At 42.0% G+C, this 288,358-nt stretch overlaps 1 protein-coding gene across 1 annotated transcript; it reads left to right on the top strand.

Annotated features, from left to right (window-relative positions):
- The first annotated feature begins 115,792 nt into the window (after positions 1-115,792).
- Positions 115,793-275,408, top strand: VSNL1 (visinin like 1). The gene is made up of 4 exons (XM_063442138.1): positions 115,793-116,092; positions 167,517-167,685; positions 244,353-244,568; positions 275,092-275,408. The coding sequence occupies exons 2-4, from the start codon at positions 167,524-167,526 to the stop codon at positions 275,287-275,289; spliced, it is 576 nt and encodes a 191-aa protein (XP_063298208.1). The 5' UTR covers positions 115,793-116,092; positions 167,517-167,523; the 3' UTR covers positions 275,290-275,408.
- The last annotated feature ends 12,950 nt before the right edge of the window (positions 275,409-288,358 follow it).

Raw genomic sequence — 288,358 nt, 5'->3', positions numbered from 1 at the left:
GTCCCCAAGCTTGACAAAACTTGACAAAAGGCAGAGCTTCTACCATTAACTTTTGTAAATCACTCCCCAGCTTTCATTAGTGAGGGCCGTGGAAAGAAGACATTGTCTCGCTGATCAAAAGATAATATCTATGGAGGTTCCTGCGGTCTCACAGGATTCTCCATAGACACCAGTGGTCTCCTGGCAGATGAAGCACCAGGGGCTAAAGAGGGTCACCCAGATGCAGATAACAGCACCTGCATGGGACAGCTTCAGATAAGTAACAACCCACCCCACACCATGTAGTGGTGTCAACATTGGGAGCCTTGAAAAATATGCAAAGAACCCAGAAGGTGAAAGAGTGCCTTTAAAAGGGAAAAACAAGTGACTGATGATGGTCTGAACAATTATTATTATTGCCATTTATATAGCACCAACAGATTCCATAGCGCTTTACAATATTATGAGAGGGGGGATTTAACTATAAATAGGACAATTACAAGAAAACTTACAGGAACGATAGGTTGAAGAGGACCCTGCTCAAACGAGCTTACAGTCTATAGGAGGTTGGGTATAAAACACCATAAGACAGGAATTAGCAGCCAAATCATGATAGTCAAAATGGCTTTATTGAAGGCTTATGTCAGCATATTTTCATAGCATACGTAAGACGGGGCTGGATATTAGAAAATAACGATATGGCCGCGCAGGGCCCATCAGCTCAACATGCAGCCAAATAATTCCCCTCCTCTTAACCAAACAAATACAATTCATTCTGCTAATCCAAGAGCCCCATCACTGGTCCCTTAATTTATTTGTCCTGCATTTTTTTTTTTTTTAAGGGACCAGAAAGAGTGACTGACCCGTGAAAAGTATTCTGTAGGGTCCCAGACCCCCTCTTTCTTGTTAGCCCTTTTCTCGCTGCACCGTGGAATAGAGGAAAGGGTCAAAATCACTGTTGCTTCGAACTGGGGCACTAGGACACTGCTAAGAGAGGGGGATGGCGGCCTTGCGGCAGTACTCTGATGCCATAATAGAGGGCACTACAATCACCAGGCTTGCCTGGCTCACACTGCACAACTTGGCTTACCAGATGGTGTCCTAAAGTTTTATTATCTTTTATTTTACTTTTATTATTTTTATCACTAAATTAAATTAGGCAGCCTCATAGCCACAGGTAGAAGATCCATTGCAAGGGGGGTTTCGCATTAATAATTTCACATTTTCTAGGAATGTTTATATACCTAATTAATACTCACACAATGTATCTTGATAATGTCATGGGCAACCCATGCTTGATGTGAAACTGAGCTTTGTGCCAAAGTGGTAGACACCTACTGTATATTGTATGATACTACCAGTGGTTCATGCTCAAGGTGTAGCTATACTTCTGTCTGTGTACATAAAATGCATTGTGCATGTTGTACTATTCTTCGGGCTGTCAAAAAATAAAATAAAAATTATAAAGACTGTTGTTTGCCATATTAATAACAGCAGAGCTTGTTTAAAAGTAGATATGTTCTGCATTATTCCCATTGTTGGCCTATCATGAGAGACTACTGATTATATTTCAAAAGTTGTATCTAAGGAAAGCTCCACTTACACAAGTAAAAGATAATTTAACAAATCTGCCTCTTGCCTCATTACCCTTCTTTCCGTTGTTACCTTAAACACTAGTGTGCACGTGCCCCTGTTCTGCCATTTCCAACGCTCCTATATTCCCACACAGATCACATCCATACATTAAATTATTTATTTGCAACTGCACATATGTTAAAGTATAGGAGTGGTGTTCACAAGAATGTGTGCAAATCATGTAAATTCACAATTTGGGGGCAAATTTTGACATAATCTATACAAATATATGCATACCTTGACATAGTTTATACATGTTGGAATGCCAGGAATTGTTGGAGGGGTTGCTGGCGTATCTATTCCCTCTTCCTAGCTTCCTCCTAACGTTCTGCTACGTAGGTGCAGTTGCATTAACAATGATTATATGATCATACATTGCATAAGCCTGCCACAACGTCAATGTACCCCACCTTTGGCAGGTCCTACTCTAATGGCCTAATGTCTCACTTACTTCCATCTGGGGCTCTCTGCAGTACAAGGCTAAATAGGGCCCTGGGATGAGGCACCTGAGACAGGGAGGGGTGCAAAACCAAGGAGTTGGCTAGACTCCCAAATATATATATATATATATATATTCATGTCTATCTATCCATGTGTGCGTATGTGTCAGGATCGGGACAGGGATCCAACACGCAGAGTACAAACAGTAGAAAGGCTTAGAATGGCCGAACTAACGTACAGAGAATAACAGAGAATAGTCAGAGACAAGCCGAGGTCGAGGGAACGAGAAGACAGGTAAGCGAGAGACAAGCCGGGTCAGAGGGATAACAGAGATAAGCAGAATAGTACAACAAGCCGGGTCAGAACCAAAGAGAATACTAGAATACAAGAGCACTGAGTGACTAGACAAGCTAGAACCACGACAGGGCAATGAGCTGACGAGAGAAGCAAGCTTAAATACCCTGAGTCCGGAGAGTAGACACGCCTCAGCTGGGTGCTGATAGGATAAAGCCAATAGAGTGGCAGGTCGCTCGGGATAGCGTCAAGACGTCACGTATCGAGCGTCATGTTAGAAAAGGAAGCGGATCCCTTGCGGCCAGCGTTAGAATGACTGGATGAACCGCGAGGAACGGGAGATATGGCGTGTCTAGACGGATAAACAACTGAATCTCTACCCTTCTCAAAGGTAGAGACCTCAGGTACCCTGACAGTACCCCCCCTCTCAGATACGCCCACCGGGCGGAAGGAACCGGGACGAGATGGGAAGCGGGAGTGAAACGCCCTGCGGAGACGAGGAGCATGAACGTCCTCCTGAGGTACCCCACTCCTCTCCTCGGGACCATATCCCTTCCAGTTGACCAGATACTGTAATCTTCCCCGGGAAAATCGGGAATTGATAATGGAGTTGACCTCGTACTCCTCCTGACCGTCCACCTGAACCGAACGAGGTGAGGAAACCGTAGAGGAGAATCTGTTGCAAATCAGTGGTTTCAGCAAAGACACATGAAAGGAGTTGGGAATGCGTAAGGCCGACGGCAGAGCTAGGCGATACGCAACCGGGTTGATACGAGACAAAACCCTGTAAGGACCTATTTACCGAGGTGCAAATTTCATAGAGGGAACTTTTAAACGAATGTTCTTAGTACTCAGCCATACTCTATCCCCAGGGACAAAAACTGGAGCCGCCCTTCTGTGTTTATCAGCGTGTTTTTTGAACAACATAGAATTATGCAGGAGAATTTGACGAGTCTGATCCCACAACTTCTTCAGATTGGCGACATGATCATCAACCGACGGTACTCCTTGGGAAGAAGAGACCGAAGGAAAAATGGAGGGATGAAAGCCATAGTTCATGAAGAAGGGGCTGGAACGAGTAGAATCACAAACGAGATTATTGTGTGCGAACTCTGCCCAAGGAATCAAACCGACCCAATCATCCTGGTGTTCGGAAACAAAGCAGCGCAGATATTGTTCAATCTTTTGATTAGTACGCTCAGCGGCTCCGTTAGACTGAGGGTGATATGCAGAGGAAAAGTTCAATTTGATACCTAATTGAGAACAGAAGGATCTCCAGAATCGTGAGACAAATTGAGAGCCTCTATCAGAAACTATTTCAGAAGGTATCCCATGTAAGCGAAAAACTTCTCTCGCAAAAATCTCCGCCAATTCAGGAGACGTGGGGAGTTTAGGCAACGGCACAAAATGAGCCATCTTAGTGAATCTATCCACCACCGTGAGAATAACAGTCTGTCTCTTGGAAGCAGGTAAATCCACAATAAAGTCCATGGCCAAACAGGACCATGGTTTCTCAGGAATGTCCAAGGGGAGCAACAAACCACAAGGAGATGCGTGAGGCTGTTTAGTCCTGGTACAAGTCTCGCAAGCTCCGACGAACTCCTTAATATCCTTTCGTAAGGAAGGCCACCAGAAATCCTTGGAGATCAGGGAATACGTCTTGCGAATGCCAGGATGACCAGCCACCTTGCTTTCGTGGAAACACTGTAAGAGCTCCAGTTGGAGTTCAGGAGGAACAAATTTTCTTCCCTCAGGAGTCTGTCCAGGTGCCAGATGCTGTAAGTTCAAGATTTGGGCAAGCAACGGAGAATGGATTTTGAGACTTGTGTTAGCAATAATATTGCATTGGGGTACTATAGAGGACAGAACCGGTTCAGAAGAAGCCAAAGGTTCATATTGGCGAGATAGAGCATCGGCTTTAGAATTCTTCGAACCAGGCCTATAAGTAAGAACGTAATTGAAATGGGTGAGGAATAACGACCAACGAGCTTGCCTGGAAGACAATCGCTTGGCCTCTCCAATATAGGACAAGTTCTTGTGATCCGTTAAAATAGTAACAGGATGTAATGTCCCTTCCAATAAATGTCTCCATTCTTTTAAAGCCTTGATAACAGCTAGTAGTTCTCTGTCACCAATGTCATATCTGCTCTCAGCACCAGACAATTTTTTAGAAAAAAATCCACATGGATGTAATGGTTTATCCACACCTAGCCTTTGGGATAGGATAGCACCTACGCCAGTCTCCGAGGCGTCTACCTCAAGTAGGAAAGGAAGAGTGGTATTAGGGTGAACTAAAATTGGGGCGGAAGCAAACAGCTCCTTGAGAGTTTTGAAAGCAAGGAGAGCTTCCGTAGACCAATTCTTAGTATCAACCCCCTGTTTGGTCATATTGGTGATGGGCGCAATAATAGAAGAATAACCCTTAATAAAGCGCCTATAGTAATTGGAGAACCCAATAAATCTCTGAACGGCCTTGAGACCCTTGGGTAGAGGCCAATCCAGAATGGACTGGAGTTTATCCGGGTCCATCTTAAATCCCTCCCCAGAGATCACATAACCGAGGAAATTTACTTGGGATTGATCGAAACTACATTTCTCCAATTTGCAGTACAGACCATGTTGAAGAAGTTTGTGCAAAACCCTTCTGACCTGTTCGTGGTGAGTCTCAATCTCTCTAGAATGTATGAGTATATCGTCCAGGTATACAATAACACACTCCTGCTGAAATTCCCTAAGAACCTCATTTATCAGATCCTGGAATACAGCTGGTGCATTACATAACCCAAAAGGCATAACTGTATATTCATAGTGACCGTATCGAGTATTGAACGCCGTCATCCACTCGTGTCCCTGCTGGACTCTCACCAAGTTATATGCCCCTCTGAGATCTAACTTGGTGAAAATGGTAGAACCCTTTAAACGATCAAAGAGTTCGGTAATCAAAGGAATGGGATAAGCATTCCTAATGGTTATCTTGTTCAAACCTCGATAATCAATACAAGGCCTAAGTGAACCATCCTTCTTTTTAACAAAAAAAAATCCAGCCCCGGCAGGGGAGGAGGATCTCCTAATGAATCCCTTGTCTAAATTCTCGTGAATATACTCCTCTAGAACTGAATTCTCTTTAGTAGATAACGGGTATACATGACCCCTGGGAGGCATGGTACCAGGGAGTAGGTTAATCTTGCAATCAAAGGATCTGTGTGGAGGTAAGGTATCGGCTCTCCTTTTATCAAATACTGCCTTTAAATCCAGGTACTGAGGCGGTATTTGAGTCTCTGTAGGATTAGAGGAGTTAGCTGACGTGTTCGCCAGGCAAAGGGGCGAGACCTTCCGCAAACATTTCTCTTGACAATTCTGACCCCATGAAATTATCTCCCCTAACTCCCAATTAATGATAGGGTTATGTCTCTTTAACCAGGAGTACCCCAGGACTATGGGAATAGAAGGAGAGGAAATGATCAACAGGGATAGGTCTTCCTCATGCAAGATACCAACAGTTAAATTAATAGGTATGGTCTCACGGAAAATAACAGGCTCAAGTAAAGGTCTACCATCTATGGCCTCAACGGCCAGAGGTGTCTCCCTTAACTGGGATGGGATAGTATGCTTGTTAACAAAAACTTGATCGATAAAGCTCTCAGCAGCTCCAGAATCAATCAACGCCATGGTTTTTACTACTCCCTTCTCCCAAGTCAAAGAAACGGGTAGCAGAAGCCTGTGATCTTTATAATTGTGAACAGAGGACAAAATAGATACACCCAAGGCCTGTCCTCTAGAGAAACTTAGGTGCGAGCGTTTCCCGAACGATTGGGACAATTTAGGCGTAGATGACCTCTGTCTCCACAGTACATACATAAGCCCTCCCTTCTCCTGTACTGTCTCTCCTCCTCTGTGAGGTGAGTATTACCTATCTGCATAGGCTCAGGAAAACGTGAGGTTTCGATCTCAGAATTTCGAAATGCAGGAGCTAGTTTAAAGGAGGGTCTACGAGTCCTAGTAGATAATCTACTAGTTGAAGAAATAGCTAAAATGACAATGAAGGGGGAAGTTATCATCATGGGTGACTTTAATCTTCCTGATATAAATTGGAAAACAAAAATAGCTACTTGTGCCAGGAGCACACATATTCTAAACTCCCTACTGGGATTGTCTCTAAAACAAGTCGTTGAGGAGCCAACTCGTAAAGAGGCCATACTAGATTTAGTGTTAACAAATGGAGATTTGGTATCAGATATTACTGTAGGTGAAAGTTTAGGATCCAGTGATCATCAGTCAGTGTGGTTTAATATAAGAACAGTGACTGAGTCACACCACACAAAAACAAAAGTTTTAGACTTTAGAAAAACAGACTTTTCCAAAATTAGAATATGTGTAAAGGAGTCATTATCAGACTGGAGCAATTTAAATGGAGTCCAAAAGAAATGGGATTATTTAAAAGTTGCACTACTGAAGGCAACAGAAAATTGCATTAGGCTTGTCAGTAAAAGCAAAAAATTCAAGAAACCACTGTGGTACTCCACAGATGTAGCCAAAATAGTAAAAAACAAAAAGTTAGCATTTAGTAATTATAAAAAAACCCAGAGTGAGGAAGACAGAATGACCTATAAGATTAGGCAGAAAGAGGCTAAGCAAGTTATAAGAGCTTCCAAATCACACACAGAAGAGAAAATAGCACAGTCAGTAAAAAAGGGGGACAAAACCTTTTTTAGATACATAAATGAGAAAAGAAAAGTAAAACAAGGATTAGTTAGATTAAAAACAAAAGAAGGAAGGTATGTAGATGAGGATAAAGGTCTAGCTGACTGCCTCAATGAATATTTTGTTCGGTATTTACAGATGAAAATGAAGGAAAGGGACCTCAGTTAAGAAAAAGGATAAATGAGTCATTTATTACACGTGAGTTTACAGAGGAAGAGGTTCTATTTCAACTGTCAAAAGTAAAGACAAATAAGTCAATGGGACCTGATGGAATACACCCAAAGCTATTAAAAGAGCTTAGTGGTGTACTAGCAAAACCATTAACAGATTTATTTAACCAATCATTGATAACAGGAGTAGTCCCAGAAGATTGGAAGTTAGCGAATGTTGTGCCCATTCACAAGAAAGGTAATAGGGAGGAGTCGGGCAACTATAGGCCAGTAAGCCTAACTTCAGTAGTGGGGAAAGTGATGGAAACCATGTTAAAGGATAGGATTGTTGAACATCTAAAAACAGATGGATTTCAAGACCAGAGACAACATGGGTTTACTTCAGGGAGATCATGCCAAACTAATCTTATTGATTTTTTTGATTGGGTAACTAAAATTATAGATCAGGGTGGTGCAGTAGACATTGCTTACCTCGATTTCAGTAAGGCTTTTGACACTGTTGCACATAGAAGGCTTATCAACAAACTACAATCTTTGAGTTTGGATTCCAATATTGTTGAATGGGTAAGGCAGTGGCTGAGTGACAGGCAACAGAGGGTTGTAGTCAATGGAGTATATTCGAAGCTTGGGCTTGTCACCAGTGGGGTACCTCAGGGATCTGTACTTGGACCCATTCTCTTTAATATTTTTATTAGTGATATTGCAGAAGGTCTTGATGGTAAGGTGTGTCTTTTTGCGGATGATACTAAGATATGTAACAGGGTTGATGTTCCAGGAGGGATAAGCCAAATGGAAAATGATTTAGGTAGACTAGAAAAATGGTCAGAGTTGTGGCAACTGACATTTAATGTGGATAAGTGCAAGATAATGCATCTTGGACGTAAAAACCCAAGGGCAGAGTACAGAATATTTGATAGAGTCCTAACCTCAACATCTGAGGAAAGGGATTTAGGGGTGATTATTTCTGATGACTTAAAGGTATGCAGACAATGTAATAGAGCAGCAGGAAATGCTAGCAGAATGCTTGGTTGTATAGGGAGAGGTATTAGCAGTAGAAAGAGGGAAGTGCTCATGCCATTGTACAGAACACTGGTGAGACCTCACTTGGAGTACTGTACACAGTACTGGAGACCCTATCTTCAGAAGGATATTGATACCTTAGAGAGAGTTCAAAGAAGGGCTACTAAACTGGTTCATGGATTGCAGGATAAAACTTACCAGGAAAGGTTAAAGGATCTTAACATGTATAGCATGGAGGAAAGACGAGACAGGGGGGATATGATAGAAACATTTAAATACATAAAGGGAATCAACACAGTAAAGGAGGAGACTATATTTAAAAGAAGAAAAACTACCACAACAAGAGGACATAGTCTTAAATTAGAGGGACAAAGGTTTAAAAATAATATCAGGAAGTATTACTTTACTGAGAGGGTAGTGGATGCATGGAATAGCCTTCCAGCTGAAGTGGTAGAGGTTAACACAGTAAAGGAGTTTAAGCATGCGTGGGATAGGCATAAGGCTATCCTAACTATAAGATAAGGCCAGGGACTAATGAAAGTATTTAGAAAACTGGGCAGACTAGATGGGCCGAATGGTTCTTATCTGCCGTCACATTCTATGTTTCTATGTTTCTATGTGTTCTGCCTTTCTCTTAAGCGTTCATCAATGCGAGAGATAAAAGAAATGAAATTCTCCAAATTCTCAGGGAGCTCTCTAGTAGCGACCTCGTCAAGGATTACATCTGATAACCCATTTAAAAATACATCTATATAAGCCTGTTCGTTCCACTTAACCTCTGCCGCCAAGGATCTGAACTCTAGTGCATAATCCACAAGTGTTCGATTTTCCTGTCTAAGGCGCAACAGTAATCTAGCTGCATTGACCTTCCTACCAGGGGGGTCAAAAGTTCTTTTAAAAGCAGCTACAAAGGCATTATAGTTATAGACTAACGGGTTATCATTCTCCCATAAAGGATTAGCCCATCGCAGAGCCTTCTCAATGAGTAACGTAACAATAAATCCAACCTTCACTCTATCTGTAGGATAGGAGCGGGGTTGTAATTCGAAATGGATGCTGATCTGGTTCAAAAAGCCACGACACTTCTCAGGAGAACCGCCATAACGTACTGGTGGAGTAATACGGGAAGAAGCACCAACAGTAGCTACTTCTAGACCTGAACTTACAGGAGAGATCGAAGGAGTACGTGTCTCCTCTGGTGGGTTACTAGCACGAGACAATAGCGCCTGTAGTGCTAGGGCCATCTGATCCATCCTGTGTTCCATGGCATCAAACCTGGGGTCGGAAGAACCAAGCTGACTGTTTGTACCTGCAGGATCCATTGGCCCTGTCGTAATGTCAGGATCGGGACAGGGATCCAACACGCAGAGTACAAACAGTAGAAAGGTACGTATACCGGGCCTTAGAATGGCCGGACTAACGTACAGAGAATAACAGAGAATAGTCAGAGACAAGCCGAGGTCGAGGGAACGAGAAGACAGGTAAGCGAGAGACAAGCCGGGTCAGAGGGATAACAGAGATAAGCAGAATAGTACAACAAGCCGGGTCAGAACCAAAGAGAATACTAGAATACAAGAGCACTGAGTGACTAGACAAGCTAGAACCACGACAGGGCAATGAGCTGACGAGAGAAGCAAGCTTAAATACCCTGAGTCCGGAGAGTAGACACGCCTCAGCTGGGTGCTGATAGGATAAAGCCAATAGAGTGGCAGGTCGCTCGGGATAGCGTCAAGACGTCACGTATCGAGCGTCATGTTAGAAAAGGAAGCGGATCCCTTGCGGCCAGCGTTAGAATGACTGGATGAACCGCGAGGAACGGGAGATATGGCGTGTCTAGACGGATAAACAACTGAATCTCTACCCTTCTCAAAGGTAGAGACCTCAGGTACCCTGACAGTATGGTGATAGAATGGATCTATTTGTATGTTTGTATGGAAATTATTTAGCCAGTAACCACTTGATCTAAACTATCACATTCACTAATAGGTTGTCTTCTGCAGTTTTTGCCTTTCTTTTAAAAGGATATAGTTCAGCTAGGCTATCTACAAAACTTGTAAATGCCAAGCACAAATAACTAAACTTTCATTTTATGTAATGAGACAGCTTGAAGGTTAATTTCTACAAAGTATTAAAATAGCACGTTATATCTCAGAATTGTATCATTTAAATCTGAAATTATTAACAAGGGCCTCACCATGTGATTATTCTAATGTTATTACATAAGGTCTACTAAACCACTCTGCACAAATATTCATAGGTTTTTAACTAAAAATAAAAATGTTTTGCAGATTGCTGCACTATAAGGCTGCCTCTTTAGACATGCCCCTCACTCCAAAAAAAGACATCAAAAGTGTTTACCGATTTCAGCCACTGAAAGTACAGAGTGATGTTAACTACAAAGCAACCTTCAGTAGAATAAAATTACACCCAGGAAGACATATAGTAAGGATATCATTACCTGTTCATAGATTCTCTGACACCTGCAAGGCGCAAAGCCACGCTGAACTCGAAGCACACCTGCATAGCCAGATACTGATGGAGCCACTGAGAGCGGCAGGTACAGGCCTAACCGGCTTAAACCCCTCCACGGTCTTGGAGTTCATACCCCGCACCACCCGGTGTCTGAATGGTCACAGTTTGACAGCAGCCACATTCCCCTGTTACGGGACCTACCACCCAAGGATACCAACCTGCTACCACACGGTCCTCAGAAAATTGTTTATGTTTAGTTTCCTGTTTCGCTGCCTTATTTTTCTTTGGACATAATGGACTTAGATCATTGGAGTGTGGCATCATTAACTTTCTGCCGATAAGCATCCAGGCTGTGCCACAGCTCCAGCATTGTGTATGGCACCCTTCATACCCCCTCCCCCCTCTCCTGCCAGATCCTTTTGAAAATATACTATGCCCACCACTAAAGTACCAGGAGGCGGACAACTCACAGGGGCACAATGCTTTTCAGTAACATCCCTGGCCGACACTGCCCCCCCCTTCTTCCCCCTCCCGTGAGGGCAATGTCTGTTTACCAATAATTTGTTTATGTTACACTTTTGTTTAAAAAAATAATAATAATAAAGCATTCCACAGGTCTCCCAAACCTACTGTACTCCTGATGTATGTAATAGGCACTGCTTTACATGTCATTAATTAAACAAACTGTATAAAATGAACAAAATAAATGGACATTATGAAAAGGGTTACAAAGTAAATAGCATAAAAAAATTAAAAAAAATAAAGAACAGTTAAGGAGCAAAACTAGGATGAAAGATGTTTTTTAATTCTTTATTTTTGATGTGCATGCAAAGAATAGGCAGGCTCACTATGCCCCAACAGCATATGTAAGGTAAGTAATATCCTAAAGCATATTAGTATAAGGCATACAAAAATAACTGCACATTTTTTATAGAAAATAATCGTGGCAATAAGAATGACACTTGTTGGATGCTAGATGGACATTGTGTGGTCACAAAGATTAGTCATGCCTTTACCTAAAATTAAATAAAGAGCATAAACATGGACAGTAGTCTATAGAAGGTCATATACCATATATACATGTACTTAGCATCTGATAACTAGCTTAAATCATTTCGAAACCAATCTACGGACTAGGCTGGGCTTCAACACTGTCGCAGATTAATTAAAACAAAACGATAAGACATATAAAGCTAAAAATATAGCCACTGGAGCATTTAAAAGAGCCACATAGGGTATAAACATCATATGTCGGGTGTGTATATAAATAGACTTGAAAAGATTCCTCTACTCTGACTCTTAATGCATATGTGTCCACTTGTCAGCCAACTCTTCGTGCCGGAAAGACATCCTCAGGCCTGCCAATGACTCCTGTATTCCAGCTGTGCTGAGAGGTAATCAGAGGGGCCACTCCCTTGGGATCCAGTGAGATTAAAAGCATCAATAGGTAGCTGCCATCGCTGAGTAGAAGGAGGCCTTGTATTGCGCTGTCTCCTTATGAGAGACGTCTCCTTATGAGATAATGGCACCGACCTCTATGTGCCATACAAAGCCTTTGGTCCTGAGGGTCGGAAGCGCTTCAGGCACTGGAATCCAAGTCAGACTGTGGCTACCACTTCCCCTCTGGGCTCTCTGCTCCAGTTTCGCCCAGAACTTGTCGCAAATGACCTCATAGGCCCGACTGAAGGCTGTCTCCCAAGCACACTCTGCTTCTCCCGACTGTGGAGGCTGCAACTGGGAGTCAGCAGCCATCTTGGCAGCTTGGCATTGTGCTGGCTCACTGAACCAAGATAGTAGCAGGAGGATGGTGAGTATAGTGATGCCCCAGGGTGGACCGGAATAACCCCTACAGTCCAAAAAGGGGAGGGGAACGGGGCTGCGTTGCAGGAACTAGGGCAGACTGCATTGCTGTAGTACAAGGGATCGGCCGCATCCCTGCACACATTGGCACTCCAGACTAGGTCGCACTGTCAAGAACTGTCCCAAAATAGTCAATATCTGACGAGACTGCTCCAATTTAGCTCCTGCTCAGTCTGCTTTATAATAGCCCAGCTTAGAAATCAAGTTTTAGCAGTTTAGCAACTTAGCAACTGGAACAAGCCTAAAGGCCTAGAGATTTGCAGGAGCTAGCATGCTAAGCATCCGGTCAGCATGGCGGTCAGGTCCCGCTCCCCAAAGGATGTTTTTATAACAATGTTTGAGAGACAGAGAACCAAGATGGAGGTACTCAGTTCCAGGAGAGTTGTTAATACAGCAGTGTGAACTTCTACATTTTATTTTAGAGATTTCTCGAAAACATCTTTGTTAAATATAAAGGTAAGAAAACATACTATTATAAATCCTAGGAAGTGACTGTTCCCTTTCATTATGTGAAGAAAAAAAAACAGGTCGATAATAGTACTTTTTTCCTCTCCATGATTATAGATATAACATGTTTGTGTTTAGTATTTCATAGGTAGTTAATTAAAAGCACAGATACTTAATCTCTAACAGATAATCCAGAAAGTTTAGTGAGCCATTTAAAATCACTCAGACGAACTTAATATCAAGGACAATGATCAACTAACTACATCCTCCGCTTTCAAGCAAAGCATTCTACCAATTTTATGTTTGTTTTTTTATTTAAACCATAGCCGCATATAAAGCTAACTATTCCCATACTTATTCCAATGCCTTCTGTTACCACTTTCGCCTGTAGATGTGAAGGGACATTTCAGCACCATTTCAAAGGTGAACTAAATTGATTAGGGGAGCAATAAAAATGCAAATAAGCTAATATAAAAAAAAAAAAATGTTGCTCAATCTCACACACCTGTGATTACACATCACACTCCATCCATAGTTTTAATTGATAAATGAGTGGCATCTGTTCATATATAAGTTCTAGAAGAAGGCAAACATATTCCAATCAAACAAATGTGTTTTGCGTTTTTAATTTTTACTGAATTTAAATAGCAGAGTACAGGTAAACAATTGTAAATAGTGCAGGCGGTAAATATGTCATGTAATATAATACACACATAAGGTCCACTCAATTTTTTTATTAAAGTAGCAGATACAACAGTGAACATGCCATAAATTGGCTTAAGTAAAATATCAGGTACATCAATAAATGTCATCATAAGGCCTATAAACTTATACCAAGATAAACGCCAATAACCGTTAATAGCAGGGAACACAATGGCAGGGAACACACCTAATAGGTTAAGAAGCCAGGCAGATATGACCACTACTATAAGGCTGAGTCAGCTAATGCCCAGTCTATCCGTGATGGACTGGGTCTCAAATAACACCTTCAATATGAGGAGTCAGCAAGATCATAGCCAGAGTGCTGCAATGTAGTAGAGGGCCAGTGGGCCTGTTTCAGGCTCCATATCCTTCAAGAGCCTCTAGTCCACAGGCCTGGTGACACACGACACCTAAGCCAGCAATTCCAGGTTGATTTTAAGAATTTCCAATAAGAAGAGGACATCATGGCTATAAGTGAACACTCTTGACCAGTGTGTAGAGTGACATGAGTACTTCACGGCATGCTCGAGATCCTGGTGCTCATAAAAACATAGAATGTAATGCCAGATAAGAACCATTCGAACCATCTAGTCCAGGGATAGGCAACCTTTGGCACTCCAGATGTTCTGGACTACATCCCCCATAATGCTCTTACACCCATAATGCTGGCAAAGCATCATGGGAGGTGTAGTCCAAAACATCTGGAGTGCCAAAGGTTGCCTATGCCTGATCTAGTCTGTCGAATTTTCTAAATACTTTCCTCTTATATCTAGGATAGCATTATGCCTATCCCTAGCATGCTTAAACTCCATTACTGTGTTAACCTCTACCACTTCAGCTGGAAGCCTATTCCATGCATCCACTACCCTCTCAGTAAAGTAATAATTACTGATATTATTTTTAAACCTTTGCCCCTCTTGTTGTGGTAGTTTTCCTTCTTTTAAATATAGTCTCCTCCTTTACTATGTTGATTCCCTTTATGTATTTAAATGTTTCTATCATATCTCTCCGTCTCGTCTTACCTCCAAGCTATACTAAGGTTTATGGGCCTGTACAAATGGAGGTTGCTGCCCCCCGTGGCTTTTTGTTCAGCCTCTCAAGGCCCTCAGAGCTTGTATGGTGATGGGCACTGCCCTTGGCAATGGTTTTCCAGAATTGGGCGCACAGTGGTCAAAGCTGGCCGGCCCTCTGTCCACTCTGTGAAGTAGGGTCCTCATTTTGTAACAGTGAAGAGGCATCTTCACAATGCAGGCCCAATATCCCAAACGTGCTGCTAACAAGTCGGTGGGGACCAGGCTAACCCCCACTAGTCCAAAGCATAAACCCCCCCAGGTCCCTTTTGAACTGGGGATCAGGCTGCTTTCCCACTGGAATGGGCACCAGGGCCACAGACACCGAGACCTAGACAATAAATGTAAAGCAGATGAAGTGTCTCAGGAATTAAGGAGAAGCTTCAAAGAAACGTGTCTGCTTAGCATGGCAGTTATGTTCCACCCCTAAAACAAATGGATTTTTAATTCCATATTATAGCTCATTGAAAATCCTATATTAAAAAAATGTAAATTCCTCTTAGACCAAAAATCTCACAAATTACCATGAGTCTTGTATAGATACTGGCATAAATATAGTCCTCTTTCATAAAGTTTTTCATATGGAAACATTTATTCATAGGTTATGCAGGTACAACAGGCATATAATACCAAGGGGCATGGAGCCAGGAAGGCTAATCCTAACTAAGCAGAAAGTCATTTAAAATACTCTTAAAGTAAGAGTCTGGGGACCACAGCAACTTCATTGCGAATATGTTGTTATGGTGACAGTTGGCAATGGTCCAGGGCTTTAATCAGCTACGCACCTTTTTTTTTTCATTATTTCAAAGTGAATGTTTATTAGCAACACATTGTCAAGGACAACAAGCATGAGATTTGAAGATATGACAGCATTTATGGAAGTTATACACCTTTTTAACACAGTTATATGAATGGGGAACTAGTGATAGCCTGAGAGTTTTAAAGCTGACACCCAGATTGAAGCTTCAAACCATTGCCACAGGGACCTGGGCAGGGCAGATAGGTGACGTGTTTGAGACTTTTGGATTACACCATTCCTAAACATTTTAACCACCACTTAAAGCAAGACAGCACCCTGGACCCCCTAGCAGCATAACAACCTCACTGAGATTGTGTCAGTGTTCCTTCTTAAAGAAATAACAGCATCAAACACATATACCAAAAACTATTGTTATTAAGAGCACACCTATTAATGGTATAATTGAACATAAGAAAATCTAGTGTATATTCGAAAAGCTTCATTCTTTCCCTTTTTTTTTTTTTTTTTTTTTGCGGTTTATCACCAGGAAGCTTTATTAGACAACTCAGAAAGTACTCAAATGGCCTATTAACAGCACATATATCTATAAGGTGCACATACTGCACTTACTGCAGGGCGCCTTCTGTTGTGGTACATGACTGCTCTGGGACCATGTCCTGCTCCATAGTTTAGCAAGGGGTGGAAAGGGGTCTGGAGATACAGAGCTGGATATAAGTGTCATGGAGATATTCGCCCACAGGGAGTCTGATTGCACCCAGGTGCCCTTACAATTAAAAAGTACTAAGTGGTCATGTACTTAATGGCAAGATTGTTCTTTTACCATTTAATGTGGCCAGTCTGTAGGAGACCTTGTGGGTTCAATCAAAATGCCTATTAATGTACTGTTAGGCACAGCTGTATAGCTGTATAGAGTGGACATGAGGCAAGAACCAATATTATCATATTTTAAAAAAAAAAAAATGGAAACTAGTTTAAACCATTAAAAGGCAACAAGATTTTAGCTACCTTAGGGAAAAGTTTCACACAGTTATCCCACTGGTGGTGATGTTTGCTAGTCAGAAGACCGTCTCAATGGAAAACTCATTCTTTCCCTTTAAATATTATGTTTACGCATAATTACTTTTATTTTGTAAAATTTTGTAAGAAGAAAATGTAACCCTAAAAGCTGAATTGAAAGCAAAGCTTTATCTGTGTTAATCATAATTATGGGTTTTTCTTCAGTTTAAAGGGAAACTATAGGCTAGGAATACAAACAATAGCTCCCTATAGTGCCCCCCTCACACGCGCAACCTCCCCCTCAGCACAGAACCCTTATCTAGTGTGTGGGGGAGGTCACGCGAGCCAGGGGGGCACTATAGGGAGATATTGTGCTAGGAATACAAGTTTGTATTTCTAGCCTATAGTTTATCTTTAAACTGAAGAAAAAAATATCATTATGACTAACATAGAAGGTTAGAGTTAATCAGATTGTACTGTGGGTTCACATACTTTGCCCCAATAGTCTATAAAAGCCATACTTTGCTGCAGGGCCGGTGCTTGGATTTTTAGGTACATAGGCGAAGATGCATTTTTCCGCCCCCCCATCCCCCCAAAAAAACATCTTCACCTATGTGCCTCTTAACCAGCCCCTCTCCCCTCCCCGACCATTAAGGGTCCCTTCCCTGTCCCTTAGTGTTCTTCTCCCCTCCCCCCTCTTTTCCCTGTCTCTTGGTGTTTCTCTCCCATTCCCTCCCTGTCCCTTGGTGCACCCCACACCCCTTTAGTGGTCACACTCCCCTTCCTGGTGTGTCAGTGTGTACAGAGTGGAGCGGAGCGGAGCGCGGTACAGGAGCTTCAGTTTTCTGTACCCGGCCGAACTGACAGGGAGTGCTCTCTCTGTGAGCACCTCCTGTCAGTCTGGCCAGGTACAGGAAACAGAAGCTCCTGTACCGCGCTCCGCTCCGCTACACTCTGTACACACTGAAAGTCACACACTCAATGACAAACACACAGACTCATTGACAGACACACTGATAGTCACACACAGACTCAATGACAAACATACTCTCACTGATTTGACAGACACACACTCATACACTGACAAACACACTCATCATACACTGACAGACACACTCATACACTCACATGCACACACACAGACGCACTCACTCACACACACACGCTGTCACTCACAGACACATACTGTCACTCACAGACACACACTGTCACTCACAGACGCACACACTGTCACTCACAGACGCACACTCTGTCACTCACAGACGCACACTCTGTCACTCACAGACGCACACGCTGTCACTCACAGACGCACACGCTCTGTCACTCACAGACGCACACGCTGTCACTCACAGACGCACACGCTCTGTCACTCACAGACGCACACGCTGTCACTCACAGACGCACACGCTGTCACTCACAGACGCACACTGTCACTCACAGACGCACACTCTGTCACTCACAGACACACACTGTCACTCACAGACACACACTGTCACTCACAGACACACACACTGTCACTCACAGACGCACACTCTGTCACTCACAGACACACACTGTCACTCACAGACACACACTGTCACTCACAGAGACACACACTGTCACTCACAGACACACACTCTGTCACTCACAGACACATACACTCAGACACACACACAGACACATACACTCACACACACACAGACACATACACTCACACACACAGACACATACACTCACACACACACACAGACACATACACTCACACACACACACACACACACACAGACACTCACACACAGACACATACACTCACACATACACTCACACACACACACACACACAGACACATACACTCACACACAGACACATACACTCACACACACACACACACAGACACTCACACATACACATACACTCACACACACAGACACATACACTCACACACACACACACAGACACAGACACATACACTCACACACATACACTCACTAATTATTTTATAAATAAATATTTTCCACCCAGCCTCCCTACCTGGAGAGCTGGTGTGGATGATGAATCCTTCCCTGGGGTCCAGTGGGGCTGCTGGGCGGCGTGCGGCTGTGCTGAGATCAGATGCGGCGAGGGAACTCTAACCTCACTGCTCTGCTCCCTCGCGCGCTGTCTGCTGATACCGCGGGAGCCGGAATATGACGTCATATTCCGGCTCCCGCAGCATCAGCAGACAGCGCGCGAGGGAGCAGAGCAGAGAGGTTAGAGTTCCCTCGCCGCGTCTGATTACAGCACAGCCACACGCTGCACCGGGGGCCGAGATTGTGGCCCGGCAGGAGGGAGAGCTACCCTCCTGCCGGTCACTGAAATCTTGCGCCCCCAGAGCCCGTGCGGCCTAAGGCGGCCGCCTGTGCCGCCTTATGGACGCGCCGGCCCTGCTTTGCTGCACAGTGAGAATCAGGTAGATAGCCTTTAGAGGTGGAGTTAACCCTTGATAGTAATTATTGCAGTTTCCCAATAACTGCAATAATTACTGTTGCAGGGTTAAGGGGACTGGGACAGTGCACCCAGACCACTTCAATGAGCTGAAGTGGCCTGGGTGCCCATGGTGTCCCTTTAAATATAGTACCCATCATTGTGATATGTTAGAACAATAAAACTGACTAAAACCTTAAATTCAGGTATACTTACCTTCATATGTCCGAAAGGCACACTCTACTATCTAGTTAGATATATTATTTAACCTATTTATAACACTGGTTCCTTGGTTGTTGTTTTTTTGTTTTGTTTTTTTATTGAGTAAAAATTTAATTAAACTTTCCTTTATTCCAGCTCTAGGAGAAACTCGTCATTGCAGCCCAATCCTCCCTCAATTAAGTCATCAATAATTCTAACTCTAAACCTCATAGAAAAGCATTGAGGACACATGGTGCATTTTCAGCACTTGCCATGATCCAACAGTGGATATCAAATAGATTTAGTCATTAAATCTAGCTGTGTCAGAATGGATCACTGAGACTGCCACGAGCAAGTGTGCCCATTGCAGAATGTAAACAGTGCCATTTCTGAGAAAAGGCATTGTTTACAACAGCAAGGCTGCAGGCACAACATATATGCCCTTTTCATTGCTTATCCTGTACCTTTAACAAAACCGACCAAGTCATCTGTCTCCAACATCCATAATTTCCAGTCCATCACAACCACCTTACTTTACATCCAACTAAAATGTAAGTATGTTAAGAAGTATTCTCTATATAACTTCACAAATGTTAACTAATCTATAATAAAATACTAAAATCAGCTACTTGTCTGAAAAATATTTTCCCCTTCATATGTTTTATCTGACAACTAGCTACCTTTATTTGCTAATGCATGATTGTATTGCTTATGTTCCCATTTAAATTCATAACATTGTTTTTTACATGCTCTCGAGAACATATTGTACTTGGAAATGGAAGAATTATTACTGGCAAATATATTATTTCTGGTAAAACATTTTATAGATAAAAAATATTAACTGACCGAATTGCTTTCAAGTTCGCCTTCAAACTGTTTATGAATATTATTATTATTCTGTGTTCAGAAAACGATTTCATTGTAAGTGCTGCTAGCTCCCCGTCAGGATATTATGGCACCACTTATGCATACTTGCAAAACTCAATTTTAGCCACAGACAATCAAGGTATTCATTAAACTTCTGAACTGCAAAAAATTCTAAAGGGATTATTCACTTCAAGAAACACTTTAGTGTTAGGAATACAAAGTTGAGATAAGGTTGTCTGGGTGCCTATAGTGTCCCTTAAAGAATGAATTTTAAGTGAATCCAAAGTAAGTTTCAAATTTAAGGCCAATTTAGCTGAATTAGAAGAATTCAAGTAAACTATGCTTACTGTTTGTCAACTTTGGCCTTAAATTTTACTTCCTGATAATTTTTACTTTATTGAATAATCCTGATAGTTGTCTTAAAACGACACTATTGGGAGGGGGGGGCACAATAGGGAGCTATAGTGCTAGGAAAATGGCTTTGATTTCCTAGCACTATAGTTTCCCTTTAAGGAATTTTGTTATTTTGCCCTAAAACTTGAAATTGACTCTGAATTCCTATCAATCTGGGTTTTTCACTTAAAAGAGAATTGCCTGGAATTTAGACTGAATTCACAGAAAGTGATTTTCATATTTAAGGCCAAAGTAGCCAAACTTGAAGCAGAGCTGATTTTTTTTTTCCAGTGTGGCTATTTTGACCTTAAATCTGAAATTCACTGTAAATTCCAATAACTCTGCACGAAAGACGCCTACATTGCTAAAAGAGGTTCTATCAGACGACAAAAATAACATTGTTCAATGATCTAACAAGTATTCCATATCTATAGCTAATGCAGGAGCAATATATAATGAATAAATGACACATACCATATCTAACATATCTAAACTCAATGTAACATGTCGCAGGATATGCTTACCATTTGTACATGTCAAATCAGCTACTTATCATAGATGATGGCTTCTATAATGATAACATCAGAGCATTATAATTATCCTAGATGTATATCTGACAGCATTTAAAAACCTCTAAATGCCTGTAATTACAGCCAGATGTTATACCCTAACTGGGTTCATTTAAGATTCAGTTTGCACCAGTTACTTTTTAACGCTTTAGTTGTCAGAGGTGATCACACATTGCTCCATCCTTTTTAAGTTGACTGAAATCATTAAATACAGTCACAGCAGAAGATATCACATCCCTGATGTGCTCCGTACCCTGTGCCAACACTGCATTCTCACTAACAAAAATCATTGGCTTTATTCTTATTACCAAAACATGTCATGCTTTCTGACTTCAGACCCCACATTATCACAAAAAAATATTAAATGGGTACCAAAACATGTCATGCTTTCTGACTTCAGACCCCACATTATCACAAAAAAATATTAAATGGGTACCAAAACATGTCATGCTTTCTGACTTTTGACCCCACATTGTCACAAAAAATATTAAATGGGGCAATGATTTATCCTAGTACATGCTGCTCATTCTTACAGGGAAATCAAGCAAGAGATGTTTTGTTTTCTCTTAATGTCAGTTTCTCCTCAGTCATTTCTTGACTCTGCCCCCTCAAACCTACTGCTTCCTATCTTCTCCTCTATGTAAAGCCTTTCTTCAATCTACTCTATCTTAACTTGTCTAGCCCACTCAATACCCTGCACATTGTGACCTCCCTCCCTTTAGTTAGTTTGCTTCACCCCCTGCATTGAAAGGAGTGTATTCCTAACAGTATAGGAGTGTATTCCTATAGTGTTAGGAATACAAAGCTGACATATGTGCAATTTTGTTTTACGTTCCCTTCCCCCATGCCAGCTGCTCCGCCTCCTGCGATGTCATCTTGCTTTCTTACCAGTGTCCAATCTAAAGCTCCTCATAGAGGAAGATTGGAAAATGATGCGCATGGGCACAGCGCCCCCATCCAATTGCTCTCACAGAAAAGACTTCTTTATATTCTACTACCTCAATACCAGCTATTTATCAATATCTTCACATAATTTTCTTAATGAACAAATATAATTCTCTTAATGAAACTCTGTATATGAGTCACCTTTTCCACACCACTATTTCAAGTTCCTTTCTCTAATGCGGCACACATGCCCACCACATTAGCTACTCTTTCTTTCTCCCGGTCCTCTATTGTTCTTTATGGACATTTTCCATGCCAGGTTTAATTTTGATTTACTGCATTAAACCTACAGTATATTGTATTTGTTTCTACTTTTTATTTTGAGTTGTAGCTAATTAGCCCTCTCTCTCTAACACTGAACAAGATTTGGATTTGTATTCTTTTTTGTACAGAGCTGGGAATTGGCCTACATGCAAAGACCTTGAATGGTGGTATTCATTGTTTGAAGGGATTAATTATCACAGTACTTAAACTAATTTTGTGTTAAACATTATATTTTATATTTTAATCATAGTTCTTAAAGTGGCACTGCTATCAATAAAATCTATTCTAAAGCATTTTAAAAAAACATATTTTTTCTGTCTTTATAAATTTGTACAGCAAAAAAAAAAATTACTGGTGCAAGATTTCCAATTAAACGTTTTGGGCACAGAGCAGCAGCAAGGATTTTTAAAAACCTTTTGCACAGGCCGAAAATCACTAAGCCGTTTTCTTCCCTGTAGTTTAATAGATGCTGCCCACTTGATTAGGCGCGCCTTTTATGAATTCAAATTATGTGACATGATACCCACGCTTAAAATGACCATCTAGGTGACCCCATACTCAAATTGTTGCAGATTTGCAGAGATTACGTTGACCTATCAAAAAGTGTGTTACCCTATATTAAGTTAATTTGGGCACTTGTTCATTGCCCTATTGTGATTTCTGCCTTGATACACGTTAGTGCTCATAGTAAGTCTGTCTTGTTATATTTTGATATTGACCTAGGCTTGTATTTGACTTCCTGTATTTCTGGTATCCTGACCCTTCTTGTTTCTGAGTTTGAGTATTTTCCCGACATGGCTTGTTATTCCGTTTATCTGTATTTCTATGTCCCTGACCTTGGCTATTCCTGACACTGTCTTTATGTTTATTAGCATTCTATGACCCGGTAATATATCTATCTAGAACCTCTGTATGTGGGATTCCTGTAAGTGCGCCATTCCTGTAAGTTGGGTACGCCCCGGTGAAAACATGCCATTTTATCCTGAGCCCAGAGTGGCCATTTTGGAAAAGAAGAATGCAGGGTGCCAGCTCTCTAACAATCACTCACAATACTCTGTACTTATATGTGAATAATTTCTTCGATTATAAGGTTCAAGAGATAGTGGCCAAGGTAAACTAGTCAGGATTAAGGGCAAGAAGTAGGATGGAATCAATATAATGACAGGTCATATGCACCAGGGTAACCAAGAACTGGTTTGCGGGTAATCACATTAGTTATAGATCTGTCAAGTATGGTGAAGTGGAATGCAGATTAAATAGCCCTACCCCCCATAATCCCTGTTACTGTATGGTGCTTGTAGAAGCCATGGTGTGTAGGCCTTTGCGATGTGGGTCCCTGATTGCATAAGCCACTGAGAGGAAATGAGAGGTGACACCATTGACGTATGGACTGCCAAGACCTTCAGCTAACAATGCCCTGCTCTTTAAAGAGCTAGAAAGTTTGGTTAGATCGACATGCTATGTATTTTGCATTTGTTTCTCTCCATCTATAAATATTCCTGCTTCAGAGGTAAGCGAAGTGATTTAGCAATGCCATAGATAATGTGGTATGCGTTTGCTAAAGTAGAGAATAAATTACACATAATAAAGCACTTCAGTGTATTCCATAGCCTCGATTATATGTTGATCACGTTTCATTAAGAGACGAGTTCTTGTAAAGTTACAGAACAAGGACATTATAAACGTTTTTTTGGTGTGTGACTCGCTTTAATTGCAGGTTATTGCAGGAAATAGTTTTATTTGGCAGGGAATGAGCCCCAGTGAAATACATAGTAGTATTTCCACGTCGTATTGAATGTCGCTTGAAAAGGGACTGAAAAAAGAAATCAAAATGTTCTATAGTTTTAAAAGTCATTGTTCTGACCTGTGAAAGGACTAATGGCGGTAATTAAATCTATTGCCAGGTTTATGTATGTTGTTTTAGAGGGCATCTTGCTTTCCTCTTATCATACTTTAAAATCTCATAAATTGATGCGAACGTACAGGAGCAGAATTTTAACTTTCTATCAGATCCTATCTATGCCACACTATCCATTCCTTTTAATTTTGCACCTAACCTCATTTTAGTTTAATGCACTCAAAGGAACATAATATTCTAGGTTGAAAAAAAACTGTGACTATGGACCCTGTGATAAAACTTGGTTTAAATCACTGTTTGTGCCTTTTTGGACTTATGAAGCAGCACTTCGAATTCCCGAAGCAATTCGAAGTGGCACTTCGAATTACCGAACAACTGCATGAAACAGAGACCACCCTGGAGCTTGTTAACGCCTATTAACAACTTGGAACGTTTCTCACCGCAGTGTTCTAATTGTTCGTCTGGTTGGCCGCAATTCCGAAAGAAAACCTGAGGTGGCAGCCATCATGTTCGCATGAACGCAGGCAGTGGTGTTTGGGCATGAATCTCCTGGAACTAAAATTGGATACAGAAACTCCCAAACACAGCTGGACTTCCATCATCGCCTGCGTTCGTTTCTATTCAGCTTAGAAGGGCACTGTTCGGTGGGATCATTCGTCTGGATGAAGGAACAAGCTTCAGGGTAAGACTATTCACTCTGTTCGGTAGTTTGTTCGTTTGCAAACTACCGAACTAGACCGACCGGTCGGTCAAATACATGACTTCCATAAAATGTCTGAACCCCTGAACTGATCTGGGTAATTTTTGGATATGTTGGTCACCAAATCAGGGCTATCAGGGGATGTAACATTTGTGGGGATTTTATGTGTTTTAAGGTGTTTTGGGGGTTTTGCAAAAAAATGTGTGTTTTTTTGTTTTTGGGTGATAATTGAGTTTAGTATAGTACTTGACTCAATTATCTCCTAAGTAAAGGGAAAGGCTTATTGTATTATGTGTGGGAGTTCCTTAGATTGTGATTGCTGTATACATTGGTGTCCCTGTCCCCAACAAGGTCCATGTGGGGGTAACCCTTGCTTGGTGACTTGCATAAAAGGCCAGTGTGGCTACCAATAAACCATTCCTGCTTAACCATCAACACGTAGCCTCGTCTCGTGCTTGTTGGGAACCTGCTTCACAGCTATATCACTAGCTCTTGTAAGAGCTTTACAGCTATCTTTACAACTGTCTAGAGGAGAGGCCTTCCCACTGAGTCTCCGAATCCGGGAGTTTGGTCCAGGACGGGAAGGGATGGCGAGACCCCAACCAAGCTGTGGTGGTTCGTGGGGTCTACGGTACTTATGGTGTCCGGTGCGGTGCTTATGGTCCTCTGCGTCAGCTAGGAAGCATCGATTGGCAGAGATACCCAGTCAAGGTGCCAGGTGGTCCGTCACACACATCTTTATTGTTCTTACAGAAAAGGACACTTTCCTCTGCTGTAAGTGATTCGTCTGTCTTCCAGTATCAAAGGATGGTCTCTTGTTTGTTGTATTTTCTTGCTCACATATTGCTTTCTGCAATATCTTTCTTTAAGACTGGTGCCCAAAAATGCATTTTCCTTATACCAAAACGCATGAGTTTGCATTTATCTGAATTGAATCTTATCTTCCACTTACCTGCCCAGTAGCCCAATGTATTCAAATCCACCTGGAGATAAGTTATATCCAGTTCAGACTGTATTTTGTTACCTAATTTTGTGGCATCTGCAAACACTAACGCATACATTTTAATGCCCACTTCAAGATCATTTCTAATCAGATTAAAGATAAGTGGATGCAGAACAGAGGCCTAAGGCACTCTAGTTAGTCCACGTTAGCCCAGTCTGAACATTGTCCATTTACAACTACTCTCTACATTCTATTTTCAAACCAGTGTTTTGTCCAAGTACAAGATTAATCATTTAAACCAACTGACTTCAGTTTTAATAATTTAACATTTTGTGTGAAACTGTATCAAATGCCTTGGTAAAATGTAAGTAGATCACGTCCAATGGAATAACCCAATTTCTAACTTAAAACGCAATTACATTAGTTTAGCATTACCTGTCTTTCATAAAACCATGTTGATTTCTACTAATCCTGTTGTTGACCAAAATTAATTCTTGAATATTATCCTTTTACAGCACCTTCAAATAATTTCCCTATCACAGATGGTAAACTCACTGGTCTGTAGTTTCCACATTGAGCTTTTGAAATCTATTCTGGTATGATTTTTGGAAGAAAAACAATCCTGAAATATTTTCTGCCACTCCAAACCCACAATATCTGAAATACATTAACAGAGTGCTCTGACAGGTAAACCTTGAGCCTTAAGGCTCAAGATTTACCTGTCAGAGCACTCTGATTGGTTGGCCTAACCAACCAATCAGATCGCTTTGAGTTAAACTGCACGGCAAGGCTTTATCTGTCTTTCTCTGCCTCGCAGAGCTTAGTCTACGTGGAGCCCTCGCCAAGTGAAGATGGATTATTTATTATCATCAGGATTTTTTTTCCGATGGGCTTTATGGATTTTTATTTGCCCTTTTTTGGGGCTGAAAAAATTAAGATTTTAAAGAAAAGACCTCTTTTGAAGACATTGATTTCTCCCCCTCACTATTACTAGGGTAATAGGGGTATCTAGGTTTTTTTTTTTTATTGGGGTGGGGTGACTCTGGGCTTGGGGATCCCTAGTCACTTTGGGGGTCTTTATTTTTACAATAAGCCCCCACTCATCATCAATGGGGGGCAAGTTTTTATCACCTAGGGCCTCATGTGCTGATAAAGCCCCTACTTGCGGATTGCGAGTAGGGGCAGAATGGAGATTTTAATCTTCCTCATGCTACCATGGGGGTCATATTGACCCCCATAGAGTGTGGGGTAGCATGGGGGGGTTAGGAAATGGTGGGCAGCACAGCTACCTATCGCTACCTTTTTCAATATTACAAGGAGGAAGCCGCAAACTGGTTGCTCTGACAAATGAACAAATAGCCAAAATTCCCTTCCGAATATCAGACAAAAGTGAATGCCCAAGTGTTAAACTGGGCATGCTCTGGAATTTCACAGTGCTATCTAGTGTGGGCAGATCGTGTGTCCCACAGGGGCCTTTATCTGCCCACACTAAGATGGCGGTGCATTGGACCAGAATCTGGGCAAAAAAAATCTAGATATAAAAAAAGGGTGAAAAGAAAGACCTATAAGCAGATGTGGCCATGACAGTACCGCTTTAAGAAATGCCCCAAATGAATACATACATGAAAAACGCATGCATGTATTCGTTGTGGGTATATCTATCTACTAAACAGTGATTTCTAAATTTTTGCACATTTTGGCAGTGGAGTGTTTCTTTAATTATAATTTGGTTTTCGTTTGTATGATATATAAAGCAATAATGATATTATAATAATTTGATATATATACATATAAATATATGATATGAGTACATTTTATAATATTCTGTGTTTCATTATTGTTTTTTTTTTTGTTTTTTTTTATTCTTTCTTTTTCGGTGCAGCTTCAGAGCTACAAACATAGTATAGTGTGCCACAACAGCACATACATATAACTTTACTTTTTCCATATGTTCTATTATTGGAGTGAGTCATCTGATGCACCTTTTTCAGAAATAATCGGCTGTGTGGTTATATTGAGTTAACCGTCTCTACCAGTGGTGGTATTTATTTTGTGGCGGGTCGCGCCTTGGTTTGGCGCCTGAGTGGCAGTTGTTCTCTGGTACAGGGTGTGCGCTGTTAAGCCACCCGACTCTGTGGATGGTGTAATGCGTGCTTACATTCGTTTGCTTGATAGTGGTGGGTGGTGTGGAGCATGAGTGTCTGTGTCTTGCCAGGGTTTAGTCAGTATTGACTGCTTAATGTCGTTGGTTTACCCCTGTGCTTTGAGCTAGTGGTGTTAGGTATGATGCTCTTTTGTGTATCTTGCCCTCTATCCCCAGGGCAGTGGAGGGAGGGGGGGGGGAGGGGGGGTTGTGGTCGTGGTGTTGGCTGTCCGTCATATTACCTTCTAGATGTCTATTCTGTCTATGTGAGGTATCAGCTAGGTTAGTTCTGCTACGCGTTTGTCGGCACTGTAACGGACCGTTTCACTTACAAGAGGATAAAACCCAGTTTAGGCGATATCCCCTTTTTCCATAGACCAGCAGCTACAGCAATCACCAATCTCCCGAACTGCAAACTGTACGAATTCTGGAAACTCCCGAACTGGAAACACACGAACCCTGGAATCAGCTGAACAGGAAAACTCCTTCGGCTCCCTGGGTTACACACTGCCGCTGGGGAGGAAGGATTGCACCTTCAGCTCCCTGGGACACACACTGCTGCTGGGGAGGAAGGACGGCACCTTCAGCTCCCTGTGATACAATCTGCCGCTGGGGAGGAAGGACGGAACCTTTAGCTTCCTGTGATACAATCTGTCGCTGGGGAGGAAGGACGGCACCTTTAGCTCCCTGGGACTTACTCTGCCGCTGGGGAGGAAGGACGGCACCTTTAGCTCCCTGGGTTACACACTGCCGCCTCAGGGGAAGACGGCTAACCTCCTCGGATGCAGCCTCTACTCTGCTGCTGTAACACTCTTTCCTCTGAGCGTACTCTCCGTCCATCCTTGATTTTCGCTTAGCCATGACCTGGTTCCAGATCCCCTGGAATATCTCCATAGATACATAACCCCCATACTGGGCCACTCGCTGCCTCACCTCGGCCAGCCCATAATCTTCAGCGTCAGAGCCTTCCATACTTGTCTGCTCCAAGTCGCTGGATACCTCTGCTGCCAGGGGCGCTGCACGAGTGCTAACTTTGCCCTCAATTTGTAACTCCAAGGAATTTGTGTTGTCTGTAGCTGTCCTTCTGGCTGTAGGAACGATCCCGCGGCTTGCCACCAATTGTAACGGACCGTTTCACTTACAAGAGGATAAAACCCAGTTTAGGCAATATCCCCTTTTTCCATAGACCAGCAGCTACAGCAATCACCAATCTCCCGAACTGCAAACTGTACGAATTCTGGAAACTCCCGAACTGGAAACACACGAACCCTGGAATCAGCTGAACAGGAAAAGCATACAATGCGCTTACACTCCTGGCAGTCAGCATACAATCCAATTCCCCCAAAAACAAGACGACACATCGGTTTGAGGGTCAAGCAGAATCTGAGGTCCTGGCACACCCAGCCTGGTTTTTATTACGGTTGTGCACATACAGGACACACCCAGGGGGAGGCATAAAATAACCAATCAAGTAACAGTACAACCCACACATCCCCTCCCCTCAGATAAGCAGTTAACATAATTTATTACATACAGTAAAAATACAGTTTCCACACATACTCTGTAACTTTAAAACCATACATCACATTCACATAAAAATACATATCCACAATCAATCCATTCAGGGGAACAACATATTAAAAAATGGCATGAATCAAACCAGGGGTTCAAAAGTTAGTAAAAGTATATTTTGTTCCCCCTGGCTGGCAGTATTTTAATCTGGCTCAAACAGTAAAAGTAAAACATCCCCACAATGCATCCTGGCTTCCTCCCTTCTGCCTTGGAGATAATTGGAGAAGTAATCCAATTATCTCCCAGGTCAAAGACAAAACTCCATTACACATGTGGGGACCTAAATACAGGATTATGTTTTAAAATATATAAAGTTACTTTTTATACATTAAACACAGACATGTAACATATCCCCAGATAGCTCAGGTCTGCGTGCACATTATTAAGTGAATGGCACGCAGACCACACAAATACAGTTTAATTGCCATGGAGCCAAAGTCTTTCCCATAGTCTTTCATTATATGAATAGGCTCCATGGCATAGCTATCTGGGGGTATCACTGCTCACACAGGGCAAGTACCGAATGGCCCCACTGTGTTTAAAGGGCCAGAATGAGTGACATGCACTCTGTTAGGGCCGAATACGTTTTGTAAAAGGGCCCAATCTCCCAGGGCCATAGTCCAAAGGCAAGAGGCGGGCAAGCAGCCCCCTCCAAGGACACGTGGCGAGGTCGGTTTCGCCACAGGCACGTTTGACAAGAAAAAGCATAGGTGTTAACGAGAGTGAGAAAAATAAATAAATAAATAAATAAAAAATTAAGGTTAACAATTGAAAATTAAGTAAATTTAATTGTCCAAGTATGTCGACAGGGAGACAAGAGCACAACATTTATGCAAAGCAATGCATCAAGGTAAAAAAACTGCATGGCTTGGAGTGTCCCGGTTCAAGTATCTAGTCCGGTCTTTGATCTCTTGGTTCTTCCGGGCTCAGGTGCAAGGTTGGAGGCCGCTGTGTCCGAGGATGCGTTGTGTGTCCCTTGGTTGGCTGCGCTTTGTGGCTGGGTCTGTGGCTTTGTATGAGTTCTCCTCCTTGGTAATCCACAGGATCCTCAGTGTAGCCCATCTGTAGGTAAGGCCTGCTGTCTGTAGGATTTTCGTCAGGGGTTGCATGGATTTTCTCCACAGCAGTGTGGCTCTGCATAGGTCTTGGAAGATGATATGTGGCCGCTTTTAAATTTGTAGGGGGATTGTCCCTTCAGTGCTGCTAGCAGGTTTATCTTGTCAGTTATTGTTTGACATCAGAGTATTATGTCGCGTGGTGCAGCAGCTGGTGCTTGTGATGGCTTTGATATTCTGTATACCCCATCAAAGGTGAAGCGTTTGGCTTGTGTTGCAGTCAGGAGGGAGGCTACCAGTCGCCGTATGTAGTGAGGTAATTCTTCTAGGGTGATAGATTCTGGTACGCCCCGTATTTTAATGTTCTTCCTTCTCCCCCTGTCGTCCAGTATGTTCATCTGTTTGCATGTTTCTGTTTGGGTCGCTTGTATGTGTTGGACCTGGTCTCTCAGTGCCTTTAGGTCTTTCTGTAGCGGTACTTACCTTATCCGGGGGCCGGACGCGGTCCTCTCTTCAAGCCGCGCGCGGTCCTGCGGCTGCACGAGCCGCGCGCGGCTCGTCCGACTGTTCAGACAGGAAGGCGGGCAGTGACCGCGAGAAGCGGTCACGTGTCCCGCCTGCAGCTAAGAGCGCGCCGCGAATCTCGGGCGCGCTCTTAAAGAGACAGTGGGAGCCTAAATTGCAAAAAGGCTCCCATTGGCTCCTGTCATGCCAATCACCCCATACACTTACCTGTTGGGGGAGTGGAAGTGACAGGAGCCAATCACATTAGTTTGAAGGCTACTTATACTTACCCTTTTCCCTTAGTTCCTTGCCCTATCGTGGTTTCTGCTACAGTTCCCTTTAGTGCTTGTTGTGTTCAGTTGTGTTTCTCCGTATTTGACCTTGGCTTTGTATTCTGACTTCGTTTTCGCTTTATCCTATTCTGTACTGTTTGCCGGCTTGCTGATTCCTGTGTACCAGTCCCCGGCTAGTTTTCGTTTACGCTGTCTCTTTGTGCCCTTGACCTCGGATCGTTCCTGACTCTGTCTTATCCTATTACGTCGAGTCCGGCCACTCTAAGGTCCGGTAGACGCATCTCTCCTCTGTACTGTCTTCTGTTAGGCTGGATCCTGCGTGTAGGGGTATATACTCGTTACATTACGATAGGGCCATGGACCCCGCAGATTTAGCTCAACAGATGGCGACCCATGAGGCTAGATTTGTAGAGCAGGATCACCGTATGGATCAAATAGCTCAGGCTCTCCAGACGCTCTTAACTAGAACCATTCCAGCAACCGCACCTAACCCTCCTGCACCCCTGCTTCCTGAAGTATCGACTATGCCTAACGCTACAGCACATTTAACGCCTCCTCCTAGGTACGGAGGGGATTCTAAGACATGCAGAGGGTTCATTAACCAAATAGAGTTTCATTTTGAAATGTATCCACGTTCATTTCCCACAGAGAGGTCTAAAGTTGGATTCTTTATGCACCAACTTACCGACAAAGCACTTGAATGGGCAAACCCTATTTGGGAGGCTAATGGACCTATGGTGCATAACTTTCACAGTTTTCTAACAGCTTTTCGCAGAACTTTTGATACTATGAAAAGGTCTAAGAATGCCGCTAGAGCATTAATGAGGGTTAAACAGGGTTCTAGGTCTGTGGCTGATTACGCTATACAGTTTCGTACCCTTGCCTCACAGGTCGATTGGACCAATAATGGGTTAACTACGGCCTTCATGGAAGGTTTATCAGACTCTATATTGGATGAGGTAGCAGCTAAGGAGCTTCCTATTGCCTTAGAGGACCTTATTGACTACCTCATCGATATAGATAATAGGATTCGTGACAGGCTCTATACTAAGAACAGGAATAGACGTTTTGTTACACCTATTCAACCCAGAGTTAATATACCGGAGAGTGTTAAAGTATCTGAAGAGGAACCTATGCAATTAGGGGTTGCAAAACTCTCAGATACTGAGAAATTACATAGGAGAAGGGAGGGACTCTGCCTATATTGTGGTAAGAGAGACCATATGGTAAAGGAGTGTCCTCTGCTCCCGGAAAACTCTCGCACCTAAGACCTTATAGGGGACTGGCCTTGGGTGTGATTTCTAAGTCTCCTACATTGCCTCCTAACCGATTGCTTCTCCCTGTTTCTTTACATATGGGAGAGAGTTGTATAGTTGAAAACATAGACGCCCTGGTTGATTCTGGGGCAGCTGAGAACTTTATAGACTCTGGTTTTGTAAAGAGAAACAATATTCCCATCAGAGAGAAGGAGATACCCTTGGCCGTTGAGGCCATAGATGGTAGACCATTGATATCTCCTGTTGTTACTCACGAGACTGCACCGCTACACATGTACACAGGGGTTCTACACTATGAAACCATTCGGTTCCAGGTCATCACCTCTCCCTCTTCACAGTTGGTGTTAGGGTATCCATGGTTACGTGCCCACAATCCCATTTTTGACTGGGAGACAGGGCAGATAAAATCATGGAGTGAAGCCTGCCATGAGTCATGTACTATTGAAGTCACGCCTGTGAATTCTATTAACGTTCCTACTGTTCCTCCTTTATCTACGACAATACCCTCTCAGTATTTAACTTTAAAGACTGTCTTTGATAAAAGAGAAGCTGACAAATTACCGCCTCACAGACCCTACGATTGTGCTATTGATTTGTTGCCTGGTACTATACCTCCTAAGGGCAGGGTGTACCCCCTATCGGTTCAAGAAAACCGTGTCATGGAGGAATACATTAAAGAGTCATTAGACAAGGGATTTATTAGAAGATCCTCTTCTCCGGCTGGAGCGGGGTTCTTCTTTGTATCAAAGAAAGAAGGTGATTTAAGACCTTGCATTGATTATAGAGGTCTTAACAAGATCACCATCAAAAATGCTTACCCTATACCTCTAATAACAGAATTGTTTGACAGGCTCAAACATGCTACGGTATTCACCAAATTAGATCTTAGGGGAGCATACAATTTGATACGTATTAAAAAGGACCACGAATGGAAGACAGCCTTTAACACTCGGTCAGGTCATTATGAGTATACCGTCATGCCATTTGGGCTTTGCAATGCCCCAGCAGTGTTCCAAGAATTTATTAATGATGTCTTAAGGGACTTTATTCATTCATTTGTTATTGTGTACTTGGATGACATTTTAATATATTCTACAGACATTCACACTCATCACAGACATGTTACGACAGTTCTGAAGACCCTTCTTGCTAATGGTCTTTATTGCAAATTAGAAAAATGTCTATTCGACCAGTCCGAGGTCCAGTTTCTAGGGTATTTGATTTCCGCCGAGGGTTTTCGGATGGATCCCCAGAAGCTCGCTGCAGTCATAGAATGGCCTCTGCCGCAAGGTCTGAAAGCCATCCAGCGTTTTCTGGGTTTCTCTAATTACTATAGACGTTTTATCAAAGGTTTTTCGTCTATAGTAGCGCCTATTACTCGTATGACTAAAAAGGATGGCAATACACGTGTCTGGTCTACTGAGGCACTTCAGGCTTTTGACTTTCTTAAAACTACGTTCGCCTCTGCCCCTATTTTACAGCATCCTGTCCCCTCATTGCCATATATACTTGAGGTTGATGCTTCCGATATAGGGGTAGGTGCTGTCTTATCCCAAAGAGAGTCTCCTGACAAGCCATTGCATCCTTGTGGCTTCTTTTCTAAACAAATGTCCAAGGCAGAGAGGAATTATGATGTGGGTAATCGCGAACTCCTTGCTATCATTTTAGCACTCAAAGAATGGAGACATTTGCTAGAAGGAACTAAGGATCCTATTCTCATATTTACAGATCATAAGAACCTATCCTACCTTAGCGAAGCTAAAAGATTGTCTTCAAGGCAGGCTAGGTGGTCACTGTTCTTGTCTCATTTTAATTATATAATCACCTATAGGCCAGGTGACCGGAACACCAAAGCGGACGCTCTGTCCAGACAATTCGAGACTATTGACAAACAGGAGATTGATGTCACTCCTGTCATTCCCCCAGACAGGATAATAGCAACTACTATATTGTCTATTTCCTCGTCCCTCTTGCAGGCCATACAAGCGAAACAAGGCATGGCACCCAGCGAGAGGCCTAATGATAAATTGTTCGTTGACATTCCCGAGAGACGGGATATTCTGTCACTTTATCACGATACTAAGACTGCTGGACATCCTGGTATTTCCAAAACAGTGTCAGCCGTTTCTCGGTATTTCTGGTGGGATACCTTACGTAAGGATGTTACTGACTATATAAGTGCTTGTACTACTTGTGCATGTATGAAAACTTCTCGTAGAGTTCCTTGTGGGCTGTTGCATCCGTTGCCCGTTCCCGAGAGACCTTGGTCTAATCTATCAATGGATTTTATTGTTGAATTACCCCCTTCGAATGGTAACACAGTCATCCTAATGATAGTAGATCGGTTTTCCAAAATGGCTCACTTTGTGTCTCTTCGCAAGTTGCCCACTTCCAAGGAATTGGCTCTTATCTTCGCTAGAGAAGTGTTTCGATTACATGGTATTCCCTTATCTATTGTATCCGATAGGGGTAGCCAATTTGTTTCCAGGTTCTGGAAAGCCTTTTGTTCGGAGATGGGTATTTCCCTCTCATTTTCTTCCGCTTACCATCCCCAGTCTAATGGAGCTGCTGAACGTGCCAACCAGTCTCTTGAGCAGTACCTCCGTTGTTTTGTGTCTCACCATCAGGACAATTGGTCTGACCTGCTTCCTTGGGCTGAATTTGCTCGGAATAATGCCACTCATGATTCTTCCGGCAAAAGCCCTTTTTACGTTGTCTATGGCCAGCATCCCGTTGTTCTTCCGGCTGCATTCTCCTCACAGGGCATGCCAGTTCTGGATGAGCATTTGGCTGGTTTGCGTAATACTTGGGAGCAGGTTCAGCGTTCTTTGGTGGACTCTGCTGCCCGCCAGAAGGCTCAGGCTGACAAGCATTGCAGAGCGGCTCCTTCCTATGTTGTGGGGGACAGGGTTTTGCTTTCCACACGGAATATTCGCCTCCGGGTGCCTTCTATGAAATTGGCTCCCCGCTTCATTGGTCCTTATCGCATTATACATAAGGTTAATCCCGTTTCTTATGCCTTGGGTCTGCCTAAGAATCTGCGTATACCCAATGTATTTCACACCTCTTTGTTGAAGCCTTACGTACACAACCGCTATACCCGGCATACTCCCCCTCCCCCTCCTGTCTCTGTGGAGGGTCATGAGGAGTTCGAAGTATCTGCTGTTATTGACTCTCGTTTTCTCAGGGGTCGGCTTCAGTACTTGGTACATTGGAAGGGTTATGGGCCTGAGGAGCGCAGTTGGATTTCTGCGGATGCTGTTCATGCTCCCCGCCTTGTACGTTCTTTCCATTCGCGTTTTCCTGCCAGGCCTGGTCCTGCCCGCCCGGAGGGCGTGTCCTCAGGGGGGGGTACTGTAGCGGTACTTACCTTATCCGGGGGCCGGACGCGGTCCTCTCTTCAAGCCGCGCGCGGTCCTGCGGCTGCACGAGCCGCGCGCGGCTCGTCCGACTGTTCAGACAGGAAGGCGGGCAGTGACCACGAGAAGCGGTCACGTGTCCCGCCTGCAGCTAAGAGCGCGCCGCGAATCTCGGGCGCGCTCTTAAAGAGACAGTGGGAGCCTAAATTGCAAAAAGGCTCCCATTGGCTCCTGTCATGCCAATCACCCCATACACTTACCTGTTGGGGGAGTGGAAGTGACAGGAGCCAATCACATTAGTTTGAAGGCTACTTATACTTACCCTTTTCCCTTAGTTCCTTGCCCTATCGTGGTTTCTGCTACAGTTCCCTTTAGTGCTTGTTGTGTTCAGTTGTGTTTCTCCGTATTTGACCTTGGCTTTGTATTCTGACTTCGTTTTCGCTTTATCCTATTCTGTACTGTTTGCCGGCTTGCTGATTCCTGTGTACCAGTCCCCGGCTAGTTTTCGTTTACGCTGTCTCTTTGTGCCCTTGACCTCGGATCGTTCCTGACTCTGTCTTATCCTATTACGTCGAGTCCGGCCACTCTAAGGTCCGGTAGACGCATCTCTCCTCTGTACTGTCTTCTGTTAGGCTGGATCCTGCGTGTAGGGGTATATACTCGTTACACTTTCTTGAGGTCAGACACCTCTTTTTCATTGGCTTGGGTGCGCGCCTTAACGGCCTTTACCTCAGTGGTGAGTACCCCTAAATCCGCCTCCCACATGCTCCTGAGGTTACGCTGCAGGCTGGCAAGCATATCCTGGATGTCTTGCTTTGATGCAGGAGCTATTACCTCCTGTGTGCATTGATGCCCTCCTTCAGATCGTGCTGGACTCTGTAGTGGGACCCGCCCGTCTGATCGTGTGGGTGGTGGGTCTTGTGGGGGTGAGTGCTCCCGGGAACTCGTTGCCGTGACAGTTACCGGGGATTCATTATTGTTTTTAACTTTATGTTGTTAATGTTGATATAATATACTTCAAAATCCTAGTGAGGCAGGTGCCCCTATACTACAAACAAGTAATTCACGGAGTACATTTTATTAGGTCCGTTTTCGACAGTGATATTTACTAAAGTTAGAAATCAAAGTGAATTTCAATGAGGCCAAAGTAGCCAAACAGGTACCATAGCTGACTTAGAGAATGTTTCCATTTTTGCTTTTTTTACCTTTAGTGAATAATCCTGCCAATATCCCAAACGGGTAGATCTAGTTTCTCTCTCCCACTGATAAAAGTGATGTTTCACTACACCTTACTTCTGCCTTGAAGGTACAAAAGGAGTTTCATATCATTCTGACTATAAACGTTTATAAATGCAGAATGCACATTTATAACTATATCACATAGTACAGTCAATGACCTAACATTCTAACATGTGTACCAATGACCTAACATTCTAATGAAAGAAAACAAAATTCAATTAAACATAAAAGCTTGTTAAGCAGTGTTATTACCCATGGAAAAAAAAATCCTTCCCATAATTTGACACAATTGCTTTAAATGAGGTTAATAGGGTTCATCGATCAAATGATATGCCTCATATATGTTCAGTATAATAATCATTATAAATATAGACGGTTTTATGATACACACATGTATTTCGTCAGCACACTAGTGGATAATTGCAGAGATGAAGAGCTCATAGTTATTTATAGCGTTATTATAAAACAGGCAGGGTATGGGATCTGGACAGTTCTCCTATATTAAATTATATGGTATATATGCTGGCAAGATAACAATATTCTTTTATTGCAAGATTTTATAATTTCTTATGCAAAATCCTATTTATACATGACTGCAGACCACTTACATTCCCGTTGCCCCCCAATAACGACAAGGCACCTGAGTATTGGATAAGGGCAACGGCCACAGCTTTATTATTCCAACATATCAACTCAGCCAGCTTTATCACCACCTGTCGGCTGTTGGGGTGACTACCCAACAGACAGATATACCGGATAATTCCAAGAGTCCGTACAGTCTGCCTTCTGCCATCAGCCCTGGCAGCTGCGACTCCCCAAAGCCTTGTCTTGCATTACTTGCGCTGCCCAGGACCTCCGCCATAGCTGTGACAAAAAGAAAAGAGAAACAACAAACACCGCAAAACACAGAACCACATACATAATCATCCTAAAGGGAGGGAGGGAGGGAAGGGAAAAACCTGTTCCAGCCTTCTTTCTAGGAATGGTGAGTACCCTCCCCTTGCACACATACTTATACGGTCCCCCATATTGCCACAATTGTATCCCATAAGTCCACACCCCTTACTGTGTGGCAGCAGTCATGCCTCCCCTTCCTTACAGTCCAGAGGATCCCTTGACTGCAGACCACTTACATTCCCGTTGCCCCCCAATAACGACAAGACACCTGAGTATTGGATAAGGGCAACGGCCACAGCTTTATTATTCCAACATATCAACTCAGCCAGCTTTATCACCACCTGTCGGCTGTTGGGGTGACTACCCAACAGATAGATATACCAGATAATTCCAAGAGTCCGTACAGTCTGCCTTCTGCCATCAGCCCTGGCAGCTGCGACTCCCCAAAGCTTTGTCTTGCATTACTTGCGCTGGCCAGGACCTCCGCCACCGCGGTGCCGACCCTGATCTCCATTTGTCGGCATCGCGCCCCCCGCAGACAGCGCCGTTTCAATCCCACCTTGGATACCCACGTTCAGTATATCCAGCCCAATCGGATTCAGATGAACCCCATCAGCCCTCATTAAACTCCGATTGTCCCCTTCCAACTCCGTGTGTCGAACCGACACACCGCCAAGGCAGCGAACAAACCTTGAAATTGCAACATAAAATTTTCACCTAGCCCTCTCCAACCCTTTAGCATGCGGCAAGGCTTGCCAGCATGGATGGGGGACAATCTCTGACCACACCAAACAACATTCTGCAAATAATGTCATGCACCGAGCCAAGTCCCGCCGTACATCGTGTATTAAATCCACCGTCCTTACCCTCCCTAGGTCACGCACTCTGGGTAGATTTGGCACCATGACAGACCCCGGATACCCCTCCAACGAACCCTTGCTAACTCGGCTGGGATCCCCAAATTTCGACCATATGAACCTGACTCTGCCCGGCGAGCAGCCCAATAGATGAAAGAGTGTCCTACAATCCAAACATACCGGGAAGAACACCCTAAAACAAAGGACAAGTTACAGTAAATGAGGCCGCACGTACAGCTGATACCTACGAGATAACCATCTTCCCAATCGCTGCAACTGCGACCCTGAATATCCTAACACACTAGCCTGAGTGGCTGCTCCAATCCTAAATAAATGAGGAGAGAAACCGGTTGGATCTCGACCACAATACTGCAACGCCTTAACCAGCATTGATGCAAACTGAAAACGCGTCAATAGAGACCCATCCGCATGAACTAGCAAGGCCACAGATGACGGCCAAATGGCCAGATACTGCCCAAACAGCCGCACCGGGCACAACATCCCACCAGTACGCCCCACACGCAACCACATGCCTCTTGCCGACTGATCCGTCTTAGACCTACGGATATGCAAGTCCACAAACATATCAGACCAGTGGACATCCGACAGCAGTAAAGGGGGGGTCGCCCGCCGGGAAGGGGCCACCAGCTCCCCCACTCTAAGCGCGCCAAAGAAGCAAAAGGAGAATGCCACCTGAAACAGCAGACACTCACCTGGTGATACACAGACGGCCTGAAGAGCCGCCAACAATTGGCCCAGCAAATCGAAGGAGATCGGCCGACGTCGGTCCGGACCTCTCCGACTCCTCCAACCTCGCATAACCCTCTGTAAGCAAAACTCTCTGGTGATGTCCCTCCACCCAAGAAACCGGAACCAGAAAGACAGGGCAGACAACGCCTTGTCTGCTGCCGAACAAGACCTACCAGCAGCGAGTAACGCATCCAGATACCTTAAAGTGATCTCCACCTGGACAGCCTCACTGACCCATCCACCAAAGCCAACCAACCCACCCATACCGACCTGTATGCCTTCCAAGTAGGGGCTGACAAGGAGTCCGAAACCAAGGACATCAAGCCTCCGAAATTAGGTCCCATAAGTAGAAAGGGCAGCGAAGACCCTCGCGATCCGCCTCTGGAGCCGACTCCCGAAACCGGTCCCACTGAAACCGAGAAAGAGAGTCAGCTACCACGTTCAGCTCCCCCGGTACATGCCGGGCCTGCATCCACACATTAAATTGCAAACTAAGCAACACCAGATGCCGCAAGAGAGCCAGAACAGGAGGAGACGCAGAAGACGATCGGTTAATCACATGGACAACACTTATATTGTCCGTGTGAAAAACCACCACCCGATCCCGCAGGTTCTCACCCCACAATGTAGTGCAAATATTGCTTTAAAATTAAAATGAAGCTTCCAATGATTAGAATGCACTCACATATTCCAGGACAAATAAAGCGTGTTATAGGTGCCTCCCCTTGGTGGAAGAAAAAGGGGGGTATGTTCCTTTAAAAGCTCCCTCCTCGAGTGATAGCCAATGGGGTATCCGGGTCAGCTAGGAGATTCACAAACAGCAGACCAAACGGAGTACTTAAATGGCAATTTATTCACTTGTAGAAAGGTATATGATAAAAATCATAAAAGCAAATTAAGATAACGATGCTGGTCCTACGCGTTTCGTCCTTGTGCAAAAGGACTTCCTCAGGGACCTCTTTCAATGATCAGTAATCAGACAGGTACATAAAATCACAGCAGCATCCTAAACATACTAACAATGAAACATCTTATATAGGGCTAGTCCCTTAGAGCCATTGGTGGAATAGTGGGTGTCTTCAAATCCTGCAGTTCTAATTCGTCAAGGTATTCTCCTTCAGGTGTATTCACTTTGCCGAGATGAAGAAAGCCGGGTCCGTTTCCCTTGTCGGCTACTTCCGCATGCGTCATCTGTGACGCGTGCGTCACGTGTGTCATCACGTGATCCTCATGCGTTCCATGCTCGGACCAAAAAAATGGCTGTGCGTTCCACAGCATAGAAAGCAGCCTAAGGGAGAGTTTTTCTTATACCAGATATTTATATATACGTAGCTGCAAGATAGAAGACTGTTAGAAACCATCTTTTCATCTAAAATATAGATGGAACGCATGAGGATCACGTGATGCATGGAACGCATGAGGATCACGTGATGACACACGTGACGCACGCGTCACAGATGACGAATGCGGAAGTAGCCGACAAGGGAAACGGACCCGGCTTTCTTCATCTCGGCAAAGTGAATACACCTGAAGGAGAATACCTTGACGAATTAGAACTGCAGGATTTGAAGACACCCACTATTCCACCAATGGCTCTAAGGGACTAGCCCTATATAAGATGTTTCATTGTTAGTATGTTTAGGATGCTGCTGTGATTTTATGTACCTGTCTGATTACTGATCATTGAAAGAGGTCCCTGAGGAAGTCCTTTTGCACAAGGACGAAACGCGTAGGACCAGCATCGTTATCTTAATTTGCTTTTATGATTTTTATCATATACCTTTCTACAAGTGAATAAATTGCCATTTAAGTACTCCGTTTGGTCTGCTGTTTGTGAATCTCCTAGCTGACCCGGATACCCCATTGGCTATCACTCGAGGAGGGAGCTTTTAAAGGAACATACCCCCCTTTTTCTTCCACCAAGGGGAGGCACCTATAACACGCTTTATTTGTCCTGGAATATGTGAGTGCATTCTAATCATTGGAAGCTTCATTTTAATTTTAAAGCAATATTTGCACTATGTTTTGTCCTCTATTATAGGTACACTTACAGAATCCCAAAATATCCTATCTATCATACATACCTTGTTATATGGTTATCAGCTGGGAGATAACCTTGGGAAGTCGTGTGCCTATAAGTTAAGTTTTCTGTGTTTTTACATATTTTACATATTTTCACATTTGTTCACGGGTGTCCGTGTGTTTGTTATTCTCACCCCACAATGCCAGGGCCACTACTATGGGGAAAAGCTCCAGGAAGGTAAGGTTCCGCATAACAGGTAGCTCACGCCATTCTGGAGGCCACGCCGCAGCACACCACTTGCATCAGTGAAGAGATTCAACTCTGAATTCGACACCGCTTCATGCAACCAGCACGACCTCCCATTATATTTGCTTAGGAAGGAACTCCATACCTGTAAGTCAGCCCGCAGCTTGGCCGTGACTCTGATGTAATGATGTGGCTCCCTGATACCAACCGTCGCCAACGACAGGCGTCGACAGAAAGCACAACCCATAGGTAGAACGCGACAAGCGAACGCTAGATGACCAAGCAACACCTGTAACGTTCTGAGCTGCACCTTCCTAGCCCCTTTTACCAGATCTACCATCCTCAACAGAACCACTAATTTTTCGTCGGGAAGGCGAAAAATCATACGAATCGAATCGATTTCTATACCCAGAAACGACAATCTGGTAAGCGGCCCTTCTGTCTTCTGCTCCGCCACCGGCACACCAAACCTGTGCGCCACTGCACGGAACGCCGACAATAACTGGGCACACTCCACCCCCTCCCGAGGACCCACAAACAAAAAATCATCGAGATAATGCGTAACTGACGCAATACCTGAGAACTGAACAACTACCCATTCTCCTCCCCCCCCCCACCGTACAGGCTTTCTTTTCTTTTAATGGAACTGGAGAACATTTTACCTTCTCCCATGCCCATGTGTCAGGGTACCTGTAGTCTCTACCTCAGAGGAGGTGAGAGACTTAGACGTTTATCCTCCCAGAGGGGTTGTTTCTTCTGTTCCTCGCGGTTCTCTCGGCCATTTACAAGCCGACCGCGAGGGATCCACTTCCTTATATGACGCGACGCTCAGTAGTCGACGTCATGACGCCAACCCGGGTCGACCTGTCAGTCAAGTCCCGAGCACTAATCAGGACTCGTCGGGGGCGTGATTACCCTCTAGAATCAAGGTATAAAGTAAGGCTTTCGGCATCTGCTCATTGCCCTGTCGTGATTCTAGCCTGTCTAGTCACTCAGTGCTCTTGTATTCTAGTTGTCTCTTTGGTTCTGACCCGGCTTGTTTGTACTACCCTGTTTATCTCTGTTACCCTTTGACTCGGCTTGTCTCTCGCTTACCTGTCCTCTCTTTCCCTCGACCTCGGCTTGTTCCTAGACCATTCTCTACTTACTCCTTACGTTAAGTCCGGCCATTCTAAGGTCCGGTATACGTACCTACCACCTGTTTGTACTCTGCGTGTTGGATCCCTGTCCCGATCCTGACATTACGACAGGGCCAATGGATCCTGCAGGTACAAACACTCAGGTTGGTCCTTCTGACTCTAGGTTCGACGCCATGGATCACAGAATGGACCAGATGGCTCTAGCACTACAGGCGTTACTATCTCGTTCTAGTAATCAACCAGAGGAGATGCGTAATACTTCTATCTCTCCTGTGAGTTCAGGTCTAGAGGTAGCCACTGTAGGTGCTTCTTCCCGTATCACTCCACCTGTACGTTATGGTGGTTCTCCAGAGAAGTGTCGTGGTTTCTTAAACCAAATAGGTATCCATTTCGAATTACAACCCCGCTCCTATCCTACAGATAGGGCGAAGGTTGGATTTATTATCACATTACTTGTTGAGAAAGCTTTGAGATGGGCCAATCCATTGTGGGAAAATGATAATCCGTTAGTATATAATTATAATGCCTTTGTAGCTGCTTTCAGAAGAACTTTTGACCCTCCAGGTAGAAAGGTCAATGCAGCTAGATTACTGTTGCGCCTTAGACAAGAAAACCGAACACTTGTGGATTATGCACTAGAGTTCAGGTCCTTGGCGGCAGAGGTTAAGTGGAATGAACAGGCTTATATAGATGTATTTTTAAACGGGTTATCAGACATAATCCTTGACGAGGTTGCTACTAGAGAGCTTTCTGAAAATTTGGAGGATTTAATTTCTTTTATTTCTCGCATTGACGAACGTTTAAGAGAGAGGCAGAACACTCGAGAGAGAAACCGTAGACCTTCCTTTAAACTAGCTCCTTCATTTCAAAGTTCTGAATCCACAACCTCACTTTTTACAGAACCTATGCAGATAGGCAATACTCGCCTCTCAGAAGAGGAGAGACAGTACAGGAGAAGGGAGGGGTTGTGTATGTACTGTGGAGTCAGAGGTCATTTACGCCTAAATTGTCCTAATCGCTCGGGAAACGCTCGCACCTAAGTTTCTCTAGAGGACAGGCCTTGGGTGTTTCTATTTTGTCCTCTAATCTTAATTATAAAGATCACAGGCTTCTGCTACCCGTTTCTTTAACTTGGGAGAAGGGAGTACTAGAAACTATGGCATTGATAGATTCCGGAGCTGCTGAGAGCTTTATCGACCAAGTTTTTGTTACCAAACACGCTATCCCATCCCAGTTAAGGGAGACACCCTTGGCCGTTGAGGCCATAGATGGTAGACCTTTAGTTGAGCCTGTTATTTTCCGTGAAACCATACCCGTTAAATTAACTGTTGGTATCTTACACGAGGAAGACATATCTTTATTGCTTATTTCTTCTCCTTCTGTTCCCATAGTCCTGGGGTACCCTTGGTTAAAAAAACATAACCCTATTATTGATTGGGAATTAGGGGAGATAATCTCATGGGGTCAGGGTTGTCAGGACAGGTGCTTACGGACAGTGTCACCGCTTAATTCTACCTACTCTACAGAGGTACAAATACCGCCCCTGTACCTGGATTTAAAGGCAGTATTTGACAAAAAGAATGCTGATACTTTACCTCCACACAGGTCTTTTGATTGTAAGATTAATCTACTACCTGGTACTATGCCCCCCAGGGGTAATGTATATCCTTTGTCCACTAAAGAGAACTTAGTCTTAGAGGAGTATATTCGTGAGAACCTTGAAAAAGGATTCATTAGGAGATCCTCCTCTCCTGCCGGGGCTGGGTTTTTTTTTGTTAAAAAGAAGGATGGTACACTAAGACCTTGCATTGATTATCGAGGTTTGAACAAAATAACCATTAGAAATGCCTACCCAATTCCTTTGATTACCGAGCTCTTTGATCGTCTAAAAGGCTCCAAGATTTTCACCAAGTTAGATCTCAGAGGGGCGTATAACTTGGTGAGAATTCAGCAGGGACACGAGTGGATGACGGCGTTCAATACCCGTTATGGGCACTATGAATACACAGTAATGCCTTTTGGCCTATGTAATGCACCGGCAGTATTTCAGGACCTGATCAATGAAGTTCTTAGGGAATTTCAACATGACTGCGTTATTGTATATCTGGATGATATACTTATACACTCTAGAGAGATTGAGACTCACTACAGACAAGTCAGAAGGGTATTGCGCAAGCTTCTTCAACATGGCCTGTACTGCAAATTGGAGAAATGCAGCTTTGACCAATCCCAGATAAACTTTCTTGGTTATGTGATTTCTGGGGAAGGGTTTAAGATGGACCCGGATAAGCTCCAGTCCATTTTGGATTGGCCTTTACCCAGGGGCCTCAAGGCCATTCAGAGGTTTATTGGATTCTCCAACTATTATAGGCGCTTCATTAAGGGTTACTCTTCAATTATAGCTCCTATTACCAATATGACCAGACAGGGGGCTGACACTAAGAACTGGTCTACTGAAGCCCTTCTTGCCTTCAAAACACTCAAGGAACTGTTTGCTTCTGCACCAATTTTAGTTCACCCTGATACGACTCTGCCTTTCCTACTCGAGGTCGACGCCTCAGAGACAGGTATAGGTGCTATCCTGTCCCAAAGGTTAGGTGTGGATAAGCCCTTACATCCATGTGTTTTTTTTTCCAAGAAACTATCAGGCCCTGAGAGCAGATATGACATTGGTGACAGGGAACTACTAGCAGTTATCATGGCTTTAAAGGAGTGGAGACATTTATTGGAGGGCACCTTACATCCTGTTACTATTTTGACAGACCACAAGAACCTGTCCTATATTGGGGAGGCCAAGCGCTTGTCCTCCAGGCAAGCTTGTTGGTCTTTATTCCTCACGCATTTCAATTACATGCTCACTTATAGACCTGGTTCTAAGAATTCTAAAGCCGATGCTTTGTCTCGACAATATGAACCTTCTGCGATATCTGAGCCGGTTTTGTCTTCTATAGTACCCAGGTGCAATATTATCGCCAACACGAGTCTTAAGATTCACTCTCCGTTGCTTGGTCAGATCATGAAGTTGCAGCATCTGGCGCCTAGACAGACTCCTGGGGCAAGGCATTTCGTTCCTCCTGAACTCCAACTGGAACTCTTACAGTGTTTTCACAACAGTAAGGCGGCTGGGCATCCGGGTATTCGCAAGACATGTTCCTTGATCTCTAAAGATTTCTGGTGGCCTTCTTTACGGAAGGAAATTAGGGATTTCATCGGAGCATGTGAGGTCTGTATGAAGACTAAGCAACCTCATACGCTTCCATGTGGGTTGTTACATCCCTTGAACATTCCAGAGAGACCATGGTCCTGTTTGGCTATGGACTTCATTGTAGATTTGCCTGTTTCTAAAAAACAGACTGTGATCCTCACGGTGGTTGATAGGTTTACTAAGATGGCTCATTTCGTGCCCTTAACTAAACTCCCGACTTCTCCTGAATTGGCGGAGATATTCGCGAGAGAGATTTTTCGCTTACATGGGATACCTTCCGAAATTGTCTCCCAGAGGTTCCCAATTTGTTTCACGTTTTTGGAGATCCTTCTGTTCTCAACTAGGCATCAAATTGAATTTTTCTTCTGCCTATCACCCTCAGTCTAACGGAGCTGCTGAACGTACCAATCAAAAGATTGAACAATATTTGCGTTGTTTTGTTTCTGAACACCAGGACGATTGGGTCGGTTTGATTCCTTGGGCGGAGTTTGCACACAATAATCTCGTTTGTGATTCTACTCGTTCCAGTCCCTTCTTCATGAATTATGGCTTTCATCCTTCCATTCTTCCCTCGGTTTCTCCTTCCCAAGGGGTACCGTCGGTTGATGTTCATGTTGCCAATTTGAGGAAGTTGTGGGATCAGACTCGACAAATTCTCCTACATAATTCCATGTTGTTCAAGAAACACGCTGATAAGCACAGAAGGGCGGCTCCAGTTTTTGTTCCAGGTGATAGGGTATGGTTGAGTACTAGAAACATTCGTTTGAAGGTTCCTTCTATGAAATTCGCTCCTCGTTACATTGGCCCTTACAGGGTTCTGACTCGAATTAACCCAGTTGCGTATCGCCTAGCTCTCCCAGCTGCCTTACGCATTCCTAACTCCTTTCATGTTTCTTTACTGAAACCGCTAGTCTGTAACAGATTTTCCTCCACTATATCCTCTCCTCGCTCTGTTCAGGTTGAGGGTCAGGAGGAGTATGAAATCAACTCCATCATCGATTCTCGAATCTCCCGGGGGAAGTTACAATATCTTATTGACTGGAAGGGATATGGTCCTGAGGAGAGGACTTGGGTACCTCAGGAGGATGTACATGCTCCTCGCCTCCGCAGGGCTTTTCACTCCCGTTTTCCATCTCGTCCCGGTTCCTTCCGCCCGGTGGGCGTTTCTGAGAGGGGGGGTACTGTCAGGGTACCTGTAGTCTCTACCTCAGAGGAGGTGAGAGACTTAGACGTTTATCCTCCCAGAGGGGTTGTTTCTTCCGTTCCTCGCGGTTCTCTCGGCCATTTACAAGCCGACCGCGAGGGATCCACTTCCTTATATGACGCGACGCTCAGTAGTCGACATCATGACGCCAACCCGGGTCGACCTGTCAGTCAAGTCCCGAGCACTAATCAGGACTCGTCGGGGGCGTGATTACCCTCTAGAATCAAGGTATAAAGTAAGGCTTTCGGCATCTGCTCATTGCCCTGTCGTGGTTCTAGCCTGTCTAGTCACTCAGTGCTCTTGTATTCTAGTTGTCTCTTTGGTTCTGATCCGGCTTGTTTGTACTACCCTGTTTATCTCTGTTACCCTTTGACTCGGCTTGTCTCTCGCTTACCTGTCCTCTCTTTCCCTCGACCTCGGCTTGTTCCTAGACCATTCTCTACTTACTCCTTACGTTAAGTCCGGCCATTCTAAGGTCCGGTATACGTACCTACCACCTGTTTGTACTCTGCGTGTTGGATCCCTGTCCCGATCCTGACACCATGGTGGCCTATACTTTTTTTGTATATATATATATATATTGTTTTTGTATTGGCTTTATTTAAAAGCCAAATTCCAATTTTCCCTGGGCATCCATCCTAACTAACAAATTGTATAATACATATTTCGAAGATGTTCTTGGTTTAAGACACATTAGGCAAATTATGTTCAGAATTTTATGGTGCAAATACTTATGTTATTGGGTCTCTGGTATATAACTTTAATCAGTAGCGGAACTAATGCAGCGATGTAGCAATGTAGGCATGTTTATTTATGGAGTATGTGTGTTCACTATTTGTGTATAGTGTTGGTATGTAAATGCAGTTGTGTGTTAATATGTACTGTTGCTACGTGTGTAGTGTGTTTGAATGCAAGGTGTGTTTGTATGTAGTTTTGATGTTTGAATTCAGGGGTGTATTTGTGTGTAGTTTTGGTGTTTGTATGTAATGCTGCTGTTTTAACACAGGAGTGTGTTTGTATGTAGTTTTGATGTTTGAATGCTGGGATGTATGCATATATACACATGTGGTCACATACAGTGACACAGAACCACACACGTACCCACACTGATACACACAGATACAAACATATACCTTCACAGACACATACACTGGCACATACACAGATTCACACCTACACACAGAGATACATGCATAGAAACATAGAAAAAGAAAGAATGTGACGGCAGATAAGAACCATTCAGCCCATCTAGTCTGGCCAATTTTCTAAATGCACATAAACACAGACACACATACCTACATACACACACTGGCACACAGATAAACAAACACAGACCTACACATTGACGCACAAAGATACACATACACACACTGACACACACATTGATACACACTGACACTCACAGATAAACAAACACACATATACACATATATACACTCTGACACACACATTGGCACACAGACACACATGCGTACACATACACACTGGCACACACACAGATACACAATGGCATACACACACTGACACTCACAAAGATACACACTGGCACACACACATATATACACAAACAGACACACATACCTACACACTGGCACACACATAGGCATACACATACACACAGAGACACACACTGCGATACACACTGATACTCACAGATACACAATGACACACCTAGATACACATATCTACACATACATACTGGCACACAGGCACACATACCTATACACTGGCACACACAGATTCACACGTATGCTTCACTTACACACTGGTGCACACAAAGATACACACTTGCATACACACAGATACACACAAACAGACACACATGCTTACACCTACACACTGGCACACACACATACCTACACACATACTGGCACGCACACAGATACACACACTGGCATACACATACATACACACAGAGATACACACTGACACTCACAGATACAAATTAACACACACACACAGATAAACATACCTACACATACATACTGGCACACAGACACACGTACCTACACATACACACTGGCACACACACACAGATACACACACAAATACACACTGATATTGACAAATACACATTGACACACACAGATACACACTGGCATGCACACACACATAATTACACATAAACACACTGGCACACGCACAGATATACACACATACACATAATGGAGTGCACACACTGGCATACACACAGAGGCGCACACAGATACACATACTTATACATACTGGCACACAGACACACATACCTACACATACACACTGGCACACACATGCCTACACATACACACAGATACACACTGGCAAACACACATATACATACTGGCATACATACACACAGGCACACACAGATACACATACACACACTGGAACACCAGAGGTACACACAGAGGCACACACAGAGATACAAACTGACACTTAGAGATGCACAATGACACACAGATATAGATACCTACTCATACACACTGGCATACATACAGATATACACACTAGCACACAGATACACACACATACTAACACATACTGGCACACACAGATACACAAACATACACATACTCTCTGGCACACACACAAATCACAATTTACATATTATTAACCAACACCCAGCTTCCATACCTTTTGGTTGCAGGGAGGTGACTTCCTGAGGCTGGCTTCCACTGATGGGTGTTTGAGGCTTTTGATCCACCTAACCAACAACCTGATCCGGATAAAATGAAATCATTTTTAGAAAAAATAATCTACCCCAAATTACTCATGATTAATTAGATTTTCAAAATTCAGCCATATTCCAACAGGGAAAATAAGAGGCTATAAAGAAGGATGTAAAGCCTTATTAGAAGGATGTAAAAATTATGTTAATAAATAATGACATTAAAATATATGTGAATATTTTGCGTGATAGATTTGCACAAATGATCCATATGGTAATTGATAAGGTCAAGCAAGTTTTAATATGGGTAGGCAAGCTCGGAATATAATACAACAATTTAAGTCAGCACCACGCCTTCTTTGCTTCTTTTGCTAGACGTAGAGAAGGCGTTCGATAAACTCCACTTGGGCTACTTAATAAAAAAACTTACAAAATGTAATATACCTAACTCATTATTGCCTTTGCATTATAACGGCAATTTTTGCATTATATTAAAACCCAACGCCAAAGGTCTTTGCTACGTTTTATACCTCTAACAGGTATAAAACGTAAAACAAATGGGACCAGGCTGGGGTGCCCACTGTCACCATTACTCCTTGCCCTGGCAGTAGAACATTTAGCAACATTGATCAGAAATACTCCAGAAATTAAAGGTATTTCAGTGGGACCTACAGAGCACAAAATCGGCCTCTTTGCAGACGATATTATTAAATCCTTATCGGAACCTAAAAAATCTATAGACTCACTGAATGCCATACTGAAAGAATTTGGAGATGTTTCGTTCTACAAGATCAACCCAAGTAAAATACAACCCCCACCAATCCACATGCCATGGTATAATCTGGAGGACTTAAAGTCTGAATTTAGTTTTGGAGAGACTCGCAAATTAATTATCTTGGTATTAAATTATGTAAGAACTTATTTAATCTTAAATAAGCATGGCCTGACTTGCACAAAAAATAATAATATTGGAGCTCTTTAGAATTAGCTTGGTTAGGTAGAATAACCACTATTAAAATGAATATCTTACCAAAGCTATTATCTAAGGACCATCCACTTGACTCTTCCAAAGTCTTTTTCAGGAAGATACCTTCAGCTCTTATTAAAGTTATATGGGGGAATAAGATGAACAGGATTGCATTTTTAGTTTTGCAAAATCCTTAAAAACATGGAGGTACGGGAATACCTGATTTTCTTAAATATTACCAACCAATGAATGCAGCAGCTGCTCTTAGGTTTAATTTACAGCATGGTTTAAAATGGTTAGAAATGGAAAGGGGTAAGATTAAATCACATTCTATTAGGGAGGTGTTATGGCTTCTGGTGTCTGGGCAACCTAAATTGGCATGTTCCCCACTACGGAAATCAGTATTAAAGCTTTGGACATTTTGTTCAAAGTTGTTGGCCCTTCCTGTGGGTTGTTGCGAGCAATGCCATTATCTATCTTGAAATTGGATTTTCCAAACTTAAATTTTTAACATTGGCACTTAAAATTATTAATGATTTTTTACTGAACAATTCTTTAATGTCATTTGGAAAATTAAAAAATACATTCATGAAAATATGATTTGGAATATACTTTAATTGTTGATAAATTAAGAGATAAACTCTTAATTCTAAATTTAGATCATAATTATAGTGAAATTGTATTAACTGATTTGGAAAAACATGATCCCAATAGACGCGGCACTATATCACAATGTTATTCTTCCCTGATGCCTATAACTAGTTAAATAGGGCTATATGCTTACCTGGAAAAAAGATATAGGTGCTTGTTGCATTCCTGATGAATTGCTCAGATTTGGGCCTGTTCTAAAAGGGATAAGTTCCAATCATTGGAACAAAACATCTTAAAACAATCTATAGATGGTATTTAGCACCATACAATATGAATAAAATGAATCCCACATTTTCTGACAAATGTTGGAAAAACAGCGGATTTATAGGTTCTTTGTCACATGTTTTATGGTATTGTCCAAACTTCACCAACATTGGAAAGCCTTAAGTACTATTGGGATACGTATCAAAAAGATATTAAGTAAGAATATAGGTTATAATTGTTTATTACCGTATATACTCGAGTATAAGCCGACCCGAATATAAGCCGAGGCCCCTAATTTTACCCCAAAAAACTGGGAAAACTTATTGACTCGAGTATAAGACTAGGGTGGGAAATGCAGCAGCTACTGGTAAATTTCTAAATAAAATTAGATCCTAAAAAAATTATATTAATTGAATATTTATTTACAGTGTGTGTATATAATGAATGCAGTGTGTGTGTATGAATGCAGTGTGTGTATGAGTGCAGCGTGTGTGTATGAGTGCAGCGTGTGTGTATGAGTGCAGTGTATGTATGAGTGCAGTGTGTGTATGAATGCACTGTGTGTATGAATGCAGTGTGTGTATGAGTGCAGTGTGTGTATGGATGCAGTGGGTGTGTACGAGTGCAGTGTGTGTATGAGTGCAGTGTGTGTGTATGAGTGCAGTGTGTGTATGAGTGCAGTGTGTGTGTATGAGTGCAGTCTGTGTATGAGTGCAGTGTGTGTGTATGAGTGCAGTCTGTGTATGAATGCAGTGTGTGTATGAGTGCAGTGCGTGTATGAGTGCAGTGTGTGTATGAGTGCAGTGTGTGTATGAGTGCAGTGTGTGTGTATGAATGCAGTGTGTGTGTATGAATGCAGTGTGTGTATGAGTGCAGTGTGTATGAGTGCAGTGTGTGTGTGTATGAGTGCAGTGTGTGTATGAGTGCAGTGTGTGTATATGAGTGCAGTGTGTATATATGAGTGCAGTGTGTGTATATGAGTGCAGTGTATGAGTGCAGTGTGTGTGTGTATGAGTGCAGTGTGTGTGTGTGTGTGTTGCAGAGTCTTGGTGGGGGTGGGCAATTTTATTATTATTTTTTAATTATTTTAATTTTTTTTATTATTTTTTATTTTATTTAATTATTATTTTTTATTTTATTATTATTACATGGCAGGGAGGGGGTCTCTCACTCCCTGGTGGTCCAGTGGATGGGCTGTGTAGGAGGGGGGCTGGCAGAGCTATTACTTACCTCTCCTGCAGCTCCTGTCAGCTCCCTCCTCCTCCGCGCCGGTCCGTGCAGCTCCCAGTGTAAGTCCCAGTGTAAGTCTCGCAGCCGCACTATGACCCCGCGGCTCTCGCGAGACTTACACTGGGAGCTGACAGAGGTGCTGAACGGACCGGCGCGGAGGCGGAGGGAGCTGACAGGAGCTGCAGGAGAAGTAAGTAAGAGCTCCCTGCCAGCCCCCCTCCTACACAGCCCCATAGTCTGTATTATGGCAATGTAAATTGCCATAATACAGACAATTGACTCGAGTATAAGCCGAGTTGGGGTTTTTCAGCACAAAAAATGTGCTGAAAAACTCGGCTTATACTCGAGTATATACGGTATAACATGAGGAAATTAAAATAATCATAATCGCATTGATCCTGTTATATGATATAGTGTACTAACAAAAGAATGCGTCAAAATAATTCCATATTTGTTTAAATATTTATATGTTAGGGACTTAGGATATAGTTGCTCATTACAGATGGATGCCCTTTCCCATTCCCCTCCCCAGTTCTATTGTTTTCTTTTTTTATTCTGATTTCTCATTTGCAGTTTTATATTGCAGTGTTATGTAACTTATGTATTGAATAATTGAAGCAGGCAGTCATTCATTATAAGAAGTTTATTTTTCATTTACTATGGATAAAATAAATTAATATATCTTTGTTCACTCATACATGGCTTTTAAAATTACCATTAATATTGTGTGTATTGACATATAGTGTGTTACTCTTTATTGTTTAAAAAGGTTTTATTCAATAAAAAATATTTGGAAAAAAGTTGCTTCTCCCATTACATATATGTATGTGTGTGTGTAGAAAGGCCATTAGGCCTGAATTTGTAGGAGGAGTAAGTCCCCTACTTAAACTCCCAGCCCCTACTCACCTCTGCCGATCAAGTTGATTGTCTCCTTAGCCACCAGCACTTCCGGTCCGAGCTTCCCGCCAAACAGCTCCTGTCTCCAGCAGAGGAGGTGTCCAGCTCTTCTCCACGTCCGTTCTTCAGGCCTTCCACCTGGCTTCTCTCTGGTTCCTGCTTCCGGTCACGAGACCTTCACGTTCATGTAAGCTTGTGAGGGAAATAGCTTTCGGCTATTTCCCTCCGTTCGGGCCTAAAAACGCTGGGGTAGGCTCCCTTTACCTCATACATTACCTGTTCGTGCAATATCCTGTTCGTGCACGCCAGCGGTTCGTACATTTTAATTTAACCGAAATACAGCCAAGTATCCGAACGCAGACATTAGTTGATTAGTTGAAGTTCTACAGATATTTCAGGCCCGGGTATCTTTAGCTAAAATTTTAGTTAATTTCTGTATTTTTTAGTAATGTTTAAATAGTGTTAAGTACTTTACTCATTTCTTCTGTTTTATCTTCTATGGCGGAGGGCCAACTCCACGCCAACCCCGTACGTCATTTTTGCCTATGTATGCGCCTCATACCCTACTTCCTATATAGTTTTATTTTTTTCCCATTTAACTTACACAGTTATTATATCTTAGCTCTGTTACTTTCTAGGTCTCCACAGATTGTCCGTTGCTCTTATTCTGCTTAAATTGTCAAATCAAGTTCTTGTCTTCCACTCCAGGTATAGTATTTATTCTTTTTAGTTTCAATCACGTCAAGGCCTCAGACAGCCTTTGCACACAAACTGTCTCAAACCCAAGTTTTTCATAAATTATGTATTATTATTACTTCTATCGTTATAACCTATTGACGGTTTTACTTCCTAGCTCCAACATCATTTCTAGGCCGCCACCGGTTTCTCTGTATAAACCTCTTACTCTCATCCAAGTACTTGTACAGCAAAACAAGGTATTATACTCTACCCATTACGGGCCTCTCACACCAGACCTACACGGTCTCTATTCACAATTTCACACGGTTCTACGTCCTTTTTCATATTTAAAATTTTGTACTTTTTTACTTAGACTCACGCTTATACAGCCATCAGACGGAAATCCACTCAACCAACCTAAATCTGGTATTGTGCTCCCCTACCAGGTATTTACATCCTTACTCATTACAATACTCGTTACCCCTAAGGCCTCAGGCAGCCTCTCTCCATAAATTGAACTCGGCACAATCTTTAACTAAGCTCAAAGATCCCTCAACACTCAGGATCTCACGTTTACGCCCCTATAGGCACCCCGTACGGCCTTCAATTTTTACGTTCAAATATATGCCCCTACGTTACGATCAGACACATCAACATCTGTTTTAACCCTTAGATTTCCTCTACGATACTTGTAGCTGCAAAGCCTCTCCATTTGAACACTCGAAGTTTCAAGTAACTTATTATAATCACCAACAAGGTCAGTATCCTCTCATTACACCAGATTTACCCCATAACCCACAGCTGATGCGTGAACTGGCTACAGCCTGCTTAAAATACATCCCGGTCCCACGAGGCCATCTCCCACCTCAACACGGAGGTACGGCCCCACGCCCAAATCATAGTTAGACGCCTCGTTCGTCCTTCTACAGGGCCGCAGTCAGGGCCTCACTTGTCACGGCCACACATTTTTGATTCTCTTAACAGTCACCGAGAGGCCAACGTATTTCCCTCAGCCAAATTATAGATAGAGTCTCTCACGGCCACTCGGCATTAGAAGGGCCTCACCTATCACCAATTCACAGTTACGTTTTTCGCTTCGGCACTAGCCTTACAGTCCAGTTCATCTAAAGGACCCCCCCTCATATCCCTCCCGGTTCTCCTACTCCCCTTCTAATATCTCATTCACTAATTCATTTCTAGAATGTCTCAGGAACCAGCTCCCATCGATGAGTTGCCCGAAGAGATCCAGTTTTCGCCCATCAGACCAGAGTCTCCATGCGAATCTCTCACACCCTCTACTCCCACGTCCTTGAGAGCATGGACTATTCCTAAAATTACAGCTGAACTTAGGCTCAGGGGCATCCCCTTTCCAGCTACGGCTAGAAAAGCCGAACTCTACAGACTGCTGACCAACCAAGCCTCCGAGTCTAGGCCAGGCACTAGCTCTCAAGGACAGCCACCAAGCGCAGGCACGGCCACTTGCAGCAATCTTGGCCAACCTGCAGACTTTGAATAGCAGGCTATCTAAGGTGGAGAAGGCCATCGCCTCCCCAGGTAACACCCCGGGCCTCCCAGTCTCCACCCCGGCAGTCCCCGCTGTACAACCATGCCCCCCATACTCCCCTGTCCAGCACCAGCCACAGCTACATCTCCTTTTGAGTCACCAGCTCACTCCGTCCCAGACTCCATCAGGAAAGAAATCCTAGACGGGAAGGATATGTGTCTTTCGTCTCTGCTTATAGCCTCCCAAGACGTGCTTGAGAACAGGGCATACAATTACGGGGATATCTCAGTGGTGCTTAAGACTAGAGACCCTAGGCTAAACAAGAAACTATCCATCCCTCAGTTTATGATAGCCTTCAGGATATACCGTGATGTCATCTGCACTGTGTATTCCCACAGAAGAGAGGAGCTAGACCTCTATCTTCACAAGGTGGTAGATTTGGTCATCAAGTACGGGGGCTCTTCGTTTTACGATTATCATAAGTCAGTATCCAGCAAGGGTTTGATACAATTAAGAGTATTGTTATTACAGATATTATTGGATATTATTTGATATATATATATAAAAAATATTTTTATTTTTTTTCTCCTATTTTCAGGTTTATATTGATTTATTTTTCTACTTTATTTCTACTTTATTTCTGCCCTGTTTGCTAAAGTTTTGGGTAAAGCATATTTCAGGTTATGAGCAGGGAATGTATTTAAGTTAGTTTTTTTTATATTTTTATATGTTATAGGTACAGTACGCCATACTAATGACATATACTAATGACTCCACTTAGGGGGGTCTGCCTTGACGTTGGCAGGCGGGCATTCCCTCCAATGGCCATTGGAGCAACTAAATGACCTCCATTTGTCTAATTATACATAGGGATTAAGGAGAGAGCACAGGTAACTTTTTCTTTTCTTTGGTTTTTACTATGGGCTGATGTGTATTGTAGTCCTTGCTGCCGGCCCAGTAGTAATGGGAGTGAGCGCAGGACTTCTCTTTTTGTATTTGTATTTACTTTGTATCACACAGCCTGGTTACAATGCTGCCGCCCATCCCATGTGTTCCCTATTCAGGGTTAATAAGTATATAAGGGTGTATATAAAAAATACCCCTCTCTGTCTCATTAGAGATATCTTTGCCAGAAGCTCAAGAAAGCAGGCTGAAGGGTCAGTGTTAGGACCCGCTTAGGGGGGTCTGCCTTGACGTTGGCAGGCGGGCATTCCCTCCAATGGCCATTGGAGCAACTAAATGACCTCCATTTGTCTAAATATACATAGGGATTAAGGAGAGAGCGCAGGTAATTTTTTCTTTTCTTTGGTTTTTACTATGGGCTGATGTGTATTGTAGTCCTTGCTGCCGGCCCAGTAGTAATGTGAGTGAGCGCAGGACTTCTCTTTTTGTATTTGTATTTACTTTGTATCACACAGCCTGGTTACAATGCTGCCGCCCATCCCATGTGTTCCCTATTAAGGGTTAATAAGTATATAGGGGTGTATATAAAAAATACCCCTCTCTGTCTCATTAGAGATATCTTTGCCAGAAGCTCAAGAAAGCAGGCTGAAGGGTCAGTGTTAGGACCCGCTTAGGGGGGTCTGCCTTGATGTTGGCAGGCGGGCATTCCCTCCAATGGCCATTGGAGCAACTAAATGACCTCCATTTGTCTAATTATACATAGGGATTAAGGAGAGAGCGCAGGTAACTTTTTCTTTTCTTTGGTTTTTACTATGGGCTGATGTGTATTGTAGTCCTTGCTGCCGGCCCAGTAGTAATGGGAGTGAGCGCAGGACTTCTCTTTTTGTATTTGTATTTACTTTGTATCACACAGCCTGGTTACAAGGCTGCCGCCCATCCCATGTGTTCCCTATTAAGGGTTAATAAGTATATAAGGGTGTATATAAAAAATACCCCTCTCTGTCTCATTAGAGATATCTTTGCCAGAAGCTCAAGAAAGCAGGCTGAAGGGTCAGTGTTAGGACCCGCTTAGGGGGGTCTGCCTTGACGTTGGCAGGCGGGCATTCCCTCCAATGGCCATTGGAGCAACTAAATGACCTCCATTTGTCTAAATATACATAGGGATTAAGGAGAGAGCGCAGGTAACTTTTTCTTTTCTTTGGTTTTTACTATGGGCTGATGTGTATTGTAGTCCTTGCTGCCGGCCCAGTAGTAATGGGAGTGAGCGCAGGACTTCTCTTTTTGTATTTGTATTTACTTTGTATCACACAGCCTGGTTACAATGCTGCCGCCCATCCCATGTGTTCCCTATTAAGGGTTAATAAGTATATAGGGGTGTATATAAAAAATACCCCTCTCTGTCTCATTAGAGATATCTTTGCCAGAAGCTCAAGAAAGCAGGCTGAAGGGTCAGTGTTAGGACCCGCTTAGGGGGGTCTGCCTTGACGTTGGCAGGCGGGCATTCCCTCCAATGGCCATTGGAGCAACTAAATGACCTCCATTTGTCTAAATATACATAGGGATTAAGGAGAGAGCGCAGGTAACTTTTTCTTTTCTTTGGTTTTTATTATGGGCTGATGTGTATTGTAGTCCTTGCTACCGGCCCAGTAGTAATGCGAGTGAGCGCAGGACTTCTCTTTTTGCATTTATAATAAAACTATGTTATTGGAATTGATATAAAAGCCGCTAGATAAGTCATAATAAAGATATGTAAAATGGCTAAATAGACGTTTAATTTAGTTAATTGGATAAAGGGTTAAAGGGTTAAAATGCTTGTATCAGAAATACCCACTCAAGCTATGTATGCAATTTAACTAGCGGTGTTGAATATAGGCTTGTATAAGCTTACATAATCTAGGCTATATGTGTTAAGCAATTTGATTGATTATAAGGGGACTTTCTTGTCTTTCTTTCTTATTATATTTATTTTTATCTTTTCCCTCCTTCCCCCTTTTTTTATTTTTTTTATTTTTATTTTCTGCCCCACTTACTAATGTATCTGGTAAAGTATAATTCAGTCTAGGTGCAGAGAATGTATATTAGTCTCGGTTTCTGCTATTTTTATATGTTAAAGGTGCAGTATGATATGCTAATGACATATATAGGCATATAAACTATAGATAGATTATGGGTATTGGTATATAAGCCGCTAGATAAGATGCAACAAAGATATGTTAAAGAGCTAAACCAATAGGTGTTTTATTTAAGTTAATTGGGTAGAAGGTTTAAAATGTATGTAATGGAAATACCCATTTAAGCAATTTAAGCAATGTTAGCAAATTAACCAACGGTCTTGAATAGAGACTGGTATAAGTCTATATAATGCAAGTTATGTATGTAAAGTAATTTGTTTAATTATAAGGGGAATTTTATTTATTTTTATATAATTTTTTTTTTCTTTTCTTCTTCTTCCCGTATAGGGATCCTAAAACTTGCCCAACCAAAGGCCATATATATTCCAATTGATAAGATGTATCTATCGGAAATACTGGAGTAATAGGATAATTTAATTATTAATATTGCTGAAGGAATTCACTATAAATATATATAAAAATATTTGATAATTATTAAGAGTTATTAAATTAGGTTTCTTTTAGTTCTGGAACTGGCGTAGTAAGTTCCTTAAAGGGAAACTCCAGTGCCAGGAAAACGATCCGTTTTCCTGGCACTGGAGGGTCCCTCTCCCTCCCACCCCCATTCCCCGGTTACTGAAGGGGTGAAAACCCCTTCAGTGACTTACCTGAGGCAGCGGCGATGTCCCTCGTCGCTGTCTCTGCCTCCGCGTCGCTCCTCCTCTTCTTTGTGTCTGCCGGTGGGCGAGACTGATCTCGCCCACCGGCCGAGGGGACCTTATGCGAATGCGCGGCAATGCCGCGCAGGCGCATTACGTCTCCCCATAGGAAAGCATTGAAAAATCATTTCAATGCTTTCCTATGGGGTTTTGAGCGACGCTGGAGGTCCTCACACAGCGTGAGGACGTCCAGCGACGCTCTAGCACAGGTTTCCTGTGCTAGAACCCAGGAAGTGACCTCTAGTGGCTGTCTAATAGACAGCCACTAGAGGTGGAGTTAACCCTGCAATGTAATTATTGCAGTTTATAAAAAACTGCAATAATTACACTTGCAGGGTTAAGAGTAGTGGGAGTTGGCACCCAGACCACTCCAATGAGCAGAAGTGGTCTGGGTGCCTAGAGTGTCCCTTTAATATAATATATGTTGGCAACTTTTGCAGTGGCACTTTGCAAGAAGCGGTGCAAATCTGGGGCCTTAGATTGCCACCTTCTGAACCCAATCCGTACACATTTTCCCCCAACCAAGAAGTGCCATAAGAGGCACATATTATTGAACTGTCCATTTTTATTATATAGTCTTTTTTCCTTTTCACTCTCCTTTTTTTTTTTTTTTTTTTTTTTTTTTGCTTATTAGAGGTTAGCTAAAATGAAATTCTATACACATAATGTTAGGGGATTAAATATTCCTCAGAAGCGGTACTCACTATTTAAAGAACTTTATAAGTCACAAGCCGATATTATATGCTTACAAGAGACCCATTTTAAACATGATTCCAATCCTAGAATAGGAGTGAAAAACTATCCTCATCAATTTCATGCCACTTCTCCATCTAAGAACAGAGGAGTCTCAATATTGGTTAACCAGACACTTGCCTTTGATCAGATATCTGTCCAACGAGATCCACAGGGTAGATATATTATTCTTATATGTGTACTAAATAACTCCACCTACACGATAGTTAACTCTTATTTCCCGAATAAGAATCAACTGAGCTACCTGTCCAATTTACTAGAGGAAGTAGAGAAGGTACAAACAGTAACTTTGATTATATGTGGAGATTTTAACCATATATTAGATCCTATTGCAGATTCTACAGCTTCTCATACACATAAAAGGAAAAAAGCTCTACAAAAACAATGTAATGCACTTAATAAAACACTAGCTGCATATGGATTATATGATACATGGAGAATTTTACACCCAGATGGTAGGGAATTTACACATCATTCACAAGTTTATAATACGTATTCCCAAATAGATGGATACTTCATGCTTAGCACACAGTAACCCAGTACTACTTACCTTGACGGATTCATATAAATATGAAAAAAGAAGTCCATGGAAGTTGAATGAACAATTGCTTAATGATACCATATTTGTGGATAAGATTTGAAATGAACTACTGCACTATTTTAGTATAAATGATAATGAAGATACGAACCCTGCTACATTATGGTTGGCTCATAAATCCGTTATACATGGGATATTATTGAGTAGAGCATCTTTTCTCAAGAAAACAAATCATACAGCATTGATCACTCTACTTAAAAAACCACAGGATCTTAATAGAGAAAATCAAGCGAACTCTACCCAAGCTCTTCAACAGCAACTTCTGGAAGTGCGTAAAGAGATTAATGCAGTCCACTCCAGGAAAGCTAATTTAGTAATAAAGAAATTAAAGGCAACATCTTACTCGATGGGAAATAAGGCTACTAAAGTTCTGGCTCAAAGACTGAGGAACAAACAAGCACAAACAAGAATTCCATTTATAAAGACGCAAGGATTCCATAAAATGATGCAACCGCTACAGATATGTAATGAATTTGCACATTACTATACGACTTCATATAATTTGAAAGAGCAACATACTCAATCTCAACCCACATATCCATCTATACGTTCATACCTGGCAAATATTGCCCTTCCCCATATAGCACCAAAACATCTAGAAAAACTATGTGCACCTATCACTACAGATGAAGTGTTGCGCCTAATTGAAAATATGCCGAAAGGGAAATCACCAGGTCCAGATGGTTATACTAGTGTCTACTATGCTACATTTAAACATGAATTAATTTCAGTTCTTACAAATTTTTTTAATAACGCTACTAGATTGGGTTCCTTTCCGACGGAGTTCCTGTCTGCTCATGTAATTACTATTCCTAAACCTGGGAAATCATTAACAATGTGCCAAAATGTTAGACCAATATCTTTATTAAATGTTGATGCTAAACTTTATGCTAAGATCTTTGCAGAAAGACTCAGCAATATTATACCGACATTAATACATACGGACCAAGTAGGATTTGTGATGGGCAGACAGGGACCAGATAATATTTCGAAAGTGCTAGATTTATATGGAATTTTAAAATGTACTAAACAGGAAACTATTATGATATCCCTTGACGCCGAAAAGGCCTTTGATCGTCTGAACTGGTTATTCCTCCATGAAACTTTATCGGCCTTTGGATTCCCATCTTTCTGCAGTTAAAGCTTTATACAGTGTACCTTCAGCAACAGTATTGTACGCAGGTATTCAGTCAATCACTAATGGGACCCGTCAGGGATGCCCACTATCTCCACTTCTTTATGTGCTTGCTTTGGAACCTCTTGCAATATCAATACGGAGAAATGGTAACATCCATGGTGTGTTAGTAGGCAACAAGAAATATAAACGTAGCTTATTTGCAGATGACATATTTCTTACAATAACACAACCATTTATTACACTCCCTTCTTTGCATAAATAACTGCAATTATACAGTCAACAATCATACTACAAACTTAATATCGTAAAAACGCAAGCTATGTGTCTTAATACTACGAAAGCAATGGAATATAGATTAAAAACAAGCTATCAGTATGATTGGAGAGAAGATTACTTAATATTTTTAGGTGTCAGAATAACCAATAAAGAGAAAGAACTCTTCTCAGCTAACTATACGAAGCTTCTGAAAGAAATTGATAAACAACTGGATTCATGGAAGCATTTGTTCTTATCTTGGATGGAAAAGATTGCAGCGCTTAAAATGTCAATCCTACCAAAGATTTTATATCTTTTTAGATTATTGCATATTAAACTTCCGCAAAAGTATATATTGTCTCTCCAAGCATCTATTATACGTTTTAGCTGGGGTGGCAAACACCCCACAGTACCTAAAGCTTTACTTTTGAGAAATGTGACGAATGGAGGTATGGAAATACCAAATATAACTTAATGAATCAGCGCTCATTCAAAGGATTATTCCCCCCAATGGGTAGCAATAGAAAGTAATTACTGTGGAACACAAGCCCCTTCAATAACACTCTGGAAACCTTATCAAATGAGGCAAAGAATGGAGAATGTTACCTCTCACTAAACATTTGCTTAGAATCTGGGACACTTGTAGAGACAAAATATGTTCAGCATACCCATGGGCCCTTGCGACCCCAATTAAAATTGTATTCTACTGTAATAATGGCACGTTTCCCTATCAGAAATGGGAAAGAGCAGGTATCACACATTTATTTCATTTATGCAGTGCAGAGGGCCTTAAATCTTTTCCAGCATTGCAAGAAGAATTGTCATTGCCCTCAAATTTTATATTTGCTTATCTTCAAATTAAAGCGATGGTAATTATAAACAAGATTTCAACAGTAGAATCAACACTACAAGCTTCTATAACGGAATTTGAAAAACAATGCCTATTGCTACGTCCTCCGAAAAAGACATTGTCTATTTGCTATCAAAAACTGGCTAACCCTGCTGAGCAGAGTAATTGGACATTTATGCAAGATTGGCAATGAGATTTACAAGTTAATATTCCTCCGACGGAATGGAAACAAATGTTTACGGCTCATATAGGGCTAACCACCAGTACCGCCCACCTTGAGGCAGCACGGAAAATTCTTTATAGGTGGTACTTAGTACCAACACCTCTAAACTCTATGTTTCCCGTAATGCCAAATCAGTGTTGGAGATGTCATAAATGTAAAGGTACTATGTTACATGTCTGGTGGTCATGCGAAGCTGTTAATTCTTTATGGAATGATGTTATTAAGATGATAAAACAAGTGACAAATATTGAGTTGTCCCATGATCCTAAAATTATATTGCTATGACTACTTCCAAGTAATTTATCAAAATCAATCAAGAAAATGATTTTTCTCTTATTAAGTACAGCATCTATACTAATTGCTAGACAATGGAAAACTAAGGTCTTACCTTCTCGACGAGAAATTGAAGAATTAATGACCTCAACAGTGGAACATGAATTGTTAATGTGGAATCAGATGAAAATAGGGAAAATGAGCCCCTGCAAAGATCAAATGTGGTGGACATACTTACTATCACACACTATTTCGGAATATCTAGATAAATTTAGAGGCCTTTATATGGAATAAATTTTTCTGATTATAATCCAATATATAAAGGATCTCAGTTAATTAGTTAATCAACATAAACAATTTCATAAACTATTCCAGGCTAATATTTTTTATTTTTATTTTTTCTGTTTTTTTTTTCAGATACTATCCATTACGTATTAAATTCCGAGCACAAATATATATATATATAAATATATATATATATATACACACACATATAATTATTGTTCCTATTTGGACAGAATTCTGAAAGGGCAAACATTGACATGGCCAATAAAGCATGAGCTTCTGTTGTAGCTGTATCTGAAGGGGATATTGGGCCCCACGTAAATGTCAAATTGCAATCAGGGGCAACGCCAGCATACTTATTCCACCATGGCCACTACAGAGCGATTTAGTGGTTATAGTGGTTAGAATGACCCTTTAAGGCAGGGGTGCTCAAACTCCGGCCCCCCAGATGTTGCTGAACTACAACTCCCATGATTCTTTGAATTACATAGAAAGCCAGAGAACTATGGGAGTTGTAGTTTACTAACATCTGGGGGGCCAGAGTTTGAGGACACCTGCTTTAAGGCTATGACCATCAGTCACTATTCCTCTTTTCCATTTCCTATTTCATGTTTTATGGGGAACTGTGTATTAGTGCAGCGGTTCCCAAAGTGTGGGTCGCGACCCACTGGTGGGTCGCAGGGCGATCCCCAGTGGGTCGCGCTGACCCACACATCCAGGGCCGCCGCCAGTCAGGCAGACTGACACCAGGAGGGAGCCCGGCGGCTTGCCCTGTATGCCGCCGGGCTCCCTCCAATCAGTCTGCCCAGCAGCTCACACCGGCCTGCAGCTCCGCCGGGTGCAGAGCTGCAGACCGTGTGATAGAAGTCTCGCGAGCTCCCAGAGCGTTACCATGGCAACACTCAGGGAGCTCGCGAGACTTTTATTACACGGCCTGCAGCTCTGCACCCGGCGGAGCTCAGACCGGAGTGTTAACCCACCGGACCACCAGGGAGACACTGGACCACCAGGGATGTCTAATGAAGGTAGGGCACAGAGCCCAAACAATGCCCCCCCCACCCCAATGTAACCCCTTCTAAGCCTACCCCCACCCCCCCCACTGTAACCCCTTCTCTGCCCCCCCCACTCCACTGTAACCCCTTCTCTGTCTGCCCCTCTCCCCCCCTGTAACCCCTTCTCTGCCTGCCCCCCTCCCCCCACTGTAACCCCTTCTCTGCCCCCCCACTCCACTGTAACCCCTTCTCTGCCCCCCCCCACTCCACTGTAACCCCTTCCCTGTCTGCCCCCCACTGTAACCCCTTCTCTGCCTGCCCCCCTCCCCCCACTGTAACCCCTTCTCTGCCTGCCCCCCTCCCCCCACTGTAACCCCTTCTCTGCCTGCCCCCTCCCCCCACTGTAACCCCTTCTCTGCCTGCCCTCCCCCACTGTAACCCCTTCTCTGCCTGCCCTCCCCCAATGTAACCCCTTCTCTGTCTGCCCCCTCCCCCCTGTAACCCCTTCTCTGCCTGCCCCCTCCCCCCAATGTAACCCCTTCTCTGCCTGCCCCCCTCCCCCCAATGTAACCCCTTCTCTGTCTGCCCCCCTCCCCCTGTAACCCCTTCTCTGCCTGCCCTCCTCCCCCACTGTAACCCCTTCTCTGTCTGCCCCCTTCCCCCCAATGTAACCCCTTCTCTGTCTCCCCCCGTAACCCCTTCTCTGCCTGCCCTCCTCCCCCCCCCACTGTAACCCCTTCTCTGCCTGCCCCCTCCCCCCACTGTAACCCCTTCTCTGCCTGCCCCCCTCCCCCACTGTAACCCCTTCTCTGCCTGCCCTCCACCCCCCACTGTAACCCCTTCTCTGCCTGCCCTCCCCCCCTGTAACCCCTTCTCTGCCTGCCCTCCTCCCCTGTAACCCCTTCTCTGCCTGCCCTCCACCCCCACTGTAACTCCTTCTCTGCCTGCCCCTCTCCCCCCTGTAACCCCTTCTCTGCCTACCCTCCCCCCCCACTGCAACCCCTTCTCTGCCTGCCCTCCCCCCCAACTGTAACCCCTTCTCCGTCTGCCCCCTCCCCCTGTAACCCCTTCTCTGTCTGCCCCCCTCCCCCTGTAACCCCTTCTCTGTCTGCCTGCCCTCCTCCCCCCCACTGTAACCCCTTCTCTGCCTGCCCTCCTGCCCCCCACTGTAACCCCTTCTCTGTCTGCCCCCTTCCCCCCAATGTAACCCCTTCTCTGTCTCCCCCCGTAACCCCTTCTCTGCCTGCCCTCCTCCCCCCCCACTGTAACCCCTTCTCTGCCTGCCCCCTCCCCCCACTGTAACCCCTTCTCTGCCTGCCCCCCTCCCCCACTGTAACCCCTTCTCTGCCTGCCCTCCCCCCCGTAACCCCTTCTCTGCCTGCCCTCCACCCCCCACTGTAACCCCTTCTCTGCCTGCCCCCCTCCCCCACTGTAACGCCTTCTCTGCCTGCCCCCCTCCCCCACTGTAACGCCTTCTCTGCCTGCCCTCCCCCCCCTGTAACCCCTTCTCTGCCTGCCCTCCTCCCCTGTAACCCCTTCTCTGCCTGCCCTCCACCCCCCACTGTAACCCCTTCTCTGCCTGCCCCTCTCCCCCCTGTAACCCCTTCTCTGCCTACCCTCCCCCCACTGCAACCCCTTCTCTGCCTGCCCTCCCCCCACTGCAACCCCTTCTCTGCCTGCCCCCCCCCCACTGTAACCCCTTCTCTGCCTGCCCTCCCCCCCCACTGTAACCCCTTCTCTGCCTGCCCTCCCCCCACTGTAACCCCTTCTCTGCCTGCCCTCCCCCCACTGTAACCCCTTCTCTGCCTGCCCTCCCCCCACTGTAACCCCTTCTCTGCCTGCCCTCCCCCCACTAACCCCTTCTCTGCCTGCCCTCCTCCCCCCTGTAACCCCTTCTCTGCCTGCCCTCCTCCCCCCTGTAACCCCTTCTCTGCCTGCCCTCCCCCCCTGTAACCCCTTCTCTGCCTACCCTCCCCACTGTAACCCCTTCTCTGCCTACCCTCCCCACTGTAACCCCTTCTCTGCCTACCCTCCCCACTGTAACCCCTTCTCTGCCTACCCTCCCCACTAACCCTTCTCTCCCTGCCCCTCCCCCACTGTAACCCCTTCTCTGCCTACCCCCACTGTAACCCCTTCTCTGCCTACCCCCCACTGTAACCCCTTCTCTCCCTGCCCCTCTCCCCACACTGTAACCTTTTCTCCCCCTGCCCCCCCCACTGTCGCCTTTTCTCCCCCTGCCCCCCCACACTGTAACCCTTTCTCCCCCTGCCTGCCCACTGTAACCCTTTCTCCCCCTGCCTGCCCACTGTAACCCTTTCTCCCCCTGCCCGCCCACTGTAACCCTTTCTCCCCCTGCCCGCCCACTGTAACCCTTTCTCCCCCTGCCCGCCCACTGTAACCCTTTCTCCCCCTGCCCGCCCCACTGTAACCCTTTCTCACACTGCCCCCCACACTGTTACCAGTACACACTCCCTCCCACACTGTCACCCTCACCTCCTGTCTCTGCGTGTCCTTTTGTGTCGGTGTGTGTGTGTGTATTTGTGTGTCTGTGTGTATCTGTGTACATGAGTGTCTGTGTATCTGTGTGTGGGAAACTAAGTGTCATTGTGTGTATCGCTGTGTCAATGTGTGTATTTGTGTGTCTGTGTGTGTGTATACACTGCACACATACTCCATACAAAAAACATGCTTACATTGAAACACACATTGTGTATATGTATATTTTATAAACACAATATACACACACACTGCATCCACTACACACACACACACTGCAATCAAACGCAAACATTACATACAAACACACCCCTGCATTAAAACACTAAAATGATCTACAAACACCCCTTCATTCAAACACCAACACTACACACAAAAAGCACACCTGCATTTAAAGTCCTACACTACATATACAAACACCCCTGCATTCAGACGCAAGCATTACAAACAAGTACACCACTACATTCCAATAGCAACAGTACATACAAATACACCCATACTTGCACACATATACTTAATACAAAAACATGCTTACATTCAAACACTGCTCACAAATATAACCCTGCAATGATGTGCAAATGGTAGATCTCCATCTGGCATATAATTGTTGAAGTTCTCCGACAGATGGAGATCTACCTTTTGGCCACACTTTCACTAGATGGGGGCCCAGAAAACATACTTGCACCACGGTCCTCTCTACATTAGTTCCACCACTAGGATAATCAACGTGAGGTGCCTGGATGAAAGAGCAGGACAACAACATTTCTGATTCTGAGTCTGTGAGTAAGCAGTTGTATGTCTCTAAAACTGATTGCCATGATGTGTAAAGTTTCTGCCTCTAAAACTGCCATGATATATCAAAATTATGCCTCTAAAACTGCCATGTTATGCCGATGTGCCAATTTTATGCATCTGACTGTTTGCAATGGTGTGCCAATTGACTGCTTCTGAAACTGATTGCCATGATGTGCCACGTTTATGCATCTAAAAGTGATTGCCATGATATGCCAAGTTTATGCATCTAAAGCTGATTGCCATGGTGTGCCAAGTTTATGTATTTAAAGCTGTCATGATGTTCCAATTGTATGCCTCTAAAACTGACTGCAATGATGTACCAATTTTATGCATCTAAAACTGATTGCAATGGTATGCCAATTGTATGCATCTAAAGCGGATTGCCATGGTGTGCCAATTGTATGCATCTAAAGCGGATTTCCACGGTGTGCCAATTGTATGCTTCTGAAGCTGATTGCCATGATGTGCCAAGTTTATGCATCTAAAAGTGATTGCCATGATATGCCAATTTTATGCATCTAAAGCTGATTGCCATGGTGTGCCAATTGAATGCTTCTGAAGCTGATTGCCATGATGTGCCAAGTTTATGCATCTAAAAGTGATTGCCATGATATGCCAAGTTTATGCATCTAAAGCTGATTACCATGGTGTGACAATTTTATGCATCTGTTTGCGATGGTGTGCCAATTGTATGCTTCTGAAGCTGATTGCCATGATGTGCCAAGTTTATGCATCTAAAGCTGATTGCCATGGTGTGCCAAGTTTATGTATTTAAAAAGCTGTCATGATGTTCCAATTGTATGCCTCTAAAACTGATTGCCATGATGTACCAATTGTATGCATCTAAAACTGATTGCAATGGTATGCCAATTGTTTGCATCTTAAGCGAATTGCCATGGTGTGCCAATTGTATGCATCTAAAGCGGATTGCTATAGTTTGCAAATTATATGCTTCTAAAGCGGTTTGCCATGGTGTGCCAATTGTATGCCTCTGAAGCTGATTGCCATGGTGTACCAATTTTATGCATCTAAAGCTGATTGCAATGGTATGCCAATTGTATGCATCTAAAGCGGATTTCCACGGTGTGCCAATTGTATGCATCTAAAGCAGGTTGCTATAATTTGCCAATTGTATGCCTCTAAAGCGGTTTGCCATGGTGTGCCAATCGTATGCCTCTGAAGCGGATTGCCATGGTGTTCACTTTTTAAAATACGCATTAAAAGCAAGTGGGTCTCGAAAAATTACCATTTTGAAAAGTGGGTCTCGGCCCATAAAAGTTTGGGAAGCCCTGTATTAGTGCATCAAATTGAAAAATTAAACAAACAACATGGAACCACCATATATGTATCATGGTACATGTATAGCTTGGAGGAAAGACGAGACAGGGGGGATATGATAGAAACATTTAAATACATAAAGGGAATCAACACAGTAAAGGAGGAGACTATATTTAAAAGAAGAAAAACTACCACAACAAGAGGACATAGTCTTAAATTAGAGGGACAAAAGTTTAAAAATAATATCAGAAAGTATTACTTTACTGAGAGGGTAGTGGATGCATGGAATAGCCTTCCAGCTGAAGTGGTAGAGGTTAACAAAGTAAAGGAGTTTAACCCCTTAAGGACACATGACATGTGTGACATGTCATGATTCAGTTTTATTCCAGAAGTTTGGTCCTTAAGGGGTTAAGCATGCATGGGGTAGGCATAAGGCTATCCTAACTATAAGATAAGGCCAGGGACTAATGAAAGTATTTAGAAAACTGGGCAGACTAGATGGGCCGAATGGTTCTTATCTGCCGTCACATTCTATGTTTCTATGTATCGCACATTCCCTTTTCTTTTTTTTTTTTTTATACCCTTTGCTTTCTTTTTATTTCTTTTTGGAAAATGCAATAAGCAATCAAAATGTACGGTTTCATTTTTGCTCTATCGATTTCTTTAAAATACCACAAAACGAAAAATGTATACTCTTGAGGAATTAATATAAACAAAGGATTTGAAAATCAGAAAAAGTAGAGACAAGTGTAATCCATACACATTACACAGAATTTTTGTTTAACTTTTTGTAATCTGCCCGTATTCAGTACGGCAGTATGTTAGAACGTGCTACTCATTGTCACAAGATGGATTCTCAGAGGCTAAAAATATGTTGTTCCTAAATACTTGCTGACAAAATGTTTGCAGTTGTATTTGTAACAATTTCATACTGACTTAATCTAAGGCTTATATGTTGAAAAATGATCATTCAGACATCCATTTGTATTGCAAGGCAAACGCGGTAAACTGAGCACTTGTCATTGTGAAGTGTTAAAGCACTATACTGACAAACACTTTAATCCAGGAAAACCATTCACCTTTTTTTTTTGTCTGCTTCTTAAATACTTGTCTGGAAATCCCTTAAACTTTTCAATACCTAAGCAAGTCTAGCTGTTTCCATAATTTCTAACCAGCTGTCAACTAGACTTGTGCACAAACCTGTGTCAGCTGTGTCCAGCTAATCAAATTCCTGCTAATCTATACCCGGACTAATCGACTCCACAGGTAAATCCCAGATGGATCGATTCATTTGGATGTAAAGTCACAGGGTGGGCCAAAATTTAGAGTAGGATTTGACAGGTAAATAATGTATTTGATAGTAGTTCAAATCTTTTATCGCAGATACATATTATGACTGAGTCTTGGGAGATTCATCGTGCGTAATTTCACAAATGAACGAGTAAAAATAGTGCTATTTTATTCTAAAAACAACTGCTTGGCGAGAGGATAATTTCAAGAAATTCCCAGATTTATTGGCCGCCACATTCGTCCGAGCTTCCGATTACATCCTGTGGGGATATCAGAAGGAGCGGGTGTACTTAAACAAACCGCATACACTTGAGCAGTTCAAAGAGAATATCTGTACAGACATAGAGCGCTAGAGTCTCGAATATTAAAGGGACACTATAGTCACCAGATCAACTACAGCTTATTGAATTTGTTCTGGTGAGTAGAATCATTGCCTTCAGGCTTTTTCTCTTTTCAGAGAAAATGCAGTGTTTACATTACAGCCTAGTGATAACTTCACTGGCCACTCCTCAGATGGCTGTTAGAGATCCTTCCTGGGTCATGGCTGCCTAAAATGCATCCAAACATTCAATGTCTCCACCTCTGCATGCAGACACTGAACTTTCCTCATAGAGATTCACTGATTCAATTCATCTCTATGAGGAGATGCTGATTGGCCAGGGCTGTGTTTGAATAATGCTGGCTCTGCCGCTGATCTGCCTCTTTGTCAGTCTCAGCCAATCCTATGGGGAAGCATTGTGATTGGATCAGACTACCACTTCTGGTGATGTCAGCAGGTAGTGGGCAGGTCTAAAGGAAACAGGCACAAAGCATGCAGATGCAGACTTGAATACAAGTAAGATTTACTATATTTAGGGAGGCATGAGGGGACCAGGGTGGCTAGATAGTGGTTTTTACCCTATAGCAATGATGGCGAACCTATGGCACGCGTGCCACAGGTGGCACGCCGGGCCCTCTCTGTGGGCATGCGGCCATAGGTTCACCATCAATGCAGAGTAGGCACCTGCCTGCCTGTTTTGGGCAGGCGCCTACTCTGCTTCCGGGTCGGGAGGCAGGGGGAGGGACATGTGAAGCAGCTCCCCTGTCCTCCCGCACGATGCTGTGTGGAGCATTGCCGAGCGTTACCATGGCAATGCTCCACACAGCATCGCGCGGGAGGACAGGGGAGCTGCTTCACAGGCCCGCCCACTGCAGTACTTACCACCACCGGACCACCAGGGATGGCTGTGCCCCCCCCCCTACTTCATTAAAGGTAAGAAGGAGGGAGGGGGGATACTGACACACAGCACCCCTACCCCCCAGAAGTACCCTTACCCCCCCAGAACTACCCCTACCCCCCCAGAAGTACCCCTACCCCCCAGTATTACCCCTACTCCCCCAGCAGTACCCCTACTCCCCCACAGCAGTACCCCTACCCCCCACAACAGTACCCTTACTTCCACAGCAGTACCCCTACTCCCCCAGAGCAGTACCCCTACCCCCACAACAGTACCCCTACCCCCCAGCAGTATCCCTACTCCCCCACAGCAGTACCCCTACCCCCCACAACAGTACCCCTACTCCCCCAGCAGTACCCCTACTCCCCCACAGCAGTACCCCTACCCCCCACAACAGTACCCCTACCCCCAGTACTCCTACCACCCCCAGCAGTACCCATACCCCCCAGCAGTACCCCTACCCCCCAGCAGTACCCCTACCCCCCAGCAGTACCCCTACTCCCCCACAGCAGTACCCCTACCCCCCAGCACCCCTATCTCCTCAGCAGTACCCCTAACCCACCCCAGCAGTAACCCTACCACCTCCAGAAGTACCCCTACCCCCCAGCAGTACCCCTACCCCTCCACAGCACCCCTATCCCCCACAGCACCCCTATCCCCACAGCACCCCTACCCCTTCAGGACCCCTACCCCCAGCAGTACCCCTACCACCCCCAGCAGTACCCCTACCCCCACAGCACCCCTACCCCCCACAGCACCCCTACCTCCCAGCAGTACCCCTACCCCCCACACACAGTACCCCTACCCCCCAGCAGTACCCCTACCCCCCAAAGCACCCATACCACCCACACACAGTACCCCTACCCCCCAGCAGTACCCCTACCCCCCACCCCCAGCAGTACCCCTAACCCCCACAGCACCCCTACCCCCCACAGCACCCCTACCCCCCCAGCAGTACCCCTACCCCCCACACACAGTACCTCTACCCCCCAGCAGTACCCCTACCCCCCACAGCACCCCTACCCCCCACACACAGTACCCCTACTCCCCAGCAGTACCCCTACCCCCCCACAGCACCCTTACCCCCGCCCACCAACCCTTACCCACGCCCAGCAACCCTAACCCCCACACAGCACCCCTCTCACACACACATTTCCCCTCATACAAACACATACAGCACCCCTCACACACACACAGCACCCCCCCCCACACACACAGCACCCCCCCAACACACACACAGCACCCCCCCAACACACACACAGCACCCCCACACACACACAGCACCCCCCACACACACACACAGCACCCCCCCACACACACAGCACCCCCACACACACACAGCACCCCCCACACAGACGCAGCACCCCCCACACACTTACACAGCACCCCCCCACACACACAGAACCCCCACACACTTACACAGCACCCATCATACACTACCACAGCACCCCTCATACACACACACAGCACCCCTCACATACAACACCCACACACACACCCCCCACACACACACCTCCACACACACACACACACCCACACACGCACCCCCCACACACGCACGCCCCACACACACGCACCCCCACACACACACGCACCCCCCACACACACGCAATTGCCGTGTTGGCACTTTAAGGAACAAAACGTTGGCATGTATTGCGGTTTGGGCACTCGGGCTGAAAAAGATTTGCCATCACTGCCCTATAGGGTCTGGAATACATGTTTGTGTTCCTGACCCTATAGCGCTCCTTTATCTAATGTTATGAGCAATGCAATTTAAAGAGCCTGACTTTGCGAGGCGGCAAAAAGAGCCCATTTAAAAGATGTCATCTTCCGTACCTAGTTAAGAATTTGAGTCTGTTGTAACTATTATCAATGACTAACTATGTTCAAATTAAATAAAATTCCTGCTATCTACCCTTGACCAGTCACTTGAAAAGATTTAGTGCTCCATAATGAAAGTTCACAATGCCCAGTGATTTGAATTCATTTCATTGCTTCAAACTTATCCTTTACAGTGTGATATCACAAAGTTTTAAAATACTTTACTGAAACACCAAATTATACTTTTTTTTGTGAGAGATAACAATACCTCGGGATATACATGAATAATAAAGGCTGTAGAAATACACATTTTTTTATTTTATCAGGTTAGAACAAAATAAAGAAGTAAGTATTAGGGGGGCGGAGCCAACTACCGAGCTGATCGGACGCCATTTCTGACAGCTCCGACACTCACCCTAATATTTTTCCTCAATCTTGAGAATCGAGCCTGATCCTACCGCTCCAAACATATACCCCAACCCGGGAACCCAAACTGCACCGATAGATGCCATTCTTTATGAAAAAGACAGCACCAAAAAGGAAAAGCAAGCCCGGGGCCTACTCCACGCTCGCACCACTTACCTTGGAGGCGCTCCTCGGCGGAATCTATCAGGGAACCACGAGCACCCCTGCCACTGAACCCCTCTCCAACCCCAGGGTCCACATGCCAGCCATGGGGCGACGTTCCCAGAAAGCCGGTATACAGACAGAAGGAAGAGACATTAGGGCCATGCTCCAGCGGCCTGCAAGGCCCAAACTGACCCCAGTGGAAACCCAGCCTACCACTAATCAAAACACTCAGCCTGATCAAGCAAAGAGGAATGACCTCTGCACCATGATACCAGCACCCCCGGAGGGATCGCCTCCAGCGACGAAACACGACCTGCAAATACTTTTACAGGACTTCCATAAAATCCTGTCGAAGGAACTAGCAGGACTTAAAGCGGATTTACAAACCACAAAAGACCGGGTACAGGCGACGGAGGCTGAAGTGACCAAAGTCATAACCAACCTAACAACAGTACAAGACTCTGTACAACAGCTCCAAAAATCCCACCATAACATGGCCCTACACCTGAATGCCCTCGAGAATAGCCATAGACGCAACAACATAAAAATACGTGGCATCCCGACAAGTGTCACCACAGAGGAACTGCAGCATTACACAAGATTGCTTTTAGCAACTGTTTTACCTCCGGCGGCAACAAGAAAACTGGTGATAGATGGAATATATCGGATTGCAGGTCCCCATAGAGCCACCACACAAACAGCTTGAGATGTTATATTACGCTGTGTGTCTTCTTCAGATAAGGGCCTAATAATGGCAGCACTACGGGGCAAGACCCCACTGACGTTTGAAGACTCCAGCCTCACCTTTTATCAGGACCTAACGAGGGCCACACTACAGTGGCGCCGTTCACTCCACCCTGTGACCCAACAACTACGAGCAGCTAACATACAGTACAGATGGGGATCGCCGGGCTCACTACTAACGACACGCAATGGGATTACCCACACACTCACATCACTCGAGGAAGCCCCGTCATTCTTTGCAACGCTAGGGCTAAAAAACGCTGATGCATAGGCATGTGCATGGGAAAAAAATACGGTTCGGTTCGGCATTCCGAAATTCGGGATTTTCACAATTCGGGACTTCGGCAATTCGCCACTTCAAGACTTCGGAACTTCGGCACTTCAGCACTTCGACACTTCGTAAATTCGGCAACTTCGGCACTTCAGCACTTCGGAACTTCGGCATTTCGGGTCTTCGGCACCTCGGGACTTCTCTTGCAGCCGCTTGGTAGATAACTCCCTAATTCAGGGGGGATTTCAAACCAACCAATCAGAGTGCTGTGACAGGTAAATGTAGAGACTTACCTGTCAGTCTCTTCATTTACCTGTCAGAGCACTCTGATTGGATGGCTTAAACCCACCAATCAGAGTGCTCTGAGCCTTATTGCAGGGCGGGGCAAGGCTTTATAAGCCTTCCCCTGCCCTGCAGAGCTCAGTCTGCGTGGAGCCCTCCATGGGTGCAGATGGATTTTTTTTTTTTGCGATCGTTTTTTTTTATAATTGCGTCGGTTATTATGGATTTTTATTTGGCCTTTTTTGGGGCTGAAAAAAAGAAGATTTTAGAAGAAAGAAAACATCGAATGATAATTTTTTTTTTTTTTTTACAGGTTCTTAGTTAAAGGTCCCCCCCTTCATTATTTTTAGGGTGAGGGGGGTAGGTAGGGGGATAATTTTTATTGGGGGGGGGGGGTGACTAGGGGTTTGGGGACATTAGGGGTTTTGGGGACATTTTTTAGGGCCCTCACCCGCCGCTCACGGGTGGGGGCCAGAGGGGAGGACCTTAGGTCCCACTCCTTATTAGTATTTAGGTCCCCCCCCCCTTATTTTACTGTAGGGCCCCCACCGACCGCTCAGGGGTGGGGGCCAAGGGGGAGGACATTAGGTCCCCCCCTTATTCCAATTTAGGGCCCCCACCCGCCGTTCAGGGGTAGTGGCCACGGGGGAGGACATTAGGTCCCCCCCTATTCTTGCTTAGGGCCCCCACCCACCGCTCAGGGGTGGGGGCCAGGGGGGAGGACATTAGGTCCCCCCATTCTAGTTTACGGCCCCCACCCCCCGCTCAGGGATGGAGGCCAGGTGGGAGGACATTAGGTCCCCCCTTATTATAATGTAGGGCCCCCACCCACCGCTCAGGGGTGGGGACAGGGGGGAGGACATTAGGTCCCCCCCCTTATTCTGATTTAGGGCCCCCACCCACCGCTCAGGGGTGGGGGCCAGGGGGGAGGACATTAGGTCCCCCCCTTATTCTGATTTAGGGCCCCCACCGCTCAGGGGTGGGGGCCAGGGGGGAGGACATTAGGTCCCCCCCTTATTCTGATTTAGGGCCCCCACCCACTGCTCAGGTGTGGGGGCCGGGGGAGGACAATAGGTCCCACCCCTTATTCTGATTTAGGGCCCCCACCCACCGCTCAGGGGTGGGGGCCCGGGGCGAGGACAATAGGTCCCCCCCATTATTTTACATTAGGGCCCCCACCGCCGCTCAGGGGTGGGGGCTGGAGGGGGCTTATTTTCTTTTTTTGGTTACAGTGAGCGGTCACAGGCTGCTCACTGTTTAATAGACATGCCCCTACTCGCGCTATAGCGAGTAGGGGCATAATTTACTAATACTAAGTAATCTTTACTTAGTATTAGTAAATTTGTCTGAAAGACTAATTTAGGTATTTGTATACAATGTAACATTCTTTTTCTTTCACTGGGTAAGTATATTAGTACTTAGGCAATACTGTGCTTCGGAACTTTGACACTTCGGAACTTCGGCAACCTCGGCACTTCAGCACTTCGGCACTTCGACACTTCGGAAATTCGGTAATTTTGGAACTTCGGGACCTCGGCAATTCGGACATTCGGAAGTACGAAATTCGTCCGAATTCATATTCGGACTGAAACGAATTGCACATGTCTAGAAATTAGCAGACATGAACAGGAAGGGGCAGAAGAAGCACAAAGGTAAAATAGGAGAAGGAACAAAAAGGGCCACTAGGAGCGGGAAAGGGCAGCAAGGAGCAGGAAGGGTCAGTAAAGAGCAGGAAGGGTCAGAAGTTGCACAAAGGTAAAGTAGGAGAAGGAGCAGCAAGTCCCGTTTTGTTATCTACAAAATATGGTCACCCTGGCTTTATGAGATAATGACTATGCCCCTCCCCTTCATGACACTGTCAAAAAAGGGCCAATCATGGATGTCATTACAATTATGCCCCCACCCTGGAAAAATTCCCGTGGATGCCCATGAAAATATAGGCACTATAAATGCAGATTTGGAAACATTCTCACTTTCCGATGATAGTCGCATTTGCTATAATGCAGTGTTTAGTGAATACACACGCCACAGAAAGTTACATTTTCTTAATATGTTCCAGATGGAATGTGACATGTGAAAGGTCAGAGAGGTCACCTTAATAGACCATAGTGAAGAGAAGGCTATCACCTCCATAATATTTCACTCTAACTCCTCTGGACGCTACCAAATGTTTAGCAATGTAATTGGACAGCAGAATCTAATTTCCAGGAATCTGTGAGAACCAATACTTTCTTTTTACGTCTTTAGAGTCATTCTATTTCATCAGTCTGTACACAAATTACAGACAAGCATGTCCCTCCAATTATTGAGCCGACATGACATCTCCCTAGCCAGCAAAGGCAATTACTGAACATTATACTGTCTTCAATATCTGTTGCTCAGAGTGCCATTTCTGACAATTTCAGATAATTCACACTATGTGTCTCGATAACATTGGTCTATTAAACACATTCTGGGTAGCTATACTCCTCTTTCCTGACAGTGTACAGTTGTTGTTTTTTGCTTTTTAATAACTTAAGAAAAATTACAGCTGTGTGTGAAGATATAGCACATATATATCTTCCTAGGGTTAAAAATATAGCAACTTCATCCAATTTCTGAAACCAGCTACATCACTCTACCTTAGAGACATCATTACGTAAAATCAAATGAACAGTCAAATCATTATAACCACTACAGCTCACTGTAGTGGTTATTGTGCCAGGAGTGCCCTGGCGCCCCCCTTTTGTAAAGAATCAAATAATTTTTTAACTGTTTGATTTCTTACCTGGAGTCTGCGGGGCACTCCATCCAGCCTATTGTAGTGGAAGCAGTTGACGCAGCAGACGCAATTCAAACTGTTGTTTGAGCAGTGGGGGAAAACAGTGTCCTCCTGACACCATAACCACTACAGACAGCTGTAGTGGTTATCATGCATGGAGTGTTCCTCTAAGAATTCCTGTGCTTTACTCCGTTAAGATTGAAGGGTTTCAGCAGCAACACCCGTAGAACTTTAATTTGGTGTAACTGTAGAACATTACGTATTCATATCAGCCTTGACATATACATATTTATTACAGGAATATTCACATTACAGAATAATAAACTGTCATTAAAAGGATGCATCAAAGCACTACCATAAGCTTATCTTATTGAAGTGATTTAAAGGCATAGATGCTGCCCCTTTCCTGAGAAATGGCTCTGTTTTCATTTTCCAAATTTTACACCTACTACAGACAGCCACTAGGGGCGTCCCACAGAGATAGATTTAATTATTGAATCTATTTTACTATGGCGAAAGCATGCGCTGCGTGACCTCAATCAAAATTGATGACTTCACAGGAGGATTTGTAATCTTTTTATCTAAAAAATAAACTCAGGAACACATCTGATTAAAAGATGCAATTTAAAAGTAATGATACACTTTAGGTATAATCCTCTTAGCATAATGCTGATCACATTAACAAAGGACCCACCTTATAACAAGATTTCATTTCAATGTTTCATGAAATGTGTCCATAATAGATTGGATTTTGCATTGGATTCCATGTTTGTGTGCCAATATACAAACACACGGTAATGATTGGCCCACAGCACACACGCAAGACTGATGTATGAAACTGAGCATTCAGAGACACGAGGCCATTGAAAATGGCACAGCATGCTACGTTTCATGCAATACCTGAAAACCTTATATTGACTTATACAAAGCATATTTAGTCCTGCACAGGAGAATAGTACACATTTACAGACCAGACACAACACACAGTCTGCCCATGCCCCTGTTTATATTTAGATAGTTAAAGGGAAAACTTCAGCTTATTGAAGTGGTTATGGTGCCAAGGTACAAACTCTGCAGTGTTTTGTTTCAATTACTGAGCCAACAAATAAAACCGGGCTTTAAATCAGAGCTTATAGCTCCACCTACAAACCTTGTCAGTCAGAAATGTTGAAAGTACACTTCTCTTTGATACAAGCTACTAAAATCAATTGCATTACATAATTCCTGAAATATTTGTTTTGAAATAGTGATACATTTAAATTTCATGATATTATCTAGCATTGTTCCACACAGTGTCAAAACACCTCTTTATCAGGGTATTTCACTAATTCCAACTACCACCTCATCGGTCTTCCAAATACCCCATTGATTTCCATTTGTAATGAATGCTGCCACAAGGCACATCTTCCTGACTCTCCAATCCCTTCACATCTCTCACCTTTAACATTCCTTACATTGACTGGCTTCTCATTCAGACTACTGATACTGATAAACAACACCCTCAACAATTCCACATCTCAGTGCATTTCTTATTTAATTCCAGATGCCACAATAATCAGTGTATTGCAGTATGCAATGATACCTTTGTATCTGGGCTAACATAATATTTAAAAGACACGCTTTCGAAAGTTTTCCTTTCTTCCTCAGGTCTGAAGCAATACAATGAGGACGGGAGGATAACTCTTGAACATTTGCCTTTTAAATATTTGTAGTCCAATTAATCTAGGTATCATTGCATAGTGCAATTTTTTTTATTATTTTTGTTATTTTTATATAATTGCATTATTTTGGCATCCTGTCTACTGGACTAATCCAATCTACATCTCTATGTCACAAATACACAACTGTGTTTTCTCCACTCTGCTAGTGGCCTTCTTGTCATTCTCACACTATGAATTCTCATGTACAGACTATCTCAAGTCCTGCATTCTACTAGACTCTCCCTCCTTCACCCACCCCCCCCCCCACCCCCCCCAGCATCCAGTCCTTTAAGATAATCACTTAAAGGGATATTATAGTACTAGGAATACAAATCTGTATTCCTGGCACTATCGCCACCTCTGCCTCCTCCCTCCATCGTGCCCCCCTGCCTGGTAAATAAAGGGTTATAATGCATTTTCCCAGCGCCGATGTCCCTCGGCACTGGGGCAACGCTCCGTTCCTCGACAAGCGGGCTCTAATGCGCATGTGCGGCAAATGCTGCGTGCACATTATACCTCCCCGTAGTAAAAGCATTGAATCTGATGCTGGATGTTCTCATGCAGAAAAATCTGATGCTGGATGTCCTCATGCAGAAAAATCTGATACTAGATGTCTGGAACTGCAATGAGCTAAAGTGGTCTTGGTGCCTACAGTGTCCCTCTAAAATTCACCTCTTTAGGAATGCTTATTATCTTCCTGGGTGACTCTATCCCTCCACACATCACCTGTGTTTCCACAGTACTCTATAATTCCTCACCTTCTATGCTGCAGTTCCTCCCTACACCAGTTCTACAAGCCTAACTAGACACAGACATCATATCTATCAATCTGTTGTCTCCTCAGACACTGCTTTTCTTCATGTGTGCCCTTTTCCCCCACTTCCTGCCTGTCTCAGAAACATCTCCTCCGCAATGGGAGCTGAAGCTGATGAAAAAACTATGCATTAAGAATAGAAAAAGGTGCCAAACAGGGGGTTACAAACAGCAGACTGCCCAGCCATTAAACCCAACGCATTTTTTTTTTCAATTAAAGATTTTTATTGAGTTTTTCTTGAACATTTCAGATGGGGTGGGGTTGGGGTACAGAAGGGAGAAAGGGGGGGGGAGGAATATTTTCCATAGGTGACCAGCGTGTACAGTACATTTTATTGCATCACATTCATTTACATAGGTATATGTTTTTCAGTTACATAGTCGTTAGCTCCATTGTGGTTTACCTATCGGTCTCCTAGGAGACACCTGGTTGGCTTGTGGCTATTTGGTGGTGACAGGTAATCAGCTAGGCCTAACGCTATTTTTTACCAAGTTGTGGCCAAGAGTGCCCGCTTTCCAGGAATTCCAGAGCCCCCATCCCTCTATTGCTGTTTTGGTCAAAGGGAAGACACTACGGTAGCTTGTTTCATATATTTTTTGTGTGTCTATCTCCTCTCACAACTCTGTGATCCGTGGGGGGCTCGTGTTTTTCCATAGGCGCGCTATCGCCTGCTGTGCCGTCAGGAGAATGGGAAAAGTTAATTTTTGTACTACTGCAGGAACTACTACGCATTTTATGTTGTAATACGTGCATATTTATAGGTACACAAACCCACCTAACCCATCAATTTTTATAAAGTAAGAATGTCAGTCAATCTCCGTAATCAGGGGAAGCCAAACACTTACCCCTTACCCCCATAACGGTATTGAGAAACAATGCAAGACTCGACACATGCATTATAAATAACAATATGAGTTTACAGCAATATCCACCAATAATTTTAATAGTAACAAAGTATTTAACCAGGAAAGATTTAAGATTTAATGGGTTAGGTGGGTTTGTGTACCTAAGAATACCAAGTACATCCTAGGGATGTTACTTTTGCCCAACATCCAGGGAATGTTACTATTACCCAATTTAATGGTAATCATTTTACCTACTTTGGAAGGATAAAGGGCCGAGTCAAAACTGCTGGGAACCTGCAAACACCAAGGGTTGAGCAGATTCCACTGATGAAGCATTAGTCCATGGAGCTATCTCACCGGCACCTTTTCTTAGAATACGCGCCTATTACCACATGAAAAATCACATAAAATCCATCGATGAAGGTACAATTTTAACACCAACAGTGCTGGAGATGGCAGGCATACTAAATGGTGCAAATGTAATAAAACAAAATATTAAAACAATAAAATAATATTCTCAAACGGTTAGATACCTATCTGTGCACTGAAGCCTACCTTCTGATCTCATGACTCGTACATCCTTCTACTCTATGCTTCTTTTTTGGAGGCCACGGCACAGAACAATTCTCTATTGTGCAAGAAATTAAGTTTCCCAGAGAAATCTCAGAGAAGCCTCAGAGAAATGACACTACACTAACAGAACCTCTGACACATATTAGCACCATAATGTAATCTGTTTACCAGTACTGCATTTTCATGCCAAGGAATATGACATTTTAACAAGAAAAACTGTCATACATTAGCCTGTCACTAAAACAATGCCAAACCTGAGTCACTAACCTTTAGCTACTTGTCAATGAGAGTCTGTATAATGTAAAGATGATCATTTAGAGGATGCAGCCAGATGGCTAATACGTCTAACCTCATGTTATCACATTTGCCATTAAATACCATATAGGTAAATGCTATGCAAATAAAGGTTGCTACAGGAACAAATTGTTTTTTAAATAAATTAAAACCTTGTTTCTGTTGGCATGCATCATTTTGCAGATCTGAAAAGCAAACAGCATATGAATTGATCAGTCTTTGTAAAACAAAGGCTGCAACCAGCCACAAAGGACTTTTTGCCCAACAGGATGATGAAATGTGTATTTTACTGTTTTAAAAGTAAATGCTGTATTGATTAATGAACTCACTACTACTATTTAAGGAACACTAAAGCTTTGGGAATACGGACTTGTCCCTAGATATACAGGACCACCCCCTCCTCCTTTGATGCGAGAATTATAATTTCAAAAAAGCTTTTTACTTAACTTTTTCAAGCCCCAAGATTCCCTTACCTCTGCTTACCTCTCATCCTCCCACAATGCCATGCACCCACCCAAACGTCCCCATAGGAAAGACTGCACTGTCACATGACTGAGCTGAACTGAGCCCAGTGGCGTACACACAATCCCTGGTGCGAAACTGATCCGTGGGCCCTCCCCTCTCCCCCTTTCTACCCTGATCCTCTCCCCCCTGACCGTGCCCCCCCGACACATACATACAGACACAAACACACAGACACATACATACACACAAGCAGACACATACATAAAGAGACACACACATACATACACATACAGAGACACACACACATACAAAGACACAGACACACACAGAGAAACACACATACAGAGACACACACACATACATACACACATACATACAGACACACACACACATACAGACACACACACACATACAGAGACATACACACATACAGAGACACACACATACATACAGATAGATACACACACATACAGAGACACACACACACACATACACACATACAGAGACACACACATACATACACAACTCTGTGTGATGTAATCACAGGGGGCCCGGTTGCGCTGTTAAAGCACCCAGCGCTGACCCGGCCCCCTTACAATCCATATTCAACGAGTGGCCCTGACAGCATGGGCCACCCGATGGACCCCTTAACATGAGGCCCCGGCGGTTTGTCACGCGGGCCGGGGGAGCAAAACGTGGCAGCTGGTACCTGGTCGCAGGGGTCCGCAGGGCGGCCGGGCCCCCTGTAGTGATAGGCACGGTCGCAGCTGCGACCCCTATATGTACGCCACTGACTGAGCCCCCAATACCTGTCAGTGTAACATTTTATGATATTTTTATATTTTGGAAAAAATCTTTTGACGTTTAGCCAAAAATATAAAGATTTTTCTCAATACCCATGAAGTGAGATTTAGAAAGGTTTCAACATAAAGAAGGCCTTCATTTGCTGCAAAGTAAATTTCAAATTTTAAGGGACACTATAGTCACCAAAACAACATCATGCCTCTGCAGTCTCACCGCTTAATTTTCTGCCATTTAGGAGTTAAATCACTTTGTTTTTGCATCTATAGTCTCACCAAACTACATGTGACCTGTTTATCGCTTGCAGTCTTCTACGGATTCCATTCAACAAAGAATTTTAAAAGTGCAATTCCACCTAGGTAAAATATAAACTCAGTGTCTTACTGTGTTTAGCAAAGTCTATTCCTCAGATTTATCAACAATCTTTTTACTTGACAGATTTAAAGGGACAGAGCCAGGATCTGAGATCACCCATCTGTTTAATGTATTATATAGATAATGACTTAACTGTGTAAAAACGAGATAATCGCCTTGGAAGGTCCTGCATTTCCTACAAATGCATCCTCCCTGGATTGGAAACTTTTGAATGGATAACGTAACCAATCCTTATTAATTTCAGAGTCCAAGCAGAAAAGTGAATATGACAGTGTACGATTTCAATGAAACCAAATTAAACCACTTAAAATAATAAATAAAAGAAAAATAAATAAGACGAGAAGAGAAACAGAGATATGTTACTGGGCACCCAGCAGGGACCCATTTAAAAGTGCAGTAGACAAATGGACAAATGGACTTGGGTCCAATGCAAGAGAACACAGGTCCAATCTCTAATCAGTAAAGTGAGATAGGAGATAAGTAAGGAAAAAGTTCACATTTTGAAATGCTGCTAAATAGTTCAAATTACAAATGTCACCACTTTGAAAAGACACAGAGAAAATGCTGACTGCATTTAAAATCTTGCAAAAATGGATGTTATATAGCGTCAGCCCAGCATGTCATCATGTCTGACATTCCATATAAACCTAATGCTAAACTAAACCAGATTCATAACTTTTACCCTAACTCTGTACTTAAAGGGATACTATAGTGTTAGGAATACAATTTCTAACACTATAGTGCGTTCTTGTCCCCCTCTCCTACAGCAGATAAAGGGGTAAAGAAAAACTTTATTTGCCCACACTATTCCAGCGCGATGTCCCTTGGCTCTGGGTTGGAGCTCCATCTCCTCCAACATCATCCGGCAGGGATTTCACTGATGCTGGATGTCCTCTTGCAGAGCGTGAGGACGTCCAGTGTCGTTAAGGGACTCAAAATTCTGTCCTCAACTTAATCAGAGACATTCTGCATTCTTAATTTTGCCATTTTTTCTAGTGAGATTATAAATTGATACTGCTTAGTGCAGGGTAAGCACATGGGAAATCTGCCCAGTGATTTGCTTAAAGGGATTCTCGAGACCAAAAATCGTCTATGAAGCCGGAAGTCCCTCTTGTGGCTATCTGGTAGACAGCCACTAGAGGAGGACTTTATTGCAATTTATAAAAACTGCAATAATTACGCTTGCAGGGTTAATGGTGATGGGAGTTGCCCCACAGACCACTTCAATGGGCTAAAGTGGTCTGGGTGCCTACAGTGTCCCTTTAATATATAACCATTGGCTATTTACCTCGGGGGTACCAGGGCACTTCTAGTAAAATAACCACTACAGTGTGCTGTAGCAGCTGTGGTGCTTAGAGTGTTCCTTTAATAATAAAGATATATATTTTTTTGAATCGACACAGTACCAATACATATATATTGCACCTAACATGAATGCCTACATTGTACCTTTATGCACATACAATGTAACACAGTACCATTTAAAAACCTTTTACTGCTGCTATGACAACAAAGTCGTTCGCATTATAATTACCCTTACTTTATGTCACATGGCCACAGGATAGGATCAATCAAATCCAACAAAAATATAAATGGCATAAAATTTGACAGGTTTGAAGAATTATTTCAGAACAGAAAATAGACTTTTACAAATCATGAAGATGATCTTGTTAAGGCTATATTTAGATGTGTAAGTGATGTTATTCAGCAGAGAACGTGAAGAGCACCTTTAACTCAACACATGAAGATAAATGTATTTAGAAAATAAAACCGAAAACCCCTCCCTAAAATATAAAGGTTAAATAACTTAATATCGTAGATGAATAAAGACCTTGTCTGTCTGTGATTTGTAAAACATACATATAAAAAAAATGGAGGGGGGGGAGGCATATTGATACAAACACAAAATAATTGACATATTTAGCAAAATTCTAATGACTGAAGATGATGCAAAACTGAATTGCAAGCAGACATATTAACGTGTTATACAATATATGAATTGTAGAAATAAAACGAGAAGAAAAAATAGTATTTATACAGATATTGTAGAAATACCACCATGATTAAAGGAACACTAAAGAGTTAGGAATACAAACCTGAATTCTCAACGCTTACGTGCCCCTGTTCCTATGTATATTCAGGTCCACCATCTCCCTTATGTGCAGTAAAAATTTAAGAAATTTTTGTAAGAAGATTTACTTACCTTTTTCCAGCGCCATGGCTCCATCAGCGCAGCTTACCACTCCTCCTCCCATGATGTCACAGAGGAGTCATGGCCTCCTCTGACATGGTCTAATCCAATGCTCCTCATAGGAGAGCATTTAGGATCTAATGTACATGTGCAACAAGTGCTGTGCACGCATCCAAGCTATTGTGGCTTCCACGTCAGGTGACTGAGTTTTACTCAGTCTGTGCTACAGAAGCACCTCTAGTGACTGTCAGTGTCACAGCCACTAGGGGAGGGTTTAACCCAGCAAAATGCGGACAATGTGGATTGTGTCATTTGGTTACATACATAACCTAGAATGGATCAAACCATAAGCAAACAGTAGATTAAACAGGTTATAGTTAAAATAAAAGCAGTGTCCAAGAATATATTAATATCAAGCACAAAATAAATAGGCCCATCATTTTCCTTCATTTCACCTTTCCTGATTTGAGTAATATAATACATGTCTAGAGTTGTGTGTAGCAATATATTATAGTTTGTTTCAAGAAGAAAAGCCTTTATTTATTTAAAAGGTGGATGACATGGAAGTCCAGAACTTTCCTAAAAAGGTTCACTGGTGATTGGAGATGCAATACTGACATTTTTTAAAATAACTCTCTCAACTTTTGGGGTCTTTACATATTTTGCAAAGATGCCATGTGATTTCATCGCTGCTTGGGGTGCGGTGACTCTGTGGTGCAGCGAAGGTGAGTAATACTTACCTGATGCTGTCCTGCATGATCTTCAATCTTCAGCTCCTGGTGCTTTACCCATCAGCAGCCCATGTCAATGCTGTACAACCCTGATGTCTATGGAGGATCCTGTGAGACCGTGGGAGTCTCTATCGATATTGTCTGAGAATGAGAAACTTGAAGGTGGTAAGTTCCTAAACCAGGCCGCGATGACACTATGACTATGAATTATAAACATATTTGTTTAATTAAATCATTGCAAAAATACTGTCAAACCCTTTACTGGGTTTCCTAATACATCTGGACCGGGTGGGCTTCATCCTTGGGTGACAACTGTACGAAAACGCTTGACGAGGTATCAACATAGAGTCCCTCTTTATGGGGGGCAAATCTTCCACAATTTTCCATAGGACCCAGAGAGCACTCTTGCAAACAACATGCCCAGACATTATTCATTTTGCGGATACCGGATGTTACTGTACAGATGTACAGTATTCTCTGTGGTCCTCGCCCTTTCCAATGACAGAAACCAAGCATTTTTACCTGTATGCTGGCTGAAGGAACAGGGCTGCAGCGCTACCTCCAACTGTATTGAGTCTAAGAGTTAGTTCCCAAAACTACAGTGAATAGCTCATTTGGCACAGGAGACAACCACAGGTACCTCTAAATCACAGATTTTGCAACAGAGGAGGAGGTGAAGCAGACTGCTCACACCCCCCCTAACCTTTTTCGAGATTCTCTGACCCCAGATGAAGCAGACCTCATGGACGCCCCAATCATGGAAGACGAACTAAAGGCTGCGATTAAGACAGCAAAAAGAGGTCGGGCGCCAGGGCCGAATGAGTTCTTGTTGGACTACTACAAGAGGTTCGGGGACATTCACCAAAGCGCGCTGAACACTCTCACGTCGGGGAGCAGACTCCACGACAAAACACTGGCAGCAACAATCTCCATCTTGCCCAAGCCAGGCAAGGACCCAGAGCTTCGCAGCAGCTACAGACCAATATCCCTCTTAAATGTGGATATTGAGCTGTTCACCAAGGTCATAGCAGGCCGACTGAACACGATGCTCTCGAGGTTGATCCACCCGGATCAAACAGGGTTTCTCCCAGGAAGGGAAGCCCGAGATAGCATGCTTAGAGTGCTCTCCACACAACACCTCGTAAGAAAAAGGAGGGAACTCATGCTTCTGCTTTCCACCAACGAGGAGAAAGCCTTTGACAGGGTGGACTGGGCATTCCTAACAGAGACACTTCAGGTATTTGGATTCGGCCCTAAGCTGCAAGCCTGGATTGTTGCTATTTACAGTCGGCCGAATGCAAGAGTTTGGGTAAATGGAGCCCTTTGTGCCCATTATTATTCGCATTATCTTCGGAATCCCTATTTGAAGCAATAAGGCACAATGAGGACATCAGGGGCTTTACCTCGAAAGGCACTTTGCACAAGACAGCGGTCTACGCCGATCACATGCTGTTCTTCGTCACTCAGCTCAGAATCACACTGCCTTGCCTGATGCATGAATTTAAGACTTACGGCCAACTCTCTTGACTCAAGTTGAACATGTCTAAGTGGTCCTTAACCTTAACCTGACGGTCCCGAATAGAGACTGCAAGTCGTTACGCACACAGTTTCAGTGGTGTGACTATCAAATGAAGTATCTCAGAATCTGGCCCACAACAGAACCATGCAATCTCTATCAAGCTCATTTCCTGCCGCTTCTCACTAAGATATTACAAGACTTTCGTAACTGGAACTAACAACATATGTCATGGATGGGGCGCATTGCTGTCATAAAAATGAGCATCTTACCCAGACTCCTCTATCTATTTTAAACGCTACTGATGTCCCTGCCCACAGCGTTCTTCTCTTTTCTGAAAACCGCCATAATGAAATATGTGTGGAACGGTGGAAGACCGTGACTCAGACATGAGATCTTTTTCCTGGCACGTCGATGGGGGGGGGAGGGGGGGGGGAGGGCTGGCGCTCCCAGACATTCGGAAATACCACCATGCAACTGTATTATAGCGCATCTTGGAGTGGCATTCCCTACCAAGACACAATCAATGGATCGCACTGGAGGAGGCACGTACCTGCTTGCAGATGTGTGGTCGGTGCGCATATCCCTGCTGGGCGGTCCTGACCGGCTGTCCCCTGCAGCTCACACTTTAAAAACCTGGACCTGCATGCGTAGAGCCACGCACTTATCCCCACAACTGAGCCCAATGACACCACTCACCAATAACTGCTCAATCGAAGAAGGTCTGACTTCCAAAGCATGATGTTTCCTAGGTGACCGAAAATTTATACCTATACATGATGACCTCGATGACACAGGGCTGAAACCCTTACGAGAGCTGACCAACAACCAAGCTCCGACGCAAATACAATCTTTCAAATACACACAATTACAGTATTTTTACAATTCACTCACTGACAAAGCATCCATTCATAGAGCTCTCACACAATTTGAAACCTTATGCCTGACCAAAACCGATCTCACCAAGGCAATCTCCTTCCCATGAGTTAGTGGGGGGCGAGTCCAAACGACACACCTTCAAGCGGCAGTGGGAACATATCAAGGGAGTTGCGTTCACTCACACCCAATGGGAAAAGATCGTCTTACACCATAAATGATCAATAAGCACACATTACCAAAAAGTAAACTATAAACTTCTGTCACAGTGGTATAAAACTCAGGCTCTTCTGCACAAGATATTCCCGACTGTCCCGGCAAATTGCTGGAGGTGCATCAAGTGAGAAGGGACTACCAGACACATATGGTGGGACTGTCCTGGCATAACGTCATTCTGGGACTCTATACAAGCCAAAATCACAGAAATCTTGGGTCTTACGTCACCCTTGACCATGGAACAAATTTTGCTGCATTCCACGCCGATGCCGATCTCGAAATACAAAAAATCCTAAGACACATGATTGATGCTGCAAAGGCGCTAGTGCCTGCTCTCTTGAAACAATCCCAGACGCCGACGCTTGCACAATGGTACGAAAGGATAGAGGAGATCTACTCGGCTTAGGTCATCAGGGCATCGGTGATAGAACGGAGTGGACACCATGGATAGAATATATTGCTAATAGAGGCACGGGACCCAGCGGGAATTGAGGCAGCTGGATGGGGGGCACCCTTGGCACCATGACAGGTGGTTCCGACCTGCTCTTTCACCGAAAGATTCACTTTCTCACCATTAATACACCGACTTCCACCCCCACACATGCTTTCGACCCTAGGGAGTTTCCCGATCCCAATGTATGGTACAGTAACATACCTCACCATACTGAGATGAAGGGTGTGAGGGACTTACCTACACCGGAACCTACACAACCCAGGAATAACCACTCACTCCTGGACTGACGGATGGACTTGACAATGAAGACACACACTCTTGTCCCACACTGGGTTGGGGATCTACGCAACATGGTCACGGGGCCCTTCCCGGCCCACATGTCACGACTGGATTTAAACTCCAACATGGGGGAGGAAGGGCAGTCGGTAACCACGCTGCCCTATAATACCAGGATGCAAGCGAACTGTCTCCCTCAGTAGCGGGGCAGGGACTGTGAGGGAGGTGAGAGGGAGGGGTGCCCACTGCAAAAAATGCCCAATTCGAGGGAACAACAGTTAAGGGGACGATTCCCCAAGAATAAATACTACGGTGTGGTGGGCCCGGGACTCAACCTACCCAGGTTTTGTCCCCTGACATCCAGTTGGGGATTTAAACAAAATAGACACATGGGTTAAGATTGAGCTATTAATGGAAATGATGTTAGGTTTTAGGAACATGCTTTAATGTTTAAGTGTTAATATTCATTACAGGGAGCATACCACATCCTCAAACCACACATCGCAACCTACTGGCACTACTACTTATGATTAGAAGATAGATGAGGTGGAGGGGAGGCAAACACTTCCACAACCTTGTAAAAGGTTACCCGAATACCTCTCCTAGACACTACAACTTATGCACACACCAGGAATCATAGGTCCTCAGACCTATTACTCACTGATGTCTTAGTGCTACGTTGGTTTCACGCTGACCACACATCAGCTCGGTCTGAGAAAAGACTAACAAAAAGCGAATGTACTTATAACATAAAAAACAAACTAACAACTTCACAATATTAGCATACGCAAATTGTTTGCAATACACCACAACGAAAACAAACAAAACAACAAATTCACACATTTACACTTATAGAGACAGTAAACAGCTAATTTCTGGTTATAAGATGTATGTTGCGGGACCTGCGTTCCTCTTCTCTTCTAATACTCTTCCTCATGCATTTAAAGTTAGTATCTTGCCACTTAGGTTATGTGCGAGACCTGCGAGTCTCAATTTCTTGCCATAATATATGATTACACGATAAACCAATAAAAAAATATATTTACCCCAAAAAAAAAATGACAGCTTTATCCTGTGATATCAGCGCAGTGTAAATAATTAACCGGATATATTGCATGTGCATATTAATTGCATGTTATATCATATATGCTCAGTGAACTTGAATATAAACAATATATGGATTGTATACATATACCCTCTATTCTGTAATAGATGTCACTGTACAAAGAGACAAGGCACTTTCATAGGGCAATAAAGTTACAACAATGTGTATAACAGTCACACTAAAAATGCTATAGTTGTCACACTCACATTTTCCTGAGCCTGTCTGGATAACTGGCTCAGGTAAAATAACCTTTGGTGTGATGCTGGGATTCCATTGGGATATTAGAGATGAGGTGATCCTCAATGAGAAATTGGAAATGTACTACCAGTTAGGGTAAAAATCACAAATATTTATTTCAAATAAATATAAAAGCCTTACATTAAGGTAACTGGTGTATCATGGTCCATGTAATAAGCACAACGCGTTTCAACCTCCAAAAGGTCTTCCTCAGGTGCAATCTGTATGGTAACTATTCTAACCGGTTTATATACCCTGGTGCTTCATAGAAAACAGGTATACACTATAGTCACCTAAATCACTTTAGCTAAATAAAGCAGTTTTAGTGTTTAGATCATTCCCCTGCAATTTCACTGCTCAATTCACTGTCATTTAGGAGTTAAATCACTTTGTTTCTGTTTATGCAGCCCTAGCCACACCTCCCCTGGATATGATTGACAGAGCCTGCATGAAAAAAAAATCTGGTTTCACTTTCAAACAGATGTAATTTGCCTTAAATAATTGTATCTCGATCTCTAAATTGAACTTTAATCACATACAGGAGGCTCTTGCAGGGTCTAGCAAGCTATTAACATAGCAGGGGATAAGAAAATCTTAATTAAACAGAACTTGCAATAAAGAAAGCCTAAATAGGGCTCTCTATACAGGAAGTGTTTATGGAAGGCTGTGCAAGTCACATGCAGGGAGGTGTGACTAGGGTTCATAAACAAAGGGATTTAACTCCTAAATGACAGAGGATTGAGCAGTGAGGCTGCAGGGGCATGTTCTATACACTAAAACTGCTTCATTAAGCTAAAGTTGTTCAGGTGACTATAGTATCCCTTTAATTAAAAACCGTCAGGAACTTCCATATATTGTGGGCAACTCCACTTCCGGTCCGGACCTTATATGGAAGTATATGTATAACATTAGGCTGTTAGAGTAGGACCTGCCAAGAATGGGGTACATTGACGTTGTGGCAGGCTTATGCAATGTATGCTCAGGGCTCGAGTCCTGCAGGAACGCATGGGAACGGCGTTCCTGCACTTTTTCCAAAGCAGGAACGCCGTTCCCGCTAGTGAACCTGCAGGACCTGCCCTGCTACCTGCACACAGGGGCCAGCGGCTGTCAGAGTGTTGCCACGGGTTACCATGGCAACGCTCCGCACAGGCGAGTCTCGCGAGAGTTAGAGCTGGAGAGTGAACACAGCATGTGATGGCCCCTGTGTGCAGCGGCTGGCTCCCTCCACCGGACCACTAGGCGATCTCCCCCCTCCCTGACAAGGTAAGAAGCAGGGAGGGAGGAAGAAAGTAAAAAAATATAAGCACATAAAGTAAAAAAAAAATGCTTCACCCACCCATCATCCAGCACACACACACACATCATCCAGCACACACATACATCATCCAGCACACACACATTATCCAGCATACACACACACATCATCCAGCACACACATACATCATCCAGCACACACACACACACACACACATCATCCAGCGCACACACACACATCAAATATGTATAGTGAATGCAGAGTGTGTATAGTGAATGTAGTGTGTGTAGTCAGTGCAGTGTGTATAGTGAATTTAGTGTGTTTGTAGTGAGTGCAGAGTGTGTATAATGAATGCAGTGTGTGTAGTGAATGTACTGTGTTTGTAGTGAGTGCAAAGTGTGTATAATGAATGCAGAGTGAGCAGGGGAGGACTGAGAGCCTTTGGGGCCCCCGGGCAAAATTGTAGATTATGCTAGCTTTAGTGTACCTATAATCTTAATTTTATTAATGACAGGAGGCGAGTATTTGCTTAAGTCTCTCTTTACTAGAACTCCACAGCAGCACAGAAAAACAACCAATCAGAAAAAAGTTAGGTACTATAAAACTCCCCTTCCCATGCATCATTTCCTCTTTCAAGCTGCGACAAGACAGAAACAAATACAGAAAATACAATGAGGAGAAACGAAGTCTTAGATACAATGAAGTCCCCCTTCTGAGAAGAACTGCCACACCAGATAGTGTTGATGGACTGTAAACTGAAACGAGAGAAAAACAGAATTGATCAGGTTGATTATCCAATGAAATGTACTCTGAACAAACATGTAGGTATCCAATGTAGCAACCAAAATTACACTAATATGCAGAATATCCCAGCCCTACTTATGAAAAAAAACAGATATAAGAAACAATTGACAGGTAGCAGAGACAACAAGCAGAGTTGCATACGTACCTGATGAACTCAAACTATAAAATTAAACAAGGGAGGGATAAGAATGGGTGGGAAATACTCGCCTCCTGTCATTAATAAAATTAAGATTATAGGTACACTAAAGCTAGCATAATCTACAATTTTATAACATGACAGGAGGCTTCGTATTTGCTGTTTCAACGCTCAGTTCACCAATCCAACGCTGTTTGTGTCGCTGGTACCCATTCCAGGAGATATCAGAGCAATCCTCATAGGACTTACCAACTGCGATAAACGACAGAAGACGGATCAATGAAGATGCCAGTCGACGCAGCATCTCAAACACGGAAAAAAACACCATCTGCCGATAGATCCATTGTATGTGGTGTTGCGACCAGTTTCCTAGCAGACGTTCCATGAGCTGGCAAGCTGACCTATCAGCCAGCTTCCTGTAGTTTTAAAATATCGAAGGCCATTTACAGACATAGGGCCGCGAGAAGAAACTGCCACCATGTCTCAACTCTTGATCTGTAAGGAGGCACCTCCGATCGTGCCAGGGTCATCCGGCGATGTGGCCTTGCAGGTAGACCTCCACTCTCAAGGGATGCGCCCAATTCCACCACTAAGTCGCAATAGAACCGAGTAGGATCTTTCGTTCCCTCCTGGCCTACCCGGTGAGATGTCTCATCCGAGAATAAATTTATAATGCAGGCAAGAGTGTGGTCAGACTAGCCGTATCCTAAGTGATTCCAATATTCCAAATAGACTGTGTAATCCTCGGATGTGGTAGAGAAAATACTCCAAAAGGACGTCCATTCAGGGTTCCGAACTGAACTTGTGTAGAGGAACGGTGGTCGACTATTCAGGGAATAGTGAATCCCAGAAATATTCAAAGGGATGGGAAGTGCAAACTGGAGCGCAGATTTCCATGCGGATTTGTCCTCGTCTAAGAGTGAAAGATGTTTGTGTAGGAGTCGGGGCACACCAGGTACCTCCATAAAGTCTCGTAGGTCTCCTCGACGGTAGTTGAAAAGTAGGTTAGCGCGAATCCAACAAAACGGCTCCCGTGAGGGATAAATAGAGTATAGATGGAGGGTCCACCATCTCCGAACCCTGTTCACCAGGTATGCGCTCCGAGGAGACGGGGCAGTCCTGCCATCTTATCCCAAGATCGTAATGACCGGGGAAGTCAAGACAACCGGGGTTTCCGGTCTTACCATGTGATCCATACGTACGGTTTACCTTCAGACCGGGTAATAGGCCTTCCTTAATCTTGTTATCCGAGCAAGGCAGTGCCCGTTTGCTCCATGAAGGTCTCCGTATCTCCTGACATCTTGACATGGGAGAAACTGTCTGCGCAGTTTGTTCGTAATGGTCTGGATATCCAAAACAGAAAGCAATTCTCTGTATTATATGGTGCAGAATATACAAAAACCTGCACTCTCGTAATACCGGAGGTCCATCCGTTAGCCGTACCATCTCCGGGAGTGTGTGTAAATAAGTGGGAGTCTCCCCCTGTTATACCTCTATGAGTATTTCTCGCGTGTGTTACAGCGGTCCGGATCCAGTAGATCCATTACAGGAGATAGAATAGAGGGATCCAGTCTAAATATGTATATCTTGCATGACCAGGCAGACCTCTATAACGAAATCAGTAGAATGGACGTCAGCTCTAATTGAATGCAGGAGGGACGCCCCTCTATGTAGTCATCAATGTCTTGCACAGGTACAAGCCTGTGTGATGAACAAATGGCCGGTACTGTAGAGCGTTGAGTGTATGAGAGAGCCGCGCTCTCTACTAATGTGATCACATACCGTGATAGCGTCCGGCTGCTAGCCTGAGCGGGCCGCACCCGTTAATAACCAACAGCAGAGTCTACATCCGTGACCGGTTCTCTCTATGAGAATGTGTCCTCCAAACCTGTCCTCTGTATCCAGCCCAGTATCTGGTTGAGGTCGAGGGAGGGGCTGCGCCCTCTAATAACAAATCAGTATCCGGTTCTGTATATGAGAGAGGTTCGCCCTCTGTTTCTGAAAATAAATATACTCGGATCGAGGTGATGGAGGGCCGCACCCTCCTGTGATCCAAACTAGAGTCCTTAGAGACTCAGGGTGACAAACTGCAGGGCACACCACTTATTAATGTCAGCATAAGGCTGAGGAAAATCTTCGGAAACAACGATGGAAAACTATCAACCGACTATCCGGATCCCGTGCGCGCGCGCGGGGTCCAGGAAGACCGTTGGTAGTCTGAGGAAAGCTGGAGACGTTCTCCGCAATCCACGAGTGCCCGGGAGGTTGGAGGAGGTCAAGTCAGGCCTCTCGACGATCCGAGCGAAAAGGAAAATGAAGTCATGAAAGAACAAAAAAAGCAACAATTAACGTAGATAAGAGTAAATACACCAATTCTATCTCAGATAGAAGGCAAATAGCAGGCTAGAAGGTAATAAAAGTAAGCCCCACTGGACAGGGCCAGGAGCTAACCTAATGCAGGAAAAAACTACCGACACCTATAAGGATTCCGGGAGGCAGATACGGAGTAGATGTTAAAGACAAGGAAAAACACCGCTTTCTCCTGTAGGTGTCTGAGTACTGGTCCTTGCCTGTGCGAAGTTCTCCTTGGAGATGTGCCGTCGCCGGTTTGGAGTAAACCGTGGATGTGTCCGGGGTCTTCATAAGAAACCTTGCCCTTCAGGCATGAGGTTTAGGGCCTACACCCTTCCCACCATAGTCAGATGGCCATATACTGGTGTCCTCTTGGATAGTATGGCAATGGTGCTTGTCTGGATATCTGCCTATCTCCATGTCACTGGTGGGCACTGGGTTTTCCTCAGTGCTATTTCCCCAGGCCTGCGGCCAAAAAGGGGTTCGGCACCAATAGTGCAGGCCCGTCAGTAGAGTACAGGCCCAGCAGGCCAAACAAATGGACACAGAATAGTTGGCCAAGCAAATAGGCACAGACATAGCAGGCCAATCAATGGGCACAGACATAGCAGGCCGTTTTAATGGGCACAGAAATAGCAGGCCGTTCTAATGGGCACAGACATAGCAGGCCGTTCTAATGGGCACAGACATAGCAGGCCGTTCTAATAGGCACAGACATAGCAGGCCAATCAATGGGGCACAGACACAGCAGGCCAATCAATGGGGCACAGACACAGCAGGCCAATCAATGGGGCACAGACATAGCAGGCCAATCCATGGGGTACCGTGAAATCCCCCACAGTATCCAAATCCCCGTAAACTTTCTAGGCTCGCGGCCGAAGGGGATTTATGTACGTCCAGGAGTCGGCTTTTCAATAGAGCACTGGTAAGGCAGGCCAGACAGAGGGCACAGACCTAGAAGGCTAGGTCATATATAAATGTAGTAAGAGAATAGCCCTAAGGGTCAGCGCTAGGGAAGCTTTCCCTATATGTGAAATATAACTCCTGGTAATATATACAGGGATTGCAGAATTATTAGGCAAGTTGTATTTTTGAGGATTAATTGTATTATTGAACAACAACCATGTTCTCAATGAACCCAAAAAACTAATTAATAAAAAAAGTTGAATATTCTTGGAAGTAGTTTTTAGTTTGTTTTTAGTTATAGCTATTTTAGGGGGATATCTGTGTGTGCAGGTGACTATTACTGTGCATAATTATTAGGCAACTTAACAAAAAACAAATATATACCCATTTCAATTATTTATTTTTACCAGTGAAACCAATATAACATCTCAACATTCACAAATATACATTTCTGACATTCAAAAACATAACAAAAACAAATCAGTGACCAATATAGCCACATTTCTTTGCAAGGACACTCAAAAGCCTGCCATCCATGGATTCTGTCAGTGTTTTGATCTGTTCACCATCAACATTGCGTGCAGCAGCAACCACAGCCTCCCAGACACTGTTCAAAGAGGTGTACTGTTTTCCCTCCTTGTAAATCTCACATTTGATGATGGACCACAGGTTCTCAATGGGGTTCAGATCAGGTGAACAAGGAGGCCATGTCATTAGATTTTCTTCTTTTATACCCTTTCTTGCCAGCCACGCTGTGGAGTACTTGGACGCGTGTGATGGAGCATTGTCCTGCATGAAAATCATGTTTTTCTTGAAGGATGCAGACTTCTTCCTGTACCACTGCTTGAAGAAGGTGTCTTCCAGAAACTGGCAGTAGGACTGGGAGTTGAGCTTGACTCCATCCTCAACCCGAAAAGGCCCCACAAGCTCATCTTTGATGATACCAGCCCACACCAGTACTCCACCTCCACCTTGCTGGCGTCTGAGTCGGACTGGAGCTCTCTGCCCTTTATCAATCCAGCCACGGGCCCATCCATCTGGCCCATCAAGACTCACTCTCATTTCATCAGTCCATAAAACCTTAGAAAAATCAGTCTTGAGATATTTCTTGGCCCAGTCTTGACGTTTCAGCTTGTGTGTCTTGTTCAGTGGTGGTCGTCTTTCAGCCTTTCTTACCTTGGCCATGTCTCTGAGTATTGCACACTTTGTTCTTTTGGGCACTCCAGTGATGTTGCAGCTCTGAAATATGGCCAAACTGGTGGCAAGTGGCATCTTGGCAGCTGCACGCTTGACTTTTCTCAGTTCATGGGCAGTTATTTTGCGCCTTGGTTTCTCCACACGCTTCTTGCGACCCTGTTGACTATTTTGAATGAAACGCTTGATTGTTCGATGATCACGCTTCAGAAGCTTTGCAATTTTAAGAGTGCTGCATCCCTCTGCAAGATATCTCACTATTTTTGACTTTTCTGAGCCTGTCAAGTCCTTCTTTTGACCCATTTTGCCAAAGGAAAGGAAGTTGCCTAATAATTATGCACACCTGATATAGGGTGTTGATGTCATTAGACCACACCCCTTCTCATTACAGAGATGCACATCACCTAATATGCTTAATTGGTAGTAGGCTTTCGAGCCTATACAGCTTGGAGTAAGACAACATGCATAAAGAGGATGATGTGGTCAAAATACTAATTTGCCTAATAATTCTGCACTCCCTGTAATGTCCAATGATCCGAATTCCTGTGAATCAGGTATATCATGTATAGTGCAGCACACTATGTGGGACGGTCCCAATCTGTCCAGTAATGTAGAGATAAAGGGACAGCATCCAGGTAACGATATAATGTAAAGTGCAGCACACTATGTGGGACAGACCCCAAACTGTCACAGCATGTAATACTGATATAATGTATAATGCAGCACACTATATGAGACAGTCTCAAGTTGTTCAGCAATGCCGATCAATGTCACAACATGTGATACTGACATAATGCATAGTGCAGCACACTATATGAGACAGACTCAAACTGTCCAGCAATGCAGAGTTATGGCACAGCATGTAATACTGATATAATGCATAGTGCAGCACACTATATGAGACAGTCTCAAACTGTCCAGCAATGCAGAGCTATGTCACAGCATGTAATACTGACATAATGCATAGTGCAGCACACTATATAAAACAGTCACAAACTGTTCAGCATTGCAGAGTAATGTCACAGCATCTAATACTGACATAACGCATAGTGCAGCACACTATATGAGACAGTCTCAAACTGTCCAGCAATGCAGAGTTATGTCACAGCATGTGATACTGATATAAAGTATAGTGCAGCACACTATATGAGACAGCCTCAAACTGTCCAGCAATGCAGAGTTACGGCACAGCATGTAATACTGATATAAAGTATAGTGCAGCACACTATATGAGACAGTCTCAAACTGTCCAGCAATGCAGAGTTATGTCACAGCATGTAATACTGATATAATGTATAGTGCAGCACACTATATGAGACAGTCTCAAACTGTCCAGCAATGCAGAGTTATGTCACAGCATGTAATACTGATATAATACAGCACACTATATGAGACAGTCTCAAACTGTCCAGCAATGCAGAGTTATGGCACAGCATGTGTGGTGGAATCTCGGTAAAAATAAATTTAGTAGGCCGAGATTACCACGTGGCATGTGTACGTGCATATGCTGACGTATCGATCAGTTGGTTGCACGAGGCAAGATACGATCAGTAGTGTACGGAGCATGTGCAAGAATACAGGATATAGTATTCCCCTCCTCCATTGTGCTGGACAAGCCATGCGGTCAAACAGGAAGTTAATTCTTATTTGTGTTGATTGGTTAAGAGAATGTGCGGGTGGAGCTTAATATGGGAGGAGTTATGTGCCTATATAAGGAGCCTGCACTATTGTCCGGGGCTCAGAACTTGTGGTATTTTGGTGACACTAGTCCCTCTGAGTCCCGATCGGTGATCCAATAAAGAATCTCTTCCTTCCTGAAGAAACCTGTGTCCATCTCTCTGTGCTTGGCTTCCGTCAGTTTCTCCGGTATCATTTGGTGCATTGGCCGGGAAGCTCACGTTCTCTACGGCTGCACCCCTGAACTTCTGCGTGGACCTCCCTTCGTCTCGGTGCCACTGGTCCGTTGTCCAGGAGATCATCGGCCTCTACGTAAGAAGTGCTGGGGTGTCCCCGTCGATGAGTGTGAACTCAGGTTCAGGAACGAGGAGGTAAGACAACTGCTGTTTTAGACGGCAGAACCCACTAGGGGTATACCGATTGTGCGGTAGGCCCAAAGGGGTTTAAATCTGTGTATCTGCCCCCTCTGTCGGAGGGAAGGAGCGAAGGCGCACCGCTCGATCGAACGCTCTTTAGTCAAACCGTTTGATTTTGTTAGTCAGGCGGGGTCCTGGTGTAAATAGCCCTAGCCGGACACCGGTGTCTTGTCTAGACTAGCGTTCTAGGGTGTATATTACGTTCGCTAGGTCGGAGGGACCGGGAGACTAAGCGGCGCCTGTGTAAATTCGGTTCGCTAGCTCTCAACCTATCTGGGCTAAGTGGGAAGGCGTGTAAATTTGGAACCCACTAGACTTTTGATAGTGCGACTAAGAGGCGTCTGTGTAAATTCGGTCCTCTAGCTCGCTATATGTGGTGATTGGGCAGTGTGGCTAACCAAAACGGGTGTATATAGTTTTAGGTAGTCCATTCAAGGTACTGGCCAATAGTTTAGTTGGGAATTGTAAATGTGATAAAGATTGTTTAGTAAAGTGTATATCTTGTTAGCGCGAGCTCAGCCGTCTAGCGAGAGTGTTAATAGTGTGTTGCTGTATTATAGTGCACGGTACCATAACCCTGTATATTTACTGACATTGTATATAAGTACTAATCACTGTCGTCTAATGCATGTTTAACACCATAACCACTAATAATTGTGTTGTGACCTTAACTTGTGCTTTGACCTATGCTAACCGTACTGTAACCGCTATTTGTAAAAGACGATGTTACTGGGGTGTGTTATAGACGGGTAATTCGTATATAGAGAATTATAGCGTGGGTGACTGTATAGTTACGCCAAAGGGCATAATATTGATTATTTAGTGACTGGTGTAACGGCTGTGTGTGTACGGGAATTCCCTGAGTGTTTATTGTTATTGTGTACTTTTCACTTGGTAACCGTACCACGTGGTGCTGTTGCCAGAGGAAACGGGTGTGACTGTTGAATAGTACGCGTGTATAGTATTCGTTGTCGACGACGTTCCATTGTTAAGTATGGGTGCGTCGCAGTCAACGATTCCGGATCCCTTAGGTTGTATGGTGAAGAATTTTAAAAAGGGATTCAAAACTTGTGATTTTGGGGTTAAAATGTCTCCTGTACGTTTGGTCACTTTGTGTACTAGGGAGTGGCCTACTTTGGTTGCGGCATGGCCGCCACGTGGCAGTTTGGATCCAACTCTGGTACAGCGCTTACACGTGGCTGTATCAGGTAGGCCTGAACTTTACGGCCAGTTTCCTTATATTGATTGTTGGAGACAGGCCGTAAATGACTCGCCAAAATGGCTCCAGACATGCCACGAGGAGCAGTGTCGCCTCATGGTAGCTAGGACTTGTTCGTCCACTAGGACTGGTGTTAGGCCCATTTTGGATACGCCCCCTGAGTCCGAGATCCCTTTGCCGCCCCCTTACTTTCCGTTAAGAGGAAGTGACGCAAATGCAGGAAGTCCTGCAACCCTCCCCTCATTACCCCCATCCACTTCTGTTTCCTCCTCCAGTACAGAATCCACCCCCTCTCGTACTAAATCTCCCCTTCCGGAATCAGAATCAACCCCCATTAAATCCGAATATCCTGATTTGGCGCCACTTCAGACTTCCGGTCAAGCTTCATCTAGCTCGACTCGAAGTGTTTTATTTACAACCTTTTCCCAAAACCAAGTTCCCACATCCCCATACCCTATTTCTCCCCGACTGGAACCTATGACTGACGCCCCTCCACGTAGCCCCATACAGACCCGACAACTGACCGGTACCCAACAATTAAGACATTACCAGATGCCTCTTCGCCTGAATCCCGGGTCAGCCTATATCGATGCCGCAGGTCAAATGGCACATGCTGACCCAGTCTTCGTATATGTCCCATTCACTACAACCGATCTCTTAAACTGGAAGACCCACAATTCCTCGTATACTGAGAAACCACAAGCTATGACTGATCTGTTCACCTCAATAGTACAGACACATAACCCGACATGGGCTGATTGCCAGCAGTTATTAATGACTTTATTCAACAATGAGGAAAGGACAAGGATTAACCAAGCGGCCATTAAAGCACTAGAGGATAAAGCCCGTACTTTAAACCAAGCCAATCCATCAGCATGGGCCGCAACACATTATCCCAACACCGATCCCGATTGGAATGTAAATGGTGCTGATATGGTTCAACTCAGAGCCTATAGAGACGCTATAATTGCTGGCATGAAAGCCGGAGGAAAGAAAGCTATTAATATGTCGAAGACAGTTGAGGTGATTCAGAAAAGCGATGAAGCGCCCAGTGTCTTTTATGACCGATTATTGGAGGCATACCGCTTGTATACCCCCTTTAATCCGGAAGACGCAGATAATTCCCGAATGGTGAACTCCGCCTTTGTCAGCCAAGCTTACGGAGATATTAAGCGCAAGCTACAAAAGTTAGAAGGGTTTGCAGGTATGTCAATCACCCAACTAATGGAGGTAGCGAATAAGGTTTATATGAATAGGGAAACAGAAAGTAAGAAAGAGGAAGAGCGCAAGATGCGTAAAAAGGCTGATATGCTAGCGGTAGCGATCGCAGGCGTAGATAGACGGGGCCCAGATAGAGGCGATAGTAGATGGAATAGGGAGCCTTTGAGTAGGAATCAATGCGCGTATTGCAAGGAAGAAGGGCATTGGAGGAACGAATGTCCACAAAGAGAGCAGTACGAGAGAGACCAACCCAGGGCAGGTTACGGAAACTTTAGAGGCAGAGCGAGAGGTAGAGGAGGCCCCGGAGGGAGTAATGGTAATAGAGGGAGTAATGGGAACAGAGGAAGTGTTAGGGAAGACAGGTATATTCCAGCAGCGCAAAGGTCCCGCGATAGAGAAGGTAGGGACTTTGTGGGATTGGCTGACACGGTCATGGAGGACTATTGATACCGACCGGGCTCCATCCCCCTTGGTCGAGCGGAGCCTATGGTCGATGTATCAATAGGGGGAAAAAGGAGTGCGTTCATGATCGACACTGGTGCTGAACATTCAGTGGTGACTAATCTAGTTGCTCCTCCATCTGGAAGGACTATTACCGTGATAGGAGCAACTGGAAGAAGTGCTGAAAAACCGGTTCTTAAAAGTCGACTCTGTACATTGGGAGGCCACGTAGTAAAACATCAATTCCTTTATATGCCTGAATGTCCAGTCCAATTGCTGGGACGTGATATGCTATCTAAATTACAAGCGCAGATTACGTTCCTACCAAATGGAACAACATCTTTAAAGTTTAATGGACCTTCAGGTATTATGACATTATCCGTACCAAAGGAAGAAGAGTGGCGACTTTATACAGCGTTGACTAGCCAAAACCCTAGGAGTGATGAGACATTATTCAACATACCAGGAGTTTGGGCAGAGAACAACCCACCAGGACTGGCCCGCAATATTCCACCTATAAAAATTGAACTAAAACTTGGGGTTTATCCAGTGAGCCTAAGACAATACCACATCCCGCAGAAGGCTAAGAAGAACATCCAATCCTATCTGGATAAGTTCATACGGTATGGTATCCTAAAATTCTGTACTTCCCACTGGAACACCCCATTGCTGCCTGTTCAAAAGCCCGGTACAGATGAGTATCGACCTGTACAGGACTTGAGAGCAGTCAATGATGCGGTTGTTAGTATACATCCAGTCGTGCCCAATCCATATAACCTGCTTGCTTTAATTCCGGGCGGGGCTACTTACTTCACAGTCTTAGATCTCAAAGATGCCTTCTTTTGCCTCCGAATTGCCGCAGAAAGTCAATGTATCTTCGCTTTCCAATGGGAAAACGCTGTAACGGGCTCAAAACGCCAAATGACCTGGACAAGACTGCCCCAAGGGTTTAAAAATTCACCTACCCTATTTGGTTCAGCTCTAAGTCAAGATCTACTGGATTTCGAGTCCATCCCAGGAGAGTGTGTATTGTTACAATATGTAGATGACTTGTTGATAGCAGCAGTTACAAAAGAAATATGTCAGCAAGCGACGCACGATCTACTACACATTCTCTGGAAGGCAGGATACAAGGTGTCTAGAAAGAAGGCTCAGTTGTGTTTGCCAACTGTCAAATATCTGGGATTCCATATCTCTGAAGGTCAAAGAATTATGGGGCCAGAGAGAAAAGAAGCTGTGTGTCAAATACCGATACCCAAGAATAGAAGACAAGTGCGAGAATTCTTGGGGGCAGCAGGCTTCTGTACGATATGGATTCCCAGCTACGCGATACTGGCAAAACCTCTGTACGCAGCTATCAAAGGTACAGAGCACGACCCCTTCTTATGGACCCAAGAACAGCAAACGGCATTTGAAGATGTGAAGAAGGCTTTGATGAGTGCCCCAGCATTAGGTCTACCTGATCACACACGACCATTCTACCTGTATGTACATGAGCAAAGAAGAATGGCTGTGGGAGTATTGACACAGTACTTGGGATCATGGCAAAGACCTGTTGCCTACATGTCTAAGCAATTGGATGCAGTGGCCAGCGGACTTCCACCTTGTCTAAGAGCCGTAGCTGCAGCCGCCCTGCTAGTAGCTGAAGCCGATAAACTCACTCTGGGTCAAGAACTTTATGTACGAGTCCCACATGCAGTACAGACGTTGTTGGATTACAAAGGAAATCATTGGTTTAGTAACAGCCGTATGACCAAGTATCAAGCAAAGTTGTGTGAAAACCCAAGAGTGCATTTAGAGACTGTAAACACCTTAAATCCAGCTACCCTTTGGCCACAACCTACTGAAAGTCAACATGATTGTTTGGAAGTAATGGATGAAGTATTTTCAAGTAGACCAGATCTTCGTGATTTTCCCATCCAGAACCCCGATGTTCAATATTACACCGACGGCAGTAGTTATGTGAAAGAAGGGATCCGCTATGCAGGATATGCAGTAACAACAATAGACAAGGTGATAGAAGCTCGGCCACTGGCGAAAGGAACATCAGCACAAAAGGCAGAATTGATAGCACTGACACGAGCGTTACAATTGGCTGAAGGTTTAAGAGTGAACATCTACACGGACTCCAAATATGCGTTTTTAACCACTCATGCCCACGGAGCTTTGTATAAAGAAAGAGGACTACGGGGGGCGGGGCCTGGCCGCCGGCCGGATCAGACACGCTTTGTCTGAGCTCCTGCCTCGGAGCTGGTAAATCGGAGCAAACTGCAGGCCATGGGCACACACCAGCCTGAAAAAGCAAGCACGACATCACCCAGGCGATGGCGATTCCAGGGGTACCCGATAGGACCCCCAATGGCTCCAAGGTCACCCGATCGAGGCCTGAGGCCTACGGGCTTGAGCTTGGGTGGGACGGCCGCTCACCCAGTTCTCCGGCCGGCGGTCTGCCACCCCCCCCCCCCTCTGGGCCGGGGGGGTCATCCCGGTCCCCACGGGCGACCACCACCGCACACAGCTACATCTCTACTCGGATCGAGCACTGTGAAGCGGAAGGCGCGCACCAAGATGGCCAACCCCCAGCCATGCGGCATAACTACAAGCAGCGCACAAACAAGCCTATTACCTCGTGGCGGAGAACTGCTGCGGCTTCCTCACCAAGCCCACCTAGTGCCATCCGGGCTAATGACCTCCCTGGGCATTCCTCATCAGGCAACGATGCAGACACACAGGAGACTAAATTTCCATCCACACAACCGGAAGCTACGACTCCACGCACCGCCAGTGGCCCCAAGGGGTCTCTAGCTGGACTTTCACTCTGCCCACACAAAGCAGCGGACACAGCACACAGGCAGTATTCTACACCCAAAGCTGATGCTGGAAGACGCACAAACGCAAGTACAACCATGGCTAGCAAGTCCTGAAGCAATCAAGCACCAAGCGGGAAATTATAAGGGACTTGATGATGCCCAGGACGCCAGCCGAACCAGCGCAGCAGCAAGAGTGGCTAAACGGCTGTATATATGTATCAATACATGCATGTAACTAGCATTCTAGCAGAGCACTGTCTATTAATTGAGTCTAGCAGACCCCTCTTATTACTTTCCTTGATTTTAATGCAATATTTAGTACCACTGCTAACCTGCATAGATATTACCTAAAATTGCCTGAACCTTGCATGAAAGCGAAACCTGGCTAGCTCAGTGGCTCACTGCCCCCTGGTGGTCAACCTTAAGCAGTGTGAAGAAACTACACCTGACACAAATTTACACAAGCCTGTAACTTACTACTAGTAGCATACCTACTTAAATAAGCATGTATAGCTCAGCTATAAAGTTTTATCAACGTACGCCAAACCTGTTATATCTAAAAGCTAAATTAGCTGTTTACATTACCATACCTTTGTAAGACGCTATTGTTTAACCTTTTTCACCTAAAAAAAAAAATGTATGCATACCCAACTTGTCACAATAATGATATCATATGTCTACAAAAATCGAGCCTGTCAATGCTGTTGTGGCAACACAGGCACTGTTGTAACTACCTGCATACCAAAAATAAAGATTTAAAAAAAAAAAAAAAAAGAAAGAGGACTACTGAATTCAGAAGCCAAAGAAATCAAATACGCAGCTGAAATCCTACAACTATTGGAAGCAGTGTGGGAGCCGAAAGAAGTCGGTATCATACATTGTCGAGCGCATCTGAGAGGAGATGGTGATGTAACCAAGGGAAATCGGATGGCAGATAGTGCAGCTAAGCGTGCTGCTGAATCAGGAAGACAGGAATATGTGGGGCATATAGCTGCTCTTATACCAACTCCACTGTCCCAATGGACTCCAGCTTATACAGCTCAAGAAGAGGAGTGGTTAAAGACTGAACCAGGAAAGTATTTGGAGAACAAGTGGTATCAGCTAGAAGATGGAAGAATAGTCATACCAGCATCACTAGCGGTAGAAATTGTCCAAAATTATCACAACGGGACACATTCTGGGAGAGACAGTACTGAAGAATCTCTCAGAAAACATTTCTACATACCAAGATTGTCCAACTTGACTCAGGCCATTGTACGAAGATGTGTAACGTGTGCTAAAAATAATGCAAGACAAGGACCAGTAAAGCCACCAGGAGTCCAGTTTATGGGGGGACTCCCCATGTCCGATCTACAAATAGACTTTACAGTGATGCCTAAATCGGGTGGACATCGTTACCTGCTGATAAATGTGTGCACCTATTCAGGCTGGGTAGAAGCATGTCCTACTCGTACAGAGAAAGCAGGAGAAGTTGTGAGATTCCTGCTACGAGAAATAATACCCCGATATGGACTACCCTGTTCTATAGGATCGGACAATGGTCCAGCTTTTGTTCATCAGTGCCTACAACAACTGACTCATATGCTTGGTATAAAGTGGAGGCTTCATACTGCATATAGACCCCAGAGCTCTGGTAAGGTAGAGAGAATGAATAGAACTATTAAGAACCAGTTGGCTAAAATGTGTCAGGAAACCCAACTTAAGTGGAACGTTCTCTTACCCATAGCTCTATTGCGAATCCGCAGTACCCCTACCAGAAGGATGGGCCTCTCTCCTTTTGAAATCATGTATGGACGACCACCTCCCGTACTTGGTAACTTAAGGGGGGACTTGAGTCAGTTGGGAGAAGGAATTACCCGGCAGCAGGTTGTAGAGTTGGGTAAGACTATGGAGGAGGTACAGAAATGGGTACAAGATAGATTACCTGTGAATATTTATCCCCCTGTTCATAGTTATCATCCAGGAGATCAAGTGTGGATTAAAGAGTGGAATAATGTACCGTTAGGGCCCAAGTGGAGAGGTCCTTATGTTGTTCTTTTGTCTACCCCTACAGCGATAAAAGTAGCCGAAGTGACTCCGTGGATACATCACTCCAGGGTTAAACCAGCAGCAGTCGATTCTTGGCAAGTTACAGCAGATCCAGAGAATCCCTGCAAGATCCGGTTAAAACGCACTACTCAGTCGGAGTAACGAGGAACTTTTGTGGATTACAAATTTTATTGTTACAGGGATTTGGTGAAGTGAGTGTTTTTAGACGGCCATAATAAAGCCTGTCCGCCCACCGACGTATAGTTTATAAGCCAGGGAAAGTCTCGAAGGGACTCCTGTGAAGACGAGCAGAACTCCATTCCCTGCAGCCCTTACATCCTGGAAGCTGAGGTGCCTTCGCACGGACGAAGACTGAGGATGACGGCGAAAGATGTGTTTTTGATAGTGTTTATTTATGTGTGTTTTTATATTCAGGAAGGTAGAGGTACCGACACTCCTAGCTGTGAGGTATGCATTAAGACTACGAGAACAGGTAACCATATTTCCCAAACCCTAATTTGGCATTCACAATACGAGTGTAAAGGAGATGTATCGAGATGTAGATACCTAAATATAGACTATAGTGTGTGCCATTTAGGAGTAGGAGAACCTAAGTGCTTCAGTCCAGAGTATCAACCCCGTACAATTTGGTTGACTCTCAGGAATGGAGATCCTCAGGGGACCCTAATTAATAAGACGGTGTTAGAATCCGTACATTCTTCGGGTGTTCTGCTATTTGATGCGTGTAAAGCGATATCGAGTGGTAGAAAGCCGTGGAATGTATGTGGGGATCTTAGATGGGAGAGGACGTATGGGTCTAATGATAAATATATTTGTCCCAGTAGTAAAAATAAATATGTGAGTCCTAGATGCCCAAATAAAGACTATAACTTCTGCCCATATTGGTCTTGTGTGGGGTGGGCGACTTGGGGACAGACAGTAGACAAAGACATGATAGTGACTAAGTTGCCTACCAGCCCATATTGTAAGTCTATGGAATGTAATCCCATCCATATACTTATAAATAACCCCGATAAGTTCTTAGACAAATATGGCAATTTATTTGGGTTTCAGATATACGGGACGGGTTTAGATCCTGGGACAGTATTATTTATAGGGATAGAGACTGATACGGTATCCTCCCAAACTCATCAAGTATATCATTCCTTTTACGAAGAGATGAGTATAGATAATAAGATCCCCCATAATGCTAAAAACCTGTTCATCGATTTAGCTGAAAGTATTGCCGGTAGTCTTAATGTTACCAACTGCTATGTGTGTGGAGGTACTAACATGGGAGACCAATGGCCTTGGGAAGCAAAGGAGGTAATGTCCAGTTCTGAGGCAGTTGAACAATTAATATCTTCACAAGCTGATTATCATATGAGTGTTAGAGGTAAATCTGAGTGGAGATTAAAGACCTCCATCATAGGTTATGTTTGCATAGCAAGGAGAGGAATAATGTATAATACTTCTGTAGGAGAATTAACTTGTCTAGGGCAAAAAGCTTATGATGATGATACAAAGAATACAACTTGGTGGTCGGCTTCAAATGTCTCAGAACCATCTAACCCGTTTGCTAGATACGCCAATTTAAAGGATGTGTGGTTTGATTTATCCATCACATCTACCTGGAGAGCCCCAGCAAATTTGTACTGGATCTGTGGTAAGAAAGCCTATTCGGAGTTGCCACAGGACTGGGAAGGGGCATGTGTGTTGGGTATGCTCAAACCATCCTTCTTCTTGTTACCGATTGAAACAGGTGAGACTTTAGGTGTTAAAGTGTATGATGTGAATCATAGGAAGAAAAGGGGACCCATAGAGATAGGCGCCTGGGAAGATGATGAATGGCCTCCCCAGCGTATTATAGATTATTATGGGCCAGCCACGTGGGCAGAGGATGGTACCTTTGGTTATAGAACCCCTATTTATATGCTCAACCGTATTATAAGATTACAGGCGGTGGTTGAGATTATTACTAACGAAACATCACAAGCGCTCAATCTTCTAGCGAAGCATAATACCAGGATGAGGACAGCAGTCTACCAAAATAGATTAGCCTTGGATTACCTTTTGGCAGTAGAGGGAGGTGTATGTGGGAAGTTTAACCTGAGCAATTGCTGTCTTCAAATAGATGACGAAGGGCAAGCAATAGCTGAGCTTACTAGCCATATGGTTAAACTAGCGCATGTGCCTACTCAGGTATGGAAAGGGTACAATCCAAGTAGTTGGTTTGGTAGCTGGTATGAGTGGTTTGGAGGGCTTAAGGCAGTGGTAGGTGGAGTCCTACTGATTTTAATGTTGTGTCTACTCCTGCCATGTCTTATACCCTTAGTAGTTAGGTCTGTGCAAAGCCTGATAGAAAATATAGCAGAGAGGAAGGCTGCTGCACAGATAATGGCGATTTATAAGTATAAGGCTCTAGATCAGGGAGAACCAATGCAGGAAGATGAGTGTTGAAGATTCACATCATAAGTTAAGTCTGGTCTGGTTCAAGGTAACTTGAGGTGTATGCAAACTAAGGTTAAGTGATGCCTCAAGTAATTGTAAAATATCAAGAGGCATCAAAGGGGGGAATGTGGTGGAATCTCGGTAAAAATAAATTTAGTAGGCCGAGATTACCACGTGGCATGTGTACGTGCATATGCTGACGTATCGATCAGTTGGTTGCACGAGGCAAGATACGATCAGTAGTGTACGGAGCATGTGCAAGAATACAGGATATAGTATTCCCCTCCTCCATTGTGCTGGACAAGCCATGCGGTCAAACAGGAAGTTAATTCTTATTTGTGTTGATTGGTTAAGAGAATGTGCGGGTGGAGCTTAATATGGGAGGAGTTATGTGCCTATATAAGGAGCCTGCACTATTGTCCGGGGCTCAGAACTTGTGGTATTTTGGTGACGCTAGTCCCTCTGAGTCCCGATCGGTGATCCAATAAAGAATCTCTTCCTTCCTGAAGAAACCTGTGTCCATCTCTCTGTGCTTGGCTTCCGTCAGTTTCTCCGGTATCACATGTAATACTGATATAATGCATAGTGCAGCACACTATATGAGACAGTCTCAAACTGTCCAGCAATGCAGAGCTATGTCACAGCATGTAATACTGACATAATGCATAGTGCAGCACACTATATAAAACAGTCACAAACTGTTCAGCATTGCAGAGTAATGTCACAGCATGTAATACTGATATAATGCATAGTGCAGCACACTATATGAGACAGCCTCAAACTGTCCAGCAATGCAGAGTTATGGCACAGCATGTAATACTGATATAATGTATAGTGCAGCACACTATATGAGAGAGTCTCAAACTGTCCAGCATTGCAGAGTAATGTCACAGCATGTAATACTGATATAATGCATAGTGCAGCACACTATATGAGACAGTCTCAAACTGTCCAGCAATGCAGAGCTATGTCACAGCATGTAATACTGATATAATGGAAATATAAATAATAATAAGGGGACAGACACAGAGGAAAGAGCCCCAAAGGGAAAAGGGAGCCAGAAGGAAAACAAAACTCCCCACCAAGCCCAGTGCCACATAAGGCAGTGGGGCAAGCTAGTTATACCAAACATGTCCCCAAATAATAAAACATGTAAAACACAGAAATATAAATAAATCCCAAAGCCACCAACTATAAGCAGGAGGCAGTGGTACTCTGACCCGTACTGTCTGCAGAGCAGCAAAGAAAGAGGAAATGATGCATGGGAAGGGGAGTTTTATAGTACCTAACTTTTTTCTGATTGGTTGTTTTTCTGTGCTGCTGTGGAGTTCTAGTAAAGAGAGACTTAAGCAAATACGAAGCCTCCTGTCATGTTATAAAATTAGATCCCAGGCCCTTTGAATGCACAAATATATGTGCATTAAATAAATGTTAAAGGATCACTATAGTGTCAGGAAAACAAAGCGGTTTTCCTGACACTATAGTGCCCTAAGGGTGCCCCCACCCTCAGGGTCCCCCTCCCGTTGCGCTGAAGGGGTTAAAACTCCTTCAGCAGCTTACCGTTATCCAGCACCGGGCTCCCTCGGCGCTGGTGACTTCTCCTCCCCCGCCGACGTCAACTCAGTGGCAAGCGCGCATTCAAACAGTCCATAGGAAAGCATTTCTCAATGCTTTCCTATAGAAGTCTTGCGAGAGCAGCAACACAGCACAGTGTCCAGACAGTAGCTCTACAGCTCAGGTATGTGAAGGATGGGGAGAAAGGCACACATAGGGACACTGAGACTCTAGGGGACACATGGGGACACAGACACTAGGGGATACAGACACTGGGAGACCTGGGAACATTGAGACACTTGGGGTCACTCGAAAACATGGGAACACTGATACACTAGGGGACATATGGGAACACTGAGACACATGGGGACACAGACACTAGGGGACACTGAGACACTAGGACACAGACACTGGGAGACCTGGGAACACAGACACTTGGGGACACTGGAAAACATGGCGACACTGAGACATTCACTACACACACTGCATTCATTATACACACTCTGCACTCACTACAAACACACTAAGTTCACTATACACACTGCACTCACTACACACACTACATTCACTATACATACTCTGCATTCACTATACACACTCTGCCTTCATTATACACACTCTGCATTCACTACAAACACACTACATACACTGCATTCATTATACACACTGCATTCATTATACACACTCTGCACTCACTACAAACACACTACATTCACTATACACACTCGGCAATGATTATACACACTCTGCATTCATTATACACACTCTGCACTCACTATGCACTACATTCACTATACACACTCTGCTTTCACTACAAACACACTACATACACTGCATTTATTATACACACTGAATTCATTATACACACTCTACACTTACTACAAACACACTGCATTCATTATACACACTTTGCACTCACTAAAACACACTGCATTCATTATACACACACTGCACTCACTACAAACACACTACATTCATTATACACACTGCACTCACTACAAACACACTCTGCACTCACTACAAACACACTGCATTCATTATACACACTCTGCCCTCACTACAAACACACTGCATTCATTATACACACTCTGCACTCACTACAAACACACTGCATTCATTATACACACTCTGCACTCACTACAAACACACTACATTCATTATACACACTCTGCACTCACTACAAACACACTACATTCATTATACATACTCTGCACTCACTACAAACACGCAGTATTCACTATACACACTTTGCACTCACTACACACTACATTCATTATACACACTGCACTCACTACACACACTACATTCATTATACACATTCTGCACTCACTACAAACACACTACATTTATTATACACACTATACTCACTACAAACACTTCCTTATACACACTCTGCACTCACCACAAACACACTACATTTATTATACACAATCTGCACTCACTATAAACACACTGCATTCATTATACACACTCTACACTTACTACAAACACACTACATTCATTATACACACTCTACACTTACTACAAACACACTACATTCATTATACACACACTGCACTCACTACAAACACACTAAATTTATTATACACACTGCATTCACTACAAACACACTACATTCATTATACACACTGCACTCACTACAAACACACTACATTCATTATTCATACTCTGCATTCACTACAAACACACTACATTCATTATACACACCCTACACTGCACTATAAGCATAGTGTATTTTTTTTTTTAAGGGGGGGGACAGGAATCTTGGGTGATTTCCCACACTTTTTTCCCCAGGACTTGACCACTGTGTATGATCATATAATGTAACTAAACCAACATTATTTTTTTGCCCAGGTGAGGTGTTTTTAAATAAAACTATAAAAATTTGTAAGATTTGAAATCATCATTTACTGAATAAGCGAGTGCGCTGGATTATGTATTTTGTATGTTGTATATATTGGCCCCAGCGGTACCCTATAATGTATGCATGTTCAGGTGAGTGCAGCCCTATTGGTCTTATTTATTTATATAAAATGAAAAAAAAAGCCTTGCACTGCTACTTACAGTTATTTGACCCAGTGCTTGATTGCACTAAATGTATGAAAGAAAAAAATCTGCACTCCCAGGTGGCTTTCTTTGAAACTTCTTTAACTAAAAAGTGTAACAGTCCACGTTTCAGTTCCATTCAGGAACTTTCATCAGGACAACCCTGGTTATCCTGATGAAAGTTCCTGAATGGAACTGAAACGTGGACTGTTACACTTTACACTTTTTAGTAAAAGAAGTTCCTAAGAAAGCTACCTGGGAGTGCTGATTTTTTCTTATATATATATATATATAACATAAATAGTGAAAGGCTTGCACTCACGGTCTTTCCTTGTAAAAAATTCCTTTATTTCATATCCAAGTTAAAAGCGATCAACGTTTCAGCCATCGTCCGTGGCTTTCATCAGGATCAATACAGGTGAAAGACCGTGAGTGCAAGCCTTTCACTATTTATGTTATAACTTTTAACATTGGCTACAAATTGCACCGGGCATTTAAAAAACCTATAGTCAGAGTGCAAGGACAAAGAAAGACAAGACATTATATTTATATTATGTGGATCATTCATGTCTAAGTGATTTATGCAAACACACACACCATGCCTGCCTCCCTGCATACACAGAGAATGTGTAGTAAATGACTATAAGGACCACGTAATATATACCAAAGCACAATAACATGTCCCTGGCACAGTGAGTGCATGTATATCTGGGCACTGCACACACATCATGCCTGCATACACAGTAAATGTGGTATTTGGTGACTATAAGGACCACATAACATACGATATGGCACACTGAGTGCATGTATGTTTGGGAAGTGCACACACAGCTGAGGAGAGGTGTGCAGTGGGAGGAGGAGGGATGGATACAGCAAGGTGTGAAGGATGGAGCAGGCAGGGAAGCAGAGAGATGGGCAATGTACACAGAGAGGAGGAGTGAGACAGTGGAGGTTGCGGCTGCATTACGCGCCTGCGCTCTGCGGCCCCAGGGAGCCTTGATTTGCTCCGGGATTCCCAGTTCTGCAGCACAGACCGGAGCTGGGAGCGCGGGCGCCGAGTAGGAGCCGTCCAAGAGGGATTTACAACTAGCGCTGGGACGGAGTCAGACCCCCGATTACCAGGTCAAACCCCCCCAGAGAAACTAGCGCAGACCCTGCCCAGGCCAGCAGAGGGGATTCTACAGGCTTTCCATCTGTGAATTCGGCACCGCGCTCCATGTAAGTGATGGGCTAAGAATCTGCTCAATGTATGTACATAGCCTGATGCACTGTGTATGGGATGTCTGGGGACACACTGCAGAGATAACTGGGAGGGTCTCAGCATCCAGGGCTGGGGTGGCTGGCTGAGGGTGATAGGACACAGGAATGACAATGGACAGCATTTAATACTTTATATAATAGCCAACTGGTTATCTTATAATGTCCACAGGTGATCAGTAGAACAGCTAAATCCCCAGCCTATACATCCAATAATGACTGGTCTATATCATAGCTAAATCCTCATCCTATACATCCAATAATGACTGGGCTATATCATAGCTAAATCCTCAGCCTATACATCCAACAATGACTGGGCTATATCACAGCTACATTCTCAGCCTAAACATCCAATAATGACTGGTCTATATCATAGCTAAATCCTCAGCCTATACATCCAATAATGACTGGTCTATATATCATAGCTACATCCTCATTCTATTCACCCAATAATGACTGGTCTATATCATAGCTACATGCTCATCCTATACATCCAATAATGACTGGGCTATATCATAGCTAAATCCTCAGCCTATACACCCAATAATGACTGGTCTATATCATAGCTACATGCTCATCCTATACATCCAATAATGACTGGGCTATATCATAGCTAAATCCTCAGCCTAAACATCCAATAATGACTGGTCTATATCATAGCTACATGCTCATCCTATACATCCAACAATGACTGGTCTGTATCATAGCTAAATCCTCATCCTATACATCCAATAATGACTGGTCTATATCATAGCTAAATCCCTAGCCTATACATCCAATAATGACTGGTCTATATCATAGCTAAATCCCTAGCCTATACATCCAATAATAACTGGTCTATATCATGACTAAATCCTCATCCTATACATCCAATAATGACTGGCCTATATCATGACTAAATCCTCATCCTATACATCCAATAATGACTGGTCTATATCATAGTTAAATCATTATATAATTAATCAGTGTTATATGCATTAGCTAAATTATTGTCCTGTAATGAAAATAATCACTTCTCTACATATTATACATAACCTTATTTTACAATAGCAATAACGACTGGTCTGTAAAACAGCTAAATCCTCATCCTATAATGCCATTTACCACATGTCCATACAATAGCTAAATCCTCATCATAGCATACAGTTAGTAAGTGGTCCATACAATAAATCCAAATTCTAGGATGTAATTGATCACTAGTCCACACAATAGCTACATCCTCGTTGTATAATATTGATCACTGGTCTAATCTATGCACTAGCCAAATTCTTGTCCTGTAATAAAAATGATCACTTGTTTTTATGTTGCTAAGAAATCATGATTATGATGGTAATGATGCCTGGGCTATACAATAGTTTGGTCCTTTATACTGTAATGCCAGTTATATCAGCAGCATTCCCTATTGCCGAACTCTGTTTCAGACTTCTGCAAAATGTGTAACCCAAGGTGCATCTACAAAACTAAGGTTAAAATAATGAAATTTAAAAACAAAACAAAACTATTCCCAGATTAGATCAATAGGGGAATAAGTATCATTTTTATTTATGCTGCCAAATTTTTAATAAATAAAAAAAACAAGCATATGAATACTGTGAGTACTACAATAACCCAGGGTTCTATTAAATAACGCAATGTTTACATTTGATTGAAAGAACTGTTATGTATTTTCTGTGTGCAATGTGCTGATTACATTGTTGCATTGTAGCAATGTCTATTTTATAATGCCTGGTACTTACATATTTTTTTTCATCCGTTGGGATTTTTTTAAAATTATATCCCTAAATCGAATGTCCGTATGGTATCTGCCTCTTTAAAGCATATGAATAAATACTGCACTATTGATTGGCACATTAAATGCCACGGCCACATGCAAGGGACATGCATTATCATGATATACCCCTCTGCTTTCTGTAATTAGGAATCCTGCAGGCAATAATAAACAGGTTTGTTATACTTTATATATGTTTCTGTTCAACGCTTTTTTTTTTTTTCTATTGGATTAAAACGAAAATAAAACCACATGCTTGCTAGCCAAGGTCATGTCAATGTTAACCCTTCATTGCCAAAGCAATTGTTAATGTAAGTCCTAAGCAATGAAAAAGGTTAGCAAGCATAAAATGTGTATTTGAATCAATATAGTGTGCATATTTATGTGTGTGTGTGTGTGTGTGTGTGTGTGTGTGTATATATATATATATATATACACGTTTATTTTTTGGGGACCTAAATATAATTTATTTTCTGTATTTACATAGTATCAGAGTCTGTTATTATAAAATCGTATTATAGAGTAAAGCTCTAAAAAGTATGTTTTGAAGATAAGATCCACAGCTTTTGCTGTGTGTGTGGGCATTTTAGTCCAGAAAGGTCAGTGGAAAGGATGGATAGCAGAGCTCTGCTTGGATTTTGAGTATAAAATGTAAAATCTAAACAAATAGTAATAGTACTGTGACTGCTTAAGCTTTTCATGTGCAGGGAATATGCCAGTTTCTACTCTGTTTCCCCATAAGGGGATATTCTCTGATTTATCTCGATCACTGCACCTTTGAAGGGATAGAGAGGACATCATGACCAAATCTGTAATGCAGTACAATCAGATTACTCTGTAAATCATGCATGCTTAAATAGTTATACAGCACAGATCACATTACTGCTCCTATTTGCTTATCTAAGTCCGCAGAGACCATCAATGGGTCCTCGTTGGTTTCAAGGAAGTATGGCGAGGAAATGACCTCTGGCGATATTTAAGGTTATTTGTTAGAAAGACCTTGGAGCTTGTCTGTATAGATTGAGCTGGATTGGAGCTCAGCGATGCTCCCTTTTCACTCTCTCTGCAATAATGGCTTTAGCTGCAGTGAATAGCTCTCTCCCCTCTGCAGGTCTTCTTAACAATAATTATTATAGACGAAAAAGGTGAATTGGTGTTTCTTTACTCAACTATCCTATGCCCCTACTCAACGTTGGCTGGTGTGGATTATATTTCGTAATGTCACATGCAGACCATGGCCATACGATACTGGCCCTACAGAAATAACAAAAATAAAAAAATGAAAATGAAGCAAAACATTTAGATAAATCCATTGTACAGATAGAGAGCAGAGGATTGTAAACACAAATTGCTGTTAAAATTCAGACAATGCTTGCTTGATTTCAGCATGAGGATCTTCAAATCCATTTCAGCAGCGGAAGAGTTAATTCAGTTATTATGGTACTTATGCCAGGAAATGTATTGCAGTATTTGCACACATGATTCATGACAAAGGATGTGAACAGCAACAGTTATTGGCTCAGGAGGTAGAATATTTATATATACTCAATGACATACACACACACACACACATATAAATGTGTGTGTCTTCTGAGTGCTAGTCGATTTATATATACAAGCCTCAATGTATGTGTATTTATATGAAATTTTTATAGACATATATGTACGTCTGTGTGTCTGTTATGACATAAATGTAAGAAATGTATTATTTTGTTGAGTTTTAATGTATAATTTGGACGGTATAATAAAGAGCATGTGCTACTGTTAGACGGCACTTTGAATAGTCGGTTATGGAACACGTATAGAACATTTTCGCAATTGAATATTTTTCTGCGTTTATACTGTGCCAATTCGAAGTGTATCAGAGATGAATGTGTTCGTCTCAGCAGACTGTTTGCGATACGTGACATTCCTTTCTTTAACGCCCAAGGAGTGCTGTTAATTCACTCTGCAGACCTGCATTAGGGAAGGGCATCCCTCTCTGCAGCATCATAAACTGTCGCTGTGACAGGAGGATGACAGCCCGCGAATTGCAAGAAATTCCATTCATGTCTTCAATACATTTTTTTTCCGGTTTTGAAGCCGATTTTCGTGGTCTATTCGTCGAACTGTAAGAGTTGGCGAATGACAAGTGACTCGTAAATTTTAGACAAATGTAACAAAGTTACTCCAGCTGTAATGAAAGGGAGAACATATTGAGATTTATTATTTTGGCCAATGCCATGCTAGTCTGTTCTCAAATCACCACTTTCTAAGTAAATGTACCCCTTTGTCTTCTCTTGATTTTGCTTTGGTATATCGGTTTTCTTTTTGTTGCTTACGCAGATAAAGACTTGTAATATAACAGATGTTACGGATTTAAAATAGCATGTTAAAAATTGAAAATAACTAAAATCATTTTAAATATCAGAAATCAGATGCAAAGTGTGCAATCTACAACATTGTTATTTCAGGACTATCTATGGTGAGACACAACTCCAATGATCCAAGTGGTGCCAAATCCTCTGCAAGTAGAGTAAATGAAGTATCCTCACAGCCAATAAAACTTTAATGCATGAGATCTATGGATAAGAAGTGAAAGCTGTTTGTCATGGGATAGCACAAGTCATAACAGATACATGCTCAAGGATATATCTTGGCCAAGGAGGCATTAGGTATTGACATGGGAATTTTGCCAGGGCAACATATACATTTGGGATTGTTTTAAATACATGATACACTTCAGAGTTACTTGTTATGGCCCTGGAGTATGTATACTCCGTACACATACCTTTAAATACAGTCACAACCCTTTGTACAATGTGACACCTAAGCGTTCTTTATAAAATCTGGAAGTTCTCAGGCAAAATGTGAACTTACATAAAGGCAATGAAAAAGACTAACTACAAGTTGAATGTTCTTTATATAATTTTATCTAGAAACTTACAAAATATTACCAATTAAAGTACCACTTTCAGCACAATATTGTCTTTTCAATTTAAGCAAAATAAAGTTATGAACTGCAGATTGTAGCTTCTCAGAAGCTGAGGGAACTTTGAAGTCTCTTTCAATGTAAAACTTACAGAGGCTCTCCGCAGCTCCCTATAGATATTAGATGTCATGTTGTCTAGCATGCCATGGCTCTAACAAACCAGAAGTTTTCCCCTAGGAGACTGCCCCCATCTGAACTGCATTCATAATGTGGAATTTATACATTTGCCATGCCAATTTTGTCCAATGTGGATGGTTTTGGTTGAGTGGACAGAATCGAGATAGATAATGTATTAGTGTTAATTCCGCATTATCCATGTGACGGAGGAAGTCCCTCTCTTTGTCACCCATGGAAGGTCCTGGGGAGACCACAGGATTTCCTCAAAACACTCCATAAAGGGGAATGGTTCTCAGAGACTCATTGGAAAGGGGTTCTCCCAATATAATAAATTGTTTTTAAAGGGCAGAACATTGCCCCGAGAACGATGGGTTTGCAAGTTTCTGATGTGAGTTGCTGTCATGCTTTGAAAAGAGCCCAACGTTTTTTAATTCTTGCTTTGTGATATATATGTTATTATGTTATTGTTCTCTATGTTCAACACAGCTTACTCTCACCTTTCTTTCGATCTTCCTGTTCTCTCCTAGTCAAATTATGCAAAGAAACCACATATTGGTCCTTCAATTCTCCCTATTATGGTCTCACTACTCCCTACTTATCATGTATCTCTCTCGCACCAATAGTGTACGTCCCTCCATCAACACTGCAATCTCCTCCTCCCTTAAAGCACTTGCTGGAACCAAACCAATTCAATCCTGGTTCACCAATGAAGTACAGATGCCTTGCCTCTCATTTTACCCAACAGAATGTATGTGGAGAATGTGTTATTCTTGATCCATTTATCTGCAAACATGCTATTTTATATACAGTATCTGACAATCTCTCTCTGTACTTTATGAACACACAAGATCTTAAAGATTAACACCTTAAAACCGTGAAATTTGACTATATGTCTGTTCAACCGTAATTCACCTCTTTCATATTAAGTGCATATTAAGTATATATAATTTTATTCAGGAGAAATAGGGCTTTCATTTAACATCAAATATTTAGCTATAAAACATAATTTAATATGAATCAAACTTTTGAAAACACCATGAAACGTGTACATGAGGGGTACTGGTATACTCAGGAGACTTCGCTGAACACAAATATTAGTGTTCCAAAACCATAAAACGTATCACAAAAATTATATCGTCAGTGTAAGTGCCGTTTGTGTGTGAAAATGCAAAAAACGTCACTTTCACTGATGATATCATCGTTGTAATACATTTTACGGTTTTGAAACACAAATATATGTGTTCAGCGAAGTCTCCAGAGTAAAACAGTACCCCCCATGTACTGGTTTTATTGTGTCTTGGAAAGTTACAGGGTTAAATATAGTGCTAGAAAATGAAATTCTCTGGACTTTCTGCCTGGGTTATCAGGCAGGTCCCGCAAATTGTAATTAATAAAATGGCTTACTTATTTAAAAATATTACATACATATTTATGTTGAATTAAAATATTTTTATATAAATAAATAAATAAATATATATATATATATATATATATATATATATATATATATACGTATGTATGTATGTCTATATATATATATATATTATATATTATTTTTGTATTATTATTTTTATTTATATATAGGTGTATATATAGTGATATATACATATATATTTATGTATATAGATATACATATTATTTTGTTCTAAGTGTATTTTGATATCAATATATATATATTTAAAATTATTTATTTTCTATTATTATTTTATTTTTCATTTTTAACGTATTTATATATTTTTTATTTTATATTATATTATTATATTATTTTTTATTTTATATTATATATAAAATATATTCTATGTGTATTTTGATATTAATATATATATATATATATATATATATATATATATATATATACAAAAAAATGATGGGAGTTGCACTCCAGCTCTCCTGTGGATATTGCCCGGTGCTCAGCAGCACAACATATACAGTAGTCTACTGGAATAAAAGGCTTTGTTACTTTTTATTTGTATCAAGAGTCCCTGAGTGCTAGCATCTATTGGAACTGTATATATATATATATATATATATATATATATATATATAATCTAAGTATATATTATTTTATTTTACACTGTTTTAAAACTGTATTTAGCTTTTTTCAAGCAGCAGGGGACTACCTGTCATTCCAGGCACTCCCCCTGCTGGCACTGCTATGGACGGCTATTCCGCGCCCACCGTCCTTAAGGGGTTAATTTAGTAGTTTATTAGTAAAAATCTAGGTACTATGTAGGACAGTGCATTCCAGTGCATTCCAGTGTGCACTGGATCATGTTGAGGCAATACTTACTAAAGTGAGAATTCAAAGTGAATTTCAAATTTAAAGGGACACTAGAGTCATCAAAACAACTTTAGCTTAATGAAGCAGTTTTGGTGTACAGATCAGGCTTCTGAAGTCTCACTGCTCAATTCTCTGCAATTTAAGAGTTAAACCACTTTGTTTCTGTTTAGGCAGCCTTAGTCACACCATGGGCTGTGACTGACACACCATGGGCTGTGACTGACACAGCCTGCATAAAAAAGGGCTTAATTTTCAATCCGATGTGAGTTACTTTAAAAGTTTTTATTTCCTGCTCTGTAAATTGAACTTTAATCACACACAGGAAGCTCCTGCAGGGTCCAGCAAGCTATTAACAGAGCAGGATATAAGACATTCTAAATTAAACAGAATTTACAATAAAGGAAGTGTAAACATTAGATGATTCTTTACAGGAAGTGTTTAGAAAGGTTGTGTAAGTCACATGCAGGGAGGTGTGACTAGGGCTGTATAAACAAACTGGTTTAACTCCGAAATGGGAGACAATAGAGCAGTGAGACTGCAGGGGAATGTTCTATACACAAAATCTGCTTAATTCAGCTAAAGTTGTTTTGGTGACTATAGTGTCCCTTTAAGGACAAAATAGCCACACTTGAAAAATGATCTATGTCAGCTATGCTTTTAGTTTAACTACTTTGACTTTAAATTTGAAATTCACTTTGAATTTGCATGCAACATGGCCCTAAGGAAGTGATAGGAAATATATATCACTACATCTGTTTTAGACTGTGTTTGCTATGATAATCAGTAAACATTTTGAAATGTAGTCAACATCCAGAGTGTCAACAGGAAAGTTACCGCTCTTCGAAGTTGACTACATCTTACATTTTGCTGGTGACACATGTGAAAAAAATAAAACTTTAAAATCATGACTCCTCAACAGGATACAACTTGTCAACTTTAATGATATATATCATACATACACAGATAGGCGGAATATAAAATATTCCACAATGTCTTCTTGTTTAATATCTCACTTCAAATCATGGGAATTAATATTGATTTGGCCTCCCTTTGATCATATAACACTCCCTGTTCTGGGAAGGCTTTCTATTAGATGATGGAAAATGACTGCTGGGATTTGTATCCATTCGTCTACATTAGTGAAATTGCATAAGTTGGCCTTAGTTACAGTCTCATATCTGTATGGACCTCGCGTTGTCCACAGGAGCTTTTTATTATGCAGAAATGGGAAAGGGAATACTACATTCTGTTTATGGGAACACAGAATATTTAGAAGTTTATTGTATGTTGTATCATTAAAGGAACATTCCAAGAACTATAACCACTACAGCCTTGGTGTTGTATCATGCTAAGTAGTGAAACCATTTTGACAGCTTACATGCGCCCATGACACATCAGGTCTTCTTCTGCAGGAGATGCTAAATGTCTGTGTAGAGTAAAGCATGACTGATCCAGGACTACGGTCATTGTCTGAGTACACTCAGCTGACGCTCTCAGCCAATGAGCATGGCTTTGCTTTGCTTAGCTCTGTATGGCACACCAATATGTCCTTTAAAGAAGGCAAAAAGTAGGGTTTGCCGCCATGGGCACCTGACAGAATCTAGGTAAGTTGTTAAACCGTACTAAAATGGTTTGGCTAGTCACCATGGGAAAAGCGCCAGGGCCCTTCATCTACTATGGCCACTACAGCGGATTTATAGTGGTTATAGTGCCTTGATTGGCTCCTCCTCTAGAACTAAGAGAGCCATGCTGAAGCCCTCCATTCCATTAAACTTAACCATTGGCACTGTGCAGTTAGGCAAGTATTATTCTCATGGCATCTGCCAAACTCAGTCATATATGGAACGGGTATGAAGATGGATTTTCCAAGCTAAAAAACATGTTTCCACTACTCCAAAATACAGGTTTATATCACTTTGATGTAAAAAAGAGGGATTGGGACTGCCCCTACTCCTCGTTAGACACATGGTAATGCTTAATTTATGTAGTATCTGTCCAAATTCATCCAAATGGACAGCAATAAGAGCCTGCGGGTTGGTAAAGATTACTCTTAATGTATGTTATGTCAATGAATGCATTCAAATATCCTTAAAAGAGGATAGTTACTTCCAAGGACTTTTATTGTTATGTTTCATTTTTCCTCTATACTTAACAAATATGTACTCGTTAGGTGTTAAAAATATAATTAAAGGCACACTATAGAATTGGGAATGCAAGCGTGTATTCTTAACGTTATAGTTTCCTGTTACTCTCCAGTTGTCTCTCCCTCCCTGTGCGAGGTTTTAAAAAGGTGGGATTTACTTACTTTTCAGCCTTTGCTGTGCTGCTCTCCACAACACCATTCTGCGTCATTGGCTGAAATCATCAAGATTGATGATCTTAGCCAATCCAATCCTTCCACTTAGGGAAGCATTGGGAGGTTAGTGTACTTGAACGGCACAACATCAAATTGCCCCAGTGAAATGCTGCTCTAGGAACAACATTTGATCTATAAAGGAGTTTAAAGGGACACTATAGTCACCTGAACAACTACAGCTTAATGAGGTTGTTCAGGTGAGATCTACAGCTCCCTGCAGGCAATCTAATGTAAACACTGTATTTTGAGAGGAAATTGTGTTTACATTGATTGATAGGAATACCTCCAGTGGCCGTCACTCAGACGGCCACCAGAGGGACTTCCTATCATGTATGGCCCTAAAAAGGCCATGTACACGTCAGACGTATTAAAATACGTCTGACGTGTGCAGGAGAGAGAAGGCACTGTGTGTGCGCCTTCTCTCTCCAGCCTGTCAGCTGAGGAGGGGGGCGGGCAAAGACCGCGAGCTGAGCTGTCAGTCAGCTCGCGGTCGCGCACACCTTGCGCATGCGCGTTAGTGTGCTCAGGACTTCAGAGGGCGGCATGAATGCCGCCCTATAAAGTATGTGCGCATGTGCGGCGAAGCCGCGCATGCGCACAAGGGAGCAATGACGCTTCCAAATGGAAGCGTCTGATTGCTCCCTGCTCGCCTATTTCGTAAATTTTGACGAAATAGGGGGCGCGGCTTCACAAGGCTCCCGGCGCTGGAACCAGGTGAGTAAACTACTCTGCCTGGAGAGTCCCTTTAACTCAATTTGGTTATGGCTTCCTGACAACCACTATAGGTGTGTTTACTCAGCGGTTTAAACACTGCACTCAGAAATCTTTATTAAAATACAGTGTTGTGGGTGCATTTAGTGTTCCTTTAAATGTTGAAATCCACATTTATTTTTCCTTCAATGAGCATCTCCATCTTAGCTCGCTGTCAGTCATTGTTGTACGCTCTCTGTCCATTGTACCTGTCATTCATTTAGAGAAAGCACAAAGAAAAGAGGAGAAATTAAACAATGTTTCTATTTGTCATCTTCATTTGCAATGTTTGCCCTGGCTTTGTCTAGTTTGTACTGATTTATTTAAATAAATTAGTAAATCGTTAATATAATTTTAAAAGTAAACAAAACATTGCATGAAAAAAGTTAATACAATTTGTAGATGTTTTGTTCAGTAGCGATACACTCCAGGCTCACTATAACTGGAGGAAGTAGTGACAGTATGCGCTGAGCATCCACTGAAGGAATAGACATTCTACTCGATGCTTAGAATGTCCCTGCAAATACAGAAATGCAAAATAAAACTAAACTAAAGAGTAAAGATAAAAATAATACTCAAATATGAATCTCTGTTGTGTGCTGTGTCTGTAGCTTGTGAAGGAACCACAAATTAGCTTAGCTGTTTAAGCAAATTCTGGACATCACATTTTTTTTATTTATTTTTTTTTGGGGGGGGGGGAGGAGGAGGGGTGCTCAGCATATTGCATGATCACCCGACCAACCAGTTGTTAAGTTAATTTAAAGGATCACTATAGTGTCAGGATAGATAGATAGATAGATAGATAGATAGATAGATAGATAGATAGATAGATAGATAGATAGATAGATAGATAGATAGATAGATTTTCTCCAATCTTCTCCCTCCTTCTCCTGCCCTTCTTAATCCATAATCCAAAATATTATCTTAATGAAGTCGATCATGAATGCCTGTTTTCAATCTGTGACACAGTTAATCTTGAAAAACTTCCTTGAATGCTGTATATTTGTTAGGATATTCCATAAGACATTTTCCTGCTTCAGTAACAAACTGAAAAGAGAACAAAAAGGAATGATTGTGGCTCCCCTTCTTTAACCCCTTAAGGACACATGACATGTGTGACATGTCATGATTCCCTTTTATTCCAGAAGTTTGGTCCTTAAGGGGTTAATACAGCGAGCAGGTCACACATTGGCTTTCCATTGGAGTATATTAGAGTAATATTTTAACCGGGACAGGAGCAATAGCCCATATCTCCCTCGATTGTTTGTGTAGAGTGGTTAAAAGCTTTCTATAGAGGGGGGCATTCGACAACAGAGTATTGTAGATCCTGGTTGATCCCCAAATCACATTCTCATATATCTCCCAGTAGGGTGTTCCTAGGTCCCTTGTGCTGTGTCTGAGTCCCACAGTCCCCTGATCGCATTCAGAATTACCTCGCCTCCACATATAATCATAACACCTGTTATGTATAAATGATTTGTCTCTAGGTCCTTTTATTCTATTAACTATTCTGAAGGAGGGATTTTACAAAAAACTAAAACTTTTCATAATTGAATTTCAGTCTTACAATATCCTGTCCAATGGGACACAGAATATAAGAAAAAAAATATTATATTTTTGTGCATCTAAAAGAATCTAGGGTCCAGAACATAATACATAGAGGTGGATGTTGAGGTGGCTGTAGGTTGAGTGCACTTACCTCTACTTACATTCTCTACTTATCCGAGATGGTTGCTCATGGGAGATATTGGAAGACATGTTCCAGCTATGTTGGAAGGTCATGTCACGTCCTAGTTTGAACCTTTTATAAAAATAAAAAGAAATCTCAGAATAGCCAGAATTACAGCTTCATGAATGGTTCTTAAATTCATCTCTACAGGACAATTACTCTGCTTGTTGCTTGGCAACACAGCCTCTGCTTCAGAAACAAAAGCTTGGATATCCCTTCTCCGTATAGTTTGCTGCGTGGAAAGCCAATAATCTCTTCTGTCTTCAAGGATGGAAAGGACAATTAGCCTGTTGATTTATTGTATTGCATGGACTGTGGGATACAATATATTCTTATTCAAGATATGCCCTCATCTAACTGACTAAAGACAAAAATTTGCAACAACAAAAAAATAGGACTTGTAGCACCATAACCACTATGCTGTCTTGTAGTGACTATGATTCTTATAGTGTCCCTCAAAGATTAGTTGTGTCTTAAAGGGACTCTCTCCTACGCATAGACTGTATTTTAGTGTGCTCGTCAACATATATATACACAGAAATGCATTTATGGGTAGCCACTACAAGAGACACCCGGGGGCCCATTCATTAAGGCCATCAAAACAACGTTAGATTAATGAAGCAGTTTTGGTGTATAGATCATGCACCTGCAGCCTCACTGCTCAATTCACTGCCATTTAGCAGTTATATCACTTTTATTTTTTGGCAATGTGGCCCTTGCCACACTTCCCCTGGATGGATCCTGCATGGAATAAGTTTTCATTTTCAATCAGATCTTAACTTACTTTAGAGGCTTTTATCTCCTACTCTATACATGAAACTTTAATCACACACCGGATGCTCCTGTGGGCTATATGAGGCTATGAGATAAGAAATCATAAAAGCAGTCAGTGCAATAAAGGAAATATAAACATTAGATCTCTCTTTACAGGAAGTGTTTAGGAAGTCTGTGTAAGTCACATGCAGAGAGGCATGACTAGGACTGTATAAACAAAGTGATTTAATTCCTAAATGGTGGAGAATTGTGAGACTGCAGGGGCATGATCTATACACCAAAACGGCCTCATCAAGCTGAAGTTGTTTTAGTGCCTATAGTATCCCTTTAATCCTGAGGAAACTATTTTTGGCAATGATACATTTGCGCTGTATTAATTGACTTGCAGGGTAAAGTCTGCCTTTTCAAATATAAAACAGTGCCTTCATTAGGGAAGCCTAGAGGGGTTAAATCGCTGACTTGAAGTGAAGTAAAAATCAGAGTGCAAAATTTAAACATAAGCAGGTGACTTGGAAAACTCACTGCTCGGTATACTCACTCAAAACATTGCAAATCACCTGTAACGTGTGTTAACCATTTTATTTTTTAACTTCATTTTCTTTTAAAATTTATAGTAAACATTTAGCACATTATGGCCTCAATCTAATATTTTTAGATAGGCTTTTCAAATGATTTAAAAATGTACTATTTTAAAAGCTATTTTAATATTTTATATTTTAATATATTTTAATATATTTTAATATATTTTTTATTCATTATATATTTTTTGACATATTAATATTTTGAAATAAACGTCTTTTAAAAATATTAAATCAAGGCCTACATCACAATTTCAGTTCAGTCCGGGCACAGTCATATTTTTGGACATCATATAATTTTCTCTTCTATGTATGCTTTCTTTATACTGAATGCTAGGTGCCAAGGACAGAGCTTATAACTCTGATTAACAGGGAACTAAGATGGAGGCATCCAGATGCATGATAAAATGGTGTGGATTTAATGTAATTGTATGTAAACACAATATAGTCACCCAAACAACTTTAGCTTAACAAAGTAGTTTTTGTGTGTTGATCATGCCCCTGCAGTCTCACTGCTCAATTCTCTGTCATTTAGGAGTTAAATCACTTTGTTTATACAGCCCTAGTCACAACTCCCTGCATCTGACTTACACAGCCTTCCTAACCACTCCCTGTAAAGAGATTTTTTCAATGTTTAACCCCTTAAGGACCAAACTTCTGGAATAAAAGGGAATCATGACATGTCACACATGTCATGTGTCCTTAAGGGGTTAAACTTCCATTTTTGCACATTTTGTTTATTTTAGAATTTCTCATTCTCAGCTCTGTTAAAAGCCTTCTAGACCCCGCACGAGCTTCCTGTGTGCGATTTAAGTTTAATTTAAAGAGCAAGAGATAAAACCTTTTAGTTAACATCTGATTAAAAGTAAAACCATGTTTTTGTTTTTTTATGAAGGCTGTGGAAGTCATAGCCAGGGGAGGTGTGGCTAGGGCTGTATAAACAGAAACAAAAGTGACTTAACTCCTAAATGGCAGAAAATTGAGCTGTGAGACTACAGAGACACAATCTATACATAAAAACTGCTTCATTAAGCTAAGGTTGTTTTGGTGACTATAGTGTCCCTTTAAATATACAGAAATGTGGCAAACCCCCCAAATTCTTGTGTGGCGCTGCACGCAGTTACACCCCATACAGTGTGGAATGCTGCACTTTTTAGTGTGGAAACATACTTGTGAGTACACATTCACTGCAGTCTAAATCACAAAAGTAAAAATATTTTATCCTTACGTTTGCAAGTAATCTAGTTAGTGCAATGAATAGAGGAATACATTCTAAGCATTCTTGAAAGCATCCTTTCATTCTAATAACATTCTCATACTGGTAAAGAAATCTGTATTCAGACACATTGAAAGCCATTTTTACAGTTAGCTCGGAAAACAATTAATGAATCTGGGAAAAAAAATACCTAAAATGAAAAATTTTCTGCTTGCAGGCTAGGCTTTCTGGGCAATGTACGGGCATCAAAAAGCTCTGAAAAGTACGTTTACAAGGCTTTTATTATTATTTATTATGTTTCTTTTTCACTGGAACAGTTGCTTTAAGGGACAAGAAGGTTAATAGAAAAGTGATCTGGGAAATAAGGAAGGTTGATGACCAAGGGATTCAAATGGGTAAAGGTGCTTAGAGAATTGATTAACAGATGAAGTAAAAGAGGAAAGGGTTGATGAGGTAGTGACCTGGGGCACAATATTGGAAATGTGAAATTAATAGCTTTTCTGGTACAAAAACAGTGACTCAAAAGAAATTGCCATTTTTTTTTTTCTTTTAATTAAAAAACAACATAGAGCCATTTTTTTTCATTGCTTCATTTTTTTCAAGGTGCATTTTTAGGTTGCTAGCTAGTGTAATAACTCACTCTGTCATCGCACGCAGTGTATTGCGTAATTCTGTTTAAGACCTTGATTTAATATTTTTGGAAAATCTTTTTAAATGATTTCATATTCCTGGATAAATTCTTAAAACAATTTATTATTTTGAATAACATTTTAATAAATGAGTATTTCATATTACCGTACATACCCAAAAGTAAGAATACTCTTTCTACGTATCTATAAGTATCTAATTTACTTTATTTTTTCCTATTTTAAAGGAACACTTCAGACACCATAACCACTACTATACACTGTAGTGGTTGTGGTACCTGGAGTGCTCTGGTGGCCTCAATGTAAATAGGCAAACTATTTGTTAATGGTCTGTTCTCTTACCTAGGATCCAGCATGGGCTGCTTACTGCCTCCATTAGCTCTCCTGAGTTAAGCCCTGCAAAGCATCAGTTGATTGCGCTCAGCCAATGAGCTAAGCTCTGCATCGAGACAGGGAGCGATGGCTGGTCCAAGTTTAGACACTCTTGCAATTCTCTTTAATGTCTTAAAAGACTCTTACAGTTTGACATTATTGGGGGTGGCACTTTTTCCCATGAAAAATTTGCCATCTTTTTTTGTTTTGTGTTTAATTTGAGTTAAATTCGATTTTTCAAGTTTGAATTAAAATGCAGAAAGTGATCATAACTCTAATGAATAAATGAATAGATAAATAGATGAAAGCGGGCAGCCTCAACTAATGCCAGCTCTCAAACCATTCCCAAACGCGGACGACACAGAAGGTTTAGTAAAAAGTATGTACTTCTTGATTTAGTCATTCGAACATGATGGTAAGACAGATTCCCGATGTATACGTTATAAACCATTTATTGAGTCTTGGTGTTAGTGGATTAATAGCATGCAAGGTTGAGTAACATTTTGTACATTAGTTCACTGGAAACCCATCAGGTGACGTACCCACGCTCTGGTGACGTATCCATAAGGATAGGTTTAGAGAAAAATTTAATTTCTAGAATGCCCTTTTTTTTTTTAATTTTATATAGCACATTAAACATTTTATAGGAAACTATTGCTTGTATTTGTATTAGTATCACTGTTAAACTTATGTTTCTAAAGCTTCTTAAAGTAGTTCAATTTTTTAAATACTGAATTAAAATATTCAAATCCTTTTTTAAATAATGTGTCACTAAATATTTGTATCTAGTTTTGTGTAAATCAGGATCGGGGAATCCTGGGAGAAGAACCATTAAATGCAGTGCTAAGTATCCATTTTCGAACACCTTGGATGTGTTTGAGCTTGTGGTATATAGACCACCATCACCACTTCAGTGTTTTGTAGTGATGATAGTGCAAGGACCCTGTATGCGCAGTGTTTCAATATTAGATTCAGGAGCTTTCGACTTCTGTTTTAATATAAATTGCTGGGATGGGGCTTCATCTACAAGTAAAAAGGAATACTCTAACGTAAGAAATTAATAAAAAAAAAAAATGAGCATGCGTTCCTTTAATAAAACATTGAACTTGAATGCAGGAAAGCTCTATGTACTTCACTATTCAATGTGATTATCCAGATTGCCACCCGCCTCCGCTCATTTGATAGTGAGTTCCTGGAGAGCACCCAGTGTAAAATAACATAATAAACATAATAACATAAAACAGCTCTAGAACTGAAATCATAGTCAGAAAGCAATTGACAGTCTGAGCGATCTGACAAAAAAATGTTCTGAAAATATCATTTGCAATAAATAGCAGGTTAGAATTCCAACGTTTGTTAGTAGCTCACTGTGTGAATTATTCTAGGACTAAATGCAAAAATGTATTTGGAATTTTTTTGATCATACCTCCCGTAATTCTATGTTGTCAAGAAATTTGCATAATTATGAAATTTACTAAAAACTGTATGTTGGCTACTATATTATTGTTAAGTAAAGAAGTCTGAATTGTTATTTTCTTAATGTACATTTGTTTTCATGTTATAGGACCCTATAATGTTAAAACCACCATCTAGCCCCGCTGGGCCCCTCATGCCTCCATAAATATAGCAAACTCTTACTGTATTCAAGCCTGAAACTGTAAGTCTGCATGCTGTTTGACTCAGAAAAACAAGTAGTCTGCTGACATCATCAGAAGTGGTAGCCTGATCCAATCACAGTGCTTCCCCATAGGATTGGCTGAGACTGACAAAGAGGTAGATCAGGGGCAGAGACAGCATGATTCAAACACAGCCCTGGCCAATCAGCATCTCCTCATAGAGATGAATTGAATCAATGAATCTCTATGAGGAAAGTTCAGTGTCTGCATGCAGAGGGAGGAGACACTGAATGTTTGGGTGCCTTTTAGCTATCTGAGGAGTGGCCAGTGAAGTTATCACTAGGCTGTAATGTAAACACTGCATTTTCTCTGCACAGACAGTGTTTACAGCAAAAAGCCTGAAGGTAATTATTCTACTCACCAGAACAAATTCAATAAGCTGTAGTTGTTATGGTGACTATAGTGTCCCTTTAAATCCAGAGAAGCCAAAACATAGGAATAGCTATTCATTTTGAATTCGCACTTTAGTGAAGCCTCATTGTGTATTCATTAAAAATAGAAGTCATTGTGTTGACTGTATTTTAATATGTATCTATGCTTAGCAACTATACCTAATTCTAGTAAAATGTATGTTTATTTTTAAATATTTGTTCCTGGAACAGCACAGTTTTCAATACTTACTGGTTTGCTTCCAAGTCATCAAATCTTTATGTATTCTAGGTAAATTGTCTTAGAAAACCCATTACTGTAGCTGTTTGTAAACTGCTCTATGCTATATAACTCCTGCTGATACGTTCGGCCTGCCATCTTTGCCACCATCACGTAGCAATACTAGGCAGTGATTGCCCGTGACATGAGGTTCGTGTTTTTCGCATTCAAACTGTGATACATTTTTCCACATCTCAATGTCTATAACGGTTCATTTTGTAAATGATGGATCTGCTGTGCTGTGATGTCAACTCCACACTCTACAGTCGGCGTGAAAGAACAAAATGCAGGTTCTATTTATATCAGAGCAATAATACCCGAAGCAGAGAACCATTATCGATCACATCCGGTAAGTCTATAATTTCTCTTGAAGTGACCAAGTTCTTTGCCCACTTCCCATAATTTTGTAAGTCAATAGAAGTCTAGCACAAAGATTGCTCTTAAGAAATCTAAAGAAAAGAAGTGGTCTGAAAGGCACAGCTTTTAACCTTCTTTTATTCTACAAGATTGTGGGCTGTGAGATGTGTCCTATTGACGTCACTCGAGAAAACTGGGACTATTGTTGTCCTGTTTAATCCTGACCTTAGGAATCAAAACATAATGCATAATCACATCACTGTTTTACAATGTTGTTGTTTTTTTCTGAAGCACATACACAAATATTAATGGGTTCTTATCCTTTGATGTATTCTCGCTGTGTACACTAATTACAGAATATGCATTATAAGTACTCTTATCGGATAGAATTCACCTTGGAACTAGTGTATAGTTGCTCAGCGTTATTTACAAAAAGCTAATTTTGCAGCAGCAAATTAGGCCACTTGGGTCAATTACATTTTTTCCCTTCATCTGGAATTCCCTGTTTTACTGAAATTGAAGACAAACTGGTTTAAAGCGGCACTGTCATGCCGAACTTACCTTTCCTCAATCTCTTCCTCTTCTCCCCCTCTCTCAGGATCTGTTCTTCTTTTCTTCCTGTCTTCTTTAGTTTTCTTTAAAACCATAAGACAAAGTAGGGACTCTTTGTCTTATGGGATTCCTCCGCTTGACCAGCTCTGACCAGCGGAGGAGCAAAGTGTGCTTCATTTCCGCTGGTCAGAGCAATTTTCCCATGATCCCTAGCTTTCCTCCCTGTTCCCACAATGCTTCCTGTCAGTATTGCCAAACGTCCTGTCACTTAGACAGAACGCCGGCAAAACTGCCGAATTGCATCCTAACAGAATTCTCCATTGGTGTTAGGATGCAATTCGGTACTTTGTTTGTATCGGAATTTCATTCTAATGAATGAAACTCCGATCCTATTCATTGCCGCGGCTGCATCTTGCAGCCGCTTAGTAGATATCTCCCTAATTCCCACGGTATCAGGGAGCTATCTACTAAAAGGCTAAAATACCTGAATTGGTCTTTCAGCCAACTTTACTAATACTAAGTAAAGATTACATAGTATTAGTAAATAATATGCCCCTACTCGCTATACCGCGAGTAGGGGCATGTCTAGTAAGCAGTGAGCAGCCTGTGGCTGCTCACTGTAAAAAACAAAAAACAAAAAAAAAACTAATAAACACCCCCCCTCCCCTGCGCGGGGGTTAAAGATTGGGGGGGGGACCTACTGTCTTCCCTCCTGGCCCCCACCCCTGCGCGGTGGGTGGGGGCCCTAATAAAACAATAAGGGGGGGGGACCTACTGTCCTCCCCCCCGGCCCCCACCCCTGCGCGGTGGGTGGGGGCCCTAATAAAACAATAAGGGGGGGGGACCTACTGTCCTCCCCCCCGGCCCCCACCCCTGAGCGGTGGGTGGGGGCCCTAATAAAACAATAAGGGGGGGACCTATTGTCCTCTCCCCTGGCCCCCACCCATGCGCGGTGGGTGGGGGCCCTAATAAAACAATAAGGGGGGGACCTACTGTCCTCCCCCCCGGCCCCCACCCCTGAGCGGTGGGTGGGGGCCCTAATAAAACAATAAGGGGGGGGACCTATTGTCCTTCCCCCCCTGGCCCCCACCCCTGCGCGGTGGGTGGGGGCCCTAATAAAAACAATAAGGGGGGGGGGACCTATTGTCCTTCCCCCCCTGGCCCCCACCCCTGCGCGGTGGGTGGGGGCCCTAATAAAAACAATAAGGGGGGGGACCTACTGTCCTCCCCCCACGGCCCCCACCCCTGAGCGGTGGGTGGGGGCCCTAATAAAACAATAAGGGGGGGACCTATTGTCCTCCCCCCCCTGGCCCCCACCCCTGCGCGGTGGGTGGGGGCCCTAATAAAAACAATAAGGGGGGGGACCTACTGTCCTCCCCCCCGGCCCCCACCCCTGAGCGGTGGGTGGGGGCCCTAATAAAACAATAAGGGGGGGGACCTACTGTCCTCCCCCCCTAGCCCCCACCCCTGCGCGGTGGGTGGGGGCCCTAAATGAACCCCCCCCATCAAGGTGACTAGGGGTCCCAAGCCCCTAGTCACCCCCCACCCAAAACATTCTATCCCCTACCTACCCCCCTCACCCTAAAAATAGTGAGGGGGGAATAAAATAACTAACCTGTAAAAAAAAAAAAAAATTAAACTTACCATTTGACGTCTTCTTTTTTCTAAATTCTTCTTACTTCAGCCCCCCAAAAGGCCAAATAAAAATCCATAAACCCGTCGCACTTTAAAAAAAACAAAAAAAAAAACGAGCGCAAACAAAAATTAATCCATCTTCACCCATGGAGGGCACGCCGCGTACTGAGCTCCGCAGGGCGGGTCACAGCTTATAAAGCCTTGCCCCGCCCTGCAATTAGGCTTAGAACACAATGATTGGTTGGTTTAAGCCAATCAGAGTGCTCTGTGTCATTTTACAAAGCGTGGGAAAATTCAAAAGAACTTTCCCACGCTGTGTAAAATGACAGATCACTGTGATTGAATGGTTTTCAAGCCATCCAATCACAGTGCTCTGTGTCATTTTACAAGTGTGGGAAAATTCCAAAGAACTTTCCCACGCTTGTAAAATGACACAGAGCACTGTGATTGGATGGCTTGAAATCCATCCAATCACACTGCTCTGTGTCATTTTACAAGCGTGTGAAAGTTCTTTGGAATTTTCCCACGCTTGTAAAATGACACAGAGCACTGTGATTGGATGGCTTGAAAACCATCCAATCACAGTGATCTGTCATTTTACACAGCGTGGGAAAGTTCTTTTGAATTTTCCCACGCTGTGTAAAATGACACAGAGCACTCTGATTGGCTTAAACCAACCAATCATTGTGTTCTAAGCCTAATTGCAGGGCGGGGCAAGGCTTTATAAGCCTTGATCCGCCCTGCGGAGCTCAGTACGCGGCGTGCCCTCCATGGGTGAAGATGGATTAATTTTTGTTTGCGCTCGTTTTTTTTTTTTTTTTTTTTTATAGTGCGACGGGTTTATGGATTTTTATTTGGCCTTTTGGGGGGCTGAAGTAAGAAGAATTTAGAAAAAAGAAGACGTCAAATGGTAAGTTTAATTTTTTTTTTTTTTACAGGTTAGTTATTTTATTCCCCCCTCACTATTTTTAGGGTGAGGGGGGTAGGTAGGGGATAGAATGTTTTGGGTGGGGGGTGACGAGGGGCTTGGGACCCCTAGTCACCTTGATGGGGGGGTCATTTAGGGCCCCCACCCACCGCGCAAGGGTGGGGGCCAGGGGGGGAGGACAGTAGGTCCCCCCCCTTATTGTTTTATTAGGGCCCCCACCCACCGCGCAGGGGTGGGGGCCAGGGGGGGAGGACAGTAGGTCCCCCCCCTTATTGTTTTATTAGGGCCCCCACCCACCGCGCAGGGGTGGGGGCCAGGGGGGGGAGGACAGTAGGTCCCCCCCCCTTATTGTTTTATTAGGGCCCCCACCCACCGCGCAGGGGTGGGGGCCGGGGGGGAGGACAATAGGTCCCCCCCCCCTTATTGTTTTATTAGGGCCCCCACCCACCGCGCAGGGGTGGGGGCCGGGGGGAGGACAATAGGTCCCCCCCCCTTATTGTTTTATTAGGGCCCCCACCCACCGCGCAGGGGTGGGGGCCAGGGGGGGAGGACAATAGGTCCCCCCCTTATTGTTTTATTAGGGCCCCCACCCACCGCGCAGGGGTGGGGGCCGGGGGGGGGGACAGTAGGTTCCCCCCTTATTACCATTTTTTTTTTTTTTACAGTGAGCAGCCACAGGCTGCTCACTGTTTAGTGGACATGCCCCTACTCGCGGTATAGCGAGTAGGGGTATTGGGGAGATTTTAATCTCCCTTGTGCTATTATGGGGGTCATATTGACCCCCATAGAGTGAGGGGGGGACATGGGGGGCTTAGGAAGTGGCGAGGAGCACTGCTCCCTGCCGCTTCTATAGTTACATATTACAAGGAGGGAGCTGCACGCCGGTAGCTCCCTCCTTGTAATAAACTGAACGAACAAACTAACACTGATACACAGTGTTAGTTTGTTCATCTGATTTTTTCTATTCATTCATTCGTCTGTCTGATGAATGAATGAATAGATGAAATTCCCGTTCGCATGTCCAGGTGTTTCACTGGGCATGTGCGGGAATCTCACAGTCTGTGTAGTGTGGGTAGATGACGTGTCCCACAGGGACTTCACCTACCCACACAAAGATGGCGGCGCCCTGAATATAGATCGGGGCAGAAGATAAAGAATTAAAAAGAGGTAATGTGGGGGGCTTAGGGGCATTTGGGGGTGACTAGGGGGTCGATTGGATGTAGTGGAGGCGGGAGGGGGGTTAAAAAAAAAACTGGATTCCGCATGACAGTGCCGCTTTAAGTACTAAACAGTGAGTTGTAGTGAATTGAATTCAGATTGTAGAACACAAAAGTGCTACTAGGAAAATTTTCCTATGGAGTTGATTTGTTTTTTTCCCCAAGGTAGCTAGTTTGGCATGGATTTTGCAATTTGGTTTCATCTCACAAATCCTAAAATAAAGCAAACTGCACGGAATTTGAGCAGAACTGAATTAGCCCAAAATTCGAGCTAGATTGCGCACAAATTATTTGCCAAATAATTTACTAATAAGCACTGAAATAAATAAACATACAAAACGGAATGGGTGTTCCCATTGGTGTTTTAATAACAAGGTGGAACCACAATGATATCCTTCCTTGTCACTTACTCCATGCAAAAGAAAAAAACATTGGCTCCCAGAAACCCCCCAAATTAGTCAACAAACCATTAAACAATGATACAACTGACATTGGATGGACACCGAGGCACACATGGCAGCATAACCACTAGAGCGCCCTGTAGTGGTTATGGTTCTTGGAGTGCGTACACAGATTAATTTTTTTTTTTAGCAGGGTTGCAATGTAGATGTTAATGCCAAGATGGAATCACTAATAGTGCAAATCAGACATTGATTGGGGAGGAGAACTTAAATAATTTTTTGAGACTGCAAAGAAATTTTAGCAAGGCTTCCTCTAGATTGTCGAGCAGATACAGGGATGATAGTATTGCGGTCATACAGTAGTAGTTTACTCCTAACAGCACGGTACCATCCTGAAACCTCAAAAGGTCGATACAAGGCCAAGTTAGCTTCTGCCCCTGCCAACCTTAGCTTGTGTCTAAATGGCTATTGGGAGAATGAGCCAGTTGCTATGTACAAGTCAGATAACTGACAGATTTTTTTATATCATGGGTTAATATTAAGTGTAATTAACCACTTTTATCTTTGGAAGTTTGTTAGAGGAAGGGCAAGAAATGGAGCCAACAGGGATCCAACAGAAAAAAAATATATATATATTAGAAATGGAAACGCTTAAAGATTTACTACCAATGTCGTGCATCTTGTACCTTTTTATTTACTATGTGTACCATAAAGAAGTCAGATCTGTGTATGGAAGAAAATCTGGGTTTTTGTGTTCCTACTGCTGATACATATTAATAATATTCAAAGAACAAATTTTACGTGGAACCGCTGATCACTTTGTAATCTTTGCAGTATATATACAGTTACCTATGAGACACACAGCTTTTGTTCACATTGTGTAGACTTTTTTGTGAACGCATTGTTCTGTTTGTACAGAGACTATTACCTAGTGTTGACTTGACATTGTTAGACTATGTTGTTAATTGAGAGGTGCTGATACATGGGTTAAATTAACATTCTCTCTCTCTGCTGTTCTGCCCTTGTACAATCCCAGTGCCCTAAGGGATGCTGCAGTGGAGGTCTGTCACAGCACACGTGTTGTCCCACTATTATTCCACACAGCATGGCAATGTATTCATTTAAATATTGTAATGTAAAAATACTGTATTCAAATCATTGTTACAGCTAGAAAATGTATTCAAAACATGGATTAATGTATAATATATTGCTTCTATCCTAGTATCGGTCGTATTTATCACTGTCTGCCTACCCTCGGGTTTTTTAAAGTACAGCCAAATAGTGGCCCTGTAGGTTTAACCCTGCAATAATGTAAAACTTTGCAGTTTTATAGAAAACAGTCACTAGAAGCTCTTCCTCTACAACAAGAGTGCCCTAAAGCTAGATCGCCAGATGTTGTAGAACTACAACTCCCACGATGCTTTGCATGCTTTTAGAATGAAAGAGCATCATGGAAGCTGTGGTTTTAAAACATCTGGGGATCTAAGTTTTGGGCAATCCCTGCTGTACAATGACCGAGTTAAAATTGGCCACATGTGGTTCCAGTCTATGTTCATGCAGAGCGTGAGTATGTCCAGCGTCAGTTAAGGGACCTAGAGTCCGGTAAACTCCTGGAAACGCTTTTCGTGGCTGTCTTAGTGCTGTAATGTAAACATTGCAGTTTCTCAAAAACTCAAGGTGGACAGGGACACTACACCCAGACCTCTTTAGTGAGCTGAAGTGGCCTGTGTGTCTATAGTGTCTCTTTAACCATCTCTAAACATATATATTCTACTTGTTTTTTGGTCAGTTTTACAGACACAGTTGTTACATTGAAACTTTTAAACAAACGCACACGTGGGAAATTGAATGAGTGATTTTAAACAATATTTTTTGGAATTTATTAATAAAACTCAAATCTCCTGTCGTCTAACTATGTACTGGGTGCTTGCGGTCACATTGAAATCTCTCCAAAAGGTGTTTATTATCAGCAACGTTTTTAACCCCTTAAGGACACATGACATGTGTGACATGTCATGACTCCCTTTTATTCCAGGAGTTTGGTCCTTAAGGGGTTAAACACTATTGTAGTAAAACCATATCTGCATGTACTCAGCTTCCTGCTGAATCCAGAAAGCAAACTTCCTAAAATCTGCTTCAAAGTATGGTGCACGGAATTGCCTAGATTTTCATTGTCTGTATTAATATGTACCAGCTCTGGAACAACGAGTCAAAACATGAACCATACAAAAACACCTCAGTCCACTGTGCCTACAATGTTACCATTGGCATCATGCAGTCAGGCAGATAAAATTTACCTGCAATCTACCAAATACCAAATTTATCACTTACAGTTCGCTGATTGATGAAAGACAGATTTTGTGAAAGGAAGAGACCTTGAAATGTGGAAACAATTATAATAATCAGAGCAGAGTGCGACCCAGAGTACTATTTAACCCCTTAAGGACCAAACTTTTGGAATAAAATGGAATCATGACGTGTCACACACGTCATGTGTCCTTAAGGGGTTAAAATGAAAGCCGTCTTTTTTTAGCCTTCTGTAGTACAGCTACCTATTTATAAATACAGATATTGCTGATTGCGTAATAGCCTTGGTTATAAATAAAATATGGAAAAATAGAGCATATTGACCATTTGATCATATAACACCACTAGCAAGGCTTAGTGTGTTCAGCTAAAACTAGCAAGTATCCAGTAACCTGTAAAATCACATTTTGGCGTGTTAATGCTTCCAGATGCTCAGTAGAAATTGCAGGATGCTCCTGAATATATATTACTCGTTCATCCTATTGCTCCCTTTATAGATCTTGGGTCTCTCCCTTCCCCCCCGATAAAAAATTGCATTAAAAAACTGGAGCAGAGGAGAGCTAATCCATTTGTTGTACGTGCCAATCGATCCAAGATGGCCGTGTTGCAGGGTTTACCATGTCAACAATGTTTTTAGCCCACCCCCAAATTATTAATTCCTTCTTAATTTTAAGTGCCCTGATTTTTGTGCTGCAGAATTTTCCTCTCCCACTCCCCCCCAAAAATTATTATTGTTATTATTATGTTATTATTTATATAGCGCCAACAAATTCCTCAGCGCTTTACAGTGGGTGGACGTACAAACATGTAGGTTTAACCAGACAAGTTGGACGCACGGGAACAGAGGGGTTGAGGGCCCTGCTCAATGAGCTTACATGCTAGAGGGAGTAGGGTAAAGTGACACAAAAAGGTAAGGATAGTATTAGACTAATGACAGTTGCAAGAGAGGAATCAGTCGGGAGCTATTAACAGTTTAATTGATATGCTTTTATGAAGAAGTGGGTTTTTAATGATTTTTTGAAGGAGTAGAGACTGGGTGAGCATCTAACGGAGGAGGGAAGCGAGTTCCACAGGAACGGTGCAGCCCTCGAGAAGTCTTGAAGGCGTGCATCAGAGGTGGGAGTACGGACAGAAGATAGACGTAAGTCTTCAGCAGAGCGTAAGGGCCTAGACGGGACATACTTGTGTATTAGGGAGGATAGATAGGTGGGAGCAGCATTATGTAGAGATTTGAAAGCAAGAACCAGAATTATAAAAATAAGATGAAGGGGAGATTTTTACGCCACAGATTCTCAAATATTTCAATAAATATGCTTTTATTTAATATTGTTGGATGAGCTTCTCAAATGATTTAATATTTTCAGATAAACTTTTTAAATGTTTTTTTTTCTTCAAAATATTACAATATAAATAAATATATCAATATATATGTATATAGGAAAACAATATTTTTTTTCATAATCATTGAATCATTGAAAAGGTTTATTCAAAAATTATAAAACCACTTAAAAAGTGTTTTTTTCTTTTACCAGTAAAGTATATTTGCTTTTTATTCCCATGGTTGAACACATTAAGCAAAAAGAAACATGTAGATGGTGCCCTTTTGAAATTGTATTAGCTTATTGATACAGAGAAAGTCATTGTTGATTTTTTTGACAATGTACACAAGGAAATACTTACATAGTACACATTGCATTATGATCACAAGACCTCTTTCATAACACAGTTACAATGAGGACAGAACCACTCCAGCATGAAATACCAACGCAACAGAGGGAAGACCTGGCAAAATACATTGAACAGAGAATCTGAATGTAAATAAATGGAGATATAAACAGACAGAAGAGGATGGCAAATACATTGAATGCGTAGTAATATATTACTACATGCTTCATAATATCGACCACTCTTTGTCTTTAGATCTACTTCAAAGCAGGAACATGTGCTTCTGCTCAGCGATATCTGAAGAGTCGTTGCGTTGTGGTCCCAGGTAAGTGTCAAACCATTCATACATGGTTTGACTCTTATCCGGCCCATGGAGTATTATAGTGGTTATGGTGCTTCTCTTTATTATTGTGTAATTGTATATTTCACCAATGACTCCTGTTAGGGATAAAGGACTTGGTGGTTCAGATCATGCTTCCGCCATTCTTAGATCAAGTCATTTTGGGGTACATGAACCCATTTCTGTACTTGGTGAGCAACGTGTGTGGAAACATTATCTTCCTGGAACATTACGTCATCTTATTTCTTGGCCATTGGTTGTTTATGAAGAGCAAACATCCTGTATGATGACTCCCATGAGTTGGGTACTGTAAATGTTATGATTTTAATCCCGCTTTTTGTGCTTTCAGTATAAATCTCAGCAGCTAAATTCTTTATTAATGTAGAACGTCCACCTCTTGTGATCACTGTGTCCTTTTTGCTTTCAAAGCCTGATTTACTTTTTCATTGAGAAACACTCACAAGCTTTTTTGGATTTGCCAACTCTCGCTTAGCCGGACCTCGGGACAACGTGGCATGATGACGTTAATTGTTATACAGTTGCTGACATGTCCTGGTCAGGCTTCTTCTGAGTTATCCTTTTTTTTTTTTTTATTGTAGGTTTTTAATTTTTCAATTAAATGCAATCAGTGCAAACTTCATGGTATAAAGGCAAGAACAGTGTTCAACATGGTTTTTGACTCTACAATCATAGGAGAGACGTGTCAACATTACATTACATTACAATGTATAGTAAATAAACTTGCAGTAGACAGTTCCGTAGGTCCCAAATATTGTACACTTTTATTTCTCGAACATACTGTAAATCTCTATTCTAGTATTCTGTAGTTTTATAATTTATCGGTGAGACAGTGCCAGTCAATAGCACAGTAGCACGCTTGTATAACATGCATTGTGTAAAAGGAGTAGTTATATCAGGGCATGGTGGCGGCCCACCTGCCCATCTAGTTGGGTCTGAGATACAGGACTGATAAGCACTATACCTCTAGGTGAGTGTGCATCAGCTGTCTAAGAGGTAAAGTAGTCAGGTCAGTTGGGTAGTTGGTCGTCGTGTCAAGGCGAGGGGACCAGTAGGTGACAGAGTGCCAAGGGGGGGGGAGGGAGGGGGAGGTGGAGGGAAGAGAAGAAATATCATGAATGACAGAGGAAGAGGGGGAAAAAAAGGGTGGGCCGCTGTGAGGGGAAGAGCGGGTATGTTAGTTCTTTGTGCTGTCAGCGGACAGGAAGGTTAACCATGGAGTCCATGTCTGCCTGAATTTGTCTGTGCAACCCTGCAGGGCTGCTGTTAGAGACTCATGTTATCAATCTCACCCACCCTGTCCACCCAAATCTAGCTCTTTTATATCCAGTCTACTTAATTATCAATTAAGTCCTCTTAAAACATATTGCGAGTCCAAATAGTTACAATTGCAATAACTATTGTTACATATTCATTTATAATCACATTGCAAGATAATCTATAACATATATTGTATGTTTGATTGTTTAGTACTTGGGAACTCCTTCCACAAAATCATATTATCCACAGTGATATTTTATTGTTTTTGTTTTTTTTAACCAAACACCCTATTGATAATTTCCGCTCATATTATTTGCACATTAGATAGATCCCGCCTGCAGAGGTGGTCCAAAACTGAAATGCTGGCAGCAACACTCAGCAAAAGACAACCAGCAAACTTGGAACTCTAATGGGATTCATTGAGGTGTGATAGATTTTCCTCCTGGCACAATGAACAATGGATCCAGTTCTGGATTATGCATTAGAGATGCAATTTTGTCTCACCTAGGGCCACACAAATTAAAGGCTGCCCTGAATCTCCCCATTCAAATCTTAATATTTTTCAGATGATGATACATGGTAAAGATTCACTAATTGCATCTCTATAGAATGTAAAATTACCATTACTTCGTATTATCATATTCCGTCTCTACAAAGACTAAAAAATACTCAGTATATAATGTGGCGTTCTGCTGACTGATCCTTTATATGATATTCCGAAGCTTTATTTCGTATTGGTATTAATCAAATGGGAGTGATCAGCCTGCAGTGTGTCTTAATGTGCAGCTGTGTTGAAAGATAACACAGCAAATTCACTGAGCTATTTCCAGTGTACCCACTCTGCCTTACAATATGCTGCAATTATTACACACTTACAAATGGTGTTCTCGTTATCGGCTTCAGCAGATAAATTCAATTGGCAGCAGATGGACAGCTGTTCAAAATTATCTGTGGGACAGAAGTAGGAACAAAACAAAAGCCAATTAATAGTATTCAGAAGCGGTCATCACTCTATATATAAAACACGGCCCTCGATGTATCATCCTAGCTGGGATTTTATTAAACAGACCTGAGTATAAACCGTGCCAATGTCGCATGAACATTTTTTTTTTTTTTTTTTAAAGAGCTAAGTGAAAATTTGTGCTACAGTTGCAATCTACAGTGAATGCATTCATGCTGATATTTCAAACTGAAAATGCAGTGATGGAAACGTGATGTGGGTATATGAAGACGACAAGATCATTTAATTACCGTAAATCAGGGATGCTTAAAGGGAAACTGTTACTTCCCAGAATTTGTAATATTATACTGACCCAGTTTCTGTGTAACAAATATAAGTTTGTGAGTTCTGGAAAATAATAGCTGTGTAGAATTCTACACTGCTGTGTTTAGCGTCCTCCTGAAACATAGAGCCACCACCATCTTGGATCAGTGTCAATCATTATCTTAAGTTCTACCATTTTTCTGCCTTTGAGTGTAGAATGTTGCAGGGGAGAACCAAAACCAGTGTTACTGACTGAAATGACTTGTGATGTCAAATGCTAAATCTTGAGAGTGAACCTGCCATGACATAAGACATCCCCAAATTCATTGAATACATCATGTATCACAGAGAAATATTTACTCACCATACCTCCGATCCAGCACCACCATGTCCTCACAGAGGTGGATGTTTGTCTGCTCTGCCCCCTTAACAATCTTCTTTCATTTGCCCTGTTAGGAAGCCGTCCCCGTGCAGGGCAAACTTCCTGTGTGACACTAACACGCTGGCTTCATTGCCAGTATGATGACATCTGAGTGGAGTGACATTGGTCACACCATTCCTATACCATTTAACCAGTGCTAACAGAACCAGCCAGGGAGTTACTTTAGCAACCAACGCACATGCGCGATGGTTGTATTACAAGGTCTGGCTCTCTCTTGTCAGTTCATTATTCTACATAGAATCTATGCCAATTGCTAGAGAATTGACTGACACATGGGAGAAATACCTATTATTAAATACATTTTCTCCAAATCTATACATTTACTAGCAGATGAAATGTTATGCTCTTTCAAAAAAGCACAAGTTCTAGGTACCATGGTACCGTTAGTAAATGTTTCAAAGAACAACGCACCCCACAAAAACCACTTGACAAGTTTTAAAAAAAAAAAAACTGAAGGCATTGTACATAAAGTCTCCTTGCACCATAACTATTACAGTAAACTTCAATAAACCTTTAAATAAAATAGGATTTTTATTTTCTTGAGCAGTGAAACGTTTGAACATACGGCTTATTATGCTGATATATTACAGTTTTATCTGCGTGACATGATTACATTTTTTTTTAAAATTCTTTATTTTGCATTGTGCTTATAGTTACATACATGTGTGTTCTGCCACAACAGCAGGCATTTAAACATTCCGTCAGTACAAGTAGTATAGCATTGTGACATTTTGATGTTTACGCACTTTTGTTTTTTCTTATCGTGGTTAAACCTTCAACTAAGATGTGTTTATTAACAAGACAGGCATAAGGTTTCATCAGGGTTGTGTGTCCAAGTTGGCAAATTTGGCTGTTCAGGTGTATGCATGTTGAAGTAAGTTATGAGTGATATTAAGCAGGATAGGCAAGTGGGTGTGTTAGTCTGGGGAGCTGTACTCTTTGTGGTGGTTCAAGGAAATATGTGAACTAGGATGTCAACTCAAGATGAAGTGGGGTAGCGCAGACTAACTCATGGGATAGGTCTTGTGGCAAGATATCCCAGTCAAATTCAAGGTGAGTAAATAAGTCGTGGTGGGTTTGGGTGGGGATGCTTTGGGAAACTGGGTACCAAAGTATTCAGTAGCCCAGGTCCCCAAAGGGGGTTAGTTGCCCCTGTCGTTTCTTCGTGAGAGTCAACGTTATCCTAGGCATCACTGTCCTTCTACAAGATCCGCGTGGACTTTTGGTAGGCTCTCTTGCGCCGTGGCCAGTCAGGTGACTCGGTTTACTGGTTCCGTTGTTCGCGGAGTAAATGGTATTATGGCATCTGGGTCCCATGTCTGTGTAGGGGCTCTTGCAGTGTGGCCATTGTCTGGCAGTCCCAACTTGGCGAGCACAGCAGGAGCTTCTTTGTCCGAGGAGATCTTGTGAGTAGTCCCGTTGTGGGTGATCAGGAGGACTCTGGGTGTGCCCCATCTGTAATGCACCCCAGCGGTGCGCAATTGGCTTGTGAGGTGGTTCAATGTACGGCGCCACTGGAGCGTGGCTCTAGTTAGGTCCTGAAAAAATAGTAATTGTGCACTTTCAAAGTCCAGGGGAGTTTTACCCCGTATTGCCGACATGATGTTGATGTTGTCCCGTGAGGTGGCACAGCGCAGGATGACGTCTCTGGAGTTTATGTTGGGCATATTGGGTGAAGGCGGGAGCCTGTACATCCCATCAAGGGTGGTTTTCCTGGCTGTTGCGGGAGGTAGGATGGTGGCCAAAAGCCTCCTCACATAGTGGGGCAAGTCGTCAGGTGTGACGTTGGCGGGTATCCCGCATATTTTTTTTATATGATTGTGACGGGCACGGTCCTCATGGGTCGACATTTGTAGGGAGAGACCCTGTTGGTTGATCTGCATTTGTTGAAGTTCTTTTTTCATGTGCGTCATGTCTGTTAGCAGGTTTGTGATGGTCTCTTCCATCCCCCTTACTCGCTCTGTCACAGTTTGTAAGTCCCCTTTAAGTATGCCCACATCTGTGGCCAGCGTTTGTTTTATGTCTTGTACCCAGTTGTGTAGGTCCTGTTTAGTTGCCAGGGTGTTATCTGGTGGCGCTTGGGTTGGTGTCCAGGTGTGCTCTTCCTCCCCCTCTGCATGTACAGGTGTTTGGGGTTGAGAGCGGGATGGTGTCGGGGCCCGTGAGGCCTCCGCGGCCATTTTGGATTGCGCCTGCCTCTGCAGCAGGGTTCCGATGTCGGCTTGCTCCGCCGGCGGGTCCTGCTGTGGTTTTTGAGTGCGCCTCCCCATGTTCGTTGGGGCAGTGTTAGGGGTCGGCTGAGGGCTGTCTGCTGGGTCTGGCTCACCTCGGGTGAAGATCCCGTCGAGGAAATACTCCAGTCCGGTGATATTGGGCGTGGGATAGGCCTTAAGCCTCCGTTTTCACCTTGCCAGACATGATTACATTTTACACCAAAATAGTGACAATCCAAATTAATACAATCTAAAATGAATGATCCATTAACTGTATCGCAATAGTTAGAGAACATTATTCTGAATAATCATTGGACCTTATTAGAAAAACAAGTCAGTACTGGCTTTGTTATCACTTGTATGAATAGAATAATTAAAATGTGCACATTTTCATCACAACATCAATGGAACTCCGGTTGTTGGACATCAGAACATTTTTCTGCATAATCTTGCACACATGCTTGTGCCTAATTCTCACGTGTACTTAAATACCAAGTTCAATGCATACATAGACACTGGTATTCTCATGAACATCAACTTCTATTGGAAAAAATATAAAATTAAAGCCTTGAACAGAATGCCAAAAAAAATGGTTGTTTTAGATGTCTTAAAAATCTTCAGTTGTAGGAAATTGTATTTACTGCAGTATCATAGTGTCCGTAGATTTTTACAATTGTCCTTCTAAAATAATGACTAGACTGGGACTTGGGTTGGATCTAGTTAGGGTAAATGGTCACCTCCAGATGGTAGGGTACTAGAGCCTCAGAAAGATAGAGTGGATCATAGAAAGCAGCCATACTGCAATGCAACCCAAGTAACAGATGCCATGAATACTAGTGGGCAGTATGCTAGTGTAGTATTGATATGAAGCCAGGACAAGCAAAACTTCCAGAAACAAAACTTTCTAGAAAAAACAACAAAACATTCAACTTGATCCCCTAGCCTAGGGGCTTAATGTATTACTATTGTGGGCCGTCCTAGTTCAACTGTGCTCCTGTGATGGGGGGTGGGAATGAAAAAAGTATGTTTCGTTTTTTTGACATTTCATAATGTCCGTCCATGCGTGTTAGATACAAGAGCACCTTGATGGCACCGGGATACACACCTACTGATGCTCGAGAGGGGGTTCTTCACGTAGGCCCTACTCCCTTTTCTCTATCCCCTCTTTGTTGGGGATTTGACAACGTACTACCAAAATGTTTTATTTTTTTTTTCTTCTTCTCGCACATGCATATACAACCTGGTTCCTACAACGTTTTAGGCATTGTGCTATTTCAAGGCTCACACTTTTTAGTTTTATTTTATGTTCATTGTTTAGTCATCCAGAGATAATCTGTTTTTCAAACAATGAACTGGATATCTGTGGATATTTACACAAATAGATATAGCTGTACAGCAGGAAACAGTTTCCTAAGTAGTTTTAGTATACAATATTGTATTTAATATTTTATTTTACAAGGAGAAACACTGCAATTACATTTTTATACTCTTAGTTCTTGTTAAAAACAAGAAGTCATTAGAAATTTGTTACAATATTGTTGCCTCTGTAAATCTGACTTCATTTAGTTTTGAAAAGGTCTACACCCCATGGCTATATTCTGCTTGACAGCGTTTGGATTAATTGAGAATCATGTAAGCTTACTAATGTGTATTCATTTCAGTCTAGCTCCTTTCCCATCCTTGTTGGGCCTCATACTATTTTGCTAATTATCAACATTTAAAAATGTTTCAGCATTTACCTGAGTGTAGTCTAAACATGCCCAAGTGTTTGTCAAGCAAATCTAACCACACCTGCTCGATCTTAATCCAAAGCATTGGCGGGGGAATTCTAAATGGCAATATTGTAGCAAAGCCTCTGTTGTCAAAATTAGGGTCTCCATTTAATAATTGTAGGTAAGCTTTTATATGTTTTTTTATAGTTTTGATCCTCACGTTGGTGTCTATCAGGGTTAGTCGCTTCCTGAGAATTCTCAGTAAACCAACGTGACTTCAAAGTGATGTTTTAAATTTCATCCCGAATAGCTAAATTGTCAGCCTAGCTGACTTGAAGAATTTATATAGTTAAACTATTGTGGCTTTAAGTTTGAGATTTACTTTGAATTGCTGACAGTTCTGACTTTAGTGATTAACCCTCTAAATTACCTTTGGGAGAGCCTCTCTCAATATAAGCTGTATATCACTGCTTCTTGTATCTGTGTTTTCCCCAAACGCCATCTCGTTGTCGCATTGATGTTGCAACTATCACCTGCCCTTCGATTCTTTGGATACTATTACTACAGTGATAAGAATCCATCACCAGATATTCGTAAGGTCGTATTACCTTGATATGACATGCAAGGGCAAATTTAATACTGGCCAGTTATCTAGAAGTCAATGTAAGCCAAGAATTTGTCAGTAGTCAAAATCGGTAAATCCAAATTTCAGTTATAAATAGGTATTCATATGAAGATTAAAAGTTTCTTGAGGCAGAGCTTCATCATGTCCCCCAAAATATCTGCATATTAGAAACGGTATTAATGCATTTTAACAATTAGAGAGGCCCTAGAGCAGTGATAGGCAACCTTTGACACTCTAGATGTTGTAGACTATATCTCCCATGATGCTTTGCCAGCATTATGGCTGTAAAAGCAATATGGGAGATGTAGCAGACAACATATGGAGAGCTGAAGGTTGCCTACACCTGTTCTAGAGGGATAGAGGGTCTCCCAAATATCCTCCCAGTCTATTGCCTCTAAAGTGCTTCCACTATCTTTCTAGGTTTGGTGGTCATCCCTTAAGGACACATGACGGAAATATTCCGTTATGATTCCCTTTTATTTCTGAAGTTGTGTCTTTAAGGGGTTAAAGACACGTTGGTTAAGGTCAAGCTAAAGATTCTGAAGGTAGCAGAATAAAGCCGTAGGTAAAAAGGTTCTATTTTTGAGGCTATGAAAATAGATATTTGAAGATTTTTCAAAGTGATTCCTATGACATTGAATTCCAGCTTCTTCCAATTATTATAATTAATATGAATATTTCTGCAACAATAATAATATTACAGATAAGGAACAAATAACTACAAAAACTCTCATCGCCAAATAATTATATAATAAATAAATAAATTATTGAAAAATAAGGTAATGTAAATACATACATCATTTTATTTATTTATTCATTTCTGAACAGCAATGTAAACACATAATTTCCGTTTTATCCTACATTTACGTTCTAGTTATTCATGCAATGTCTAAAGTAAATGCAAAAAAAAAAAGTAAACAGACAAAAAAACTAACAAAAACGTGCTTGGTAGAGAAGGGGTTAATGTATTTTGAGCAGTGAGATGTGAAATATAAAAATTCCAGAATTTGCCTTTTATGTATTAACAATTCAGCTATCCATAGTTTAGATGAATAACTGTAGCATAGACATGCGTGCAGTATTTGTAACTTTTATGAATATCTTATTAAGCACGATAGTGGTGTGTTTATGTTACCTTTGTGAATTGATAAATTGCAAACACTGCAATCTACTGATCTACACAATGGAACATCAAAATTAATAACAAGATGTCATATCCAAATTACACTGTAACACTCTGCAAAGGGTGCAATTAAAGTACAGAAAATACAATGCACTCGGGATAGATCCACCTCACACAGGCACTAATTTACCTGTCACGTGCAGTGAATGATACCAGGGGGCTTATTCACTAACCAGCAAATTGTTGAGAACTAAAAACAGAATTGCAAACTTTTATTTTCATTTCCCGGATTCACTTTTTTTTCTACAAAAGTGTGCAATGTTGAGAATTCAAAGTGAATTTAGTATTTTTTAATTTTAGGTCATTATAGCCAAGTTAAAGACGCAGCTGACTTTCCTCTGTGTTGAAATACAATTTGAAGTTCATTTTTAAAGGATTCTCTGACAATTCAGTTTTTCAGGCTTCCCAATAGTCCCGATTGCTGCTGAGCAGTCCTGACTTTCCTCTCCTGCCTGACTGCTTTAGCTCCCTGTTGTCCCACATCTGGGTGGTCTCTGGTGTTCTGCTTTGGTAGTACTCTGTGTACTCTGTGTAAGAATGCCCTGCTTTCTCTCGCCATCATCCTGGCATGCGTGCAATGCAAGGTACATGCATCCTTTAAGGACTGTTATGTTAGCAGTGATGTGAATTGTGACTCTGGAATGCACCACCCATTTTACATATTCCCAAAGTCGGTTTAGAGAGCTTTATGTGTTAATGGTATTAATAAAAATGATAATCCATTTTTAAAAAATCATTTAGGGTTCATATTTAAAGTATTAAAGTGTGAAACTATCTAACAGTATTAAAACCGTTTTTACTACCCCAGTCACTATTTACAGCTCCCTGATTAGACTTTGTAAATGTTTGCCTCTTTAAAATTAAATAAAGGTGACACTGATAAAATATGTTTCAGGTAGGACAACAGCGTAATTTACATTACATTCATTAAAGGGACAATCCAGGTACTAATATTCTAGAAAACATCTTGTATAGTAGAATTTAAAAAATGATGTGTGCATGCAGCCTTATATCATAGTGATAAACCACTTTCACTATAACTGTTTCACACTGTCTCTCATATCTAAGATGAAGCTAAAAGCAAGTTGTGATGCTCACATTTCCCATAATACCCTGCTGCAATACCTACATAGCTCTTCTAGACCTGTGTGCATGGCTGTCCCTGCATAGGTACTTTTAATTCATTTAAAAAAGCATGATTACCACTGCCTTCGGAAAGGTTTTGTAAAAATGCTTCTGCCACTTAACGATGCAGTATGTTGGTGCTACATGCATGTGAAGTAATACAAGTCTCGTGAGAATGTTTTCTAAACCACTAATGATAATTTCATTCTTAAAGTGGTGCACTTGGCCGACAAAATGAAATGGAAGATCCCCCAGGAGACAGAGTGATTAAAGAATAATACTTAAAGGGGGCCTGTCTCTTAATCCAATGAATGACAAGGTCATCTTCGTGTAAATGTGGATTCAGTATACCTTGTGCCGGAAACATTTGCAATATAAGTGCAGATTAAAATGTATACTTACCTGAAGATAAGTTCATTTTCAACCAGCACGGTGTCCTCCAATAGGAAGGGCTGCTCTCTATGTGTCTGCTTCATTTCTTAATGACACGCAAAGATTTCCACAATTCTTGACTTGCGGGTGGACTCTCGTGAATTACAAACAACTCACACTTTAGCTACATGAGTTCTAGAATCCTGCCATGTTACTGGAAGGTGGAGCTCACACGGTTGACTCGCTCCTGGCCTCCATATTTAGACGCATAGAATTAAATTAAGGTACCTTTCGATGTGTGCATTCGTTATAAAGTGCTCTTTGGCGTTTTTACAGGAACTTTAAAATGAATTCTCGAAACCAGCTTATGTGCTTACTGCAGCGTTGTAAACTCCTATATTTTTCTCTGCATTTTCCGCAGAGTGGCCTTGTTACTGTTACAGTGTGAACTTAATTGCCTTTGACATAAGTGTGTCTGTACCGATATGGGATTTACTTGAACAAAATCCAAGACTATCTAAACAAATATGTTCTTAACTACAGAATAAGAATAAGGGAAAATGAACACCTTCTGCTAGTGGCTGACTGCCATACATATATTATACCGATTCGAAGGGCAGTCCAAGCTATTAGACACAAAGTGCGGCAATTATTATGGAGCATTACACGTGTAGAACATCACCATTTATCAGTGTTTAAATTAAGGATGAGTTGATTATTTATATATTGATTCCATGTCTGCTTGTGTAGTGATAAATGGGAAAATAGATATATATTATTTAAAAGACCGTCTGTAATGTGTTCGTTTATAAAGGGCATATTACCTTAATGATTCATCATGGCTGATAATGTCTTCCACTAGACATTTGTAGAGTCATTCACCAATTCAAACAGGGTTATTTACTAACATGAGCATTGTCAGCAATTCAAAGTGAGTTCACCGTGAATTTAATTTAAGTCCAAAACAGACGAAGTGAAAATATTCTTCAAGTCTGCTTCCGGTACGGCTACTTAGACCTTAAATTAGAAATTAACTTTGACTTTACTTTGAAATCCTGACAACACATGCATTCTGGCAGAGTTATTCAGTAATATGAGAATTGTTGGGAACTTAAAGTGAATTCTCGCAGTTTAGGGAATACGATCCATGAACTTGTGGCAATAATGGCAACTGATAGTGTAGAATTAGTCGTTGTTACTGAGACATGGTATAATGAGAAAAATGACTGGGACATAGCAATACCAGGGTACTCTTTATATAGAAAAGACAGGAAAGGCAGGAAAAGGGGAGTGGTGACCCTGTATGTGAAGGATAGCATAAAATCTAGCCTAATAAAGGTTAGTGAGGCGAACATAGAGTCAGTTTGGGTTACGTTAGAATTTGGTAATCACACAGTAACTCGTGTAGGTGGGATTTACAGGCCACCTGGACAAATAGAAGAGTTAGATTATCTACTAGTTGAGGGAATAGCTAAAATGACAATGATGGGGAAAGTTATCATCATGGGTGACTTTAATCTTCCTGATGTTAACTGGAAAACCAAAATAGCTGCCTGTTTTTAGATACGTAAATGAGAAAAGGAAAGTAAAACAAGGATTAGTTAGATTAAAAACAAAAGAAGGAAGGTGAAGTTGCAAGAAAAAGTATGTGAACCCTTTGGAATGATATGGATTTCTGCACAAATTGGTCATAAAATGTGATCTGATCATCATCTAAGTCACAACAATAGACAATCACAGTCTGCTTAAACTAATAACACACAAAGAATGAAATGTTGCCATGTTTTTATTGAACACACCATGTAAACACACACCATGTAAACATAAACACATTATATAAACACACTACACAAACACACACTGAAACACACACTGACGGAGATCACAGTTTCGTCTGGATTACATTCGGGGTTGACTAGGGGTGGCAATACCTCCTGTTCTGCTCTAGTCCCAGTCGGTCATGATTCCCTTTTTGTTCCAGAAGTTTGGTCCTTAAGGGGTTAATATGAAACATATGCAGTTTTTTACAATTAAAAGTGTTCCTTTAACCTCTGAGCTATCTGTCTGATAAAGTGCATCTATTCCTTAAAATGAAATTGAAAATAATTTGGGATAGCTATGCAACGAATACTAAATCATTACTAAAACTATCTGTGACTGCTCAGACAACAAAGCAGATTTGGTTGTGTGCCAGCATCGAAATAATGAAACAACATACATATTTAATAACCAAATAGAAAATTGAAATTCCTCTTAAATGGTTTTTCCAATTAATAGCTCTTGCAGTTTGTAATTTATTGAGAAATCTTCCTTTAAAAAATAAATAAAAACATGTTAGATCATAAATCTGATTCTAAAATATCCTCAGCAATACTAGACAAAAAGGTCCATTAGCTCTTTTACCAGTTTGTATTAGAATTTTACTTAAAGTGATACAGTAGTTATACATCATTAAGATACAAATATAAAGCGTACTGGCACAAGGGAGGGTGGTGCGCCCCGGGTGACACGCGGTAGCGGGTACACAAGCAGCTGCTGGCACTAAAGATTTGGACCTCGGGTAAACATTGCAGGAAACAGTCTTTATTCTCAGTTAACATCACCCTCACAACGCTGTGCTAATTCTGTGAGCTCGGATGTAATATCCCCCTAGCCCTGAGCTGCAGGGAGTTGTGTGTTCATTGCATAATCTGATCCAGCAGCAAATCACTGGACATCAGGCTTAACAAATGAAAATGAAATGCATGTGCAAATGTATGAATTTGAGTATTTGTGTAAATATGCATGTGTAATTGTACAAATGTGAGTGTCATATAATCTAGGTACACCTCTAAAGGACAACGTCAGCATTTTACAATAATAATTATTTTCTAATGCCAGAGTGATGTATTGCCAATTTAGATTTTTTTTCTACCCATTTTGCCTTAGAATAAATAGTTAACTTACCTGCAATTCACTGGTGAGAGGGTCTCCTTTTTTGTACTAGGGCACAAAGCAGCCAGGAAGAGCGTTCTCTCAGATTTTTGATTGACACAAAAGAGGATTCAATCCAGATATTTGATAAAAGTGCAGATGTTTCCTGAGATTGACTATTATAAAGTAGCAAGTAGGGGACACTCAGTTAACCCTGGATCATGCCTTTCCAACCCTTCAGACCTTCTCCCAGACTACAGAACAAGAGGTGGCTGCGCTTATCCTTTCCTCTCGCCCCACCACTTGCCCGCTTGATCCTGTCCCGTCTCACCTTATCAGATCTCTCTCCTCTTGTCTTGTGCCCTCCTTAACACACATCTAAAACTGCTCTTTTTCTTCTGGCACTGTTCCTGCTGTCCTTAAACATGCTACCGTAGTACCCATCTTAAAGAAACCATGTCTCAACCCATCCTCCCCTTCTAACTATCGTCCTATAGCCCTGCTCCCTTTTTCCTCAAAGCTTCTTGAAAGACTAGTCTTCACCCGTCTGGCCTGCTTCCTCAACTCTAACTCTCTCCTTGACCCTCTTCAGTCCGGCTTCCGCCCCCTCCTCTCTACTGAGACTGCCCTTATCAAAGTCACTAACGACATTATCACAGCTAAATCTAAAGGTCACTAGTCCATAGTAATTCTTCTTGACCTCTCCGCTGCTTTTGACACTGTTGATCATGTTCTCCTTCTCCAAACTCTTCAATCACTCGGTCTCTGTGACTCTGTCCTCTCGTGGTTTTCCTCTTATCTCTCCCAACGCTCATTCAGTGTCTCCTTTTCTAATGATACCTCCACCATTCGTCCTGTCTCAGTTCGAGTCCCCCAAGGCTCTGTCCTTGTTCCCCTTCTATTTTCTTTTTACACTGCCTCTCTTGGCAAACTTATTAACTCTTTCGGACTCCAATACCATCTGTACGCTGATGACAGCCAGATATATCTCTCCTCCCCGGACGTCTCTACTGATGTCCTGCAACGTGTCATCTCTTGCCTTTCTTCTATCTCTGATTGTATGTCCTACTGCTTTCTGAAACTGAATCTTTCCAAAACAGAACTTCTTGTCTTTCCTCCTCTTAATATTATTCCTCCTCTCTCGCTCTCCCTTCAGATTGGTGGTACCCATATCAGCCATCCTTACAAGCACGTTGTCTTGGTGTTACTTTTGATTCTGGCCTCACTTTTGAGCCTCACATCCGGTCTGTTATCAAATCATGCAAATTCCACCTCAAAAACATCACCCGCATCTGCCCCTTTCTTACACAAGATGCTCTAGGAATCTCTTGCATGGACTATTGCCCAGCTACAGTCTGTAATGAATGCTGACGCCAGACTGATTTTACTCTCCAGTCGGTCCTTTCACACCTCACTCCTCTGTCAGTCCTTACATTGGCTTCCTGTATACTACAGGAGTCAATTTAAAGTAATAACCCATACCTATAAAGCACTGAATAATCTTAGCCCCTCTTATATTTCCTCACAGATCCATAAGTATGCCCCTTCTTGGTCTCTCCACTCTGCCCGTGACCTTCTTCTGTCCGTTGTTCGCACCTGTACGGCTAACTCACCTTTGCAGGACTTTTCGCAGGTGGCTCCCTTCCTATGGAATAGCCTGCCTACCGCCATCAGACTCTCCCCTAGTCTTCAATCGTCTAAGAAGTGCCTTAAAACCCATTTCTTTAGGAAAGCTTAGTAACCTCTACCTTACATATCTGTCTCTTGCTCTCTCCTGAAGGGCAGCACTCTACTCTCTCCTCCAGCTCTGCTTCACTCCCACCTTATTTGATTGCTATTTCCTGTCCTAATGTGTTTTACACCCCACCTCCTATAGACTGTAAGCTTGTTTGAGCAGGGCCCTCTTCAACCTATTGTTTCTGTAAATTGTCTTGTAATTGTCCTATTTATAGTTAAATCCCCCCTCTCATAATATTGTAAAGCGCTACGGAATCTTTTGGCGCTATATAAATGGCAATAATAATAATAATAACCCCTAAAACACCTCACAACTTGAATGTTCCTTTAACATTATACCTGGTCATTGAGTCCAGCCCACAGACCAAGCCTAATTATTAACATAATGCATATATGTTTACTTCTGGCAGTCATCAAGCTGATAACAATCAAAAACTACACTTGACTTTAATCTTTCTCTTCTGAGGGAAACAAGTCAAAATTGTCACACTAACCTAATGACAGTAAATACAAACAAGAGCTGATGCCAGGAAACCTGTAAAGTAAATCGAACCTTCCCATAAATTTAACCAGGGGCATGCCAGTCTGCAAAACCCCCTTTCAAAACACAGAACCCCAAAATTGTAAAAGCTCTGCAGTCCGGGTGGGCTGTGGAGGGACAATCCAAATGGCCCCCATGTTCCTGCCTCCCCAAGCAGAACCCTCTTCTAGACCAGGGCACATAGTTGATGGGAAGGAGGCTGACCTGCACTCCTCTCCAATCCAAGTGCTTACTTAGTTTCTGTTAACCGGAGTTGAAGATTTGGAGAGGACACTATATATGTATGTATGTATGTGTGGGGTTATTAACCTGAACATTTCCTATAATTCACCAGGGATGTGCAATTTTAGGCCAATATTTTTTCAAGTTTGCTATTTAGAGATAAAATTCCCAGATTTTACTAGTAACATGACGTAAAGTCATGATTTTATTAAAGACACGGAGGCGAGTATTATGCATAACTCTTTCTTTATTTCCTCAGCAGCAAAGATAGAGGAATATAAATATTGTCAAAATGAAAGAAAAAACTGAACAGGCATAACAGTCAGCCAATCACATAACAGAGGAAGTAACTATATAAGTCCTGTGTCTCCCACAATCCCCCTCTTTCTTGCGAAAACCGAAGACCAGGTAAGATAACGATGTCCCACTTGATCCAAACAGGAAACGGGAAACAATACGAAAACTTCAAGCTAAAAAAGATAGAAAAATATGGTAATTTCCAAACTCAAAACTGTAGACTTACCAAACATAACCGTGAGGAGCCATACAAAAAACTGTATTCTGAAATAGAAAATATATAAAATTAGGATCCAGCATAAAATGGTCAAGATCATCCAAAACATGATGCAAATACATGATATAAAAACATGATATAAATACAGACCTAATTGAAAAGCATACCTGAATAGCACCGAAGCATCTCCTTTCCCAGAATCCACACCGGGAGGGTGGGCGGGAATAATACTCGCCTCCGTGTCTTTAATAAAATCATGACTTTACGTCATGTTACTAGTAAAATCTGGGAATTTTATTAAAGACACGGAGGCTCATATTATGCAAGTTCAAAGCTGTGCCACTACTCGAGATGCGATGTGTTCAATTGGTCTGAAATAGAAATCTCGAAAGGTCGATTCCCTGGACCAGTCCGCCGCTCGCATAATGTCTTCTAGACGACATCCGACTGAGGATGCTTTCGAAGCCATCGCGCCCCGCACAGAATGAGGCGTAAAAACAGAGGTGTCTATACCTGCAGAAGATAGTAGCCAACGCACCCAACGTGCCAGAGTAGGTGTCGAAACTGGCCGGTGAGGTGACTTAAAAGATAAGAACAAATCATGTAGATCAGCGGAGCGAAGGGAATGTGTAGCGTCCAGATAAACTTTGACGCAATCCACTGGGCAGAGTGCCGGACAACCAGAAAACCTCGGGTAAGTAGACGACTTGGATGCAGACTTCGTCCTCCTGGATATGTCAAAAGTAACACCTTCTGGGGTGAATGCAACGGCGTCCCAATCCAGGGCCCTGACGTCAGAGACCCTCTTGCAAGAGATCAAACAGAGTAACATCACCAGCTTGGATGACAACCGTTTCAAAGTCAATTCATGGTTAGGGTACCACGATGAGAGGAACTGCAACATCACGTTGACATCCCAAAAGGCAGAGAAACGAGGCCGAGGAGGACGTGCAAGGCGAATACCCTTGAGAAGGCGACATACGAAAGGATGTCTGCCGACAGGGGAACCATCCAAACCCCTGTGTCCGGCCGAAATAGCCGAGCGGGATAGGTTGATCGTGCGGTACGCCTTGCCCGAGTCAAACAGGAACGTGAGGAACTCCAGGATCAGATGTAGAGGGGCAGATACGGGATCCACTGCCCGTTCCATGCACCAACCAGACCACGATCTCCATGAAGCTCGATAAGCCGTTCGTGTGCCTGGGGCCCAGGCATTATCGAGGAGCAGGAGAGTTGTTTGCGGAAAGTCTGAGACAACCCAAGGTCCCCTGAAAGGAACCATGCTATCAGGGGCAACTGGTGTTGAATCACCAGGTCGTGCGAGTTCCCATCCGGATCCAGAAGGAGGTCCTGGAAGACTGGTATCAACCGGGGAAAATCTATTGACAACTCCATCAAGCGAGGGAACCATGGTCGAGATCTCCAGAGAGGGGTGACCAACGCCACACAACAGTCGTGGCGAACCAGTTTCGAGATCGTGCGTGCGATCATGTTGAACGGGGGAAAAGCGTACAGGTGACCCTGCGGCCAGTCTTGGAGGAAGGCATCCGTCGCCACCGCTGCCGGGTCCGGCCTCCAACTGTAGAGCCTCGGCAGCTGAGTGTTCAGCCGTGATGCGAACAGATCCATCTGGAACTTTCCCCATAACATGTCCAGGGCCTGGAACACCGAGGCGTGCAAATGCCAGTCGCCAGAGTCTCGTAAGTGTCTGGAATTCCAATCCGCTCCCGAATTGTCCAGACCCGGAATGTGTTCCGCCGTCACCGAGACGTTGTTGTAGAGGCAGAACTGCCAGAAATCCTTCGCTAGAATCGCCAACATTTTGGACTTCGTGCCGCCCAGGTGATTTATGTAACGGACCGCCGACACGTTGTCCATCTTGAGCAGAACGCAGCAATTCGCCCGCCCTGGGGTAAGGCTGCGGATCGCGAATGCCCCCGCCAGAAGATCCAAGCAGTTGATGTGTAACGACTTCTCCATGTCGGACCATCTGCCTCCTGTGGAAACGTCTCCACAACGAGCACCCCAGCCGTGCAAGCTGGCATCGGACTCTATCACTACGTCTGGGACGGAGCCGAAAATGGCTCTCCCGTTCCATGCCTCCATGTGTGCCAACCACCATTCTAACTCGTCTCTGGACTCCGCGTCCAAGCATATCCGAGATTCGTAGGAGTGGCCCAGTCGAAGGTGCGACCCTTTGAGCCGTCGAAGGGCTCTGTAATGTAGTGGGCCCGGGAAGATCGCCTGAATAGAGGCTGCGAGGAGGCCAATAATTCTCGCCAATTGTCTTACTGACAAGTCTGAGACACGAAGAGCCCTCCGGATTTCCTTCCGAATGGCTTTCATCTTGGAATCCGGTAGAAACAAAAACTGTTGGACGGAATCCACTTAGAAGCCCAGGAATTCTATTGACTGGGCGGGGGTCAGGACCGATTTGTCCCAATTGATCAGAAATCCCAGACCTTGTAAAAGGTCGGTCGTCCAGTCCAAGTGTAGTAGGAGGTTCGCCCTCGACTGGGATAGGATCAGAATGTCGTCCAGGTAAATAATGAGGCGGACCCCTCGGGTTCGGAGGAATGCCACCACCGGCTTCAGGAGCTTGGTGAAGCACCAAGGAGCCGAAGAGAGACCGAAAGGCAGGCAGGTGAAGCGCCATCGTCGGCCATGCCAAGTGAAATGCAGGTAGTCCCTGCAGTCTGCGGCAATGGGAACCGTGAAGTAAGCGTCCTTCAGGTCCAGTTTGGCCAGCCAGTCCGCTTGGCGTAGAAGGTCTCTGAGGCAGTGTATGCCCTCCATCTGGAAATGTTGGTAACGTAGGAAAGCATTGAGAGGGCGAAGATTTATCACGGGGCGAACTCCGCCTCCTTTCTTTGGTACAAGGAACAAGTTGCTCGTAAAGCCTCGTGCGGCGAACGGCAGTTCCTCTATTGCGCCCTTGGACAACATTTCCACGACTTCCGCGGAAATCATCTCGTCCTGATCTGGTGGAAGAGACAGTTCTCTGGGGGGATAAAACTGGACAGGCATAGAAACGAACTCTAGGCGATATCCCCTTACACACTGTAGTACCCAAGCATCTGAGGTCAGTGCCACCCACCTGTGATAAAACAAGGCCAACCTCCCCGCTACCTGAGCGGGAGGGGAAGAAGGGGTACTCACCGTAAGGACGTCTGTTAGGAGCGCCACTGCGGGGGTATCTGGAGCCCCAAGCCCTGCCTCTGGCTGGGAAGAAGGTGGGTGCTCTCGGGTCTTGGAAGCCTCGTGATGGAAAAAAGGAACCTCTGGGTGCTCGGAACGAGCCTCTGTAACCGCGGCCAGGCGGACGGTTCCTGCTACGCCCGGCCCCTCCAAAAACCTTGGGCGCGAACATGCGTTTCATGTTCGCTTGCGCCTTATCAATTGCGGTAAAGGTCTTCACATAGGAGCCCATGTCTTTGACAAAGGAGGAGCCGAACAGCAAGCCCTCCTCAGTCGGGTCAGGTTCTGTCACCGTCATAGCGGCCAGCTTAGGGTCGATCTTTAGGAGGATCGCCTTACGCCTCTCAGAGGACATAGCCGTATTAGCATTGCCCAGCAGGCATATAGCTCGCTGGACCCACCCGATGGCCACATCCATATCCAAAACTGAGTCTCCAGATTTGGCAGCTTCAAGAAGCTCGTATAACTTCGATAGGGGCCCCAGAGTATCCAGGATCTTGTCCTGGCACCCTTTCAGGGAGTGGTCAAGGCCCTTCTTGGGCTTCCAGCCCGACTTATTGAGGAATTGGGCAATTTGGGGGTCAATATCCGGGGTTTTGCCGGCGGCGCCGGGGAGGGAAGGCCTCAGGCATTCGGCGCGCAGTTTATTGCGGCCTTCTTTAGAGAGCGGGGTGCGAATACGCTTAGCCACGTATTGGGCAATATGGTCTGGGGGAACCCACTCAGCGGACCTGGGGTGCCGCAAGTCGTCAGGGTCGAACAGGGGGTTACCCTGCGGGTCAAGAATCGCCTTGGTATCCCCAGAGGCGTCTAATAAGTGGCCACTGGCCTTGGCAGAGGCGCCCGAGGGGGTCACGCCCGTAAGGGGCAAATCCTCGCCAGATTCACCTTCGTCAAAGGAGTCATATCCCATATGGTCGGACTCATCCTCCACACTCCGGTCGGTATCCGACCCATCATCTAGGGCTCTGGCCCTTTTCCATAGTCTAGCCTTTTTAGCCCGGCCAGGGGCTCTTTTGCGCGTGGGGTGCGCGCTATCAGTGACCGCTTCCAGCGTGTCATTCATGGCAGGTAGCACCTGCATCGAGGAGTGGGAGCCGACATTTTTGGATTTGGCCTTAGCCTTACGTGCCCCAGGCACTGTCTGGGCAGGGGAAGGGGACCCCCCACCCTGGGAAGTTGGGGTGGTTACTGCAGGTACAACCATAGAGTGCAGGGAGTGGGTAAATGAGGAGGAGACAGCCCCCATGGCCGAGGCAATAGCCTTCTGCAGGGAGGAAGCCATAGTGGCTTCAAGCAATGCTTGAAATTCCTGAGAGGCCATAGCACTCTCAGTAGTCTCCATGGTAAAGTCCCCAGAGGGATCTGCAGGCCCATCATCCCTATCCTGCATGCTGGCTATAGTTTGTAAGAGCAAACTTTTAAACTAACGAAATGGGGCAGGAGAGAACTAAAAGGGTTGAGTAACCCACAGAGAAAAAGCAATAAGAAATAGTCAGACCGTTAGTGTGCCCGGGAGGGATCGAGGCGACCGACTGCACGGCAACTAGGAGGCAGACCGCATGGAGGTCCGTCCAAAATGGCCGCCGCACGCGAGGGAAGTGCTCGCGGCCGTGCACCCGTCGGGGGAAGGGGCGCGTGCACTCTGCCCGCGCGGTAAGACCGTGGGCGGGCAGGGAAGTGCACGTAGCCGCGGTCGTGAAGCAAGGACCGGCCGCGGCAAAAATCACTGTTTGCACCCGCGAGGGAGCAAGGGAAAGGCAGGGAGAGAAAAAATCTCCCGGTAAAGGGGAAAAACCCCCAGGGATCCCCAAGGCACACTAAGAGCACAACAAATAAAAACGATGCATATACATTTAAACAAGGGATGCATCAATAAACACAACACCAAAGTAAAATCAGTAAATGGCAATAATAACAAGAAATACCACAATCAAAGTACAACAAGTAAGAGAGCTAAACATGGATACTTAGCTGTCTGAGGAAGCAGCAAAGAAAGAGGGGGATTGTGGGAGACACAGGACTTATATAGTTACTTCCTCTGTTATGTGATTGGCTGACTGTTATGCCTGTTCAGTTTTTTCTTTCATTTTGACAATATTTATATTCCTCTATCTTTGCTGCTGAGGAAATAAAGAAAGAGTTATGCATAATATGAGCCTCCGTGTCTTTAATAAAATTTGAAATTTACTTGCCATTTCCATTGTGAATTCATGGTTTATTGGAAAAATGTTAATCTGGGCTACATTTTCCAATTTGGTTTTTGAGTTACCAAAAATTCCCTTTTTGGCAAATAAACCCCCATTGGCATCTTCTGATTTTTGTCTTGAGAGGTTGATGAGATTTATACACTAATGCTGTCTCTCTGTTTTATCCTTATTTAGATTTGACAATAATCTGTACAAGTCACTGGAGGTTTTAAGTCTAATAATTAATTTTACCTGTCTTTAGAGATTAATATCTAATTAAAAATGTATTGACTTGACAGAGCAATATGGGATTATTAGGCTTCAGCCCATAGTAGTAGGCAAATTGGGATGAATTCTACAGATATTTTTAGAAATGCATCTATTCTTTCCACATTTCATGAACAGCTTGTGTGCTGAAATAATCACAGTTTTTCTTTGATAATAAATCTGACATCCCCAACTGGTCTACAGATCGTTCTGCATGTAACCAGCGCTTGTGATATCAGTTAGTAGAATGCTTTTCATTTTGCTGCTAAAACCGTAATACAGGCTTACATGGAGAGCTTAATGTTTTCCTACCTTGTGGTGGACGCGCAGACTTGCCTTACAACAGAGGTGGAAATACACGGTTTAAATTAGAGGCTTCAGGGGGTAAGAATAGCTAATATAATCTTTATATTGGGAACTAAAATATTAATTTGGGAATGAAATAAGATTGTGTTTTATCTCAATAAACCACAAGGCCGAAGACGGGGTCTCCAGAACTCCAAATGTCATTAATTTCCCTTTCACCATTATATGTTTTATATTACGTGATATTTTTAGGTTAGGAATAGTGTTATGCCCTCAAAATAACCTTATCTAAAATAAGTTGTTTTAAGGCTTGGCGTCTCTGGGCAGAGTCACATCTTATGGTTTTTAATCATTTCCCAGCAGTTTATCACCAAATCTTGGTCCCCCGGGCCATTCACAGTGCTTCCTCTCTCCTTTGCTAGGCTATCATACTCAAAATGAATTGCTGCCTTGGGCTCCATGATGTAGGTTCTGTACATCCGGTGAAGTATGTACACTACTTTCAATGGAGAGCAAGAGATAGACTGAGAGTGTCAGCCAATGCTCTCAACCTACCACCGGCACCCAAGTTCCTTATGAATATAGTGGCTGAGCAGAAGAGAGGGGAAGCAGTGCAGACAGGCCCAAAGGACCTCACCTGGACAATGATATAATGGAGATTAAGTTGTTTGGGGGGATAGAGAGTCCTTTTAATGTGAACCTGTGATGATAGGTTCACTTTTACATGTATCCCCACCAAAATGCATTGAATATATCACAAAGATACATGATTAATTCAGTGTAAAGGTTTGAGATATCTAAACTCACCTTACCTCAAATTCATCGCACCAAGTCCTCAACTTTGTGAGTGTTACTCTTCTGTAACACCCACCTATGCTCTGCCCACGCAAGCAAATCTGCTAGCACAATGTATAGCTGAAACTTGATGCGTTGAGCACACAACTTGAGCATAAGTTGTGACAGGTACTCTTTAAGGTAGATTTGGGTTTAATGGTTAGTGTTAGGATAGTGTAGTGGTTAAGTGTTAGTGTTAGGTAAGTGAACGGGGTTAGTGTTAGGATAGTGTGGCACAATGTATAAATGCAATTGTGATAGGTTTTAGGTACTGTGACCTTTAAGGTAGTGTTGAGCATAATGGTTAGTGTTAGGATGATGTAGTGATTAAGGGTTAGTGTTGGGATAATGAAAGGGTTAATGTTTAGGCTTACTGTAGTGTATGCGTTAAGGGCTAGTGTTATTGAAGTGTAGAAGTTAATGATTGTTTTTGTGAAGTGTAGTGTTAGAGGGTTAATTATTATTTTACTTAAGTGCAGTGTAGGGGTTAACAGATAGTGTAATGAAGCGTAGTGTCTCGGACAGACTGGGGCATGTATGTCCTGGTTCAGTTGGAGATTAGAGGCCCATAATTGCATAGTGATGATCCATGTTTAATTCCGTGTCATTTATAAGAAATTGCATATATGACGTTATCATTTGTGCAGTACAGGAATAGAAAATGATCTGCGTGTTGAAATATCGGCCAGATTACATAGTGCGTGTGTGTGTATTTTGCTCTTGTACAGCATGTGCTCACTTGCACTTCAGTTGTCTTTTATGGGATCTATTGTTCTATGACTGGGCGTGTGCAGTAGTCCCCTATATGTACAACCACAGTTAGTTTTTTTTTGTAAAAACATTAAAAAAAATCACCCAGTAGCTTCCGCAATTATAATACGTAGTGCATTATGTATTATTTTTGTTTGTTGTTTTGTAAATCAAATGTACGACCACATCAGCCACAAACTGTACGGCTTTGAATAGAATGCGGGGAACACAGTTACATGTCCTGTAAACCCTTGCTACTCAGAGATTTGAGACCAGCAATACGAATGTTAAAACCTATTAGTTGTCATGTGCTTTGAAATGCCAAAATGTTTGTGATCCATTACGTTAGTCAGAACCGTTTTAATTCCATGTCTAGAAAGCTGTAATTTAGTGTGTTCTATTTATTTTATTCTAGAAACAAGATGGGGAAACAGAACAGCAAACTGGCTCCAGAAGTGATGGAGGATCTGGTGAAGAGCACGGAGTTTAACGAGCATGAGCTGAAACAGTGGTACAAAGGGTTCCTGAAGGACTGCCCCAGCGGCAGGCTGAACCTCGACGAATTCCAGCAGCTCTATGTAAAGGTAGATACCACTACTTATGGACTCACGTTAATTATTACCCACATAAATACAGAACTTATAATGGGACAAAAGCATTTCACATTTGGTTTGTTGTATGACTAGGGACAGGTTTTATTGGGTCACAGTGGTGTTAATATTATTGTATGCTTGTAACGAAAGACAGGATGTGATGGAAGGGAAAACCAGGGGTAAAATGTAGTCATTGAAACAAGGAAAGCAAAAGAAAACGAATCAGTTTCTGGGTTAAGTGTAAAGGGAGATAGAGTATAGGATGTGTAATATGATTGACATTGAGTTTGGGGGACATAGGCAATCTGATCTTTGTGATGGCTGTCTTTAAGCTTAGTGGCAGGGTCAGTGCAAGGATTTATGGCTACACAGGTGAAGAGGCATTTTGCCGCCCCATCACCCCTTCCCCCCAATAAAAAATGCACCTTCATCTCCGTGTCTCGTTACTAACCCCTCTTTTGAAAAGGGCTGCATTGTGTCTGGGGTTATGTCTAATGTGGGCAAACAAGGGCTGTGGTGGGAGGTAGAGGTTGTGATAGGAGGATAGGGGCTGTGATGGGAGGTAGGGGTTGTAATGGGAGGATAAGGGGTGTGATGGGAGGATAGGGGCTGTGATGGGAGGATAAGGGCTGTGATTGGGATACGAGCAGTAGTGGGGGATATGGGCTGTGATGTAGAAATGGTGCAGTAGTGGGGGGAGATAGGTGATGTGGGGGATAAGGGCTGTGATAAGTGAGATATTGGCTGTGATGGGGAAAATAGGGGCTGTGATAGGGGTTATGGGGGAGATATGGGCTAGATGGATGAGGTAGGGGATGATATGGGGGAGATATGGGCTGAGATGGGGAAGGTAGGGGAGATAGGAGCTGTTATGGGGGAGATATGGGCTGTGATGGGGAAGGTAGGGGAGATAGGAGCTGTTATGGGGGAGATAGGGCTTTGCTGGGAGAGAGGGGCTAATATAGGGGAGGTAGAGGCTGTTATAGGGAGGGAGTAGATGCTGAGATGGGGGAGGTTGGGGCTTAGATAGGGAGGTAGGGCTGTGATGGGAGAGATAAGGGCTTAGATGCGGGGTATTGGAGCTGAGATGGATGAAATATGTGGAGGCAACAAAAATAAATAAATTAAAAGTGTATTCCTTCCTCCCTGAGGCTTACCTTTGGCCAGGGATAGAGGTGGTCCGGCAGGAGACTGTAGCAGACTTATTAGCTTTTTTTCAGTTGTCCGTACCCCCTTGTTTGTTTCCCGAATGGATGGTGTGTGGTCCCCCTTTTATACCTCCTCGAACCCGAACCTCCCCTGGCTGTTTACCAAAAATTAATTCAAGTACTTTCCCTGGGTGGCCGTTATTCGTATAACCGGACGCATGTGGTCCAGTGCATGGCTGCCATTTTGTCTCCTAAACACAGGCTGCAGTACATGGTCGTCGGACGCCTGGTACATTTTTCGGAGGCGGAGTTCGTACCGGTGCCCGTTCTACTTCCCGACCAACTAGACAAATGACATTCGGGAGATATGAACTACTGACTGGGGGGAGCATTTGCTCCCTAAAATCCAGGTGGAGCATTCATTGGTGTTCACACAGGAACCCCCAAAAATCGACATCACCCTAATTTCTCTAAAACTGTTTTGGGCTATCGCCTTGTGGCCGGTCGATCAGAACTTTACCTGAATCGCAATGCTGTTCTACCGAACCGATCTGAGCGCCATTTGGATATGTTGGGCGCTCAGATCAGAGCTATTCAGAGATATACAAATTATGGGGTTCCTGTGAATTCTGACTATGATTTTGGGGTGTTTTATATATATGTTATATATTTTCCTGTACCTGAGAGATAATTGAGTTACCCAGTTTTGACTCAATTATCTCCCAGACAATGAGTCACCTGGGAGGGGCTTGTGTATGTTTTGTATGGAGACCCCATGCTGGAGGTTTGTGCATAAAATTCTGTGTTTGAACTGAGTAAACCGGTTGTACTCCCAGAATTGTGTGTCGTCCAGTTACTAGGAGGAATAGATCTATTCACACTTCAGCGCCTTGTTCCAGAGTTCCTGTCTTCACGGATCCAGCAGAGGAAAAGTCCTTGTCAGGACTAGCGCTCCTCTACAGAGACGTACTACTTTGTCTGCACCCCCAGTGGGTAGAAACAGGTCCTTCAGGTGACCGTCCTGCCTCCAGGGAAAGTATCAGAGTGTTGCTGTGGTAATGGCTAGAGAAGCGTTGGCCCCTTTATTTCCTCTGTTGGCCTCGTGCCTGAAGCTCGGCCACGCTACATACAGAGGAGCGCAGTGTGCTTCCCTCCTGATGGTCACCCTGACACCTGTGACTCTGGGCTGGTGCGCCTGCAGGTGCAGCCTCCTGTGCCGCCTTATGGTAGCGCCAGCCCTGGTTCGTGGTAAGGGTAGATAACTGATGTTATGTGAAAGATGACTACCAAGTGGTTATGGGTTAAATGGAGATTAACGATGCCGTGAGGCATTAGGAATAACGTGGTAGTGGCATTGCAGTCAGACAAACAGTATTTAATAATGAGGAGATTCACTTTGTATGGCACATTCTCAAACCTTAAGAAAAAAATACATTGCAATATATTGAAAATTCTATATATCAGTGTTGGAACCTACAGAAGTCCTTTAAACAGGAGGAGCCAACCCTTTTACAATGTTGCAGCACACATCCTTCACATAGTGTCACAGCACTCTCTGCACTTGGTTAAACTCTCGGCCAAAGTCGACCACAATAGGCTGCCTTTCTGACAAGGTACTAGTCTTGGATTCCCCATGAATACAGTGTCTGTGTGATGGCAGGCATTGAAAAAGGAGGTATGGGGCAATAGATGACGTGATATGTCACGTCATTCAACTGGCTGTCGCTAGAATCCCGACGCACTCTTCATCTTTTCAGCCTTGTGCATGAGAGCATTTCTGGGAAGCTCCCACCCTACCTGAGTAGAATTCTCTCCCCAGCTCTTTCCACTTCCTATAACCTCCTATCCAGTAATAGCACGATATTTAGCATACCGCAATACTTGATTGGCACTGGGGTTAGAAGTAAGGGCGCTAAATGATAATATGTGTTTGATAATTCGCTTTGGGGATAAGCTTTAAAATAGATGGAGTGTGGGCGATGTGACATGGATGTCACTAAGGGTAATGTGTGACATGACTGAGGTTAGGAACTAGGGGAGATGGATGATGCAGGTGATTAAATGGCTGGCACTGGGATTAGGAATAAGGAGAGACAATGATTTATGTATGTAAGGAATTAAGGCACACAAAGACAGGGAGTTATGTACATTTCAGCAAAGAGCATGTGCTTTCTTTACTGTGAATAAACGTCTGTGATTTGTTTAACAAAGCTATATTTTTCTTAGCTTAGTATATCCACATATGTTTAATTAGATGCCATCAATTTTGTGTGTCAGTGATTAATGTTCTGTGTCTATTAGCCCATGAGGGGTTTGACTGCACATGATATACCTGCACAGCAGACAGGCCTGCAGCCATTAGAGATACATCGTGTCTGACAGCATCATAGGGTGGATTCTCTGTATAAAGATTAATTTAACTCAGACAGTTGAGCGGAATTTCCCCATTGAAGTTTATATAAATTATTTAAATGTTTATACTCAATTTACTACTGAAACAAACATATCTGGTCACAAGAGCTAACTGATAGCTGCTCTAATTCTGCTTGAAGATCATATTAAGGCATATTAATAGTTAATGAACAAAAAAAAAAAAAAACTCCAACAATAATCATTTTGACACTGGAATATCGGTTGTTTGGAAGCTTTTTCCAATTTTTAAGAAATGACAGTTAAAGAGCTTCATCACCTCAAAGATTAAGCTGATTTCCACCTTCCACCAACCATTTTAGTCAATCTTATATCTTTCCATGTTTTGCGTGCCAATATTTCGGAACTTTAAAACTGGTCCATTTTCAGGGTCAAGTCAATGTTTTGCTGCCTTAACCTCTATAGTCTGGTTCCTAACCAGCCACTACCACACAAGATAAGGCTTTGACGCTGAAGGACGTCTCTTGCTGCAGACTACAATAAATATTATTAATCATTTAAATTAGTGTGGAGTTTAACACCTGACAAAACCATTGTTTTTGTGTTTTCTTTTTCTAGGACATAGTTTTATTTAATTTCGATTTAAATATCCATGTGTCAGTTACTTGTGTTGACATCAGTTATTGTATCACTTGTTTATTTCTCCTTGTTTGTGCTATATAATCAGACTGTTTGTATAGAGATACATAAAAAAAACTGTGTGTGGTCAGTGGTACTGACAGTTAAAGAAACAGGGTTTTTGTTTATGGACCAAGGGACAAATTAGAGAACCTTGCTAAAAGATATCGCATATACCCATTGTACAGCACTACAGAATCTGATGGCGCTATATAAATAATAAAATAATACTAATATTCTAAGAATATAAGAAATCTTCATTGGGGTTATTTTATTTCCATAGTTTCAAAAGAAAACTAGTATTTACTAATTCACATCCTGCAGAGCAGGCCTGTCCAACCTGTGGCCCCCTAGATGTTGCTGAACTACAACTCCCATGATTCTTTCAATGAAACAAATAGCCAGGGAATCATGGGAGTTGTAGTTCAGCAATATCTGGGGTGCCACAGGTTGGACAGCCCTGCTATACAGTGTAGTTGTTGTTTTAGCACCCAAATGGAGTGAAACCACCAGTATATGATGTATGGAATGAACTTTATTGCACTTTATCCCGCTGTTTGCATCTTTAAAATATTCTTATCTGTATATGCCATCCATCCATATATTTATTTGGCATTTCGCCTCCAATACAGCATTCAGGATAGCTGTTCATGAATAGTTGAGTATATTTTAGTAGGGAGTTATCTGTCTGGCCATCTAAAGCAAAACAACGATCCTCATTCATACACATGTATAGTCACACTCTCTTCCTTTATTCACTAAATAACAAAATGGAATAAATCAAACACCATATTGCACAGTTTAGGCAAAAAGAAAGATTTTCAATCTGCTATAATTCAGAGATTAAAAAATAAATCTGTTGGTGCTTGCTCTTATGAAAACACAAATGGAAACATAGATTTTCATTCAAGGATATCCTCCCACTGCTGGCATGTCACCATAATAGCTGTAAATCTACTCCTGCTGGGTATCTATTTTTTGTCTACGTCTTATGTCTTAAACTTCTTCTGAAATGATGGATTGTCTCGCATTACTCCGATGTCTATGGGTAAAGAGTCCCAGAGCCATCCATCCACCGCTTAATATAACCATGCTGAAACATAATTGATAGTATCGTGATTAAAGTGGTTGCAGAAAAAAAGGAATGGACGAGTTAATTAGGACCTTGATGCCTAATTATTTACATTGTGGTGTCCTGAATCAGGAATCTTAACATTGGCACTCAGGGCCCCCAACAACTGAGCAGAGAATTATGGGAGAAAAATGGAAAGCACCCAGTGGGGTAAAAATGAAGTGGCAAATGAAGTGGCAGAATGAGTTTGGTGATGGAAGTGGCAGGAAAGTGTTTTTATTTTGTTATAGATCTGTTACGTCTCACGTAGTAATAAGGGAGGCAGCTGGTAACTTGACAATCGGAAAATCGAAAAGGAGAGGACAATATCCTTAGGAATGTGTGTTGGTGATATAATGTAACAGTATTTAGTTTTCACAGTAGAGTACAGAGGGATTCCTTTTTTTCATGTGGGGTAGCCCAGGAAAAGTTATGATGAAGATGTGGCAAAAAAAGGCAGCAAAGAGACAATGATTGGATGATGTGGGCCAGGTAACTTGCATCCTAGAGACTGCAATTTGATGTGTGCATCCAGCTGGTCTGGTTACAATTACGTGTCCCATTGTACAGCGCTTCGGAATTTGTTGGAGCTTTATACATAATAATAACATTTATCGCAACAGTTTGTACAGACAAACCAGCGGGAACATTACACATTAAAGGGACACTATAGTCACCAGAACAAGTACAGCTTATTGAATTTGTTCTGGTGAGTAGAATCATTACCTTCAGGCTTTTTGCAGTTAACACTGTCTTTTCAGAGAAAATGCAGTGTTTAGATTACAGCCTAGTGATAACTTCACAGGTCACTCTTCAGACGGCTGTTAGAGGTGCTTCCTGGGGCAGTGCTGTACACTGTGCAGTACTGCCATTCCGTGTCTCCACCCTCTGCATGGAAACACAGCATTTTCCTCATAGAGATGCATTGATTCAATGGATCTCTATGAGAAGATGCTAATTGGCCAGGGTAGTCTCAGTTAATCCTATGGGGGAAGCATTGGCTCAGACCACCATTTCTGATGATGTCAGCAGACATCAGGCAGGTCAGGGACAGAGCCAGCAGCTGCAGGCTTGAATGCAAGTAAGATTTCACTCTATTTAGGGAGGCAAGAGGTGACCGGGGGGGCTAGATGGTGGGTTTAACACTATAGGTTCAGGAATACATGTTTATGTTCCTGATCCTATACTGTTCCTTTATAGCATGCAATCTATTAGCACCAAAACATTCAGAATCTAAGCCTCAGTCATTTGTATGTGTGTGATCTACTGCAGAAGAAAATGAGCAAAATTAAATTCTTCTCACACAACATATGTCTACAGAAATAGTAATTATTTCATGTGTTGCATCGCAGAGATTATCCTGAAGAATTTGCAGCTGGGTCTGATATACATACCTGTCAGTTTAGTAACAACAAGAGATCTGTTTTTATCACTAACAGCTGACCCTATTGCCAAGATTAACAGATACTGGGTTTAGATTTGGATATTTCTTTGTCAGCTTGGCAAACTACTACAAATATGCTGCAGAACCAGGAACTTATTTATCATAAACCGTTTTTCACTTTATTGTTATATTTTTTTTTAAAGGGACATTATAGTCACCAGAACAACTACAGCTTATTGTATTTGTTCTGTTGAGTATAATAATTTTCTTCAAGCTTTTTGCAGTAAACACTGTCTTTTTTAAGAGAAAATGCATTGTTTACATTACAAATCTCAAAGAGACAACAAATCCACCTGTGACTTGTTAGTGAATTGTGAAAAAATAATTAATACTTATAAAGAACTTAACTTATAGATACACAGCTTCCCAATGTTATCTCCCAGGTAATAGCCACTCAGCATAGATATATACAATGCAGATGAGGACCATTTTTATACACTTGTTTTTTATTTTTCGTTTGGATTTCCCCTCTGGTTTGAGATTTGTGAGCATCAATACCGGCCAAGGTGTCCGACGGTCGACAAGAAAGGAGGAGTCCTAGCCCCCTAACAACATCGAGGGTGGCACCCATAAAGTGCTTTGATAAGCTAAAATTTGTGAGTGCAATATAATATCTGATTATTGGCAATATAATATCTGATGTACAGACAATATTGCACTATTGTTTTTTTACTTGTTTTATGCACACCAGCAGAACCACAAACAGTGACGAAGATTTATCGAGGTGTTCTCAAAAGTTACGGTTAAATACGGTTAAATACGGTTCATATTTCCTAAAGGGCTGTAATGTTTACTAGAGCGTTCTAAATGTGATCTGAAAAGTGACGGTTTGCTTTAGAGAAGACGAACAAATTTAGAGTGTCAAAAAAAAGTAAAAGTGAAACAGAACACATTTCCATCCGTAAAAGTGGCGTAAAGAATGGTGGATTGATAAATCCATTGCATTGCCGGACAGCTAAGGTGCAAACGAAGTAACAGATGTGGAAAAATATATGCCAGATTTAATCATTTGTGCCAATCATTTGCCGAACGTTAGATGTACGAATGTTGTCAACACATTGGTAAATTTCTCCTGTACTTTCTATTGCTCCATGTACTCTCCATACTCTCCATACCAACTACCAGATGCAAAATACAGAGTTGATAGCAATGATTGACAAGGAGCCAAGATGGGGACAGTTAGTTCCAATATAGAGCTATACATACGCAAAGTGGATTTCTACATTGAATAATAATTTTCAGCTCTAGCAAACATATATATGTTAAACACGGGAGGTAAGTAAACTTCTTGTAAACCCTGGAACATTACAATGCCCCTTTAAGTTCTCCATGTTTAGTTGAATATTTGATGAGCAGCTTGATGACCCATACAGTTCAATATGTAGTGCTTTAATGCACAGCTGAGTAAAATACTCATGTTTATACAGAAGGCTGGTTGGATTTTATACTTGACTCTATCCTGTTTACATTTTCAACTGGCGCATCAGAAACCCAGATCTGTCTCAACCTCTTCCATCAAATGTTAGCTGAACAAGTCTGCATTTTCTCTCTTTCGACAAAGAGTTCAGGCTAAACCAAGGAGCATTTCTTTTCTGATCTGTAAAACACTGATACGTGATTAAAGGGTGACTGCATTCAGGTTGAGTATAGTTTGCGTAATGCAAAATGATTGAGAAATATCAGACAGTTATTTTTAAGAGAAAAATGATGGAGAAATCCTCATTGTCACACTTGCACAATGATACCCTTAGTGGACTTATTCACTAAACAGTTTGTTTTTCTTGGGGATTGACCCAAATTTGGCGAGACCATTCTTGACTTTTTTTTAAAGAAATTATTCCATTAGTTTTGTAATGTTTGTACTTTTAAATGCCCTCATTTTTATTGTATTCTGAAAGCACATCTATCACCTTAATTTCTCTACATGATCACTCCATGACCAACCTAATATGTGCAGTAAAAATGTAAATTATGTTTTTATTTGTCAAAAAAACAACAGTAAATTGTCACCTCCTCCATCACCCTTATTCTGCAAATTATGGCTGCCTTGCTTGCTAGGCTTTGTGTTGTATTGTACTTATTACGCTGAGATGTTTGATGTCATGAAAAATGCCATGCACAAGAAATTTACATGGACAAAAATTGCTAGTTAGTTTTACCATCAGTGATCGATGGCTAATGTAATTGGGAAGGCAATGGTAGGAGGAGAGCGCAACCCCTGCATGTATTCATCTCTACTTTGCAGTTGCATATATTGTTTTGTGAAATTTTAGCTTAAAGGGACACTATAGGCACCCAGGCCACTTCAGCTCATTGAAGTGGTCTGGGAGCATAGTCCCAGGTCCCTTAACCCTGCAATAATTACCTTTGAGGGTTAACTCCATCTCTAATGGCGGTCTACCAGACAGCCACTAGAAGGACTTCTGGGACGTTAGGCTACTTTTGGTCTCCTAACTGACGCTCGATGTCCTCATGCTATGCTGGAGGACATCCAGCGTCATGGTAAACCAAATAGGAAAACATTATACATGCTTTCCAATGTGGTAAATACAAATGGGAGCTTGGCCATTAGGTCTCATGTATGGTCTACCCTTGGTGGGCCTGCCTTCTTGATTGGCCGGCTGCCTGGTGTGCATTCACATCAGACTGACCGTTTAATTCTATGGGTGGACCCACCGATTTTTGGGTAGAACCAGTGACGTGAATCGTGTCACTGGCCCGCTCCCTGAGAACCCTCTCACCAGCGTCTCAGGATGCCTAAGTTGGGAGTAAAGCCTTTTCCATTCTTTCCACAAAAAGTTTGTGCAGTAGCACATTATTGCAGGTGTGTTGGCCAGTATTCATTACTGCTGCAATTTTATAGAGAGTCCAGATAATCTCTCAGATACACAATTTAATCTACTTGATGTGAATCTTCCTTACCAAGATTTTGTAGCACAGAGCGGGGAGGCAGCATGGCATGTAGGTGCAAAAAAATAAAAATCCATCTCTGAACATGGCTGGCTCCTTCTTACACAGTCAAACCTGCGGTGCTGGGCTCAGGTTTGCTCGCCCCAACAAAAAAAATTAAGTCTGGAGAGCAATGCATGATCATGCTGGTCAAAAACATATTAAGCCATCTCAAAGTAAGTGGGTGAGCACAATTTAAAAACAGTTTGACAAAAAGAAAAAATGAGGGTCTGAACTCATAGTAAAAATACCACTACAATACGCTGCAGTGATTACTATGTCTTTCTGGATTTGTGTTGGTTTCTATTATAGACACACAGACTCGGTATTATACACAGACAGACTGTATATATATTAAGTCATTCCTGGTATGTTCTGAGGTGCGTGTTACATTGTGTTCTACACATTTCTGCCTGGAACTGACCGTTGTTAATTCCTAGAATTCTATACAATTTTCTCCCCATCGTCCCTAAGCTCTACTAATCTTATTTAATTTCTACGTGTACACACGGAACCCGTGCAGGGAATCTACTTGCCAAGGAATGTTCTTTACTAGACATGCCAATCGGGAAGAGCAGATTATGGGGTTAATTTGGGGCAGCTGTCCCCCCTGCTCCTCATCAATAAGTGCTTTGTTGCTCAGCTGCATCTGGTTCCTTTCAGTTCCAGGTTTAACTCCCCAGGTTTTTTCCTAACCATTTTATGTGATTTGGCAAGGTGACTGGCGGCGTAGACGTGCTGAAGCCGAGAGATAATCAGATTTAATCATGAAACAATCGAGCTTCAGCTACCTGACTCGAAAAGTTTGTTCAGTTTGAGTTTAACTCAGTGGATGATTTGGTAATAGTTTGACAGCTTGCCTTTTTTAAAAAAAATTCTAATTCAATTAATATTAATTTCTGCTCAGAAACAGGATGTGGGAAATGTTTAAACAAACACTCCACACACATAAAACACGTAAACGTGCTGAAGTGCTTTTTGTGTCTGGAGTCTGTCGTATTTGGGACAGTTTATAAAAGTGCAGATTTCTATTGATCTATTTATACCTAAGGGCAGAAATACCTTCCCGGTTGTCACTGCCTTCCATCCTTTTTAATGAGTTGTATTACAGGTCATTGAGAAGCATAGGAATGCTGTATTCACGTGTGTGCGGCTTCAGGACAGAGGCTTCTGAATTAAAATGGTGTTTTCCCTGGCTGGCAAAAGAGGGCAGGGCTTGCAAAGGCTGCAGAGATAGCAGGTCTGAAGCTTTTGCAAGCAGTTTTTTTTTTACCTTTCCCCAAACGAAAAAATGCAGACTTAAAAACATGTATGTTTTCTTTGAAGGTATGTCTACTAAATTGTTACAAATAAGTAAATACATTTTCAGTGCAGTGTAACTTTAATATCTTAAAAGCCAACTTGATAGCTTGCAAATGCTGGTGATTTAGATCACCCCCACCTTCTGGCGGACACCGCAAGCAATTGTGTGCAAACCCAAACCCTGTGCACGCACACACATTCGAAGGAACAGTAATCCTATCCACTTAATAACGGAATTATTTTATCATGTAAATGGCTCCAAGTATTAAAACTTGATCTTAGAGGGGTTTGCATCCTGGTGAGAATACGTGAGCCGGCACCGTCCCAGCTTAACCCTTAAGGACCAAACTTCGGGAATAAAAGGGAATCATGACATGTCACACATGTCATGTGTCCTTAAGGGGTTAATCTGCTGGGTTTGCCTTTTATCAGGGTTTGCTGGGGGGCACTTTGTATCCAGTCTTCTTTGAGCTGGAGAAGACAGATGTCAAGATATCTCAATGCAGCTACCACTGAACTCATTCATTGGACCAGAGCGCAAAGTCGACATCATGGCCAGCGAATAAATAAAAGCCTATATTCTCATGCTGTAGAAGGGCATGTGCTGCTTAGGAGCCCAAAGGGGGCCAGGTAAGTGTCAAACTGTGCTAAAATGGTTTACAAATTACACTGCGACTATGCACGCAGACTGCAGTGGTTTTTGTGCTTCGAGGGTTTATTTAACTTAGGGAAAGGCATATCAGTCTTAATGTGATAACTGATATGCACTTATTTTACAGAACACAACTGTAAAAAATGGAAATAAGCACTTAGTAGTGATATCTTGGGAATGGCATTTTTTGCAGTTTGGTACTCTGCACTCTAAGTGTTGTTGTACGGCTGTACTTTTTGTTACATGTAAATCTGTTTAATAAACTTGATATTACGCAACTTCCATTAGTCACTGCAATTTGCGACCCAAAGAAAATAAATGTCTACCTGTCTTATTAAATCCAGAACAGTGCAGCACTTCCATCGTTTCACACAAAGCCTAGCACAAACTAATGACAGCTTGGACGGCAATGCAAATTTTCTGCTCTGCCTCTCCAAACAAAGCCCATCTAAAGGATTTAATGACGTTTTTGTTGTATTTCTTCTCCTGCGTACATTAATTTGATGCGTAATGAGTGGCTGAGCCGGGTGCGTGTATAGTTTTTCTCTCTTTGACCACTTACCCTAATATTCTGAACATGTACATCCTGACTTTGTGACTCAACGAACCATGAACACACATAGATGTTTCCCTGGGGAATCTGAGCATCATAAGATGTTGACTCACCTTCTTTTAATAACATTCCAGCTGAAAATATCAAGGTGAGGATATGAAGAAAGAATTGTTTTTCTGTTCCTCTGTATGTTATTTTTGTGCTCGGAAATACATCTTATATTGTTTAAATAGGTGATTCAGAGTATTTACAAATGCCAGACGGGAGCTAAATGAAAGAGCGTGTCTGATAAACTTTAAAGCAAGCGTCTTACAGCGAACTTGGCAACCTTAAATTATGTTGTGCCTCAGGCAGATATAGACTTAATATGTATATTGCACTAGATGACGTCTTCCACCTGCGAAATGTCTTTAGTGAATTGATGTCCACATTTGACCTCAGGGGTAGGCAACCTCTGGCTTTCAAGATGCTGTCGACTACATCTCCCATTATGCTCTTACAGCCATAGTACTGGCAAAGCATCATGGGAGACGTGGTCCATAACATCTGGAGTGTGATGTCCAAAACATCTGGAGTGCCAAAGATTGCCTACTCCTACACAGAGTAGCACATTAGCCCACAACCAGCTGGAGTTCTTTAAATACCACACATGATTGCCGGACATATTGGAAGGCTGGGCCTGAAGTTGTGGGAGGGGCTATGTGCCTTTAAAAGGGCCTCCCCCTCTTACCTACGTTACCTGATTGGTTCCAGACGTACTTCTGGCCCACCCTTCACTCCCTCTATTCAACTCTATCTAAGGTAGGCCCACTTATTTACAGGCCTATCACGCACGTCGGTATCGGCACACCTCAACCGACTTTTGCTTATTATGGTAATTTACTTAATTTCATTCCATTACTGAAATGGCCCTGAACACAAATATAGATTGGTTACATGCATTGATCAATGTGATCTATAATCAATCTCAAATGCAGATAATAGAAATGTCCAGATATAAATTATCGCTAAAAAAAGTAAGTACCATAGATGAGATAGGTCCAAGTACCATAGATGAGATAGGTCCAAGTACCATAGATGAGATAGGTCCATCGGGAAAGATTGTCTACCTTTATGTATGTCTGTTTTTAAAGACGATCTTTGTTGCATTGACCAGGATGATCTACTAAAATTTCTAATTAGGGAGAAAACCAACAAATAAACCTGATCCAATGTCATTCAGTGTCAGCAATAATGGAGTGAATGACTGTGGAAGCATTTCTTTTTCTATATATTTTTAATAAACCTGAGATAAGATCAATTCACCACATCTCAGATAGAAATGTATTGGGTTATTGGAGGATAAGTTAAAAGGTAAACACTGTGATAATTTACATAAATTCCAAAACTTTTTTAAATTCACTGGCAACGTGAGTATAGAAAGACTTTCCAGGACTGAAAGTCAGAATGGTTGAACCCTTTCTTGGTTGCTTGCGCGTTTTTTTACATGCTTGAGTATCTTGTGGGCTGCATGTACTCTTACATTTTTAATGAATTTGTTTTATTATTTGAGGAAGTCATTGAAAGCTGCATTACTTTTCCAGCGGATGTTAAACTTGGCTAATTAATCAGATGGTCCTTATAGAGACCATTTAATGGTGAAGCGAGGCATTTTGCCACTCATTCCCACTAGCCTCCCAATGCTTGAAAGCATTGGGTTAGCTGAGATCATTAAGACTTATGATCTCAGCCAAGCAGGCAGAGTTGAGACCACCATGTTAGGGGATGTAAGGTAAGTAAACTCACCTTAAATCTTCACAGTGAGAACAAGCACCTATAGGTAGAAGAACAATTTAGTCTTAGGAATACAAGTTTGTATTCCTAACGCTTGCCTTGAATGTTCCTCTAAACCAGGGATAGGCAACCTTCGGCTCTCCAGATGTTGTGGACTACATCCCCCATAATGCTCTTACACACATAATGCTGGCAAAGCATCATGGGAGGTGTAGTCCAAAACATCTGCAGAGCCGAAGGTTGCCTATCCTTGCTCTAAACTATACTACGTATATATTAGAGAGAATAACATTACATGATGAAAGCTAAGGCATAATTAGAGCTGATTCAAATGTTAAATCTAATAAAATGCATTGAGTGGTTCTGCATGTAGCTTTAGTTTGCTATATCTCCTAGAACGTGCAGTATTATATTATAAATGTTCAGTAGGGACTGTTCAATAGGAGCAGGTGGGGCAAGACACCCATGCTTTGGGTCTTGTTGCAATAAAAAAAGAAAATGGAACCTATTGGTGTGATAAAGACTAACTGTAAGTGTATTTTAGAAAATTAAGTTGTCTCCGATTAGTTCTGCAGTGCAATAGCCCCTGTCCTTATTGACGACTGGAGTTACTGCTGGGAGGTGAACAACTAATCATGTCAGAATTGTGGGATATTTTTGAAAATATGAATCATTTTATGGGTATAAACTCCTCATACATGCCTAGTCTGTTCTAATGGGATTTCTGAGATCACCACAGACTTGGTATTAGGCTGTCAGATCCTGGACACTCTATTAGACTGACCTGAGCGGTTCCATGTGTTCTTGGACTGTCATTAGGTAAGGAATTAAGGTGAAGACAGATTCTTTAAAGTAGCTGTTTCGCAAATGTGTGTATCTGTAGGTTTATGGCGTTGAACAAGATGTGTCCTCAGATTGGGTCAGGGGTTGCGTACATGGGGCTAAATGGTCAAAATTTAAATCTGGAGGTAGAGTCTTTAAACATTACCAGTCGTTACTGGGTGTGTTGCATGAACAGCATTAGATAGAATTATAAAGGGTGATGAGACAAATTGGGCCCAATTAGTGGGTGTATTTGAGATTGGTCCAAGGACATCCCAGGGTGTTTGAATTTTGGGATGTAGCAATGGTTGATACAGTGTTTATATTATATTAATTTATACTAATTTGGGAGAAGGTAATGCCTGGACACGCACTGCAGTACTCCCAATGAGATTTTCATTTTAACGTGGTATCCCAGTTCCATTTTCGTCGTTGTATGCAATCCATCATACTATGTATCTCTGTAATGTTTTTCCTGTGTAATCAGTATGATGAATGGCCTGGTCTAATACAGTGTCCAGGGAGATGTTCCTTGTTTCATGGTTGTTTGCTTTATTTGTTAACAACCAGCTGAGCCTTTGTTTTGTTGTATGCTCTATGTGGCCATATTTGGAGAGCTATTCATTGTTCTTTCGTCGCCTCTGATAAGAGGCCAATAGGCATGAATCATGAATAGGTTTTTTGTAACTGTAAAATATGGCCTGGCACAAAACCTTATTTACCTACTCATGCTCTGAATTGTGAAAGTTCGATAGGAGAGTATTTTCTTCAAATGCAGGTGATCTAACAGTAAATAATTCTGTGTTCATTTAGAATGTGCTGTTGAAATAAATTTATGACATTAATTGACCTCTAATTAAACATTTAAGCAAAAGAGCAAGGAGCTTTTGGAAAAGTGGCCATAATATGCTGTAAAACAAATTAAAATAAAAAAGTTAATTTGGGTTTAGGATTCCTATGGTTAAGGATTGAAATATCCGAAATGCGTTGGGAGTTTTTGTGGTGTGGCTTCCATAGTGATTTTATCTATTTTTGTTACCTTCTATAAATGCCTATAAAAGTTTCTTTATTCAAATGGATTACACTATCACACCGTACTTTTTTTATAGCCGACTGTTTAGTCAGACTGTACTATTGAAAAAGGGCGTAATACAAACGGATTAATTTTACATTTAAAGTCATGGGGAGGCGTGTTCTCCAACAAATATAGTCTGGATCCAGGGACAGATTTGCTAGTAGGCAAAATAGGCATCTGCATACAGGCCCTTGTATAATCGGGGTCTCCTACATCTTGCTATGTTGTAACTCATTGATTTTTTTTGTGTGTGTGCATCCTACAACTTATCGGACAAACAAGAGAAAAAATGGGAGGGTCTGAGAAATCTGCACCTGCAGGCCTATGTAATTCTGTCCACTGTCTTATGAAACCCTTGCTCTGTTTTAGAGTTATGTATATGGCACATATGAATGTGGAGACAGGATAAAGTGCAATATGCAAGTAACCATTGACAGAATAACCAACATTCAGGTTCATTCTTACTCCTCAAAAATGGGGACAGAACTTAAATTCTTTCAACAGTATATTTTGCCCCCTATAGCTACAGATAACAGGCAGTCTACTGGGGTCCAGGCATCAAAAAACCTCTCTGCCACCCGCTAGGAAGCATCCTCCGGAGCAGACCTGTCATTTATGACACTAGACACTTTCTTTAATGTCTCTCCATAGGGTGTAGTAATCTTGCCGTAACTGTAAAAAACAGAGGTATACCACATTGTAGGATCTAACATTTTAAGATACATTCATAATAAATTGATACGATTGTATTCCCAAAATATTTCTGTGAAAAAATGCTTCATTTTAGTTATGGTGACATAGTTGTTGACGAAGGATTATTCAAAACACACATTTGGTGAAAAATAATAGCAATGTATTGTAATGTATTAATAGATAGTAATAGTAATGTTGAACAGATTAAAAAAAATGTAATTAAATGCAATCAAGAAGAGAAGAGTCGAGTAGGACGCTGGCAGTGGGCAGTGGGCAGTGGGCATGGTCTTTTGACATTATATACAGTAAACAAAGGCACAGATCACCAAATTCATGGCACACATGATAGCAGAGTTAAAAAAACAAGCACCACAATTTCCGTAGCTCTCGGAAGCAATTATTATATAGTCCCTATGGAAAAAATATAGTAGATTAATAACTGAATACCAATTTGTAGTGAATTGAAAACGGAATTACTAAATAACCTACGTGTAGCAGTTCTCTACTTTGTAAATTAGTCTGATTTTACAAATCCGTTTTCAATTTGCAGTTTAGTGAATAAACCACATAGTAACGTTGAATTCACGTAAAGCCGTAGTGGAATTAAATCCAATCATTCTACAGCATGCAGAAATCCTCTAAGCACCATAAGCACTGCAGTCTACTTCGGTGGTTATAGTGCCAGTAGTACACCGGTGCCATCCTAGTGTAATATGTCAAACCGCTTTACAACAATTGAACAGCTTACCTGCACGCCTCCTGAAACTGTCCCGATTTTGGTGGAACAGTCCCGATATTCGGGTTTTGTCCTACCGTCATAAATTTGCTCCCTGGTGTCCTGACACCATGCTATGCATGGTTATTATGCCTGAAGTGTTTCTTTAAATGGCATTTATTTTTTATTCTTTTTTACTGGTTGACTTAAATTAAGTTTAGTGATTAACCCTAAAAGTAGATTTTTATGGATTATAAAATGTGTATGTGGGAGGTGTTTATATTACAGAGGTGGGTTACACAGATACAGGGCGGACAGTCAATATATAAGTGCACAAAACTGAATAAAATGTTCGGTTCCATTTACCGGTAGCTTTTATTGCTGTCAGTTGACTGCCATTTTTAATTATCTATAATATGAATTTGTAGGCACCTTTGAATTGCAAAACAACAAATGTGTTTTTTTAGGTTTTTTTTTGTTTGTTTTAGTAACATTGCAAATCCTTTTAGAGAAGGTGATTCAATTCTCATTAATGGTTCAATTTCCTTTCCAATTCTGAATATACAAAATATATTTAGGAATGCTTTGTTACACTAGAAAAAAACAACAGCGTTATAAATGTTTAAAACAGTGGTGATACTATGCAGTTGATTTTATTCCTTGCTTTTGAGCAGATGAAAATAAAAATAATAAGTAATCGGGGCTCAAGTCACACATATCTGTAAATGTGCAGGACTACAATTTCTGGAGAGGGCTCTTAAATGATCAAAACCTCTGACTTGGCAGTAAGGGCTAGAAGTCCTTTGGAAATCCGCAGAATTCTAAAACACAGCTGAGCGCTTCCTTCTCTGGCAGAGAATGTATATTTTAATTAGCTTGACTTTAGCCTTTCCTTTGCCTTCAACATGTTTAACCCTTTATTTGGTGAGGATTAAATAACGTAATAGTGCTGCTTTTACTTCCTCCAACCTACCTGCTCGCCTGGTATAGTGCTGCTTTTACTTCCTCCAACCTACCTGCTCGCCTGGTATAGTGCTGCTTTTACTTCCTCCAACCTACCTGCTCGCCTGGTATAGTGCTGCTTTTACTTCCTCCAACCTACCTGCTCGCCTGGTATAGTGCTGCTTTTACTTCCTCCAACCTACCTGCTCGCCTGGCACACTGTGACCAGACTTTAGCGTATACAAATATTAAATCACATACTCGTTTTGAAGGAATTATTTTTCATTAAAAAATTATTACATTTTACCTTTTGTGTTTTAGATATAATTTCTTCTTATAAGTTTAATCACTACTTTTTACGTTTTGTGTTTTACATCTAATCTCTTACAAATTATACTAAAAGATAACACAAAAAAGAAAGACAGCCAAGATTTAAAAAAACAAAAAACAAACAAACAAACAAACAAACCGATGTGTGTAAAGTATGGCGTCAGAGTAAAATCTGCTAAAATGCATGAGAAAATCGAGAAATGAAATGGGGAAGCATTGTGATTGGATCAGGCTACCACTTCTGATGATGCCTGCTGACATCATCAGAAGTGGAAGCCTGATCCAATCACAATGCTTCCCCATAGGATTGGCTGAGACTGACAAAGAGGCAGATCAGGGGCAGAGCCAGCATGATTCAAACACAGCCCTGGCCAATCAGCGGCATCGGCCAATCAGAATTGAATCAATGAATCTCTATGAGGAAAGTTCAGTGTCTGCATGCAGAGGGAAGAGATACTGAATTTTTGGATGCATTTTAGGCAGCCATGACCCAGTAAGGATCTCTAAAAGCCATCTGAAGAGTGGCCAGTGAAGTTATCACTAAGCTGTAATATAAACACTGCATTTTCTCTGAAAAGTGTTTACAGCAAAAAGCCTGAAGGTAATGATTCTACTCACCAGAACAAATTCAATAAACTGTAGTTGTTCTGGTGACTATAGTGTCCCTTTAATAAAAATGAGTTTCATTCAGTTGAGTTGTATACTTCTTCCAGTTCATCCATGTGTGTTTTTATCTTAACCAGCTCCATCACTCACCCAAACAGATTAACCAAAAGGAGACCTTATGCAGCCGCCTAGTGCCCAAGAGTTAGAAAGAGGCCCCAGAACCATGTATTATCCCTATCTGAAGAATGAATGTGGGAAACCGGATGGTAGTATGATATGAAACACATACGTTATTCTTCAGTCGCTTAACAGTTTTACAATGACTGCGTTACTAAAGTTATTTATACAAGTGTGCTCTAGATAATTTAAGTACTCTTTTGTTTTGTGTTTTTTGTAAACAGAACAAAATACCTCTTCAGTTCTTTCACAATGGAACTCTGTGAAAGAATACCAATTATGTTCTGAAAAACAAATCAGCTGCCAACCAGTTATATATATACTTTTTCAGAAGATCTAAACACACCAAGCGTTAAAAGCTTTATACCTTGTATGTGCCAACGTGCACAAACAGCTCGGTTGTTTACTGAAGGATGGGTTGTCTGTATGAATGATTGACAGGTTTACAGTATGTCAGTTGTGATTGATTACTAGAATGTATTAAAAGATGTTTTATACTGTGTGTAAAAAAAAAAAATCTGCCTTATGCGTCCTGCCGATGCTTCTCTGTAATATTCTGTTTCGAAGGCTCTAGAAGTGGGTTGAAAATAGGTGATTTTGTACAGCTATTTATAGATGTGTTGTCCTGGAATAACAACAGCATGTGCACTGATAAGGAGTGTGTGTGTGTGTTTGTTTTGTATGCGGTGGTAGTGGACCGTTTATGCATCAGCCGTAGAATTGAAGGATCTTCAAGTGAAGAGGCGGTTGTACCATCTGAACTGCCTAATTTTCTCCAACTATCTAGAACATAAAGAACGACATAATAGCCAATACTATACACAATTCCATTTGAATTGTGAGATGCTGTAAATTCAAATGGAATTTCAAATTGTAGGCCAAAAACAGCAGAAAACATAGCTGACTTGGATAATCTTTAATGATTTAGCAAATTCTGTCACAATCCAGTTCAGACAAGGCAAAGCCATGGCAAACACGCCAAACGAATAGGAGAAATAGAAACATTGTCTTATTTTGTCTCTTCTTTGTACTTTTTCTCTATGCTGACCGCCAGTTGCAAAGAACAGAGTTTGTAGCAGTGATTGATACAGGGCTAAGTTGGTACCCGGTTACAAAATAAATAGGTGTGGTTTTAACATTTTCTTTTTTTTTTTTCATACTTCACAAATACATATTTGATAATTATAGAGAATAAATGAATATACTGTTAAAATCAAGGGAACCTCTGTAAAGAATAATGAACATTCCACTATGATATGTTTTCAGGATTATTACTAGATGTGAGGAGAGGAAGGATTTCTGGCGCTTGTTTTGTATAAATTTGGCAGATGATACCCAAATACTTCTGGCTGTAGAATAGGTAATGCTGGAAATGGGTGTACGGAAACAGTGCCTTCTGGGTGCTCACAGGTCCATATTAGGTGTTATTATTATTATTATTATTTTAATATTTATATAGCGCCAGCAAATTCCGTAGTGCTGTACAATGGGTGGATTCACAGATACGTAATTGTAACCAGACAATTGGACACAGAGGAACAGAAGGGTTGAGTGCCCTGCTCAATGAGCTTACATGATCAGGGGTGTGGGTATAGTGACACAAAGGGTATAAGTAGCGGTAATGAAATAGGTTGCTAAAAAAAGTATTCACTGAGAAATTAGTAGATGAAAACCCGCTAACAGTTTAAATGATATGCTTTCTTGAAGAAGTGTGTTTTCAAGGATCTTTTGAAGGAGTGGAGACTGGGTGAAAGTCTAACGGAGAAAGGGAAGGGGGTTCCACAGTGCTGTCGGGGAAGAGACACGGTCTTAAAATTAACTTCCACTCACTCAAATACTTAGGAATAACGCTAACAGCCGACCCTACCAAATTACACTCAGATAATTTCACAACACTGATAAAAACACTGACACAAGATTTAGAAAAATGGGATGAGAAACCCATATCGTGGATAGGAAGATTACATGCAGTGAAAATGAATCTACTGCTGAGACTACTATTTCTGTTCTACCAATTAAAGTGACTAAAAGAGACCTGAGTCATTTACAGAGTATGATCGACAACTTAATTTGGACAGGGAAACGGCACAGAGTAGCCAGACACGTATTGTACAGATCCAAGATGCACAGAGGGCTCGGCCTTCCAAACCTTTACCTGTACTATCTAACCGCACAACTAGCATAAATAGTAGCATGACACTCCCCAATTGACACACATAGAAGGGTGGATCTGGAAACATCGCCAATGGGGACGGATTTACCCCAATTTCTAATATGGGTACCCAAAACGCACAGACCAGATCTGAGCACGGCTTTCCCGGCTATATTGAATTTCATAAGAATCTGGGACCTCACGGCCCAAACATATTTGCTAAAACATACCCCTTCCCCCCTGACCCAGTACCTACGCAACAGGGCTTTTGGGCCAGGGATGAGCCATAGGGACTTCAGGGGAATAGAGGCCACGGAGATGCAAAGATACTTGTACGATCAGGACACGTTCCGGTAATTCGATGAACTAAAGACACTAGCACCGCTAAAGACTACTTCAGATACATCCAACTTAGAGACTTTGCCAGAGACCGACAAGTAAAGACAGCAGCACAGACCCCCATGACTTTTTACGAAAAACTATGTATAATAGAAGCCACGCATAAAGGCCTGATCACCACAGTCTATACACAACTCAGCGCCCCAGAAAACGATGCAGACGAGCTTCGATACATCGCCCAATGGGAAGCAGACCTATCACAAACACTAGAAGGGGAAGACTGGGTGGATATCTGGGAGGTGGCCAAAGGTAAGGGGAAGATGGGCCTCGGGCAAACGGGGGGTGGGGGGGTTCCCCATGGGTAGGTCTCAACTAAGGAGTCGGATCCTTTGCTGCCTCGCTTTCCCCCCGGCGCTACTCCCCCCGACAATTGTCTCCCCCCTTTCCTACTGCTTACCTCTCTTCTTTCTTTTCATTTTTGCACCCCTAGATAAACCAAAAATGAGACAGGTGCACAGCCATGCTCGTAATTAGTGTTACCAAAAGGAGGGCCTAACAGCAGGCACAAGCCTACTTACACGGGTGGTTAATATGGCCTGCATGTACGAAATGTAAACACCACATGAACTCTCCCACCCTACTGCACTATAAGCCAATTGACACCACTACAAATACTGTACCTGAGGTATACTTCCTGACACGAAGATGTAACATAACCAACTATGTACCCTAAATTGATTGTTCAGTTACATCACTCAAGACCTGTATGCTCTAACCTTTGTGCACTGATACGTGATGTCTACTCTATGTCATACATCTACCTGTGCTCAAAAACAAAGTAACTTAAAAAAATGAGAGCAGAGGTGGGCCGTCATATAAGGTTAGCACAATAGCCACATTGACCCTACTTGGGCGTGGTGGGCGCTTTAGTTTGCCTCCTCTTGCTGAAAATTGGAGGGGTGCCCACCATTCTGTTGCATGGGCTTCCTCAGGGGGATTCTGGCTGGGGTCACGGCTTCGGCCTACAAAGGAGCCCCGGGGGGGGTCTCTCAGGGGCGTCCGTGGTCGGGTAGTAAGGGGATTCACAAGAAAGGAAGAGAGCTGCCTGGCTGCCTGGAAAACATCAGCGGCACAGTTCTGCTACGTCACCTCCATTTAATTGTGTTATCTTTCTGTTTAAATGTTCCTTTTACTTTTTACTTATATAATGTAAAACTCTGATAGAATGTGAACAAGCCACTTAACATTGAATGAAATAATGCATGCCTTAACAATATGATCTTCCTTTCTGAAGGGTAAAATATACATGCATTGTGAACTGGCTTTTGTACAAGCCGTACAATATAGAAATGCTGCATTTTCTATCAGCGCAAAAATAAAGAATAATAACAAAAACACTTCTTCAGGCAGAGAATTCCACATCCTTATAGTTCTTACATTAAAAAAACTTTTCTTTGCCTTAGACGAAATCTTCTTTCTTCCGGTCTAAACGCATGACCTCGTGTCCTGTGTAAAGTCCGGTTTGTGAATAGATTTCCACACAATAGTTTGTATTGGCCCCCAATATATTTGTATAATATTATCATATCCCCTCTCAGGCGACGTTTTTCTAAACTAAATAGGTTTAAATTTGTTAACCTTTCTTCATAGCTGAAGTGTTCCATTCCTTTTATTAATTTTGTAACCCGCCTCTGCACTTTTTCTAGTGCCATAATAACCTTCTTTAGAGAAGGTGCCCCAAATTGCACATCATATTTAAGATGATTTATAAAGAGGCAAAGTGATATTCTCATCCCGAGAATGAATGCCCTTTTTTATGCATGACAATAACTTACTGGCCTTTGCCACTGCGGATTGACATTGCACATTGTTGCATAGTTTGTTGTCTATAACAATTCCCAAGTCCTTTTCGTGTGTCGTTATCCCTAATTCGCTTCCATTAAGGGTATAAGTTGCTTGTGCATTCATTGCGCCAAAGTGCATAACTTTACTTTTTTCAACATTACATTTCATCTGCCATTTGAGTGCCCAGTCACCCAGTCTATCTAAATCCCTCTGCAGCAAATTAAAAGTGTGAAATAGGCACTTGGGTTGGCGGGACAATGTGCTTATGAGGGTGTTGAAGTAATTAACTTTTGCAGAGAAAAGAGCCAGAGTGTAGGAGCATAGTGGAGAAAGTCCGGTGCAGTGTGAGACTTTCTTCAACAGCGTTCAGCAGTTCTGGAACGTTTTTAGAGATATCGGTCAGCTTGGTGTGCCAGGGTTGTAATTGGGAGCGCTTGCTGCATTTAAATGTAGGAGGTGCCATGATGTCAAGTTGAAAGGAGAGAGTGAAGTTGCAGAGTTAGGGCAAGTGAGGTTTGAGATGGGTAAAAGGAGAGTTTGGAATTTGGTGGAGAGATGCTGGAGATCAAGGCAGTGGGGGTTTCTGCGAGAAAGGAGAGTTGAGGTGGTGAAATTTGTTGCGTGGTATATATAAAAAAAGACAAGAGATCGATTATAGTGTAATATTTCGTTAAACTGGTGTATATAAGAATTAAAAAAGACACTCACAAATTCCTGGAGCTTATGATCAAAGCTTATGATTATTCCTAGATGTACCTTATACATGTGGCTGAAATTTGAAATTTACTTTGAATTTCCGACATCTCACACTTCAGTGAATAACCCAGTGTATCTTATTGGCTATTATGCCGTACTTTATGTTATAGATAGATGGAGCAAATTAGGCACTTCAGACAATTCACCTCTTCACTCCAAAAATGTTAAATGCTATGGCTCTCACAAAGGGTCCACTACACCTGTGTACAAAACAAAGAAACACATTCCTTAACAGTGCACATGCTGTTATTCCAGGACAACGCTTCTATAAATAGCATGAAAAATCACCTCTTTTCAACCCACTTCTAGAGCCATTGACACAGAAGATTACAGCGAAGCATAGGCGGGACGTATAACGTAGTTTGACACGCAGAATGAAACATCTTTTAATACGTTCTAATAAAACAATCACAATTTTCTAGTAGACCCAAATTTTGTGGCCATGAGAACCATATTTAGTCTATTCGTGGTGCGTTTATCACCCAACCTCCCTCTTCAATGCAATATCCAGCTCTCCTTCTCACAAGTAACGATTACCTTATTCTAGCATAGATGATTTATTCATATTCTTGTATTTAAAAAAAAGTTATTTTTAAAAAAAATAAAGGAACAAATGAACTGTTTAATGGTGAGTTTCTTGGCAAAATAAAAGGCTGTGAGACAATATCAGTTCTAGATGTATGCTGATGCAGTTGGTAGTTGTAGCAGCCACTACATATTTTTTTGTTACCCGCATCCAATATCAGCAGCTCTCTATCTCCATAAATAACGAATTTGATGGCAGATCATTCTGAAATACTATAAAAATCAAATGGCAATCTTAAACGGTAAATCACAAAAAATACATTTGAGAGCAGGCTAGCAAAGTAACTTACTAACCACGGCCTCCGTTTAGTATCGTTAGATAAGCGTTCGAAAGTATTTAATATTTTTGCATAAACTTTTAAAATGATTTACATTTTTTTAAATTATTTTAATATGTATTGATATATATTTTATATTTTATATATTTTTTGATATATATTTTATATATGATATATTTTATAATATAAAAGCTTATCCAAGAATATAAAACTCAAGGCCTATATGCAGATACCTGAGTATGTTATACAAGTAACAACATTACATACCTAAGTATATTACATTAGTAACAAGCATTATTAAAATGATTTATTTTGTTAAATATTTTTTTATAATATATATATTTATATCCTGTGCTAATTTGGGCATGTAAAACAATACATATTTTTTTCACAGCAAAGGGCAGTTAAATAGTAAACAGATTATCAAATTACGGAGCTGAGTTTATGGTATACATTTTTTTATTTATTCTTTTCACTTTTAAAATTGAATTCCTATTGTGTTTCACAGTTCAGATGTAGAGGTATTATTTTTCAGACCTACGTGCCGCATGTCATTGGAGCAGTAATGCAAATATTTTCCATCGCAAGAAGTGCCCATTTTAATATGGAAAAATAAAACATCCCGAACAATGAAAAATCAAATCTCTAATTACTTGTTTCAAACAAAGGGCAGGAGTTTAAATTAAATACACGGAAAAATGCTTAGCTCCCAGCATGATCGGATTTAGAGATCTTGGCGTCTTTGGTGGGTAGTAAAGTCACATTTTGGTCAAAACATTTTCTATGTGCAGTGTTTATTTATTTCACTTGGCACACAATTTCATACAAACTTGATGAAAAAGGCTGCGTTGAGGTTTCTGTACCACCTCATTGGTTTTAATTTTTATTTACAGTATAAAACTCAAAGGACCCTATTTATCAAGCAAAAACTGGGTCGATATTAGGGGCTCTGTTTATATCTCAAAGAAAATTAATTTATCTTCCTAGAAATCACAGAAGATAATTACATTGCCCCAGAAATGTCTCGGGGATAGATAAGGTTCCTTACACAGACACCAAAAAGAGCTTTAAATAAGAAAAAAAGGTTACTAATGGTTTTTGTTCATCAGATACATTGTTAGAAATGTTTTATTTTGCATAGTGATAGTATATGTTTTGTTTTTTGTTTTTTGCATCCATCATGGAAAGGAAACCCCCTGTTTGACTTAAAATTTCAAAGTTAAGTCCCTCCCCTACTCTTCTCCTCAATCCAGTAACAAAAGGTTCACCCCTTTGTACCTCAGTAATATACAAGGCAATGCTGCAAAATATACCTTTTAATAAATAGGGGGGATTCGTATTGCCAGTAATACTAAATAATACTAATGCTAAAGCTTTATATTAATAAAGCTGTGGACATATTGACCCATATATCAGTGGCAGTGTGTTTTTGGGGTAAGTTTTGGGGGGAATTCCACCTGCCCATATGGCGACTAAGCGCCTGTCATGTAGATGTCTTTGTGAACCAATATTCGAATTTACGCTTATTCTTCTTGACTTTTTGGTGCTCTGGGATTTATAGTCCTTGCAGATTCTTGTGTTTGTTGTCTTTTTTTTTTTTTTCATTTTATTATTTCTTAGATTCAAAATCCTGCCAGACCACATATTGCAAGACTGCTTTTCAAAGTCAAAATGTGTCATTTGCAATGAAACAAATCGTCCAGAATGCTGACGAGGCACTTCACTGAAATTACTTCTGTCCCTCATAGTATTGATCTTCAAGTACTGTTCATCAGAGGCAGAGAGCTTGTTCTGTCTCTAAATTGCCTATTGGTTTTGAAAATAATGTTTTGCTTTTTTTTTTTACAAAGACTTTATCTGGGCGCAAGTTAACATACAACAGATATATGTTATGACAGAAATGTGCAGCACATCAGGTCTCATTTTTATCAAATTAGAGCAATCAAAAGGCAAGAATATAGCATACATTCTATGAGAACATGCAAAGGACAGAGAAAAACATTGGAGATACTCCTCCTTTCTCACATCAGACATAAGAGTATCTCATCAAATGTAGAAATAAAAATGAAAAAATATATATATATATATAATATTATATATTGTAAGTATATATTACAGTTTATACAGCAAACTAGCCAGTGCCAGTGGCTAATGTTATTTTAAATCTGCCTATTTTCATGGGTATAAAATGTGTCCAGGAGTAACAGAAGGAATGTCCATCAAGGTCTTCTTGCATCTAGTGGTATTGCAGCCAACAGGTTCTTCTTTGATCAAAAAGAAAATCACTTGGGGCAACTCTACAACATACGGTAGAAAGAATAGAATAATTTATAACACTGAATGGAACAATACCCATGTGCATTGTTTTTATTAAATGTTTTTATTTATCACCAAATTAAAGAGGCTCATTATTTGTATATAGAGGGTACTGCACGCTGGTGTCTGGAACGATGGGTGCAGGTATGTTTGGTGCCCCCCGAGAGGACCCACCAGTCTCCAGTACGCTGCTGCTTCGCTGTTCTCCATGCGGCTCTATCGGGGAGGCCTCCTAGGCGCCTCTTTGATACCTTTGACTCTCTTCTTCACCCTGCTGTGGCCATCCCCCAAACTAACCTTTTAACTGATAGCTTACCATGCTATTTTACTGACAAGATTACCCAGTTAAGAAAATAATTCTCCCCCCCTTTACTCCTCTCTCTCTCTCTCAACCGCATCAGCCTGTCTTTGTGTTTTCGTTAATTCTGGCCTCATCTTTGCATCTAGTCTTAACCTTAATAACATTGCCCGCATCCACCCCTTTCTTACACATACATACATTCTTATAGAAGACGCTGCTAAAAAGCTTGTTCATGCTCTGGTAATTTCTTATCTCACATTGATTACTGTAATCATCTCCTAATTGGTCTCCCCAGAAATCGTACTGCCTCACTACAGCTTGCAATGAATGCTGCCACGGGCCTGATTTTTCCCTTCCGTCGCTCCTCTCACACCTCACCCCTCTTTCATTCCTTACATTGGCTTCCTTTACCAAGCTCCTATCAACTCTAACCCCCTCTAATTTATACACCCCTTCTTGATCCCTCCACTCTGCCGGTGACCTTCTCCTGGCTGCTGCTCGCACCCTTACTGCAAACTTGCGCTTACAGGGCTTCTCGAGGTTGGCTCCGTTCCTTTGGAAAAGCCTTCCTACCGCCATTAGACTCACCCGTACTCTTTAATCGTTTAAGAAGTCCCTCAAAAACCATCTGTTCAGAAAAGCTTATGGCCTACCAGACAAACCTGTCTCTTGCACTCTCTTAAATGGCTGTATTCCACTCTCATCTTCCAGTTCTGCTACTCTCTTTGATGCCCCTCATATTCTATCTTTATACCGCATTTCCTCTTGATTCTAAGCTTGTTTGAGCAGAGTCCTCATCAACCTATTGTTCCTATAACATCTTGTAATTGTCTCATTTATTGTTAAACTTCTTTTTTTATAAAATTGAAAAGCGCTGTGGAATAAGTTGGCGCTATGTAAATGACATTAATAATAATAAGAGAAAGGGCAGAGCACAGGGAAACTTTACTCATAACTTAGTGACCAATTTTTCAATAGTTGGTTATATGTATGTAAGAAAGCTCTGTGTTGACTACTCAGTAGAACTGGAAGAAATGTTAGACCTGATTTAATGTCTCGTATTATAAAGGAAAGCTTATTGATAGCTGAATCTGATATATAGTGTTAGGAATACAAAGATTTATTATATATGGCTATTTGGATGCCCCTTACCCGTTGCATTAAATATTTAAATTTTACTTACCTTTTAATACCTGATTCACGGCCTATCCATCACCTAGCTCTGAATGATTACATTTTTAATCAAGTTTATTGATAGCTGTTAGCGTTATAGCGTGGTTGAAGCATAAGAAGCAATTCTTTGGCTTTTGGGAGTCTTACAAGAGCAATCAAGATAAAACATGGCGAGTTAACTCGACTAGTGACCATGGCCTGGATGAATATTGCAGGTACCTCAGTACTACCAATAATTAACTTTCAGAAACAGCTTTTACCCCGAAGCCCCCTTGTATGACAGAGTCACTGTGGCACATTGTCAGAAGTAAATCTGCCTGATTTAAAAACAGGTCAAACTGCTCCTCAAGGCAGGATCAATCTGTTGCTATACACACAGACTACTTGTCACAGTCGCTGAAATTGTCGATTTAAGCCATGGAACTGCAGAATTTATGCGACATGCAGCTGATCATTGTTATTGTCAAGCCCCCTACCCTTCCAAGCCCACCCCCACAAATTTTTTTTTTTTTAAATCACGATTATAAATAAATATATTTATATTATTTATTTTATTTATTTTTACCTTGTCTTATGGAAGAAGTGCCTAAAATGAAATAGTTTTTGGAAAAATAGAAAATTGTTCTTTCTCTGTAATTTTAGATTTTCTTTAAATACTTTCTGAATAACCAACTTTTCATAAATACAGTTGCCATTAAAGCATTTTTTTTCTACAACATTTAGTGTTTTCTTTATTTGATTTGTTTAACATTGTATTCACATTCTATTTGGGGGTTGCTTTTTTTCCAAACTGTATATAAAGTTATTTTGCTTATTTTTTTTCTCCTAAATCTCTTTTTTTGTGAACACATTTTAGTTTTAAGGAGCTAACTGTATGATATGATGAAATTTGGAGACCTTACATTTATCTTGTTCCTTTAACCGGGGTTGAAGTTCTTGGGCTGTGACCACACTGTTCGAATATGGAGAGAAAAGAAGAAATAAGGGTGCGCCTAAGCCAAGTGGAATAATAATGTTAAAAATATTAAAAATTACTAGAGAGTACGAGCAGCGATACCTAATAGTCCGAATATAAATAATCCACATATGCAGGTGGTAGTCCTAGTAGTACATAAAATGGTATGTAAACTCCCAGATGTATATTCGCAACTTCGAAGTGGATATGTGGAAAAAACAGAAGACAAAGGAAACTCCAATGGTATAGTATGGCTGGTAAATAATATTGTGTATTTAATAGTAGAACTACTCACAATATTCAGAGCTTAAATCCAGCTCTGGTATGAATGGCACGAAGTGGAATAATCCCCACTCAAGGATATATGGTGCTCCTCTTTTGTTCTTTAGTAGAGTAATTTTATGTAGTACTCTAAGGGGATTCCCCTTTTCCATAGGTGTGCTGCCTTGTTGTCATATTCCCTGTTTTCCTATCAGCGCTGAACCTCCTTCCTGATCTCGATTACACTGTTCAAATATGTATAAACTTAGTGAGTGAAATGCGTGAGATGTCTACAAAGTTTCTTGCAGTATAATATTAATATTATATGGAATAAGTTGTGGTTAAAAAATTAAGTACTCATTATTGTAGCTTTTTTTTGTGCATGATTCCCTGCCTGTGTTGTACATAGCAGATTTACTATAATTTCCCATTTGCAAATACTTTGTTTGTTTTGTGAGTTTTCCAACTGTGTCACTTGTATGGAATTCTTCTGGATTCTGTACACTTTTCTAGTGTCTTACACATATATACATTTGTTCTCAATCGCCATGAAATTATCTAGTGGGCTTCCAATCCCACGGAACACAGTGCAAAAAAACATTTAAACAGCTGAAAGATTCTAGCCCAACCGTTATTAAGAATAGGGGCAGGGTTGTCATTTTAATAGTTTTTGTCGCAGCTGCAAGGTGTCTACATTTTGCGTTAGATTAATAAACTTCACAGTTGTATTCTGATTCATTGTTTCTTCCATTGTCATGAATCATGTTCGCTAGTTGTTGTTTTGAAACAACTTACCAGGAGAGGTTAAAGGATCTTAACATGTATAGCTTGGAGGAAAGACGAGACAGGGGGGATATGATAGAAACATTTAAATACATAAAGGGAATCAACACAGTAAAGGAGGAGACTATATTTAAAAGAAGAAAAACTACCACAACAAGAGGACATAGTCTTAAATTAGAGGGACAAAGGTTTAAAAATAATATCAGGAAGTATTACTTTACTGAGAGGGTAGTGGATGCATGGAATAGCCTTCCAGCTGAAGTGATAGAGGTTAACACAGTAAAGGAGTTTAAGCATGCGTGGGATAGGCATAAGGCTATCCTAACTATAAGATAAGGCCAGGGACTAATGAAAGTATTTAGAAAATTGGGCAGACTAGATGGACCGAATGGTTCTTATCTGCCGTCACATTCTATGTTTCTATGTTTCTGTGTAAGTGTTGTAAATGATTGAAACACGAGTGTGAGCCACAGAACATTTTAATCCAAATAGTTGAATAGGACTTGAGATGACTTGATAAACATATGTATTTGTCTCTTATTTATGAGTAATGAGCTACTGGTTGGCTAAGAGTGTCAGCTGACGCTCTCAGCCAATCAGCGACACCCTTGTCCGCGGCAGTCTGAGACTTCCTGTTTGAAGAATCGGAGAGCCGCGTAAGAACGGGGCAGAGCTAAACCACGCTGGAGAGAAGACTTTGGAGTTGTCACCATAACAACATCATTTCAATGAAGTTGCTATGGTGCCCAGAAAGTTAATTTGATGAGGCGAACCTTGAGCATTGTCAGAGACACTGTTAGCTCTGATAATACCAATTATAAAAAAAATACTCATGTAGACAATAGACAATTTACCATTTTATAACTATGCCTCCGTAATAACTTAATTTGATTTATTTTAAAGTGTGCTGTACCTTTCAGTTTAAGCACTCTTCATGTGGAATATTTGCTTTTGCATGTTATGTTCCAAGATAGCTGTATAAATCATTTGCTAATTTGTGTCTACATGTTGGACGATAACATATTCTTGTTGCTTACCACCAGGCGTAGCAACCTCTGTCACATCTGTAGCAGTATCTGTAACTCTCATCATGCTCAACCACGTACTGACTGACTTAGTTTCACAATTGTTATAATTAACAGCAGCTGTAGTCTAAGAGATTGCATATATTTTTTCTTTTTTATCACAAATACACCACAGTCTGTTTTTAAATCCCCCAGCATTTCAATGTAACCGGAACAGAGTCATTCTTCTGTTGCTATTTAAAGCCCAGTGCTTTTCTGGTGTGACTAAATATATAATTCAATAGAATTGGGATTTGAGTCCCAACTCTGACAAGCAGCGACTGAGCTACTGTTGCTAAGCACCGGTCCCGCATGTAACTGCACGGAGAGAAATTATCACACTGTGTCGAAAAAAAAATGGAAGATTGCAATGCGAGTGAATATTTATAAATTGTTTGGTAACACGGAAAATAACGAATATCTCCAATATTTTCTATCACAAACAACATTTGAATTAATTCATATTGAATAACTAGAGTGGGGGTAAATGTGTTATTAAATAAATATTATAGCATAATAAAAGCTCAATAGTTTTGCCAAAGCCTCTTTAATTTTGCTGGGTACAATGTCATAGTTCTTGTACCTTGAAGAAGGAACCCGTGGCAGACCAAAAAAACACTTTCCCGCCTAATATTACTTTGTCTGTCAGATTTTAGTTCTGTGCGATTATACAAATCTGCTGAATGGAAAGATATCTCTAATTATTATTATTATTATCATACATATCAGTATTATAAGTATTAGCTGCTGGAGGGCATAATCTGTGGTATTGTTTATTAGACTATAATATGAGTAAAATGCGCAGACACTGATAAAATGCAATGGGGCTTTTTTCTTACTCATCATATACCAACAGCTAGGAGTCTGAACGATACAAGGTATCACTGACATTAGGGAACATATTACAAACATAGTTAAATAATGCTGCCATCTGCTGATTGGCTGACTATACACACAACGCTTATACATAACCAGGTAGCGGGATGTAAACTGTAGATACATGCTTGCGGTGTATCTGAAGTACAGAGAAACGGCCACTCATACATGCGGTGTGTCTTATAGATTGTTAGCTCTTCAGAGCAGGGCAAGGCCTTCTTCACGTTTTGTCTCTGTTAATATTTTATATGTAAATTACTTTTTTTTTTTATCAGTTATTCTCATTCTATGATTCTAAAGCGCTGCAGACTATGTTGACGCAATATAAATAATATTAATAATAAAGAATAATGTTAAAGGGACACCCCAAGCACCTATAGCTTTAGTTATATTTATAGCTATAGCTGCTTTCTAAAAGGGTTGATTTTACCTATGTCCCACCTTGTAGAGTATAACAGACAGCCAGGATGGTTTCCTGTAAACACTTGTGTATAAATATTGTTCAAAGTGGAAATGAGGGGCTAAGCTGATATAGGTGCTTGCCATTCATATACTCCTTAACCTGAAATTTTGTGGGGTTTTTTTTTTTTTAAAGGAACAATGTAGGCAGCAAAACAACTTCATTGAAATTAAGTCGTTATGGTGCCAGGACGTCCCTGGTGCTGGCACACTTTAATGGGTTAAACTGTTCTCACACATTTTTAACCCCAAAATCTCCCTGACCCTCTGCACTTCCAACTTCTAAAAAGCTCTACAACAGAAGACTCTATCAGAATCGTGCAGCAGCAGCACTGCTGATTGGCAGAGAGTGGTCAGCTAATGCTGTCAGCCAATCAGGGAATTTACATTCGTAAAACTTGCTTCCGACAAAGTCCTCCCAGCCTCCCTGTTCTTACCTTTACAGGGAGCTGGAGTAGAACCTAAACCCTGGGTTCCAGTGGTTTTCTGCTGGGATATTTCTGTTTTTATGTTGGGGTTTGGGTAATGTTTTGACTCTAGCAACAGTACAGGGCACACGAGGGAGCTGAGAAAGCAGTAAATTGACATTCCAGCGGCCACCTCATGCAGCGCAGGTACTGACGGCATAGTGATGTAGCAGGAACCATCTTAGTATATCACTGTTTGTCCTAAATTAGATAATTTTCCCACAAATTGTCTTCCCTTTCATCATGACCTCATTTCTCCCAGTCATGGGATACTTTGATAATTTCGCATTTATATGAGTAACGTTCGATGTTAAAGGGACACTATAGTCACCAAAACAACTACAGCTTAATATAGTTGTTCTGGTGAGTATAATAGCTCCCTTCAGGCATTTTCATGTAAACAAAAAAATGTGTTTACATTGCCCCTAGGGACACCTCCAAGTGGCCACTCCTCAGATGGCCACTGGAGGGGCTTCGTGGCTCAGGGCTACACAGTAAGCAGCCCTGCCATGGAGACGCTGAATTTTCCTCATAGAGATGCATTGATTCAATGCATCTCCTGATTGGCCAAAACAGCATTTGACCCCGCCCCCTACAGGAAAGCATTGGATTGGCTAAAAATCGACCATTTTGATGATGTCACAAAGGAGGCAGAACCAGCGCCGGAGGACCCACGCGGCGCTGGAAATAAAGTGAGTTTTAAACTTTCATGGGGGGTGGGAGGTTCAGGGGGTCAAGCCACCTAAATGGTGGGTTTCGCACTATAGGGTCAGGAATACATGTTTGTGTCCCTGACCCTATAGTGATCCTTTAAGCCATTTCTCAAAAGACATTAATGGAAATATAAGCTTTGTAAACCAATTTTAAAAGCTGGCAAACATGTCTGTTGGCACGTTGTCAATGAATTATAATGATGGGTTCTTTTAAAAAATATCACAAATGAGCAATCTGTAAAAGCCCTCAGATCTTTTTCAGTATCTTTATTTCTACCTATCTTTCTTTTTTATTTCTCTACATGTCAATCATCTTCCTGCCTTTAAGTCCACAAATAAATAAACCATTAAAACTGAGAAAAGCCTTATAAACCAGTGATGCCCTCTCCAGATTCAACACAGATTTATTTTTTATATACCGGTATTCCTGTGAACGTTCAAGGCTGCAGTAAGCGTGTCAGACTCCGCCATCCCAGACTCCCTCCAATACGTCATTAACACACGCAGTAGACGTGATTCGTGGTTAGAGATGACAACCTTCTCAGATATAGTTTAGTGTGTTTTCTGAACATCCAGAGACTAGTCATGTACACTAAATTCTGATCCCATGTTAAATTTATATGGTGTTAAGTGTAAACGTTGTATCAGTTGATGATATTAGGTGTTTAATTACATGTTTCCATTTCACAACGATATTGAAGAAGAATATGAATGAATAATTAAAATGTGTTTTTCTAAAAGCTGCAATGCAAGGTACTGGTTTTAAATGAATTGAAAATATTGCGAACCTGTCCATCTGATTCACATTCTATTTTTAAACAATATTAACCTGTATGCACATATTATGCACATTAACTGAGCATTGCAAGTAAATGTAATACTTGTATTGTATTGTGTTTGAATATATGAGTTTAGTGTGTATATACAGCAGGGTTCATACGTGCAAGTTGAAAACTATTGTTAGAAGTGGTTATGGTAAAAAAAATCTAGTCTAATCTAATAGTATCTATTTTCCATCTCCATCTCACCTACCTCCAAAAAAGGGGAGTGCTGCATTTTTTGGTTAAAATGTCTCTAAAATAACAGAAAAACTGTCACGGATTACTTGTTTGGTTTTTTAAAAATATGTTATATTTTGAGACTAAGTACGAAGTGATACATAGATAGATAGATAGATAGATACAAATGCTATATTTTTTATGGCCCTTCCTCAGTGAGGAATTCTCAGGTACAACTTGATTTCCCTCAAAGATTTGGTGAACATTTAATTACTGTCCAACGCAGACCTCAGCTTAGATCTACCGCTATATATTCTACCTTAAACTTACCCAAGTTCTTTAAATTTGATTCAGTGTTGCATTCTGTAGGAGGTGACACAAAATGCTAGTTTTGAAATACCATTATTTTTCATTGTATCTCTTTTTCTCTATCTTTATGTCAGTTGTGTTTATTATTATATTAATATGCCTCATTTTTGCCTTGCACGTGGAAGCCATGTTGTAGCTCACAGATGGTTCCTAATATGCTGAAGCCTAATGGATTTTCCTATCCCTGATTTAAATGTCTGTTCCACCACAGTCATTGTTTTACATTGAACCAGGTTCCATTCTGTCATTCCATTGACTGCGAAGAGGAGTCCAGCAAAGTTATTGTACCATAGCCAAGTTTCCAGGCCTGGACCAAATACTGTTACTGCTGCCTACCTTTGTCCCTTGAACAGCTGTAGGGAGCGCAATAGACTCACTACAGTCACATAGTTACCATTATGGAATAACAATTCTCGCATTTGCCAACATTTGCGGAGGTTGACTCAGTTGAGTTAATTACGTTTTTTTCCCTCTCTTTTGGCAATGTCTTACCTCTGGCAATCGTGTTGCAAGATTATGCTGCTTCATTCTAACTGTGATATTTATGGGTCCAAGAAACGTGTTTATCATTCATGCATATAAGGAAAGATTGACTCAGTGTTTGAGTGCCATTAATGTGCCAGAGTTTCAGGATGTAATTGACTAATTAACTTTTGTGTATTACCGAGCAATATGTTGAGTATTCTACTGAGTCTAGTTGTCTTTGGCTTTCAATGACTGACTCTGGATGACTTTGGATAAGTGTAAGGCCAGGAATGTCAATCAGAGCCTCATTAATTGCAAAATCATATCTGAAAACTGACATTCTGAACCTAAACCCCCTCTGATATTTGGGAAGTTTACTTTGAAATTGTGTAAACATTCACAGTGTTCTAATAGAATTACATCCCAGCTGGGTTTTATAGTTTTTCTAACCATATAACGTAAATGTAACTACTCACATTTAGACTAGATATCCAAACGCCAGTAGCTTTTTAATTTCTGCTTCAAACTACATTTTAGATAAATTACATTGATGGTTTTACGTAAAGGTTTTTCCCCCGTAATATTTACCAATAAAGATAATCGTACAATTTTAAGCACAGCCTTTTTTGTCAGTCCATCAACCTGATGGCATATGAAGTATGGGAACAATGTTACAATATATAATTTGCGTAAAATGCCTTTGGTAATTAAACCATAAGGTGAAATGGTGCCCAGGACTGTAGCGCACCATAACAATTCCAATGATATTAAGTTGTTTTGGTGCCCAAAGTGACTTAATAAATTAGTCTAATTTTAGAGATGTGGTTTTAATTGAGCATAATTTGTTTGTTTGTTTGTTGCTGTGAGCTAGGCAATATGAAACCTTCCTTTTATATGAATGATTGAACATTGAATCTCTGTACTTTTTTAAGTTTTGATTGTTTTGTGACACACAATATTGTACAAGAATATTTATCTAGATTTAGGAGATCTTTTATATGTGTATACCTCTTCCATATTTATCAGAGGATCCGGTCTATAGATCTATGAATGATCTTGTGTGTAAACATTGGAAATGTACCCATGCGCAGCTTAATGTGGTATGGGGGCGATGCTAAAAGGGCCGGGGGCAGGGCTAAACGCACCCGCAACCCTACAACCTCTGCACAAAAGTGGGAAGCAGGAAATAACCCCTGCTTCCCCAACTACCAGGAACTGCAGTGCCTTCCTCCTCACTCCAGTCCATGATGGCAAGAGGTAAGTGTGTGTGTGTGTGTGTGTGACTGTATGTAACTGTGTGTGTGACTTCCTTTAATTGTGTGTGTGTGTGTGTGACTGCCTGTAACTGTGTGTATGTGTCTGTAAGTGTGTGTCTGTAAGTGTGTGTGACAGTCTCTAACTGTGTGTGTGTGTGTGTGCCTGTTACTGTGTGTAACTGCCTTTAAATGTGTGTGGCTGGATGTAACATTGTGCGTGACTGCCTGGAACTGTGTGTGTGTCACTGTCTGCCTGTAAGTGTGTGTGACTGTCTGCAACTGCGTATGTGCATCTGTCTGCCTGTTACAATGTGTGTGTGTCTGTGCCTATAACTGTTTGCGTGTAACTGTGTGTATGACAGATTCCCAGCACACTGGACCACCAGAGATCAGCATGCCTTCTTATTTGCAAAGTAACAACAGGGAAGGGGGAATTAAAATTTGCTTTGAAATAATAATGAATTTAATAAACCCCCTATAGAAACACTACACCACTATACACACACACTATACATGATGAAGTATGATAGTCAAGGGGGGGAGGGGGGGGAGGGGGTCTGTGAAGACTTTTCGTACTGGGCACCTAATGTCCTAAGGCTGGCCCTGAATGTACCAGTGTTATTGCAACAGATACACTTCTTTTATATTAGGGTCTCAACTGTCTCTCTATCAGGCTTTATATCTACAATCTAATCCGTTGGCTCTGGAATAGTACAGCTGTCTAAGCCTGATCTAGATCATGATTAATTAAATCAGCATAGTTCTGTACTTTATATGTTTTCCTTACATACACCGGGCATGAAGTCACACACTGATAATTTTCCAGATGGTTCTATGGATAGTCGGCAGTAATTAGTATTAAACACCAACTGTTCTCTCCAGTCCAAAATTAAATTATTTTTGAATTCATAGACTAGAACCTTACTAGAGTAATAGCGGGTCAACCCCATGTCTTGTGATGAAAAAATCTTGAAGCTGAGCCAATCTTGTTTACCACCCGCGATCAGACCTGGTCCGTGATCATGCCTGGAATAGCCCAGATTTACTGTTACCAGACGCGGGAACTAATTCTCCACATGTCTGGTCTGCTCGGTAGTTGTGTTACTCCTTTCTTTTAAGTAAACAAAAAAAAGTAGTGTAAAATATGCAAGTCACTATCCTATACCTTGTTGACCTATAATGTTGTACTTGTAACTTTATTTATCGACTTATGAAGATAAAATTGTTTAAAACTAAACCCCAACTGTACATCAGAGTGTTTAATTGTTTGGTTGTTTTTTTCTTGGTTGTGAATGATTTCTGTAGGGCAAGGCTGGAACTGACTAATAAACAGCTAGACATGTTTAAAATACAATACACACATAATATAGATTTAAGGGTGTTGTTTATCATGTAGCAAGCTGGGTTTAAGTCATACATGGATGAATTATTCCACATGCATCAATTCAAATGATTAACATATTGAATTGAAACAATGTGAGCATACTTTTCATTATTTTTGTGATATTAATTTGCTGTTTTATTTTTTTCAAAATGTGTGTGTTTTTTTTTTTATTTCTCTCTCTTTTATAAATATGAAACTCAATCAAATACAGGATTTTCTTGTCTTTTAGAGTCAATGGGTGTAAATAAAAAATAGCAGTAATGGCACAGAGTATCTCGTAATGTGTCTGATCACTTTTCGCCAGCGGTTTAATTTTAGGTTTGGTCAGGTGGACTGAGAGATTTCATGCTGATTTGGAAATTAATCTCCTGATCTTAGCCATGGGCCAATTTGATTCTCCGCAGGACAACAGACTAAGGGAAGACATGGAGAGATATTTTGATTAATTACATTAGAAGTTTTTTTTTTTATCTTATCATGAACAGCAGAGCCAATGGTAATTATAATATGTAAATTTTTGTTGCTATTTTCATGGCAGAATATCCACCAATCACCATTGGGCATTCACTAATATAAGTCCGAATTCAGTTTGGTTGCAGTCAGTTTGCCATAACCTTCACACACTACAATGGGAGATCGTAGTGTGTTGGAACCCAACTACTCGTGTCGCCTAGAAACTGCTGAAAATGCTGCAACAGTGCTTAATTTGACACTCTAAGTACCATAACCACTACAGTTCATTTTAATGGTTATGGTGCTGTTGTCTATGTGTGCTGTCCCCCATTTTTTGGCAGTTCGACAAAGAAAAAATTGGCTGTAAACAAGGTTAAAATAAATTCATGAAGTAATAAATTGAGAGATGGACGGAAAAAATGGCAGTGGGTCACACCAGGACTAAGGCTTGTTGAAACTACTAGGAAAAATTTAATATGGGGAAATCGGTAGGTGGGTGAATAAATCTTTAAGAGTGTGTTGATGTGAGTAGATTTGTATCTGTAGCTAAGTGTCAATACTGGTGTGTAAGTATGAGAAGTAGAGTGTGTGTGAGTTTTGGTACATGTTAGTATGGGCGTAGGTATTGTTCTACATGTGTGGTATCAGATTGTGAGAGGATGTGTGAAATTGTGAATGTGAGCGCCTGTGTGTGTTGGTGTTAGGGTGTGCGTGGGAAGGTATAATGGATAACAAATGCAAATATTGTCTATGGCACAAGAAGCCCTTCATGAACATCAGATTAATGCCACAAACACAATCACAATGCTCACCTTCAACAACTCATGTACAGCAAACATAGCACATGTATAATTGTATGTATTTTAAACGTAGTATGTAGATAATATTTTAATACATGTTTGAGGTAGACTTTGTGCTAAATGGATATTCTGGATATTATCCAGGTATATAAATCACATATTATAGCAATATCATATATTCCTAAAACATACTTTTTTTATGTTGTTGTTTTGTTTTTTTAAATGTTTTTGTTTTTTTCTTAAGAAATATATGTATAATATGCTGTACAAAGATGTATATATTGCACAAAAATGACGCATTTACAACATTGTCCTTTTTGCCGAAGGGAGAATAATTGGAAGCACCATTTCATACGTATATTTAGTGGGAGTGTTTTTTAAATAATTTTCTTTCTTTTTTTTACATTCATCCAAAGATATGATTAGATTTGTTACAATGTATAATTACATATTTCAATTCCTTAAAATATTTGCGCTCCATAATTATCAAAGACAGAAAACATAAAGTGTTTTACACGTAACTGAAATGTATTCAAATGCAATAATTTTCCTTCTTTTTGTTAAGTGCGTGAGTGTGTGGGAAGAACGTGAAAAATCTTTGTGCTCAACAATGTCATTATTTAACCCTAAGTAGAAGAAATTAACTTGTTAATGTTTCCTTTGTTAAAATCTCTCTTGAACACACGGAAAATAATATTGAATTGAAAGTATGGAATTTATGGCTAAGTTTTCCTTCCCAGCTATTGTGTAGACTAAAATGCATTATTCATTTCCGATGCATATTTATGAGGCTCATAACGATTCTTTTTCTTACACGTATTTGTGGTATCTTTGTGTGATGTACTGGGTAATACATCATTAGACTGGTAACCTTGTTTTACATGTCATCTTAGCTGCAGTGTTTGTGGGGAATGTTTTATTTAGTTCTTTTTTTTAAAGAATTCTTAAAGGGATAGTAATATTTAAAAATGAAATTGCTTACCAATATCAAGGCTTATTATTAGTATTGATATATATTAGGACTTATTCAGATTTTCATCTTTAAAAGCAAAGAGACAGAAGTTGAATATTCCATGGGAAATTTGGCAGTCTATAGTTTGAAGAGAAGTCCACTCATATTCTGGGCGCAGGAGACCCGGACCAGTGCCAGATAAAATCTAAATTAGAATATGGGAGGACAAGTGTAAAAGTGGCTAGGTTTGGCAAAATGTGCTAATTAGAAAGTAGGCTGAGCTTAGTGCAAAGTGATATATGCGGTGGAGGCAACCGGTGGTCCAAAAAAGACAATTCTACTGATGGGTGTTTTTTGGTTTTTTTTATATATATATATTTCTTTTGTTTTTTCAAAAACTTTGTTTGGCTTCCTATTTACTCTAATGGTGCATTTGTAGTTTGCTGACTACTTTTAATTGTATGAAGCTCATCTAGTCACAGCATATCACCATAAATGTGTCTTTTATTTGCCTTTTAACTTTATTTTTTAATATGCCCGAAGTGAAACTTTGGTACATAAAATTGTTGATACACATGAAAATATTTGTACATGTACACATTCACATGAAATACCTTTAAAGAACAAACTGTACATAATCTGAAATATGAACCATCATTTACACCTCTGTAACGTGTAATGCCAAGTTAGTTAGCTTTAAAAAAAACTTCAGATCTAACATTCTATCCAATTCTTCTCTTCCAACCAAGCATCAGCTTCTGTGTGTCCTGATAATTCTACAGACAGCAGTCGGTCTGTCTAGCAGTTTAGATCACTGTCTTCCGCCTGCTTAGAAATGGGATAGTGACTCTTGATCACTGACTAGTTTCCGGTGATGTCATCAAGGAAGATGTAAATTATTTTTAACTAAATGACTAAAATGCGTAGCATAGACTGCATGCTTAGATGTCTGTGAAAGAAAAAGTGGAAAATGACTGCTAAAATTATGAAAGGAAAAATAAATGTCATCTTCATCTGTGCTGTTAAGAAAGCGTGGCCCTTGAAGTGTTGCTAACCATTTTATTCAGTGTCGCTGTCTTAAAACTTCAAAAAGAAGTAATCTGAACCCAAGTTTTCTCTTTGCTATCAGTCTGTGTGAACTTTGATGCTTGATAAATCCGTCATTCTCTGCTAATTATAGAGAAGCTTAGAAATGCACATTACAGTAAATCACTGTGAGACCATGAGCAAAGAATAGAGATTTAAAAGAAATGCAATCGTTATCTATTTTTACTTTGATTCTGATGTTTACTAAGAAAGTGGTCTCTTTACAGTCAATCACGACTCATAAATAAAAGGAGCTCACTATTGATCAGTGCAGGTGATGTGGCTGGAAACAGGAGAGTCATCATGTCTTAGGATGTTATTGTGTGACACATGAAATGCAAACAGTCCTCTCGATCACTCGGCAGAGTAGATGATCACACTCAAAGCAGGGATTTCAGTCCATACGTACGGAATCAGAGTAATGGCAGCCAGTCCTGGCATACCACCCTTTATAGGTGCAGGCCTACCAACTGTCCACATTTCAGTAGGGCAATCCTGTTATTTGGGTCCTGTCCTACCATCCTGACTTAGTTCCCTGGTGCCCTGCTTTTGGGGACACCGGGGGAACTGTCCCCAACTAGCAAAGAATGGGCACCTCATTAGTGTTTAGGGCACTAGGTCCCTGCAGAGATCATTGAAACAGTGCTCCCTGCGTGGTCTGCTCTTTGTGGGCTGATCTTAGATGATAATGCCTCTTTCTGGGGAGCCCCACCCCCTTAGAGATGGAATCTGTGATCTCGTCCTTTACCCTCCCTCCCACCGGCATCCCACTTTTCTGAATACCAAAGTTGAGAGGTATGTAGGTGGGCACCTGCATCAGCTATTGTGCCACTTGCACACCCACCCTTTCACAACTACAGATCTGTCAAACGGTGCATGTCTATAGTTGGATATCTGATTTTTTTTTAATGATATTTATAGAAATTATGTTTCACTGAGAATATTTACTTGTGTGGGATAGAGGTGATAATTTTGGACTCGTCAGTTGTGTTAACCAAATGTTTCTGGCTGATTTATAGACTAAAATGAACAGTAAACAACATTAAAAAATGTTTTGCCTTCTAATAAACATTTAGATTTCATTTGATTAACACATACTGTGAGATTAGTGGAAAAAAACCAAATGGAAAAAAAGTAATATAAAACACCATAAAACATGACATATTGCTTCCCCAATTGGCTTCTGCTCCTCTCTTTTACACAACCATATATTATCACCCGCTGGAGGCACATGTACGGAAGTGAAGTTAAATTGCAACAGTAATGAATGCCTCAATGATTTCTGTAGCATCATAGCAAAATATGCATAACACAAAACATGCACGTATTGTTGTATTGTAACAATACATATTTATTAGATTACAACATCAAAGACTAATTTTCTGCAAATTAAAGCCATACTTTTTAGCTTGTGATATGCATGACTTCCTTCCCCAATTCTTATTTTTGTTTTGAGCCTATTTCTACTCAGTAATGTAGCACACCCCAATTTCAAACCAAGTGCCACTGTCCAAATCCACCTGCTCGTGTCTTAATGTAGCTGTTTCTTTTGTCTTCCCACCGGCTGCACCGGCATTGCACACACAGTAAGTGACCCTTCAGTTTGTCTTCAGTCTATTTTAGAACACTTTGCACTTAGCTCTTAATGAAAGCCTTCAGGAAATAGATGTATTGTGGTTGTGCCAGTCTCCATCTTGTCACTTTACAGACTGGGGCTCAAAAGGCTGTCAGATGTTTCTAAGGAAATAAGTGTATGTATTCACTCTTGTTATCAGTTCATAATGCCGAGCTTCTGATTTTACATCGAGTGTTGCATTTAAAATGAATGCATTTTTTTAATGCTTTTTCTTTCAGGAAATGGGTTAAGGAATTTACAATGTTCCCCGATGATTTTTTAGATGCAAATTGTCACGCAATCACTTAAAAAATAAATTAAATAAATCTGATCTAAAAAAGGATGACCATATTTTCTGTTTTAATTGAGACACTTAAAAATTACACCCTGCAGGGTCACCTTGATCTTAATCCATGCTGACAGGATCACTTAAATTTATAACATTGACTTAAGAATTGAATGTATCATTTATTATAAAGATAAGTTACATTCATTGCTTTAGAAGATGAGGACACATTGTTTATATTCTCTCCAGTGCTGATGTGAACAGATCTGGAGTTTGTGGTTGTTAAATTAAAGCACCACTTTCACGGCCCACCTCCCCTCCAAAAAATAAGTATTTTATAAAGATAGAATCTTCACTGAAACTCCAATCTAATCTAGAGATTGGGATTTGTTTACCTCTGTATTTCTCCTCCACCTGACTTTGTTAGACTCAAGGAAGAGTCGAAGAGTCAATCCCGACAGGGAATTGACGGTGTCTGTGGAGGATCCCGCGGTTTCGCAGGATCCCCCATAGACCTCCATGCTGTACTCTTGTGCATGTGCGAGAGTACAGTAGTGGCATTGTCTCCTGGCGCTAAAGAGCCTGGTGTTGAAGAGGAGCATTGCGAGAAGGATGGCTGCTTGGGAACACTCCCTAAAGCAGGCAGAGCAGGATTCACCATAAGTTGATCCTAAGCAGCTATCTAGGGCCCAGGGGTTGGACAGTCATGGATTTGCTTTGTTTCCATTAACAATCCCTATGTGAAGAATAAAGGGGGTGATCTGGTAACCTGCCTAGAGCCCCATGAGAGCTTAATCTTTCATTCTCTGAAACCACTAGACCGTCACCGGAGGAATAATCACACCAACTAAAAGTGCTGTGATGGAGTGTAGGAGAATCACCTGTAAGAGGGTTCTGCTGCTCGCTCCTGTCACTCAGATTTCAGCATTGGCTTCTACAGACCTGTCATACCCCTGTGTAATGAGAATTGAATGAGAGTATATTTATTGTGAAATCAATGTTTGCTAGCTAAGTCTCTCAGTTGCTAAATATAATAGATTACTATTGGCCTGTCAACTAAATGCTGCAAGATCACTGATTAAGACATGCTAGAAACAAAGAAATGTAGACAAGTGTTTACAGTCTTTATAATTATCTGCTCCTGTTGGGGTGAGTACATTGTGCAGCTGGTCCTGTGATTTCCATTGGACTCAGTATAGTATCCGGTACCAAGTGTTAAAGGAACACTATAGTCACCTAAACAACATTAGCTTAATGAAGCAGTTTTAGTGTATAGATCATGTCTCTCATGTTTCACTGCTCAATTCTCTGCCATCTAGGAGTTAAATAACTTTGTTTCTGTTTTTTGCAGCCCTTGTCACACCTCCCCTGGCTCTGATTGACAGAGCCTGCATGAAAAAAAAAACTGGTTTCACTTTCAATCAGATGCAATTTACCTCAAACAATTGTATCTATTTCTCGGTAAATTGAACTTTAGTCACATACAGGAGGCTCTTGCAGGGTCTAGCAAGCTATTAACATAGCAGGGGATAATAAAATCTAAATTAAACAGAACTTGCAATAAAGGAAGGATAAACTGTAGATGACTCTTTACAGGAAGTGTTTAGGAAGGCTGTACAAGTCACATGCAGGGAGGTGTGACTAGGGTACATAATCAAAGAGATTTAACTCCTAAATGGCAGTGAATTGAGCATTGAGACTGCAAGGCAATGATCTATACACCAAAAGCTAAAGTTGTTTTGATCACTATAGTGTCCCTTTAACACTGAATTCAAACAACGGTTTTCTTCCCACCCTAAGTGTCAAACACTGAATCTGTGTCCCGTGTCTGGTGTCATAAGAACTGTGGCACAAACATATTTACAAACATTTCTGTCCAGATGAGACTCCTTATTGGCATGCTGGTAAGGAGCTTGATAGTTTGCCACACTGTATGCCATGCTGTCACGCCCCCTTCTGTAATTACCCCACCGCATGCAAACACTGATGAGCATTTGGATCTCTTTGTACCTTCCAACACTCACCAATGTCCACTTTTAAACAGTCTGCAGAATTATTCGATAAAGTGTGAATTGTGGGAATTCAACGTAAATGTCAGATTTTATGTCACAACAGCAAAACCAACTTTGAGCTTTTCCAATTCATCTGTTTTGACCTAAAATCTTTGCAATCCTGGTTATTCTCACTTTAGTGAATGATTCTGCCAATACTACGAGTCATGACTTCTAATTCTTCTAATCCAACCTTTAATAACAGAAGTCAGGTACATTTTATTGTTTTTTTTTAACTTTTTGATACACTTATACCCAATACACAACACTTCCAGGGTTATTCGCTACCCATACTATTTGCCCGCTAATAGTGCTAGCAGCCTGCAGGAAAATAGTTAAAAACTATAGTAATTCAAATTAAATAAAGTTTATGGATCCTGCTAATAGCACACAGACCCAAATTTTATTAAAATTAATGCATTTCGAATTATATTATTATGGCGGTCTGTAATACACTAATACTCATATTGATGTGAAGCTCTGTAATAATGCACATGTACACCATGCATTTTAATATGATCTGCTTTGCTGTGGAGTTATGTGATTCACTCATACACTCTGTACATAACTAAAGTTATATTGCGGTGGAGTTATATGATACACTCTGTACATTACTCTGAGTTATATTGCTGTGGAGTTATACGATACACTCATACACTCTGTACGTTACTCTGAGTTATATTGCTGTGGAGATATGTGATTCACTACACACTCTGCACATAACTCTGAGTTATATTGCTGTGGAGTTCTATGATACACCCCTACACTCTGTACCTTACTCTGAGTTATATTGCTGTGGCGTTCTGTGATTCACTCATACACTCTGTACATTACTCTGAGTTATATTGCTGTGTGGAGTTCTGTGATTCACTCATACACTCTGTACATTATTCTGATATATTTCTGTGAAGCACTGTGATTCACTCACACACTCTGTACATTATTCTGATATATTGCTGTGAAGCACTGTGATTCACTCACACACTCTGTACATTAGTCTGAGTTATATTGCTGTGAAGCTCTGTGATTCACTCATATACTCTGTACATTACTCTGAGTTATATTGCTGTGGAGTTTTGTGATTCACTCATACACTCTGTAAATTTCTCTGGGTTATATTGCTGTGGAATCCTGTCATATACTCATACACTCTGTACATTATTGTGAGTTATATTGCTGTGAAGCGCTATGATACACTCATACACTCTGTGCATTATTGTGAGTTATATTGCTGTGGAGTTCTATTATACACTCAGTACATTATTGTGAGTTATATTGCTGTGAAGCTCTGTGATACACTCTGTACATTATTGTGAGTTATATTGCTGTGGAGCTCTATGATACACTCATACACTCTGTACATTACTGTGAGTTGTATTGCTGTGGAATCCTGTGATATACTCATACACTCTGAACATTATTGTGAGTTATATTGCTGTGGAATCCCGTGATATACTCATACACTCTGTACATTACTGTGAGTTATATTGCTGTGGAGCTCTATGATACACTCATACACTCTGTACATTACTGTGAGTTGTATTGCTGTGGAATCCTGTGATATACTCATACACTTTGTACATAAATGTGAGTTATATTGCTGTGGAATCCCGTGATATACTCATACACTCTGTACATTACTGTGAGTTATATTGCTGTGGAATCCCGTGATATACTCATACACTCTGTACATTACTGTGAGTTATATTGCTGTGGAATCCCGTGATATACTCAAACACTCTATACATTACTGTGAATTATATTGCTGTGGAATCCCGTGATATACTCAAACACTCTATACATTACTGTGAATTATATTGCTGTGGAATCCCGTGATATACTCAAACACTCTATACATTACTGTGAGTTATATTGCTGTGGAATCCCGTGATATACTCAAACACTCTATACATTACTGTGAGTTATATTGCTGTGGAATCCCGTGATATACTCATACACTCTGTACATTACTGTGAGTTATATTGCTGTGGAATCCCGTGATATACTCAAACACTCTATACATTACTGTGAATTATATTGCTGTGGAATCCCGTGATATACTCAAACACTCTATACATAACTGTGAGTTATATTGCTGTGGAATCCCGTGATATACTGATATACATCAGATATTCTGAACCGTATTAAAGTAGAGAATCCGTGGCAGATAAAAGGGTCAGTAAGAGATAAAACAAATTCCCAGCAAATCTTGCAGTGAAAATCTTACTTGACTACGTTAAAAGTGATGCCAATTGTTCTTTCTATTATGCCTTTCTTTCTATTTATATCTTGTGTCTACAGATGTTTGTTTCATCTCCAACCGCCCTACCTGAAACTGTCACTGTTCATTAGTTTCATCTGTCAGCAGATTTATTTCTCCTTTCTGAGTTCCTTTCAGTTTTCCATGGAGCAATAAGTACTGCGTTCTCTCTGTGATCAAATTAAAACAAAGCCTTTAAATTAAGGGAAAACTATGGGGGGAAATGACCCGCTGTAGTTTAAAGCTTTATAGAGATAATACATTAAAGACATTATAATAAAAATAAACAATACTTTTAAAGTTCCTGTAACGGAGCTCCCTGTACCCCAGGCTGGGTACCTCCGCCTGTAAAAAAAGACATTAGAAAAGCATTTATTCCCCTTCCCTGGGCCTTACTGTCAGCAATTGAGGGATAAACCTTATCCCTGGTGGTCCGGCAAGAGAATATTCCAGCCAGCAGGTTGACAACTCTTATGACATTGTAACTTTCAGCATACCACACTTGTTAGGGCTCTGAAGAGTGTGTCTTTCTGCGCTCCTCTCAATCTAAGTTATAGGGACACCATAGTCACCAGAACAACTACAGCGTATTGTATTTGTTCTGGTGAGTAGAATCATTACCTTCAGGCTTTTTGCTGTAAACACTGTCTTTTCAGAGAAAATGCAGTATTTACATTACAACCTAGTGATAACTCCACTGGCCACTCCTCAGATGGCTGTTATAGATCCTTCCTGGGTCATGGCTGCCTAAAATGCATCCAAACATTCAGTGTCTCCTCCCTCTGCATGCAGACACTGAACCTTCCTCATAGAGATTCATTGATTCAATTCATCTCTATGAGGAGATGCTGATTGGCCAGGGCTGTGTTTGAATCATGCTGGCTCTGCCCCTGATCTGCCTCTTTGTCAGTCTCAGCCAATCCTTTGGGTAAGCACTGTGATTGGATCAGACTACCACTTCTGATGATGTCAGCATACTGCTTGTTTTTCTGAGTCAAACAGCATGCAGAGTTACAGCTTCAGGCATAAATACAGTAAGATTTTGCTATATTTATGGAGGCATGAGGTGCCCAGTGGGGCTAGATGGTGGTTTTAACACTATAGAGTCAGGAATACATGTTTGTGTTCCTGACCCTATAGTGATCCTTTAAGAAACTCATCCAAACATTAGACGTTACCTCTCTTTGCTCTTGTACAGGTATATATTCCCAGGTGGAATTGTAAATATCACGACAAAATAGCCAGAATAATAGCTTAGTAGAATTGTTTGTTTTTTTCAAATTCGCTATTTTACAATAACATTTACAACTGACTCAGTTCTCTGCAGTTTCAGGTTTAGTTAAGAGACCCCGAATTATAGCAAACTGCAAATTATAGACAAAAATAGCGGTGCTGTGGCTATAGCAGAGTTAGAGTTTTTGTTTTCTAAATGAGCTATTTTTTCCTAAATTAAATCAAATGTCAGTACACTACAATTCCATACCTCCCAAGTGTTCCTATTTAGGAGGAACAGTTCCTATTTAGGACTGAAATCTCTCTGACCCCTTTTTCTATCCTAATGTCCCTATTTTGTAGGAGCTCCATATTGGTGTGTCCGAGTGTATAACAGAACTCCACAGCAATAATACTCCCAGTAATGTGTCTTTAGACACCAATAAATGTGTTTATAAATCAGTCTGCGTACATAAAACACAGAAAAAAATTGTTCTTGTTCTGAAAAACATTTTAGTTGTTCAATTTGTTATAAGTAAGTCACCTAAAATTTCTGAGAACGGCCTGGTCCATGGTCACACCCCCACCCAGACCCCTAAAATTAAAGGACCACTCTAGTGCCAGGAAAACATACTCGTTTTCCTGGCACTAGAGTGCCCTGAGGGTGCCCCCACCCTCAGGGACCCACTCCCGCCGGGCTCTGGGGGGAGGAAGGGGTTAAACTTACCTCTTTCTCCAGCGCCTTCTTCCTTGCGACGTCATCGGCTGAATGCACATGCGCGGCAGGAGCCGCGCTCGCATTCAGCCGGTCGCATAGGAAAGCATTTACAATGCTTTCCTATGGACGCTTGCGTGCTCTCACTGTGATTTTCACAGTGAGAAGCACGCAAGCGCCTCTAGCGGCTGTCAATGAGACAGCCACTAGAGGTTTTGGAGGCTGGATTAACCCTATAGCAGTTTCTCTGAAACTGCTATGTTTATAAAAAAAAAGGGTTAATCCTAGAGGGACCTGGCACCCAGACCACTTCAAGCTGAAGTGGTCTGGGTGCCTAGAGTGGTCCTTTAAAAACTGAGCTAATATAGCAAAATTAGGGAGGGAGGGGGAATCACCATTATAATCGCTGCCAAAATGTTGGCTGTGTCCAATAGAATGCAGGAGGGCATTATGCATCTAACATGTAACTCCTTACACTGCACATTCTATCCATCCATTTGGGGATTCCCAGTCACTGCTCATCTCTTCGGTACTGAGAAAGTTAAGTAAGTCGATGACTTTTGATATTTCATTTGCTTTTTGCCATATGTTTGCCAGAGGCTGACATAAAACAAGAAAATGCGACTCCTACTTAGTACAACTTTAATCACACAACCAGATGTCAAAGGGGGTCAGATAAATTTAAAGGTACACAAATAAATGCCACGTCTGGGGAATTTTTTTTTTCCAGCTGGTGTGTCTAAAGATTAAGGCCAGTGAATGACATTACGGGGAATATATAATTAGGCAGTAGAACTGCCCCATATGTTCTAAAATACTAGAACGTTTGATAGACTTTGTTAGTAAGGTTGAGAAATAATAATTTAAAAATGCAATTCCTCTTGGGTTGCAATATGTGTAGCTAAAGGTGACTTAATATGATAATAATATTATCTTCACTGAGTAGCCCAAGCTATCAATCAGCCAGTGTATTTAACGTTAACGCAGCAGTGGGACGACCAGAGAAAAGGCCATTTTTTGCTTCTTGAATCTAATTACAAAGGCTGCAACTGAAAATCAATTAATTCAGTTAGCTAAAGTTTCATTCTCCACAGTCTCCCTTGTGGGAATACCGTCTAATGCAGTTCTGTAGAGATTGTGATTTTCTGAGTTTTGTTATTTTTCCAAGATTCTTTGTCGAATTTTTTCCACAGGGGATCAGAGTGAAAAATATCTGTTGATGCAGAGGAAACCCTTAGAATGTTCTTTTTTAGATAAATGCATTTATTGCTGGTTTGAATAACCTACAACTGATGTGCTTTGAAGCCAATAGAAACCGGTTGATTATGACAACCTTTAGCTTTTTAGAATGGCAGCTTTTTTTACTCAGTGGAACATTGAAACTAACGTATTTGATGGAACATCATTTTAGGCATATGGACAAAATTATAATACCTGGCAAGCGTTTGTCTCAGTTTCAGGGATTTTTACTCATCTCAGCTTCTCCTAGTAGTTGATTATTCTTTAGGTCCACAGTTGTTGTACAGACAATTTGATTTTTTATTTTTTTTTATTGTCAATGATTTGATTGGTGAACAACATCTGACAACTGCTTATGCTTGAGGGGACTTTCATTAGTTTTTTTTGGATGTTTGTTGGGAAACATTGGTCAACTGGCAAAGTCCTTCCCAAGTTGTCATTAATAGTGCTAAGTAGTTGAAGGGCCCCTTGGGGCACTAATACAACTTTAATACATTTAATAGATTTTGATCTCTTTAATATGCTGTATCTTTTTGCATGCTCAAATCCTTTTGGTTTTTGCATAGAATAAAATAAATTTATTGCAGAATGCACCATAAGCCTGCCTCTTTAGCCACACCCCCTCATTCCACAAAAAGACTTCCTTATCAAACTTATGCACACAGCTCAGCCACTGACAGTACCAAATGATCTGAACTACAAAACAGCCTACATTAGAAAACAATTAGAAAACATTCCTGTTTTTAGTTTCTCTGACTGTCTGCAGCACGGTAGTGAATGAAAAGCAGCTTAATCAGCGCTGTTGTGGCTGAGACTGTGTACATACATTTTATAAGGAAGTCTTTCTGACATGAGGGGTCGTGGCTAAGGAGGTGGGCTTATGGTGCAACATTCTGGAAAATATTTGTTTATTTATGTTTTTGTGCAAAATATATTCTGAGCATGCAAAAAAATTTCAAAATCCATCAAATTCATTAAAGTTGTATTGATGCTCGGAGTGTCTATTTAAGGTAGTTAAGGAAACAAAGAAGATCTGTAACTAGTGATGTCCCGAACGGTTCGCTGGCGAATAGTATGCGATGTTCTGTCCGTCCCCTATTCGTCATCATTGAGTAAACTTTGTCCCTGTACCTCACAGTCAGCAGACACATTCGAAGCCAATCAGCAGCAGACCCTCCCTCCCAGACCCTCCCACCTCCTGGACAGCAACCATTTTAGATTAATTCGGAAGCTGCATACATTTATTTTTTATTATTTTTTTATTTTATTTTTTATTTTATTTTTATTTTGTAAATTCTTTATTTTTGTAGTGCATGGAGGTATAACAAATGAGCATGTGGTACCCCAACGGCATTCCTCATGCTTTTCAAGTAACAATTGTAACAATAGGGTATATGTTAATACGTGCACATTTTATATGTTAAATTATTATGAGGTTTGTCAGTCAGATTCAACAACTTGGTAGTGTTTAGACAGGCTTAGACAATTTAAGAACATCTTTGAATTTAAACAGGCTTAAGCTTACGTCATAGTGAATACGTTATATTAAGCAGTGCATGAGTATATACATCTACATTTAGATAATTTAAGAACATCTTTGGATTTAAAGCGTCACTGTCATGCCGAATCCCGTTTTTTTTTTTTTTAACCCCCCTCCCACCTCCACTACATACAATTGACCCCTTAGTCACCCCCAAATGCCCCTAAACCCCCCAGATTACCTATTTATTAATCTGTATTTTCTGCCCCGATCTATATTCAGGGCGCTGTCATCTTTGTGTGGGTAGGTGAAGTCCCTGTGGCCTTCCCCCGCCCTGCAGAGCTCAGTCTGCGCAGAGCCCTCCATGGGTGAAGATGGATTAATTTTTTGAGCGTTGGGTTTTTTCTTTTTCGTCAGGATTTTATTTTTGCGCTCAGGTTTTTTATTTTATTTTTAAGTTCGACGGGTATGATGGATTTTTATTTGGCCTTTTTTGGGGCTGAAAAATGAAGATTTTAGAAAAAAGAAGACGTTGAATGGTAAGTTTAATTTTACTTTACAGGGTAGTGATTTTATTCCCCCCTCACTATTTTTAGGGGATTTTTTATTTGGGTGGGGGGGTGGGTGACTAGGGGCTTGGGGACCCCTAGTCACCTTTGATGGGGGGGGAATTTTCATTTATGGCCCCCACCTGCCACTCAGGGGTGGGGGCTGGGGGGGACAGTAGGTCTCCCCCCTTATTGTAACTTAGGGTCCCCACCTGCCGCGCAGGGGTGGGGGCCAGGGGGAGGACAGTAGGTCTCCCCCCTTATTGTTTTATAGGGCCCCCACCCACCGCACAGGGGTGGGGGCCGGGGGAGGACAGTAGGTCTCCCCCCTTATTGTAACTTAGGGTCCCCACCCGCCGCGCAGGGGTGGGGGCCAGGGGGAGGACAGTAGGTCCCCCCCCCCCCATTATTCTTTTATAGGGCCCCCACCCGCAGCTCAGGAGCCATGTTACTCTGTATATAGAGGGAGCCATGTTTACACGGTCTATAGAGGGGAGCCATGTTACACTGTATATAGAGGGGGGCCATGTTACTCTGTATATAGAGGGGAGCCATGTTACTCTGTATATAGAGGGAGCCATGTTTACACGGTATATAGAGGGGAGCCATGTTACTCTGTATATAGAGAGAGACATGTTTACACGGTATATAGAGAGGAGCCATGTTTATACTGTATATAGAGGGAGCCATGTTTATACTGTATATAGAGGGAGCCATGTTACTCTGTATATAGAGGGAGCCATGTTACTCTGTAAATAGAGAGGAGCCATGTTTACACTGTATATAGAGGGGAGCCATGTTACTCTGTATATAGAGGGAGCCATGTTACTCTGTATATAGAGGGGAGCCATGTTACTCTGTATATAGAGGGAGCCATGTTTACACGGTATATAGAGAGGAGCCATGTTTACACTGTATATAGAGGGGAGCCATGTTACTCTGTATATAGAGGGTAGCAATGTTACTCTGTTTATAGAGGGGAGCAATGTTACTCTGTTTATAGAGGGGAGCCATGTTACTCTGTATATAGAGAGGAGCCATGTTTACACTGTATATAGAGGGGAGCCATGTTACTCTGTATATAGAGGGGAGCCATGTTACACTGTATATAGAGGGAGCCATGTTACTCTGTATATAGAGGGGAGCCATGTTACTCTGTATATAGAGGGAGCCATGTTTACACGGTATATAGAGAGGAGCCATGTTTACACTGTATATAGAGGGGAGCCATGTTACTCTGTATATAGAGGGGAGCAATGTTACTCTGTTTATAGAGGGGAGCCATGTTACTCTGTATATAGAGAGGAGCCATGTTTACACTGTATATAGAGGGGAACCATGTTACTCTGTAAATAGAGGGAGCCATGTTACTCTGTATTTAGAGGGGAGCCATGTTACTCTGTATATAAAGGGAGCCATGTTATTCTGTATATAGAGGGAGCCATGTTTACACGGTATATAGAGGGAAGCCATGTTACTCTGTATATAGAGAGGAGCCATGTTTACACTGTTTATAGAGGGGAGCCATGTTACTCTGTATATAGAGGGGAGCCATGTTACACTGTATATAGAGGGAGCCATGTTACTCTGTATATAGAGAGGAGCCATGTTTACACTGTATATAGAGGGAGCCATGTTACTCTGTATATAGAGAGGAGCCATGTTTACACTGTATATACAGGGGAGCCATGCTACTCTGTATATAGAGGGAGCCATGTTACTCTGTATATAGAGGGAGCCATGTTTACACAGTATATAGAGGGGAGCCATGTTTACACTGTATATAGAGGGGAGCCATGTTACTCTGTATATAGAGGGAGCCATGTTACTCTGTATATAGAGGGAGCCATGTTACTTTGTATATAGAGGGAGCCATGTTTACACGGTATATAGAGGGAAGCCATGTTACTCTGTATATAGAGAGGAGCCATGTTTACACTGTATATAGAGGGGAGCCATGTTACTCTGTATATAGAGGGGAGCCATGTTACACTGTATATAGAGGGAGCCATGTTACTCTGTATATAGAGAGGAGCCATGTTTACACTGTATATAGAGGGAGCCACGTTACTCTGTATATAGGGAGGAGCCATGTTACTCTGTATATAGAGGGGAACCATGTTACTCTGTATATAGAGGGAGCCATGTTACTCTGTATATAGAGGGGAGCAATGTTACTCTGTTTATAGAGGGGAGCCATGTTACTCTGTATATAGAGGGAGCCATGTTTACACGGTATATAGAGAGGAGCCATGTTTACACTGTATATAGAGGGGAGCCATGTTACTCTGTATATAGAGGGGAGCAATGTTACTCTGTTTATAGAGGGGAGCCATGTTACTCTGTATATAGAGAGGAGCCATGTTTACACTGTATATAGAGGGGAACCATGTTACTCTGTATATAGAGGGGAGCCATGTTTACACTGTATATAGAGGGGAGCAATGTTACTCTGTAAATAGAGGGAGCCATGTTACTCTGTATTTAGAGGGGAGCCATGTTACTCTGTATATAAAGGGAGCCATGTTATTCTGTATATAGAGGGAGCCATGTTTACACGGTATATAGAGGGAAGCCATGTTACTCTGTATATAGAGAGGAGCCATGTTTACACTGTTTATAGAGGGGAGCCATGTTACTCTGTATATAGAGGGGAGCCATGTTACACTGTATATAGAGGGAGCCATGTTACTCTGTATATAGAGAGGAGCCATGTTTACACTGTATATAGAGGGAGCCATGTTACTCTGTATATAGAGAGGAGCCATGTTTACACTGTATATAGAGGGGAGCCATGCTACTCTGTATATAGAGGGAGCCATGTTACTCTGTATATAGAGGGAGCCATGTTTACACAGTATATAGAGGGGAGCCATGTTTACACTGTATATAGAGGGGAGCCATGTTACTCTGTATATAGAGGGAGCCATGTTACTCTGTATATAGAGGGAGCCATGTTACTCTGTATATAGAGGGAGCCATGTTTACACGGTATATAGAGGGAAGCCATGTTACTCTGTATATAGAGAGGAGCCATGTTTACACTGTATATAGAGGGGAGCCATGTTACTCTGTATATAGAGGGGAGCCATGTTACACTGTATATAGAGGGAGCCATGTTACTCTGTATATAGAGAGGAGCCATGTTTACACTGTATATAGAGGGAGCCACGTTACTCTGTATATAGGGAGGAGCCATGTTACTCTGTATATAGAGGGGAACCATGTTACTCTGTATATAGAGGGAGCCATGTTACTCTGTATATAGAGGGGAGCCATGTTACTCTGTATATAGAGGGAGCCATGTTACTCTGTATATAGAGAGAGACATGTTTACACGGTATATAGAGGGGAGCCATGTTACTCTCTATATAGAGAGGAGCCATGTTTATACTGTATATAGAGGGAGCAGGGGCGGACTGAGCACTCGGGCAAATCGGTCATGGACCGAGGGCCCGAGGCTCTGGGGGGCCCGCCCCTGCTGCAGTGCAGTAACGGCTGAGCTGGGGAGTTAATCTCCACAGCCAGCCGCTCAGCAAGGGGCCCGCACAGCCGTCCACGGGCCCCTGCTGCTACAAATTATCTCCTCCGTGCAGGGCACACTGAGAGACAGCTAAGGGGCCTTCCAAAGACCCCACTAAGCTGCCCCTCAGTGTGCCTGTCTCCAAACACAGCCTCACTGAGCTGCCTGCAACTGCTCAGGGCAGCTCCGTGCAGCTTGTTCTGCAGGAAGTGACATCACCAGTCACAGTGAGCTGTGCGGAGCTGCCCTGAGCAGTGTTACAGTCAGCGTGTCAAGAAGATCCTGTGCTGGAGCTGTGAGGGACTTTCCAGGAGAGGATGTCTGGACCACCAGAGAGGTAAGACTTGTAAGGGGGGCTTTAATTTTTTTTCAATCTTTTTTTTTATTACAAATATGTTAATGATATTCCCCCCACTACTGCCCCTACCCCCTGCACCCTCTGCCACCACAACCCCCCTGCTCCCTCTGAAGCCCCTAACCCCCCTGCTCTCTCTGAAGCCCCTACCCCCCTGCTCCCTCTGAAGCCCCTACCCCCCCCTGCTCCCTCTGAAGCCCCTACCCCCCCCTGCTCCCTCTGAAGCCCCTACCCCCCCCTGCTCCCTCTGAAGCCCCTACCCCCCCCTGCTCCCTCTGAAGCCCCTACCCCCCCCTGCTCCCTCTGAAGCCCCCACCCCCCCCTGCTCCCTCTGAAGCCCCCACCCCCCCTGCTCCCTCTGAAGCCCCTACCCCCCCTGCTCCCTCTGAAGCCCCTACCCCCCTGCTCCCTCTGAAGCCTCTACCCCCTCTGAAGCCCCTACCCCCGCTCCCTCTGAAGCCCCTACCCCCCTGCTCCCTCTGAAGCCTCTACCCCCTCTGAAGCCCTTACCCCCTCTGAAGCCCCTACCCCCCCTGCTCCCTCTGAAGCCCCTACCCCCCCTGCTCCCTCTGAAGCCCTACCCCCCCTGCTCCCTCTGAAGCCCTACCCCCCCTGCTCCCTCTGAAGCCCTACCCCCCCTGCTCCCTCTGAAGCCCTACCCCCCCTGCTCCCTCTGAAGCCCTACCCCCCCTGCTCCCTCTGAAGCCCTACCCCCCCTGCTCCCTCTGAAGCCCCTATCCCCCCTGCTCCCTCTGAAGCCCCTATCCCCCCTGCTCCCTCTGAAGCCCCTATCCCCCCTGCTCCCTCTGAAGCCCCTATCCCCCCTGCTCCCTCTGAAGCCCCTATCCCCCCTGCTCCCTCTGAAGCCCCTATCCCCCCTGCTCCCTCTGAAGCCCCTATCCCCCCTGCTCCCTCTGAAGCCCCTATCCCCCCTGCTCCCTCTGAAGCCCCTACCCCCCCTGCTCCCTCTGAAGCCCCTACCCCCCCTGCTCCCTCTGAAGCCCCTACCCCCCTGCTCCCTCTGAAGCCCCTACCCCCCCTGCTCCCTCTGAAGCCCCTACCCCCCCTGCTCCCTCTGAAGCCCCTACCCCCCCTGCTCCCTCTGAAGCCCCTACCCCCCCTGCTCCCTCTGCAGCCCCTATCCCCCCTGCTCCCTCTGCAGCCCCTATCCCCCCCTGCTCCCTCTGCAGCCCCTATCCCCCCCTGCTCTCTCTGCAGCCCCTATCCCCCCCTGCTCTCTCTGCAGCCCCTATCCCCCCCTGCTCCCTCTGCAGCCCCTATCCCCCCCTGCTCCCTCTGCAGCCCCTATCCCCCCTGCTCCCTCTGCAGCCCCTATCCCCCCTGCTCCCTCTGCAGCCCCTATCCCCCCCTGCTCCCTCTGCAGCCCCTATCCCCCCCTGCTCCCTCTGCAGCCCCTACCCCCACTGTAACTCCTTCCTTTACACTTACAACTCCTATCATGCCAAGGCACTTTAAACATACAACTCCTATCATCCATACCCCCAGCTCCCTCTGCACACCCTACCCCACTGCACCTTCTGCTGCCCCTACCCCATGCTCCCTTTGCAGCCCCTACCCCCTGCTCCCTCTGCAGCCCCTGCTTCCTCTGTCACTCCTTCCTTTACACTTACAACTCCTATCATGCTAAGGCACTTTACACTTACAACTCCTATCATCCCTACTCCCTCTGCAGCCCCTACCCCACTAAACCTTCTGCAGCCCCTAACCCATGCTCCCTCTGCAGCCCCTACACCCCACTCCCTCTGCAGTCCTTACACCCCCCCCCACTCCCTCTGTAGCCCCTACCCACTGCAGAGATCCTACCCCACTGCTACCCTTGCACCCTCGGCTGCCCATCACCCCCAGGCACCCACTACAATTCCTATATCCTATGCACCCACTACAGCCTCTATATCCTATGCACCCACTACAGCCTCTATATCCTATGCACCCACTACAGCCTCTATACCCTATGCACCAACTGCAGCCCCTACACTCCCTGCACTTACTACAGCTTATTTTTCCCGTTGCAATCACAACAGCACCTATTACCCTACCCCCTGCTCCCTCTGCATCCCCTACCCCCCTGCTCCCTCTGCATCCCCTACCCCCCTGCTCCCTCTGCATCCCCTACCCCCCTGCTCCCTCTGCATCCCCTACCCCCCTGCTCCCTCTGCATCCCCTACCCCCCTGCTCCCTCTGCATCCCCTACCCCCCTGCTCCCTCTGCATCCCCTACCCCCCTGCTCCCTCTGCATCCCCTACCCCCCTGCTCCCTCTGCATCCCCTACCCCCCTGCTCCCTCTGCATCCCCTACCCCCCTGCTCCCTCTGCATCCCCTACCCCCCTGCTCCCTCTGCATCCCCTACCCCCCTGCTCCCTCTGCATCCACTACCCCCCTGCTCCCTCTCTGCAGCTCCTACCCCCCTGCTCCCTCTCTGCAGCTCCTACCCCCCTGCTCCCTCTCTGCAGCTCCTACCCCCCTGCTCCCTCTCTGCAGCACCTACCCCCATGCTCCCTCTGCAGCACCTACCCCCATGCTCCCTCTGCAGCACCTACCCCCATGCTCCCTCTGCAGCACCTACCCCCTGCTCCCTCTGCAGCACCTACCCCCTGCAGAGATCCTACCCCTGCACCCTCTGCTGCCCCTGCATCCTCTGCTGCCCCTCACCCCCTGCATTCACTTTAGCCCCTACCCCCAGGCACCCACTACAACTCCTATATCCTATGCACCAACTGCAGCCCCTACACTCCCTGCACTTACTACAGCTTATATTTCCCTTTGCAATCTCAACAGCACCATTTACCCTCTGCACCCACTACAGCCTCTCTTCCCCCCCGTGCCATCTGCAGTCCCTTCCCCCTGTACCCTCTGCAGCCTCTTCCTCCCAGCACCCTCTGCAGTCCCTACCCCTTTGCACGCACAACCATAAAGGAACGCTATAGTTACCAGAACAACTACAGCTTAATGTAGTTATTCTGGTGAGTATAGTCTGCCCCTGCAGAGTTTTTGCTGTAAAGGCTGCCTTTTCAGTGAAAAAACAATGTTACCTTGCTGCCTAACATCTAGGTCAGGGCTGTCCAACCTGCGGCCCCCCAAATGTTGCTGAACTACAACTCCCACGATTCCCTGTCTGTCTTTTTAATTGAAAGAATCATGGGAGTTGTAGTTCAGCAACATCTGGGGGGCCGCAGGTTGGACAGCCCTGATCTAGGTGCTTCCTGTGTCAGTGTTGCAAAATGTGCAGCACAGACATTCCGCATCTCCATGCTCCGTATGGAGACGCTGAACACTTGTAATAGAGAAGCACTGATTCAATGCATCTCTATGAGGAGATGGTGATTGCCACAGCGTAGTGTTTTGCCGCACATGCACAATAGCTTTCCAGTGCTTTCCTATGGTAGAGCATTGGGCTGGCTGAGATCATCTAAAATTGTTGAACTGTGCCAAGGAGTTTGGTCGGTGATGGGGAAAAAAGGTGAGTAAATCCCGTTTTTAAGGGGGGCCAGAAACCGATAGCGTCAGGAATACACTTTTGTATTCCTGACACTATAGTGTTCCGTTAAAGGGACACTATAGTCACCCAGACCACTTCAGCTCAATGAAGTGGTCTGGGTGCCAGGTCCCCCAGGTTTTAACCCTTCAGATGTAAACATAGCAGTTTCAGAGAAACTGCTATGTTTACATTGCAGGGTTAATCCAGCCTCTAGTGGCTGTCTTCCTGACAGCCACTAGAGGCGTTTCTGCGGCGCTGCATGCGAAAATCACATTCATCATGCAGAACGTCCATACGAAAGCTTTGAGAAATTCTTTTCTATGGACTGTTTGAATCCACGCACGTTTCTTGCCGCGCATGCGCATTCCGCTGCACTTGGAAGCTGACGTCGGCGGGGGAGGGTAGGTCACCAGCACCGAGGGAGCCCAGCGCTGGATAGAGGTAAGTGGCTGAAGGAGTTTTAACCCCTTCAGCCCAGCGGGAAGGGGACCCTGAGGGTGGGGTGGACCTAAGGGTTATATAGTGTTAGGAAAACAAGTTTGTTTTCCTGACATTATAGTGATCCTTTAAGGTAGGTTGTAACATTTAACACTTGATGATCTGTAATTTAAGACGCAAAATTTGGACCTCATACAAACACATTGGCAAAATTCAGAAATACCCCTTTATACAAACTGCCATGCTACACAAACACATAAAAAAAATACTACCCTATTTATAAAACTCAAAACATGTATTCAAATATACTATGAATTCACATATCCTGACACTACACACAAAGACATACATATATTCACTCACACTAGCGCTTACAGTTAATATACACAACATACATTCACGTTACACGTACATATAATCAAATACACGGTACACCTACACCAGCATATATATCGGTCTGCTTGGGGCCCAGTTGCTAATTTTGCCCGGGGGCCCAGGCCACTGTCAGTCCGTCCCTGAGAGGGAGCCATGTTACTCTGTATATAGAGAGGAGCCATGTTTACACTGTATATAGAGGGGAGCCATGTTACTCTGTATATAGAGGGGAGCCATGTTACTCTGTATATAGAGGGGAGCCATGTTACTCTGTATATAGAGGGGAGCCATGTTACTCTGTATATAGAGGGAGCCATGTTTACACGGTATATAGAGAGGAGCCATGTTTACACTGTATATAGAGGGAAGCCATGTTGCTCTGTATATAGAGGGGAGCAATGTTACTCTGTTTATAGAGGGGAGCCATGTTACTCTGTATATAGAGAGGAGCCATGTTTACACTGTATATAGAGGGGAGCCATGTTACTCTGTATATAGAGGGGAGCCATGTTTACACTGTATATAGAGTGGAACCATGTTACTCTGTATATAGAGGGAGCCATGTTACTCTGTATTTAGAGGGGAGCCATGTTACTCTGTATATAGAGGGAGCCATGTTTACACTGTATATAGAGGGGAGCCATGTTACTCTGTATATAGAGGGGAGCCATGTTACACTGTATATAGAGGGAGCCATGTTACTCTGTATATAGAGGGAGCCATGTTTACACTGTATATAGAGGGGAGCCATGTTACTCTGTATATAGAGGGGAGCCATGTTACACTGTCTATAGAGGGAGCCATTTTACTCTGTATATAGAGAGGAGCCATGTTTACACTGTATATAGAGGGAGCCATGTTACTCTGTATATAGAGAGGAACCATGTTTACACTGTATATAGAGGGGAGCCATGGTACTCTGTATATAGAGGGAGCCATGTTACTCTGTATATAGAGGGAGCCATGTTTACACAGTATATCGAGGGGAGCCATGTTTACACTGTATATAGAGGGGAGCCATGTTACTCTGTATATAGAGGGGAGCCATGTTACTCTGTATATAGAGGGAGCCATGATACTCTGTATATAGAGGGGAGCCATGTTACTCTGTATATAGAGGGAGCCATGTTACTCTGTATATAGAGGGAGCCATGTTTACACTGTTTATAGAGGGAGCCATGTTACTCTGTATATAGAGAGGAGCCATGTTTACACTGCATATAGAGGGAGCCATGTTACTCTGCATATAGGGAGGAGCCATGTTACTCTGCATATAGGGAGGAGCCATGTTACTCTGCATATAGGGAGGAGCCATGTTACTCTGTATATAGAGGGGAGCCATGTTATTCTGTATATAGAGGGGAGCCATGTTACACTGTATATAGAGGGAGCCATGTTACTCTGTATATAGGGAGGAGCCATGTTACTCTGTATATAGAGGGGAGCCATGTTACTCTGTATATAGAGGGAGCCATGTTACTCTGTATATAGAGGGGAGCCATGTTACTCTGTATATAGAGGGAGCCATGTTACTCTGTATATAGAGGGAGCCATGTTTACACGGTATATAGAGGGAAGCCATGTTACTCTGTATATAGAGAGGAGCCATGTTTACACTGTATATAGAGGGGAGCCATGTTACTCTGTATATAGAGGGGAGCCATGTTACACTGTATATAGAGGGAGCCATGTTACTCTGTATATAGAGAGGAGCCATGTTTACACTGTATATAGAGGGAGCCATGTTACTCTGTATATAGAGAGGAGCCATGTTTACACTGTATATAGAGGGGAGCCATGCTACTCTGTATATAGAGGGAGCATGTTACTCTGTATATAGAGGTAGCCATGTTTACACGGTATATAGAGGGGAGCCATGTTACTCTGTATATAGAGAGGAGCCATGTTACTCTGTATATAGAGAGGAGCCATGTTTACACTGTATATAGAGGGGAGCCATGTTTACACTGTATATAGAGGGGAGCCATGTTTACTCTGTATATAGAGAGGAGCCATGTTTACACTGTATATAGAGGGGAGCCATGTTACTCTGTATATAGAGGGGAGCCATGTTACTCTGTATATAGAGGGGAGCCATGTTACTCTGTATATAGAGGGGAGCCATGTTACTCTGTATATAGAGAGGAGCCATGTTTACACTGTATATATAGGGAGCCATGTTACTCTGTATATAGAGAGGAGCCATGTTTACACTGTATATATAGGGGAGCCATGTTACTCTGTATATAGAGGGAGCCATGTTACTTTGTGTATAGAGGGAGCCATGTTTACACGGTATATATAGGGAAGCTATGTTACTCTGTATATAGAGAAGAGCCATGTTTACACTGTATATAGAGGGGATCCATGTTACTCTGTATATAGAGGGAGCCATGTTTACATGGTATATAGAGGGGAGACATGCTACTCTGTATATAGAGAGGAGCCATGTTTACACTGTATATAGAGGGAGCCATGTTACTCTGTATATAGAGAGGAGCCATGTTTACACTGTATATAGAGGGGAGCCATGTTACTCTGTATATAGAGGGGAGCCATGTTACTCTGTATATAGAGGGGAGCCATGTTACTCTGTATATAGAGGGGAGCCATGTTACACTGTATATAGAGGGAGCCATGTTACTCTGTATATAGAGGGAGCCATGTTTACTCTGTATATAGAGGGAGCCATGTTACTCTGTATATAGAGGGGAGCCATGTTACTCTGTATATAGAGGGGAGCCATGTTACTCTGTATATAGAGGGGAGCCATGTTACACTGTATATAGAGGGAGCCATGTTACACTGTATATAGAGGGAGCCATGTTACTATCTGAGGTGGTTAATTATGATTGGTTCTGGCATGTTTGTTAGTCTGGCCTGCATGGTTGTCTGGCATGAATAAAAGTAGCATGTTTGAACTATATTAGTAGTTAGACTAGTTTGCACTAAAACATGGAAGACATCCTAGTATGAATCGTGATCAACCGCTTTCAGAGACTATGCATTGCGACATGTATATGATGTGGAAAGGTTAACTGTTTTGACATCTGACAGCTGGCTTGTCTGAACTCTTAGCCCGCCAGCTTTTACCATACAAGCTGGTGGAGTCTGAGGCGTTCCAAAAATGTGTGAGAGGCAACGCAGAGAGAGGAGTCTGAAGAAGAGGAGTCAGAGGAGGAAGGTGGCTTTGAGGAGGCGGAAGACCAAACACAGCAGGCGTCCCAGGGGGCTTGTTGTCACCTTTCGGGGACCCTTGGTGTTGTACATGGCTGGGTGGAGGAAGAGACCTTCAATGACATCAGTGAGGACAAGGAACGGGACATGGCTAGCTTGGTATCCAACCTTGTGCAAATGGGGAGTTTGCGGTTGTGCAAATGGACTGTTTGTGGTTGTTTGCGGTGCGTTAAACGGGGAGTTTGGTCTGTCACTGTGAAGCGGGCGTAACCCTTACACTACCTGATCGATACAGCATCATACCTAATGTTTTAAAGCACGTTATTCCAAACAATTTAGGAATGTTAGGTTATTTATACCCTTTATGGATTAAAACCAGACTCTGCATCAACTGTGTAATTTTCCATGGGAGTTTTGCCACGGATCCCCCTCCGACATGCCACAGTCCAGGTGTTAGTCCCCTTGAAACAACTTTTCCATCACTATTGTGGCCAGAAAGAGTCCCTGTGGGTTTTAAAATTTGCCTGCCTATTGAAGTCTATGGCGGTTCGCCCGTTCGCGAACATTTGCGGAAGTTCGGAAAATTGAATGTTCGCGACATCACTATCTGTAACCTTTATTTTGTTTATTTTATTAAACTTTTAAAAATTAACACTTACCTCCTCTGTGCCAAATCTAAAAAGAAAAACGTGTTAAATGTATATCTGCAGGGTGGGAAATTAGTGTTGTTCTTTACACATAACCCAATTAAATTGTTGAAAACGATTGCTATTTTAGGATTGGTATGCTCAGAACTAAATTCAGCCACTAAATGGTTAAATACAGGCTTTCCATATATTTCTATTACTATTCTTGTAGAATACGCGAAGCAGTTGAAAGCAGCGACCATCAATGCTGTGCTATGGTCTTTCCATATGCTACACGTTTTCAGATCTGCAGGAGATGAAAAGAAAAGGAAAGGCATAGAAGTGGTTGCTATGTGATTTAAACCTGATCCTTGCACCAGCAGGGCGCGTTTTGTAGCAAAGTGTTCACGACGCACTGGAAGAGAGAAAGCACATCGTCAGCTGCAAATTGAAATGCGACAACAAGCGCAGCCATGAGAACGCTTTAGGTTGGCAATGGGAAACGCTCTTGATGGATCTCCTTAACTGTAACAGTGGAGATAAAGTTTGCAGTTCTTTGGAAAACTGTCTTCTCGTCGCCCCATGCTGTTCTACTCCCCCTCATTTTATATAAATATTTGTTTAAGCTGCATACCATGACTGATTGCTAATAATCTCTGACTATACATGTTGTAAGATGCATTTTTTGTTGGTCCTTGAACCCTAATGACCCTGAATGATAAGCAACATCTAACACTTGAGTTTGTATATGTGCGTCTGTATGTATATATTTAAAGTGTTTTTAGTTAAGATTGCATCTTGCAATACTTTTTATATTTGACTAACAGTATTTTGGAAGATCCTTTCTTTTTCAAGTCTAAAGCAATTTCTGATTAGAAGTTGCTACAGGGAAACTAAATTGTAACTAAGTTGTTTTGCAGTTCGGTGTTTATTTCGAAGACATTTCCACCATCCTTCACACGTACTGGGTTGGGTCCATATGTTTATTTTTGCAGATTCCTTAGTCTCTCCCATTCTCTTTTTAAGTTGCCAATGTGGATAATAAATCCAGTAAAACACTACTCAGGAGGCACAGATTTGGGAAGAAAGATAATCCCATGGGGATATTTATTTCTTGTTATGCTATTAATAGCCTTTAAGCCTACAAACGCCCCACAAGGGAGTGAAAATGTGTAAAAAAGTTAAGATAGAGAGTCTTTAATATATAAGCTACAAGCTGAGACTTCAGTGTAATGATCTATACACCAAAACTGCTTCATTAAGATAAAGTTGCTTTAGTGCATATAATGCCCATTTAAAAGGGGACTGATAATGGGACTGTTTTGTTGCATTATATCAGGAGTTGGTTGTTCTGTTTTGAACATTGACCGCCCCAAAGATTAGCAATTGAGATTTGTTCTTAGCTTTCAGGTACGATGTTGGTATAAGTATAGTATTGGTTGTCATACCGATCTTGTGAACCTCTCTGCTTTGTCTTACAACTCATTACATCACTGTTTGCAAATCTCAGCCATCAATAAAGTTGTGCAGTAGTTAACATTGTCTGAAATTGCAACCAAAAATACCCATAAAATAAATAATATGAATTTATGCTAAATTTTGACAATTTTATTAAAGGAACACTATAGGATCAGGAACACAAACATGTATTCCTGACCCTATAATGTTAAAAACACCATCCAGCAATAACTGAATCTGCCTCCTTGGCTGACATCATCAGGAGTGATGATCTCAGCTAATCACAATGCTTTCCCATAGGAAAGCATTGGATTGGCAGAGATTGCCAATTCTCATGATCTCAGCCAAGAAAGGAGACCGGGGGCAGAGCCAAATGCTTCCCTGGCCTATCAACATCTTCTCATAGAGATGCATTGATTCAATGCGTCTATATGAGGAAAGTTTATTGTCTGCATGCAGAGGGTAAAGACACTAAATGGCAGGGCTTTCTAATGGCCATGTATTTCTAATATTTTTTAGACTTGTTATCTTGGGAAAATAAGTTATTTTCTTGAGATAACACGTCAGAGAAATAGAAAAAATGCATGGCCTCTCTGGCTTCCGTACTTGATTGGATATAGACCATCACAATTTCTAAGGACTGTGGAAGTATCGCACCAGTTAGTTTACAATATAGTTATGGCAGCAAACGGTGTCTGATAATTATGAGCCGTATCATTTATTGTGTTACTGTATTGTTATAATTTTGCTAGTTCGCTTTTTCTTTTATTTTTCTGTCTGTATGTAATTTCTAGGCAGAGTGTTTATCCCACTAAAGGTTAATAGGTATAGCATTGTAATGCTGCGATATGACAAAAGACGTGCAGCACGGTAGATTCATTTAATAATATAATCAAGTCTAATTATAATTATGAGCATCTATATGTCAATGTGTCTCTCCGTTAATTTACAATTAAATACTGAATTTGAAATAAAAGATAATAAAGGGATAAGTCAATGTAGGAGCAGAGGTAGAAGGAGCCGATTGTTTTGCGTGATGTTTTCACTGACTGCACTAAATTGGCAATTAAATCATTTTTTTTATAGACGTGTAGAAAATATACTAGTAATGAAAAAAATCATCTAATACAAATCTGTCCGTCTATCTATCTATCTATCTATCTATCTATCTACCTATCTATCTTTCTATATACCTACTATCTATCTATCTATCTATCTATCTTTACCCAGTCTCAGGGTTTGATCTCTTCCCTGGGTCAAATCTGGGTAGATTTAGTAGCAGGTTACATCAACAATAGAAGTAGCAGCTGTATTTATTGCTTTGTTCATTCAGCGTATATACGTCTTTTCTTGAGATGAAGGTTATATGAACTGTTCCGTTCCATATTTGTTTTGAAGATACAATTAAACCGTGGATAGTCATCCGTTTAACGTCGAGAATTTCTGTTGTGTGTTTATACTGTGTATTGCCTTTCATCGCAGCTGTCACTTAACACTGCAGTGAAGGATGTTGGTAAGAGGAAACAAATGATGCATTTTTCTTGCGTCAGTACTGAGCCCATGCAGTGTGTGACACACCACAAAGCTTTATGACTGAGAATAGCGTTAGGAGTGAACACAAAATACACAAAAAGTCTGATTTCGTGAACATTGTGTCCAGTAGTGTGTTCTGACATTGCAGCCCTTGTTGTATTGTGTTAGTCATAATTCTGTGGTAGGTTCCAGTCCAGATACAAAGCTTTTCAGGAGCAATATCATGAGAATGAAAACGGCCCTCATATAATAACACAAATTTAGCATCTTTCTGTTTCCCAAAACGTTGTATCTTCTGAACACCTAGAATGGATGCATCTCAATATTCTAAATAACTAATTAGTGCTCATTTTCTTTTACGGGAGGGAGTGGAGGTGAGGCCAGGAGGCAGCCCTATTCTAGAACATTTTCAATGGACTATTGACAGATAGTGAACAAGAAAACAGGAAAAACTTCTAGAGTTTGAGCTATTTATTTGTTTCCCACAGAGGCAGGCACCAACCTTGGTGTCACTGGAACAGACCACTGTCCTAAGTACTTTGACACTTGTTCAAATCTATGTTAACAAATGTCACAATACAATTTTGTATTTTCTGGTTTCTGACTTCAATAAATGTGACCATTAGCTCTCGTTCCACCTCACAATAATATAGGTTCAATAATAAGCCACACTTGAAATCAGTAGACCGGGTTAGTACCCCCTTCAATCATTAAAGCAGATTTATTTAAATCATTACATTTTTTCCATCCAACATACTGCTCAATCAATATTAAGGTCCAGTTGCTAACAATTCCAGTTATCAGTGATTTGTTTTTTTTCTAGAATTATTGAGTAGTTTCCCTTGTACCTTGGCCACGGCCATCACTACAACATCAATTGCATACTGTTTAGGAGCAATGAATACTGAGCTAATGTCAAACGAAGAATTCCACATATTTCCACAACTCTTCTAAAGTTTGCTTCAAGACAGTGAGAGTCTAAAAAAAGTTTGATCATTTTTGAGACTCACACACATACACTCTACAGTAGTGTGTTTTAAAAGTCTTAACACCGGCTGTTAAAAGCAGTAAGTTGGCAACAAAGGCTAATAAATGATCATTCCCACAGTATGTTTAGCATTCCTGATGAGTCTAGACAAAAATAAGGTGACGACATTTCAGTCACTTTGGTCTTTGTCAAATGACCAGCTGAACATCAGTAAAGATAGCAAGTTGTAGGTAATGTGATGGCTATTGGATTAGACGATGCTACGTTGAGGCTGTAAAATAAATGACTAGGAGGAGAGGGGTATAATTGTAAAAGCAGGAGGAAGGAATGTATAGGTATTTATATAATGTGAAACAGATGAGGGTGAAGAAAACTTGATAATTGTTAAATATGAAAGTCAAAGGATAAAATAATAAATGCGATGGAAATCAGAAGGATAACATGAAGAAGACATTGTCGAAAAAGTCTGTATATGTGGGAAAATGTGCAAAGAGACCAATAACATTTTAAAATATGTTTAATACATATTGTTTCTTTAAATAGTTTATTTATATCTCCACATACTTTTTTTTCTAATTTAAGTTTTTATTCAATTTGTTTCCATTTTATTTAGCTCTGAACATATGGTCAGCTTTTAGCCCTCTTGGAGTCTAGTTATTTCATGCCGTTTTTTTTTTTTTATTGTTTTGCGTCTTATAAATTAAGAATTAAACATATGTTTCAGGTTTTATGCAGATTGAGAATTAAGAAAAATTAAGTGGGATTTCTGGACGATATCCGTGCCAGTTGGCTATTGTCGGAAACATACGTTGACAGGCTGCTAAGGGGCACCTATCATCTCTTCTTCAGAGTCTAGATTTAATGAGATTGATTTTGCAATTACAGACTACATTCCCATTTATATCTACACATGCAAATGTTCTTCATGTATTGCATCATAAATTATTTTGTTATTTTTGCACTTGCCAAATATCAGTTTTCTTCCAAGTGAAGTGCTCACGATGCCCAGAGTCTGTACGCGCAGGATTTCACAATGAAACCCGGCATATACTGAGTTTAAACCTTAACTTTGTTGGGGCGTCATTAGCCAGACGCTGGCTAATTTCAGGACTGTACATATTTGCTGTCTGCTGTTAGGATGCACAGTATGGTGACAACAGGTGTCCAATGGCAGTATGACTCCTCTGTGCAGCCCATGTCTCCAATAAAGCACATCCTCCCCTGGCAAATAGGGAGTGACGTCAGCGGATGAGGATCAGGCTGAGTGATGGATAGGTGGAGTTATAAGTAAGGTGAAATGAACCAGATGGTCTATTTAATTTGCACCTTTATGTGCACAAAAAGTATTCTCTGTTATAGCCTTTACATTTACCACCTATAACGCTTTTTTATTTTTTTATTGGACAGTTTTTATTAAGTTTTACAGAGCTGACACATAGGAATGAAGCAAAACACAGTTATCTGTCTTTTGTATGTTAGCAGTAGTACACATGATAACAGTTAGTTTCAACAGTAGCCATTGTTGGTCCTCTCCTGAACAGGATGAGGATCTTAGAGCATATTTTAGTAGACTTTCTAACAATGTGTCTTTTCTGTTTTACAACAATGTGGTGGTGGGTCGGGGAAGATGGGTACAGAAGTGAAGAGGTGGGAAGATGGCGAGAAGGTGGTGACTGAGGCGCGCTACGTAACCTGTATCGGTAGATATGAATAGGGTTCCATTGCCTCAATTCCAAGTAAGCGAGTTTGAGGATAGAGTCCCGTAGGTACCAGTGCATCTTTTTGCCTACCACCTATAACTCTTAATAGCTTAATATAAATTATAGTGTCAGAACTACAATCATGTATTCCTTACACTATAGTGCAGAAATGGCACTTTCGGTACCGGCACCCTTAGATCTCTCACCTTCTCTCCCATGCTGTGCCGGCCCCGTCTGGTCCCACCTCTATGGCTGAGATCATCAATCTTAATGATCTCAGCCAATCCAATGCTTTCTCATAGTAAAGCGTTGCGAGGCTCTTGCGCAAGCACAGCAAAACACCACGCTGCACGAATCATAGAGATACATTAAATCAGTGCATCTCTATGGGGAACATGCAGAGCGTGGAGATGCTGAACGTAGGTGCTGCACACTGTGCAGCACTGAAACAGGAAGCTCCTCTGAGTAACCGCCACTAGAGGTGTTCCTAGGCAGTGTTTACAGTGCTAAAACTACAGGGACATGTTGTAGACAACAGAATTAAGCTGTAGTGGTTCTGGTAAGTATAATTTCCTTTTAAGCTTCCTCACTCTGCCACTCAGTCCTCCATCTTCTGACACCACATTCTTTCCCTTAATTATGCATTTAAAGGTTTCTATTGTATCTCCTGCTGTCCCTCTAAGTTTTAAACTCTTTACTGGAAAATATTTTCTAGAAAGAAGATGCATCATTTTAGTAGCCTTACTTTGAATTCTGTCATCACAATTCATGCCCTTTTAAAGTGACATAACTTAGTTGGTTAAAGGGTTACTCCAACCACCATGACCACTTCTGCTTTTAGAAGTGGTCATGGTGTTAGAAGCCTGAATGTGCAGCGTTTCTGCTAGAAACACTGCACATTCAGAGATACCGTCACTTTTGTGACAGAGACAAGTTACACTACCAGCACATGTGACTTTGGCAGCCAAATGTCAGTTCTGTGCAAAAAATATAAATGTAGGGAATGCATTTGTCTCCCCTCCCTCCCATTCTCCTTCACTAAATGTAGCCCTCCCGCCTCCTTACAGGATTAATAGTGCTCTGTTTTTTGTTTTTTTTACTGAAAATCCCTCCCTATCTCTCACTGTCTCCATCCCTCCCCTCGCTGGCTCAGAACCTGTGCATGCGCTCTGAGCTGGCAAAACAGTTTAATCAAAGGCCCTTGTAGGCAGAAACCAGCACTGGGACCTTTGCACGGTGCTGGACTCCAGGTAAGTAAAAAACAATGGGCCTTATTGAATTGTGCCAATTAGGGCATTTTAAATACAAAAACTGTTCATAAAAAAAATAACTGGTTAATGCACTAACTGTACAATCCGTCCCCGGATCCATTTCTGACTCGGGTTGCTAAAATCGTTAATATTATTATATATAGTTGGGTAATATATATATATATATATATATTGGATGCCCCAGGACATAACTGAGAAATGGATTAAATAATTTTTCGGTAAATACTTTGTTATTAACATGAATTATTATTACTGTAAGTCTCCAAATCCAGATGCAATTCCCAAATGATGAAGTCTCACTAGTGATGAATAAAGTGGTATAATCACATCTGATTAATGATGGCTTTTCCTGCACCGTTTTCTCCAGTCTTTTTTTTTCCAGCTGCTTTTCAACCTTATTTTCTCCCAAATATTATTGATTTCTGGAATGAAAGTGGTGCTTGAATGACCCTGGGCCCCCTCAGCAGTGCCCCATGCGGTGCACAGACCACACATTGAGAAACTCTGCTTAAAGTCATTACAGAGTATTTTCTATCCACTTGTTTGATTGAGCCATCAATATTTCCCAGTGAGCTTGGCATTGATTAGCGGTTGCACATTCACGGCTTTTTATTTCAATCTGACTATAACAAATGATGCTTCCTCACAATTCGTTACCCCGCTGTAACTCTGTGCTGCTCGCTGACGGTTTATATGCCATAAAATTGATGAAATCGAATAAATATATTTTATTCTTGCTTCTTAGATATTCATATTACCCACTTGCCACTATATTGTCATTAAATAGCAATGCGTTAAAAAAAATAAATGTTTTCCTGGAAAATTGCCTTGGTGAGAAAAATAAATTATATTTAATGTAAAAAGCCAGTATGATCAGAATCTGAAGGCTGTTTGTTACAATGGTTATTGTTTATGTCAAGCATAATTTCTCAAGCTATCATGCAAACTCAGTACAACATCTTGCAGCAGTTATATTTGTTTTAATGCTTGGTAGAAAATGAGGGTTAGATGTTGGGCATAGGGGATAGGGTCACATGTGGGTCATAGGGAATAGGGTTACATGTGGGCCATAGGGGATAGGGTCACATGTGGGTCATAGGGAATAGGGTTACATGTGGGCCATAGGGAATAGGGTCAGATGTGGACCATAGGGGATAGGGTCAGATGTGGGCCATAGGGATACATGTGGGCCATATGGACTAGGGTTACATGTGGGCCATAGGGGATAGGGTCAGATGTGGGCCATAGGGGATATGGATACATGTGGGTCATAGGGAATAGGGTTACATGTGGGCCATAGGGGATAGGGTCAGATGTGGGCCATAGGGGATAGGGCCAGATGTGGGCCATAGGGGATAGGGTCAGATGTGGGCCATAGGGGATAGGGTCAGATGTGGGCCATAGGGGATAGGGTCAGATGTGGGCCATAGGGGATAGGGATAAATGTGGGCCATATGGACTAGGGTTACATGTGGGCCATAGGGGATAGGGTCAGATATGGGCCATAGGGAATAGGGTTACATGTGGGTCATAGGGGATATGGTTACATGTGGGCCATAGGGGATAAAGTTACATAGGGTGATAGGGAGATAGGGTTACATTCATTTTATATTAGGGGAACCCGCCTCATTTATAAATAAATACATATAATTATAACTCTGGAGTGTTGGTGAATCAACTGCCCCCTTTGATCCCTCTGTTTCCTGTTAAATAAAGGGTTGCTTACCTGTAATCCAGCAGCGAGAGGGTCTCCACACTACAGCATCACTCCGCCACCGGGAGATCACTACTGATGTCCCACCAGAAATGCTTCTCATAGAGATGCATTGCATACAATGTTTCTCTACGAGGAGAATTGCTTTGCGTTGGGGCAGAAAGCTATAAGGAAGCGCATGGTCACAGCCGTCTGATGGACATCTTGTGAATGAGAAGATGCTCTGTTAACCACTGAAGCACTTTGCAAGATGAAATGCTTTAGGTTTGGAATGTTCCTTCAACCTTCAACCAACAAGTCAGATGGTGGAGAGATTGGGGACGTTTTTCTGGAAACTACCCAATCGTGTTTTCTTTTACGTTGCATATAGGTTGAGGAAAAGAGGGGTGATCATTGAGCATTTTCTGATGTTCTTGGGGGGGAGTCTGGCAATTTTTAGACTCAGGGAAACTACACATCTCCTTTTTTGTAATGAACAGAGCTCACAGATCTTGGTGAGGCTGCTATCCTAGAACAGATCAGTTGACATCCGAATTTAACTAATTAGCTGACCTACACTGTATCTATTCCAAATAATAAATCAAATTCAATGTTTTTCTTATGTTTCATTAGAAATAATCCTCCCAGTTACATCTTAACAGCAAGTTTATCTCTTTCCTTCCATTTAATACTGCTTAAATGTAAATAATATAAGTTTGGAATTTTATAGTGGTTACGACATCATGCTTCTGGCAGAGCACAGTAAAGATTAATTTAGTAGCAATCTAAAAAAAAAACAAAAACATAATACTGATTAATGCAAAGTGATGCATTGATGTGCCCCCTGGTGTTCAAAGGACTAAAAAATGAAACCGTTTGTGCTTCTTTCTTGTAAACTCGTACATTACAGATATGGAAACTCCTTTGATGTGGTTTGTCTCTGCGGATAATGAACTCAGGATTCTTTAATTATCCAAGGTTGTTGTTCGTAACTTGGGGAGTGCTATACACAGAGCTGCAGGGTACCCTCGGCTACAGAATGGGCACCGGAATCTTCACCATCTGTCAGTGGCTCATAGAAGCTGCCTGCGAATTGCGCTTTTTTCATCTCACATTCCAAAATCCTACAGGAAAGAAAATCCTTCAGCCAATGGCCTCAACTAGGGTTTTGTATCACACAGAGCTAAAAACATGTTTTTTGGCCTCTGCATAGTCTTTATTGCAACTCCAATAAATACTCATTAACAGGCTGACTAATTTTATGTTAATTCCTAACGCACTGCATGCGTAAAGCTCCCTTAGTAATGGCCGTATGTATCAAGGCGAGAGATAGAACAAATATTGAACAAAGTGCTATATTTGAAGAAATGCAGTGCAGCAGTGCAATTACAGGAAAGAAAACCTACTATAAAGTGTCAAAACAAAACAAATGTTAAAATACATTTTCACTATAGGCAGGACAAAAATGTCATAGGTTAGCTTAGCTAAAGTTCATATAAAGAAATGTTTTCCCTCTGGTTTTCCATGTCTATACTGTAACATTTGGCACAAATGCAATTACTAGCACCTGGAGTTGGCAGCTAGTTCCAAGCCTGGAGCTCTGACTGTGAAGGATCCCTCCTTGAGCCAACAGGAGGATCAATAAGGAGGATCAACTCCTTGCTTTACCAATGCAGACCAATTTAAGAGCTACCTCTTACCTCCCCCGGCATCCTCAATGACTATGACACACAACAACATTCAGCCACACATGCAGGCACACGCAGCCCACTCACAACATACAGCTCTCAGAATCCCCCACACCTAAAACACAGTCTACACACACTCACACACAACACTCAGTCTCCCCTACACACATACAACACTCAGCCATGACACTCACATAAACACCACTCTCACAGAACCAGAAGCCAGGGCTCTATGAGAGGGGCCCAATCTGGCACAATGCCTAGAGCTGTTGCAACCTTAATTTAGCTATGAGCCAATGTGGTGGGTGTCAATCACCTCTCACCACTATCCTTATTGAAACATCTTTATCATGAAATCAATACATCTATCCTTTCCATGTTACTATTATTATTACTATTAATTTTAATAGCACCATAATATAATGCAACTCAGTACAAAATATTTCCTAGTTACATCAAGCAGTAAGTGATAATAATTATAATATATTGTATTTTGTCTCTCCAGTTTTTCCCATACGGAGATGCCTCAAAATTTGCCCAGCACGCGTTCAGGACCTTTGATAAGAATGGAGATGGAACCATTGACTTCAGAGAGTTTATCTGCGCACTGTCAATCACTTCAAGGGGAAGCTTCGAACAAAAACTTAACTGGGCTTTCAATATGTACGACTTGGATGGGGACGGAAAAATAACCCGGGTAGAAATGTTGGAGATCATAGAGGTAAGTTTCATAAATCACATCTTTAAATATGATTTACAACCACTAAATGGCCAGCTGCACTCATTCAATGTCATTTACTAAATTGAATATTCAAAGTGAATTAAAAGTGAATTTACAATATAAGACCAGAGCACTGAATTGAAAGCATTGCTGACTTGGGGAATGTTTCCAGTCTGCCTATTTTGACCTTAAATTTAAAATTTGACTACAACAGAGGGTTGCAATCAATGAAGGATATTTGAAGCTTGGGCTGGTCACCAGTGGGGTACCTCAGGGATCTGTACTTGGACACGTTCTCTTTAATATGTTTTTAGTGATATTGCAGAAGGTCTTGATGGTAAGGTATGTCTTTTTGCTGATGATACTAACATGTGTAACAGGTTTGATGTTCCAGGAGGGATAAGTCAAATCAAAAATGATTTAGAAAAATTAGAAAAATGGTCAGAGCTGTGGCAACTGACATTAAATGTGGATAAGTGCAAGATAATGCATCTTGGACGTAGAAACCCAAGGGCAGAGTATAGAATATTTGATAGAGTCCTAACCTAAACATCTGAGGAAAGGAATGTAGGAGTAATTATTTCAGATGACTTAAAGTTAGGAAGACAATGTAATAGAGCAGCAGGAAGTGCTAGCCGAATGCTTGGTTGTATAGGGAGAGGTATTAGCAGTAGAAAGAGAGAAGTGCTCATGCCATTGTACAGAACACTGGTGAGACCTCACTTGGAGTATTGTACGCAGTACTGGAGACCGTATCTCCAGAAGGATATTGATACCTTAGAGAGAGTTCAGAGAAGGGCTACTAAACTGGTTCATGGATTGCAGGATAAAACTTACAAGGAAAGGTTAAAGGATCTTAACATGTATAGCTTGGAGGAAAGACGAGACAGGGGGGATATGATAGACACATTTAAATACATAAAGGGAATCAACACAGTAAAGGAGAAGACTATATTTAAAAGAAGAAAAACTACCACAACAAGAGGACATAGTCTTAAATTAGAGGGACAAAGGTTTAAAAATAATTTCAGGAAGTATTACTTTACTGAGAGGGTAGTGGATGCATGGAATAGCCTTCCAGCTGAAGTGGTAGAGGTTAACACAGTGAAGAAGTTTAAGAATGCGTGGGATAGGCATATGGCTATCCTAACTATAAGATAAGGCCAGGGACTAATGAAAGTATTTAGAAAATTGGGCAGACTAGATGGGCTGAATGGTTCTTATATGTTGTCACATTCTATGTTTCTATGAATTCTCACTTTAGGGAATGACCTGGTATAAGTTAAAGAGCCACTGCAATTTATTACTATGTACCAATTCAATATGAATAGAAAGTATAGTTGTCACTAAGTAGCGATTTATGATTAGGAGACGCTTAGACATTGATTTAATAAGCTTTCCAAATGATTCCAAAACTTTACAAATGATTTATCTACAGACGTCTTTGTAGATAAATCATTCTGGACATTTTTCTAACAGATTGGAATAATCTGCAAAGCTTATTAAACCAATGCCTTAGCAAGAACAAATGAAGAATGGATACCACTGTCAGACTTCAAGCACCACGCTGAAATGCTCCACAACTGACTATAGCATATTATATTGGTTCTCCAAACCCCCTTACTAAAAGAAAAAAAAAATGTATAAGCTAGTAAAACTGCTTTTGTCCATTCATTCATCAACTTCAAAATAGTAACGACAATGACATTAAACCCTTCATGAAAGATTTTTCTCCTGTGCATTACCTGACCTTCATGGTCCCCTGGTGCCAAAATCGGAGATTTACAATTACTCCATGGCAATGCTGAGAACATTTGGTAGAGCAGATGCTGGTGACAATCAAAGTAGGAAAATTAAGGTCCCAATGAACATCACCTACAATTCCATAGTTAACCATCACTGTCTGTGATCCGTTTCCTAATGTATTCTAATAATCTTAAGGAAAATGTGTAAATAACATATTATCATGATATAATAATATAAAAGCTTGACTTTTAATTGTATAGATATAGCGACTCTTATTACATTTGGGATAAATTATGTACGGTAAATATTTTCCATTCAATGTAGACATTTTTTTGAAAACCAGTATTTTAATAGACTGGATTATGTAAACTTTTTGTTAATTTATAACCATACAATTTTCAGCTTCAATTCCTCTTTTCTTCCATAAAACAACGTATTTTAGGGACATTTGAATTTCTACTCTTTACCAAGGATTATAACTATGAATGAGATTTACAAAGGTAAAAACAGGCTCTATTTTGGTACAAAGTGGTAAATGAAGAGCAGTCCTAAAGAAAAAGATTATAATTTCTTACAGGATTTAGCACTTTCCCCCAACAAAGCACAAGTGAATTTAGCCTTTCAATTTTATAGTCGTTGGTTAGAATGTAGTACGGCAGATTTTACGGCTGGGAAGATTGAACCAAGAGGGTAGGATTTGTGTGAAAAGTGGGATGAGAGAATAAAAAGGAAAAACCTTGTGCATGAAGCTACATTTCATGTGCACCCACCTGGATACTTTGCGTACAGTTGACTTATGGCAAATTCCTATCCATAGTATGTCTAATTGTACCATGTTTGGTTTAGCAGTAGGTCGATGTAGACTTTCCCCTTACTGAAATACTGATTGCTTTTCTTTCTTGCAAATTAAAAGAAAAAACAAATACCAAACAACATAGTAATTGGACAACATGTCTGTGAAAATAGGCCTAATGAGAATTATCCATGGGATTCCCCAGAGCTCGAGCCAAGTTCCTGACCAAATGGAAATGACATACTTACATTTCGGTTTATGAGCTCAGTGAAGTCTTGACAGCATTGCAAAACAGGAATGAACAGGTCTTCACATTTAATTTCATTTTTATTTATTCTTTTTACTGAAAAAGAGATGTATCACACAAGGGAATTTATTCACTAAAAACTAATTGTAGTAAATTGAAATCTCAATTTCAATATCTAGGCTAGAAGAGAGAAGCTGTGACTATAACCCTGTGATTCTTTAACTTAAGAATCAGAGAGTAGAACGAGTGAGACATTTAAAACACTATTTGTCGTCATTCTCAATCTTTCTGGTGTTCAGATAGTGACTTTATGAAATAAACACGATTGGTGTATAAAATTAGAAAGATGTTTAGGTTTTAGTGCAAGAAGGTCTCCTGTTCCTGCTTCTCTGAAAACAGTTGCACAATATATAGTTTGTCATGAAACATTATATTGTATTGTGTGTCTATACTTTTGTCCTAAAAAGGAGCAGGTCACAGAATTCATTCAGAGATAATGAAAAAGTATATGTGAGTCATGTGGACTTGTGATATAACTCCTCCATGGTGCATTTGTTGTATGCCTGGCCTTGCGGTACTTGTGATATACCTGGCCATGCTGTACTTGTGACATACCTGCTCCATGCTGTACTTCTGACATACCTACTCCATGCTATACTTGTGACATACCTGCTCCATGCTGTACTTGTGATATACCTGGCCATGCTGTACTTGTGACATACCTGGCCATGCTGAACTTGTGACATACCTGCACCATGCAATACTTGTGTGTTTGAGATATACCTGCTCCTTGCTGTATTTGAGATGTACATGCACCATGCTTTACCTGTGACATTCCTGTACCATGCTGTACTTGTGACATACCTGACCTTGCTGTATTTGTGATATACCTGCTTCTTGCTGTGTTTGCGATGTACCAGCTCCATGCTGTACATGTGCTATACCTGCACTGTACTTGCAATATACATGTGCCATGCTGCACTTGTGATATAGCTGTGCTATGCTGTACTTGTGATATAGCTGCACTATGCTGCACTTGTGATATAGCTGCGCTATGCTGCACTTGTGATATAGCTGCGCTATGCTGTACTTGTGATATAGCTGCGTGTGTTGTACTTGTGATATAGCTGCGCTATGCTGTACTTGTGATATAGCTGCGTGTGCTGTACTTGTGATATAGCTGCGTGTGCTGTACTTGTGATATAGCTGCACTATGCTGTACTTGTGATATAGCTGCTAGTGCTGTACTTGTGATATAGCTGCTAGTGCTGTACTTGTGATATAGCTGCTAGTGCTGTACTTGTGATATAGCTGCTAGTGCTGTACTTGTGATATAGCTGCTAGTGCTGTACTTGTGATATAGCTGCGCTGTACTTGTAAAATAGCTGCGCTATGCTGTACTTGTGATATAGCTGCGCTATGCTGTACTTGTGATATAGCTGCGCTATGCTGTACTTGTGATATAGCTACGCTGTACTTGTGATATAGCTGCGCTATGCTGTACTTGTGATATAGCTGCGTGTGCTGTACTTGTGATATAGCTGCGTGTGCTGTACTTGTGATATAGCTGCGCTATGCTGTACTTGTGATATAGCTGCGTGTGCTGTACTTGTTATATAGCTGTGCTATGCTGTACTTGTGATATAGCTGCGTGTGCTGTACTTGTGATATAGCTGCACTATGCTGTACTTGTGATATAGCTGCTAGTGCTGTACTTGTGATATAGCTGCGCTGTACTTGTGATATAGCTGCTAGTGCTGTACTTGTGATATAGCTGCGCTGTACTTGTAAAATAGCTGCGCTATGCTGTACTTGTGATATAGCTGCGCTATGCTGTACTTGTGATATAGCTGCGCTGTACTTGTAAAATAGCTGCGCTATGCTGTACTTGTGATATAGCTGCGCTATGCTGTACTTGTGATATAGCTGCGCTATGCTGTACTTGTGATATAGCTGTGCTATGCTGTACTTGTGATATAGCTGCGCTATGCTGTACTTGTGATATAGCTGCGCTATGCTGTACTTGTTATATAGCTGCGCTATGCTGTACTTGTGATATAGCTGCGTGTGCTGTACTTGTTATATAGCTGTGCTATGCTGTACTTGTGATATAGCTGCGCTATGCTGTACTTGTGATATAGCTGCGTGTGCTGTACTTGTGATAGAGCTGCGCTATGCTGTACTTGTGATATAGCTGCGCTATGCTGTACTTGTGAAATAGCTGCGCTGTGTTATACTTGTGATATAGCTGTGTGTGTTGTACTTGTGATATAGCTGCGCTATGCTGTACTTGTGATATAGCTGCGCTGTACTTGTAAAATAGCTGCGCTATGCTGTACTTGTGATATAGCTGCGCTATGCTGTACTTGTGATATAGCTGCGCTATGCTGTACTTGTGATATAGCTGCGCTATGCTGTACTTGTGATATAGCTGCGCTATGCTGTACTTGTGATATAGCTGCGCTATGCTGTACTTGTGATATAGCTGCGCTATGCTGTACTTGTGATATAGCTGCGCTATGCTGTACTTGTGATATAGCTGTGCTATGCTGTACTTGTGATATAGCTGCGCTATGCTGTACTTGTGATATAGCTGCGTGTGCTGTACTTGTTATATAGCTGTGCTATGCTGTACTTGTGATATAGCTGCGCTATGCTGTACTTGTGATATAGCTGCGCTATGCTGTACTTGTGATATAGCTGCGTGTGCTGTACTTGTTATATAGCTGTGCTATGCTGTACTTGTGATATAGCTGCGCTATGCTGTACTTGTGATATAGCTGCGCTATGCTGCACTTGTGATATAGCTGCGCTATGCTGTACTTGTGATATAGCTGTGCTATGCTGTACTTGTGATATAGCTGCGTGTGTTGTACTTGTGATATAGCTGCGCTATGCTGTACTTGTGATATAGCTGCGTGTGCTGTACTTGTGATATAGCTGCGTGTGCTGTACTTGTGATATAGCTGCACTATGCAGTACTTGTGATATAGCTGCTAGTGCTGTACTTGTGATATAGCTGCGCTGTACTTGTGATATAGCTGCTAGTGCTGTACTTGTGATATAGCTGCGCTGTACTTGTAAAATAGCTGCGCTATGCTGTACTTGTGATATAGCTGCGCTATGCTGTACTTGTGATATAGCTGCGCTGTACTTGTGATATAGCTGCACTATGCTGTACTTGTGATATAGCTGCGTGTGCTGTACTTGTGATATAGCTGCGCTATGCTGTACTTGTGATATAGCTGCGTGTGCTGTACTTGTTATATAGCTGTGCTATGCTGTACTTGTGATATAGCTGCGTGTGCTGTACTTGTGATATAGCTGCACTATGCTGTACTTGTGATATAGCTGCTAGTGCTGTACTTGTGATATAGCTGCGCTGTACTTGTGATATAGCTGCTAGTGCTGTACTTGTGATATAGCTGCGCTGTACTTGTAAATTAGCTGCGCTATGCTGTACTTGTGATATAGCTGCGCTATGCTGTACTTGTGATATAGCTGCGCTGTACTTGTAAAATAGCTGCGCTATGCTGTACTTGTGATATAGCTGCGCTATGCTGTACTTGTGATATAGCTGCGCTATGCTGTACTTGTGATATAGCTGCGTGTGCTGTACTTGTGATATAGCTGCGCTATGCTGTACTTGTGATATAGCTGCGCTATGCTGTACTTGTGATATAGCTGTGTGTGCTGTACTTGTTATATAGCTGTGCTATGCTGTACTTGTGATATAGCTGCGCTATGCTGTACTTGTGATATAGCTGCGTGTGCTGTACTTGTTATATAGCTGTGCTATGCTGTACTTGTGATATAGCTGCGCTATGCTGTACTTGTTATATAGCTGCGCTATGCTGTACTTGTGATATAGCTGCGTGTGCTGTACTTGTTATATAGCTGTGCTATGCTGTACTTGTGATATAGCTGCGCTATGCTGTACTTGTGATATAGATGCGTGTGCTGTACTTGTGATATAGCTGCGCTATGCTGTACTTGTGATATAGCTGCGCTATGCTGTACTTGTGATATAGCTGCGCTATGCTGTACTTGTGAAATAGCTGCGCTGTGTTATACTTGTGATATAGCTGCGTGTGTTGTACTTGTGATATAGCTGCGCTATGCTGTACTTGTGATATAGCTGCGCTGTACTTGTAAAATAGCTGCGCTATGCTGTACTTGTGATATAGCTGCGCTATGCTGTACTTGTGATATAGCTGCGTGTGCTGTACTTGTTATATAGCTGTGCTATGCTGTACTTGTGATATAGCTGCGCTATGCTGTACTTGTGATATTGCTGCGTGTGCTGTACTTGTTATATAGCTGTGCTATGCTGTACTTGTGATATAGCTGCGCTATGCTGTACTTGTTATATAGCTGCGCTATGCTGTACTTGTTATATAGCTGTGCTATGCTGTACTTGTTATATAGCTGTGCTATGCTGTACTTGTGATATAGCTGCGCTATGCTGTACTTGTGATATAGCTGCGTGTGCTGTACTTGTGATATAGCTGCGCTATGCTGTACTTGTGATATAGCTGCGCTGTGCTGTACTTGTGAAATAGCTGCGCTGTGCTATACTTGTGATATAGCTGCGTGTGTTGTACTTGTGATATAGCTGCGCTATGCTGTACTTGTGATATAGCTGCGCTATGCTGTACTTGTTATATAGCTGCGCTATGCTGTACTTGTGAAATAGCTGCGCTGTGCTATACTTGTGATATAGCTGCGTGTGTTGTACTTGTGATATAGCTGCGCTATGCTGTACTTGTGATATAGCTGCGCTATGCTGTACTTGTGATATAGCTGCGCTGTACTTGTTATATAGCTGTGCTATGCTGTACTTGTGATATAGCTGCGCTATGCTGTACTTGTGATATAGCTGCGTGTGCTGTACTTGTGATATAGCTGCGCTATGCTGTACTTGTGATATAGCTGCGCTATGCTGTACTTGTGATATAGCTGCGTGTGCTGTACTTGTTATATAGCTGCGCTATGCTGTACTTGTGATATAGCTGCGCTATGCTGTACTTGTGATATAGCTGCGTGTGCTGTACTTGTTATATAGCTGTGCTATGCTGTACTTGTGATATAGCTGCGCTATGCTGTACTTGTGATATAGCTGCGTGTGCTGTACTTGTGATATAGCTGCGCTATGCTGTACTTGTGATATAGCTGCGCTATGCTGTACTTGTGAAATAGCTGCGCTGTGCTATACTTGTGATATAGCTGCGTGTGTTGTACTTGTGATATAGCTGCGCTATGCTGTACTTGTGATATAGCTGCGCTATGCTTTACTTGTTATATAGTTGCGCTATGCTGTACTTGTTATATAGCTGCGCTATGCTGTACTTGTTATATAGCTGTGCTATGCTGTACTTGTTATATAGCTGCGCTATGCTGTACTTGTGATATAGCTGCGCTATGCTGTACTTGTGATATAGCTGCACTATGCTGTACTTGTGATATAGCTGCACTATGCTGCACTTGTTATATAGCTGCACTATGCTGTACTTGTGATATAGCTGCGCTATGCTGTACTTGTTATAAAGCTGCACTATGCTGTACTTGTTATATAGCTGCACTATGCTGTACTTGTGATATAGCTGCGCTATGCTGTACTTGTGATATAGCTGCGCTATTCTGTACTTGTGAAATAGCTGCGCTGTGCTATACTTGTGATATAGCTGCGTGTGCTGTACTTGTGATATAGCTGCACTATGCTGTACTTGTGATATAGCTGCGCTATGCTGTACTTGTTATATAGCTGCACTATGCTGTACTTGTGATATAGCTGCACTATGCTGTACTTGTTATATAGCTGCGCTATGCTGTACTTGTTATATAGCTGTGCTATGCTGTACTTGTTATATAGCTGCGCTATGCTGTACTTGTGATATAGCTGCGTGTGCTGTACTTGTGATATAGCTGCACTATGCTGTACTTGTGATATAACTGTGCTATGCTGTACTTGTTATATAGCTGTGCTATGCTGTACTTGTGATATAGCTGCACTATGCTGTACTTGTTATATAGCTGCGCTATGCTGTAATTGTGATATAGCTGCTCTATGCTGTAATTGTGATATAGCTGCGCTATGCTGTAATTGTGATATAGCTGCGCTATGCTGTACTTGTGATATAGCTGCGCTATGCTGTACTTGTTATATAGCTGTGCTATGCTGTAATTGTGATATAGCTGCGCTATGCTGTACTTGTTATATAGCTGCGCTATGCTGTACTTGTTATATAGCTGCGCTATGCTGTAATTGTGATATAGCTGCGCTATGCTGTAATTGTGATATAGCTGCGCTATGCTGTACTTGTGATGGAAAGGATGTGGTCTTATGGGAAAGATAGCGTTTAGAGTAGAAATACACAGATCTAAGGATATTTAAATCTATCAGGATCATAAATCTATCAGGAAAGTCTAAGCGAGATATTAGTGTATGCCATTTAGAAATACCATTTATAAAATTATCAAGTGTAATAATCCACAATAGGTTAGCATCGCTTTCAGAGTTGGAAAGTAATGATAAGTGATGAGTTGTTCCATCTCTTGTTTACAAAAACATTAATAATAATAATAATAATAGACATATAGCTGTGGATGTGAAAATAGGTCCAACCACCTGCTCAAAGCTTGCTACGTTCTTGCTCATTGAATAGAGAGATAGGACATGCATTCATAGTATAAAACAGAGAGTGAACGGCTTAAAGCAAGTATGTCAAACTCGCGGCCCACAGGCCACATGCAGCCCACAAGGACCATCTTTGCGAGCCGCGAGTACATGCTGGTGTGAAAGCAGAATAGGCACCTGCTTTCCCCATATTGCAGGTGCCTGCTCTGCTAACACTTATCCGGCCGGGGAGGATAGCCAGCGAGGGAGTTCAGTGTTCCTGCTCCTCACTTCTCCCACCTGTCTGTAGTGAAGACAGGCGCCGGACTATGACATCATATTCCGGCACCCGGCATCATTAAACCGCACGCGGGAGCAGTGAGGAGCAGACAGAAGGACCCCAGAGCAATAAAGTAAAGTCTGTGTGTGCAAGAATGTGTAAGTGTATGACTGTCTGTGTGTCTGTCAGTGAATGTCTGTGTATGTGTGTGTGTTTGTCAGTGAGATGGGTGTTGCAGTTACTAGCCGACATGGCGGACCGGAGATGGGTGTTGCAGTTACCAACCGACATACAAGATGAAGGGCAGATAAGATAGAAAATGAAGGATTAAAACAGTAATTGATTTAGATGCCCACATGCAGTCAAAGTGATATCTTCCATTTAAAGTATCAGCATTTTTTCTTCCTAAGATTTGTCAACCTTTATGGGAAGATTACGTTACCCTTTTAGTTAAACGTTTAGGGGATACTACATCTTTCTTGATGGCTGTAAGAGTATTATGGGAGATGTAGTCCACAGCATCAGGAGTGAGAATCCTGGAGTTTCTGATATATGTATTGGTAAAATGGAATAAAATGTAAGTTTTTTACTACAACAAGAAGACCCTTGAGTGCCTATAAACATTCTGGTTTGTATATGGTATTAAGATTTGTGTATGTATATATATATATATATATATATATATATATATATATATATATATATATACACATACACACATATACACACATGCTGTTTAATAAATAGTAATGATTAGCATATAACACACTGGTATTGATGAACATATCACTGTGCACTTTAATTCTTCATGTCATTGGCAATAACTCTGTTATTGTCAAACCAGGTCCTCTTAGTCATGATTTAGAAAAGTCAAAGCTGTCAATCTTGGTATCTATCCAGCTTCGATTCCCTCACTGGTGGGCTGGGTAAATTGCAAGAGAATTATTCCTTGTCTCACCCTAACTCCCTCGTGTTTACGAGTACCACAGCTCCAGCTTGTACAAAAAAAAAATGAAGACGCTTTCTTCATAGCAGAAAGGTTTGTCAGCTTTCATGCTGCTCAACGAATCTCCCGACATAAAGGTCAACCTGTATTGCTTTGTGTCCTTCTAATCTGTCTCATGAAGGATTGTCCAAAAATATTTAAAGGTTACAAGTGAATACATCATTGTGATGTGGTCCCTTTATCCGCACCCTTTTGGTGGCACAGCTGGACTTTCCTGTATGTAGGCCGTGTGGTTTGAATGCATTCAGCAAATGAACTGGTAGGACTTGGTTCACTCGTGAAGGCAACATGAAGAAGAACATTTCAACTTGTGAAATACCTATATGAGCAAGTCACTAAATTAATTGTTCAAGTTACACCAAGAGACTCTTGTGACCACATTGCAAGAAAGAAAAAAAATACAGTATTGGACTTAATTTAAAAAACTACAGACCTTTACCACACACCTCCATCCCAGGAGTGATTTTTTAAAATACAATAAGAAAAATAAATACAATTAATTTAAAAATATAAATAAATACATACATTAGATATATAGATATATAGATATATTTGTGTGAAGGGCTCATGATGGCAAAGAGAAATAAGACCTAATAAGTGTAGGATGGTATAAAAGTAGCAAGTCGGTTGTGGTGTGCCGAAACCGACGATGAGGTAGGCCTGAAAATAAAGAGGGCCCACCAAGAAGAAATGTAAGAAAAAGGAGTTGATAAAGAGGTGTGGGTGGGAGGGTGATGCAACGCTGACCTCGAAGGTATGGAGCCAGGTAAGGGGTGTCCCTTAAGTAGGGAAGGGGTGTGTCATACGCCCCTCCCACAAACACAGGCCAAAAGGCCTTACTACTTGTGTGAAGGGCTCATGATGGCAAAGAGAAATAAGACCTAATACGTGTAGGATGGTATAAAAGTAGCAAGTCGGTTGTGGTGTGCCGAAACCGACGATGAGGTAGGCCTGAAAATAAAGAGGGCAAAATAGAAATTTCAATATTTAATACAAACTACCAATATACATACTTTTAACAAGACATGTTCTGAAAAGCATTTCTTACTTCTTGTACAGGGTTAGGAATGTATCGTGTGTAAGCGGATGATTTCCAGCGCCCCAGTGTCTTGATAACATGAACCGGTATGTTAACACTGGAGGCTGTGGAGGCCGCTCCTATGCGGAAGGAGTGGCCTGAATAGTTAGCTGGCTTGAGTCCCAGCTGTGTTAGTAATGACCTAATGTGGGTCATGAAGTTGGTAGTAGTGAGAACTGAACCTCGTAGAACAAAAAGTGGTTGTGATGGTGGTGCCTTGAGACTCTCTGTATAAGAGTCCAGTATTTGGACGGGGCACCATTTGTTGTGAGTCGGATAGTATTTAACCTCTACGGGTGGAGCGTGTTGACTGTTTTTGGAATGAGGTAGTGTCAGGATATAATAGTCCATGTGTTTGGTTAGGTGCGAATGAAGCAGTAGGTGAGTGGATTGTGTTGTATTGATGGCGGTAAACTCTCTAGGTCTCAGAAACCCATAAAAAGCCACGTAAATAGCTGTTTTGATGACTAGAGTTGTGTTGAAGGAGAAGGGTTTTAGATCTAGTAATTGTGATAATGTCTTAAGGATATGAAAATCTATAGGAAGCCTCTGTGCTGTATGCGGGGGTTCGGATCTTTGTATACCCCTAAGGATGTTCTTGATTTGGTATGATGACATGAAACTTGAGTTGTTGGGTTGTAAGGTCAGCATGTGATGTTGGATGCCTGTAAGATATAGTTTGATTGTGTTGTAAGAAAGTTTGAGTTTGATGTGGCAAAAAGAGGCAAAACCTAAAAAAGATGTCATGATGAATGGTTGTAATATGTTGTGTTCCAAAAGGAATCTTTTGAATAAACTGAAAGCTCTGTTGTAGGTTTTCCTGGTATTTGTAGATAGAGCTAGTTGGGACAAAGTTCTGCAATGTTGCATGATAACGTCTAGTCCATTGTTAGCTGATGGAACAGTGGAGTGGCCGTGGCTGTGAGCGCGGCTGATGGGAGAAGTTGATGAAAGGCCTGGAATTTAAAACGAGACAAATTATCAGCTGCCTCGTTACAAATACCTGGAATATGAACACAATGCAAGAAAAAATTATGACATGCTGCCAACCAAGTGAGTTTCCTCAAAAATCTCATGATAGTAAGGGAGTTGGAGCGACCTTTGTTGATAATGGAACAGGTTGCTTGGTTGTCTGAGTAACACCTGACTGATGAACCTGTCCATAGATGTCCCCATGCCACGGCAGCCGCCACGATGGGATATATCTCAAAAAGAGCTGAGGTAGAGAAAAAACACTCCAGGTCCTGCACCTCTGAAGGCCAGCTACCCCAAAGCCATTCGTTCCCAAAAATCGCTGCAAAACCTGTGGTAGATGCCGCGTCTGTCCAAACAGTAGGAGAAGTGTCAGACAATTGAGGGAGGAACATGCTTTTTCCGTTCCAGGAGTTTAAAAAGTTTCTCCACGGGGGGCGGAGCCTGGCAGCGAAACGGGCCGGTCGCCATTGCCGCGAGCTCCGACAACCACGGGCTCAATCCGACGGTTATCGGATAAAAGCAACACCATCCACCGGCGCAAATAACACCATCTCACGGAGGGGGACCCCCGGAACCGACCGATGCCATTCCGGTACACCCCGAAGCAGGCAAAGGCCAAAACTAGAACCCGGGCCTACCTTCCATCAGCCCACCACGGCCTGGATTATTTGTTTGACGGGGACTTCCTGGACGACGCGTGGGACACGTCCCAGCACAACTCCGACCACGGAACCTTCGGAATGGGGCGCAGATCGCAGAAACCCCAACCAGGTACAGCACAGCCTGATATCAGCACACTGCTACTAAAACAAACACCCGCCAAAATGGCGGCCGTACAAGGCCAAATTCCCCCTCCAGAGCCTCAATCAGTGGAACATAGCCCTCAAGGGGTTAAACAGTCAAACCTCATACCCCAGCAGGTTACCACTGAACTTGCCACTAAACAAGACCTACAGCACATGCAAAACATGCTGCAAGAAATACAAAGCCTACTGGCTGCAGATCTGCCCACCCTCAAAACCAGCATGCAACAAATCACTGACAAAGTATTACAAACAGAGGGAGAAGTAAAAGGGATCCAAAAAGAACTCACCTCGCTGCAGGAATCCCTTTCCCAAGTGCAACATACTCAAAGAAACTTGGAGGTACAGATGGCAGCCCAAGAAGACAAACTCAGAAGCAACAACATCAAAATACGTGGTATCCCTGCATCAGTCTCCAGGGAAGATCTACCTCACTATGTGCGACGTCTCATGCAGTCCATACTTCCCCCCGGGGTGGCAAGGAAACTCACCTTTGCCGGAATATACCGACTACCCACTCCAACACGGGCATCCACACTCCTCGCTGGAGACGTAATACTCCGCTGCGCCCTTCCCCAAGACAGGGGACACATAATGTCGGCACTCAAGGGCAAGACGCCACTCGACTTTGAAGAGTCCCAATTGACTTTTTACCAGGACCTAACTAGAGCCACTCTCCAATGGAGAAAAACCCTCAACGACTACACCAGCCAGCTACGCTCAGTGGACATACCATACCGGTGGGGAAACCCACGCCACCTCCTGGTTACACACCAAGGACACACGTACAAAATCACTTCAGGGACTGAAGCTGCCTCGCTACTATCAAAACTGGGTATACCAACCAAGACCACCCAGATCGCTTCTCCCGCTTGGGACCCAGAGACGATCGAACCATTCGTCCCGAGGACACAGAGAATGGACACCCAGGCCACTTGATAGGATGGGGGGGAGAAGTCTCCTACCCCAACCTGCACACAGGCTAAAAATTGTAATTTGCCGTTTACCTATGGTTTTTCTCCTTTTTCCTCTACTACTTTTTACCTTCTAATGTTAACGTTTTGTTGATTTCTCCACGACTTGAGTACCGCGACCCTAGTGACGACCTAAGAGCATGCCAGGGATGGCGCCGGCACGCTAGTGCACCAGGAGAATGTGTGCTGCACCAGGGCACACACTTTCCCCCCCGACAGCCCCTAGGTTAGGGCTACTACACCTCAAGAGTAGTTTAAACAGACCAAACAGTAACCTCTAGACAAACTACTCCCAAGACGACCCGACCGTCACCACAGACCACTCACCAGAACCACAGATCCATTCAGGGGACATTCCCTCCATATAAAACCTCGACTCCAAGCCTAACGCTGACTTGGTACAAACCACCCAATATGGAGCACCCCTTCTCTTCTAATCTAGGCCCTAGGAATGGACGCCCACAAACCAAATAGTACACCACACCTAGTATTATACCAACCCACTTCCTAGGTCTTACGACGTTTCCTAAAATATAAAAATTGTGCTAAATTACAACATATGCGCTGTAACTCTGAAACTGATATATACATGTTGATGTCCACTATTGCATGTGGTTACTTTACCCTATGTTAAACAGCACGCAAAAATAAAGAATTAAAAAAAAAAAAAATAAATAAAGTTTCTCCACATGAGAAGGTCTGCCGTGGCTTGGGTATCTAGGGTTAATCTGTGTGCATCATGTAGAAACCGTGGGAACATGCTGAGGAGACGTGATATAAAAGCACGGCCTTGAGGTATAATACGCATGGCAAAATTGAGTGACCCCAGTAAAGATTGTAATTCTTTGCGGTTGCAAGTGCGTAGTTGTATATAGAGGTTGATGTTTGTCAGGATGTTTTCTACCTTGGTGCGTGTAGGGCTAGCTTGCATGTTGGCTGAGTCTAGCATGATGCCCAGGAAAGTGATGATGGTATCTGGGCCTTCGGTCTTGGTAGGGGAGACTGGGACCCCCAACTGGTTGAATAGGCTGACAGTTTCTTTGAGGCTACTGGGAGGGGAAGAATTCTCCTCGACCATTAGGAAATCGTCCAGATAATGTATGACTGTAGGGCATCTGGATATATTGAGTAGTAACCAGCATAGGATTTCGGCAAATGTGTCAAATATGGCTGGACTACTTTTAGAACCAAAAGTTAGTCGTGAGAAAAAGTAGTAGTTCCCTTCCCACTTGATGCCATGTAGGTGCCACAGTGTGGGGTGGATTGGTAGTAGTTTGAATGCATTTGTTATGTCGGTCTTACTGAGCCATGCACCGACTCCTGCCTGTAAGATAGCCGTAATGGCGTGGTCTATAGTGGAATATTGCAGGGAGAATTCCTCCGATGGTATTAGGGAGTTGAGGCTAGGAGTGGTAGAGGTGTGTGGTGCCGACAAATCGATAATAAGTCTCTGCTTGTTGGAAGATTTTCCTGTGACAACCCCGATAGGGTTTGTCCTCCATGTAGTGAAAGGAGGGGATTGAAAAGGTCCCAATAAAAAACCTTCTGACACTTCTTTAGCTATGAGTGTGTCAACAGCTGTAGGGTTGTGTTGGGCGGATTGTAGATTTGGACATTCCAGGATTCCTGAAGGCATATGTATGATACCTGTGTGGAATCCTTCTGATAGACCAGAGATTATGAAATCTACTAAATGTGTAGATGGATGCTGTGACAGAAATGTCGCAAGTAGAGATATGTTGATAGACGTTAGGTACTGTTTGGGATACATTTTATTGGGACACATGATTTTTGCATGTGCCCTGAAACATTTTGAGCATATATGCAATAAACGACAACCGCTGTAATTACATGTACCAACATTAAAGTTATTACATATCTGGGATTTGCCCAGAAACTTGATAGGTCTACCCAGTTTGTCTTTAGCTATTTTCTCCGTAGGACCAGCGGAGCTAGGTCCTTGCACGTGGGTATGCTCGTTAGCAGTGGTGGGACAAAAATTTGCCGAATGAGACATGGAGGAGCAGTATGCACAAGCCGGCGTCCTTAGCCCTGCAAAGTGTCTGCAGAAAATCACTGTGTCTATCTTACTCCAGTTGGACCTTGTCCCGTACTGTGAGAAGGCGCCTGACACTTTTGCAGAAAAAGATCTATGGTAATCGTAGAATGCCGATCCACCATATTTATTGCCCAGGTCCACCAGCTTGTGCATATACATGTCAAATTCCTCACGCCTGTGTGGGTAAACGGCACATATGACATCCCGGTAGATGCCAAAAGCCAACACAAATTCCGGGATGGTGAGTTTCCTGTTTAGGCGTGCATCCCTGGACTTGACCACCACAGAAATATCCTCATACGCATAAGTTTTATGCTCCACCACATCCTGGGAGGCAATTAGTAGTGCAGCTAAGTTGACATCTTTACCTTCCAGGATGTCTTTCTTAAGGTGCTCAGGTATCATATGGGCAGGGTTAACCTCCTGCTCGTCAGAGGTGGTGGCTGGAGAAACTAGTGGCAACTCGACCAGTGGCGGAGGGGTCACAGTGGCTGACCCAGCCAAGGTAAGGGCTGTGGTGACCGATTCCAGTTTCTCCAGCCTGGAGTTTACCTTGCCCATGGATGACATGAGGGATGTAAGCATGCCATGTATATCTGTCGGGTTAGACTGGCTAGTCCCTTCCCCTGCATCAGAGTTATCAGTTGAGGTGTGCAACAGTTTGTATAGTTCCGCTTTCCTGGCAGTAGCGGGGAAAGGAATGTGTCGCCTCCTGAGTTCGCTAGTTATGCGAGGGATTGTCCAGGACCTGAATGATGCAGGACTAGCCATGTCTTCTTCCGGTGGTGGGGAGTTTGGTCTAGCCAGAGTGCTCGGGGTGGAGAAATCCTCTACCCCTTCTTGAGACATACTAGATGAGAAAATATACCGTTAGTGTTGAAACCCAGGGGATGTACTGGCGGGCTAATTATGCCGTGTGAGGCGAAAAAATTAATCTTGTCCTTTGGTGACAGGTGAGGCCCTGCTATTTGCCAAGTGGCTATGAGAGGCTCTATCTATGCGTTGGCGCGAGGGAATATTGAGGCCACCCATGTAGTGGCAGGAATTCATAGGCCTCTCGGTGACAATAAAAAAAAAAACAGGGGAAGGGAGTGACAGGTGACGCCCTCTCTAAACTTTGCGAGGCGGCTAACTAACGTGTGGCTCGAGGGGTGTTTGCCTCCGAAACGTTTGAGGCGGGGTGTTGGCCTCGCGGACCTCTAAACTATAGGCGGTATGCCAAGAGGGGAGATACCTATTTGGGCCTATACCCCTAACTTGCCAGTACTCTATGTCCTATTTAGGGAGAACGTATGTGACACGTGAGCAGGCTTACGTACCTGATAGTATGTATACGTATATGGTGCGTAAGGTATAGAAAACCTGGATAAACCTAAAAGGGTAGAAATAGATATGATAGTATGAGAAATGGATCCTGTGATACTAACGTAAACTAGATATGCTGTGGTTGATTTTATTAACCGTATGTGTTGAAGGGGAACAATTAGAGTAAGGAAGTACCCCGCCTGATTTGTTATGGAGAAAAACCGTAACGCAGGATTAGCTTGTAGTGGCTACGTATAATGTGTATATATGGTGACCAAATTTAAAATATATATATGGCCGTGCTACTGTAGTAATCATAGTGCAGGGAGTATGAGTTAAAAAATGAAAATTGACCATATGCAGAAAAAGTTGACGTATGAGAGGTTAAACCAAAAGTGTGATTCAATCCTGAAAGTGTGAGATGTTGGGACCGTGTTCTGTATACACGATATATCGTTTGAGTATATGCAGAAAGGTCAGGAAATGTACGTGCCATGTAATCGGGTGTACATGGTAGTGACAACGTAATATACACAAATAAATTAGAGAAAACCTTATCACATATAAATACATTATACCTATTCCTGATTAATTATCTGAGTTCTTGTGTATGTAATTTGAGTACATAAAGAAAAGTCAGCATATGACATGTGCCATGTAATGAAAAGTGTACATGGTGTGTTTAAACAGGGAGGAAAAAAAAAAAACTTTGTTTAAAACAAATTTCCTAAGTGTAAATGGAAGGTACACAAAAAGTAAAGTTGTTCAAGCAAAACTATGTATATGTATACCAGGATAATATCATGAACTAATAATACATGAGCCCTAACCTAGGTATAATTAATGTGACAGCCTAAATTATGAAATACATGCTATAATCGTTATATGTATATATAACAGACTGGTATTTAATGAACTATAATCTGCATTAAAATGAATAATCCTACTATCAGGTACTAAAAACTTATCATATAGAAACAAACTGAAATAAAGGAGGGAAAAAGTAAAGCATAAGAATGCTACATACTTAGTACTTGGTTTCCGGAAACCAGAGGGTTAATTTGCCTGAGACTTTGGCCGTAAAGCGTGTGGCCGTAAAGTAAGGCTGAAAATTATTGCGACGCCGTGGGAAGTGATCCGGGCGACGGACTTACGTTTGAGAAGTCCTGAGGACTCGATCAGCGAAGAAGACCGGGTTCTTTGTGCGTGGCTGGCCGTGGAAAGACCTGTAAGGAGTTCCTGGACACAGCTGACACCGAAGAAAAACGCGGAGTTTCCGAAAGCAAGATGGCGCCGTCCGTGAACCGGAAGTGGATTCAGGATGCAACGCTGACCTCGAAGGTATGGAGCCAGGTAAGGGGTGTCCCTTAAGTAGGGAAGGGGTGTGTCATACGCCCCTCCCACAAACACAGGCCAAAAGGCCTTACTACATATAAAGAGAGAGAGAGAGAGAGAGAGAAGAGGAAAAATTCTTGCACTCACGCTATTATCCACCTTATGTGCCGGGTGCTAAGACAGGGCTTGGTTATCCAAAATATCCAACGAGGTAGCAGCACTCACGGAATATAAAAACTCTAATCTTTATTATTTCATGTTAAAAAATGAGATCAATGTTTCAGTCCAACAAACTGGACTTTTTTAGGATCAATACCTGAAGAAAGTCCAGTTTGTTGGACTGAAACGTTGATCTCATTTTTTAACATGAAATAATAAAGATTAGAGTTTTTATATTCCGTGAGTGCTGCTACCTCGTTGGATATTATATATATATATATATTTCTCTTTCCCCTCGGTATTGTCTTTAAATATGCAGCTAATTACAAATTCCCCTCTCCTCCTTTTATTTTTCTTCTCTCCTCCTCTTTTCCTCCCCTCCTTCTTTCTCTCCTCTTTTATCGCTTATCGTGGCACACATGGTTCTTATACCTGTTCAGGACAGAAGATTAATGACAACTACAAATTGTACACTCCCATTCTGTAAGATATGTATCTCTTTTCTGCTTGGACCTGCATGTCCTTTTTCTTGTATTGTACCATTGATGAGACCTGCGCATCTCCCATTTACGATTGAGCATGATACCTTACGAGACCTGCGTGTCCCCGGTGTTTACATATGGAATCTCATATATCTCAGCCTTAACAGTCACACCTGTGCGTCCCATCATTTCACACAGTGCTCTGCTTCTCCTTAAAAAAACATTAAACATTATATTTACAAAATATATATATATACATATACACAGCTAATCATAACAGACTTTGTAATAGAAGCCATATCACCAGTTCTGCGTGACCCTGCTCAAAATTCATTCCTACCTTCTCCTATTTATCCCTCCATTGCCAACTTTTATCTTTCCCATCCTTCTTTTCCTTCCCTCACTCTATAGTATATTTTAGAAAAAAGAAAATTCTTGTGCCACACTAGCCTCCACAAATGGAAACACTCATGCCTGCTGAGTTGTACTAAAATAAGTGCCTACTGACTGTAACAGGAGACTGAATTTAAGTTGACAAACACAGCAAACGTGGCAGCTTCTGGTTCCTACTGAGTTCTCTAGAACCCTGACTAAGCACAGTTTCAGCAGGATCCTCATCAACCTATTGTTCTGTAACATTTTGTAATTTTCTCATTTATTGTAAAATTTCCCCCTTTTTATAATATTGTAAAGCGCTCTGGAATAAGTTGGCGCGATATAAACACCAATAATAATACTATCCATTATTCCACATTATCTCAGATCATTCCATGTTTAGAGGTTTGTTGTTGAGTTTATTTCAGCTTCATCTGGCAATTATCAACAAGAACTCTGGCGTTACTCAAAAGGTTTTCCAGCAGAATAATTACATAGTGAGGGTCACATAGTGAGCAACACCACTGACAGCTGCTGTTTCACCTTTTGAAGCATTTGGATCAGAGGATATCTAACTGGTCTATCACACTATTTCACCACACTAAGGGCTATCTCATGGAAAAGAGCATATAGGCTCATTTGGACCATGGGTTGCACATGCTGAGGATTTGATATGCTCCTTTTTACCAGGAAAAGTGGGCTGCAGTAAGTGAGAAGTATCCTGGTCCAATAGGACTTAGAACATAATGCTTCTTCTGTGAAAAAGTGGTAACATAAGAAATAAATTGAAGGAGGCACAACTGCCTTACACTTAGACACTTTGTTACAGCCTTTAGGAAAAGAATGGACATTTTTGCTACTTCCTTAATTATGTATGTCAGTAAAGCCCCTTTACCGGGGTTAAGGAGTCATTACACATATGGCAGGAAGAGTAATATTTACTATAAATATAATGATAAGAAAATTGTTTTAAACTGATCTGTCATGGGTTTTATCATAATAATCAAAACATAGCTACATTTTTATTTTTTTATTTTAAATCGTATTTTGAAGCTAATGTTGTATAAACACAGGACTTTAGGCTATGGACTCCCCCTGCTGGATACTTTATGAATATTTTGGGTCACTCGATAGTCCATATGTACACATACTGAGTTATCATAAAAAGGGCATAAACACAAGAAATTAAATAACGTTCTGACTGGGCTTTATGGACCGTCACAATGAAGAACCTTAATGGTAAATTGTCGTCTCAATTAAACAACTATAACCCTTATCAGGACACTTTGAAAAGAAAGAAAAATATATATATATACACAACACAGACTCCAAATTTGATAATGAATTGTATCATGTATAAAACAAAAAGCATGACAGATCCCCTCTAAGTCTCTTGTCCTTTAGCCCTCAAGGTACATTAAATATAGCTGAGTCTGAAATAGAAAATTTAGAAATGCAGATTTTTATAGACTAACGAAATCATGAATAAAGGATTTTCGCATGACCCAATTTAATGTTCTCCAAACTTCCCCACTCGGAGCAGTCAGATTTCTATATGAACAGTCTCACAATTTCCATAAACATTCTTACATTAGGATGTTCTTAACATAATTCTCTCACGGCAACTGTTATGTTAGTGCCCTTGAAACTACCCTTAAGTAATTTTTTGCAGACACACGACCTATAGGTGTAAACAAATACTTTTTAATGGGGACTTCTTGATCTCTCTTTATAATAACATTAATGTTATCTTTGAACAAATGTTTCTTTAATGTTCTGCCTGGTTCAGTGAACCAGAAATTGTTCTGTGTTTCACTGAACCAAAGTGACTGGACTGTAATTATTAAAGATTTCAGGGTCACGGCAACAAATCAGACGCCTTGTAAAGTCATTACACAACAAACTCTTGTGGAAACAGCAGCAACTACTGCCCTATATTTTAATGCAGTTATTGTTCCCTCTGTATATCGCAATTGTTCCATGTTCCCCCCGACCACTAAAGATGTTCCAGAACTGAAATAATTAACTCTTTGCTACCGGGGACTTTTGTTTTTTTAGGTTAGCATGGCATTTATTAGAAATACAGAATGTACAGATGGCATGTAAATGTAGTCCAAAAGACTGATTCTGTATATAAAAATCAGAGATAAATACAAAATACATTTACATCATCTTCATTTTGTTTCTAATTTACATAAATATTGCACGGATATATTTGTTTATTTTATTTTTTACAAATTTTATGGTATTTTTTTTCCGTGCAATATTTCAAACATGGTCTGACATATCTGCATACAAACAATAACAATGATAAGGAAGCTGATGGTATTTGAAGAAATGTATCTTTATGAACAATGTAACAATAATGCCTGTCCGTGGATTAAATTTAAAAAAAAAAATCACTATGGAAGGTCTCTTTAAGCTAGAATGCCAAACACCATCATAGGCGTGCGCAGCCCATTACATTAGGGTGTGCACCCTAAAGCAAAAACACACACGCAGCGTGTATATGTATGTGTGTGTGTGTATATACACATATACACACACATATACATACACACATGCACTGCTGTGTGTGTAAGGGTGCTGGGTGTGAGGGTGCTGTGTGTGTGAGGGTGCTGTTAGTGTGCTGTGTGTGGGTGCTATTAGTGTGCTGTGTCTGTGTGTGTGTTTGTTTGTGTGAGAGTGCTGTTAGTGTGCTGTGTGTGGGAGGGTGCTGTGTGTGTGAGGGTGCTGTTAGTGTGCTGTGTGTGAGGATGCTGTTAGTGTGGTGTGTGTGTGTGTGTGTGTGTGTGTGTGTGTGTGTGTGTGTGTGTGTGTGTGTGAGAGAGAGTGCTGTTAGTGTGTTGTGTGAGAGTGCTGTTAGTGTGCTGTGTGTGAGGGTGATGTTAGTGTGCTGTGTGTGTGTGTGTGTGTGTGTGTGGGTGCTGTTAGTGTGCTGTATGTATGAGAGAGTGCTGTTAGTGTTATGGGTGTGAGGGTGCTGTTAGTGTGCTGTGTATGTGTGTGCACGCAAGGGTGCTGTTAGTGTTCTGTGTGTGTGAGGGTGCTGTTAGTGTGTTTTGTGTGTGTGAGAGAGTGCTATTAGTGTGCTGGGTGTGAGGTTGCTGTTAGTGTGCTGTGTGTGTGCGAGAGGGTGCTGTTAGTCTGCTGTGTGTGTGTGTGAGGGTGCTGTTAGTGTGCTGTGTGTGTGAGGGCGCTGTGTGTGTGAATTTGTTTGGAGTGATTGTGTGTGGGGGTGGGGACAGATTAGGAAATACCCCCCCTCCCTTCTTACCTTTTTCCTGGGAGGGAGGATCCTTGCTGCCATCCCTGGTGGTCCTAGTGGTGAGTGAATTCTAGCCTGCAGGGCTAGAGTTCACTCTCGCGAGATCTGAGCATTGCCACTGCAACGCTCTGACCTAACGAGAGGAATCTAGCGGAGCTGCTGGCTAGAGCTCCCCGGGTCCTCTCCTGCCTCCCTCCCTGCGGGCCGGTGAGGGAGATCTTTGATTTCCCCACCGGCTCATGGAGGCCCACAGCAGGGCCGGCACTCCTGTGATCTCCCCTGCCGGCCTCGAACCATGCGCGGGCCGCAGGGATTAGGATGTGCCCAGGCACGCCTGACACACCCCGTGCGCACACCTATGATCACCATCAGTCAGTTTGTGGAAATGGAATCATTAATTTTTATAAACCTTGGGGAATAACTAAAATCGAACCTATATATTTGTCACAAGTGTCACAGTCTATCAGTTCAGTATGAAACTATGGGTCTTCTAAAAGCCAGAAGAGAGATACCTGCCCAAGTGTATAGTGCCAAGTGTGACGTTTAGTGGAGGAGTAATAATGGACTGCGATTATTTATATTTTTCAGACTAGGTTCCGAAAAATAAATATCCTAATGCTGTAGAAAAAAATAACATTCTAAAAGGTTCTATGAGTCCAACTTTGTGGTCATGATGTTAGGATGGCCAATTGCTTTTTTAACATGACAGTGCTTCTGGACACATGTGAGGCCCTTATGGAGATAGATTCCAAGATCAGTGTAAAACAGATAGCCAACAATACATTGCCGTTATGGCTGGCAAAACATATGATGAACTACTGTTTGGTCAATCATGGCGTGGAAAAATATTGATGGCCTCCTTGGAGCTCTGATGTTAAATTCAACCTTTGCAATGTGTTGGAACACAGAATACACACCAGGTCAGAGTGCCCAAGGTTATCAGCCTCACCAAAGCTTGGTGCAGCAATTCTCCAACATCCAAATGAGGAAAAAGGAAACCAACTCCATATTATTGTGCATAATTTGGGAGTGAGAAGTTGGACTTATGTACTTACTTATGACTGTATGTAAGGGCTGGACAAATTTGCATTGAATCGAGGAGACAGCTAAAAAAGTTAGGAGCGAGGCTCTTTTTTCTTTTTAAACTATCAAAGCTTTATCTTCATTGACAAAAATACAATTCTTCAAGGGACTATACAGCCACCGGAACAACTACAGCTTAAAGGGATACTATAAGCGCCCAGACCACTTAAGATAATTGAAGTGGTATGGGTGCAATGTTCCTTTTGCCGTTAGTTACACTGCAGCTCTAAGTCTGCCTCCAGTGGCTGTGTCCCAGATAGCCACTGGAGGCGCGTCCTGCATCCAAACAGACCTTCGGTCCGGTAACTGACACTTGACGTCCTCACACTCTGCATGAGGACATCCAGCGTCAGATTTTTCCCCATAGGAAAGCATTGGCTCAATGCTTTGCTATTGGGAGAGGTCTAATGCGCGTGCGGGAGGGGGGGCAGAACCACAGCCGCTGGGATAAGGTGAGTAAATAACGCGTTTTAAACCCTTTATTTAACTGGGTGGGGGATTCAGAGGGCGCTATAGTGCCAGGAACACAGCTGTACATTCCTGGCAATATAGTATCCCTTCAATCCGGTGTCTATAACCTGTCCCTGAAGGCATTTCAATGTAAACATTGATTAAAAAATACACTGCCTGTAGAGTTACATCAGTTTCTAACGTATCATAGTGTATTCATTCCTGCTAATACTTCATGTAGCACATTTACCATGTTTAAAATATCAAGCAGAATCAGAAAATATTTTATCAAATATAAATTGGTAGGAACATGTCTCTGTGCCTCTATTATTCTATTATATCTAGATGTTTAATGTAACGTGTAACAATGAGTTTGAATGCCAGCATAACAAAGAAACAAATTATTTTCTTCCAAATCATGTAAAAACAGTACAAGACTAACCTTGATAGTGAGTGTCAGAAGACACGTCTCGAACGCCCGCTAGATTAAGTGAGTTATCTTTCTTCTGACATACATTACACAGGCAGTTCACGCCTTCCTGGCAGAGAGCCCAGCAGTCTATTGCAGAATGTTCAATAATTCGCTTGAAATCTATGTGGCAGACGTGAGCGGTTTTCTTCGGTGTCGTTTTAGCTGTGTTTTTCCCTTGAAATATTTGAAAAGACAGATTTTGTATGCTTTCACTATCATTTGTTCTTTTTTTGCGAAATATTTTATATATTTGTCTCTCTCTACCTATTCAAAGATGGATAGACAGACAGACAGACATACAAGATGTCAGGCAGACAGACCGTCCAAGGGTCTCAATAAACACCAATAAAATGCCATATCCCTTTAAAATCATCACCCCAAATGATCTTAAAATGTATGTAAAACATGCACCCAGGTAGGATCAACCTTGAGGTCTCTTCCCTGCAAACACTGTATTCTCAAGTGCTCATCATTCAATTCACAGGAATACAATCAAACTCTTAACACACTGTCACACTCTCTCTCTGTCACAATCCCCTGCAGCTACATGCCATCCTCTCCCCCTCCACTAGGTGTCCTCCTGCTAAGTTAAAAATTGTTTATCTTCTTCCAACATCTTCCCATAGCATGGTGACCAGTCCTAACTTGCAAAACTGCAGTGCTTTATGCAAACTTTGTGGGTCGTTAGTCTGCTCACCAGAAAAATGGCTATGTTTGGGAGGTGTTCCATTTACCAGCTAAAATTCCCTGTTTTTTGCCTCTATCGTTCTTGGACTACAGAGCTGTAAATCACAGGGCGTTGTAAAGTGTGAGTGGGTATAGCTAAGGACCTTCTCAACAACACAAAGATGTATCCAGTGCCCAGAGTTCTTCTGACGACTTGTTAAACCAGAGCTGGGCAAATTCAGAATAGTCCCAGGAATAAGAACAAGCATTTGTCAGAGATCCTCACGGTTTTTACTTTGGGAGCCACAGCAGCAATAGACAGCCAAGAGGAGAGCCACACCGCAAATCCCGACGGCCTATCGGTTTAGCTAATTTTATCGGACAGAAAAACATACAATTTAAACATATAATGCAGGCAACTGTAATACCCATTAAACAACTTTCCTTTTTAAATGCAATACAGAATAGAAACCTGGATTTAATTACCTTTCATACTGAGATGAGCGGAAAAAGGCATCTCACCCTCACCCCTTTAAGCAGGTCTTGTTTTCAATATTCTCATCCCATTTATGTCTCTTCCCCATCCTTAAACCATCTCTATTAACATACTGTAATCCTTCCTATCTGCAATATAGGACCACTGTAGGCACCCAGACCACTTCAGCTTAATTAAGTGGTCTGGGTGCCAGGTCCAGCTAGCTTTAACCCTTTTTTTGTAAACAAGGGTTAATCCAGCCTCTAGTGGCTCTCTCACTGACAGCCGCTAGAGGCGCTTCTGCGCTTCTCACTGTGATTTTCACAGTGAGAAGACGCCAGCGTCCATATGAAAGCATTGAGAATGCGTTCCTATGGACTGGCTGAATGCGCGCGCGGCTCTTGACGCTGATGGAAGAAGAGGGAGGAGAGTCTCCAGCGCTGGAAAAGAGGTAAGCGATTAACCCCTTCCTCCCCCCCCCCTTCCTCCCCCAGCGCCACGGGAGTGGGACCCTGAGGGTGGGGGCACCCTCAGGGCACTATAGTGCCAGGAAAATTAGTATGTTTTCCTGGCACTATAGTGGTCCTTTAACATACTGTAATCCTACCTACCTGCAATATTAACATTCTGTAATCCTTCCTACCTGCAGATTCACTGCTTCTCTCACCTTCTCTCTGCACCTGTGTCTCTTAGATTCTCTCGCTATACACGTCTCAGCATCTGCCCAGATAAGGGCTAAGCAGCTCCCTAATTTGCTTTCCTTAAATACAGCAATCCCATATAAGCGTACTGATTTAGGGAGTCATCTACTAAACAACTGAAAGATCAAAATTAAGATATGCCCCTTGTATAATAGATAACTACCTACTTTGCTATCCCTATGTGGGAATTCCATATATAAGGATGCCAAATTAGGGAGCTATCTACTAAACACATACACATTCTCATGCACACACAATTACAGACAGACACACACACACACAATTATAATCACGCACAGGTAATCACAGATATACACATAATTTGTATTTATCTTTAGAGGTTCACCCAGCCTCCCTTTCTGTGCCTGGAATTGGTGGAGTGGATCCTTTTAACTTGCGGGCAGTGGATCTTTCCAGGGATCTCTGTGCTCTTCCTGTGCAGCTGCCATGTGCGCGTTGTAGTGATGCCGGAGCCGGGTGATGTCATATCCTGGCTGCCGGCAACCACTACAGGCCACGTGAGGGAGCTACTTGCCCCCCCCCTTCCCCCTCCAGTATATTTGGGCAATGAAGGCAACTGCCAAGTTGTAGTGTGACTATGAGGTACCTCATATCCGCTTATCTTCCAGTGCCTGCTGGCGGCCTGCTTAACACTACGCTGCTGCGGGTGACAGCTGCTGCGGGCACCCCCTGTTAAAGAGCTACAAGGCATCTGATGGTGCCGCAAGTTGCCCAAAGAGGAACATTGATTTATATGATATGATGAGATGTATACAAAAGCACACATGTACAAACAATGTATACTTGGGAAAACCTTTAAAACCTTTAAAAAAAACTAGACCCCTTATAAAACATATTGAATGAACATTTGGTTTCTTTCTTTATTGTTCTACTTTGGACATTGGCCCCATTTTAATGTTTTTGGCTTAGCTTTGTAAATTATTTAATATTTGTGGATAAACTTTTTAAATATTTTTTTCAGAATATTAAAATATGAAAAAATATATCATATAAAAATAAATATATCACTAAATAATGAAAATAAATAAAAGATTCAAGTAATTTAAAAGTTTATCCAGAAATACTAAATCATTTAAAAAGCTTTCCAAAAATATTATCAGAGCCAATATCAGGGTTATTTACTAAAGTGAGAAGTGTTGGGAATTCAAATTTAGGGCCAAAATAACTCAATTTGGATAATGGAAATAGAAGTTGATCTTTTTGTGTCCACATGACAATGTGGTTTATTCTTTATTCCAAACATTTTAAACATCCAACCCTCGAGGAAGTGTCGGGTTCATCACTAGTAAACCTTGCCATAGATCAGGTAGAAGTCATTGGCAAATTGTCACTGGTCAATACTTGACTTTACAGTGCAGCATAAAGGAAGTTAGCCATATGCAGATTGGCTGTAAGGTCCACAGGCTAGAACAATCTAGAGGAGAGGACGAGAGAAATGTACAATGTATTGGTGGTCTCCACCGAGGTATTGATGGTCTTCTATATGGTATGAAGTGTTGATGGTGTTCTCCATGGTAGGAGGTGTTGATGGTTTTCTCCATGGTATGAGGTGTTGATGATTTTCTCCATGGTATGACGGGTTGATGATGTTCTCCATGGTACGAGGTGTTGATGATTTTCTCCATGGTATGTTGTGTTGATGGTTTTATTCATGGTATGAGGTGTTGATGGCTTTCTTAATGGTATGAGTTTGTGAATGTGACGGTACCTCCGTCAATCGCAGCTTCCTAGTAATCCTTGAGTACCATAAGCACTGTACCCGACACCATAACCACCGCAAACCGCTGCAGCTTGTTGGGGTCTCACTGTCCTCCACCCATCCTGGACCCAGGACAAGTATCCAGCTTCCAGTGGGTAGACCTCTCTTAGTCCAGAGAGCATAGCAGGCTGCTCTTATGTTGTAAGCCAAGGGAGTATAGTGATTATAGCAATCGCCAGAGTAAATATAGCTCTCCAATCCCCCAAACATGAGTCTAGACTTGAAGGGTAAAACTAATCTGTTTAACCCCTTAAGGACACATGACATGTCTGACATATCATGATTCCCTTTTATTCCAGAAGTTTGGTCTTTAAGGGGTTAATGGCAGCCACAACTGGCCTTATATGCAGGTCCCCATGCAAGGGGCACCCCCCTCTGGACCGGAGAGTAGACTACAGTAAAAAACATACACACGATTACATTGGCTCTCAGGTCCAGGACACTCCCATACAAAATAGGTCAAAGCCTCCCCTGTGCCTTGGAGATAATGGAGTCAGCACTGTATTAAACTCAATTATCTCCAGGCACATAAAACATACATTTTAAAAACATCCCAAAAGTACCCCCAAAACACATGGAAACCCCACAGAAAACATTAATTTTTCCAAAAATCCCAAAATACCTTTAAACACACAAAATCCAACATATCTAAAAATCACCCAGATCGGTTCAGGGGTTCAGGAATTTCCTGGAAGTCATAATTTGACCAACTACATGCATGGTCCCATGCCCAAAACAGTTCCAGTTTTACCCTCAACACAGAGCCTCATCTCGTGCTTTTAGGGAACAGCTTTATCACTGCTTTTTAGGATAATTGCAGCTCTACTCACACTGGGGGGGGAAAGAACATCTCTGGCAGCGAAACCCTCTTCCCATCGGGGTGTCCACCACAGTGATTTTTATTTTTTTCATGGTATGAGGTCTTGATGGTTTTCTCCATGGTATGATGTGTTGATGTTTTTTTCCATGGTGTGAGGTGTTGATGACTTTCTTTATGGTATGAGGTGGTGATGTTTTTTTTCCCCCATGGTATGATGTGCTGATTGTTTTCTCCAAGGTATGAGGTGTTAACAGTTTTCTCCAGAGTTTAAGTAGTTGATGGTCTAAGGCAGGTTTGGATCTTGAATTATACAGAGGAGCTTCTTGTTAATTCCCATGGTAATTCATATTTTTAGTAAGTAGAAGCCATTTTGGACCTTAAAAGGGGGATATTGGGCTAGATAAACACTGGTCCCTCTTATGAGACTCCACAATCAAGTCCTTATTTAGATTTATTTTGGTTTATAAAATGTTGCTCAATAAGTATTTACATGGCGATGTGGATTTCTATTTAAGATGCAAAGCAAATGTTAACAGAATGGTATGATTGATCTCTCGTCTTTCTTTGTTCCCCAGGCTATTTATAAGATGGTGGGCACTGTGATAATGATGAAAATGAATGAAGATGGTCTGACGCCCGAACAGCGTGTAGACAAGATATTCAGCAAAATGGATAAGAACAAAGATGACCAGATTACGTTGGATGAATTCAAAGAGGCTGCAAAGAGCGACCCATCCATTGTATTACTCCTGCAATGTGACATTCAGAAGTGAGCGCTTCCAATGAGCGTTACGGACTGCACAGAAATGTCAATGTTCCATTCAGTTTGCAGCTATTTCCACAACTAAATCAAAAAATATTAATAATAATAATTGCTTGGACTACCTATAAATGGACTTGCTTCTTGTGTTTGAAACACTCGTGTGCATGAGAATGTCATTTGCTAAAGAATTTTAAAAGTATATAAATATATAAAACATAAAAAAAAAAAAAATGCCAAAAAAAAAAAAAAAAAAAGACTGCCACAATGTGAAGTGTGCAATGTAATTCCATAAGTCTTATTCCGGGAAGCCTGCGCATCAGTAATGTACTGCATTTTATCATGATACTATTTAATGTTCTACTGATGCTCGCTATATGTCTCCTATGCTGTTAGTGGTAGTGACACTGATCTCCATGGCAATATTACTGTTCCCGAATTGCTCGTTTCACCTGCTGTAAAATAGTTCCGGCAGGCGGGTAGCCAGTTTGCTGGCACGTAGCCTTGCTCCCACTCATGTGATTGTGATGTCAGTGAATGTAAATCCCATTCATTTGCATGCCTGTTAGGTTTGCCTTAATTCTTACCTCATTTACGCCCTGTACATGGAAAGAGCTGTGCCAGAGACATGCAGTATGAACAAATGAACACTAATTCTGCTCAGTCACTATCCCAGAATTCTCCCATAGATTAGAACGTACATAGGTCTCATTGCATATATACTATATTATTAGAGGTGATATACGTATATTTTACACAGACTAGTGTGCATGCGTTTAAAAAAACATGCGCACACACATTATATAGATATATAAATATATGCATGTGCGTATGTATATAGATATAATATATATGTCCATACACATGTGCTAGATACATGCATATTTATATATATATATATTTCTGGATGTGAAAACAGTATTTCTTTATTGGAATTGTATTGATTTTTTTTCTGCCTGATTTTCAAAAGTTTGCAATATATGTCCCCAATAAATAATTTATAACATTTGACTCTCCCTCCCAACCCCTCCTCCCCCCCCCCCTCCCCCTTATACCTACAGAATGTTCCAAAGCTGCAGGTGACTGATTTTTTTGTTTTTATTGTTTAATAGAATGGGCAATAATCTATTAATACCTAATGAGTTTTATATGTGAAATGTGGTACATTGAAATTGGTTTTAAAAAAAAAAACAGGTTACAATAGCGATGCTGTGGAGGGATGTTTTCCAGTTCAGTTCAACTATTTGGGCATTTCAGTTCAACTAAATGTTCCAATTTGTTTAGTTTTTTTAATTCACCACAATTCACAAACTAGCACTTCGGTAACACAATTGTACAGTGCTAAAGCTGTTGGAAAACATTAACCCCTTAATGACACAACTTCTGGAATAAAAGGGAATCATGACGGAATATATCCGTCGTCTGTCCTTAAGGGGTTAAGCTAAAGGTTTACTCTTCTGTTTTCTAAAGCACCAATTGGGCATTACACTTAAACCCTAAAAAAAAGTCTTGAGCTTACCAGAAATCTAGCCCCTGGCAAAGCTACCTGTGCTGATCTCCACGCCTCTGTCTGGTGTCATCCCAAGCCTGGGTTCGTACCATTTTGCCATCTCAGATCACATGAACGAGCTCTGAGCCGGCGTGGGGAGCAGGAGGTAAGGAGGGTTGGAAGAAAAAAAAACAGTCCCGGCATCAAAATTATTATATCTCAATATGTGCAGTGTTTCAAACAGTAATACTGTACATTCAGATTCGTACCGTCATGGTGGTTGGAGTAACCATTTAAGAAGTAAAACTGAAGTTCCAAAACTGTGGTTAGCTTTTAAATATTTAAATAGAAGCTGGACACTTTGTTATCCTGGGGGTCCATGGTACTGCAGCACTAACACTCTGGTGCTTATTCACTAAACACACAATTATAGTGAGTTGAAAATCAAATTGTAAAATGTAGGCAAAAATTGCTGTTTTTAAAGAATTCTAAATTCTGTCTTGTCTAAAAAACTTGCGGAAGTTCTCTTCAAATAGGTTTTTATGAAAGCTAATATGATTATACGCATGTGTGGTTAATTACTAAAGTGCAAACTTTGAGAATTTAAAATTAGGCCAAAAAAGAGAAATCTGCACACACGTAACTCAATGGGACATTTTTCTTAATTCTGCTTTATTTTGTTTATGTTGGTATACATTTGAAAGTCACTTTTAGATCACATTTAATTCAAAACAATTCACACTTTACTAAATAACTCTGAAAGTGTTCTATTTAAGATGTTAATGTTTTTTTTTCAGCTGCTATTCAGTTAAGTGGACATGTTGTCAAAACACTTGACATTGATCACTGGGACCTTTAAAAATGGTCTTTTGTGTTAAGTGTTTAAAGCAGTTCATTGGTCAAAGTGGCACTGTTAACTGAAAATTTAATAAATAATTTTAAAACAATAATGCAGACTTATGTTATTTTATCTAATCTAATCGTGCCATAGTAAATTTAGGTGGCCATCTTGAAATAGCATCACAATTTTCACAGATACTGATATAAAACAAGGCTGCAGAGAACATGTGATGTCAGCAGCCAATCAGATGCTTTGATTTACCAGTTCTGAGCATTGCACTGCAAGAAACAGGAAGTTGTTGTTTGGACTCTCTGATGATGCTCTTACATACCTCCCCACATTTCAAAAGGACAAAGATGGGGCACTTTAGCTTTAGGGGTGTAAGTGGGGTTTGGGGGGAGGGGTTACAAGAAACAGAATTTTCTGAGAAATTTTTGGTGACTTACTAATAATAATTTATGGAACTAAAATGTAGTTTAGAATGAGCAATGTATCTCATTTATGCAGACTGATTTCTAAACATATTTATAGTAATTGAAAGGGATTCTATAGTGCCAGGAAAACAAAGCCTTTGTCCTGGCACTTTAAAATCCTACAGTGCCCCCCTCCCTCAAGCTCCCCCCCCCCCCCCCCCCCACCGAGGCGCTAAAGAGGTAAAACCCCTTCAGTCACTTACCTGAATCCAGCTCCAATATTCCTCAGTGCTGGATCCAGCTTCGCCCACGTTCCTCCTGGTAATGGCCGCACTCGCATTAGGACTCGCATTATCAATAATCAATGCTGTCCTATGGGGATTCCGGTGATACTGGAAGTCCTCATGCATAGCGTCAGGACGTCCAGTGTCATTTAGACAACCAAAAGTCGTCACAGACAACCACTAGAGCTGGAGGTGAATGCCAGGTGAATACCAGGCAGGGCCGGACTGGCCCACCGGGATACCGGGAAATTCCCCAGTGGGCCGGTGCTCCTGGGGCCGGCAGTGCTGCACATTACTCATGTTTTCCTCCTCTGACCTTCTTGTTTGGGGCTGGAGCCTGGGGCAGAAGGTTTGCTGGATGGCCGCAGTGAGGCTGCCAGAGGCCGGTAACAGAAAGAGGTGACAGCTGGTTTGCAGCAGAGAGGAGTTAGAGAGCACCTGCATGTCTCTCTCACTCTCTCACAAAATCAGCTTCTTTCCAGCTCTGCACTGACAGTCTGCAGATCCAGCCCCCGCACTAGAGCTCCGCCCCCAGCCTCTCCCCGGTGACCTTTCACACAGGAAGTGACACAGGAAGAGCTTCATGGAAAATGCTCACACTGCACTTAAAGTCCAGGTACAGTGAAGTTACAGGTACTTATATATCCACTAAGCAGCCCATCATTGATAGTGTGTGTGTGTGTATAGAGCTTGTAGTGATCCAGTGTGTGTGTGTGTGTGTGTATAGAGCTTGTAGTGATCCAGTGTGTGTGTATAGAGCTTGTAGTGATCCAGTGTGTGTGTGTATAGAGCTTGTAGTGATCCAGTGTGTGTGTGTATAGAGCTTGTAGTGATCCAGTGTGTGTGTGTATAGAGCTTGTAGTGATCCAGTGTGTGTGTGTATAGAGCTTGTAGTGATCCAGTGTGTGTGTGTGTGTGTATAGAGCTTGTAGTGATCCTGTGTGTGTGTGTGTGTGTGTATAGAGCTTGTAGTGATCCAGTGTGTGTGTGTATAGAGCTTGTAGTGATTCAGTGTGTGTGTGTATATAAAGCTTGTAGTGATCCAGTGTGTGTGTGTGGGTGTGTAGAGCTTTTAGTGATTCAGTGTCTGTGTGTGTATAGAGCTTGTAGTGAGTGTGTGTGTTAGTGTGTGTGTGTATAGAGCTTGTAGTGATCCTGTGTGTGTGTGTGTGTATAGAGCTTGTAGTGATCCAGTGTGTGTCAATGAGTTGGTAGTGTGTGTGTGTGTGTGTGTGTGTGTGTGTGCATATATATATATATATATATATATATATGTATAGAGCTTGTAGTGAGCTTATGTTTGTGAATTAATCCCTATGGAAAACACTGGCAGGTTTTTTCATTAAACTGATAATTGACAGGAATTTAACACAGACTTTAAATTTAAAGGGACACTTGTGAATTTCAGACAATCCACTGCCTAAAATGTAAATCCCCAGATGTTGTAGAACTACAACGTCTGGGGATCTACCTATTGGGCAGCCCTGCTTTAAATAATAAAACTTTGTGTAGTATATACAGTAAGCACCAGTTTATAGTAAACCGTAAACTGAAATTCTAAATTGATAAAAACAATTCAAATACCACAACTACTACAGCATGCTACCATGCAGATTGAGGACAGCACTGATACTCTCAGCTTATGACTCCAGTCATAGTTTGTTCTAAGCAGTGAAATATGGCTTCTCCTGCTGTAGAATACCAGATGTAACAGTTGTGGGATGGGCGCCCACTGCCCAGTAAAACCTAGATAAATGTCAATCCATGCTAAAAAAGTTTGACACCTTAGTGATGAATGGCAGCAGGGCTCTCCTGGCACCATAGCCACTACAGAGGTCTGTAGTTGTTAAAAAGCATTTGTTTATGGTATGAGATGATGTAGACACATTTCCCAACTTAGCAATAGTCCCAGCGGGCTGTAGTGGTTAGGATGCTTGGAGTGTTCCTTTAAGACACTTATAGATGCAGAAAAACCTAAAAAGTTAATAATTATTTTCTAATCACCCGTTGGACGCATGTTACCTTTGATATAAATATTAAGGGGCTTATTTAATAAAAAGTGAGTTGTGCTGATGAATTGTCTTTCAATACTTAGGACAAATATCCAAGTTGTAAAAAAATATATATATTTTTTAATAGAATTGGATTTTTTTCCCCAACTTTGCTATTGTGGTCTTAAAATCACCAATAAACACCTTAGTGAATAGTCCTTTTTTTAATATTAGATAAAAGGTTCGGATGTAGTTCACAATTTTCTGGGATAGTTATCATCCTTAAATTTAATGTCACATTTTTTTTTTCCTAGAGAACATGTGAAAAATAATGTCAACCAACAGCTTATGTGTGTGTCAGTGAGCTTGTAGTGAGCATGTCTACTGCGCTTGAGTGTGTGTCAGTGAGCTTAGTGACATTGTGTATGTCAGTGAGCATGTAGTGAGCATGTCTGTAGTGAGGTTGTGTGTCAGAGAGCTTGTAGTGAGCTTATGTGTTTCAGTGAGCTTGTAGTCAGCATGTGTGTGTCAGTGAGTCTGTAGTGAGTTTATGTGTGTGTGCTTTAGGGAGCTTGTAGTGAGCGTGTCTGTAGTGAGCTTGTGTGTGTCAGTGAGTTTGTAGTGAGCTTCTGTGTGTGTGTCAGTGAGCATGTCTGTAGTGAGCTTGTGTGTGTCAGTGAGTTTGTAGTGAGCTTATGTGTGTGTCACTGAGCTTATAGTGAGCTTGTTTGTGTCAGTGTGCTTGCAGTGAGCTTGTCTGTATTATGCTTTTGTGTGTTTTAGAGAGCTTGTCTATAGTGAGTTTGTTTGTAGTGAGCATGACTGTAGTGAGCTTGTGTGTATGTGAGCCTGTGTGTGTCAGTGAGCATGTAGTGAGCTTATGTGTGTGTGTCAGTGAGCTTGTAGTGAACATGTCTGTAGTGAGCTTGTGTGTTTCAGTGCGTTTGTAGTGAGCTTATGTGTGTGTCAGTAAGCTTGTAGTGAGCTTATGTGTGTGTGAGCCTGTGTGAGTGTCAGTGAGCATGTCTGTACTGTGATTGAGTGTGTGTTAGTGAGATTATAGGGACATTGTGTATGTCAGTGAGCATGTCTGTAGTGAGCTTGTGTGTGTGAAATGAGCTTGTCTGTATTTGTGTCAGTGAGCATGTCTGTAGCGTGCTTGTGTGTGTGTCATTGAGCTTGTCTGTAGTGAGCTTGTGTGTGTATCATTGAGCTTGTCTTTAGTGAGCTTGTGTGTATCAGTGATCTTGACTTGAGTTAGCTTGTGTGTGTCAGCGAGCTTGTCTGTAGTGAGCTTGTGTGTATTAGTAAGCTTGTCTGTAGTGAGCATGTGTATGAGTAAGATAACTTGTGTGCGTTGTGGAGCTTGTCTGTAGTGAGCTTGTTTGTGTCAGCCTGGAGGGTGGGTATTACAGCACTGTAATACCCATGGATCATATGGAGTGAGGGACTGCGTGTAAGAAACAATATAACAGCTCCCAAAGCACATTGAGATAAAAAACATAAACACTCTGTGGCACAATGAATTATAAGGCTGGAATATTTTTTTTTTCCAGGGCTGCTTTCTGTTCCCAGTCCAGCCCTGATACCAGGGGGTTATTGAAGTCAGAGAAGAGGATGGTAAAATAGATTCAGTTGAGTTATGAAATATACAACGTGCTGAACCAGTTTTAAAACAGGATGGATAGCTAAGCAAAGCATGACGTTTGTATCTTGCAATTAAAGTCATGGCTTGTTACTATGGCATTTCAGCAAGGAGTTCATGCACACATTTGCTGTCAGGAAACAAGATGTACACATGCACAGAATACTATAAAAATGCACTCATATGTGCCACGAGCACAATATAACAATAATATATGTAAAACACATATTACACAATTGAATATTTGATTGTGTCTCAAAGAAATGGACGTCCAATCATTGGCTGGCAGCAAAAGAACGCCAGTGTCCCTCCAAATTCCTTCCCAACTCAAAGATTGCTCTTTCTTTGATTTAAATGGTTTATAAGAATGTTAATCTATGCAGACAAAAGCTTTGATCCCACTTTGGAAAATTTTATTTGGACACTCCTGAATTCAGATAAATGAAAGAGACAAATATATATCTATTGAGTCGCTACCAGCTGAAGATGATTGATTGTGTATTAAACTATAATTCAAAATCACGAATGACCCTCTTTTGCAGCATATCCCAACACTGAATATGTATGCTATATACCAGGGGTGCCCAAAAGATAAATCCCCAGATGTTTTAAAACTACATGTTCCATTATGCTTTGTCATTCTAAAAGCAGGCAAAGTATCATGGGAGTTGTAGTTCTACAACACCTGGGTATATTGTTACACAGTGCTTTGGGACATTTGGTTGTATACACTGAGTAGTTACCCTGGCAATATGGTTGCATTAATAAATAAACTGAATTAAATTCTCAAGCAAATGATTGAAGCTAACACAGCCAACCGTCATTGCTTTTACATTTGTAAAAGAAAGCTATATATTCTAGCTCTCTCATTGCTATCTTTAGAAACAGGAGACAACAGTATAGAGCAGGGATAGGCAACCTTTGGCTCTACAGATGTTTTGGACTACACCTCCCATGATGCTTTGCCAGCATTATGTGTGTAAGAGCATTATGGGGGATGTAGTCCACAACATCTGGAGAGCCGAAGGTTGCCTATCCCTGGTATAGAGAAAAGGTGCAAATATTTTCTTTTTGACTTTTAATGTTTGCAAAAATCATGAAACTGGCAAGTACATTTTTAAAGATTCGTTTTTGGATACTTTATCAGATGCTCGTACGCTCAGTGCAGCATGTATTTTTCACAGGTTTGCACCTTACAGACAGGGTTAATGCTAAGTTGACAAACGTAAAGTGTTTGGAAAAAAAAAAAGTATAATTGTTAGATGTGCAATTTGCTTTGTCCCGAACGAAATTCATCTGATTTCGACGATTTAGAAGTGTACAAATGTCTGATTTAGACGAAAACAAAAATGGAATCAAAACAAATTGTTGCAGATCCTATATTTTCATAAGGATAGCTAATTAGTGACTGGTCTATTAGCAAATGAAACAGTGAAATTAAGGAAAAGGGCATTTCTATAAATAGCCTAGGATGACTGGGGGGGGAGGTGGGGCGGTAATTAATGGCAATTCTTAGAGAAGTGGGTTTAAATAGATGGACAGTGTGAACTTCAAATGAAATAAAGGATAGGGTAGGAACAGGGAGGATAGGTTGAAAGGTACATTGCGGGGAGAGAAGGATGCCTACACCAGTTGTTTAGTAGATATATGACTAATTTGGTATCCTGTGTATATCACATAAATGTATTAAATATGCAGCATAATATCCATTATGTACCACACAAACCTCATCCCAATACCATGCCGTCTATCCCCGTCTACCAATATTCGGTGTGCACTCTGGAACGCTCACTCCATCTTCAGCAATATAAAATCAACAGCCATGCACAACCTCTTCATCTCAAATTCTTTCACACTTCTTGCACTCACTGAGACCTGGCTGTTCCCCTCTGATACTGATATTGATAATGGATAATTGTGACAATGCTAGCGTTGCCCTCAATTATAAATCCACAATACCGGTGTCTCCAGGATGCTTCTATACTCACTATGAAGCCATCCCACTGCTGCCACCAGATGTGGCGGACCGCCTGTCACCCCAACTGGGTGCCTCCACCAATCGCTGCCGCTGCTTCCTAGTAACTCTGAGTATTTCCAAGCACTCCACCCGACACCATGACCACTGCAGTCCCTGTGGCCAGTGTTACAGCTTGGCTGGGGTGTTACTGTCCTCCGCCCACCCTGGACCCAAGTCAGGGATCCAGCTTGCAGTGAGATGACCTCTTCACCAAGAGAGTGTAGCAGTATGCTCTTAAAAGAGCAAGTGATTATAATCCAAGGGAGTAGCGAATGTAGCTGTTCCCTCTAAGCATGAGACGGGGCTCTATGTTGATGGTGAAGGAGTACTGGTTTAATGGGAGCCACACACTGCCTTTTATGTGAATCCCCATGCAAGGGGTTTACCGGGTACATATTCCAGGGGCATTCCCCACTGGACCTGAGAGGAGACTAGTTACAGCAAACATGCCCAGGACACTCCCACACAAAACAGGGTAATCCCTCCCATGTACCTGAGAGACAATTGAGTCAGGAACTGTACTAAACCCAATTATCTCCAGGCACAGAAAACATACATTCTAAAAAAAATCCCTAAAGTACCCCCCAAAACACATGGAAACCCCACAAAAATCACATCCACTGATAGCCCCAATCTGGGGGACCAAAATATCCCAAAATCACCCAGATCAGCTCAGGGGTTCGGGATTTCCATGGAAGTCATAATTTTGACCGACTGTGCACATGGTCCTATGCCCAAAACAGTTCCAGGGAATCAGGGCTAATGGTCTGTTTCTCGTTCTGAAGTACAAAAGTACATAAATCACATGAATGGAGCCTTTTTAAGTGCATTGGGCAAGGTATATTGCAGGGCCCATAGTCCTGAGGCAGGAGGCTGGCAAGCAGGCTCCTCCAGGAGCCCGTGGAGAGGTTCTGTTCACCACAAGGTTTCTACTCTGCTCTGTTCATTCCGTCCCACCACCCTCGATCCTATTCCCTCATATCTCATCCGCACTTTGTCTCCTTCTCCTGCTCTGCCGCTCTCTAAAATTTTGAATCTCTTCCTCTCATCTGGCACATTTTCTCTACCCTTCAAACATGCAACCGTAACTCTGATTCTAAAAAAGCCCAACCTTGACCCTAATTCCCCGTCCAACTCCCGCCCCATCTCGCTACTGCCGTTTGTCTCCAAGATCCTTGAGTGAGTTGTGTATGCGAGATTGACAGACTTCCTCAAATCCATATCTCTGCTTGACCCGCTTCAATCTGGATTCTGTGCTCGTCACTCTGTTGAAACAGCTGTGACGAAAGTATGCAATGTACTTATCACTTCTAAATCCCATGGCCACTACTCTATACTAATTATCCTCGACCTTTCTGCTGATTTTGACACGGTTGATCATCAACAGCTTCTTCTCATCCTCCGTAATCTCAGTCTACGGTCCCGGTGCTCGCCCAACCTCTCCCAGCGCTCATTCAGTGTTTCTTTCTCTGGCTCTGCCTCTTCTCTCCAATCCCTCTCTGTTGGTGTTCCCCAAGGGTCTCTCCTTGGTCCCCTATTGTTCTCAATCTACACTGCCTCCCTTGGTAAACTCATCAGCTCCTTCAGCTTTCAGTATCATTTTTAATTTATCTGTCCTCCCCTGATTTCTCACCACTCCTCTTGACTTGTGTCTCTGACTGCCTCTCTGCTATTTCCAACTGGATGGCTGCTCATTTCCTTAAACTTAACCTGTCCAATATAGAACTTCTGGTCTTCCCTCCCTCAAGTGTTGCTACTCCCTTGTCTGTATCCCTCCAAGTCAATGGCACTACCACCCGCTCTACCTCTAAGGCTCGCTGCCTAGGTGTTCTCTTTGATTTCGACCTCTCCTTCACCTCTTATGTCCAATCAGTCACCAAATCCGGTCGCTTCCATCTTCCATCCTGATACGGCAAAGGTGCTTTTCCATGCTGTTGCCCTCGCCTTGACTACTTCTCTGGGTTCCCAACTTGCCCCATTAAGTCTATAATGAATGCGGCAGCGAGACTTGTCTTCCTGTCCGCCCACGCCTCCCTCCTTTGTCAGTCCCTCCATTGGCTTTGTGTAAGATATAGGACTCAATTTAAGATCCTGACACTTGCTTACAAATCTCTACACAATGCTGCTCCCACCTACTTATCCTCACTAATTCATAAATATGTCTCATCTAGGCCCCTATGCTCTGCTGGAGACCTACGTCTAACCTCTGTACGTTCTACCTCTGACGCTCACCTTAAAGACTTCTCTAGGGCTGCACCGCTCCTATGGAACGTCCTTTCCCTCTCTCTTAGATTTTCACCCAATCTCCACTCCTTCAAAAAATCTTTGAAAACAGCTTTTTCTCACCGCACCCTGATTTCTCTCCTGAAACTGTCATCAAAACAAAACACTAAGCCCTCAATGAACACTATCCTAGCACCCTACTTTTCTACCCTACCCTTATCTTTTGGGTCAGTATACCCAACTCCCTCTAGCATATAAGCTCATTGAGCAGGGCCCTCAATCCCTCTGTTCCTGTGTGTCAAACTTGTCTAGTTACAAATACGTGTCTGTTAGGCCATCTATTATACAGTGATGTGGAACTTGTTGGCGCTATATAAATAATAATAATAAATAAGAAAAACATAAATGTGATTTCCATATTGAATGGATTGTGTTTAGTAGACAGCTCTCTATTTTGGTTTCCCAAAACAGAATGTATGTGCTGCATGTACATTACATGTTTATGTAATGTATGTATAGAATGTATACGCTGCTTGTATATAGAATGTACATGCTGCATGTATATGTAGTGTAAATGCTGAATGTATATATGTGCAGTATGTATACAGAATATATGGGATGCATGTATATATGATATATACAGGGTACATAGAATATAGGTACACAATCCCTGAAAATAGCAGTGTGGCTACCAAAGTGATACGAGATAACATTTTCAAACATTGCTCCAACAATGCTGGTTTTGTTGATATAATATAGGATGTGTAAAAAAAGAATAATGGTTTCAGATTACTCAATCATTTAAGCACGTCAATTTGAAATAAACGTGCTGGTTTTACATATTGATCTGGTATCGCCTGTGTTAAAGTATGGCTGTGCTCAGGGCCGGCGCGTCCATAAGGCGGCACAGGCGGCCGCCTTAGGGCGCACCGGCTCTGGGGGCGCAAAATTCCAGTGACCGGCAGGAGGGAAGTGCTCCCTCCTGCCAGGTCACCTCCTGGATCCCCGGCGCGGCGTCCGGCTGAACTTGATTGCGAGGTGGCGAGAGGCTCTCTGACCGGCTCCCTCGCAGGCTGTTTTCTGATGCCGCGGGAGCCGGAATATGACGTCATATTCTGGCTCCCGCGGCATCAGCAAAAGGCGCGTGAGGGAGCCGGTCAGAGAGATCAGAGCTCCCTCGCCACCTCGCAATCCAGTTCAGCCGGACGCCTCCCAGCAGCCCCACTGGACCACTAATGAGAGACCCACGCCAGCTCTCCAGGTAGGGAGGCTGGGTGGGAAATTTAAATAAAATTTACATTATTTATTACTGTGAGTGTGTGTATGTGTGTGTGCATGTGAGTGTGTGTGTGTGTGTGTCTGTGAGTATGTGTGTCTGTGAGTATGTGTGTCTGTGAGTTTGTGTGTGCATGTGAGTATGTGTGTCTGTGAGTATGTGTGTCTGTGAGTTTGTGTGTCTGTGAGTTTGTGTGTCTGTCAGTGTGTGTGTTAGTGAGTGTGTGCATGTGAGTATGTGTGTCTGTGAGTTTGTGTGTGAGTATGTGTGTCTGTGAGTTTGTGTGTGTGTCTGAGTTTGTGTGTGTGTGTGAGTGAGTGTGTGTCTGTCGGTGTGTGTGTCTGTGTGCATGCGAGTATGTGTGTCTGTGTGGGCATGTGAGTGTGTGTGTTTGTCAATGAGTCTGTCAGTATTTGTGTGTCTGTCAGTGTGCGTGTGAGTGTCTGTCAATGAATGAGTGTGTCAGATAAGTGAGTCTGGCTGTCAGATACATCTGTGTTTGTCATTGAGTGTGTGTGTGTGTGACTGTCAGTGTTTATACACCCCTGACTGTAGCGTGGCCAAGCGGAGTGTACCGTGGTACAGGGACTTCTGTTTCCTGTTCCTGGCAGGACTGACAGGAAAAGCTCACTGTACCAGGATTCGCTCCGCTCAGCCACGCTACAAGAAAGGTAGGAGGCACACCAGGAAGGCGAGGGGACCACTATCGGGGTGGGTGGCGCACCAAGGAACAGGGAGAGGAGGGGAGAGATACCCTGTGGTACAGGAAAAGGAGGGAGGGGGAGAGGAACACTAAGCGACAGGGAACAGAGGGGGGAGGGGAGAGGAACACTAAGGGACAGGGAAAGCAGGAGAGAGGGGATAGGAACAGTAAGGGTCAGAGAAGGGAGGGGACCATTACGG

This window comes from Pelobates fuscus, chromosome 2 (assembly GCF_036172605.1).
Source record: "Pelobates fuscus isolate aPelFus1 chromosome 2, aPelFus1.pri, whole genome shotgun sequence".
Classification (NCBI taxonomy): domain Eukaryota; kingdom Metazoa; phylum Chordata; class Amphibia; order Anura; family Pelobatidae; genus Pelobates; species Pelobates fuscus.
Note: the sequence above shows the minus strand (reverse complement) of the source record. Positions and strands in the feature narration are given on the sequence as shown.

Excerpts from the sequence above, each read along its gene's own strand:
- VSNL1 (XM_063442138.1), top strand. The coding sequence starts at position 167,524 with ATGGGGAAACAGAACAGCAAACTGGCTCCAGAAGTGATGGAGGATCTG. Across the intron at positions 167,686-244,352 it reads TCCAGCAGCTCTATGTAAAG|TTTTTCCCATACGGAGATGC; the intron begins GTAGATACCACT and ends TTGTCTCTCCAG. Across the intron at positions 244,569-275,091 it reads AAATGTTGGAGATCATAGAG|GCTATTTATAAGATGGTGGG; the intron begins GTAAGTTTCATA and ends TTTGTTCCCCAG.